The sequence below is a fragment of the Ranitomeya variabilis genome, chromosome 2, assembly GCF_051348905.1.
Source record: "Ranitomeya variabilis isolate aRanVar5 chromosome 2, aRanVar5.hap1, whole genome shotgun sequence".
Classification (NCBI taxonomy): domain Eukaryota; kingdom Metazoa; phylum Chordata; class Amphibia; order Anura; family Dendrobatidae; genus Ranitomeya; species Ranitomeya variabilis.
The window spans coordinates 775,962,211-776,250,568 of record NC_135233.1 but is presented as its reverse complement, the minus strand read 5'-3'; the positions used below and the strand labels follow the sequence as shown (position 1 = coordinate 776,250,568).

General features: G+C 44.8%; 3 protein-coding genes across 6 annotated transcripts; 1 reads left to right on the top strand and 2 right to left on the bottom strand.

The window, feature by feature from the left end:
• Positions 1 to 37,028: 37,028 nt before the first annotated feature.
• Positions 37,029 to 54,949, bottom strand: CGA (glycoprotein hormones, alpha polypeptide). Of its 2 annotated transcripts, XM_077289768.1 has the most exons (5): positions 54,911 to 54,949; positions 54,674 to 54,832; positions 45,995 to 46,097; positions 44,121 to 44,308; positions 37,029 to 38,150 (listed from the first exon to the last, which is right to left on the bottom strand). In XM_077289768.1, the coding sequence occupies exons 3-5, from the start codon at positions 46,092 to 46,094 to the stop codon at positions 38,073 to 38,075; spliced, it is 366 nt and encodes a 121-aa protein (XP_077145883.1). In that variant the 5' UTR covers positions 46,095 to 46,097; positions 54,674 to 54,832; positions 54,911 to 54,949; the 3' UTR covers positions 37,029 to 38,072. The 2 variants fall into 2 exon arrangements, with proteins under 2 accessions (XP_077145883.1, XP_077145884.1); XM_077289769.1 differs by lacking the exons at positions 54,674 to 54,832; positions 54,911 to 54,949 and adding an exon at positions 47,458 to 47,574 and having other exon boundaries at positions 45,995 to 46,101.
• A 25,079-nt stretch (positions 54,950 to 80,028) lies between these two features.
• On the top strand, positions 80,029 to 208,435 carry ZNF292 (zinc finger protein 292). Of its 2 annotated transcripts, XM_077289767.1 has the most exons (9): positions 80,029 to 80,652; positions 81,050 to 81,129; positions 155,373 to 155,527; positions 157,121 to 157,199; positions 159,914 to 160,049; positions 190,473 to 190,675; positions 192,833 to 192,969; positions 193,605 to 193,746; positions 199,050 to 208,435. In XM_077289767.1, the coding sequence occupies exons 2-9, from the start codon at positions 81,118 to 81,120 to the stop codon at positions 206,010 to 206,012; spliced, it is 7,827 nt and encodes a 2,608-aa protein (XP_077145882.1). In that variant the 5' UTR covers positions 80,029 to 80,652; positions 81,050 to 81,117; the 3' UTR covers positions 206,013 to 208,435. The 2 variants fall into 2 exon arrangements, with proteins under 2 accessions (XP_077145882.1, XP_077145881.1); XM_077289766.1 differs by lacking the exons at positions 80,029 to 80,652; positions 81,050 to 81,129 and adding an exon at positions 124,948 to 125,225.
• Positions 208,436 to 222,246: 13,811 nt separating this feature from the next.
• Positions 222,247 to 272,591, bottom strand: GJB7 (gap junction protein beta 7). 2 transcript variants are annotated; one of them, XM_077289765.1, is made up of 2 exons: positions 272,450 to 272,591; positions 222,247 to 223,181 (listed from the first exon to the last, which is right to left on the bottom strand). In XM_077289765.1, exon 2 carries the CDS (start codon positions 223,159 to 223,161, stop codon positions 222,418 to 222,420), a length of 744 nt encoding a protein of 247 aa, XP_077145880.1. In that variant the 5' UTR covers positions 223,162 to 223,181; positions 272,450 to 272,591; the 3' UTR covers positions 222,247 to 222,417. The 2 variants fall into 2 exon arrangements, with proteins under 2 accessions (XP_077145880.1, XP_077145879.1); XM_077289764.1 differs by having other exon boundaries at positions 272,322 to 272,461.
• Positions 272,592 to 288,358: the final 15,767 nt, after the last annotated feature.

The following is a 288,358-nucleotide window of genomic DNA, read 5'->3' as shown; positions in this document are numbered from 1 at the left end:
CTATCGGGAACTCAATAAGGTATCCGTACGAAACCGTTACCCTTTGCCTCTGATTCCCGAATTACTGGAAAGAGTCCGCCATGCTAAGGTGTTCTCTAAACTGGATCTTCGTGGGGCTTATAATTTGGTGCGTATTCGTCCAGGGGATGAGTGGAAGACAGCATTCAGATGCCGGTATGGACACTTTGAATCTCTTGTGATGCCCTTCGGGCTTTGTAACGCCCCTGCAACATTTCAACACCTTGCTAATGACATTTTCAGAGACTTGTTGGACCAGTGTGTAGTGAACTATTTCGACGATATACTAATATTTTCTGACTCTCTACAGGAACAAGAAAAACATGTCAAAACTGTTTTAAGACGTCTGAAAGAGAACCATCTGTATATTAAGCTAAAGAAATGCGAGTTCCATCGTTCTGAGATACAGTTCTTAGGCTATATCATCTCTCCCCAGGGGCTGAACATGGAATCTGGTAAGATTCAGGCTATCCTTGACTGGCCGGTACCCAAGAACATTAAGGAGGTCCAACGTTTTATTGGTTTTTCAAATTTCTACAGACGCTTCATTCAAAATTTTTCTGATATTGTCCGTCCCATTACTTCCTTGACTAAGAACGAAAAGCCCTTTAAGTGGTCATCACAGGCTCAAGAAGCTTTTGATCGGCTTAAGATCTTTTTCACATCAGCACCACTGTTGATACACCCAGATCCAACACTTTCTTTCATTGTGGAGGTGGACGCTTCTGATAATGCTTTGGGGGCTATTCTCTCCCAAAGAACTGGAGAGAAGGGTCTGCTACATCCTTGTGCTTTCTTTTACCATAGACTAACCTCAGCAGAGAAGAATTACGATGTGGGAGACAAGGAATTGCTGGCTATTATTGCGGCTTTCAAAGAATGGAGGCATCATCTGCAAGGAGCTGCACAACAGATCATAGTGCTAACTGACCATCGCAATTTAGAGTTCCTTAGATCCGCTAGATGTCTTTCTCCTCGTCAGGCTCGTTGGAACTTATTTTTAAATCAATTTAACTTTGTTATCTCATACAGTCCAGGTTCTCGTAATGGAAAGGCTGATGCTTTATCCCGAATCCATGCTGCGGATTCCGTACCTGGAGTCCCGTCCAAGACCATTCTATCTGATGGCAATTTAATCGGCGTTATCCACAATCAGGACTTGTGGAAGGAGTGCAAGGAGGCCTATGACGGTGATGTGTTTCTGCCCAACCCACCTGTGGATATTAATCTTGTCTTTAAGGGTGGCATGTGGTTCAGAGATCGATGTATCTACGTCCCTGAGGCCATCCGTCTGCAGATCCTCAAGTTGGTACATGACTCCAAGTTGGCTGGTCACAGGGGGGTACAGAAGACACAAGAGTTCCTGAGCCGATTCTTCTGGTGGCCAACTTGCCTGAAGGATACCAAGGACTATGTTCTCTCTCGCGAGGTATGTGCTCGTTACAAGACTTCTCATGTGGCACCTACGGGTCTTCTACAACCATTACCTGTTCCGTCCCGCCCTTGGGGGTCTATATCAATGGACTTTATTGTGGCGCTGCCTACATCAAGGGGCATGGATACAATCATGGTGGTAGTTGATCGCCTGACTAAAGCTGCTCATTTTGTTCCGTGCACCGGCCTCCCCTCAGCTAAAGATACAGTGAACTTGGTTATACAGAATGTTTTTCGGTTGCATGGGGTTCCGGATGAGATCATCTCTGACCGTGGAGTGCAGTTCACTTCAAGATTCTGGAAGGAGTTTTGCTCTGCACTCAATATTAATGTCTGTCTCTCTTCCGCTTACCATCCCCAGACAAATGATCAGACTGAGCGTACCAACCAGATGCTGGAACACTATCTAAGATGCTATGTCAGCCATCTCCAGGATGATTGATTGGAGTAGCTGCCGTTAGCCGAATTTTCATATAACAATTCTCAGAGCGCCTCCACTAAATTTACACCTTTCTTTGCCAATCTGGGTTATCATCCATGTATCTTACCTAGGTCTCCAATTAATTCTCCGGTTCCGGCAGTGGAGGAAAGGCTGACTGCGCTGAGGCAAAATCTGGAGGTTCTGATGGAATCCCTGACCACAGCTCAAGAACGTTATAACAGATCGGCTGATAGATTCCGTAAACCTGCACCCATGTTCAAGGTAGGAGATTCCATGTGGTTAGCAACTAAGAATCTGAAGTTAAACGTTCCTTCACAAAAACTTGGACAGAAATTCATTGGCCCTTTCAAGATCAACGGTATTGTGAGCTCTGTGGCCTGCCGGCTGAAGCTGCCTAGGACTATGAAGGTACACCCAGTTTTTCATGTATCTTTACTAAAGCCTGTATCTCCTAATACCTTCCAGGGACGTGTTGTGCCACCCCTGCAGCCTGTGGTGATTGATGGGCAAGAACAATTTGTGGTGGAGGAAATTGTTGATTCCAGGATTCGCAGGAATCGGCTCCAATATCTGATAAGATGGCAGGGATATCCCCCTGAGGAAGACTCTTGGGAACCTGTGGAAAACATTAATGCCCAACAGAAGATTTCTCGTTTTCATCAGAGATTCCCTGAGAAACCTGGTCCAGGATCGTCCTGAGGCCGCTTCTAAGGAGGGAGTAATGTCAGGACTCTGAACATTTTTTATTACCTTTTTGTGCATTACTGCCGTTTTCCAAGATGGTGTCTTTGGTCTCATGTGCACTGTGTCTTCCTGCTATAAAACTCCACCCCAGCCTTCAGTCTGTGCTAGCGTATTCTGCCTTGCATCCAGCTCCTGACCTCTGTTGACTCCCTGGCTATATACCTGCTCCTGTGAACCTGTGGGGTTATCCTGCTACTCTGCTCTGAGTTTCTGCTGCATACACCAGTTCCAGTAATCCTCCTTCATCTGCTGTTCGTGTTTGCTTCCATCTGCATTTGCTGGACATGTAAGCTGTTTCTGCTCTGCAAGAACCTGAGACTATTACCCAGACCTCCCTGGTTGAGCTAAGATATTATTTGAACTGCCTTATAAGCATATCTATCTGTGTTTTGGACTAAGCAAGGACTTATTTGTCTCAAGTATCCTCAAGAATAATTGTGCTTCATAGACTTTCTGCGTGATTGCATTTTCCTCTGAAGTTTCCTATAGACTGCTGAGCTGCATTTGATATTTGCACCAAGTGTTGTGGACTTGAGTATCTCTCTGCACCTGTTTGAATCACTGTGTGATAATATAGACTTTACCACTTATAAAACTGTGTCCTGTAGTTGTCTTGTTCCACGCAAAGAGTCTCCTAAGTTATCCCCTATAATTATTACAGAGGCACTTGAAGAAAAATGGGCTGCTTGGTCGAGTCGACAGAAGAAAGCCATTACTGCACAAATGCCACAAAGTATCTCATCTACAATATGCAAAACAGCACAGAGACAAGCCTCAAAACTTCTGGAACAAGGTAATTTGGAGTGATGAGACCAAAATTGAACTTTTTGGCCACAACCATAAACGTTACATTTGGAAAGAGGTCAACAAGGCCTATGATGAAAGGAACACCATTCCTACTGTAAAGCATGGAGGTGGATCGCTGATGTTTTGGGGATGTGTGAGCTACAAAGGAACAGGAAACTTGGTCACAGTTGAAGGAAAGAAGATTGCAGCATGTTATCAGCAAATACTGGAGGCAAATTTGCAATCATCAGCCCGGAAGCTGCGCATGGGACGTACTTGGATGTTCCAACATGACAATGATCCAAAACACAAGGCTAAGTCGACCTGTCATTGGCTACAGCAGAACAAAGTGAAGGTTCTGGAGTGGCCACCTCAGTCTCCTGACTTCAATATCATTGAGCGACTCTGGGGAGATCTCAAGCACGCAGTTTATGCTAGACAGCCCAGGAATTTACAGGAACTAGAGGCTTTTTGCCAAGAAGAGTGGACAGCTTTACCATGTGAGAAAATAAAGAACCTCATCCACAACTACCACAAAAGACTTCAAGCTATCATTGATGTTAGAGGGGGCAATACACAGTATTAAGAAATGGGGCGTGTGAAATTTTGATCAGGGTCATTTGGATGTTTTGGGTTGTCATTATGATTTAAAAAGAGAAAACACAGTAGTTTGACAATAATTGGCTTCACTCCACCACTAACCATGAGTGGAGAAAAAGTTTTGGTGTTATCATTCATATTCTCTGAAAAAGGCAAAGAAAGACAGAATTCTGCCAGGGTATGTAAATTTTTTAGCACAACTGTATAAGCACCACTGAGACAATGACAAGGTGTGTTTTTTCTTCTGTTTCAGTGAGACAATATGTTTTTCCTTAGTGCTGCCAGCCTGCCACAGAGGAAACTCGGGAGGATTCTCAGTTCATCCTTCATCCTTCATCTTCCTAGTTGTGTTAATGATGTGTAGCCATATCTGGGATTAAGGACATGTCGCTTCTCCTTTACACTGTCAAATTGAAGTTCCATTTGTCCTAGGGTGGTGGTATTCATAATTTGACAGGTGCTAATTACGCATGCTTGGACATCCAGTGCACACATTGAGCATGAGTTATTACAAGACTTTCTATTTTAATGGTGTATAGGCAAACATTTTGCTAGGTTGCGCTTCTGTCCAAATCATGAGGTAAGACATCTGCTCAGCCTTTTTTCTCAGCAACTATGATGACTTTCAGTTGTCAGCTTAGTGTTTTCTTTGCTTCAATGTGTCAAGTTGTAATTGTAAAGTGATATGCATAGTATAGTTGGAGGGAGACCTTGCTCTTGTCTCTGATTTTACAGAGGCTTAATCTTTCAGGTGTGAAAAGGAACGAGAAAATGAGACACAAGTATGCTTCCAGTATGATCAGCCATCCCTGATGATTGAAACCATGATGTTTTGTGACAACTGCTTGCTACAAAAGGACCCCTGGGGTCCAGCAAGAAGCTGTACGTCTTTTAGACTGGCTTAAATTCAAGATTATGGAAATCTTCAATGGCTGTAAAAAGCAGACTAGTGAACCTGTTAAACATAAAAGGTCTTTAACTGAAGTGTCTTTTCCACGTTCTTCTGACTCCGATACCTCTGCTGTCAAAATTTTATCTGAGGGGACATTGCCTCCAGTTTAGATAACACTGATCAAGGCATACCAGATGATTTCTAAACATATTTCTAGATAAAATAAGCATATTACTAAAGTCAGACAAAAAAGGCAGTAGAATCTGACAACCTTAAGGAAGACAAGCCAAACAAGCAAGTTATACTATTTTACCAAGAAAATCAGGAAAGGTTTTCCCTAACCAAACTTTGCTATGGGAAGTTTTGAAAATGGACTGGTCTAGGCCTTAGAACAAAGCAGATCTGGTCCATAGGTTCAGGCCCCTCTGCAAAATTGCCCTGAAATCAATACAGAAGTGGGAATATCTGCTGAAAGTGGACATTATGCACAGAAACTATAAGGCAGCCGTTGCTTCAGTCAAAGCCTCAATAGTAGTCATCTCTCAAGAGAGCTGTGGGAAGGCTTTTCTATGGAAGAAATATTGTACTATTTTCCTAGCTTCCATCAGAATTTTTGGTTCATTTTACTCTTGAAATAGTTCACGTGACATGGCAGGTCGGTCATGGTAAGAATACATGCCTCCCATAACAGCTATCTTTTGTATTCTCTCATTTAACCCAAGCAGTCTTTTGGGGCCTCATTGGAGCACATCTTGATATATCGTAGTGATGAACTAGGCTTTTGCTTTCCTTAATAACTGAGAAAAAAATGTAATCCATTTTCTCAGAGAGCAAGAGCATCACATAGAGACAGAAGAAGATTTGCTTTCTCACAAACTTATCAATCCAAGAGAACCTCTTAGTTTAATTAAGAAGCATTAGAACTCAAATTCCAAGCAGGAAGATTTATGAAGCCAGAAGCTTTCTTAGCGCAGAAGCATGTCTTTCAAACTTTGCTATGGAATAGCAAAATATGACAAATGGGTTTTGTCCATGATTTCAAGAGCATACTTGTTGAAATTAAAGTCCTAGTTTCTAAAATCAAACACCAATCCAGTGGTTTTTCAATTGCTTCAAGAACATATCAAGAAAGGTATTAGAAATTGTTCAATTCCATCCGAGATCTGGAATCTACTCAAGGTTCTCTGCAGTTCCCAAGCAAGATCAAGGTTGGAATCTGGCTATAGGTCTAACTTTCCTCAACAAATTGCTGAAAAAACTTGTTTCAAGATAAAATACATGATTCCTATTCTGTAGTAAGACAAAAGAACATAGATCTGAAGGATGCTTACCTACTTGTTCCAGTTTTTCAGTTACACAGAAACTTCCTCAGCTTAGCTATCAAAAGTGGTATGTGCATCAGGCATCATCAATTTACATGTCTTACTTTTGGTTTCTGATCTTCATGAAGAGTTTTCACAAAGATTGTGTTGGTAATGGCAGCACATCTTAGATTGAAGAGAATTTTCCCGATTCCATTTCTGGATAATTGGTTACTTACAGCCCATTCCAAATCTCTTTTGCAATTCCATCTGGAGACCACCATCTGCACTTTATCAGTTCATGTCTTAAGGTACCTTCACACGAAACGACTTTGTAACGATATCGCTAGCGATCCGTGACGTTGCAGCATCCTCGCTAGCGATATCGTTTAGTTTGACACGCAGCAGCGATCAGGATCCTGCTGTGATATCGCTGGTCGCTGAATAAAGTCCAGAACTTTATTTGGTCGTCCGATCGCCGTGTATCGTTGTGTTTGAAAGCAAAAGCAACGATACCAGCGATGTTTTACACTGGTAACCAGGGTAAACATCGGGTTACCAAGCGCAGGGCCGCGCTTAGTAACCCGATGTTTACCCTGGTTACCAGCGTAAAAGTAAAAAAAACAAACAGTACATACTCACCTGCGCGTCCCCCAGCGTCTGCTTCCTGACACTTACTGAGCGCCGGCCCTAAAGTGAAAGTACAGCGGTGACGTCACCGCTGTGCTGTTAGGGCCGGAGCTCAGTCAGTGTCAGGAAGCAGACGCTGGGGGACGCGCAGGTGAGTATGTACTGTTTGTTTTTTTTACTTTTACGCTGGTAACCAGGGTAAACATCGGGTTACTAAGCGCGGCCCTGCGCTTAGCAACCCGATGTTTACCCTGGTTACCCGGGGACCTCGGCATCGTTGGTCGCTGGAGAGCGGTCTGTGTGACAGCTCCCCAGCGATCAAACAGCGACGCTGCAGCGATCGGCATCGTTGTCGCTATCGCTGCAGCGTCGCTTCGTGTGAAGGTACCTTTACAAATAAATGTCCTAAAGTCTTGACTTATTTCAATCAGGTCTTGTCTCTTTCTGGGATTCAAAGTAGACGCAGTCAGCATATGCTACTTGGATCCTCAGATGGTTTCAATCTGAAGGTCAGACTTTGTTGCTTCATTATGGCTCCAAAGATTCAGATAAGAGATGCTATGTTGGTCCTAGGTCTGTTAACATTGACTTTGCATGTAGTGTCTTGGGTGAAGGCCCACTTAAGGTCTCTTCAACCAAATATCCTATCCCAATGGAACAAGTTTCAGAAGGGTCTGAACAGCTGAAGATTTCTGCTTCAAAGAAGAATTGGAAGGAGTTCAGAGCTATAAATTTGCCACTGCACAATTTCCCTCTGGCAGTATACCATGATAGAGTACTCATACAGTCAGACAATCTGGCACCAGTATTTTCTGGACCACATTCAACAGTACTTTATGTGAATAGATAAGGGACTTCTTCTCATTTGGCAGTGCAGAGATATCATGTTGTGGGCAGAGAACAAATTACAAGATTTAATACCGGTTCACATTAAAGGTCACCTGAATTACCATGCAGATTTTTGGCGTATGTGTTTCCAATCCGGAAAAAATCATGTTAAAGAAGGCCTTGACTATTGTAATAATACCATTTTGGCCACACAGGGGTTGGTTTCCACTCGTGTTAGAGATGTTGAAAAGGGCAATTCTGGAAACTTCACTAAATTCTAAACTATGACATGAAGTAAAATATGAACATCCAAAAATAAATATTTCTATTTTACCTTTCATAATAATTTCCTAAGATTTATACTAATAAAGTATACTAATAAAGATTTATGCTAATAGGAGTAAAAAGAAAGCTAAATACTAAGAGGCATCTGGAGGTATAGCCTTTCCTGATTTCAGGTCTTATATAGCATCTCACCTCTCTAGGATACTGAATTGGTGCACGAATGGTGATGGGAAAGGTTGGGTCTAGATCAAGCAAGGCATTACAAATATTCCTTTAATTACTACCCCCTGGATGGACATGGCTGTGGTTAAGGAACTTAAAACACATCCCACGATTCGGGCAACCCTAGCCTGTTGCACTCACCCCACAGTTCTATCTCAAATATTACCGCAATCCTTCTCAATTTATCCTGTTTTGGGCAGTCTGATATTTACACTGAGATTGAAGGATGAGTGTTAGAACAGCACTGATGCCCCTGCATGTGTCCTCTTCGATCTCTCAGCAGGGATGCCGGCGTGTTCACTCACCTTGCCATGCTGCTCTGGTCCCCACCATTTCTTTCTTCTTCCAGGGCCTGTACACGGCATGCAGGTTTCCTGGAAAAATGCTTAGGATGTGCGCATTACCTGCTTCTTAAAGGGGGACGCGTGTTTCTGAAAATGTCCTCAGCCGATGGCAGATATCAGCTGTATGTGACAGCTGACACCCCGCAGCAACGCACACAATCGGTGCTAGCATCGATTGCAGGCATTTAAACCATCTGATGCCACCGTCAGTAGGGGGCTCCCTACGCGCTTCCATCAGGACAACGCGATGTGATCGCATTGTCCTGTTGGTCTCCATGGAGACCCCCCCGGCCGCAAGATGGTCGCGAGGTCCTTCAGCAAAGGTGGCCTGTCAGTGCCTGCTCAGAGCAGGACCTGAGATGCCTCCTCCCTGCCTATCAGATCCTGGTCTAATGCCCTGCAGTGCAGATGCATTGCAGAACATCAGATCAGCAATCTGTTATACACTAATGTCCCATACTGGGATAATGTAAAAAAAATGTTTAAAAAATATTAAAAAGTGTAAAAATATTTGTAAAAAAAACCCAAATAAAGAAAAAAAAAAAAGAAACTGTCACACTAGTTAACCCATTCGGTAAACGCTGTAAACAAATAAATAAAAAACGAGACAAAAAACAATGCTTTATCATCATACAGCTGAATAAAAAGTGCAATAAAACGCGACCAAATAGACGAACGTAACTAAAAATGGTACAGCTGAAAACATCATCTTGTCCCACAAAAAACAAGCTGTCATACAGCTCTATCAACAGAAAAATAAAAAAGTTATAGCTCTCAGAAAAAAGCGATGCAAAAATAGTTATTTTTCTATAAAATAGTTTTTATTGTGTAAAAGCGCTAAAACATAAAAAAAGATATAAATGAGGTATCGCTGTTATCGTACTGACGAGAAGAATAAAACTGCCTTACGAACTTTTCCACAAGCAGAACGGTATGAAAAAAAAAGCAATTCCTGAATTGTTGGTTTTTATTCATTCTGTCTCACAAAAATTGGAATAGAAAGCGATCAAAAAATATCATGTACCCAAAAATGGGACCAATAAAAACATCATCTCGTCACGCAAAAAACAAGCCATTACATGACTCTGTCGGCAGAAATATGGAAAAATTATAGCTCTCAAAATAAGTTGATGTAAAAACTAGTTTTCGCAATAAAAGCGTCTTTTAGTGTGTGATAGCAGCCAAACATAAAAACCCGATAATAATCTGCTATCACTGTAATCGCACCAACCCGAAGAATAAAGTCACTTATACCGCACGAGGAATGGCAAAAAAATTAATAAAAGGAATTCTTCACAGGTTGTTGATTTTTCATTCTGTCTTTCAAAGAACGCAGTAAGGCTTAGCACACATTTATCCTGCGTTCTGCGCTGAGGGCTTACACTGGGGTTTCTGTATAAATCTCTAAAATACGTGATTCAGACAGAACCCCTGGCGGAAGATTCCCTATAATGAGGTAGATGGAGGCACTGTAGGAGCCATAGGACCTGTTGATACGGTGGTGTCCGTCATTTTAGGATTGCATAAAAGTGCCGTCGGCCACAGTTCTGTGCACTTTTGAAAAGAAGGACAATGCTGAATAGAGGCCAGACGGAGTGCAGAGTAACACTACTGCCTCATTATAGTGAATTGATCCATCGATGGTTTCATCTGTCACGTCACTCGGAGATTTAAATGGAAACCCAATGTAAGTGGTCAGCATAGAGCGCCGGATAAATGTGATCATAAATGCTATGTAAAATGTTCCTAATAAAAGCTTCAACTCAATCCACAAAAAAGTCCTCACTTAGGTCCGTCATTTGTTAGCGGAAATATAGGGGTCTTCCACATTCCTGGTAGAACAAAGGCTCTGGAAAAGCGAAATGGCTCCTTGCCCCCCAAAAGAAATTCAGCAAATTCTCTACTCACAAAACCAAATGCTCCTCTCCCTTCTGAGCCTAAGTGTGCCTAAACCACATTTAGCGCCGACATGCTTGGCATTGCTGCAGTGATGAGAGCCTGCCTAATTTAAAGATGTGTGTCTCCAAAAGCATGAGCTGGACATAATGTAGTGGTCACTGCAGCATACTGGTCACCATAACGGCAGTTTGCAATTTTCACTCAGCAACAACCTCTGCTGCTTGTTTCTGGAAAACACCCATAGAGTCAGGGCCGTATTTTCCACTAGGCACGTGAGGGCACGTGCTTAGGGCGGGGACAATGCAGGGGGCGGCACCTGAGCAAGGTTTGTTGTTTGGTTTTTTGTTTTTTTTTAATAAAAGCTGGGTCACCTCCCAACCGACCCCGCCTTCCCCCCCGGCCACCCGCCTCCCACCCACCCTCCTTGAAGACGATACTCACCCTGCTCCAGCGATGCCTAGTCTCGGCTTCTGCAGAGCTCCTGAATGAGCAGTCACGTGGTACCGCTCATTAAGGTCATGAATATGTGCATATTCATGACCTTAATGTTGTGAATTTGCTTTTTGCTCCCTCTAGTGGTTACTAGTTTTTTTGACTCTGGTTTTTCTGTCATTCCTTTTATCCGCACCTGGGTCGTTAGTTAGGGGTGTTGCTATATAAGCTCCCTGGACCTTCAGTTCAATGCCTGGCAACGTAGTTATCAGAGCTAGTCTGCTGTGCTCTTGTCTACTGATCCTGGTTCCAGTTATATCAGCTAAGTCTGCCTTTTGCTTTTTGCTATTTGTTTTGGTTTTGTATTTTTGTCCAGCTTGTTCCAAATCGATATCCTGACCTTTGCTGGAAGCTCTAGGGGGCTGGTGTTCTCCCCCCGGACCGTTAGACGGTTCGGGGGTTCTTGAATTTCCAGTGTGGATTTTGATAGGGTTTTTGTTGACCATATAAGTTACCTTTCTTTATTCTGCTATCAGTAAGCGGGCCTCTCTGTGCTAAACCTGGTTCATTTCTGTGTTTGTCATTTCCTCTTACCTAACCGTCATTATTTGTGGGGGGCTTCTATCCAGCTTTGGGGTCCCCTTCTCTGGAGGCAAGAAAGGTCTTTGTTTTCCTCTACTAGGGGTAGCTAGATTCTCCGGCTGGCGCGTGTCATCTAGAATCAACGTAGGAATGATCCCCGGCTACTTCTAGTGTTGGCGTTAGGAGTAGATATATGGTCAACCCAGTTACCACTGCCCTATGAGCTGGATTTTTGTACTCTGCAGACTTCCACGTTCCTCTGAGACCCTCGCCATTGGGGTCATAACAGTTTGCCAGGCCAGTATTAAATGTTTAATGCATTGCAGAAGAGGGATTATAAGAAAGAAGATTCTGAGTTTTTTTTTCTTTCTTCTTCCCCTTTACCTCAGAGTGGCTATGCTTGCTGCAGACATGAATGTCCAGACCTTGATTACAAGTGTGGACCAGCTGGCTACTCGTGTGCAGGGCATACAAGACTATGTTATCAGAAATCCTAGGTCAGAACCTAAAATACCGATTCCTGAACTGTTTTCCGGAGACAGGTTTAAGTTTAGGAATTTCGTGAATAATTGTAAATTGTTTTTGTCCCTGAGACCCTGTTCATCTGGAGATTCTGCTCAGCAAGTAAAAATTGTTATTTCGTTCTTACGGGGCGACCCTCAGGATTGGGCTTTTTCGCTGGCGCCAGGAGATCCGGCATTGGCTGATCTTGATGCGTTTTTTCTGGCGCTCGGTTTACTTTATGAGGAACCCAATCTTGAGATTCAGGCAGAAAAGGCCTTGCTGGCTATGTCTCAGGGGCAGGACGAGGCTGAAGTGTATTGCCAAAAATTTCGGAAATGGTCCGTGCTGACACATTGGAACGAGTGTGCACTGGCCGCTAATTTTAGAAATGGCCTTTCTGAAGCCATTAAGAATGTTATGGTGGGTTTTCCCATTCCCACAGGTCTGAATGATACTATGGCACTGGCTATTCAAATTGACCGGCGGTTGCGGGAGCGCAAAACCGCAAATTCCCTCATGGTGTTGTCTGAACAGACACCTAATTCGGTGCAATGTGATAGAAAAACCGCAAATTCCCTCATGGTGTTGTCTGAACAGACACCTGATTTAATGCAATGTGATAGAATCCTGACTAGAAATGAGCGGAAAATTCATAGACGCCGGAATGGCTTGTGCTACTACTGTGGTGATTCTACACATGTTATCTCAGCATGCTCTAAACGTATAGCTAAGGTTGTTAGTCCTGTCACCGTTGGTAATTTGCAACCTAAATTTATTCTGTCTGTAACTTTGATTTGCTCACTGTCATCTTATCCTGTCATGGCGTTTGTAGATTCAGGTGCTGCCCTGAGTCTCATGGATCTCTCATTTGCTAAGCGCTGTGGTTTTACTCTTGAACCATTAGAAAATCCTATTCCTCTTAGGGGTATTGATGCTACACCATTGGCAGCAAATAAACCGCAGTATTGGACACAGGTTACCATGTGCATGACTCCTGAACACCGCGAGGTGATACGTTTCCTGGTTTTACATAAAATGCATGATTTGGTTGTTTTAGGGCTGCCATGGTTACAGACCCATAATCCAGTCCTGGACTGGAAGGCTATGTCAGTCTCAAGTTGGGGCTGTCGTGGGATTCATGGGGATTCCCTGCCTGTGTCTATTGCTTCTTCTACGCCTTCGGAAGTTCCGGAGTATTTGTCTGATTATCAGGATGTCTTCAGTGAGTCTGAGTCCAGTGCACTGCCTCCTCATAGGGACTGTGACTGTGCTATAGATTTGATCCCAGGCAGTAAATTTCCTAAGGGAAGACTGTTTAATCTGTCGGTACCTGAACATACCGCTATGCGTTCATATATCAAGGAGTCTCTGGAGAAAGGACATATTCGTCCGTCTTCTTCCCCTCTTGGTGCGGGATTCTTTTTTGTGGCAAAAAAGGACGGATCTTTGAGACCTTGTATTGATTATCGGCTTTTAAATAAGATCATTGTCAAATTTCAGTATCCTTTACCGCTGTTGTCTGACTTGTTTGCCCGGATTAAGGGTGCCAAGTGGTTCACCAAGATAGACCTTCGTGGTGCGTACAACCTTGTGCGCATTAAGCAAGGTGATGAATGGAAAACCGCATTCAATACGCCCGAAGGTCATTTTGAGTACTTGGTGATGCCTTTTGGGCTCTCCAATGCGCCTTCAGTTTTTCAGTCCTTTATGCATGACATTTTCCGGAAGTATCTGGATAAATTTTTGATTGTTTATCTGGATGATATTTTGGTTTTTTCTGATAATTGGGATTCACATGTGGAGCAGGTCAGGTTGGTCTTTAAAATTTTGCGTGAAAATTCTTTGTTTGTCAAGGGCTCAAAGTGTCTCTTTGGTGTACAGAAGGTTCCCTTTTTGGGGTTCATTTTTTCCCCTTCTGCTGTGGAGATGGACCCAGTCAAGGTCCGAGCTATTCTTGATTGGACTCAGCCCTCGTCAGTTAAGAGTCTTCAGAAGTTCTTGGGCTTCGCTAACTTCTACCGTCGTTTTATCGCTAATTTTTCTAGCATTGTGAAACCTTTGACGGATATGACCAAGAAGGGCTCCGATGTAGCTAACTGGGCTCCTGCTGCCGTGGAGGCTTTCCAGGAGTTGAAACGCCGGTTTACTTCGGCGCCTGTTTTGTGCCAGCCTGACGTCTCACTTCCCTTTCAGGTTGAGGTGGATGCTTCGGAGATTGGGGCAGGGGCCGTTTTGTCGCAGAGAGGCCCTGGTTGCTCTGTTATGAAACCTTGTGCCTTTTTCTCTAGGAAGTTTTCGCCTGCCGAGCGAAATTATGATGTGGGCAATCGGGAGTTGTTGGCCATGAAATGGGCATTTGAGGAGTGGCGTCATTGGCTCGAGGGTGCTAAGCATCGTGTGGTGGTCTTGACTGATCACAAAAATCTGATGTATCTCGAGTCTGCTAAACGCCTTAATCCGAGACAGGCCCGCTGGTCATTGTTTTTCTCCCACTTTGATTTTGTTGTCTCGTATTTACCAGGTTCAAAGAATGTGAAGGCCGATGCTCTTTCTAGGAGCTTTGTGCCTGATGCTCCTGGAGTCGCTGATCCTGTTGGTATTCTTAAAGATGGAGTTATCTTGTCAGCTATTTCTCCGGATCTGCGACGTGTGTTGCAGAGATTTCAGGCTGATAGGCCTGAGTCTTGTCCACCTGACAGACTGTTTGTCCCGGATAAGTGGACCAGCAGAGTCATTTCCGAGGTTCATTCCTCGGTGTTGGCAGGTCACCCGGGAATTTTTGGCACCAGAGATCTGGTGGCCAGGTCCTTTTGGTGGCCTTCCTTGTCAAGGGATGTGCGGTCATTTGTGCAGTCCTGTGGGACTTGTGCTCGAGCTAAGCCTTGCTGTTCTCGTGCCAGCGGGTTGCTCTTGCCCTTGCCTGTCCCGAAGAGACCTTGGACACATATCTCCATGGATTTCATTTCTGATCTTCCGCTATCTCAGGGCATGTCCGTTATCTGGGTGATATGTGATCGCTTTTCCAAGATGGTCCATTTGGTTCCTTTGCCTAAGCTGCCTTCCTCTTCCGATCTGGTTCCTGTGTTTTTCCAGAACGTGGTTCGTTTGCACGGCATCCCTGAGAATATTGTGTCAGACAGAGGATCCCAGTTCGTTTCCAGGTTCTGGCGATCCTTTTGTAGTAGGATGGGCATTGATTTGTCGTTTTCGTCTGCTTTCCATCCTCAGACTAATGGACAGACGGAGCGAACCAATCAGACTTTGGAGGCTTATTTGAGGTGTTTTGTCTCTGCTGATCAGGACGATTGGGTGACATTCTTGCCGTTGGCTGAGTTTGCCCTTAATAATCGGGCTAGTTCCGCCACCTTGGTTTCGCCTTTTTTCTGCAACTCTGGTTTCCATCCTCGCTTTTCTTCGGGTCATGTGGAGCCTTCTGACTGTCCTGGGGTGGATTCTGTGATGGATAGGTTGCAGCAGATCTGGAATCATGTGGTGGACAACTTGAAGTTGTCACAGGAGAAGGCTCAGCGCTTTGCCAACCGCCGCCGCGGTGTGGGTCCCCGACTACGCGTTGGGGATTTGGTATGGCTTTCTTCCCGCTTTGTTCCTATGAAGGTTTCCTCTCCCAAATTTAAACCTCGTTTTATTGGGCCTTACAAGATATTGGAAATCCTTAATCCTGTATCTTTTCGTCTGGATCTTCCTGTGTCGTTTGCTATTCACAATGTATTTCATAGGTCCTTGTTGCGGCGGTACATTGTGCCTGTAGTTCCTTCTGCTGAGCCTCCTGCTCCGGTGTTGGTTGAGGGCGAGTTGGAGTACGTGGTGGAGAAGATCTTGGATTCTCGCCTCTCCAGGCGGAGGCTTCAGTACCTGGTCAAGTGGAAGGGCTATGGTCAGGAGGATAATTCCTGGGTGGTCGCCTCTGATGTTCATGCGGCCGATTTAGTTCGTGCCTTTCATGCCGCTCATCCTGATCGCCCTGGTGGTCGTGGTGAGGGTTCGGTGACCCCTCACTAAGGGGGGGTACTGTTGTGAATTTGCTTTTTGCTCCCTCTAGTGGTTACTAGTTTTTTTGACTCTGGTTTTTCTGTCATTCCTTTTATCCGCACCTGGGTCGTTAGTTAGGGGTGTTGCTATATAAGCTCCCTGGACCTTCAGTTCAATGCCTGGCAACGTAGTTATCAGAGCTAGTCTGCTGTGCTCTTGTCTACTGATCCTGGTTCCAGTTATATCAGCTAAGTCTGCCTTTTGCTTTTTGCTATTTGTTTTGGTTTTGTATTTTTGTCCAGCTTGTTCCAAATCGATATCCTGACCTTTGCTGGAAGCTCTAGGGGGCTGGTGTTCTCCCCCCGGACCGTTAGACGGTTCGGGGGTTCTTGAATTTCCAGTGTGGATTTTGATAGGGTTTTTGTTGACCATATAAGTTACCTTTCTTTATTCTGCTATCAGTAAGCGGGCCTCTCTGTGCTAAACCTGGTTCATTTCTGTGTTTGTCATTTCCTCTTACCTAACCATCATTATTTGTGGGGGGCTTCTATCCAGCTTTGGGGTCCCCTTCTCTGGAGGCAAGAAAGGTCTTTGTTTTCCTCTACTAGGGGTAGCTAGATTCTCCGGCTGGCGCGTGTCATCTAGAATCAACGTAGGAATGATCCCCGGCTACTTCTAGTGTTGGCGTTAGGAGTAGATATATGGTCAACCCAGTTACCACTGCCCTATGAGCTGGATTTTTGTACTCTGCAGACTTCCACGTTCCTCTGAGACCCTCGCCATTGGGGTCATAACACTTAATGAGCGGTATCACATGACCGCTCACGCAGGAAGAAGTTGCTGCGTCGGGAGTCGGGACAGAGCCAGAGGGATGTCGGCACGGCCGGGCGGTGAGGAACAGGTAAGTATGAGGGACGGAGGGATGGGGAGGGGGGATGAAGGAGGACGGTAAGCCGCGCCTTTCAAGATGGGAGCGAGGGGTGGGGTGGAGAGATGAGCCATGCATACAGGGGGGAAATATGAGTCATGCATACAGGGGCATACAGGAGGGGGAAATATGAGCTATGCATACGGGGGGGGAATATGAGCCATGCATACAGGGGGGGAAATATGAGCCATGCATACAGGGGGGGGGAAATATGAGCCATGCATACAGAAGGGGGAAATATGAGCCATGCATACAGGGGCATACAGGAGGGGGAAATATGAGCCATGCATACAGGGGGGGGAAATATGAGCCATGCATACAGGGGGGGGAAATATGAGTCATGCCTACAAGGGCATACAGGAGGGGGAAATATGAGCCATGCATACAGGGAGGGGGAATATGAGCCATGCATACAGGAGGGGGAAATTTGAGCCATGCATACAGGAGGGGGGAATATGAGTCATGCATACAGGGGGGGAATATGAGCCATGCATACAGGAGAGGGAATATGAGCCATGCATACAGGGGGGGGAATATGAGCCATGCATACAGGGGAGGAATATGAGCCATGCATACAGGGGGGGGGGGAATATGAGCCATGCATACAGGGGGGGTGAAATATGAGCCACGCATACAGGAGGGGGAATATGAGCCATGCATACAGGAGGGGGAATATGAGCCATGCATTCAGGGGGGGAATATGAGCCATGCATACAGGAGGGGGGTCATTATACAGTATTAAGCATCATGTGGGATCATTATACAGTATGAAGAACTGTGTGGCCATTATACAGTATTGAGCATCATGTGTGGCCCTTATACAGTATGGAGCATCATGTGTGGCCAATGGCCATTATACAGTATGGAGAATCATGTGTGGCCGTTATACAGTATGGAGCATCATGTGTGGCCAATGGCCATTATAAAGTATGGAGCATCATGTGTGGCCATTATACAGTATTGAGCATCATGTGGGATCATTATACAGTATGGAGAACTGTGTGTGACCGTTATACAGTATGGAGCACTATGTGTGGCCATTATACAGTATGGAGCACTATGTGTGGCCATTATACAGTATGGGGCATCATGTGTGGCCATTATACATTATGGAGCATCATGTGTGGCCATTATACACAATGGAGCATCATGTGTGGCCCTTATACAGTATTGAGTATCATGTGTGGCCATTATACAGTATGGAGAACTGCGTGTGGCCATTATACAGTATGGAGCATCATGTGTGGTGGCCGTTATTGTTGTGAACTCTGTTTTCAGGCTCCCTCTTGTGGTCACTGGTGGTATGGTGTGACTTTTGCTTTGGGCTCCCCCTGGTGGCTTTGTTTGTTATCCTGCTGGTCTCTGGCTATCAGCTGGTTCGTTATCCTCTGGGAGGTTCCTATATAGCTCTGTTTTACTTTCACTTGTTGCCGGCTGTCGATGTAATCAGTGCTACTCAGATTCCTTCTGACTACCTTGCTCCCAGTCCATCCAGGATAAGCTAAGTTTTGTTTGCTCATTTTTTGATCAGCAGTGTTTATCATGTTTTCTGTTCCAGCTTGCTAAAATGTTATTCCCTCGCTTGCTGGATGCTCTAGCGGGCTGAGTTTCTCCCCACACACCGTTAGTTGGTGTGTGGGTTCTTGAAATCTCAGGATAGATATTTTGTAAGGGTTTTTTATTGATCGCATAGACTCCTGCTCTATTTTCTGCTTTCTAGTACTAGTGGGCCTCTTTTGCTGAATCTGATTTCATCCCTACGTATGTGCCTTCTTCTTACTTTATCGTTAATATTTGTTGGGGGCTTCTATATCTTTGGGGATTATTTCTCTGGAGGCAAGCGAGGTGTTTCTTTCTCTTTAGGGGTAGCTAGTTCCTCAGGCTGGCTCGAGACGTCTAGGAATTATTTAGGCACGTTCACCGGCTACCTCTAGTTGTGTTGGATAGGTTCAGATTTGCGATCAGTCCAGTTACCATCTCCCTAGAGCTTGTCCTTAGTTTATTCACTTGCTGGTCTATTCGTGATCCTCAGCCACTAAGGATCATTACACGTTATACAGTATTGAGCATCATGTGTGGCCATTATACAGTATTGAGCATCATGTGGGGCCATTATACAGTATGGAGTATCATGTGGAGCCATTATACAGTATTGAGCATCATGTGTGGCCATTATACAGTATGGAGAATTGTATGTGGCCATTATACAGTATGGAGCATCATGTGTGGTGGCCGTTATACAGTATTGAGCATCATGTCTGGCCATTATACAGTATGGAGCACTGTGACCATATTTTTTTTGTTTATAATTATTGTATATAAAACAGTGTGATCAGCAGTGATAAATGGCTGTGGTTGGGACTTGGATATGGGTGTGACTAGTGAAATGGGTGTGGTCAGAGGCATGGCCTAAAATTTGCCGCGGCGCACTACGCGCGCCGCAAACTTTGTGCCTCCTTCCCTTCTTCAATAGTTGGGAGGTATGGTACCGCATTTGCCAGATCATGGTGCAGCGCCCCAGAGTCCTGGTTGTTGCAGTACTGTTGCTCCGCCACTAAGGGAAGTGATGGTATGTCCGATGGCACCTAAGGAGTTCACCTGACTAGGTATCACAGACACCAATACACTTCACAGTCTGGCCTCCAGGGGGAGCAAAGGGTACTACGTATTAAGCCACTCCTCACAATCTGGTAAAACTGGGGGTTGGATAGGAAGTTAGAGAGAAGCTGACTGGGTTGGAACCAGGCAACATCCTGTGGCAGAGGGTGTTGCGGGGAAAGATCCAGGGGGCCCCTGTCAGGGGTGGGATCCTGACAGAGGCCTAGCGAACAAGACAGAGCGTTAAGGAACCGCGCCTGCACTACCTTGCGGCGGTATCTAAAGAAAGGACAAGAAGCGAGGTTTATTGTGAAGAGTGAGAAACAAGATCACAGCAAAAAGGAGATAACACCAGTAGGAGTCGTGCCGTAAGATTGAGGCAACATCCTACTGAGGCGCGTAGCCGGTGGCCGGAATGCCGAGGAAGTATTGGGCTCCAAGCATTACTTCAAACCAACAGCAGGACAGTTAATTATAGGTTGGCTGTCTCACCTAAATCACCTAAGCAGACATAGGGGGCAACTGTGGGAGAGGGGCGTCACTAAGGTCCCGGAAGAACTCCAGGCCTACCCGTCATACGGGTGCGTCCTAGCCATATCATCTGGGGGACGGAGAAGAACATCAGAACAGATATAAGTTGTGAGAAAGAACATCAGAAACAGACACAACAGTTGTGAGGACTATCCCGTGGTGCTCAGCAGGGAAGTACTATAACACACAGGCGCTAGAAGGTAGGCACTGATTTCCACCTGCAAAGGGAACTCTGGATGTGCCTTCGGACCGGCCGGCCTCAGACCGCCCTGTTAGCAGTACTCTGGATTGCGGATCCTGAAGCCTTCAGTAAAGAGGTAAAGAGACTGCAACCCTGTGTCCTCGTTATTTATCGCGACCTACACCACACACCACCATCACACCTTTCATTGGACGCCCCTTAGCAGGGTCACGGACTGGGTCTAGCCACCGTGACAACCCCAAGACCGAGACAGAGAGGCCCGATACCGAGTACCCCGCGGCTCTGCATCTGGGGGCGCTCCAATGGCAAGTGCTGCGGCTCTGCATCTGGGGGCGTTCCAATGGCAAGTGCTGCAAATCCCATAGGGAATTAATGAGGCCGAACGCAGTGTTGCCGTAAGTGATCCGTTATGCGACAGATGCAGAAAAACTGCCCGATCTGCTGCAAAAGGCGACTTTCACATCAGCGATTCTTGCCAAAGTCACTGCCGATAGTGTCATACTCACCAAAGGGGGAGGCAGCACTAAAAGTGCCTAGGGCAGCAGAAACTCTAAATACGGCCCTGCATAGAGTCAAAATCATCACTACAGCTGTAGATAAATTCCCAAAGGTTTATGATTTTCAAAATGGTGTCACTTGAGGGGGAAGTCTACTTTTCTAGTACTTAGGGGCTCTTTATGTGGAATCCGCAAACTATTCTAGGAAAATCTGCAGTCAAGGAGGCAAATAGCGCTCTGTACCTCCCGAGTCTCTCCGTATGGCTAAGTAGTACTGCACAGCCACATACAGGGCATTGCCACGTTCAGTATAAATTGTCTGACGTATTAGGGTGCCATTTTTACCCATTTCCCAGTATGAAAATGTAAAACTTGGGGCTAACACACAATGTTGGTGTTAATAATGTAAATTATTTTATCTTCACTGTTCAAAGGTATAAAAGTCTGTGACACACCTATGGTATCAATATAATCACTTCACCCCTAGATATATTCATTCTGAGGTTTAGTTTGTAAAATGGGGTCACTTACTGAGGGTTCTGCTGTGTTGGCACCTCAGGGGTTCGGTCAATGTAACATGGCACTCTCAAACAAGAGCAGCAAAATCTGCAATGTAATATGGCGTTTCTTCCCTTCTGAGCATTGCACTGTTCCTCAAAAGTAGTTTTTGACAACATTTGGGCTGTCGGTGAACTCAGGAGAAATTGCACAACAAATTTTGGGGTCCATTTTCTCCTATTTCCATTGTGAAAAAACACAATTTGGAGCTAAAAAAGTTTTGCGGGAAATATGTGATTTTTTTATTTTCACGACTTAATGTTATAAACTTCTGTGAAGCACCTGTAGGTTTAAGGTGTTAAATACACATCTAGATAAGTTCCCAAAGGGGTTAAGTTTCTAAAATGGTGTCACCTGTAGGGAGTTTCCACTGTTTAGGCACATCAGGGGCTCCCCAAAGGCAACATGGCGGCCGCTAATTATACCAGCACATTTTACATTCAAAAAGTGAAATGGCGCTCCTTCCCTTCCAAGCCTTGCTGTGTGCTCAAACAGTAGATTTTCCCCACATATGGGGTATCGGCATGCTCAGTAGAAATTGCACAACAGATTGTATGGTCCATTTTCTACTGTAAGGCTGTGTGCACACGTTCCGGATTTTTCGCATTTTTTTCGCTATAAAAACGCGATAAAAACGCATAAAAAAATGCACACATATGCATACCATCATTTATAATGCATTCCGCAATTTGTGCATATGTTGCGTTTTTTTCCGCAAAAAAATGCATCGTGGTAAAAAAAACACAGCATATTCATTAATTTTGCAGACTTTTTGCGGATTTCCCACTATATTATTGCACTGGGAACCTCTGGAAAAATCAGCAAAAAAATGCACAAAAAAACACGCAAAAAAACGCATGCGGATTTCTTGCAGAAAATGTCCGGTTTTGTTCAGGAAATTTCTGCAAGAAATCCTGATGTGTTCACATAGCCTTACACTTGCGAAAGTAAAAACAATTAGGCCGGGGTCACACTCAGCTTAGGGAAATACGGTCCGTATTTTACATGCGTAACATGCAGAAATTATCCCAAAACAGTGATCCGTATGTCATCCGTAGGCAGGGTGTGGCAGCGTATTTTACCCATGTCATCCTCCGTATGTAATCCGTATGGCATCCGTACAGCGAGATTTTCTCTCCGGCCTGCAAAATGGACATAGACATAGAATGGATCCATGGGCTTAAATATTCATATACAGTCTATAAACAATATATGTATATATATATATATATATATATATATATATATATATATATATGTCAGTGAGACGCATATATATACATATATTTATATTTCATACAGCGCTAGATAGCAGAAAAGCCGGTAATTCAATTGCCGGCTTTTGCTATCTCCTTCCCAAACCCGACAGGATATGCGACATGGTTTACATACAGTAAACCTTTTTATATCCCTTTTTTTGGCATATTCCTCACTACCAATGTTAGTAGTGTGTGTGTGCAAAATTTGGGGGCTCTAGCTGTTAAAATAAAGGGTTAAATCGAGGAAAAAACTGGTGTGGGCTCCCGCGCAATTTTCTCCGTCAGAGTGGGAAAGCCAGTGACTGAGGGCAGATATTAATAGCCTAGGGAGGTACCATGGTTATTGCCCTCCCCCTGGCTAAAAAGATCTGCCCCCAGCCACCCCAGAAAAGGCACATCTGGAAGATGCGCCTATTCTGGCACTTAGCCTCTCTCTTCCCACTCTCCTGTAGAGGTGGGATATGGGGTAATAAAGGGTTAATGTTTCCTTGCTATTGTAAGGTGACATTAAGCCAGGTGTCAACAAGACACCTATCCATTATTAATCCAATAGTAGTAAATGGTTAATAAAACACACACATTAGGAAAAAAGTATTTTAATGAAATAAAGACACAGGGTGTTGTAATAGTTTATTATACGCTCAATCCAAATGACAACCCTCGCTCTGTAAAAAAGGATAAATAAAAAAACAACAATATCCCATACCTTTCCGGAGCTCAGTCATGTCCCACGCTGTAAATCCATCTGAAGGGGTTTAATAATTTTACAAGCAGAAGCCTGCTAATGCAGCTGTGCTCCTGACTGTAAAATCTGGGGAATGAATTGAAAGCAGGGGAACATAGCTACCTAAACTTGCGGTGCTGCGCCCCCTGCTGGCATAACCTCATATGAACTCGAGCGTGAGAAAATATTCAGAAAAATTCCCACGCTCGAGTTCATATGAGTTTATGCCAGCAGGGGGCGCAGCACCGCAAGTCTACAATGCTATGCTCCCCTGCTTTCAATTCATTCCCCAGATTTTACAGTGAGGAGCACAGCTGCATTAGCAGGCTCCTGCTTGTAAAATTATTTAACCCCTTCAGATGGATTTAGAGCGTGGGACATGACTGAGCTCCGGAAAGGTATGGGATATTGTTGTTTTTTTATTTTTCCTTTTTTACAGAGCGAGGGTCATCATTTGAATTAAGAATATAATAAACTATTACAACACCCTGTGTCTTTATTTCATTAAAATACTTTTTTCATAATGTGTGTGTTTTATTAACCATTTACTACTATTGGATTAATAATGGAGAGGTGTCTTATTGACACCTCTCCATTATTAACGTGGCTTAATGTCACCTTACAATAGCAAGGTGACATTAACCCTTTATTACCCCTGTGATGCAGAGGTATGACCATAGACAGTGAAACGGCAGTGACCCAAACAAGTTCAAACAAAACGTTCTTTTATTGTGTTACTTCACACAGTCAATATAGTATACAGCTTCTTCATACAGTCCATTAATAATGCATGGCTATATGACACAGTCAATACACAGGCCGAACTTCCCTCTGTCCAGTTTCCCTGGGTGACCGCACGCCGGTAACAAGTCTCTGTACTCACTCAGCGCACTGCACTCTTTATCCTCTGGAGTGCAGATGGGTACACGTAAGACAGCCCAAGATGCAGGGTGTCAGTCTCTCTGGTTCCTTTAGCCTCTGTGTTGCTCCACACAGAGAGCTCTGCAGACAACTGCCCTGTCTGCTTCCAAGAACACACTGACACACCTCCCCCACTACTACAGGGCTTTTTAATCAGTCACTGCTTCACTATTCTAATTACAGCCACACCTGTGTCTGTAGTACGCCCTCATGGCCTCACTACGCTTCCATGCACATTCTGCAGAGCACATACAGCGCCCCCTAGCTGTAACAGGGGTCACTGCCTCACATATCCTCCCCCCCCCCCCCGTTCATACCTGTGGGGTTGAACATTTGTTACCCCGTAAGGGGAAAGACAGGGCCTCTTTATGCCCCGCTGACATCCCCGCTCACTACATTAAGAAACCAAAGTAGGGACTGGAACCATCGATCGGCGCATGCATCCCTTCCCTTTGCGTTTCTCCTCCATATTTCATTACGGGACCACCCACCCTGATCTCCATCGCAGAAGCCAAACCCTCTTTTCTGATTAACCGCAGATTTGGGCCAGTTTTGGGTGGTCTTTACTTTGTTTACTTCAGGTTCACTAACCCCACAGGTCATCCTGTCACCTAAGTATCTGCTTTCGGGCCCCTGGTACCACTTCCTCTGTACCCTTACCCGTGCCTCAGTGACTATATCATGCTGAATCGCCACGGACCGCGCTAGCAACTCTGAGCATATATCTGTACTACGCCGCACCAGAACCGGAGCCTCCCGACACTGCTGTCTAGCGAGCGCTCTATGTAATTTACCCTGACCCCCGGCCCCATCCTTGACCGGTGCCAGAGGGTTCCTCGTGCGCACGTCCCCAGTCGCCTCTGCGATCATACACTATCGGCTCTTCTCATACCTGCGTCTTTTATATCTGCGTCTCAGAAAGGGACCCTGGATCTGAGCTGTCCTAACCTTACCAGGGAACACCTCCAGCTCAGCGTTCAATGAGGTCCCCACAACCTCTAGAGGGAGCCTATCGGGATTACACTCTAATCCTAAATTGGCGACCCCGGTGGCATACATCTTAGGAACTTCGGGTTCTATGCCCGAAACAACATCTTTAGCTTCTCCTGCCACTACCTCTAGGGGGAGCCTATCGGGATTACACTCTGTCCCTAGGTTGGCGACCCCTATGGCAGGTATTTCAATATCTTTGGGTTCTGCACCCGGTATAACTTTTTCCATGAGTGTTTACCCTGGTCTCCCACAGGGACCAAAACAGGGGAAAATCTCTTCCCAGCACAGTCCCATAGGGAAGGGTCTTTGCCACTCCCACCACATGTCTAATGTCTCCACATGGTGTAGAAACATTGACCTCCGCGGTCGGGTACTCCCGGATTTCCCCATGGATACCCATCACCTCCACTTTCTGTCCGTTGGTGTTGTCCCCAGCAACAAGGGAACGATGGACCAGAGTCACTTTACTCCCCGTGTCCAGGAGAGCCTCTGTTCGGCACCCATTCACAAGTACCTGGCACAATTCTGGTTCGCCACCAGCTGTGCCCATAGTGGTGATACAGACAGGCTGGGCACACATAGACTCCTGACCAGTGTTCCCACAGTCCATGGGCTTAGATGTTACAGAACAGTTACTAGCCCCATGCCCGGGCTCTGGTGCAACGTCCTGAGTGGACTTATACCGCTCAATCAATTCTATCAGCAGTTCCAGGTGGCCTAGGTCCCTCAGCCCGACCCAAAGCTGCATGGCGGCCAGCAGAGCCCTCGCCATCTGGTCAGCCACGATTCTCTCCATCATCTCATACGGAGAACAGAACTCAGGCTGGAGCCACTCCTCCACCAATTGCAACAAGTCACTTGCTTGAGACCTGGCAGACCGAGTCTCTACATAGGACCACTGGTACACCCAATGATCGCCCCTTACCTTTGGGGTCTCTTCAGGACTCTGCTGTTCACCCCTCACATTAGGGGTCTCTACTTTATATCGTTGAAGCTCTGCTAGCACCCTCTGCAGCATCTCCTGCTGCCGCTGCTGCTGCAAAATCTCTTGCTGGTAATGTTGAAACTGCAGCATCTCTTGTTGAAGCCTTTGCTGACTGAGCACAACCTGAGCACTCTTTATCCTCTGGAGTGCAGCCGGGTAAGCGTAAGACAGCCAAAGACGCAGGGTGTCAGTCTCTCTGGTTCCTTTAGCCTCTGTGTTGCTCCACACAGAGAGAGCTCAGCAGACAACTGCCCTGTCTGCTTCCAAGAACACACTGACACACCTCCCCCACTACTACAGGGCTTTTTAATCAGTCACTGCTTTACTATTCTAATTACAGCCACACCTGTGTCTGTAGTACACCCTCATGGCCTCACTATGCTTCCATGCACATGGAGCGCCCCCAGACGCAGGGCCGTGGGGTACTCGGTACCGGGCCTCTCTGTCTCAGTTCTGGGGTTATCACGGTGGCTGGACCCAGTCCGTGACCCTGCTAAGGGGCGTCCAATGAAAGGTGTAGATGGTGGTGTGCGGTGTCGGTAGCGCTAAATGACGAGGACACAGGGTTGCAGTCTCTTTACCTCTTTACTGAAGGCTTCAAGATCCTCAATCCAGAGTACGGTTAACAGGGCTGTCTGAGACCGGCCGGTCCGATGGCACCTCCAGAGTTCCCTTTGCAGGTGGAAATCGGTGCCTACCAACTAGCGCTTGTGTGTTGTAGTCCTTCCCTGCTGAGCACCACGGGATAGTCCTCACAACTGTTGTGTCTGTTTCTGATGTTCCCTTACAACTGATTCTGATGTTCTTCTCCGTCCCCCAGATGATATGGATAGGACGCACCCGTATGACGGGAAGGCCTGGAGTTCTTCCGGGACCCTAGCGTCGCCCCTCTCCCACAGTTGCCCCCTATGTCTTCTTAGGTGATTTTGGTGAGACAGCCAACCTAAAATCAACTGTCCTGCCTCTGTTTGAAGTATTGCTTGGAGCCTAATACTTCCTCAGCGTTCTGGCCACCGGCTACACGCCTCAGTAGGATGTTGCCTCGATCTTACAGCACGACTCCTACTGGTGTTATCTCCTTTTTGCTTTGATCTCGTTTCTCACACTCCACAATAAACCTCGCTTCTTGTCCTTTCTTGAGATACCACCGCGATGTAGTGCAGGCGCGGTTCCTTAACGTTCTTTCCTGTTCGCTAGGCCTCCATCAGGATCCCACCCCTGACAGGGACCCCCCTGAATCTTCCCCTGCAACACCCCCTGCCACAGGATCTTGCTTGGTTCCAACCCAGTCAGCTTTCTCCCTAACTTCCTATTTAACCCCCAGTTTTACCAGATTGTGAGGAGTGGCATAATAAATAGCACCTTTAGCTCCCCCTGGAGGCCAGACTGTGAAGTGTATTGGTGTCTGTGATACCTGGTCAGGTGAACTCCTTCAGTGCCGTCAGACGTACCATCACTCCCCTTAGCGGCAGAGCGATGTTACTGCAATGACCAGGTCTCTGGGGCGCTGCACTCCCCCCCAGTTAAATGCAGTACTCCTGGACTGGGAAGAAAACAACAATACATGTCAGCAAAAAGACATACAATTTTTGAAATGCAGAAACAAGTAAATTTGAACAGAGCTTCCCTTTATGGGAGGTGACGACACTTGAATGTTACAAACATGGTTAAATATTTTAAATAACATCCTATAAATAACTTTTATTACCCAACCGGGTATTCTACTAAGTGCAAATTTTGAACAATAATTTAACTTTGCCTCTAAGGACGTGTAAGCTGAATCCATTAAAGGCTTACTATAAAACTCCTAAAATATAAATTAACTTTCATCACTTCTCTCTTCTAAGTGCAACACTTTCTTCTTGATTTGTCTTATGCAGGACCGCCTGTCTATCTGCCCAGGCCTACTGCCTCTCTTCTTAGCACAGGAACACTGAACCATCTCTCTATGGCTCCTAGGAGCACTCACCATCTAACCCCATACGGGTTCACTTCCCTGTCCTCAATCTCTAGCAACATTATCAAACATTTTCTTATAACTAACTAACTACATATAAACATTATTGCTACTTCTCTTAAGGCAACATTATACTTTAAGTGCTATTGGTGAACGTTCCCTTTAAGAGGGAACCAAGTCTCTTGGAGGTAGCGCAACTTCTCGAGCTGCAAGTTCGTGTAAGGCAGGAACTCCTGTACTGTTTCCAGGAACAGTCTCTTCGCAAAGAGTTCTTTTTCTTGTAAAACCAGTAGGGGGCACCTTTAATAAGGTGCGAACTATTTACAAAACAGTTTGTGAACCATTCACCGTCCATGATTCGGTAGTCTTTAAAACAGTGGTAAACAAAACAAAAAGGCAAAATAGGGATCCCGGGTCAACTAAGGGATCCCTTTAAGAGATAACCCTGGTCGGGTTATAGCAGCAGAGAAACACAAAAAAGACGAACAGTTAACTATGTACATTTAACAAAGCATTACTGCTTACTCATGTTCTGGCTGATCCGCAGGTGGCCTCCTTCCGGGCCTCACCTGGCAAACGGCCCGTGGTGGCGTAGAAAGGCCTGGTCCTCGTCTAGGCAGCGGCAGTACTCCTCTTTGGGCCACCCTCCTCAACCGAGAGTGGCCCCGTCCCATGGATACATGGTGGGTCAGGATTTCCGGAGGTTCCGCGGGGACAGGTTCCGCTACCTTTTCCGCAGTAGGTCCATCCTCTGATGATCCGGCGGCAGCCTGGAGAGCGACACACCGCTGAACGCCCCGAGCCATCCACCCGACCTCCCTCCTCCACCGGGTATAGGTCACTGTGTCTCCGGGCTCCAAATCGCGGTCTTGGTCATATCTTCCACTGCAGGGCTCCACTTCCTTCCGATCAACACGGACCTGCAGCGGCTCTCCAATTTCTTGAATGACTCCCCTTCCTTCCCGAGGGTTAAAAAATACCACCACACCCCAGTGCGACGGTGGGACCCCCTCAGCACTCGTCAGGTCGACCTGGACTGCAGGTTGGGGTCTATTTCTCCACGCCGTCATCAGGCGCCGCAGGTGTTCTGCCTCCGGCAGGATCCTCAGGCCCTGTGCCTGCAGCTCACACTCTGCCACGGCCGGGATGGAGGAAGCGGGGGACACCGGAGATAGGCGGACCTCCGTGGGCTGGCCCAGCTGAGAGAGCACACAATCGTCGGCCTCCCGGCGGCGCGCTACCCGCCGGGCCTCAGCTGCAGCCACACACTCCTCAGATGGCGGCCAGTTGGGTCTGCCCAGCGGTAACTCCGTAAGGGCCAGTCCCTGTAACGATGGCGAATCTGGGGCTGTGACGGGTAATGCAGCCTCACGCTGGATCGGGTCGTCCCCATGCCGTGCTTCCGACGTCGCCATCTTTGCCTCCTCCGTGATGTCCTCTTCCCGCGCTCTCTTTCGTGGGCGGCCCCATCTCCATGGTCTCCACCCTCCAAAGAGGATGAGAAGGCGGACCTCAGCCGCTGACGGACACGTCCTCAGGATACAGAAGTATTTAGATTGGGCGGCCATTGTCTTTCGCGCCCTCCTGCTCGTTCACGCCCACTTCCACACCCCTTCTTCTTCTCCTACGCTCTCCTTAGCGCTGTAATGGTGGCAGTTCTGGCGGGAACTTTCGGCGGCAAATGGCAATACACAGTCTTTGCAATAAGTCACAGTTCAAGCACAGTAAATCACAGTTCCAAGGCACACATGACCCGTTTCTTCAGGCTTAAGTAGATCCTGTTCGTGACGCCAAGTTTGGAGCGCCCCCAGACGCAGGGCCGCGGGGTACTCAGTACCGGGCCTCTCTGTCTCAGTTCTGGGGTTGTCACGGTGGCTGGACCCAGTCCGTGACCCTGCTAAGGGGCGTCCAATGAAAGGTGTAGATGGTGGTGTCACTGGTGTGCGGTGCCGGTAGCGATAAATGATGAGGACACAGGGTTGCAGTCTTTTTACCTCTTTACTGAAGGCTTCAAGATCCTCAATCCAGAGTACGGTTAACAGGGCTGTCTGAGACCGGCCGGTCCGATGGCACCTCCAGAGTTCCCTTTGCAGGTGGAAATCGGTGCCTACCAACTAGCACTTGTGTGTTGTAGTCCTTCCCTGCTGAGCACCACGGGATAGTCCTCACAACTGTTGTGTCGGTTTCTGATGTTGCCTCACAACTGATTCTGATGTTCTTCTCCGTCCCCCAGATGATATGGATAGGACGCACCCGTATGACGGGAAGGCCTGGAGTTCTTCCGGGACCCTAGCGTCGCCCCTCTCCCACAGTTGCCCCCTATGTCTTCTTAGGTGATTTTGGTGAGACAGCCAACCTAAAATCAACTGCCCTGCCTCTGTTTGAAGTATTGCTTGGAGCCTAATACTTCCTCGGCGTTCTGGCCACCGGCTACGCGCCTCAGTAGGATGTTGCCTCGATCTTACAGCATGACTCCTACTGGTGTTATCTCCTTTTTGCTTTGATCTCGTTTCTCACTCTCCACAATAAACCTCGCTTCTTGTCCTTTCTTGAGATACCGCCACGATGTAGTGCAGGCGCAGTTCCTTAACGTTCTTTTCTGTTCGCTAGGCCTCTGTCAGGATCCCACCCCTGATAGGGACCCCCCTGAATCTTCCCCTGCAACACCCTCTGCCACAGAATGTTGCTTGGTTCCAACCCAGTCAGCTTTCTCCCTAACTTCCTATCTAACCCCCAGTTTTACCAGATTGTGAGGAGTGGCCTAATACATAGCGCCCTTAGCTCCCCCTGGAGGCCAGACTGTGAAGTGTATTGGTGTCTGTGATACCTGGTCAGGTGAACTCCTTCAGTGCCATCAGATGTACCATCACTCCCCTTAGCGGCAGAGCGATGTTACTGCAACGGCCAGGTCTCTGGGGCGCTGCACACATTCTGCAGAACACACACAGTGCCCCATAGCTGTAACAGGGATCACTGCCTCACACCCCTTATTCCATCGCTACACGGGAGTGGGAAGAGAGAGGCTAAGTGCCAGAATAGGCGCATCTTCCAGATGTGCCTTTTCTGGGGTGGCTGGGGGCAGATCTTTTTAGCCAGGGGGGGGGACCAAAAACCATGGTCCCTCTCTAGGCTATTAATATCTGCCCTCAGTCACTGGCTTTCCCACTCTGGCGGAGAAAATTGCGCGGGAGCCCACGCCAGTTTTTTCCGCGATTTAACCCTTTATTTTAAGAGCTAGAGCCCCCAAATTCTGCACACACACACTACTAACATTAGTAGTGAGGAATATGCCAAAAAAAAGGGGATATGAAAAGGTTTACTGTATGTAAACCATGTTTCATATCATGTCGGGATTGGGAAGGAGATAGCAAAAGCCGGCAATTAAATTACCGGCTTTTCTGCTATCTAGCGCTGTATGAAATATACATATATATATATATATATATATATATATATATATATATATATGTCTCAATGACATACAGTATATATATATATATATATATATATATATATATATATATATATATACCTATAGTATGTGTAGACATTAATTTTATCTGTTCTATTCTAACCTGTCAGTGTGATTTTACTGTACACCGCTCTGAATTGCCGGCTTTTCTGTAGAACACCGCTGCGTATTTCTCGCAAGTCACACTGATGGTCCGTGTGTAATCCATATTTTTCTCGCCCCATAGACTTTCATTGGCGGATTTTTTGCGCAATACACTGACAAACGCAGCATGCTGCGATTTTCTACGCCCATAAAATACGGCAGCGAAATATACGGCAGATAGGAGCTGCACCATAGAAAATCATTGGTCTGTGTGCAATGCATAGTTTTTGCGCCTCTCATATGTTCGTAAAACTCACTAATGTGACCCCGGCCTTAGGTCTAAAGGAAAATTTTGGTGAAAGAAAAGTAAATGTCTATTTTTCCCTTCCACATTCCAAAAATTCCTGTGAAGCACCTGCAGGGTTAATAAACTTCTTGAATGTGGTTTTGAGTACCTTGAGGGGTGCAGTTTTTAGAATGGTGTCACTTTTGGATATTTTCTGTCATATAGGCCCCTCAAAGTCACTTCTAATGTGCGATGGTCCCTAAAAAAATGGTTTTGCAAATTTTGTTGTAAAAATTAGAAATCACTGGTCAACTTTTAACCCTTATAACTTCCTAACAAAAAAGATGTTTTGAAAAATTGTGCTGATGTAAAGTAGACATGTGGGTAATGTTATTTATTAACTATTTTGTGCGATATGACTCTGATGATTTAAGGGCATAAAATTAAAAGTTTGAAAATTGAGAAATTTTCAAACTTTTCTCCAAATTTCCATTATTTTCACAAATAAATGCAAGTCATATCAAAGAAATTTTACCACTATCATAAAGTACAATATGTCATGTGTAAACAGACTCAATCAGTGGGATCCATTGAAGCGTTCTAGAGTTATGACCTCAAAAAGTTACAGTGGTCAGAATTGTAAAAATTGGTCTGGTCAGGTAGGTGAAAACAGGCTTCAGGGCGAAGGGGTAAATGCATTAGACACATCTTATTCCATCTGACCCTTCATTAACACTGACGTGCACAATGCCAGTCTTAATGAATCAGGGCCTAAATATATATACAGTATATGTGAATATCTTATTCTTAGGAATTATTTATATTGTGAATTTGCATTTTGCATTAGCTTTATAAAGGCTTTCTTTACCTTCACAGTTTTATTTTTCCAGGGTATAATAAAAAAGTTGATGCAATTTTGACAGTAATATTAATGAAAATCATTTCATGTCTATAGTTCCTATGCAAACATACAGGTTTCTGCAATACCAAACAACAAATAATCTTTTTATGGTCTGAATTTTTTTCACCCAAAATTTTTTAATACTTTTTGCTAAACCACCAATTTTATGTTAGTGAATATTAGCAGGCAGATAACTGACAACATAACTGCAGGATCAGAAAACACAAAAGTGCTTATTATTATGTTGTAAGGAGGTGGCAGAGAACCTCACTGCTTCTCTCCCTCTCTCCCGTGTGCTGGTCCCGTGCACTTGTGGTGTACCTGTATGTTATGTACCATTTATGCACTACTATTAACATGCATTGTAATATGCTGTGTTTACAATGTTTCCCATGTTTGTTGATGCAACGTGTGATGTCCCTTTTAGTCTGTAATGTATCACTGTTGAACTGTATTGTGTTGCCCTGTACATGTTAGAGGCAGGGACAGGAAGAGTTAACATGTGGGCTGGACTAGCAGCCAGAAAAGGCAGCAGGAAGCTGCTGCTTCCAGTCAGTAGCCCTGGGCAGAGGTTCAGCAGCAGCCAGGGCATTGCTAGAACCACGGAGGGGATAGAATCTGTTGCCCCAGACCAAAGGACAGTGACACGGGCATTGCCAGACCCCTGGGGGGTTTGAATCTATTGCCCAGGACTTAAGAACCGCAACACGGGCCCCAGGACTTTGTAAGGGTCCCGTCGAAGGGATTTCAAGCGTCCAGATTCTGGCGTATGGACTACTGCTTCTACCGGCCGCCGTGGCTGTTGTGGGTACAGCTGCGGACATTGCTAGGGAAAGGGCAGGAAGCTAGTGTTGTACTTCAATTCATCTCTGTAATTAAATTTCTTTCCCTGTTGGACTGCAAGATGTGTCTGAGGATTGTGTCGATTCGGTCTATCTCTGTGCAAGGTGTCTACTGACTGTGGCTTAGTTGACTCGGCTGGGACTACCACCCTGAACCAGCTTGTTACACTTGGCGTAGTGTGGCAGGATAGACCCCCGCAACTCTGCAACCCTGAGAGTAATGAAAGAAGTGCCTGAGATTTGTGATTTTGAACTTGGGACTTTTGTTTTGTTGCCCGCCATGACAGCATTGCAGACAGCAGCTGACAGAGACTTTGAGAAGTTGACCGCTGTAAAAGAGATGAGGATGGCGGATGTTGTTGATTTGAAAATGGCGCTGACCGCTACTGAAGAGATGGCGGCTGTTGGTGTGAAAATGGGAGAAGTGGACACCTTTTGTGGGCATCAAGGAGAGGATTTGGCAGCAAAAGACCAAAGGTAATGCCACCCTGGGAATTATGGTCTGCCCAAAATGGGTGCGGGCGAGGACAGAGTTCCCACCCGTACAGCAGAACCCAATGAAATGGGTGGAACAGCCAAGTGTGGTTCTGCAAACAAATGGGTGGAACCTGAAGAAACCAGACAGCGTACTTTTGAGAGGGATGCCATTGCCTCCTGACATGGAGAGATATAGCATGTTGTTCCACGGCGGCATTGGCCAGCAGGACTGGAGGAAGTCCAAGGCCCAGGCAGAGACGGGCCTACGCTTTGAGGCCTGGTAGTTGGAGGACCTGGAGGAGCGGCCCTTGTCACCGGTGGAGTCTGAGGCAGGCAAGGAATACAATGAGTTTGTGATACCCCAGCGGGAACCTGGAGGAATCCGGAAGACCCTGGAGGCAGCTTTGGGGGGGATCATGGCAGTCGCAATCACCGGCAACGCCGACCGCGCCAGAGGACTGCACCGGGTGCAGCAGTGAGTAAGGAGTCCCCACCCGGCTGTCCCGCTTCTTCGTTTCCAACCCCCTTACCTTCTGCGGCCTTGTCATCATCACAGGAGGTATCCTGGCTTCCTACTCCACCGTCATCTCCATTAGCGACGGCCCCTGTATCCTTGCCGGCTGCACCTGTTCCGGCCAACACCAGCGTCTGGAGTGTCTGAGAGCCTCAGATGTCCATGGCTGTGGAAGCTCACTGGATCCACAAAGTGATATGGGAGTAGAGGCGGAGGAAGCGCCATATCGTCCAAGAGTTGCAGCACCCCGGTGGAGGAACTGCAGCAGGCCGGATGACCCGCGGTGTGATCTGGTATCTTAACCGGAGCAGGGGCTATGGATTTCTGCAGGAGCTGGATACCAGAGCCAAAGTATATGTCAATGCTGGCTCCCTCACGTTCCATGGTCCTCTCCGGGAGGGGGACCACGTGGCCTTCATCAAAGAACAAGTACCCTGGGTGCCCTACGTGGTGGCCATAAAAATGGCATCTGGATAGGAGGAAAATCTACTGCGAGAGGCTCAGCATGTGGAACGGTCAGTTGCCATGGCCACAGTTGCTATAAATGTCCTGGAGAGTGGCATCTCAGAGCAGCGAGGCGGCTGTCAATGTATCAGTGGAGCTGGAAGCTCCGGGGACAGCGGGGCCACTGCTGGGAGGAGTGCGGAGTGAGAGGAACAGTGGGGACTCCTCCTCTTCCAGCGGGTCCTCATCCCACGTCTATGTAGTCATACAGGGCCCGAATGTGGCCCATTACACAAACTAGCGGCCATGTGTGGATTAGAGTGGCTGCCAGTTTCACCCAGAAAAATATATATACCATGGACTGTTCTGCGTCTCTGAAGGGGCAAGGAATTCAGTACGGTGCCAAAGGACTATGTCGTCCAACGTGGCCACCAGATGATGGCCATGTTTCATTGTTTTCCCCTTCTCCCAGTTTGTTTGCACCTGTTGGTGCTCCCCTTGCTGGATCGCAGGACCAAAACCCCACAGGGGTTAACTATGGTGGACTTTGGGTGTGGCTGCTACAACTGAACTGTGTGTCCCTGGACTGTGCACCATTTTACCCTTGGACTAGCCTCCTGTTAAAATGCAGCCCACCACCGTTTAGGGGCCCGTGGTCCACTGAAAGGAAGGAAGGGGAAACTGCCGGGCCTCAATGGGGCCCACCTGTGCTAAAGGGCCATCGGGCCACTGTGAAAGACGTATGATTTATGGACTTCAAAACTATTTTTATGTTCCCCTGGACTATAAGTTTTAAACTGCATTTCTTTTGAGTCCTGACGGTCTTGGGAACAATAGGACTAGGGTCATGTCTACCCGTATAGAGACTGGGACTCTTCCGCTGATGTACTTGAAGCTAATTGCACTAAAGTTTTTCTGTCACCGAAGTTTTGTTTATGCATGTGTTTGCTGCTAATTTTGCAGGGGTCACCATGGCTGAGGACAGCCTTGTTTAAGGAGGGGGGAGTGTAAGGAGGTGGCGGAGAACCTCATTGCTTCTCGCCCTCTCTTCCATGTGCTGGTCCCATGCACTTGTGGTGTACCTGCATGTTATGTACCATTTATGCGCTTTTATTATTATAATATGCTGTGTTTACAATGTTTCCCATGTGTGTTGATGAAATGTGTGATGTGCCTTTTAGTCTGTAACGTATCACTGCCCTGTGTTGCCCTGTACATGTTAGAGGCAGGGACAGGAAGAGTTAACATGTGGGCTGGACTGGCAGCTGCTGCTTCCAGTCAGTAGCCAGGGCGCCTTCGTTCTGGGCAGACTAAAGGACAGTGGCACGGGCATTGCCAGACCCCTGGAGGGGATAGAATCTATTGCCCAGGACTTAAGGACTGCAACACGGGCCTCAGGACTTTGTAAGGGCCCTGCTGAAGGGACTTCAAGTGTCCAGATTCCGGAGTATAGACTACTGCTACTACCGGCCGCCGTGGCTGTTGTGGGTACGGCCGCGAACATTGCTAGGGAAAGGGCAGGAAGCCATTTTTGTACTTCAATTCATCTGTTATTACATTTTGTTCCCTGTTGGACTGCAAGTTGTGTCTGAGGATTGTATCCGTCCGGTCTATCTCAGTGCAAGGTGTCAGGGTGTCTACTGACTGTGGCTTAGTTGACTCGGCTGGGACTACCACCCCGGACCACCTTGTTACAATGCTACCATGGAATTATATAGATCTGCATATGAACTGTAGACACAAAAGGACATGAGATGTAAAATTGTGTTTTTTTTCTATCACTTTACATGCATTTGAAGAATTTAGAGGCATTTGAACAAAAAAATGGTTGTAAAGGCGAACTGTTGCATTGATGTACCTATACACTAAACTTATTGATTTGTAACTACTGATACTTTATATGAAGAAAAACAAAGACATATGATGATTATACATGATGTTTAATGATATATATTTAATAAGACTGCAAAACATGCCTAATCTTGAATGTTCTCAAGGGTAAAATCTGATTTGTCATTCGCAGGGCTAGCAGGACACTGTCACCCCGCATTACATACTGTATATACCGCAATTTGAGATGATTACGAGTAGATGATCAGCATTTTGAGGCTTAAACTATATGAAAATGCTTGGATATTTTTAAGGTCATGTTAAGGTAAGGATTTGCACTGCAAAGTCGCAAATTGAGGAATTACAATATTTCTTAAAGCGTTTTCTCCCAATCGCAATAGTACATCACTTTTCCCTGTTCCGAGGATATTTCTGTCTTACAAGCTGACTCCATTGCCTAAGGCATAATTGTGCCATTGGAAATATTGAACTAGCCATTCTACAAAAATTCTAAAAGAAATAGAATGATAAAAAATAGGCAATGTAGTAATAAATCATATTGAATATGTCCCTTGTGTTCCTGGGATGTAAAATGTGACGCAAAACAGAAATGTACAACATTGGGATGGCTGGTACAGACTCCATCACATAATATATGTATCTATATCAATGTTCTTCAACCAGTGCTTAGGGGAATACTGGCAGTTGTAGTTCTGCAACAGGTTGCACACCCTTTTGACATGATATGTAAATGGTGGACAGACACGTGTGTTCATATCCAAATGTTTGCTGAGCATTTTCTTTGAGAAGAAAGTCTGAATCATCTTGCTTTTCTCACAAGTATTACAATTTACAATTGCAGACAGTGACAAGTTATGGAGATGTACTAAAGACACTTCACATGCTTACATTACCACATTCCCAATAAAGGCGAGAAACCTAAATAAAATATCACTTCTATCTTATTTTATGCAGAAAGTCATTTACCAATTTATTTTAATGCACTGACAGTAATTATAGGGAGTAAGAAGAAATGTACTGACGTTCAGACACATTGGGCTAGGAACATTACTGAAGTTATAAAAATACCACAAAAGAGACGATTGAAGTGACTTTTTCATGTAAGATGTTAGCATTTAAACTTTGTGGTATTGGCATGTACTGCAATGACAAGAAGTATGATTTTCAATCTTTGCATTGTCCTTTAATGTGACCTGTAAAGTTAAAGAAATAAATGTTAATCAATTGTACGGTGTAAACGGCAAATCCTCTCACTCAGTGTATCATTTGCTGGCCTCTCTTGTCCTTTTCTCCTGCAGTCCTAGGTCTCCTCATTTTATCTCAGTAGATAACCTTGCACCTAAGAGAAGAGTTTGGAAAACAGGCCAACTGCATCTGGTGCATGCACCGTGCTCAGATCTAGCCAGGGTCAGTACACCTGCACCAGCAAAATACAGCTCGACTCTTTTCAGAACACAAATTGCATTGCGTGGGCTGTTACACATTTTTGTGAAAATAATCCTAAGGGCAGAGACAGACTGCCGTATTTCTCATGCAAGAATCGCATCGTAAACCTCGTACTGGCTGTCGGCTCTCCTGACCTGAGTTTGACAGCTTCATAGTAAGCCATCACGCTGTCTTGCTCAGGTCAATAGAGGTGCCAGGCCAGTCCATGCAGTGCGATGCGATCATCGCGCGAGTTATACGGCCGTCTGTCTCCGCCCTTAAAGAGAGATTTTCACAAGGACATATTTAAAATGTAATTCTCTAGTCTCCCGGTATTTACCTGCATGCAACCTCCGATCCTCACAAGATCTCCTTCTACACACTCCTCTTAACTCCTCTTCCTACAACCGCATACAAGATTTCTCCCGCGCATCCCCCATACTCTGAAACTCTCTACCCCAACACATCAGACTCTCGCCTACCATAAAAACTTTCAAAAATAACCTGAAGACCCACCTCTTCCGACAAGCCCACAATCTGCAGTAACCACTGCTCAACCAAACCGCTGCACGACCAGCTCTACCCTCACCTACTGTATCCTCACCAATCCCTTGTAGATTGTGAGCCCTCGGGGGCAGGGTCCTCTCTCCTCCTGTACCATTTGTGACCTGTATTGATTAAGATTATTGTACTTGTTTTTATGTATACCTCTCCTCACATGTAAAGCGCCATGGAATAAATGGCGCTATAATAATAAATAATAATAATATTCCCAAAATCACAAGTTACTCTCTCATCCCCATGCAGACCATTGCTCCATTCAAGGCATGGCTACAAAATCCAGTTCTCGGGGTTACAGAGCACCAATGTCGATATAGTTTATGGGTCAAGTGTTCACACCTCTAGCATTCAGAAAGTTATGTCCTCTTCTATTGATAGGGCGTAACTTAGGTATAAGGCTGCTTTCACACTAGCGTCGGCACGGGGCCGTCACTATGCGTCGGCCCGACGTGCCGACGCGCGTTGTGAAAGTGATGCCCGACGTGGGCAGCAGAAGCAGTCTTACGACGCTTCCGCTGCCCCATTGTAAGGTACGGGGAAGAGGGGGCGGAGTTTTGGCCGTGCATGCGCGGTCGAAAATGGCAGACACGACGCACAAAAGAAGTTACATGTAACTTTTTTTGTGCCGACGGTCCGCCAAAACACGACGCAACCGTCGCACGACGGTTGCGACGTGTGGGCATACGTCGCAATGCGTCACTAATGTAAATCTATGGGGAAAAATGCATCCTGTGGGCGACTTTGCAGGATGCGTTTTTTCTCCTAAGCGACGCATTGCAACCTATGCAAAACAATGCTAGTGTGAAAGTAGCCTAAGCCACACAGAATCTCAGCAGTTAGCAGGACCCCAGTTTGAAGTACTGGGGTCCTGGATTCAAATCCCATTAAGAACAACATCTGCAATTAGTTTATATGTTCTTTCCTTGTTTGCGTTTCTCCATGTTCTTCGGTTTCCTGCCACACTTTAACCCCTTTCTGACCTCGGACGGGATAGTACGTCCGAGGTCAGAAGCCCCGCTTTGATGCGCGCTCCGTCGGTGAGCCCGCATCAAAGCCGGGACATATCAGCTGTTTTGAACAGCTGACATGTGCCCGTAATAGGCGCGGGCAGAATCGCGATCTGCCCGCGCCTATTAACTAGTTAAATGCCGCTGTCAAACGCAGACAGTGGCATTTAACCTGCTCTTCTGGCCGGGCGGCCGGAAATGAGCGCATCGCCGACCCCGTCACATGATCGGAGGTCGGCGATGCTTCTCCATTGTAACCATAGAGGTCCTTGAGACCTCTATGGTTACAGATCCCCGGCAGCTGTGAGCGCCACCCTGTGGTCGGCGCTCAAAGCACACCTGATTTTCTGCTGCATAGCAGCGAACAGCAGATCGCTGCTATGTAGCAGAGGCGATCGTGCTCTGCCTGCTTCTAGCCTCCCATGGAGGCTATAGAAGCATGGCAAAAGTTAAAAAAAGTTTTAAAAAATGTGAAAAAAATAAAAAAATATAAAAGTTTAAATCACCCCCAATCAAAATAAAGCAATAAAAAAAAAATCAAACCTACACATATTTGGTATCACCGCGTTCAGAATCGCCTGATCTATCAATAAAAAAAAGCATTAACCTGATCACTAAACGGCGTAGTGAGAAAAAAATTTTAAACGCCAGAATTACGTTTTTTTGGTCGCCGCGACATTGCATTAAAATGCAATAACGGGCGATCAAAAGAACGTATCTGCACCGAAATGGTATCATTAAAAATGCCAGCTCAGCACGCAAAAAATAAGCCCTCAACCAACCCCAGATCATGAAAAATGGAGACGCTACGAGTATCGGAAAATGGCGCAAAGTTTGGAATTTTTTTTCACCACTTAGATAAAAAAATAACCTAGTCATGTTAGGTGTCTATGAACTCGTACTGACGTGGAGAGTCATAATGGCAGGTCACTTTTAGCATTTAGTGAACCTAGCAAAAAAGCCAAACAAACAACAAGTGTGAGATTGCACTTTTTTGCAATTTCGCCTCACTTGGAATTTTTTTCCCATTTTCTAGTACATGACATGGTAAAACCAATGACATGTTTCAAAAGTACATCTCGTCCCACAAAAAATAAGCCCTCACATGGCCAAATTGACGGAAAAATAAAAAAGTTATGGCTCTGGGAAGGAGGGGAGCGAAAAACTAACACGGAAAAACGGAAAATCCCAAGGTCATGAAGGGGTTAAAGATATACTGATAGGGAATTTCGATTGTGAGCCCCAGTGGGGACAATGATAAGATATCTGTAAAGTGCTGTGGAATTAATGGCGCCATATAAGTAAAATAATAAATAATAATCCTTTAAAGGGAACCTGTCAGTGGGATTGTGCACAGTAACCTACAGACAGTGTCAGGTTGGTGCCGTTATACTGAGTAAAATGATACCTTGGTTGATGAAATCCGTCTTCTGGTTGTTCTTTAATCTTTATTTTCAGTTTGTAGTTAACGATATGCTCATGCCCCAGGGCGGCCTGTGGGGGTCTTCATGTGATGCTCGGATTAGATATTCATAATGCAGACTGCTGACAGGTCACTGACCCCTCACTGACTGCCCCCTATTTTGCATAATGAATACCTAACATACTGAAGAAAGAGACAAAAAACACTTCTGCAGGCAGGTGCCGGCCGTGGCCCCTGCTCTGCAGCATAATCGCATGGTTAGTGTGGCAATAATACAATTTCTTGATGTTATATTAGCTCTCGGATCACAGCTATAGACACCGAAAGCTGCTACTGCGCATTTTTCCTAGTTGGATAACATCAAGAATATGTATTATTACCACACTAACCATGCAATTATGCTGCAGAGCAGGGGCCACGGCCGGCACCTGCCTGCAGAAGTGTTTTTTGTCTCTTTCTTCAGTATGTTAGGTATTCATTATGTAAACTAGGGGGCAGTCAGTGAGGGATCAGTGACCTGTCAGCAGTCCGCATTATGAATACCTAATCAGAGCACCATATACACCAGGCCCACCTTAGGGCACGACAATCTCATTAACTACAAACTGAAAATAAAGAATAACCCCTTAACCTCTGGAGGTATTTTCGCTTTTGCGTTTTTTCGTTTTTCGCTCACCTTCTTCCCAGAGCCACAACTTTTTTATTTTTCCGTCTATACGGCCATGTGAGGGCTTGTTTTTTGCAGGATGAGTTGTACTTTTGAACAAAACCATTGGTTTGCCATGTCATGTACTAGGAAATTTTTTCCCATTTTCAAGTGAGGTGAAATTGCAAAAAGAGTGCAATCCCACAATGTTTTTTCTTTGGCTTTTTTACTAGGTTCACTAAATGCTAAAAACTGCTACAAATACTAAAACTGCAGCTCCTCTGCACCTTGCCGGCTTTACTATAGATCCCGTGCAAGCATCTACTGCACGTGGCAGCTTGATATTTCCCAGAAGAGCGTCTGTTACCGGCCGGAACGGCGCCCCAACTTCTTGGGTATGATTTTTCTTTTTTTCCCTTGCTCTGGACTCTGGTTATGATTCCATACCGTGGTGGACATTGAACCACGTTCACACAAGAGGACCTACACACCATAAGAACTGCTCTCAGTTGGGACCATCATTCGTATGCCGCTATCCTTTTTCAGAGAGGTAATTTGATATTTTCTTTTTTGGTTTTATCTGAGTATCAAGGTTTTCTCTTCCTTTTATATTGCATAGTTTTATTCCAATATTAGGTTGGATTTTTTTTTTTTAAGTGTTCTCAGTTTCTTAGCGCAAATATAAATTTCTCTTTTACAAATCGTTTTATACTGGACAAGTAGGGTGGTATTGTCCCTTTATTTGCTGCAGAGACTCGAGACTGTGTGCTGCGCCCTTAGTTGCTTATTTATAAAATACTAAAACTGACCTGCCATTATGATTCTCCAGGTTATTACGAGTTCGTAGACACCTAACATGACTAGGTTATTTTTTATCTAAGTGGTGGAAAAAATTCCAAACTTTGTAAAGAAAAAAAAAATTGCTCCATTTTCCAATACCCGTAGCGTCTCTGTTTTTCATGATCTCGGGTTGTATGAGGGCTTACTTTTTGCGTACCGAGCTGATGTTTTTAATGATACCATTTTGGTGCAGATACGTTCTTTTGATAGCCTGCTATTGCATTTTAATGCAATGTCATGGCTACCAAAAAAAGGAATTCTGGCGTTTTGACTTTTTCTCTAGCTACATCGTTTAGTGATCAGGTTAATATTTTTTTTTATTGATAGATCGGGCGATTCTGAACGCGGAGATACCAAATATGTGTAGGGTTTTTTTTATTGTTTTATTTTGAATGGGGTGAAAAGGGGGCGATTTGAACGTTCATATATTTTTTATTTTTTTATTTTTTTTTTACTTTTGCCATGCTTCAATAGCCTTCAAGGGAGACTAGAAGCTGCCACAACCTGATCGGCTCTGCTACATAGAGGCGATGATCAGACCTCTGGTTGTCATGCCAATGAAATGGTGACCCACGATCACGTGACGGGGGTAACTGGTGGGCGGGTATCAGGCCCAATGGCTGGAAGCATGAGTTAAATGCCACTGTCAGAGTTTGTGGCATTTAATGGGTTTATAGCCACAGGCGGATCGCAATACCACCTGCGGCTATTCCAGGCACATGTCAGCTGTTCAAAACAGCTGACATGTACCAGGAAAGATGTGGGCTCACCGCCGGAGCCCACATCAAAGGGAGGGACTCTGACATCGGCGTATTATTACGCCCAATGTCGGAAATGGGTTAAAGAGCAACAATAAAACGGATTTCGTCAACCAAGGTAACATTGTAATCAGTATAATTGCGCTGACCTGACACTGTGTGTAGGTTACTGTGCACATTCCTGCTGACAGGTTCCCTTTAAGGACCAATCATGCACTGCAGGTCACAAAGTTGCTTTGGCTCATTTTACACAGCTACATGTTCTGTGTGAAACCGTAAGATCAAAATAAAGTATGGGCCTTTACAAGTCAAAAGGCAAGATATCGCTGTTATGAACAGTACAGGTCTATAATATGTCCGTGTGAACAGGCGCTTGGGCTACTCTAACGTTGATCACTGCAAATATGCAGCTAACTGGAACAAAATGGACCATTTTCTTTCCAGTTGAGTGACAGCCATGTGATCATTAAAAAACATCCACTGACTTTTACTAAAGCCCTTACACTGTATTGTGTCTTTGCCACACAGCACTTGGCTTCAGAGGTGATGTTCTTTGGCACCAACATTGTCTTCTTTGATCTCATTGGGGTAGGGTAAGCCCTAGAGAAGCAGCATCCACTGCACTGAAATATTTTTCCTTTCACCTTGTTAGAAATATAATAATTTTCCTTCAGTCTGCATTCTGGACAACCTGGCAAAGAGAAAAATGACAGTCGTGTTGAAAAAGCAAAGTCAGCTTTTAATATTCCTATTACAAAACAGTGGGGCCTTTCCTGAATTACAAGCCTAGGATGAAATCTGTCACTAATTTGAGTAGCGTCATGTTGAGTCCTATTCTTTAAAATATCTCACAATTCATGAAAAATATCTTTAATGTGTCAAGCTGTCAGAAAACATTTGCTTCTAGCAGTTGCCAGATCTTGGAAGATGGTTACATTTTGAACTTTTCAAATACTGTACATCTTGACTAATGATAAATGTTACATTTTCTGACTTGCTGCAGGATACACAGAGCAGTGTTGGACTCCTTATCTACATGAGAATGGAAACTGAGAGCGTCCTCTGGTTCCTTCCCTTCCTTTCTATGTTCTCTGTACCACTATACAGGAGTGATCATGTTTTCCACTTTCCTCTATGTTATAAAGATTTACTTCTATTTTCTGGTTATGTATTGTTAATTTTCTCTTCTTCACATTTGCCGAGTTATTGAATTTTTGCAATGCACCTTGAATATTGCCAGCTCTTCTATGTTCTACATAAATCTTATAAATGTATCTAGCACAATTGATCCTGTTATTTCATTTTACTGTTGTGATTTCCGTACAATTCTCCCATAACCAACACAAATACAAAAGTAATATGGGGACCTCATATGTCTCCCATCCTGGTTCCCATATGCCCCAGATCCTGGTCCCCATATGTCCCCCTTCCTGAGCTGCATATTGCCTTCATCCTGGTCCCCCTATTGCCTCCCATCCTGTTCCCCATATGTCCCCCACCATGGTCCCCATATTGTCACCATCCTAGCCCTCATCTGCCCCCCATTCAGGTCCCAATATGTCCCCCATCCTGGTCCCATATGTCCTCCATCCTGGTTCCTATATGTTCCCCATCATGGTCCCTATATTGCCTCTATCCTGGTCCTCCTTTGTCCTCCATCGTGGTCCACATATATCCTCCATCCTGGTCCCCATGTACCCCATCATGGTTCCCATATTGCTTCCATCCTGGTCCTCATATCTCCTCCATCCTGGTCCCCATATGTCTCCCATCCTGGTCCCATATGTCCTCCATCCTGGTCCCCATGTACCCCATCATGGTTCCCATATTGCTTCCATCCTGGTCCTCATATCTCCTCCATCCTGGTCCCCATATGTCTCCCATCCTGGTCCCCATATGTCTCCCATCATGGTCCCCATATTGCCTCTATCCTGGTCCTCCTTTGTCCTCCATCGTGGTCCACATATATCCTCCATCCTGGTCCCCATGTACCCCATATTGCTGCTCTTCTGTAACAAAATAACAAAAAGATCCTTCTTACCTGTCTGTGGTCCTGCGGCATCCTTTTCCTGCTCCATATGCGGCACAGACAGGCCGGCACATGGCTGTAACGTCATACACCGGCAAAGTGGCCGCCGGCGTCCCTTAACAAGCTGTGCTGTTTATAGATGTGCAGAGTGAAATAAACCCATTTTTGCTCTTACTAACTGTATGCCTATTTGTACTAGTTTAGATCTCATTAGCACAACTATTGATGTAGGGATTAGGTAACCAAGCTGACATTTCTATTTTACTGGAAAATTTGGGGGAGGGGTAGCTTTGAGAGTACATGGAGATATCATTAACTATAGAAGAAATAGACAGCAGACATAATTACCTGGAGCCAGTAAATTCTCTTCAGGAAAGGAATGAATGACATGCATACATACTGCGAAAAACACCAGGACAACTGCTATGTATTTGCCATAACAATCCATATTCTTCCTTAAAAAAAAGGCAAATAGTTTCTTATGACGTGTCAAGTCACCGTACCAATTTGTAGTCAGCAAAAAAGGAGCTAAAAGTACAAATGCACCAATCAACAACATGTACTATATGATGGCTATAAATACCAGAAAAAATGAATATGTCCTACAAAGAAAAAAATGAATATAGCCAAAAATATGTAAAAAGTATATCAATCCTTATTAGTAATAATATAAGCAAAGGTTTAAAAACAGGGAAAATATCTGGAAGATGAGGACAAAACTAAGGGGAGGAGACAACAGATTTGAGAAGGTGATATTTAAAAATGGTGCACGATCATGGAGTTTACGTTCACCAAATGGGAACTCAATTCACATGTATCAGAGGGAAATGGCTTTCAGTCAGAAAAAATGGGAAGGAAGGACATGGAAAGGTGGTGATGAGCAATCTCAGTTTATGGCTTCTCCTCCTCTTGCAATACTTTAATGTTTTCACCATTTTATATTCTATCAAAAATTAGACTGCAATATTTATTCATACTGCTATATGAGAAAAATAAGCTGGCACCGAACATTACTAAATCTCAAAGTGTTCTTTACTATAGGTTCAAGGTGATCACCTCCATAGGTCTGTGGCATCATGTCCTTATATCAGGATAGCCCTAAAGAAATGTTAATAAAAAATGGGACATGACATGCTGAAGTCAATTCATGTGACTCAGACTCTTTGTGGTTATATTTCAAAGAGTCTTCCTAAAATTGCATTGTATCCCTTATCTGTTAGATAACTTGCTGATCACTCCGGCTTCAACTGCTGGGACCCCCAGAGATTCTGAGAAGGGCTCATATGGAGGAGCGACTGATTTATTTATTTTTATCTGAAAAGTTCTAGTGTTTTAGAGAAAGTCAAGACAGATGATCTGGCCTGGGACCATAGGCAGAGATGGCATTAGTCCAGTGCCGCCCCTGGACAGCTTCTCCCCACGCCGCTCCAGGTGATTGACAGGTCTGTGCCATTGTAAGAGACACGGCAGTCACCTGGAAAGGCACTAGGATCGTGTATTGCTCCAGCATTTCAGAGACAAATATCCGTCTGTAATCATTCAGCCAGGCTCCGACTCACGCTGCCAGTGGTTGGGCAGCATGAATAAGCTGACAGGGAAAAATGTACCCTTTCCACCATTTTATTGTAATGACTTACACCTCTTCTGTGCTTTGGATTTACTCCTAGTTTGGGCTTGTAAATACTGATAAGAAATCCGGCCCCAAATCCTGAAACGTGGAAGTGCTCTTACTTTATAACTATTTGCTCTTCATGGTATATAAGGGTTGTCCTTCATTATTATATTTGTTATATCGAATATATATTTCTTACCTTTTTTCAAAAATCAGACGCTGTTCTTTGGCCTCACTATAAACCCTTATAACAAAAATTGTCCTTAAATCCCCTTCAAAAACCTACATTAGTGGGTAAAGGCCCCGTCACACTTAGCGACGCTGCAGCGATACAGACAACGATGCCGATCGCTGCAGCGTCGCTGTTTAGTCGCTGTGTGGTCGATGCCGAGGTCCCCGGGTAACCAGGGTAAACATCGGGTTGCTAAGCGCAGGGCCGCACTTAGTAACCCGATGTTTACCCTGGTTACCAGTGTAAAATGTAAAAAAACAAACACTACATACTCACCTTCGCGTCCCCCGGCGTCCGCTTCCTGCAGTGACTGAGCGCCGGCCCTAACAGCAGAGCGGTGACGTCACCGCTGTGCTGTGCTTTCACTTTACAGCCGGCAGTCAGTCAGTGCGGGAAGCAGACGGCAAGGGACCTGACGGACACCGGAATGTGAGTATGTAGTGTTTTTTTTTTTTTTACATTTACGATGGTAACCAGGGTAAACATCGGGTTACTAAGCGCGGCCCTGCGCTTAGTAACCCGATGTTTACCCTGGTTACCAGTGAAGACATCGCTGGATCGGTGTCACACACACCGATTCAGCGATGTCAGCGGGACCTCAACGATCAAAAAAAGGTCCAGGCCATTCCGACACGACAAGCGATCTCACAGCAGGGGCCTGATCGCTGGTACGTGTCACACATAGCGAGATCGCTACTGAGATCGCTGTTGCGTCACAAAACTTGTGACTCAGCAGCGATCTCGCTAGCGATCTCGCTTAGTGTGACGGGGGCTTAACACTTCTTAGGATCATACCAATAAACCACGATCAGCCCAGTGTAATGTTGCATCAGGAGTCCAAACATTTTTTTTTAAGTGATTGAAAATCAGTTGAATATTAAAGAAAGAAAGGTAATTTTTATTGGTAAATATTAAACACATTTTAATCAGAACAAAGTGCTGGAATAAAAGAAGGTCGGGCTCTTATTCTAAAAAGGCGACACAGGCATAAAAGCAAAGCTATAGAGGAAATGAAAAAATAGACCTATCATTTTTATATATAGTCTATTATCTACTCAGAACTCCACATAGCTACAGAATGGGCGACAATATATATAAAAAAAGTACCAAAAAGTACAATGTGTGGGGCAGCCATACTATATGGTGGGAGGTTTGCCTACTTGGTCCCCTGTGTTACTTCGGTTCTGGCCTTTAAGGAGGTGAATATTTGCACAATCTATATGGACACATTGTATTTTTTGGTACTTTTTTATATATATTATAGCCTATTTTAGTATAGCATCTTTTTTTCTATAGCTATGTGGTGTTCTGAGTAGATAATAGACTATATATAAAAATGATAGGTTTAATTTTTCATTTGCTCTATAGCTTTGTTTTTATGCCTTCTTTTATTCCAGCACTTTGTTCTGATTAACCCCTTAGTGACAGAGCCAATTTGGTACTTAATGACCGAGCCAATTTTTACAATTCTGACCACTTTCACTTTATCAGGTTATAACTCTGGAACACTTTAACGGATCCTGCTGATTCTGAGACTGTTTTCTCGTGACATATTGTACTTCATGTTAGTGGTAACATTTCTTTGATATTTCTTGCGATTATTTATGAAAAAAATTGAAATATGGCGAAAATTTGTAAAATTTTATAATTTTCAAATTTTGTATTTTTATGCCCTTAAATCAGAGAGATATGTCACACAAAATAATTAATAAATAACATTTGCCACATGTCTACTTTACATCAGCACAATTTTGGAAACAAAATTTTTTTTTGTTAGGGAGTTATAAGGGTTAAAAGTTGACCAGCAATTTCTCATTTTTACAACACCATTTTTTTTTAGGGACCACATCACATTTGAAGTCATTTTGAGGGGTCTATATGATAGAAAATTACCAAGTGTGACACCATTCTAAAAACTGCACGCCTCAAGGTGCTCAAAACCACATTCAAGAAGTTTATTAACCCTTTACGTGCTTCACAGGAACTGAAACAATGTGGAATGAAAAAATGAACATTTAACTTTTTTTTGCAAACATTTTAAATCAGAAGCATTTTTTTTTATTTTCACAAGTGTAAAAACAGAAATTTAACCATAAATTTTGTTGTGCAATTTCTCCTGAATACGCCGATACCACATATGTGGGGGTAAACCACTGTTTGGGCGCACCGCAGAGCTTGGAAGAGAAGGAGCGCCATTTGACTTTTTCAATGCAGAATTGGCTGGAATAGAGATCGGATGCCATGTCATGTTTAGAGAGTCCCTGATGTGCCTAAACAGTGGAAACGCTCCACAGGTGACACCATTTTGGAAACTAGACCCCTTAAGGAACTTAACTAGATGTGTGGTGAGCACTTTAAACCCCCAGGTGCTTCATGGAAGTTTATAATGTAGAGCCGTGAAAATAAAAAATCACATTTTTTCTACAAAAATGATCTTTTTGCCCCCAAATTTTTATTTTGACAAGGGTAACAGGAGAAATTAGACCACAAAGGTTGTTGTGCAATTTCTCCTGAGTACGTCGATACCCCATATGTGGGGGTAAACCACTGTTTGGGCGCACCGCAGAGCTTGGAAGAGAAGGAGTGCCGTATTACTTTTTCAATGTAGAATTGGCTGGAATTGAAATCGGACACCATGTCGCGTTTGGAGAGCCCCTGATGTGCCTAAACAGTAGAAACCCCCCACAAGTGACCCCATTTTGGAAACTAGACCCCTTAAGGAACTTATCTAGATGTGTGGTGAGCACTTTAAACCCCCAAGTGCTTCACAGAAATTTATAACGTAGAGCCGTGAAAATAAAAAACCCTTTTTTTTCCTCAAAAATGATTTTTTAGCCTGCATTTTTTTATTTTCTCAAGGGTAACAAGAGACATTTGACCCCAAAATCTGTTGATCAGTTTGTCCTGAGTACGCTGATACCCCATATGTGGGGGGGGGCACTGTTTGGGCACCCATCAGGGCTCGGAAGGGAAGGAGCGCCGCTTGGAATGCAGACTTTGATGGGATGGTCTGCGGGCGTCATGTTGCATTTGCAGAGATCCTGATGTACCTAAACAGTAGAAAGCCCCCACAAGTGACCCCATTTTGGAAACTAGACACCCCAAAGAGCTTATATAGATGTGTGGTGAGCACTATGAACCCCCAACTGCTTCACAGAAGTTTATAATGTAGAGCCATGAAAATAAAAAAAATCATATTTTTTCAACAAAAATGATCTATTCACCTCCAAATTTTTACTTTCACAAGGGTAACAGGAGAAATTGGACCACAAAATTTATTGTGCAATTTATGCTGAGTAGGCTGATACCCCATATGTGGGGGTAAACTACTGTTTTGGCGCATGGCAGAGCTCGGAAGGGAAGGAGCGCCGTTTTGGAATGCAGACTTTGATAGAATGGTCTGCGGGCGTTATGTTGCGTTTGCAGAGCCCCCGATGTACCTAAACAGTAGAAACCCCCCACAAGTGACCCCATTTTGGAAAATAGACCCCCCAAGGAACTTATCTAGATGTGTTGTGAGAACTTTGAATGCCCAAGTGCTTCACAGAAGTTTATAATGCAGAGTTGTGAAAATAAAAAAAATAAATCTTTTCCACAAAAAAGATTTTTTTAGCCCCCAAATTTTTATTTTCACAAGGGTAACAAGAAAAATTGGACCCCAAAAGTTGGTGTGCAATTTGTCCTGAGTAGACTGATACCACATGTGTGGGGGGGACCACTGTTTGGGTGCATGGCTGAGCTCGGAAGGGAAGGAGTGCCCGTTTTGGACTGCAGACTTTGATAGAATGGTCTGCGGGTGTTATGTTGTGTTTGCAGAGCCCCTGATGTACCTAAACAGTAGAAACCCCCCACAAGTGACCCCATTTGGGAAACTAGACCCCCAAGGAACTTATCTAGATGTGTTGTGAGAACTTTGAATGCTCAAGTGCTTCACAGATGTTTATAATGCAGAGTTGTGAAAATAAAAAATATTTTTTTTCCACAAAAAAGATTTTTTAGCCCCCAAGTTTTTATTTTCACAAGGGTAACAGAAGAAATTGGACCCCAAAAGTTGTTGTCCAATTTATCCTGAGTACGCTGATGCCCCATATGTGGGGGTAAACCACTGTTTGGGCGCACGGCAGAGCTCAGTAGGGAGGGAGCACCATTTGACTTTTTGAGCGCAAAATTGGCTGTGGCGTTTAGAGACCCCCTGATGTACCTAAACAGTGGAAACCCCCCAATTCTAACTCCAACCCTAACCCCAATACACCCCTAACCCTAATCCCAACCCGATCCATAATCCTAATCACAACCCTAACCCCCAAAACACCCCTAACCCTAATCCCAAAGCTAACCATAACCCTAATCAAAACCCTAAACCCAACACACCCCTAATCCTAATCTCAACCCTAACCTTAACCCTAATCCCAAACCTAACCCTAATCCCAAATGTAACCCTAATGCCAACCCTAATCCAAACCCTAATCCCAACTCTAACCTTAACTTTAGCCCAAACCCTAACTTTAGCCCTAAACCTAGCCCCAACCCTAACCCTAACTTTAGCCCCAACCCTAACCCTAGCCCTAACTCTAGCTCTAACCCTAATCCTAGCTCTAACCCTAACCCAAGCCCTAACCCTAGCCCTAAGGCTATGTGCACACGTTGCAGATTTTGCTGCGGATCTGCAGCGTTTCCGCAGCTGCGCGTCCGCAGCAGTGTCCCATGAGTTTACAGTACAATGTAAACCTATGGGAAACATAAAATGCTGTGCCCATGCTGCGGAAAAATCCACGTGGAAACGCAGCGGTTTACATTCCGTAGCATGTCACTTCTTTCTGCGGATTCCGCAGCGGTTTTACACCTGCTCCATAATAGAAAATCGCAGGTGTAAAACCGCAGGGGAATCCGCACAAAAACCGCGGTACATCCAAGATAAACCCGCAGGAAAAACGCAGCATTTTGGCCCTGTGGATTTATCAAATTCGCTGTGGAAAACTCCGCAGAGAACCATTCTACGTGTGCACATATCCTAACCCTTCCCCTAACCCTACCCCTAACCCTACCCCTAACCCTAATTGGAAAATAGATAAAAAAAATGTATTTTATTATTTTTTCCTTACTAAGGGGGTGATAAAGGGGGGGTTATTTACTATTTTTTTTATTGTGATCACTGTGATAGGATCTCACAGTGACCAAAATAAAACAAGAGGAAGAATTTTCCTCTGCCAGCCGGCAGATCATGGCGGGCGCACTGCGAATGCGCCCGCCATTTTCTTACCGCAGCAAGAAGCCGGCGACCAGCAGAAGAAGCAGGAGGACCCAGGGACACCGGTAAGTATAACAGGGTCCCCGATTCCCCTATTTCTCTGTCCTCTGATGTGCGATCACATCAGAGGACAGAGAATGACATCGCTTTTTTTTTTTTTTTTTGCGGTCGCCGGTAAACAGTTAATTACCGGCGATCGCAAAATTAGGGGTCGGTAAAAACCGACCCCGATCATGTTCTTTGGGGTCTCGGCTACCCCCGGCAGCCGAGACCCCAAAGAACCTCCGGGTGGCGGGCGGCGCCCGCCATTTTTTTCCCGGAAAAAGATGGCGGCGCCCATCGGGAGCCACGAGGAGCACCGCGGGAGATAGGTAAGTATCGGGGGGCGATCGGGGACCCCATTTCTCTGTCCTCCGATGTGCGATCACATCGGAGGACAGAGAAATTAAATGGCAAATCGCGGGGTTTTTTGTTGCGACCGCCGGTAAACGGTTAATTATCGGCAGTGGTTTAAGTACCCTTAACTGCCGCCGTTAAAAGGCGTATCGGCGGTCGTTAAGGGGTTAATGTGTTTAATATTTACCAATAAAAATAAAGTTTTTTACTTTAATATAAATAAATATAAATAAATAATCCTTATTTTATATAGCGCTACCATATTCCGCAGCGCTTTACAGTTTGCACACATTATTCAGCTGATTATCAGTTTAGACCCTGATGCAACATTACTCTGGGCTGATCGTCGTTAATCACTACGGCCCTGTATGGTTCGCCCTGTGCTCGTTCTCTGACGCACTTTTACAATGTGTTTATGAGATAAAGTAGTATGTTATATCCTTGAACGCTCGAGGAAGCTAACATTATAACGAGCCGTTATGTGATTCATCTAGAAACCTTATACTTTGTTATTTGAAATAGAATTGTGCCATTTTATGAATTTGACTTCTTAAATAAATGATTTATTTCTGAACTCTAAAAGCGAATATCATGTGTTTGTTCATAAGGTTAATTACTACTTATGCTATCGATGGGAAGAAAGACCTAACGGCTTAAAAAGTCCTACGATCTCTGTGTCTGAGAAGTTGCCTAATGACTAATGTACTCCAAATAATTTTTACGTCCTCAGGTTTACACTAGAGATCGACATTGGTGACTGTAATATTACAAATTAATACCCTGTAGGGTTTTTTCTTTTGTTTGTTTTTTTATGCTCACCTAAACAGTGGAGAAGAGATTTACTGCCACCTAGTGGTCACAAACTAATATACACTCATCAATATAAGTGGAACAGTATCTTGATCTTTTTGATCGTTGTAGACAGGTTTTTCAAGACTTTCTTTAAAGAGAATGCCAGGCTTTTTACAAGCAAATCTTGAGTGCTTATTAGCTTGTCTTTTTGTGTGTGTTTAAAAAAAATATCATGGTCGAAAACAGTAACCCCTTCTCTTCTTGGTGCCACAGCATGTGGACCTTGCCTTTCCTTACACCTTGTAATTACTTTTTTCTTATTTCCACTAAACAAGATCTTAGTTCATCATTTAGGATATTATGCTTGAGTTTATCTGTGGCCTATTAGAAAATCGGACCCCAGATTAAGTGATCATGTAAATGGAATATAAACTGTAGTGCATGGTAAGTATAGACCAACAAGGCCACCGTGAAATGTCCTTTAGGTTTTGCCAGGTGTGTTACTTATGGAGATATTGTTACCTACAAGCAAAGCATTTCAAATTTTGTAGTAACTTCTGCAAAAAAAGCTGCGAATCCTGCACGTGTATGTACAGTCTTAATGCACCTGCCATTTCTTATCCTTTCCTGTGCTGGTGTGCATGAGATCTTTCATACATTTATCAAAGTGTGAATACTACAAATTACTAAAATGAGAGATCTACATACAACATACGCTTCAGACAGAATGAAAAAGCAATTTTGTACCTGAATCCAATGGAGCAGCGGTACGCCAGTGGTCAGAACTTCTCTTAATGTCAGACTTCTCTTGCAGTTACTGACGTCTGTTCTCTCCCTTTTATATCTGTCTGCTCCTATAACACTAGATGCACTAGATAAGCTCGGGATCAACTCCCCGTCTGTTGGCTGCCGAGGAGCTCTTGATGTAATTAAATTTATATCCCTTTAATCATTTTGTGTTTTTAAAATTCATATTAAATTTACCTGCTATCGTGCTACCGGTGTCAGGTTATTATTACCAAGATCTACAGTCCCAGAATACATTTCTGAGTCTTCGGCTTGCATCATGTCCTTCCTGGGGTGTGTTATTTGCAGAAGGTTTAGGTTAAACAATTTAGAACTGTGTAGAGATTGGTCTGGAAAACAAATTGCTAATTGACGTAAGCTGGTAGTATAAAATTGCTCATTCTGTAGCATCACTCTTGTCTTTAAAGGGCCACTGTCACCCCCTCCAGCCGTTATAAACTAAAAGAGCCACCTTGTGCAGCAGTAATGCTGCATTCTAACAAGGTGGCTCTTTTAGTTTTAGGTTCAAGTATACCCCAAATAAAGCGTTTTTATACTTAGCCACAATTCCTGTCTCTAGCCAGGGAGGCGGGTCCTCACTCCCCAGCTCGAACCGCTCCTCTGCCGTCACTCCAATCTTCCTGCGCTTTCAGCGCCGCCCCCTCAGCGCTGTTATCGTTTCAAAACCGGGGCCTGCGCAGTGTACTGCTGTGCTGCGCAGATGCAGTAAGCTCTGGCCGTCTGACGTCCCAGCCAGGCTTGCACACTGCGCCTGCGCGGGCATTGCGGCCACCCACCTTTGGAATCCCCGCCCCGCATTATGCATTATGCACAGTGCGGGGCGGGGATTCCAAAGGTGGCTGGCGGCAATGCCCGCGCAGGCGCAGTGTGCAAGCCTGGCTGGGACGTCAGACGGCCAGAGCTTACTGCGTCTGCGCAGCACAGCAGTACACTGCGCAGGCGCCGGTTTTGAAATGATAACAGCGCTGAGGGGGCGGCGCCAAAGTGCAGGAAGATTGGAGTGACGGCAGAGGAGCAGTTCGAGCTGGGGAGTGAGGACCCGCCTCCCTGGCTAGAGGCAGGAATTGTGGCTAAGTATAAAAACGCTTTATTTGGGGTGTACTTGAACCTAAAACTAAAAGAGCCACCTTGTTAGAATGCAGCATTACTGCTGCACAAGGTGGCTCTTTTAGTTTATAACGGCTGGAGGGGGTGACAGTGGCCCTTTAAAGGGTCCGTAATGAAGCGGTTCGGCCCTTGTTGTAACAGATTCTGTAACGCTGTATGAACGATATAAGCAATGGTGGAAAGGTAGAGTAGCGTGTTACTGTAAACCCAGTAGTGTAAAACATTGTATTTTAAGTGCTCAAACAGAATAGGCCAACTAAATTCTTGCTCTCATTTGTCAGTGTACCAGACTCAATTTTAGAGTTAAACAGGTGTCATAAGTTACCCATGTGCGTGTATTAGAACCCTGCTTTATGGTTGAAGGTAAATGAGTGATCGAAATGTATAATGTGTACGCAACACTTTTTAAAACAAGGGGCAACCCTTTAAATACTCTCCTTTTGGGCCAATCTGCTAATCATCTGGGTCCTGCTCTGCAGATACAGCAAGCCAGGTAGTTGAGAGCACTTGTCCTGATGAGTGTCAGGTAACATTGAATAAGGCTCTTCCACCAACAAGCTTTGCGCTAGCAGCTACATACAGTGAGGAAAATTAGTATCTGATACACTGCCAATTTTGCAAGTTTTCCCACCTACAAAGAATGGAGAGATCTGTAATTTTTAACGTAGGTTCACTTCATTAGTGATGGGTAAGCACTAAAATGCTCGGGTGCTCGTTGCTCGGGTCGAGCAAATTGGAATACTCGGGTACTCGACCCGAGCAACGAGCCCAATGTAAGTCAATGGGAAACTCAAGCATTTTTGCGGCGTTCCCCCGCCCCGGCAGTCTGCAGAGGGACTAGAAATTTCAGAAATCGATGGGAACAGTGCTCAAATGACATGGGAACAGCATGGGGAAGACCCCTGGAAGCATTTATGACTCCCAGGTCACTGCTGTGAACAATGTTGTCAGAGTCTTACACCACTTTTACAGGCACACAATAAAACATACAAAAACAAAATGGATTTTCCTGGGAAATATGTTAAGGAACATATGTACAAGTCATTACAGTGTAAAGTAAGGCAAAATAAATAACCAAAAACAAAAATGCTCCTCCACACCTTGGGCTATGTTCACATGTAACATTTTGATGCGTTTTAGAACTTTACCATTGCTTTCAACCAAGACAAATGTAGTCACTGGGAAATGTCATGTTAACATTTTACAACCTTATCTGCCCATGTGGGGTGTGACACATCATCAGACACATCTTGTTTCATTTATGAAGGAGGGACTCTGAAAGTCACAAAGCTTATTTTTATAGGGCCATCAGGCGGCCTTTACTATTCTTAAAGGGCCAGCAGTCGGCCCTCACTATTCTTAGAGATCCATCAGCCAGCTATGCTTTGTTGTTCCCATTAAACAGCGGGTCTCCTATACTGTTATTGCCTATGCAGTGAGTGGCAAGGCTGCCAAAAATTAGGATGCACCACAATACCCCTTTGAAGAGATGTACAGGAGGGCCTCATAAAACAATGCTCCCATTATTAGGAAGTGTGCTCCCATACTGTTTGCCTGTGCAGTGAATCCAAGGCCTGCCCAAAATTTAGACGCACCATAATACCCCTTTGAAGAGATGTACAGCAGGGCCTCCTGAAAACAATGTTCCCATTATTAGGAAGTGGTTCTCCCATACTGTTTGCCTATGCAGTGAATCCAAGGCCTGCCCAAAATTTGGACGCACCATAATAACCCTTTGAACAGACGTACAGCAGGGCCTCCTAAAAACAATGTTCCCATTGTAAGGAAGTGGGTTTCACATACTGTTTGCCTATGCAGTGAATGCAAGAGCTGCCAAAAATTTAGACGCTCCCTAATACCCCTTTGAAGAGACGTACAGAAGGGCCTCATAAAACAATCTTCCCATTTTTAGGAAGTGGGTCTCCCATAGGGAGCAGGAGGAGAGGTAGGAGGACAGTTCAAGATGGACATGCTGTTCCAGTAGTTTTGAGACATAAGGAAGAAGAAATATCGGGCGATTTATTGACACAGAGGATGGGTGTGATTGCGGCATGCTTGAAGGATGAGGGGAAGACACCAGTTGTGAGAGGTTGAAGAGGTGTGTTAGGGTTGGGATGAAGACTGTGGCAGGGTTAGGGATGAGGTGCGACAGGAGCGGGTCAAGCGTGCAAGTGGTGAGACATGATCTTGACAGGAGGGTGGAGAGCTGATTTTCTGTCATGGTAGAGGAGCTAGTTTTGGAGCAACAGGGTTGAGCGGCTAAGAGGGGCATTGGGGGCTGCGGGTCAAAGCCTTCTCTGATCGCCTCAATCTTCTGTTTAAAGAAAGAGGCAAAGTCTTCAGCAGAAATGAGAGGAGAGGGAGGAAGTGCTGGAGGACAGAGTAGAGCATTGAATGTGTTGAAAAGCTGTTTAGGGATGTGAGACAGGAAGGATATGAGAGATAAGAAGTACCGTATTTTCCGGTGTATAAGACGACTTTTTAACCCCTAAAAATTGTCCCAAAAGTCGGGGGTCGTCTTATACGCCAGGTACGGCATGTGCAGGGAGCGATCCTGGATGTTCCCAGGGTCTGAAGGAGAGGAAACTCTCCTTCAGGCCCTGGGATCCATATTCATGTAAAAAATAAAGACTAAAAATAAAAAATATGTATATACTCACCCCTCCGAGAAGCCTGGCTGTCACCGCTGCAAGCGTCTGCCTCCGTTCCTAAGAATTGCAGAGCGTGAAGGACCCTCGATGACGTCACGGTCAGGTGACCGGTCACATGAGCGGTCACGGACCAATCACAGGACTGCGACGTCATCGAGGGTCCTTCATGCTCTGCAATTCTTAGGAACGGAGGCAGACGCTTGCAGCAGTGACAGCCAGGCTTCTCGGAGGGGTGAGTATATACATATTTTTTATTTTTATTCTTCATTTTTAACATGAATATGGATCCCAGGGCCTGAAGGAGAGTCTCCTCTCCTTCAGACCCTGGGAACCACATGCCGTATAAGACGACTGGGCGTATAAGATGACCCCCGTCTTATACAGCGGGCATATCCCAAATTCCATATTTTATATGGATAAGTTGGGGGTCGTCTTATACGCCCAGTCGTCTTATACACCAGAAAATACGGTAAGTGTGTTTTGCGGCAGTGAGCGCGGACTTGAAGCTGGTGAAGGACTGCTTGTATGCAATGAAGTGGTCGGCAGAGTGGGATTGCTTCCATCTCCGCTGAGCAACCCTAGAAGCCGGTCTCCGTTCTTTAGTCAGGCTGGTCAGCCAGGGCGGCTTGTTGATTGTAAGAGTTTTGCAATGCGTGAGGGGGGCGGCCGAATCAAGTGTTCTGTTATTGTGGTGTTATAAAAAGTGGCAGCAACATCTATGTCATGAAGGGAAGCTAAGTCTGTAAGAGGGAGAAGGGACTGAGGCCATGTGCACACGTTCAGGATTTTTAGCGTTTTTTTCGCGTTTTTTCGCTATAAAAACGTGATAAAAACGCGAAAAAAACGCTAAGATATGCCTCCTATTATTTACAAGGTATTCCGCATTTTTTGTGCAAATGTTGCGATTTTTTCCGCGAAAAAATCGCATAGCGGAAAAAAAAGCAACATGTTCATTAAAAATGCGGAATTGCGGGGATTCCGCACACCTAGGGGTCCATTGATCTGCTTACTTCCCGCACGGGGCTGTGCACACCATGCGGGAAGTAAGCAGATTATGTGCGGTTGGTACCCAGGGTGGAGGAGAGGAGACTCTCCTCCACGCACTGGGCACCATATAAGTGGTCAAAAAATAAGAAATAAAATAAAAAACAGTCCTATACTCACCCTCGATGTCCAGCGCAGTGTTCCCGCCTTTGTGCTGCACGCTGGCTGGTTCCTGTAGCTGGTGTGCGGAGAAGGACCTTGCCGAATGACGTCACTGTCCTGTGATTGGTCGAGACCGCTCACGTGACCGTGACGTCATGGAAGGCCCTGCGCGCACACATCAGCTATAGGAATGGACGCCGGTGAGGAGATCTGATGTCTGCGGGTGAGTATAAGCATTTTTTTTATTTTTTTTATTATTTTTAAACATTCTATCTTTTACTATAGATGCTGCAAAAGCAGCATCTATAGTAACAAGTTGGTCACACTTGTCAAACAGTATGTTTGACAAGTGTGACCAACCTGTCAGTCAGTTTTCCAAGCGATGCTACAGATCGCTTGGAAAACTTTAGCATTCTGCAAGCTAATTACGCTTGCAGAATGTTAAAAAAACGCAAAAAAAACGGAAAAAAAACGCAAAAAAAAAAATGCGGATTTCTTGCAGAAAATTTCCGGTTTTCTTCAGGAAATTTCTGCAAGAAATCCTGAACGTGTGCACATACCCTCAGAGTGAGATTGTAAATTGAGGTGTTTGAGATTTCTGCGAGGGTGAGTAAGTTTGTGGAGTGGGGGTTGCGCACTAGGAGAGGAGAGGGAAGAGAATGTCAGTAGGTTGTGGTCAGACAGGGGGAGGGATGAGTTAGTGAGATTAGTAAGGGAACATAAGGGGGTAAAGATAAGGTCCAGTGTGTGACCATCTTTGTGAGTGGCCGCAGAGGACCACTGAGTGAGGCTGAAGGAGGAAGTGAGCGATAAATGTTTAGAGGCAGCTGAGGTGAAGGTGTCAATGGGGATATTGAAGTCGCCCATGATGATAGTGGGGATGTCAGCGGAGAGAAAGTGAAGTAGCCAGGTGGTGAAGTGGTCGAGAAAGGTGGAGATGGCTAGTTCTGGGGGGCGGTAGATGACAGCCAGCTGGAGGTTGGAGGGGAGTAGATGTGGACGGAGTGCAGCTCAAACCAGGGAAGAGTAGCGGAGGGAGGTAGTGGAATTGGAGTAAAGGAGCAGGTGCCAGACAGGAGGAAGCCAACTCCTCCACTGTGTTTGCTGCTGGGGCAAGGGGTGTGAGAGAGATGGAATCTGCTATAAGAAAGTGCAGCTGGAGAGGATGAGTCAGAGAGGGTGAGCCAGGTTCCAGTGATGCCAAGGAAGGAGAGTTTGCTGGTGATAAAGAAGTCATGGATATATGACAGTTTCTTGCAGACAGAGCGTGCGTTCCATAGTGCTCCATGTAGGGGGACCGGAGGAGTGTGGGCTGGATGAATGGGTATGACGTTATCATGGTTGGGAAAACGTGTAGAGGATCATGGCAGGGGGTTAGAAATTAGTGTGGGGATGTGTTGAGGAGGGTCAGGATTTGGGGATACATCACCAGCAATGAGGAGTAGCAGACAGAGCGTTACAAGGTGGGAGCAGGATAGGACATGATGTGGCGGTGTGTGTCTGGAGAAAAAGGATTGTATGTGGTGGAACAGTAGTGAGGAGAAGGTGAGATGGCTGGGGAGGATGGAGGGGGAAATTACTAGGTCCTTACTAGGTGGGGGGATTACAGGAGATAGGGAAAAATAGAGTAGTATGGGGGTGAAAGTGAAAAGAAATCGACACATTGCAGTGATTTTATATTCCGTTATCTTACAGTCAAATTCCAGTCCAATTCTAGTATAATTCACAGTAGTGTAATTAGAAATCTGTAATTTGAAAGAATTTGAAAGATGCCTGAATTAGACTACATCTGAATCAGATGCATGGCACTGAATACATAAAACAATGTTCCCATTATTAGGAAGTGGATCTCCCACACTGTTTTCCTATGCAGTTAATGCAAGGCCTGCCCAACATTTAGATGCACCCCAATACCCCTTTGAAGAGATGTACAGGATGGCCTCCTGAAAAAATGATCACATTATTAAGAAGTGGGTCTCCCATAATGTTTGCCTAGCAGTGAATGCAAGGGCTGCCAAAAATTTGGAGGCGCTCCAATGCCCCTTAGAAGAGACATGGAGTAGGGCCTCATAAAAAAAATGTTCCCATTAGAAAGGAGCTGGTCTCCTATACTTGTAATGCCCATGCACTATGTGTATGGGCTGACAAACATTTACCCCTGGGGGAGTATACATGAACACACTGTTTAACAAATAGTTTTTACGGGCATCATAAACACCCTTTAAAAAAATTATGTGAGTGCTGCATCACGGACTATGGTCACCCTAGTGATATGGTGGTGGAGGATGAGGAGAAGGAGGAGGACAACAGCAAATAGCCAAAATAAGGAAGCATAAATCCATGTGTGGGTATGAAGAGGTGCATATGAATAGTCCTCCCAAAAAAAGACTCTGGATTCGAGTTTATTCTGTCCCAATCCAGCCCTTGTTCACTATTATAAGAGTCAGCCTGTCAGCATTTTCAGCTGACAGGCGGATGCGCTTATCAGTTATAATTCCAGTGTATAGCAGCAAGGTAAATATACAGGTCAGAATTATTAAAAATTAACCTTTAATAAATCCCACTAAAATACTCCACCACAAAAAGCCCAAAGGCTAAGTCAATATCCTGTAGCTCGCAGGCCACAAAAAAAACTCTATTTCATAAACTTAATAAATAACAGAACGATCTCACCCAGCGTTGCTGTTTTTTCCTCTCAAGAAGCATTCATAGGGCTCAAGAGTGTCCGTGAATCCCGGGGGAGGCTTTAAAAGAACATCCATACAATACCCGGATCCTTAGGACAAGTTGAGGACCCTGATCATAACATCCCCAGAAAAATGGCTCCTGATGCGTTTCCCTTGGCTCTGTTCATCAGGGGAGACAAGCCTTTCATAGAGTTACGGGGAGTAGAAGCGCGGTATCGGTAACTCCTCAAACATGAGGACGCCGAGCCCCATGAATGCTTCTTGAGAGGAAAAAACAGCAACGCTGGGTGAGATCGTTCTGTTATTTATTAAGTTTATGAAATAGAGTTTTTTTGTGGCCTGCGAGCTACAGGATATTGACTTAGCCTTTGGGCTTTTTGTGGTGGAGCACAATCTTCATGGTATTGTGACATACATCTACCGGATCCCTCCTGTTTCTGGAAAGGAGGGTCTTTGTGTGGAATTTTAAATGGTGTGATCCATTTTTTTTTGGTGTGTTTTTTCATTTGTTTTTTTCTTAGACCGACTGGATATTTATACCCTATGGTATTTTAGTGGGATTTATTAAAGGTTAATTTTTAATAATTCTGACCTATATATTTACCTTGCTGCTATACACTATTTTTCTGATTGGTAAAACTAATTTTGGATACAGTTATAATTCCACCAGCGGCACTAAAAACCTGCTCTGACAAAACACTAGCGGGCATGGCAGGCCAGGACCTCCAAGGCGTAGAGAGCCAGTTCATGCCACATGTCCAGCTTGGATACCCAAAAATTATAAGGCACAGAGGAATCACGGAGGGCGTTGGTATGGTCAGCAAGGTACTCCCTCAGCATCTTCCCAAACTTTGCACTCCATGTGAGAGTACCCCGTGCCTCAGGGCCTGTATGATGTGAGGGTCTGAGAAAACTTTGACAGTGTTCCACTGCCTCTGCTGGATTGGAGTTGTGTCTCTCTTGCTTTTACTCCTTGGTTGTCCAACGAACTGTAACCACTGCCGCCAGCTTTTCAGATGGGATTTTTTTAATAATACCACAACAAGGGCCCTCTGGTACTGTCACATTTTAGTAGACCTGTCCATCTCAGGAATAAGAGATAAAAAGTTCTCCTTGTAGCGTTGGTCTAGAAGTGTCACCAACCAGTAATGATCGACACCCAAAATTTGGAGAACGCGAGGGTCACGGGAATGGCAGCGTAACATAAGCTCAGCCATGCGTGCCAGACTGCTAACAGGCAAGACTTCCGTGTCCTCACCAACAGGACGACTGACCATGCTCTTCTCCTCCTTCTCCTCTGTCTTCAGGCCATCCACGCTGAACAGACGGAATGACAGTTGTGCAGGTAGTACTGTCTATAGCGCATGAAACTAGCTCCTGTTCTTCCTCCTCTTCATCTTCCTCATTTTCACCCAATCCACATTGGGATGAGATGAGGCTGGGCTGTGTGTAATCACCCTGCATGGTTCCTTGCTCCATCTCATTGTACTCGGCCTGCAATGCCTCCTCTTTGATTGTGAGCAGAAAGTGTTTCAGAACACAGAGAAGTGGGATGGTGACGCTAATTATGGCGTCATCACTGCTCAACATCTTGGTGGAGTCCTCAAAGTTATGGAGGATGATACATATGTCTGACATCGATATCCACTCCTGAGGTCTTATGTGTGGAGTCTGAGCTGAATACCAACGGCCTTGTTGATGCTGGTAGTCAACAACTGCCCTCTTCCCCTCTTCTGCTCACAAATCCTTTCCATCATCTGCAGTGCAGAGTTCCAACACGTGGGGACATCACACACCAGTCAGTGAGCCGGAAGCAGCAAATGCTGCTGAAGCACGGCAAGGGCAGCGGAAGCTGTAGCTGACTTTCTAAAATGGGCACACAGGCGGCGTACTTTGACAAGCAAATACGGCAGCTCCGGGCAGGGTTTTGAGAAACCGCTGAACCACGAGGTTAAGCACATGGGCCAGGCATGGTACATGTGAGAGATCGCCTCGCCTCAGAGCCGCCATCAGGTTCCAGCCATTGTCACACATGACCATGCCTGGCTGTAGGCTCAGCGGTGTCAGCCACAGATCTGCCTGCTCTTTCAGAGCTGTCCACAATTCTTAAGCATCGTGCGGTTTGTCAACTAAGCTTCAGCACAGCCTGTGGCTGCTTGGCTGTGGTTAAGGCCTGGCTGAGGCAGTGCTGCAGTGCTTCCAGCTTGTGACTGATGTGGTCATTTTGGACATGGAAGCTGAAGAGGAGAAGGAGGATGAGGTGCAGGAGCTGTAGACTGTTGGGGCAACCCTGATTGACATAGGGCCCATAATTCTTGGCGTCAGGAGGACGTGTTCCATCCCAAGGTCCGACTGAGTCCCGGCTTCCACTATGTTAACCCAGTGTGCCACCAGCGAGATGCAACATCCCTGCCCACAAGCACTTGTCCATGTGTCCATGGTTAGGTGGACTTTCCCAGTAACTGCATTGTTGAGGGAATGGCTAATGTTATTGGACACGTGCTTGTGTAATGCGGGGAAGGCACACCGGGAGAAATAGTGGCGGCTGGGGACCTAGTACCGAGGGACGGCTGCCGACATTAGGTTGGGAAAAACTTCCGTCTCCACGAGCCTAAAAGGCACCATTTTGAGCTTGCGAAATATGTTAATTCAGTAGTGTGGCATGTGGCGCGTTGGCTGCGTATTTTTTTCTTGCGTTCCAAGGACTGGGGTATGGACAACTGAGCGCTGCACTGGGACAAGGACGTGCTTGATGATCGTGCTAGTTGAGTGTGTGCAATGACAGGTGCAGGCCAGAAGGCATCTTCCCATGCATTATGGACAGGGGATTGGCTTGCACGCACAACAGTGGAAGAAGCAGTGGTGTCACCCGCAGACACTGTTCCTGGACCCTGGGGTTCAGCCCACAAAGTCGGGCTGATCATGCTGTTGGTGGTCAGGCTGGTAGTTTTGCTACCCCTGCTGATGCTAGCCTGGCAGGTGGTGCAAATGGCCTTTTTGGAGTTATCGTCAGTCTTTAAAAAACAACCAGACTCAGGAAGACCTAACAGTTGTGCTGGCAACTTCCGTCGTGTTGGTGTTACAGAGAATGGTTGCCCACCTTTTATCTGCGGCCACCACACTGCTTCTTCCTGCCTGTTGGAGTGCTATGCCTCCCTCCCCCTGTGTGCTGCTGTCCTTGCTCTGCATGTCCTCCTGCCAGGTTGGGTCAGTTACTATATCATCCACCACCTTGTCTTCCACTTCCGCACCCTGGTCCTCCTCCTGACTTTCTGGCAATTGTCTCATCATTGTCCACCTCTTTTGACACTTTCCCACCATTGCCTTCATGTGACCGTGGGGGCTCAAATATTTGGGCATCGCTACAAGCAATCTCCTCTTGCCCCACTTCAAGTGGACTGGGCAAGGGGCCCAAATCTATGCATGGAAAAGTAAACAGCTCTTCGGAGTGTCCAAGTGTGGGATCAGTTGTCTCCGTGCACTCGGCATGGTGGGAGGAAGGAGGATCAGGGTGAGGAATATGTGGTCCAGACTCACGGCTACTGAGACTTGACTGTGTGGAAGACAGGGTGGTGGTGGTGGCAAAGTGACTGGAAGCATTATCCGCTATCCAACCAACAATCTTTTGACACTGCTCTGGGTTCAATAGTGGTGTGCTGCGGTCCCCTAGCAATTTGGACAGGAAGGTCGGGCGAGAAGATGTGGGTGTTTGTTGTGGCACAAATTCAGCTTGCCCAAATGGCTAAATTTGGAGCACACTGATATGTGATCCGTGTGATGGACAAACCCATTTCAAATATCTGGCCTGTAGTTAACTTTTTTTCAGCAAACTGGTGTCTTATCTAAGACACTATAACAAATTTAACAGTAGGCCACAAATGGCAGAATTTTCAACACACTGAGATGTGATCCGTGTGACGGCCAAACCCCTGTTTAAAATAGCTGGCCTGTAGGTAACTTTTTTTTTCAGCAAACTGGTGTCTTATCTAAGACACTACAGCAAAATTTAACAGTAGGTCACAAATGGCAGAATTCTCAACGCACTGATATGTGATCCATGTGACGGCCAACTCCAGTTCAAAATATCTGGCCTGTAGGTAACTATTTTTTTAAGCAAACTGGTGTCAATAACTAGGTTAAGACACTGCAAAAAATTTAATGGAGTTCTGAAATGGCACAATTTTTAGTGCACTGAAATGTGATCCGTGAGACAGACAAACCCCACTTTAAAATATCTGGCCTGTAGGTAACTATTTTTTCCTAAGCAAACTGGTGTCAATAACTAGGCTAAGACACTGCAAAAAAATTACGTGGAGGCCTGAAATGGCACAATTTTGAGCGCACTTGATATGTGATTCGTGGGACGGACAAACCCCAGTTCAAAATATCTGGCCTGTAGGTAACTATTTTTTTAAGCAAACTGGTGACAATAACTATTGCTTTTAAAGAAAATAATCAGGATTAAGATCCAAAAAAAATTCTTCCTGGACCCTGATACCTGGGATTATGTATATAAATATCTGTCATAGGCAGCAGCAGCAGCAGCAGACAGTACTGGAATGGACCCTCTTGCTATATGCAATGAAGTCTGCCATATACACTGCCTGCCTGCCTATCACTGATATCTGTATACCCACATACACTGCCTGCCCATCACTGAAATATATATATATATATATATATATATATATATATATATATATATATATTACAAAAACGGGCAGCACTCCATATTCAAAGGAAAAACAGCAGGTCTTTATTGAGCCCACATCTCCACGCAACGTTTCGGCTCTGACTGAGCCTTTCTCAAGCAACAAACAGACCTTCATACAACGTATATATAGAAGGACATCACCCTGTCATCCCCTAGGTGCAGCCAATCGGTGAACTACAAAGATTTACAGACAATTACATTACATTATAAAGTGCATTAGTGCCAGTAGTGTACCATTAAAAATACATAAACCTACTCCTTTATACAGTTAACATACCCTTGGGGAGACATGACGTTCATGGAGGAGGCAGCGTGTTATCAGCGTCCCAGAACGGCTATTGCGCATGTCCTAGTGCTTCCTTGTGAGTCATGATCACGTGTTAGGTAGGCGACCAATGAAAATCGCTGTTATCCAAAGGCGTCTCGCGCCTGCGCAGTAGCGTTCTAAAAACCAGAGCTGTAGCGCCGCTGATTGCGATCACAAAGTGACTCTCCAGCGTCAGTAACTCCAATCACAACGTGACCTTCTAGCGTCCAACATTGCGATCCCAGAGTAACGATCAAAAAGCAACCTTCCAGCGTCACCGTGGCCACAGTGTATAAAACACAGTGCCACCAAGCGCTACTCTGTTTGTAGTGAGAAGGGCATACTTATGTATAACAATCATTATATGTATATAAAAAAGTTTTTTTCATATTAAAAAGGGGCTCATGGTATAATCCATTTTACCACTTTAACAGTTCATGTGCCATACAGACTAATGAAAAGTGTACTTACTCCTATTCTGAGCTACCAGGGAGTATCTTAATTCAGATCCTCATCTGGCACTCATACAGTGTCCAAAGGGTGCCCCCCACCCCTCCGGGTTAGGTGCCTCCATAAAGACAACTGCAGGGGCGTGACACTATAGTCCTGGCTAATATAAACACTTGTGGTTTAATACACCAATGAGCATATTGCACCTAGCCCTTTATGGCCACGTTACCAATAATAATACAGAGCAAAGTAATTATGTAGACCAAAAAGTATATTTTATATGTAATTTATTGATTAGCCTCTCACCATACACGTGCATGACAATATTTGTGTCACTATTTCAAAAAATATATCAAGAATCATATTTAATCATATTAATTTAACTCCTCCATGTCGGATGTCTCTCCATTCGGGGTATTCCATCATATTTGACAGCAACAGTACCTGGACAAAACATATACAGAATAAAATTAGGAACATACTATTGTAGTGAAGTATTCCCAAATATAACATATAAAAAATACCAAACTTTCTAACTACACAGTTTTAATGAAGGAACAATATCTTAAATGGCTGTATGTAATTTAAAATCTACATTGAGGCCCTTAGGCCTAAGTGTACTAAGCTTATAGATCCACATAAGTTCCCTTTTACGGAGGACCAGCTCTCTATCACCCCCCCTCCTATCTATAGGCACCCTATCAATTATCTTACATTTCAAGTCCTTTTCCAAATGATTACATTCTACAAAGTGTTTAGGAACTGGGAGGTCGGTCCTCTTTTTCCTGATGGAATATCGATGCTGATTCATTCGTACTTTAAACTCACACGTCGTTTCTCCGACGTACCACATCTTGCAAGGACACATTAGAAGGTACACAACAAAATCAGAACTACATGTTAGGTAGTGCTTAATCTCATACACTTCCCCTGTTTGCGGATGTTCAAACGTTGCTCCTTTCACCATGTAGGTGCAGTTCACACAGTTTAAACATGGAAAACAGCCAGTCTTATTTTTACCTGTTAGAGATAGCTGTTTGTTTACTCTCCTTGGGCCAATGTCGGATCTAACCAAGTAGTCTTTAATATTTTTATTGCGTCTATATGAATATAACGGTGGTAGTTGTAATTCCTTAATGCCAGGCAGACATCTACCCAGCATTCCCCAGTGTTTACTAATCACATTAGTGACTTCCCTACTTTCCTCTCCATATGTGGTAACTAGTGGGACTCTTTTTTGTATCTTACTCCGTTTATTATTTGTCTTCTTTTGGATAAGGTCCACCCTATTTATTTGTAGTACTTTGTTTTTGGTATTAGCCAGTAGGTTAGGAGGGTAGCCCCTATCTAGAAATTTTTTGACCAGTACATCCACTACTGTATCTACATCCTTTTCATCTTTGACTATCCGCCTAACTCTTAATAATTGGCTAAGCAGGATGGATTTTATCATAGACCGTGGATGTTGACTGTCAAAAAGTAACAAATTATTTCTATCTGTACTTTTCACAAATAGTGTAGTACTAAGTTGCCCTTCTTTTAGGCTAACAAGGACATCAAGGAATTGGATTTCCCTCTCCGACATTACTAGTGTGAATTTAATTGTATTATCAATGGTATTTAAGAATTGGAAGAATTCCTCCAATTCACCCTGTGTACCTGTCCATAGGAGGAAGATGTCATCTATGTATCTCCACCACGCCAACACATGTTGGTAGTGGTGGGACACATAGATGAGATCTTCCTCCAGGCCTTCCATGACCAGATTTGCATAAGCGGGGGCCATGTTGGCCCCCATGGCTGTTCCTCGCCTTTGTGTGTAAAACGCGTCACCGAACAAAAAATAATTTTTCTTAAGAATAATTCCCAATAATTTCAATATAAAGGCTCTCCCTTCAGGTGTATATTTATTCATTTCTAGCTTCCTAGCGACTGCATTAAGGCCTTGTTCATGGTCTATCGAGGTGTACAATGACACTACGTCGAAGGAGGCCAAAATGACTTCCCCCTCTATCTGAAGTGCCTCTAGTCGTATCTTTAATATATGATTTGCATTCTTTGACCATTGGATTCAATACCCTGTCTAAGAAGATACCCATTTTGTTAAAGATTGATCCCACCCCCGAGACTATAGGGCGTCCCGGGGGATTGATCAGAGTCTTGTGTATCTTAGGTGTTATGTATAACACCGGGGTACGTGGGTTTTCCTCTAACAGGTATTCATATAGATCCTGGTCAATAACACCTGAATCTTGGGCCTCTTTGAGACATAGCTTGATCTCCTTCAAGATAACAAACTTGGGATCCCCATCCATTTTTAAATATACATCTTCATCTCCTAATTGTCTCAATATTTCAGCAATATACATTTCCTTGTCCATGACGACGATTGCTCCCCCCTTATCAGCGGGTTTCACCACAATATCGCCGTCATGGACAAGTTCCTGCAATGCCTCATACTCTTCTTTTCGAATATTTGGATGCACATATTCTTTTGTTCCCTTGTTTCTCAGTTGTTCGATATCAGATCTTACCGCTTTTTCAAAGGCCTCAATCACGGCCGGGCTGGTCGCTGGTGTGAAATTACTCACCCCTCTCAATTGTACATCATTTAAATCAAATTCACTTAATTTAACTTTCTTAGTAATATCTTTATCCTTGAACCACTCCCTTAGTTTTATTTGTCTGAAAAACCTTTCCAAGTCTAATTGTAGTTCGAACCAGTCTATATGTGAGCACGGACTAAAAGTTAGTCCTTTACTCAGTACAGAGATTTGCATGTCCGTAAGTACCTTTTTGGAGATATTTACTATGAGGTCTGTTCCCTCCTTCTGAGGTTCAATGTCCTTTGGGGTTGGATTTTGGTTTTTTCTAATTTCTTTTTGCTTCCGATGCTGGCGCCTGCCTCCGCGTCTTTTTCTTCCTCTGGTATACTCACTAGATCTAAAAGGAATAGAGTTATTATTTACATAACCATCATTATTAAAATACATTTCCTTGGTGCCCAAAGGACCTCTTTTTTTCCAGGCTGCTTTGGTATTATCCGTTTGCCAAGAGTAAATTCGGCCAGTCTCATAATCTCCACTATCCCGGCTCCATTTTTTTCTTTTAGTTTCCTCCAATTCTCCACGGAATTTACACATATCCTTGTCAATTTTTTCTTTAAACTTAGTCCAATCATCTTTGTTAAATATTTCTTGCATCTTTTTCTCCATATCCTCTGTGCTATGTTGTATCTTTTTAACCTCATCTTGTAGAAACTCGACATTTAGAAGCATAATGTCCATCGCATATTTGTTTGATATCTGTGCAAATCTACTACAAAATGCTACATTCCCAAAAAATAGGTTGGGGCGTATATTTGATCTTAAGCCTCTAGGGATCTTACGTTCTCTTATATAGTGTCCCAACGTGGTTAAATGTAGTTGTGAGCTAATCAGGCGTTTCATATCATTTAGGTATTTGTGTTTTATGTCAGCTTGTGAGGGTATCTTCAAAAAGGTTGCATCCCCCTCCATATTACCCAAAATGCGTTCCTCATCTTCAACAGTGTAATTAAAAAACCCCGGGTCCATGGTATATGTATCCATGTCCCCAAAAAATGGCTTAAGGGTATCAGAGAAAGTCAATAAATAGAATATCAATGTGCAAAAATTTCCAGACATCAGTATAATGGAAAAAAGGAGGAACAGCACAAATTCTATACTTATCTTCGGTGCAAAGCCCAAGCAACCCGTCCCTTGGTTGCTCTCAGTCCATATAAATTACAAAAACGGGCAGCACTCCATATTCAAAGGAAAAACAGCAGGTCTTTATTGAGCCCACATCTCCACACAACGTTTCGGCTCTGACTGAGCCTTTCTCAAGCAACAAACAGACCTTCATACAACGTATATATAGAAGGACATCACCCTGTCATCCCCTAGGTGCAGCCAATCGGTGAACTACAAAGATTTACAGACAATTACATTACATTATAAAGTGCATTAGTGCCAGTAGTGTACCATTAAAAATACATAAACCTACTCCTTTATACAGTTAACATACCCTTGGGGAGACATGACGTTCATGGAGGAGGCAGCGTGTTATCAGCGTCCCAGAACGGCTATTGCGCATGTCCTAGTGCTTCCTTGTGAGTCATGATCACGTGTTAGGTAGGCGACCAATGAAAATCGCTGTTATCCAAAGGCGTCTCGCGCCTGCGCAGTAGCGTTCTAAAAACCAGAGCTGTAGCGCCGCTGATTGCGATCACAAAGTGACTCTCCAGCGTCAGTAACTCCAATCACAACGTGACCTTCTAGCGTCCAACATTGCGATCCCAGAGTAACGATCAAAAAGCAACCTTCCAGCGTCACCGTGGCCACAGTGTATAAAACACAGTGCCACCAAGCGCTACTCTGTTTGTAGTGAGAAGGGCATACTTATGTATAATATATAATATATATAATATATTTGGGAATACTTCACTACAATAGTATGTTCCTAATTTTATTCTGTATATGTTTTGTCCAGGTACTGTTGCTGTCAAATATAATGGAATACCCCGAATGGAGAGACATCCGACATGGAGGAGTTAAATTAATATGATTAAATATGATTCTTGATATATTTTTTGAAATAGTGACACAAATATTGTCATGCACGTGTATGGTGAGAGGCTTATCAATAAATTACATATAAAATATACTTTTTGGTCTACATAATTACTTTGCTCTGTATTATTATTGGTAACGTGGCCATAAAGGGCTAGGTGCAATATGCTCATTGGTGTATTAAACCACAAGTGTTTATATTAGCCAGGACTATAGTGTCACGCCCCTGCAGTTGTCTTTATGGAGGCGCCTGACCCGGAGGGGTGGGGGGCACCCTTTGGACACTGTATGAGTGCCAGATGAGGATCTGAATTAAGATACTCCCTGGTAGCTCAGAATAGGAGTAAGTACACTTTTCATTAGTCTGTATGGCACATGAACTGTTAAAGTGGTAAAATGGATTATACCATGAGCCCCTTTTTATTATGAAAAAAACTTTTTTTATATACATATAATGATTGTTATACATAAGTATGCCCTTCTCACTACAAACAGAGTAGCGCTTGGTGGCACTGTGTTTTATACACTGTGGCCACGGTGACGCTGGAAGGTTGCTTTTTGATCGTTACTCTGGGATCGCAATGTTGGACGCTAGAAGGTCACGTTGTGATTGGAGTTACTGACGCTGGAGAGTCACTTTGTGATCGCAATCAGCGGCGCTACAGCTCTGGTTTTTAGAACGCTACTGCGCAGGCGCGAGACGCCTTTGGATAACAGCGATTTTCATTGGTCGCCTACCTAACACGTGATCATGACTCACAAGGAAGCACTAGGACATGCGCAATAGCCGTTCGGGGACGCTGATAACACGCTGCCTCCTCCATGAACGTCATGTCTCCCCAAGGGTATGTTAACTGTATAAAGGAGTAGGTTTATGTATTTTTAATGGTACACTACTGGCACTAATGCACTTTATAATGTAATGTAATTGTCTGTAAATCTTTGTAGTTCACCGATTGGCTGCACCTAGGGGATGACAGGGTGATGTCCTTCTATATATACGTTGTATGAAGGTCTGTTTGTTGCTTGAGAAAGGCTCAGTCAGAGCCGAAACGTTGCGTGGAGATGTGGGCTCAATAAAGACCTGCTGTTTTTCCTTTGAATATGGAGTGCTGCCCGTTTTTGTAATTTATATGGACTGAGAGCAACCAAGGGACGGGTTGCTTGGGCTTTGCACCCGAAGATAAGTATAGAATTTGTGCTGTTCCTCCTTTTTTCCATTATATATATATATATATATATATATATATATATATATATATATATATACACACCTTGATTAGTCCTCAGAAGGACTGTTGGTTGAGATGGATTTGTGTATTACAGATGGCATACCCACATTAACTAATAAAATTGAAAATCTCTTCCTATCTCAGCAGCAACTCTCCCTACACTGCCTGAGTCCGGAGCAGACTGTGACGAGAAGGGTGGTATCCGGTCTACTATAGACGAGATGACGCTGTGCGGCCAGCCAATCACTGTAATGCCACAACCAACATGGCTGGGGCATTACAGTGTGTGGCAGACAATCCCTGCATGTTGATTGGCACTCTAAAGAGCGCCAAACATGCACGATGGGGACCCGAACTTCTGCCGAGCAAAGCTGGAAATACTTGCCGAGCTCCGAGCATCGCAAGCACTGCGATGCTCTGGCGAGCACCGAGTAGTGGGGAGCATGCTCGCTCATCACTAATAAATATGTATTGCACACATATATATTTTTCTAAGAAATGCAAACTCCTACTTTTACTTTGTTAAAGGGAATGTGTCAGTTGGATCATCCCCCTTCTATCTATTTGGTCATGTAGGTCATAGGAAGCTGAATAAAATGAAACCTTGATGTCTGCGATCGGATGAATTATTGAAAATCAATGTTTTTCTTATATGTAAACGAGCTTTTCAGGACTATGGGCCAGACACTGATCTGCATGAGGATCTGACTCCAGAGTTTATTTTAAATAAAATGGGGAGTTACCAGTGTGAGACATGTAACTACTAACACAGAACAGGAGAAATGAACTTTACTGTCTCATATAACAACCATGTTATCAACAAACAAAAGAATACAGCGCTAAGATATATGCAAACATTAAACATACTGTATGAAATTTGAACTGTATTGCTGTGGTGCACTAATTGGAATCTAATATATAAAGCTGAATGTGTGTGTGTGTGTATGTATGTATGTATGTATGTATGTCCGGGATTGGCATCTGAACCGTAGCAGCTACAGCCACAAAATTTTGCACAGTCACACGTCTGGACCCCGAGAGCGTCATAGGCTATGTTGTGAGGTGAAATTTTAACCCCGCGCTTTCCAATTCACCAAACAATTTTGCCCCTATCTACATAATGGGGAAAAAGTGAAAGGAAAAGTGTTGGAGGCGTCGCAGCTACAGGCACAAAATTTTGCACAGTCACACGTCTGGACCCTGAGAGCGTCAAAGCTATATTGTGAGGTGAAATTTTAACCCCGCGCTTTCCAATTCACCAAACAATTTTGCCCCTATCTACATAATGGGGAAAAAATGAAAGGAAAAGTGTTGGAGGCAAATTAACAGCTGCCAGATGTGAACAAGGGGGACTTAAAGAATGACAGCGATGGCACCAAAGAGTATATACTGTACAGTTGCTAAGGTGGGGCCCCAACATGGGATAATCACACCACCATGGGGATATGAACACACACACAAAATGCGCCACACACTACCACGTGCTCGAACAATATACCACCCTCAGTGCACATTTCACCACACATACACCAACCTCGCCACATAAAAGTAGAAACACAAAAGTCGCCGCTCAAAACTCGCCACGCGCAAAACTCTCCACATGCAAAACTCGCCACACGTGCAAAACTCGCCACACGCAAAACTTGCACACGCAGAAAAATTGCCACACGCAGAAAAATTGCCACATGCACAAAAGTTGCAACACATGCAAAAGTTGCCTCACACAAAACTTGCACATACTCAAAAGGCACCACACATAAAACTCGCCACGCGCAAAACTCGCCATGCGCAAAACTTGCTGCACACAACTTGCTACACTAACCTGTCACATGCAACTCGACACACAAAAAGTTGCTACACGCATGTCGCCACACAAAACTCATCTCACAAAAGTCCCTACATGCATGTCGCCACACGCAACTCAACACACACAACTTGACACACGAAACTCGCCCTAAAACACACACAAGTCTGGTATCCTTCAAAAATAAAAATCTGATTAATAAGCAGACAAACTACAAGAGCAACAAATGTACCATATAGGAATCCGGCAGCTGTCAGTCACATGACCAGTCTATTATGTGTATGTGTGAGCTAATATATACTGCCAGGGGGTGGGCTTACTGTTGGCTGGGGATTTATCAGGCTGCCATTTTAGCTTACAAATACTGAGGTAAAAATACTGACCAAATAACGTGTGAACGAGGGCTAATACAGGAGGAGATGACATACAGCTATATACTATATACAGGAGATGACACACAGGTATATACTATTTACAGGGGAGATGACACACAGGTATATACTATATACAGGAGGAGATGACACACAGATATATACTATATACAGGAGAGATGACACACAGGTATATACTATATAGAGGAGGAGATGACATACAGGTACATACTACATACAGGAGGAGATGACATACAGGTATATACTATATACAGGAGGAGATGACACACAGGTATATACTATATACAGGAGCAGATTACCTACAGGTATATAGTATATACAGGAGGAGATGACACAGGTATATGCTATGTATAGGAGGAGATGACATACAGGTATATACTATATACAGGAGATGACACACAGATATATACTATATATAGGTGAGATGACACACAGGTATATACTATATACAGGAGATTACATACAGGTATATCTAATATATAAAGCTGAATGTGTGTATGTATGTATGTGTGTATGTCCGGGATTGGCATCTGTACCGTCGCAGCTACAGCCACAAAATTTTGCACAGTCACACGTCTGGACCCCGAGAGCGTCATAGGCTATGTTGTGAGGTGAAATTTTAACCCCGCGCGTTCCAATTCACCAAACAATTTTGCTCCTATCTACATAATGGGGAAAAAGTGAAGGGAAAAGTGTTGGAGGAAAATTGACAGCTGCCAGATGTGAACAATGAGGACTTAAAGAATGAGAGCGATGGCGACAAAGAGTATATACCGTACAGTTGCTAAGGTGGGGCCCCGACATGGGATACTCACCACACACGGGGATATGAACACAAACACAAAATGCGCCACACACTACCACGTGCTTGAACACATATACCACCCTCAGCACACATTTCACCACACACACACACCAACCTCGCCACATAAAAGTCGAAACACAAAAGTCACCACTCAAAACTCGCTACATTCAAAACTCGCTACATGCAAAACTCGCCATATGCAAAACTAGGCTCACGCAAAACTCGCCACACGTGCAAAACTCACCTCATGGAAAACTCACCTCATGCAAAACTTGCACACACAGAAAAATTGCCACATGTACAAAAGTTGCACCACATGCAAAAGTTGCCTCACACAAAACTTGCACATACTCAAAATGCACCACACATAAAACTCGCCATGCGCAAAACTCGCCATGCACAAATCTTGCTGCACACAACTTGCTACACTAACCTGTCACATGCAACTCAACACACAAAATGTTGCTACACGCATGTCGCCACACAAAACTCATCTCACAAAAGTCGCTACATGCATGTCGCCACACGCAACTCAACACACACAACTTGACACATGAAACTCGCCCTAAAACACACACAAGTCTGGTATTATCCTTCAAAAATAAAAATCTGATTAATAAGCAAACTACAAGAGCAACAAATGTACCATATAGGAAATACGGCAGCTGTCAGTCACATGACCTGTCTATTATGTGTATGTGTGAGCTAATATATACTGCCAGGGGGGAGGGCTTCCTGTTGGCTGGGGATTTATCAGGCTGCCAATAGCAACCAATCACAGCTCAGCTTCTATTTTGCTACAGTTAATTAACCTGAGCTCTGATTGGTTAATATAGGCAACAAAGACATTCTCAGTATAACAAAGCTAATATATGTTGTGAAATGCTTCTATTTGCTTAGTTTTTGCCTTTTAATAATTACATTTCTATCTATTTGTTTTGTGGTTTTTGTGTGCAGAATAAATTTTTGTTAACACATTCTATTTTGCTAACAGCAGTCATTAACCCGGGCGAAGCCGGGTAGTACAGCTAGTATACTTATAAATATGAAGGTACTTAGTGTATAAATTGGCCAATTCATGAGAGCCCATCAACCATGGCAAGGTGATCTTCTTTGATGGAACACTAATCTAATATAATGCCTCTCCCAAGCTGAAAGCCTACAAATGTAAAGGGCATGTATTCTTTTATGTGTATGCAATGCAATCGTGGCAGCTTGCGCCTGTTCACACTTGCTTTATTCTGTTTGGAGGTGCTGGCCAGCATTTTCATTTTTGAAACACGTCGCAAAATTGTTATTAATTCAAGGTTGTGCAAAAATGATGTAAATTTTAATATTTTTACGCCAGTCCTAATCAGCTCTGCTGACATTAAGTAAAATGGACAGAGGGCGCGCATCAAATTCATCATAATTTAAGCCACCAAAATGGCATAAATTGGAATAGAGATGCACTCTAATCAGGGGCTTTGAGTTCTTGAAGTGTTGCCAGAAGTGTTCTATGGCTGAAAGATGCACTAAATTCATTAGAAAGCATTACTCCTAATGCATTGGACACATCTTACTCCATAGCGCTAGCATGCGAGAAGCTAGTCTTGATAAATCAGAGCCTGAGTCTGTAGAACAGTACCACTCAATCAATGACTGGCAGTCTTTTGTTCATGATCAAGGATTTTAATCAAACAATAACTAGTTATACAGAACCTTTTCTCATACAATATTATATCAGTCTGCTCAGCTCCTCCGAATCTGCCATCTACAAATATGACAGCATGTGAAATGTGACAGATCTAATAATCGGCTAAGTCACTTGTCATGTTCTCTTACCACTCATTTACGGTAGTTGCTCTTCAAAGGCGAACGCAGTTAGCAATAGATTGATGAGGGAAATCAATGTACAGCCTGCGACACCAGCTAGTTGTTACAAGCTGACTCATAACCTGAGCTCTGTAATTCTGGTTTTTAAGCAACATGTCCCTAACAACCAGCGTGCTACAAATGACAAGCTACGCCAGCGATCTGGTGCACTGCCAGTGAGCGGAGAGGGGAAAGCTGTGGGAGATAGTGAAGCTGCGTCCTTGCCCACAGCAGCTAACCTCAGTGATTCTATAAAAGTCTCCAACGCCTTTATAAGTCTGGTTCTCAATACGTCTTTGCTTATGGATTCCATCTGGAATGGAGAATGATTTCATTTTTTATTTTATGAGATCTAAATATTTCCATTTGTGGAAAAAAAAAAACATGAGGGAAAAAAAAGGGAAGCAAAGTAATCTATAAAGAAATCACACAGAAATATTCCATTATATTGTCTCTAAACAATACAAACACACATAACGGCGTGAACCTCTTCAGATGCATCTAATATTTCCTACAATATCTGGCCAGACATCACAAATCTTGAGTCTGATAAGTAGATGTTTGTTAGGTGTGATTTCTTTAGTCACATTTAACCCTCTCTACAACCGTCATTGTGCGTAATAAACACCCAATAAAGTCAGCCATATTTGTGGTCCATGATTCCTTCATATATTTTCTGTCCAAAACTAGAACCCAGTCGAGGCTGCCTCCCTTCTGCTCGTTCTGCTTTTTTCATAAAAAATGTACAGACTGGGGGAGGGGTGGGGGAACATCACATATATATATAGTTCTGTAAGTGTCTCCTAGGTCAGTTTCGTATCTAAAACAAATCCCTGCATTGCATTCTATATATTCCTGTTGGTTGAAAATTTAGAATTGCATCATAGATGCTTCTGATCATAGCTGAATACATGAAACTGTTCTTACGCTTGAAAATATTGAAGATTCACTCTGTGTAAATGTTTTATATGACGTTTGAGCAATTCTCTCGACCTCTTCACATACAGAGGTTGGAAGCAGTCGGAGATTGTGAGCTATAGATACACAGGATGGATTTTTCTTGACATTTTAAGTATCTATTTGACAGGAAATTCCGATTCAATTCTTTATTAATAGTTTAGGCCCCAACTCTACATCTACCCCCTCTGTTTGTCCACCATGTCCTGCCACCCCTCCCTTGTGTTCCTCCTTCTCTACCGAGTAGCCACTCCTTCCTCTACAGCCTGTCTCTTTCACTTCATTACTGACTCTCTGTCTACTCTGCAATCCTCTGTCTCTGATCTCTCTACCATCCAAACACCTCCCTAACAAGCAGAATATTCACTTATTTCCTGAGCACGGCACTGAAGTCTATGGGAAAATCAGGACATTTTCCAGTAAAGTGGAAAGCCTCCTCTTCACCCTTTTAGACAAAGACATCTTCCTGTTCTTCCTTGCACTGCAATCTCTCAGCTCTTTCCTCAGACCTTGGCTTGTTTGCAGTTTCCCCAGCTATCATGTTCTTCTGCCATTCAAGTCGTCAACATCTTTTCCACCAGCCCTCTGTGTAATGGAAACTGCTGAAGACCAGAAATATGTGGCCCCACCTCTCTGTGACACAGTATCAGGAGATCAGGAAACAGAAGAGGATAGACCAGCTTGCTTCATAGGTATGGTGCCTGCTCCTAGGAAGTAATTGAACAGGAGGGAAAGTATGCATTTTGTCTATACCATCAGGAACAAATTGGATCTCCATTTATGAAGTTGAAACTTTGGGTTGCTGAAACTAAAATGGTTCTTCCCGATTTGGAAAGAAAATGCGAAAATAAGACAATGTTGAGTATGTTTCTACATAGACTGAAAATATTGGAAGCACAAGCGTGCACTTGGGGGCTACATGGCCTTAAGATGTGTGAATGGAATACTGCCGAATGAAGAAAAAAACGGAACAGCCTTTGGTTTGAGAGCGTTTTTGTGCCCAGTCTGCATTACACTGCTGCTGTTTGACCTTCAGATAAGGATATTCTGAAGCCAAGTCTTCTTTTATGCAACCGGATGTAATGAGACAAGCAGTTGTCATGCCAGATCGTGCAGAGTGAAAACATGACACATGGAACCAATGGGCCCACTTCGAGCAAGAGTTCTTCAAGGACCTACTTCTAAAAGAACATAATCCATTTGCTGGTTCCATTGAGACAGGTACTACGATATAGAAAAAAATCTTCAAAAATTAAGATTTCTTACACCTAAAAGCAGCTTTGGCGTTTTATAATGTAATATTTTACCAAAGGCCTATGGATGATCTGCAGCATGTGCAGTTTTTATGGCCTAGACAGACAATATGTCTTGTTTTCCAGTGATCTCTCTTGGAAAGCATGCTTGACATGGTTGTTTTCAAGGTTCAAGTTGTGGCCTACCTGGGTATCTCTTAGCCTTGTGATATGTAAGATTTCCATTGTGTTTTGAGTTGGGGGACACTAGTTCTACTATCACCCCTAGTAAGTTAATATATTTTTATACGTGAACCGGGTTAGAGATTATGTTCATTGTGGATCCAGTAGGCTAACTCTTCTTTTTGTCTTTGTATTTGGTCTAGTTGTTCCTGGCATTTGAAGTATCCCGCAGTGGAACCTGCAGGCCTATTGAATGGTGCAGAGATGAGACATGCTTTCAAATGTGAGTCCCAAATGGTCACCACTTTGGTATTTAAGTAAAGGATACATTAAAGCTTTTAAGCCAGTAACCTGGTGTAAAAAGCTTTGAAAAGGTGCAAAACTTGTGCACAACTCGGAGTTGCACAAAAATCTTGCAAGTTTGCGTTTTCACGCCAGTTTCTCCCAGCTCTACCAATATGGGGGCGGGAGAGTGACACTATAACTAATTCAAGATGAGCTGTGGTGACCCTTATGCCACAAATCTTGCTCCAATCCTTCATTGGAGATGTGCCTGTGGTTGTATAATTTCAGCCTTATATGTTTATATCTGAAATGCTGCAGAGAGAATAATTGGATAATCAGGTCCCCGGTAGATTCCCCCAGCCTGCAGCGTGTGTAGGAAAAAACCTGTGATTCCTGGTCTGCGGGAGGGGAAAAGCCACCGAGGAACCACGTAGTTCAAATATAGCTATTAAACTATGTTTTTCTCTAAAACTTTGCAGCGTTTCAAAGTTAACCCCTTTCCGACCTTAGACGTATTCATACTTCCAGGTGGCCTGGTACTTACCGACCTGGGGCGTATGGATACGTCCAGGCAATTTTGCGTGCACATACGTTGTGCCCGTGCGATCGCCTACCTGTGTCAGCTGATTCTGGCAGTTAACCCCCGGCACTCAGTGCCAGGAGTCTTCCAGCTCCCGACACTTTAAGCCCCTAAATGCTGCGATCAAACTCGATTGCAGCATTTCGGGAGCAGACAGAGGGAAGAAAGCACCTCTGCCCATGGATCGTAGACCTCGCAACGTCAGTGTGAGGTCCCAATCTTTGCCATCATGACCCGATTTCGTCCTGACGACATCCGTGTCACCAGAGCTAGAAAGGTCGCTAGATCATGTTGAGAGCTTGATGAAACAAGTTTGTCTGTCAGTGCAGCGCTGACAGCTTGCATAGCATAGTGATGTTCGTGCATCCCTGTGCTATACAAGCAATCAGCCTGCAAAATATGAAAGTCCCATTGTAGGACAAAGTAAACAAGTGGAAAACAAATAAAAAATACAAAACAAAAAATCAAGAAACAAGTAAAAAAATATATATATTGTATCCATAAATAAATATATATATGAATAAAAAAATATATAAACAATAAAAGTATACATAGTTGGTATCGCCGCATCCATAAGGACCCAACCCATAAAACTGTCCAACTAGTTAACCCCTTTAGTGAACACTGTAAAAATAAAATCAAGGCAAAAAACAATGCTTTATCATCATACCGCCAAACAAAAAAATGGAATAAAATGCGATCAAAAACACAAATATAAATAAACATGGTACCGCTGAAAGCGTCATCTTGTCCCTCAAAAAATGAGCCGTAATACAGCTCCATCAGCGGAAAAACACAAAAGTTAAAGCTCTCAGAATTAAGCCCTGCAAAAATAAATATTTTTTCTATAAAAACACTATATAAATGTGGTATCGCTGTAATCGTATTGATCCTAAGAATAAAGCTGCCTTATCAATTTTACAACATGTAGAATGACATTTAAAACAAAAACAAAAACAATTCCCGAATTGTTGGTTTTTGTTCATTTTGCCTTCCAAAATTGTAGTAGAAAGCGATCAAAAAGTGCTTTCCAAAGATCGCCGAAAGGCGCAGCTCACATTCCATGTAAATCTCTGAAATACGTGATTCAGATAGAACCCCCAGCAGAAAATTCCCTATGATGAGGCAGATGGAGGCACTGTGAAAGCCATCTGGCCTATGATCCAGTGGTGTCCGTCTTTTTAGGCGTGCATAAAAGTGCAGTCGGCCACAGTTTTGTGTACTTCTGAAAAGGACACCACTGAACACCGCTGAGGCCAGACGGAGTCCAGAGTAACTCTGCTGCCTCATTATAGTGAATGGATCCCTCAGGTTTCATCTGAATCACGTCACTCAGAGATTTAGATGGAAACTCCAATGTAAGTGCTCAGCGTAGAACGCAGGATAAATGTGATCCCAAACGTTATGTAAAATGTTCCCAATAAAAACTTCAACTCAATCCACAAAAAAGCAAGTCCCCACTTAGGTCTGTCATCTATTAACATAAATATAGGGGACTTCCACGTAACTGGTAGTACAAAGACTCTGGAAAAGCGAAATGGCTCCTCACCCTCCAAAAGAAATTCAGCAAATTCTGATCTCCCAAATCCAAATGCTCCCCTCCCTTCTGAGCCCCAGTGTGCCTAAACAACATATAGCATTCACGTTTGGCATTTATGTAGTTATGAAAGCCCACCTAATTTATGGGAGCGTATCTGCAGAAGCATGAGCTGGGCATAATGTACTGGTCACTATACGGCACTGGTCACTACTGTGTACTGGTCAATACAATGGCAGTTTGCACTTTTCACTCAGCAACATCCACTACTGCTTGTTTCTGGATTACACCAATGAACTCAAAAACATCACTACACTTGTAGATAAATTCCAAAAGGGGTATAATTTAGAAAATGGGGTGATTTGAGGGAGAAATTTTGCTCTTCTAGCACTTAGGGGCTCTGTATATGGAGTCCATAAACCTTCTAGGAAAATCTGCACTCCAGGAGGCAAATAACACTCCGTCCATCAGAAGTCTCCCTATGTGGCAAAGCAGTACTGTACATCGGCATACTCAAAAGAACTTACACAACAGTTTTTGGGGGCCATTTTTTTCCTGCTGTCCTTGTGAAAATAAAAAATTGGGGCTAAAATTTTTGTGGGAAAAAATGTGATTTTTTTTGTTTATTTTAACTGCTCTACATTATAAATGTCTGTGAAGCAGCTGGGGGTTCAGGGTGCTCACCACACATCTAGCTAGATACATTCTTGTTGGGTCTAGCTTTCAAAATGGTGTCAATTGTGGGGGTTTTCCATTGTTTAGGCACATTCAGGGGCTCTCGAAATGAGACATGAAACTGGCAGACCATTCCATCAAAGTATGCTTTCCAAAACGTTACTCCTTTTCTGAGCCTTGCCATGAGCCTAAACAGTATTTACCCACACATACGGGGAATCTGCATAATTAGGAGAAACTGCACCACAAATTGTATGGTGCAATTTCTCCTGTTACCCTTGTGAAAATGCAAAATTTGGTGCTAAAAATCAATTTTGTGGGGAAAATGTGATTTTTTTAATTTTCTCGACTCAATGTTATAAACTTCTGTGAAGCCCATAGGGGTTCAAGGTGCACATCACACATCTAGATAAGTTACGTGAGGGGTCTGATTTCCAAAATGGGGGCACTTCTGGGTGGTTTACACTGTTTAAGCACATCAGGGAGTCTTCAAACGCAACATGGTGTCCGCTTTCCAGGAAATTTTGCATTCAAATAGTCAAATGGTGCTCCTTCCTTCTGAGCCCTGCTATGAGGCTCAAACATTAGTTTTCACCCACATATTGTGCATAGGCTTACTCAGGAGAAATTGCACAACAAATTGTTTGGTGCAATTTCTCCTGTTACACTTGTGAAAATGCTAAATTTAGGGCCAAAAATATTTTTTGTGGGGAAAATATGATTTTTTTCTTTTCATGGCTTAATGTTATCAACTTCTGTGAATCAACTGGGGGTTCAAGGTGCTCACCACACATCTAGATAAGTTTCCTGAGGGGTCTAGTTCCAGAATGGGGTCACTTGTGAGGGGATTCCACTGTTTAGGCACATCAGGGGCTCTCCAAACGAGACATGGCAACTGCTAATTATTACAGCAAATTTTGCATTCAAAAAATCAAATGGCATTCCTTCCCTTCCAAGCCCTACTGTACGCCCACACAGTAGTTTTCCACCATATATAGGGTATCGGCGTACTCAGGAGAAATTGAACAACAAATTGTATGGTGCAATTTCTCTTGTTACCCTTGTGAAATTTCAAAATTTGTGGCTAAAAATCATTTTTTGTGGAGAAAAAGTGTTTTTTTTTTTGTTTGTTTTTTTAACTTTCATGGCTCAATGCTATAAACTTCTGCGAGGCAATTGGGAATTCAAGGTGCACATCACACATCTAGATAAGTTCCCTGATAGGTCTAGTTTCCAAAATGATGTCACTTGTGGGGAGTTTCCACTGTTTAGGCACATCAGGGGCTCTCCAAACTCGATATGGCATCCGCTAATTATTACAACAAATTTTGCATTCAAAAAGTCAAATGGCACTCCTTCTTTTCCAAGCCCTACTGTGCGCCCAAACAGTAGTTTTCCCCCATTTATGGGGTATCGGTGTACTCAGGGGAAATTACTCAACAAATGGTATGATGAAATTTCTACTGTTACCCTTGTGAAAATGCAAAATTTGGGGCTAAAAATAATTTTTGTGGGGATAATGTGATTGTTTTTCATTTCACGGCTCAATGTTATAAACTTCTGTTAAGCACCTGGGGATTCAAGGTGCACCTTGCACTTCTAGATAAATTCCCTGAGGGGTCTAGTTTCCAAAATGGGGTCACTTGTGGTCAGTTTCAACTGTCTAGGCACATCACAGGTTTCCCAAATGCGACATGATGTCTGCTAGTTATTCCAGCAAATTTTTGCATTCAAAAATTCAAATGGCACTCCATCATTTCCAGGCCCTAATTTGTGCCCAAACAGTAGTTTTTCCCCACATATGGGGTATAGCCATACTGTGTGTGCGTGCCTGCCGGGGGCTCTGTACGGGCTGCCGGGGGTCTGTGCGTGCCTGCCGGGGCTCTGTGCGGGCTGCCGGGGCTCTGTATGGGCTGCCGGGACTCTGTGCAGGCTATACATACAGACATACAGTACATTAAACATAGAGTACCTACTCACCATTACTTGTCATTTTGATCCCCGAAGCCAGTGTCACCTGTAAAAAAGATTAAAATAACAAACATATATACTCCCTGTCCGCAGAAATCCACGAGTGTCCCACGACGATCTCCCGTGGAGAACGGCAGCATCAGCTGATGCGACCGCTCTCCAGGGGCTCCAGGAACACAATGACAGGAGGAAGGTATCATTCCGCACTGTATTCCTCCACCGCTGTAAAAAAAAATAGTCCTTAGTCTCACTTTTGGCATTGCTGTGTGAGAAATTTTCCCACCCAGCAATTGCCATAAAGTGAGACTTTGAACTATAGTAACCTCAGTGATGCACTGCATGAGTCATTGTCTCCTGTCAGTGTGTCACTGAGGGTCCTATAGAGCAGTGACATCACCCGATGTCACTGTTCTATAGGGGAGATAATCGTGGGACACTCGTTATTAATTGGACTACGGCGGACAGGTAGTATACGGTTTATTATTTTACGTTTTTTGCAGGCGCTGAAGTATGGTAAGTATGGTTAAATGAAGAATATTAAAATACTTTTTTCCTAATGTGTGTGTTTTATTAACCCTTTATTACTATTGGATTAATAATGGATAGGCGTCTTATTGACGCCTCTACGTTATTAACCCGGCTTAATGTCACCTTACAATAGCAAGGTGACATTAACCCCTTATTACCCCATATCCCACCGCTACACGGGAGTGGGAAGAGAGGGGCTAAGTGCCGGAATTGGCTTATCTTACAGATGCGCCATTTCTGGGGCGGCTGCGGACTGGTATTTGTAGCCGGGGGGCCAATATCCATGGCCCCTCTCTAGACTATGAATATCAGCCCGCAGCTGTCTGCGTAGCCTTTCTGGCTATAAAATATAGGGGGACCCCACGTCATATTTTGGGGGGGTCCCCCTATTTTAATAGCCAGTAAAGGCTACGCAGACAGCTGCGGGCTGATATTCATAGCAGGCTACAAATATTGGCCCTCGGCCGTCGGTTTTCCCTCTCTGGCGCAGAAAATTGCGCGGGAGCTCACGCCGTTTTTTTTTTAAATTAAACGCTCATTAAGGCCTCTTTCACACTTGCGTCGGTACGGGTCCGTCGCTATGCGTCGGGCTGACGTACCGACGCACGTTGTGAAATTTGTGCACGACGTGGGCAGCGGATACAGTTTTTCAACGCATCCGCTGCCCATTCTGAAGTCCGGGGAGGATGGAGCGGAGTTTCGGCCGCGCATGCGCAGTAGAAAATGGCGGATGCGACGGACAAAAAAAGTTCACTTGCACGTTTTTTCGTGCCGACGGTCCGCCAAAACACGACGGATCCGTTGCACGATGGACGCGACAAGTGGCCATCCGTCGCGATCCGTCGCTAATACAAGTCTATGGTTAAAAAACGCATCCTGCGGGCACGTTTGCAGGATCCGTTTTTTTCCCAAAACGACGGATTACTAAAAACGCAAGTGTGAAAGTAGCCTTAGAAACATCAGCCTTTCTATTATATATCTATGGATATATCTATCTATAGATATATTTATAGATAGATATATCTATAGATACATAGATGTATCTATCCATATATCTGGCTGCTTTCACACATCAGTTTTTTGCCATCAGGCACAATCCGGCGAGTTTTGAAAAAACTGATCCAGCGTAAAAAAAAAACGGATCCGGCGAAAAAACGGATCCGGCGTAAAAAACGTATCAGGCGGAAAAAAAATGGAGCCGGTGGAAAAAAAAACGGATCCTGCGGAAAAAAAAGGGATCTGGCGGAAAAAAGCGGATCCAGCAGAAAAACACGGATCCGGCGGAAAATTAACGGATGCGGCAGAAAAAAAACAGATCCGGCGGAAAAAAACGGATCCTGCAGACTTGTATTAGCGACGGATCACGATGGATGGCCACACGTCGCGTCCGTCGTGCAACAGATCCGTCGTGTTTTGGCGGACCGTCAGCACGAAAAAACGTTCAAAGGAACGTTTTTTGTCCGTCGCATCCGACATGCCGAAACTCCGCCCCCTCCCCGGACTTCAGAATTCGGATGCATTGAAATACTGCATCCGCTGCCCACGTTGTGCACAAATTTCACAACGTGTGTCGGTACGTCGGCCCGACGCATAGCGACGGACCCGTACAGACGCAAGTGTGAAAGATTCCTTAATGAGCGTTGAATTTAATTTAAAAAAAAGGAAAAAAATGGCGTTGGCTCCCGTGCAATTTTCTGCTCCAGAGGGAGAAAGCCGACGGCCGGGGGCAAATATTTGTAGCCTGCTATGAATATCAGCCCGCAGCTGTCTGCGTAGCCTTTACTGGCTATTAAAATAGGGGGACCCCCCAAAAAATGTGACGTGGGGTCCCCCTATATTTTATAGCCAGAAACGCTACGCAGATAGCTGCGGGCTGATATTCATAGCCTAGAGAGGGGCCATGGATATTGGTCCCCCCCCCGGCTACAAATACCAGTCCGCAGCCGCCCCAGAAATGGCGCATCTGTAAGATGTGCCAATTCTGGCACTTAGCCCCTCTCTTCCCACTCCCGTGTAGCGGTGGGATATGGGGTAATAAGGGGTTAATGTCACTCTGCTATTGTAAGGTGACATTAAGCCGGGTTAATAACGTAGAGGCGTCAATAAGACGCCTATCCATTATTAATCCAATAGTAATAAAGGGTTAATAAAACACACACATTAGGAAAAAAGTATTTTAATATTCTTCATTTAACCATACTTACCATACTTCAGCGCCTGCAAAAAACGTAAAATAATAAACCGTATACTACCTGTCTGCCGTAGTCCAATTAATAACGAGTGTCCCACGACTATCTCCCCTATAGAACAGTGACATCGGGTGATGTCACTGCTCTATAGGACCCTCAGTGACACACTGACAGGAGCCATTTCTCCTGCAGTGCATCACTGAGGTTACTATAGTTCAAAGTCTCACTTTATGGCAATTGCTGCGTGGGAAAATTTCTCACACAGCAATGCCAAAAGTGAGACTAGGGACTATTTTTTTACAGTGGCGGAGGAATACAGTGCAGAAGGATACCTTCCTCCCATCATTGTGTTCCTGGAGCCCCTGGAGAGCGGTCGCATCAGCTGATGCTGCTGTTCTCCACGGGAGATCGTTGTGGGACACTCGAGGATTTCTGCGGACAGGGAGTATATTGGTTGTTTGTTATTTTAATCTTTTTTACAGGTGACACTGGCTTCGGGCATCAAAATGACAAGTAATAGTGAGTATGTACTCTATGTTTAATGTACTGTGTGTCTCTATGTATAGCCAGCACGCACAGACCCCCGGCAGCCCGCACAGAGCCCCGGCAGCCCGCACAGAGCCCCGGCAGCCCGCACAGACCCCCGGCAGCCCGCACAAAGCCCCGGCAGCTCGCACAGAGCCCGGGCAGGCATGCATAGACCCCTGGCAGACGCGCACAGAGCCCCGGCAGGCCCGCACAGAGCCCCGGCAGGCCCGCACAGACCCCCACGGTCACACACAAACCCCGCCCGCACACACAGACACGCAGTCTCTGCTCACGCACAGCCCACACTCCATTATAGTGCATCATTGCACTATGGGAACTTCCGATTCCGGTAACCGATATCGCAAAAGTATCGGAACTCGGTGTCGCAAATCCAATACAGCGAATATCGGCCGATACCCGATATTTGCAGTATCGGAATGTTCAACACTATCTACCAATCATTTTTGTGGGGAAAATGTGATTTTTTTATTTTCACTGCTCAATATTATAAACTTCTGTGAAACACCTGAAGAGGTAATAAACTTGTTGAATGTGGTTTTGGGCACCTTGAAGGGTGCAGTTTTTAGAATGGTGTTACTTTTAAGCATTTTCTGTCATAGGCCCCTCAAAGTCACTTCAAATGTGATTTGATCCCTAAAACAAAATGGTTTTGTAAATTTAGTTGGAAAAATGAGAAATCACTAGTGATGAGCGAGTATACTCTTTCCCGAGCACGCTTGGGTGTTTTCAGAGTATTTGTGAGTGCTTGGAGATTTAGTTATTTTCGACTGCAGCTGCATGATTTACGGCTGCTAGTCAGCCTGAGTACATGTGGGGGTTGCCTGGTTGCTAGGGAATCCCCACATGTATTCAAGTTGTCTAGCAGCACTCACAAATACTTGGAGACCACCCGAGCGTGCTCGGGAAAACCCGAGCAAGGAGTTTACTCGCTCATCACTAGAAATCACCTGTCAATTTTAACCCTTATAACTTAGTAACAAAGAAAGATTATGTTTCAAAAATTCTGCTGATGTAAAGTAGTCATTTGGGAAATGTTATTTATTAACTGTTTTGTGTGACATAACTCTGATTTAAGGGCATAAAAATTAAAAGTGTGAAAATTTAAAAATTTTCCATATTTTCACTAAATTTCAGATTTTTTCACAAATAAAGGCAAGTCATATCGATGAAATTTTACCACTATCAAGAAGTACAATATATCACGAAAAAACAGAATCAGTGGGATCAGTTGAAGCATTCCAGTCATTACCATATCAAATGACACTAGTCAGAATTGTAAAATTTGGCCCGGTCTTGAAGTTGAAAACAGGCTCCGGGGTCAAGGGGTTAACCCCTTTCTGACATTGGACGTACTATCCCGCCGTATGACCACCGACGGGATAGTACGTCCAGCGCGATCGACCGCGTTCACGGGGGGAGCGCGGCTGATCGCGGGCGGGTGTCAGCTGACTATCGCAGCTGACATCCGGCACTATGTGCCAGGAGCGGTCACGGACCGCCCCCGGCACATTAAACCCCAGCGCACCGCGATCAAACATGATCGCAGTGTTCCGGCGGTATAGGGAAGCATCGCGCAGGGAGGGGGCTCCCTGCGGGCTTCCCTGAGACCCCCGGAGCAACGCGATGTAATTGCGTTGCTCTGAGGGTCTCTTACCTCCTCCTCCCTGCAACAGGCCAGGATCCAAGATGGCCGCGGCATCCGAGTCCTGCAGGGAGGTGGCTTCACTGCGCCTGCTCAGAGCAGGTGTCGGGAAGCCTCCAGGAGCTGTGCACGTCAGATCGCCGATCTGACACAGTGCACAGCAAAGTGTCAGATCGGCGATCTTACACTATAACATCATGCCCCCCCTGGGGCAGTGTAAAAAAAAAAATGTTCACAAGTGTAAAAAAAAAAAAAAAAAAAAAAAAATTCCAAAAAAAAAGCAAAAATATATATATATATTGTTCCTATAAATACATTTCTTTATCTAAATAAGAAAAAAAAAAACAATAAAAGTACACATATTTAGTATCGCCGCGTCCGTAGCGACCTGACCTATAAAACTGTCCCACGAGTTAACCCCTTCAGTGAACACCGTAAAAAAAAAAAAAAACGAGGCAAAAAACAACGCTTTATTATCATACCGCCAAATAAAAAGTGGAATAACACGCGATCAAAAAGACGGATATAAATAACCATGGTACGGCTGAAAACGTCATCTTGTCCCGCAAAAAACGAGCCACCATACAGCGTCAAAGAAAAAATAAAAAAGTTATAGTCCTCAGAATAATGCGATGCAAAAATAATTATTTTTTCTATAAAATAGTTTTTATCGTATAAAAGCACCAAAACATTTTAAAAATGATATAAATGAGGTATCGCTGTAATCATACTGACCCAAACAATAAAACTGCTTTATCCATTTTACCAAACGCGGAACGGTATAAACGCCTCCCCCAAATGAAATTCATGAATAGCTGGTTTTTGGTCATTCTGCCTCACAAAAATCGGAATAAAAAGCGATCAAAAAATGTCACGTGCCCGAAAATGTTACAAATAAAAATGTCAACTCGTCCCGCAAAAAACAAGACCTCACATGACTCTGTGGACCAAAATATGGAAAAATTATAGCTCTCAAAATGTGGAAACGCAAAAAATATTTTTTGATTTTTTGCAATAAAAAGCGTCTTTCAGTGAGTGACGGCTACCAATCATAAAAATCCACTAAAAAACCCGCTATAAAAGTAAATCAAACCCCCCTTCATCACCCCCTTAGTTAGCGAAAAATTAAAAAATTAAAAAAATTTATTTATTTCCATTTTCCCATTAGGGTTAGGGTTAGGGCTAGGGTTAGGGCTAGAGCTAGGGTTAGGGCTAGGGTTAAGGTTAGGGCTAGGGCTAGGGTTGGGGCTAGGGTTAGGGCTAGGGTTAGGGTTGGGGCTAGGGTTAAGGCTACAGTTAGGGTTGGGGCTAAAGTTAGGGTTAGAGTTTGGATTACATTTACGGTTGGGAATAGGGTTGGGATTAGGGTTAGGGGTGTGTCAGGGTTAGGGGTGTGGTTAGGGTTACCTTTGGGATTAGGGTTAGGGATGTGTTTGGATTAGGGTTTCAGTTATAATTGGGGGTTTTTCACTGTTTAGGCACATCAGGGGCTCTCCAAACGCGACATGGCGTCCGATCTCAATTCCAGCCAATTCTGCGTTGAAAAAGTAAAACAGTGCTCCTTCCCTTCCGAGCTCTCCCGTGCGCCTAAACAGGGGTTTACCCCAACATATGGGGTATCAGCGTACTCAGGACACATTGGACAACAACTTTTGGGGTCCAATTTCTCCTGTTACCCTTGGAAAAATACAAAACTGGGGGCTAAAAAATAATTTTTGTGGAAAAAAAAGATTTTTTATTTTCACGGCTCTGCGTTATAAACTGTAGTGAAACACTTGGGGGTTCAAAGTTCTCACAACACATCTAGATAAGTTCCTTGGGGGGTCTAGTTTACAATATGGGGTCACTTGTGTGGGGTTTCTACTGTTTAGGTACATTAGGGGCTCTGCAAACGCTGTGTGACGCCTGCAGACCAATCCATCAAAGTCTGCATTCCAAATGACGCTCCTTCCCTTCCGAGCTCTGCCATGCGCTCAAACGGTGGTTCCCCCCCACATATGGGGTATCATCGTACTCAGGACAAATTGGACAACAACTTTTGGGGTCTAATTTCAACTGTTACCCTTGGAAAAATACAAAACTGGGGGCTAAAAAAATAATTTTTGTGGAAAAAAAAGGATTTTTTATTTTCATGGCTCTGCGTTATAAACTGTAGTGAAATACTTGGGGGTTCAAAGTTCTCACAACACATCTAGATAAGTTCCTTGGGGGGTCTAGTTTCCAATATAGGGTCACTTGTGGGGGGTTTCTACTGTTTAGGTTCATTAGGGGCTCTGCAAACGCAATGTGACGCCTGCAGACCAATCCATCTAAGTCTGCATTCCAAATGATGCTCCTTCCCTTCCGAGCTCTGCCATGCGCTCAAACAGTGGTCCCCCCCCACATATGGGGTATCAGCATACTCAGGACAAATTGGACAACAGCTTTTGGGGTCTAATTTCAACTGTTACCCTTGGAAAAATACAAAACTGGGGGCTAAAATATAATTTTTGTGGAAAACAAAATAATTTTTATTTTCACGGCTCTGCGTTATGAACTGTAGTGAAACACTTGGGGGTTCAAAGCTCTCACAACACATCTAGATGAGTTCCTTAGGGGGTCTACTTTCCAAAATGGTGTCACTTGTGGTGGGTTTCAATGTTTAGGCACATCAGAGGTTCTCCAAACGCAATTCCAGTCAATTTTGCATTGAAAAGTCAAATGGCGTTCCTTCACTTCCTAGCTCTGCCATGCGCCCAAACAGTGGTTTACCCCACATATGAGGTATCAGCATACTCAGGACAAATTGTACAACAACTTTTGGAGTCCAATTTCTTCTCTTACCCTTGGGAAAATAAAAAATTGTGGGCGAAAAGATCATTTTTGAGAAAAAATATGATTTTTTATTTTTACGGCTCTGCATTATAAACTTCTGTGAATCACTTAATGGGTCAAAGTGCTCACCACACATCTAGATAAGTTCCTTAGGGGGTCTACTTTCCAAAATGGTGTCACTTGTGGGGGGTTTCAATGTTTAGGCACATCAGGGGCTCTCCAAACGCAACATGGCGTCCCATCTCAATTCCAGTCAATTTTGCATTGAAAAGTCAAATGGCGCTCCTTCACTTCCGAGCTCTACCATGCGCCCAAACAGTGGTTTACCCCCACATATGGGGTATCAGCGTTCTCAGGACAAATTGTACAATAACTTTTGGGGTCCATTTTCTCCTGTTACCCTTGGTAAAATAAAACAAATTGGAGCTGAAGTAAATTTTTTGTGAAAAAAGTTAAATGTTCATTTTTATTTAAACATTCCAAAAATTCCTGTGAAACACCTGAAGGGTTAATAAACTTCTTGAATGTGGTTTTGAGCACCTTGAGGGGTGCAGTTTTTAGAATGGTGTCACACTTGGTTATTTTCTATCATATAGACCCCTCAAAATAACTTCAAATGAGATGTGGTCCCTAAAAAAAATGGTGTTGTAAAAATGAGAAATTGCTGGTCAACTTTTAACCCTTATAACTCCCTAACAAAAAAAAATTTTGGTTCCAAAATTGTGCTGATGTAAAGTAGACATGTGGGAAATGTTACTTATTAAGTATTTTGTGTGACATATCTCTGTGATTTTATTGCATAAAAATTAAAAGTTGGAAAATTGCAAAATTTTCAAAATTTTCGCCAAATTTCCATTTTTTTCACAAATAAACTCAGGTAATATCAAAGAAATGTTATCACTATCATGAAGTACAATATGTCACGAGAAAACAGTGTCTGAATCACCGGGATCCGTTGAAGCGTTCCAGAGTTATAACCTCATAAAGGGACAGTGGTCAGAATTGTAAAAATTGGCCCGGTCATTAACGTGCAAACCACCCTTGGGGGTAAAGGGGTTAATGTCACTCACAATCTATACAATTCCATTGAAAAATAAATCTTTTTGGGTGGAAAAAGGGAAATAAATACCGTATATACTCGAGTATAAGCCGACCCGAGTATAAGCCGACCCCCGTAATTTTGCCACATAAAACTGGGAAAACTTAATGACTCGAGTATAAGCCTATGGTGGGAAATGCAGCAGCTACCGGTAAATGTCAAAAGTAAAAATAGATACCAATAAAAGTAAAATGAATTGAGACATCAGTAGGTTAAGTGTTTTTGAATATCCTTTTTGAATCAGGAGCCCCATATAATGCTCCATAAAGTTTATGATGCCCCCATAAGATGCTCCATATTAAAAGATGCCACATATAATCCTGCATAAAGGCTAATAATGGCCCCATAAGATGCTCCATAGACACATTTGCCCAATATAATGCTGCACAAATGTTGATTATGGCCCCATATGATGCTCCATAAAGATATTTGCCCCATATAATGCTGCACAAACCTTGATAATGGCCCCATAAGATGCTCCATAAAGATATTTGCCCCATATAGTGCTGCACAAATGTTATTGCCCCATAAGATACTCCATACAGACATTTGCCCCATACAATGCTGCGCAAACGTTAATTATGGCCCCATAAGATGCTCCATAAAGATATTTGCCCCATATAGTGCTGCACAAACGTTGATTATGGCCCCATACAGACACTTGCCCCATATAGTGCTGCACAAACGTTATTGCCCCATAAGATGCTCCATACAGACACTTGCCCCATTTGCTGTTGCTGCAATAAAAAAAAATCACATACTCACCTCTCCGTCGCTCACGCCCCCGGCACTTTCAATATTCACCTGACTTCATTCCAGCACCGCTCCATCTTCAGCGTCTTCTGCAGTGACGCTGAGGTCAGAGGGCGCGGTGACGTGGTTAGTGCGCGCCCTCTGACCTGAGCGTCACTGCAGAAGACGCTGAAGACGGAGCGGCTCCGGAATGAGGAGCAGGTGAATATCGCGCTCCCCTCCCCGTTATACTTACCTGCTCCTGGCGCTGTGCAGTCCCTGCTTCCCCGGCGCTGCAGCTTCTCCCTGTACTGAGCTGTCACAGTTACCGCTCATTACAGTAATGAATATGCGGCTCCACCCCTATGGTAGGTGGAGCCGCATATTCATTACTGTAATGAGCGGTACCATGTGACTGCTCAGTACAGGAAGAAGCTGGGGGCCGGGGAGCCAGGGATCTGCAGGGACCGCACCAGGAGCAGGTGAGTATAATTAGCCCCCGCTCCCCCTCCCCTGCCGACCCCTGGGTATGACTCGAGTATAAGCCGAGAGGGGGACTTTCAGCCCCAAAATATGAGCTGAAAATCTCGGCTTATACTCGAGTATATACAGGAACTAAAATAATGTGGTTCCGCATATATGCACACCCTTAGGACTCAGTCACACGACAGTATTTTTGCATCAGTGTTTGTATGCCAAAGCCAGGAGTGGAACTTACAGAGAAAAGCTTTAATTGAAAGATTGACACCTTTTCTGTGTTTTAGAGACACTCCTGGTTTTGGCATACAAACACTAATGAAATACTGATGCAAAAATACTGATGTGTGAATGAGGCCTTTATCCAATATTCTGTTGTAGTACTCTTTGAATTAGTGATAGCTTTACGTCTTTTTGGGTAGTAATCTATCAGCACTGCACAGCTAGAATTGGCAATCTTTACCCAGTCTTCCTAGCAGTAGCACTCCAAATGTGTTAGATTGCGAGGGCATCTCCTGCGTACAGCCAACTTCTGTCAACCCAAAGATTTTCAACTGGATTCAGGTCTGGTCTCAGGCTGGGCCATTCCAATACTCTGGCTAAGCCATTCTTTTGTTGATTTGGAGGTTCGTTGTCATGTCGAAAGGAGAAATTCCTCTTCAGCTTTTTAGCAGCTTTAGCCTCAAAGTTTTGTTGCAAAACTGACAGATATTTGGAATTGTTCATAATTCCCTCTATTTTGACTGAAGCCCCAGTTCTAGCTGCCAAACAGCACTGAAGCATAATGTTGTCTCTACCATGCTTCACTGTGGGTATGGTGTTCTTTTGGTGATGCGCAGTGTTGGCTTTGAACAAAACATACCTTTTGAAATTTTGGCCAAAAAGTTCAACCTATTCATCACTTTTTGTGGGATGTTCAGATCTAAGTAATGTCACGGTTGTGACAAATTAAAGCCACTTCTTGATGTCCATCTTCATAGTGTTCTATGGTATATCTAATGCCTTAGACATTTTTATTTCTCCTGACTAATAACTTTCAACAATGAGATTCCTTTGCTGTATTGTAAGCTGTTTACAGACCATGACTTTTGCTGTAAAATGCAACAAAAAATGACTGGAAAATCCTACTAGAGCAGCTAAACTTTATATGGGGTTAGTGAGAATCACTTTATATGATGGACGTTGTGTACTGACTGCTATTTAACATGAGTTTAAATGCGTTTGGCTAATTTTGAACCCAACCATATGCCAAGTATAAGAGGGTGTCCACACTTATGCAACCACATTATTTTAGCTTTGTTATGTTTATTTACAACATAATCTCATTTTTTTTCTCAATGAACTTGTACAAATTTTGGGTGTATATATATATATATATATATATAGTCAGGTATGGACTGGGACTGAATTTCAGCCCTGGCATTTGAAATCATACAGGCCCATGCTGTCCCTGTCCCCGAGCACTAGATGGAATATATTACTAATATTACCCTGGATGGAGATTTACTACAAGACCAATATTTCTAATCCTTCCCGTGGCCTACTGGGATAAGTGATGGAGTGGGCGACTTTGTACTCCATCACAACTCTTAACAGTATGGGTGTCTTGAGAACACCAATTCTGTTAACAATGTAGCAGACAAGGCAGCCCATGACCAGACAGGCCCTTCTGACATTTGCCAGAATTGCCAGATGGCTAGTCCGGCCCTGTATATAGTGGTAGATCGGCTCACTTGGCTGTACACGGAGGTAGGCATGGGAACACTGCAGCTTTAGGAATGCACTTGGTTTATTTAGATGTGGTATAAGCAAGGACAACAAAACAGGCAAAAATATACACACCATCTAATCATGATGTCATAGATAAGATGTAAAAAAGAAATAACATACGCCTGCAAATGGAATTGTGTGGGACACACCAATGCTAAAAAGCAAGAAAACCACTGAAAAAATGGTGCAATATAGTCCAAAGGATAATATTAATTTTATTAAGTACAAAATGAATAGACAAAAGGTATCAAGACAGTAACGGGTTAAAAACTGCCGACAAATTGCATGAACCGCATGGAGTTAGACATAATTCCCCACACCAGGACGCCCCCTGAAGAAGGAATACTCCGAAAAACGAGTCGGGGTGGGTTGGAGCTGACACGTTTCCCATATTACATCGCTGGTATGTTATCCATCTGGGCCACTGTTTTCGGACATTGGTGTGCACATATCTTTGTTATTTCCACCTGTGTGTTCCTAATTTAATATATAATGTACTGGTACTTTCTATGGAACATGCAGGGGTATTACTATTGATGCCGTTTTCCAGTATGATTGACTCAGCGGATGGTATGGGGAATTATGTCTAACTCCATGCGGTTCATGCAGTTTGTCGGCAGTTTTTAACCCGTTACTGTCTTGATACCTTTTGTCTATTCATTTTGTACTTAATAAAGTTATTTAATATTATCCTTTGGACTATATTGCACCATTTTTTCAGTAGTTTTCTTATTTAGATGTGGCATAAACCAAGGTGAAGGACAAAGTAAACACAGCCCTCTGGGCAAAACAGCAAAACAAAATGGTAGCACTAGGCACAATACTTGTATTAGCAGGGATCAGCCCGCTCAGGATTAGCAAGGCCCACGGTTCCGGCATAAGAAAAAGACACAAGACACTGAGCACTGCTGCTTTGGAGGCCAGCTACTTAAGGCCCAGACCACACCCTGGGGTGGAGATAAGGTGGACATCCTCCCATCCACTGTACAACTATCCACATAAAAGCCGGCCCATTATACAAATTGGCTTAACCCCTCACCGCACTTAGTGCGGAGAAATAACTCTAGGTTTAATATCACTGACGCCATTAAGCCTAGTGAAACATATCTCCCCTCCAGCAATTTACCAGTGACTTTGTCACTATATATATATATATATATATATATATATATATATATATATATATATATTGTGGTGCGGTGACCCACGTTACAGCCAGGGGGCGCTGTGTGTGTGCTTCAAGATGCGCTTGGAGGCATAAATGTGATGAGACTAAGTCCGGCAGGAGTGTTAATGACCGGTGTGTGTGTTGCAGAGGAAGACACTCTGTGCTTTCAATCTGGTTTGGTTGGTGTGCTGGGACCTGTAGTCCCACAAGTAGTTGTGTAATGCTAATGGGAGATTGGCAGGGCTAGTTATGAGAGATGGGAGGGTCAGACTAGCCACACACATCCACACTCCCACCCAGGGGAGTGGTTACAGGTATGTAATGTGACCAGGGTGTGGGTCACATGTGCCTGTGTGGTTCCTGTGTATGGATCCATTTGGTCCATGTGCAAGGTCCTGGACGGTCGGTGTTGGAGACTCCTGGTATTGGAGAAGTCCTGCAAGCACCTGAGACCGTGGACCTGATGTACGGTCAGTGTTGGATTGTCCTGGTATGGGCTGGAGTCCTGGAGGCACTGAGACCGTGAGTCCTGCAATAGCCTGGGTGTTGGATTGTCCTGAAGTGGGCTGGAGTCCTGGAAGCACTGCTGAGGCTATGGACTGAATGCTCAAGGGTGTTGGATTGTCCTGGTATGGGCTGGAGTCCTGCAAGCACCTGGGAAGAGTGAGTCCTGCAATAGCCCGTGTGTTGGATTGTCCTGGGATGGACTGGAGTCCTGGAAGCACTGCTGAGGCTATGGACTGAATGCTTGAGGTGTTGGATTGTCATGGTATGGGCTGGAGTCCTGCAAGTGTAGCGCCCCCACTGCCGCAGGGCCGAGGGGTACCCGGTACCGGGCCTCTGAGTCTCTGCTCTGGGGTTGTCACGGTGGCTAGGCCCGGTCCGTGACCCTGCTGAGGGGCGTACAGTGAAAGATATGATGGATGACGGTGGTGGTGAGGCTGTGATGGTGCGGTGCAGTTGTGGGGTGCAGGTCGCGGTTAATAACGAGGACACCAGGTTGCAGTCTCTTTACCTCTTTACTGGAGGTTTTAGAGTCCTCAGTCCAGAGCGCTGTTACCAGGGCTGTCAGAGACCGGCCGGTCCAAAGACACATCAGGAGTTCTCTTTACAGGTGGGAATCAGTGTCTACCTTCTAGCGCTGGGTGTTGTAGTTCTTCCCTGCTGAGCTCCCGGGATAGTCCTCACAACTGGTTCTGTCTATCTCTGATGTTCGTTCTCTCCGTCCTCCAGATGATATGGTAGGACGCACCCGTATGACAGGGTAGGCCTGGAGTTCTTCCGGGACCCTAGAGTCGCCCCTCTCCCACAGCTGCCTCCGTTGTCTGCTTAGGTGATTTGTGTGAGACAGCCAACCTATAATTGGATGTCCTGCCGTGGTTTGCAGTAGTACTTAAAGTCTCTTACTTGCTCGGCGTTCCGGCCACCGACTGTTTGCGCCTCAGAAGGATGTTGCCTCGGTCTAACAGCACGACTCCTTCTGGTCCCAAATCCTCTTTACTGTATTCCCGTTGTGCACTGGTTAGTTCTGCTCCGAGGAGTCTGCCAGGATCCCATCCCTGACAGGTCCTCTCACTAGCTCTTCCCAGCTACTTCTCTCTGTCTTCCTGTCCAACCCCCAGTTTTACCAGAGTGTGAGGAGTGGCCTACTAGATAGGACCACCCCCCTGGTGGCCGGAGTGTGAAGTGTAGTGAGGTGTTACCTGATCAGAGAAACTCCTTTAGTGCAATCAGACGTACCATAGCTCCCCATAGTGGCGGAGCCACAGTACTGCAACGACCAGGACTCTGGGGCGCTGCACTCCCCCCGGTTAAATCCAGTACTCCGGGACTGGGAAAACAAGAACAACAATACATGTTAGCAGGGAACACACAAAATTTTGAAATAGCATAAACAATTAAACATAACAGCGCTTCCCTTTATGGGAGGTGAGAACTCTTGAACGTTGCGAAAATTAGGTCATGCACAGTTTATGACTCTCAGTTCAGTGGTTGAAACAGCGGGGACCCCGGGTAAACAAAGGGGTCCCCCTTTTTGAAAGTTTTTGAGCAATTCACCGTCCATTACTCTATTGTCCATTTTAAAACCTGTAACAAAAGATATGCACACAAACAATTTCAACTGAATAGCAGCCCTTATTAATACCTCCAAGTTTTGTAGCGGAGGGGAGTTTGATTTTGAGTGCTGCGTGTGGACCTTCGCAGCGCAGGGGTTGCTATTGGCCTAACAGGGCCCGCTATGCTTGCTACCGCTGGTGTAGTGCACTGTCTTCTAGCTACACCTCTAGTGAGTCTGGGTAGCACTGGCAGGTTGGGGCTTTCAGAGCTGCTGCTATCAACAGTGGGTACAGCAGGTTCACCGATAGCAGAGGGAGGATTTGCCGGTTCAACGGTCGGCATGGCATCTTCAGGTAAGGCTTGTTGAGGTTGCGGGACCGGATGATCTGGTACCACCATTGTTTCTGGTGGGTCCGGCTGTTGAAACATTAGAACAGGTACCACGATGGCTTGATTTATCTGAGTCCAGGACTGGGGAAAGTCACCAAGGACGGTATGGATCATCTTCTCCTTTTCCACCGGCGGGGAGATTTCTGGGGCCATGTCCCTCTCTCTCAACTTATCAGGGCAGACCTTAAGGTGATCCCTGGATACCGCTGTCGAAGTCTCCCCTCTGTCCTTGCTGATGAGACAGACCTTCGTGTTATCGAAGTCGGATGGCAGGATGGTATACGGTTCCGCTTCCCATTGGTCATCGAGCTTGTGTAATCTCCTCTTTCGTTTAAGTACTTGTTCACCAGGGGACAGGGGAATCGCAGGAGCGTGTTGGTTGTAGTCCCTTTCTTGTTTCTGCCTAGCCTGGGCGAGACTTCTTTCTACACACTCCTGTACCTCGCGGTACCTTCGCTGCCTTTCTGCATCAAAATCGGCATCCGGCGAGGTATCTTCGGGTACTAGGACCCCCATGTCCAGATCAACGGGTAACCGACTAGATCTTCCTCGCATCAGGTACGCTGGAGTACAGTTGGTGGAACTTACTGGGATGTGATTGTACATATCCACCAAGTCAGGCAACTTTATCGGCCACAGGTTCCGTTCCTCCATAGGCAAGGTCTTCAATAAATCGATTACCACTTGGTTAATCTTCTCACACATCCCGTTGGTTTGAGGATGGTACGGTGTGGTTCTGATCTTCTTACACCCGTACAGTTGACAGAATTCTTGGAACACTTCCGCTTCGAATGCAGGTCCCTGATCAGTCAGTACCTTCTCTGGGTAGCCATGGGGCCTACAAAAGTGCTGCTGGAAGGCCCTGGCGGCAGTCCTGGCCGTTAGATCCTTGACAGGTACAACCACCAAAAACCTGGAGTAGTGGTCCACGATGGTAAGGGCGTAGATATAGCCCGACCAGCTAGGTGTCAGCTTCACATGATCCAGCGCGACCAGTTCGAGCGGCCGTTTGGTGATGATAGGCCGCAGGGGAGCCCGTTGACTGTCACGGTCCTTCCTGCACAGACTACATGGACCACACTCCCGACACCACTTCTCAATGGTTCTCTTCATGCCAATCCAATAGAACCTCCCTCGGAGTAGCCTTTCTAGCTTCCTCCATCCGAAGTGTCCGGCTCCATCATGGTAGGCTCCCAGAACCATGGGCGCATCTCGCCTTGGCACCACTATCTGCCACACCAATTCATGAGTACGTGGGTCGATGCTCCTCCTGCACAACTTGCCATCATGGATAAACAGTTTGCTTCTCCCCTTCCACAGCTGTTGGGTTTCTTGTGGGTCATCTGGGCCAGGGTGCAACCCTGCCTGCGTCAAGAGCTCTTTCACCCGACGGACCGCGGGGTCACCATCCTGGGTTTCCGCCCACCCATGATGGGGCAGGGGATTCAGCGTGGCATCCGGTTGGTTCTTGTGCCTGTTCTTCACATGATGAGAGTTCTGAGTGGCTTTGGCGCGATGGAATGCAGGCAGCTCCACCTCTTCAAGTGCCTCCGGGTCTTCTCCCGCTTCTGGCAAATTGGGCATTCGGGACAAGGCATCGGCATTGGCATTCTCGTGCCCTGCCCGGTACTTGATGGTGAAATCGTAGTTGGACAGCCGGGCCATCCATCGCTGTTCCAAGGCCCCGAGTTTGGCAGTATCCAGATGCGTTAGCGGATTGTTGTCCGTGAAGATGGTGAATTTCGCGGAGGCCAGGTAGTGTTTGAACCTCTCTGTCACTGCCCAGACAATGGCAAGGAATTCCAGCTTAAAGGAACTGTAGTTGTCAGGGTTCCTTTCCGTGGGACGGAGTTTCCTGCTGGCGTAAGCGATCACCCTTTCTTTGCCTTTCTGGACCTGAGACAGCACGGCTCCTAATCCCACATTGCTGGCATCTGTGTACAGCACAAACGGTTGGTCGTATTCGGGGTAAGCCAGTACCTCTTCTCCCGTCAGTGCCGACTTCAAACAGGTGAAGGATTCCTCCAGCTCCTCGTTCCAATCAAAGGGGGTGTTCCTCCCCTTGGTCTTCTTTGGTTGGCCCACCAACAGGTTTTGCAAGGGTGCGGCCTTCTTGGTGAAGTCCTTAATGAACCTCCGGTAATAGCCTACCAGCCCGAGGAACTGCCGGACTTCGTGGAGGTCACTGGGCTTTGGCCAGTCCTTGATCACTGTGACCTTGTCGGGGTCTGGGGCCACTCCTTCAGCGCTCACCACATGGCCCAGGTACTGCACTTTAGGTTTCAGCAGATGACACTTGGACGGTTTCACCTTTAAGCCGAAGTTGGACAGGGCTTCAAACACCTCGGCCAGGTGCTTCAGATGGTCTTCGTAGGTCTTAGAGAAGACAATGACATCATCCAAATACAGCAGCACAGTTTCAAAGTTCATGTGTCCTAGGCAGCACTCCATCATCCTCTGGAATGTCCCGGGAGCATTGCACAATCCGAAGGGCATGTAGTTGAACTCGCAGAGACCCATTGGTGTCGTGAAGGCCGTCTTCTCTTTGTCCGCCTCCGCTACAGGAACCTGCCAGTACCCACTGGTGAGATCTAAGGTAGAGAAGTAGTTAGCAGATTTTAAGGCAGCCAGAGACTCCTCTATCCTGGGCAGTGGGTATGCATCCTTATGTGTAATGCGATTCAACTGCCTGTAATCAACACACATCCTCATTGTACCATCTTTCTTTTTAACAAGGACTAACGGAGCTGCCCAGGGGCTACAGCTGTCTCTCACCACCCCAGCCTCCTTCATTTCCCGCAACATGTCCTTGGCACACTGGTAATGAGCTGGGGGTACAGGGCGATATCTCTCTTTTATGGGTCGGTGATCTCCCGTGGGGATGTGATGTTGGATCCCTTTCACCTGCCCAAAATCTAAGGGGTGTTTGCTGAATACCTGCTCGTACTCGTGTACCACCCTGTAGGCCCCCTGTTTTTGATGGGATGGGGTAGAGTCAGTGCCCACATGCAATTCCCGACACCAGTCTTTCGAGTGCTCTGCAGAACCTTTGTTCTCCGCCACGTTTGACGGGACCAAGGGTTCAGGTGTCTGTATCACACTATTATTGACAGTGAACAGTTTGGCGAGCGTGGTATACTTGGTGAGGTGAACCTCTTCCTCCCCACAATTGAGGACACGTACGGGCACTCTCCCCTGGCGGACGTCGACCACCCCCCAGGCTGTCAGAACAGTAGGCCTATTGTCTGAATATACGGGTTCTACCAAGGCCTGGTAGTCCTTACCCCTGAGGCCGATGGCTGCCCGACACCATATTAACATCTCACTCCTGGGGGGTATCGCGATGGGGTTTGAATCACTCACAGTGACACGACCAATCTCACCACCAGTCAGCTCTACCTGCTGTCTCTGCATCAGAGCTCTGATTTCCTTCTGCAGGGCACGTTGCTCACTGTGGCCAGCGGTTTCTGCCACCTGTTGCAACAAAACAATAACTTCTGCAAGACAATTTTCTATAACATTAGTACCAAGAGTCATCATGGGATTACATTCTCGACGATCAATATCAACAATCACAATCCCTTGGGCTTTCAATTCCACCCGCCCCACCTTGATGGTGACCTCCTTATACCCCACTTGTGGCAACGGCTGACCATTACTGGCTATTATGGTGAAATCATCGTCAGGGCCACGAGTAATATCAGCATCCTCCCAATACCGTTTATAAAGCACGTAAGTTATAGTCGTCACCTGAGAACCGGTGTCCAGCAAAGCGTTCAAGGGGATTCCATCAATCACTACAGGGAGAACTGGTCGTCCTCCAATATACTTGGTTCTCCAATGCTGCGGGCCTGACCGTCCTACTCCTGGGGGTTGGCCCTTTGCCCCAGGCGTTGCTCGTTTAAAGGACAGTACCTTGCAAGGTGGCCCACCTGGTGACATCGGCGGCAGATGGGTCGTCCGTCCTGATGGAAGCGATCGCTGTCCCGGCCTCTGGTCGGTGGGGTCCTCTTCTGTCGCGTCCAGGGGACATCTTCTGGTCCAGAGGCTAGCTGGATCTTTTCTTTGGGGGCCTCCTGTAGGGATTGCACCGTCCGGGCTAGGGCAGCAACGCTCTTGGTTAGCTCTTGCATCTGGAGGCGAAGTCCTGCAGGGGAGTCGTCCTCGAAGCTCTGGGCGTCGGCCTCCGCGGCAACTGGGGTATCCGATGCCACCTCCTGGTGGTATGTGAGAGCGGGGCGCCTGGGTGGTATTGCGCGGCTGGGCTGTCGCTCCTGCAATGCCTGGATAGCCTTATCTTTAAATTGCGCAAAAGTCAAGTCTGGATTTTGCATGGCCAGGAAGTGCAATTGGCCCCGCTGGTGACTGCACAGGAGCCCCTCAATGAACCGCTCCTTCAGAAGTTTATCCTCATCTTGCATGCTGCCGGGGTCACTCTGCTTAATGGCCCGCATCGCCTCTTGGAGATTAAGGGCATAGTCCCGTAAGCTATCCTGCGGCCTTTGTTTGCATCCATAGAAAGTCAGTTTAATTTCTGTAGCAGTGCGAGTATCGAAGGTGGCTTTAAGCTTTGCAAAAATCTGTTGTGCAGTTCCCTTATCCTCGGCGGGCCAGGACTTCAATTCTCTCAGAGCCGCCCCAAAGAGTTGGCCGGTTATCATATGAACCTTCTGAGGCTCTGTCAGGGGATAGAACTCGAGCAGGCTGCAGAGCCCTTCTTTAAAGTCAGTGAATGTATGCGACTCCCCAGAGTATCGTGGGAGCCAGGCCGCTCCGGGCAGGTACGGCATGGAGAAGGGCATTATGGCTTTTGTGTTAGCGACAGTGTCCGACTGGCTGAGGGGAACAGCGGGTTCTGCGGCAACCGGTGGTGGTATTAGGGCCGCGGCTTCACTCGCTGCGGGGACCGGAGCTGCCCCTGCGTCCGCGGCTGCGGCCGCCACCTCCTCTCCTCCCGACTCGGACATGGCTGTCCCTTCCTCCCACTAACCTGCTGGAGGTCGGAGTTCCTCTTCCGGGATTGGCGCCTTACTGCGCTTTCCGTTCCGCGCTTCTTTTTGGCTGGTTCCGCCCACGAAGCTAAGGCTCCTCCCTCCGTGCGCGGCAATGGCGAATTTTGGCGGTAAATGGCACAGCACAGTCTTTGCAATAAAGTACAGTCCAAGCACAATAAATCACAGTTCCAAGGCACACATGACCTGATTCTTCAGGCTTAAGTAGATCCTGTTCGTGACGCCAAGTTGTAGCGCCCCCACTGCCGCAGGGTCGAGGGGTACCCGGTACCAGGCCTCTGAGTCTCTGCTCTGGGGTTGTCACGGTGGCTAGGCCCGGTCCGTGACCCTGCTGAGGGGCGTACAGTGAAAGATATGATGGATGACGGTGGTGGTGAGGCTGTGATGGTGCGGTGCAGTTGTGGGGTGCAGGTCGCGGTTAATAACGAGGACACCAGGTTGCAGTCTCTTTACCTCTTTACTGAAGGTTTTAGAGTCCTCAGTCCAGAGCGCTGTTACCAGGGCTGTCAGAGACCGGCCGGTCCAAAGACACATCAGGAGTTCTCTTTACAGGTGGGAATCAGTGTCTACCTTCTAGCGCTGGGTGTTGTAGTTCTTCCCTGCTGAGCTCCCGGGATAGTCCTCACAACTGGTTCTGTCTATCTCTGATGTTCGTTCTCTCCGTCCTCCAGATGATATGGTAGGACGCACCCGTAGGACGGGGTAGGCCTGGAGTTCTTCCGGGACCCTAGAGTCGCCCCTCTCCCACAGCTGCCTCCGTTGTCTGCTTAGGTGATTTGTGTGAGACAGCCAACCTATAATTGGCTGTCCTGCCGTGGTTTGCAGTAGTACTTAAAGTCTCTTACTTGCTCGGCGTTCCGGCCACCGACTGTTTGCGCCTCAGAAGGATGTTGCCTCGGTCTAACAGCACGACTCCTTCTGGTCCCAATTCCTCTTTACTGTATTCCCGTTGTGCACTGGTTAGTTCTGCTCCGAGGAGTCTGCCAGGATCCCATCCCTGACAGGTCCTCTCACTAGCTCTTCCCAGCTACTTCTCTCTGTCTTCCTGTCCAACCCCCAGTTTTACCAGAGTGTGAGGAGTGGCCTACTAGATAGGACCACCCCCCCTGGTGGCCGGAGTGTGAAGTGTAGTGAGGTGTTACCTGATCAGAGAAACTCCTTTAGTGCAATCAGACGTACCATAGCTCCCCATAGTGGCGGAGCCACAGTACTGCAACGACCAGGACTCTGGGGTGCTGCACAAGCACCTGGTAAGAGTGTGAGTCCTGGAATGGTCAGAGTGTTGGATTGTCCGCGGATGGACTGGAGTCCTGTAAGCACTTGGGTAGATCATGGACTGATGGCCTGTGTGTTGGAAAAGCCTGTGATTGGTCTTCCTGGAAGTGCATGGAAAGGCTGCATCTACAGAGCCTGAGACAGTTTCTGTGTTGGGGAAGCTACAGTTCCTACTGTGGGTCTGGACTATCCGAGGTGCCCTGGTCACAAGGACGGTGATCCCAGTGAGGCAGTTTCCCTGTGAACCAGCACTGGCAGGAGTCAGTGTGTGGAGCCGAAGTTCCTGTGATGTAATCCCTGGTATGGGAAAAACCTGTGATATACGGCAGAGACGTATCTGCCATTGGAACAGACTGTCGGGGTTTAATATGTTCCGTTGATGTATGTAATGAACTGTAATGGAGAGAGATACCAGTGTGACCACTGAAGGCAATGTAAAACCGTATGTGATATGCTGATATGGCGGTATAATGAACTGTTCGAGATACGGTTTATGATGCTTTAATAAACCGGTACGGACTTAATTTGTGTGAAAAATCGTGCCTGAGTGCTTAAATCCTATGCCAAGCGAGTGTCCCCCAACACACTCAGGTAGCGTAACGCCACTATATATATATATATATATATATATATATATATATATATATATATATATATATATATATATATATATATACACTCACCGGCCACTTTATTAGGTACACCTGTCCAACTTCTTGTTAACACTTAATTTCTAATCAGCCAATCACATGGCGGCAACTCAGTGCATTTAGGCATGTAGACATGGTCAAGACAATCTCCTGCAGTTCAAACCGAGCATCAGTATGGGGAAGAAAGGTGATTTGAGTGCCTTTGAACGTGGCATGGTTGTTGGTGCCAGAAGGGCTGGTCTGAGTATTTCAGAAACTGCTGATCTACTGGGATTTTCACGCACAACCATCTCTAGGGTTTACAGAGAATGGTCCGAAAAAGAAAAAAAATCCAGTGAGCGGCAGTTCTGTGGGCGGAAATGCCTTGTTGATGCCAGAGGTCAGAGGAGAATGGGCAGACTGGTTCGAGCTGATAGAAAGGCAACAGTGACTCAAATCGCCACCCGTTACAACCAAGGTAGGCCTAAGAGCATCTCTGAACGCACAGTGCATCAAACTTTGAGGCAGATGGGCTACAGCAGCAGAAGACCACACCGGGTACCACTCCTTTCAGCTAAGAACAGGAAACTGAGGCTACAATTTGTACAAGCTCATCGAAATTGGACAGTAGAAGATTGGAAAAACGTTGCTTGGTCTGATGAGTCTCGATTTCTGCTGCGACATTCGGATGGTAGGGTCAGAATTTGGCGTAAACAACATGAAAGCATGGATCCATCCTGCCTTGTATGGAGCATCTTTGGGATGTGCAGCCGACAAATCTGCGGCAACTGTGTGATGCCATCATGTCAATATGGACCAAAATCTCTGAGGAATGCTTCCAGCACCTTGTTGAATCTATGCCACGAAGAATTGAGGCAGTTCTGAAGGCAAAAGGGGGTCCAACCCGTTACTAGCATGGTGTACCTAATAAAGTGGCCGGTGAGTGTATATATATATATATATTAGTGGTAGATCAGCTCATTCGGCTGTACAAACACTTCTATGGAGTGTTCCTCTCCAGACACTGAACCACTACTTCCTCTAGAGGCCAGCTATTTGAGCCCAAGACCACACTTTGATGTGTAGACAACGTGGACATCCTCCTACCCTTTCTATGGATGTCCACATAAAACTCAGCCTGTTGTACAAATTAGCTGTAATGACTCACCACATTTAGTGTGCTGGAGGAAAATCTATGGGTTTTATATCACTGACGCCATTAAGTGCAGTGAAACATATCTCCTCTCCGGCACTTTACCAGGGACTTTGTCACATATCCCCCCTCTGCCCAAAGCGGGGGGGTTTGGCACCTTCACTTGCTAAGCAGGGAAGTCTGTACAGGGCATCTGTGTACCCATGCAACTTCTCTGGCCTGTGCTTGACATAAAAATTAAAGTCCTGGAGCATTAAACACCATCTAGTCACCTGGGCATTCTTCTCCTTCCTTTACCTCATCCATCTCAGGGGCGCATGACGAGACTAGCCTGAACTTCCTGCCTAACAGGTAGTATTTCAGGTGTCAATTGCCCAGCACTCTTTTTCTACGATGGCATGTTCTTTTCACAGGAGGATAGTTTGCTACTCAGGTATAGGACTGGATGTTGGTCCCCATCTATATCCTGGGACAACACAGCTCCCACCCTAACCTAGGAGGCATCCGTCTGCAGCATGAACTTCTTAGTGAAATCCGGTGCTACCAACACCAGCTGTCTGCACAGGGTGAACTCCTGGAATGCCATCTCAGTTCAGAGGACCATCTGACCATCAACGACTTTATGTCCTTGAGAAGACCAGTCAGGAGGGTGGCTATCATGGCGAAATTCAGGATAAATTGTACATAGTATCCCACAATTCCCAGAAACGCCCTGACTTGCTTTTTGGAGACTGGTTGTAGCCACTTTTGGATTGCCTCCTTGTGTACTTGCGGTTTTATCTCGTCCCTCCAAATGATGTGGCCTAAGTACTTTGCCTGTTCTTTCCCCATGCCACACTTCTTTGGGTCTATTGTAAACCCTGCCTTCCTCAGTGCATCCAGGACCACCTGGACCTTCTGCACGTGACTTTCACAGTCTGGGCTGAATATCACAATATCATCCAGATAAGCTGCAGCGGTACTTTTTGTGAGGGGTTAGGATCCGGTCTATGGCTCTCTGGAAGGTAGTTGGGGCTCCTTGGAATCCGTATGACATCCGTATATACTAAAAGCACGAGTCGGGTGTAGAGAAAGCCGCCTTCTCCTTGGTACTTGGAGACAGGAACATTTTCCAGTACCCTTTCGTTAGGTCCAAGGTGGTGATATACCTGGCTGACCCTAGCCTCTCAATAAGCTGATCAACCCAGGGCATTAGATATGTGTCAAACTTGGACACCTCATTGAGCTTCCTGTAATCATTACAGAAGTGCCACTCTCCATCCGGCTTTGGCACAAGGACAATAGGACTGGACCAGCCGCTCTTTGACTCCTCGATGATGCCCAGGCTTACCATTCACCTCACCTCCTTGGAGATCACCTCGCAGCGAGCTTCGGAAATCCAATACGGCTTTTGGTTCACCCTCACATGCGGTTAAGTCAGGATTTCGTGCACAACCTGTGTACATCCTGGTAACTCCGAAAACAAGTCACGGTACCTTTGTTTCTGGGCCAACGATAGTGTCTCTGCCACTGTGACATGCTCGACCCTGGCTTCAAGATGGGTCCCTAGGCACGTTACTTCTGCTGGATCCCTGTCTTAACATGGTTTCAGCAGGTTAATGTGGTACACCTGGTACGGCTTTCTTCTCCCTGGTTGGTGAACCTTGTAGTTGACGTCACTCAACTTTTCTACCACCTTGTATGGCCCTTGCCACTTGGCCAGGAATTTACTTTCAACTGTGGGGATCAACACCAACACCATGTCTCCAGGGCTAAACTGTCTCAATCTTGCCGACCGATTGTAGACCCTAGCCTGGGCCTCTTGTGCTTGGAGGAGGCTCTCCTTCACAATCTGCATCACACTCGCGATTCTGTCCTGCATCTGGGCCACATGTTCGATAACGCTTCAGTAGGGTGTTACCTCTGCTTTCCACATCTCCTTTGCAATGTCCAGAAGCCCCCGGAGGTGCCGTCGGTATAACAGCTCGAATGGTGAGAACCCTGTAGAGGTCTGTGGGACTTTTCTAATGAAGAACAATCGGTATGGCAGCAAGCAATCCCAATCTCGGCCATCCTTCTCCACGACCTTCTTCAACATAGATTTCAAGTTCTTGTTGAACCTCTCCACCAGGCCGCCGTCTGTAGATGGTACACCGACGTCCTGACCTGGGTAATCTAGAGGGCCTTACAAAATTACCTTGGACATGAACGGTGTCAATAGGTCTCACAGGGTCTCCTTCGGCAGTTCCATCCAGAAGACAATATGAATTAGCCCTCATGCTATACTCCTGGCGGAGGAGTTTCTCAGTGGAACCGTGTAGCATAGTCTATTACCAGGATGTATTGATGACCCCTCACAGACTTTACTAAGGGCCTGACTAAGTTCATGGTAATCCAGTCAAATGGGCCTTCTATTAGGAGCAATAGCACTAGCGGATTGCGAAAATGAGATATGGGAGCAGTTAGCTGACAGGTAGGGCAGGATAGGCAGAAATTAACAATTTCTCGGTGACACCCAGGCCAGTGGAACCTCTAAAGTACCCGCTTGTGAGTTTTTTCTACTCCCAGATGACCACCCAAAACATGAGAATGGGACAGATCTAATACCCTACACCTAAAGGGACCCGGCACCAACAACTGCTCTATCACTTCCCCTCTAGGTTTGGTGACTCGATAAAGCAGTTCTTCATTTAAAGTGAAATATCTAAACCTGGTGTCGGCCCCCGGCTCTTGAGCACATTTTTTTAAATAAGATCCTGCATTTGGGTGGTCCCAAAATTCCTCCCAGAGACCCCCAACTCAGGAATCTCGGCCTCATTGGTCACTGTCTCGTCCTCGCCAACAGCAAGGACACACAGGGTGAACTCATCTGCCTATGACTGTGATGGGGAATTTTCTAGGGTTGACCGGCTCCTATCTGCGTTAATGGATACTCTCGCTTTTTTTTAAAGTCCCACCCGATGATCACAGGGTGTAGCAAGTTTTTAACTACCCCGACCTCATGGGACTTAGTACCGCGGATTGTTTTTATCGTTATTCTGGCAACGTGGTAGTCCTTGTCGTCACAGTGGATACAGCAGAAGCCCACATGTTTTCCTGCGATCAACTGGTGGGGAAGTGTGGCCCTTATCAGGGTCACCAAACTTCCTGAATCCTGACAGCAGGACTGCTCGACTGACAGTAGAGCCTATACACCACATAGCACCGTACTGACAGCAGAGATCATACACCACATAGCACTGTACTGACAGCAGAGCTCATACACCACATATCACCATACTGACAGCAGAGCTCATACACCACATATCACCACACTGACAGCAGAGGTCATACACCACATAGCACCGTACTGACAGCAGAGCTCATACACCTCATAGCACCATATTGTCAGCAGAGGTCATACACCACATAGCACCGTACTGACAGCAGAGGTCATACACCACATATCACCATACTGATAGCAGAGCTCATACACCACATAGCACTTTACTGACAGCAGAGCTCATACACCACATATCACCATATTGACAGCAGAGCTCATACACCAAATAGCACTGTACTGACAGCAAAGGTCATACACCACATAGCACCATACTGACAGCAGAGCTCATACACCACATAGCACCATACTGACAGCAGAGCTCATACACGGCATAGCACCATACTGACAGCAGAGGTCATACACCACATAGCACCGTACTGACAGCAGAGGTCATACACCACATATCACCATACTGACAGCAGAGCTCATACACCACATAGCACCATACTGACAGCAGAGCTCATACACCACATATCACCATACTGACAGCAGAGGTCATACACCACATAGCACCATACTGACAGCAGAGCTCATACACCACATATCACCATACTGACAGCAGAGGTCATACACCACATATCACCATACTGACAGCAGAGCTCATACACCACATATCACCATACTGACAGCAGAGCTCATACACCACAAAGCACCAGACTGACAGCAGAGCTCATACACCACATAGCACTGTACTGACAGCAGAGCTCATACACCACATAGCACTGTACTGACAGCAGAGCTCATACACCACATAGCACTGTACTGACAGCAGAGCTCATACACCACATAGCACTGTACTGACAGCAGAGCTCATACACCACATATCACCATACTGACAGCAGAGCTCATGCACCACATATCACCATACTGACGGCAGAGCTCATGCACCACATATCACCATACTGACAGCAGAGGTCATACACCACATATCACCATACTGACAGCAGAGCTCATACACCACATATCACCATACTGACAGCAGAGCTCATACACCACATATCACCATACTGATAGCAGAGCTCATACACCACATAGCACCATACTGACAGCAGAGGTCATACACCACATAGCACCACACTGACGGCAAAGGTCATACACCACATAGCACCGTACTGACAGCAGAGCTCATACACCACATAGCACCATACTGACAGCAGAGGTCATACACCACATATCACCATACTGACAGCAGAGCTCATACACCACATATCACCATACTGACAGCAGAGCTCATACACCACATATCACCATACTGACAGCAGAGCTCATACACCACATAGCACCGTATGAACAGCAGAGGTCATATGACACATAGCACCGTACTGACAGCAGAGCTCATGCACCACATAGCACCATACTGACAGCAGAGCCTATATGGAGCGCCCCCATGCAAGGGCAATGGGCTACTCGGCACCGGGTCCTTCGGTTCGGGGGATGTCACGGTCGCCCGACCCGGTCCGTGGCCCTTTGAGGGGCGTCCAATAAAGAAGAGAGTTTTTATGGTTTTGTGAAAGGTCTTTAAAGGTGAAGTGTTCGTGACGCCACCTGTGGTACTCGGTCAGGGTGACCGAAGCAGCTTAGGGGTCCACTGAGGTGATGTTATGGCAGCTTGATGGTATACCTTCCCACAGGTGAAGTGTATCCCCAGGGCTTCCCAAGGTGTAGATGGTGGATGGTGTGAGGCGCAGTGAATAACGAGGACACAAGGTTGCAGTCTCTTTACCTTTACTGAAGGCTTCAGTGTCCTCAGTCCAGGGCACCAGATCACAGGGTGGGCAGAGTCCGGCCGGTCCGAAGGCAAATCCAGAGTCCCCTTATCCAGGTGGAATCCAATAGCCTTCCTATGCGCACAGTAACAGTAGGTCTTCACTTGCATAAGCTCCAGTAAGTTCCTCACTGTTATTACTCTCCTCACTGTTCCCCGTGGTCGGATAGAACAAAACACGTATGACTGGTGGCCTGGGGCTTTTTACAGGGACCCTAGAGACGCCCCGGCACCCACTAGTTGCCACCGTGTCTCCTGTGTATAAAGGTCAGGCAGCCAACGTAGAATTAACTGTCCTGCCAGTCTCTGAAGTAAAGCATAGAGATCCTTACTCCCTCGGTATTCTGGCCACCGGTATTCCTGCGCTGCAGAAGGAGGCAGCCTCTCACAGGACAGAGCTCCTTCTGGTTTCCGCTCCTTTTGCTATGACTTTGTTTCTCACTCACTGCAATACGCTTCTCTTCTGTATCTCTTTCTTAGGATGCTGCCGCACGTGGGGCAGGCGCAGCTCCGTGGACCCTCGTCCTCCTCAGACCTCAGTCTGGATCTGACTGGAGATCGCTCCAGCCAGCTCGGCCTGGAGACCTTTCTCTCTCGGTCCCCAGCCAGGAACTCCCTAACTTTCCCTCCAACTACCAGTTTTACCTAACTGTGAGGAGTGGCCTAGTAGATAGAACCTTTGCTCCCCCTGGTTGCTGGAGTGTGAAGTGTGTTGTGTGTGGTTGTGATACCTGGACAGAAGATCTCCTTTATTGCCTTCAGACGTAACATCACTCCCCCTGGTGGAAGAATGACATTACTGCAACGACCAGGACTCTGCGGCACTGCATATACACCACATATCACCATACTGACAGCAGAGCTCATACACCACATATCACCATGCTGACAGCAGAGATCATACACCAAATATCACCATACTGACAGCAGAGCTCATACACCACATATCACCATACTGACAGCAGAGCTCATACACCACATATCACCATGCTGACAGCAGAGATCATACACCAAATATCACCATACTGACAGCAGAGCTCATACACCACATATCACCATACTGAGAGCAGAGCTCATACACCACATAGAACCACACTGACAGCAGAGCTCATACACCACATAGCACCGTACTGACAGCAGAGCTCATTCACCACATAGCACCGTACTGACAGCAGAGGTCATACACCACATAGCACCACACTGACAGCAGAGCCTATACATCACATATCACCATACTGACAGCAGAGGTCATACACCACATAGCACCACACTGACAGCAAAGCTCATACACCACATAGCACCACACTGACAGCAGAGCCTATACATCACATATCACCATACTGACAGCAGAGGTCATACACCACATAGCACCATACTGACAGCAGAGGTCATTCACCATATATCATCATACTGACAGCAGAGGTCATATATCACATATCACCATACTGACAGCAAAGCTCATACACCACATAGCATCATACTGACAGCAGAGCTCATACACCAGTTAGCACCATACTGACAGCAGAGGTCATTCACCATATATCATCATACTGACAGCAGAGGTCATATATCACATATCACCATACTGACAGCAAAGGTCATACACCACATATCAACATACGGACAGCAGAGCTCATACACCACATATCACCACACTGACAGCAGAGCTCATACACCACATAGCACCATACTGACAGCAGAGGTCATACACCACATATCACCATACTGACAGCAGAGGTCATACACCACATATCACCATACTGACAGCAGAGCTCATACACAACATATCACCATACTGACAGCAGAGCTCATACACCACATAGCACCATACTGACAGCAGAGCCTATACATCACATATCACCACACTGACAGCAGAGCTCATACATCACATATCACCATACTGACAGCAGAGATCATACACCAAATATCACCATACTGACAGCAGAGGTCATACACCACATATCACCATACTGACAGCAGAGCTCATACACCACATATCACCACACTGACAGCAGAGCTCATACACCACATATCACCATACTGACAGCAGAGGTCATACACCACATATCACCATACTGACAGCAGAGCTCATACACAACATATCACCATACTGACAGCAGAGCTCATTCACCACATATCACCATACTGACAGCAGAGCTCATTCACCACATATCACCATACTGACAGCAGAGCTCATACACCACATAGCACCGTACTGACAGCAGAGGTCATACACCACATATCACCATACTGACAGCAGAGGTCATTCGCCATATATCATCATACTGACAGCAGAGGTCATATATCACGTATCACCATACTGACAGCAAAGCTCATACACCACATAGCATCATACTGACAGCAGAGGTCATACACCAGTTAGCACCATACTGACAGCAAAGGTCATACACCACATAGCACCATACTGACGGCAAAGGTCATACACCACATAGCATCATACTGACGGCAAAGGTCATACACCACATATCAACATACGGACAGCAGAGCTCATTCACCACATATCACCATACTGACAGCAGAGCTCATACACCACATATCACCATACTGACAGCAGAGGTCATACACCACATAGCACCACACTGACGGCAAAGGTCATACACCACATAGCACCGTACTGACAGCAGAGCTCATACACCACATATCACCATACTGACAGCAGAGGTCATACACCACATATCACCATACTGACAGCAAAGGTCATACACCACATATCACCATACTGACAGCAGAGCTCATACACCTCATATCACCATACTGACAGCAAAGGTCATACACCACATAGCACCATACTGACGGCAAAGGTCATACACCACATAGCACTGTATGAACAGCAGAGGTCATACACGACATATCACCATACTGACAGCAGAGGTCATACACCACATATCACCATACTGACAGCAGAGCTCATACACCACATATCACCATACTGACAGCAAAGCTCATACACCACATATCACCATACTGACAGCAGAGCTCATACACCTCATATCACCATACTGACAGCAAAGGTCATACACCACATAGCACCATACTGACGGCAAAGGTCATACACCACATAGCACTGTATGAACAGCAGAGGTCATACACGACATATCACCATACTGACAGCAGAGGTCATACACCACATATCACCATACTGACAGCAGAGCTCATACACCACATATCACCATACTGACAGCAGAGCTCATACACCACATATCACCATACTGACAGCAAAGCTCATACACCACATAGCATCATACTGATAGCAGAGGTCATACACCAAATAGCACCATACTGACAGCAGAGGTCATGCACCACATAGCACCATTCTGACGGCAGAGCTCATACACCACATATCACCATACTGACAGTAGAGCCTATACACCACAAATCACCATACTGACAGCAGAGCTCATGCACTCATAAAGTATTGCCATGCTGTTTTACCTTCACCCTGTGTTGTCCAAGTAGTATTACGCTCACGGTAACAGGAGAGCGGGCATTCGGTTGGATGCAGTCCTTGTATGGCTACGTGCTGGTCTCTATCAGCAGTCCCTGTATGGTTATTTGCTGGCTTCTCCCCTTAGTCCCATGTATCATTTATAATCATAACGATTTATTATGGTTTTCCAATGTGTTATTTTATAAGTTGTCCAGAAAAAATTAAGTCAAGTTGGCAACCCTGCTATGTGCTGGTTTCTCCCCGTAGTCCTTGTATGACTACTTTTGGTTTCTCCTTACAGTCCCTGTATGACTAAGTACTAGTCTCTTCATGCAGTCCCTATATGACTAGGTGCTGGTTTCTCCCCGAAGTCCCTGTATGTCTACATTCTGGTTTCTCCCCACAGTTCCTGTATAGCAATATGCTGGTTTCGCCCTAGTCCCTGTATGACTATTTGCTGGTTTCTCCCTACAGTCCCTATAACTAGGTGCTACTCTCGTTCCGCAGTCCATATATGACTAGGTGCTGGTCTCTCCCTGCTGTCCCTGTATGGCTAGTTGCTGGTTTCTCCCTAGTCCCTGTATGACTATTTGCAGGTTTCTCCACACAGTCCCTATGACTAGGTGCTATTCTCTTTCCACAGTCCATATATAACTAGGTGCTGGTCTCCCCCTGTAGTCCCTGTATGGCTAGTTGCTGGTTTCTCCCCTCAGTCCCTGTATGGCTACATTCTGGTTTCTCCCTACACTTCCTGTATGGCAACATGCTGGTTTCTCCCTTGTCCCTGTATAACTATGTGCTGGTTTCTCCCCACAGTCCCTGTATGACTATGTGCTACTCTCTTTCTGCAGTTCATATAAGACTAGGTGCTGATCTCTCCCCACAGTCCCTGTATGGCTAGTTGCTGGTTTCTCCCCTCAGTCCCTGTATTGCTACGTGTTAGTCTCTCCCCACAGTCCCTGTATTACTATGTGCTGGTCTCTATCCACACTCCTTGTAATACAATGTGCTAGTCTCTCATCGCTGTACGTGTATTACTAAGAGCTGGTTTCTCTCAGCGGTCATTGTATGGCTAGTTGCTAGTGTTAAGCGATACCTTCCGACATCCAGAAGTATCGGTATCGGATTGGATCGGCCGATATCCAAAAAATTTCGGATATCGTCGATACCGGTACCCGATACGAATGCAAGTCAATGGGACACAAATATTGGAATGTAAATAAGCCCTTTCTGTCCTTCTAGATCGTGTTCCGGAAGGGGGAAGAGTGCGGGCGGTGCGTGGGTGGACACTGTGCGTGTCTGTGTGTGCGGGCGGGGTCTGTGCGGGCCTCCCGGGGATCTGTACGGGCCTCTCGGGGCTCTGTGCGGGCCTGCCGGGGCTCTGTGCGGGCCTGCCGGGGCTCTGTGCAGGCTGCTGTGGGTCTGTGCGTGTGTGCAGGCATCATCCGATGGGACTACAAGTCCCATTGGACGATGCCTGCTACAATGACAATGATTGACATGTTAGCCAATGATGGGACAGCAGTAGTCCCATCATCCGGCTAATGTGTTGAATGAAAAAAAAAAAGCCAGTGTCACCTGTAAAAAAGATTAAAATAACAAACAACCAATATACTCCCTGTCCGCAGAAATCCACGAGTGTCCCACGACGATCTCCCGTGGAGAACGGCAGCATCAGCTGATGCGACCGCTCTCCAGGGGCTCCAGGAACACAATGACGGGAGGAAGATATCCTTCCACACTGTATTCCTCCGCCACTGTAAAAAAATAGTCCCTAGTCTCACATTTGGCATTGCTGTGTGAGAAATGTTCCCACGCAGCAATTGCCATAAAGTGAGACTTTGAACTATAATAACCTCAGTGATGCACTTCAGGAGCCATTGTCTTCTGTCAGTGTGTCACTGATGGTCCTATAGAGCAGTGACATCACCCGATGTCACTGTTCTATAGGGGAGATCGTCGTGGGACACTCGTTATTAATTGGACTACGGCGGACAGGTAGTATATGGTTTATTATTTTACGTTTTTTGCAGGCGCTGAAGTATGGTAAGTATGGTTAAATGAAGAATATTAAAATACTTTTTTCCTAATGTGTGCGTGTTTTATTAACCCTTTATTACTATTGGATTAATAATGGATAGGCGTCTTATTGACGCCTCTCCGTTATTAACCCGACTTAATGTCACCTTACAATAGCAAGGTGACATTAATCCCTTATTACCCCATATCCCACCGCTACACAGGAGTGGGAAGAGAGGGGCTAAGTGCCGGAATTGGCGCATCTTACAGATGCGCCATTTCTGGGGCGGCTGCGAACTGGTATTTGTAGCCGTGAGGGCCAATATCCATGGCCCCTCTCTAGGCTATGAATATCAGCCCGCAGCTGTCTGCGTAGCCTTTCTGGCTATAAAATATAGGGGGACCCCACGTCCATCGAGTTTTGAAAAAAACGGATCCGGCGGAAAAAAACGGAATCGGCGGAAAAAAAGGATTGTGAAAAAAAGTGAACTTTTTTGGTCTGTCGCGTCCGCCATTTTCTAACGCACATGCATGGCCGAAACTCCACCCCCTCCTCCCCGGACTTCAGAATGGGCAGCGAATACCCACGTCGTGCACAAATTTCACAACGTGAGTCGGTACGTCGGCCCGACGCATAGCGACAGACCCGTACCGACGCAAGTGTGAAAGAGGCCTTAATGAGCGTTGAATTTTAAAAAAAAAGAAAAAACGGTGTGGGCTCCCACGCAATTTTCTGCGCCAGAGGGGGAAAGCCGACGGCCGGGGGCCAATATTTGTAGCCTGCTATGAATATCAGCCCGCAGCTGTCTGCGTAGCCTTTACTGGCTATTAAAATAGGGTGACCCCCCCAAAAAAATGACGTGGGGTCCCCCTATATTTTATAGCCAGAAAGGCTACGCAGACAGCTGCGGGCTGATATTCATAGCCTAGAGAGGGGCCATGGATATTAGCCCCCCCGGCTACAAATACCAGTCCGCAGCCGCCCCAGAAATGGCGCATCTGTAAGATGCGCCAATTCGGGCACTTAGCCCCTCTCTTCCCACTCCCGTGTAGCGGTGGGATATGGGGTAATAAGAGGTTAATGTCACCTTGCTATTGTAAGGTGACATTAAGCTGGGTTAATAATGGAGAGGCGTCAATTAGACGCCTATCCATTATTAATCCAATAGTAATAAAGGGTTAATAAAACATGCACACATTAGGAAAAAAGTATTTTAATATTCATCATTTCACCATACTTACCATACTTCAGCTCCTGCAAAAAACTTAAAATAATAAACCGTATACTACCTGTCCGCTGTAGTCCAATTAATAACGAGTGTCCCACAACGATCTCCCCTATAGAACAGTGACATCGGGCGATGTCACTGCTCTATAGGACCCTCAGTGACACACTGACAGGAGACAATGGCTCCTGCAGTGCATCACTGAGGTTACTAAAGTTCAAAGTCTTACTTTATGGAAATTACTGCGTGGGAAAATTTCTCACACAGCAATGCCAAAAGTGAGACTAGGGACTATTTTTTTACAGTGGTGGAGGACTACAGTGCAGAAGATTACCTTCCTCCCGTCATTGTGGTCCTGGAGCCCCTGAAGAGCGGTCGCATCAGCTGATGCTGCCGTTCTCCACGGGAGATCGCCGTGGGATACTTGTGGATTTCTGCGGATCAGGGAGTATAATGGTTGTTTGTTATTTTAATATTTTTTACAGATGACACTGGCTTCGGGGATCAAAGTGACAAGTGATGGTATGTACTTTATGTTATATGTACTGCATGTCTGTATTGTATGAATGTACTGTATGTAGTATGTATGCAGTATGTAGTATGTATGTATGTAGTATATATGTAGTATGTATGTATGTAGTATGTATATATGTAGTATGTATGTAGTATGTATGTAGGATTTTTTTTTCTTTACATTTAACACATTATCCGGATGATGGGACTACTACTGTCCCATCATTGGCTAATGTGTCAATCACTGTCACTGTAGCAGGCATCGTCCGATGGGACTTGTAGTCCCATCGGACGATGCCCGCACACACGCAGAGCCCCGGCAGGCCCGTACAGACCCCCGGCAGCCCGCAGAGAGCCCCGGCAGGCACGCACAGACCCCCCCTTCCACGGTCACGCACAGACCCCGCCCGCACATTTTATTCTTCTTTACATTCACTTTACTTTACAATAGCCGGATGATGGGTACAGACCCCGCCCACACTCCATTATGGTGCATCATTGCACTACGGGAACTTTCGATTCCGGTATCCGATATCGCAAAAGTATCGGAACTCGGTATCGGAATTCCGATACAGTGAATATCCGATATTTGCAGTATCGGAATGCTCAACACTACTAGTTGCTGGTCTCTCCCCTTAGTCCCTGTATTACTATGTGCTGGTCTCTATCCACAATCCTTGTAATACAATGTCCTAGCCTCTCCTCCTGGACGTGTATTACTAAGGCTACTTTCACACTAGTCCGTCGGTACGGGCCATCGCAAACTGTCGGCCCGACGGACAGTGTGCTAATTAATCACAACGTGGGCAGCAGATGCAGTCTTACAACGCATCCACTGCCCAGTGTGATGAGCGGGGAGGAGGGGGCGGAGTTCCGGCCCCACATGCGCGGTCGAAAATGGTGAGCTTGACGCACAAAAAAAGTTACTTGGAACTTTTTTTGTGCCGACGGTCCGCCAAAACACGACACATCCTTCGCACGACAGATGCGATGTGTGGCCATACGTCGCACTGCGTCGCTAATGTAAGTCTATGGGGAAAAAACGCATTCTGCAGACAACTTTGCAGGATGCGTTTTTTATCCACAACGACGCTAGTGTGAAAGTAGCTAAGAGCTGGTTTCTGTCCGCGGTTCCTGTATTGCTAGGTGCTGGTCTCTATCCACACTCCTTGTAATACAATGTGCTAGCCTCTCCTCGCTGTACGTGTATTACTAAGAGCTGGTTTCTGTCCGCGGTTCCTGTATTGCTAGGTGCTGGTCTCTATCCACACTCCTTGTAATACAATGTGCTAGCCTCTCCTTGCTGTACGTGTATTACTAAGAGCTGGTTTCTGTCCGCGGTTCCTGTATTGCTAGGTGCTGGTTTCTCTCCGCGGTTCCTGTATTGCTAGGTGCTGGTTTCTCTCCGCGGCTCCTGTATTGCTAGGTGCTGGTTTATCTCCGCGGTTCCTGTATTGCTAGGTGCTGGTTTCTCTCCGCGGCTCCTGTATTGCTAGGTGCTGGTTTCTCTCCGCGGCTCCTGTATTGCTAGGTGCTGGTTACTCTCCGCGGTTCCTGTATTGCTAGGTGCTGGTTTCTCTCCGCGGTTCCTGTATTGCTAGGTGCTGGTTTCTCTCCGCGGCTCCTGTATTGCTAGGTGCTGGTTTCTCTCCGCGGTTCCTGTATTGCTAGGTGCTGGTTTCTCTCCGCGGCTCCTGTATTGCTAGGTGCTGGTTTCTCTCCGCGGTTCCTGTATTGCTAGGTGCTGGTTTCTCTCCGCGGTTCCTGTATTGCTAGGTGCTGGTTTCTCTCCGCGGTTCCTGTATTGCTAGGTGCTGGTTTCTCTCCGCGGTTCCTGTATTGCTAGGTGCTGGTTTCTCTCCGCGGCTCCTGTATTGCTAGGTGCTGGTTTCTCTCCGCGGCTCCTGTATTGCTAGGTGCTGGTTTCTCTCCGCGGCTCCTGTATTGCTAGGTGCTGGTTTCTCTCCGCGGTTCCTGTATTGCTAGGTGCTGGTTTCTCTCCGCGGTTCCTGTATTGCTAGGTGCTGGTTTCTCTCCGCGGTTCCTGTATTGCTAGGTGCTGGTTTCTCTCCGCGGTTCCTGTATTGCTAGGTGCTGGTTTCTCTCCGCGGTTCCTGTATTGCTAGGTGCTGGTTTCTCTCCGCGGTTCCTGTATTGCTAGGTGCTGGTTTCTCTCCGCGGCTCCTGTATTGCTAGGTGCTGGTTTCTCTCCGCGGTTCCTGTATTGCTAGGTGCTGGTTTCTCTCCGCGGTTCCTGTATTGCTAGGTGCTGGTTTCTCTCCGCGGTTCCTGTATTGCTAGGTGCTGGTTTCTCTCCGCGGTTCCTGTATTGCTAGGTGCTGGTTTCTCTCCGCGGCTCCTGTATTGCTAGGTGCTGGTTTCTCTCCGCGGCTCCTGTATTGCTAGGTGCTGGTTTCTCTCCGCGGTTCCTGTATTGCTAGGTGCTGGTTTCTCTCCGCGGCTCCTGTATTGCTAGGTGCTGGTTTCTCTCCGCGGTTCCTGTATTGCTAGGTGCTGGTTTCTCTCCGCGGTTCCTGTATTGCTAGGTGCTGGTTTCTCTCCGCGGTTCCTGTATTGCTAGGTGCTGGTTTCTCTCCGCGGTTCCTGTATTGCTAGGTGCTGGTTTCTCTCCGCGGTTCCTGTATTGCTAGGTGCTGGTTTCTCTCCGCGGTTCCTGTATTGCTAGGTGCTGGTTTCTCTCCGTGGCTCCTGTATTGCTAGGTGCTGGTTTCTCTCCGCGGTTCCTGTATTGCTAGGTGCTGGTTTCTCTCCGCGGTTCCTGTATTGCTAGGTGCTGGTTTCTCTCCGCGGTTCCTGTATTGCTAGGTGCTGGTTTCTCTCCGCGGTTCCTGTATTGCTAGGTGCTGGTTTCTCTCCGCGGCTCCTGTATTGCTAGGTGCTGGTTTCTCTCCGCGGCTCCTGTATTGCTAGGTGCTGGTTTCTCTCCGCGGTTCCTGTATTGCTAGGTGCTGGTTTCTCTCCGCGGCTCCTGTATTGCTAGGTGCTGGTTTCTCTCCGCGGCTCCTGTATTGCTAGGTGCTGGTTTCTCTCCGCGGTTCCTGTATTGCTAGGTGCTGGTTTCTCTCCGCGGCTCCTGTATTGCTAGGTGCTGGTTTCTCTCCGCGGCTCCTGTATTGCTAGGTGCTGGTTTCTCTCCGCGGTTCCTGTATTGCTAGGTGCTGGTTTCTCTCCGCGGCTCCTGTATTGCTAGGTGCTGGTTTCTCTGCCGACCACGCACTGAATGCGAAAGGAAAGGCCAAGTCACGTGAGCGCTGAGAGCACGTGACGCTCACGTCAGACCTAGCAGGCGCAACTCCATTCTAGACACGACCGCCGAGTGGCGGTGTGTGAGGGAGAGAGAGTTTGTGTGTACGAGACGGAGCGGGGTGTGAATATGGCGGACGGGGAGGCCGAGAGGGAGAGCGGCCTCAGCTCCGGCCCCGACGTCTCCGCCGAACTCCCCCACCTGGAGGAAAGGCTGCAGGAGCTAGAGAGCCACCTGCGGACGGTAGGAGGCGCGGGAGAGGACGAGGCCTTGCAGGCAGCCAGCGACTACTGCCAGCGCTTCTGTCAGGTCAGTGAGTGGCGCTGCGGGAGAATGGCCGCTCCAGGCGGGTCTGGCTCACCCATTCCCTCCGTGTTACACCGGGCATTGTGGGCAGGGTCCCCGCAGCAGTAATGGAGGCCCGGGTACTGGGCGGGACCGCGGCTCCTTTGTGTGTTTACATGCAACATACATGTGCGGGCCTGTCACCGGAGCCCGCTGCACGTCCTGCCCTGCTCGTAAGCTAGTGCGTGGGCATTACGGTGCACGGAGAGGCCGCGGCGGGCTCCATGCTAGGCCGGAGACCAGTGGTGTGCAACCCTGCAAGGAAGGAAGGCCACGGCCATTGTACGTGCGGGTCCGTGACCTCGGGCCACAGCACTACCTGACGGACATCCTGCGTGGGTCTCCACGCCCTCCTGCTGTGATCGCGGCAACCAGGACGAGGGCTGCCCACCCCTGACAGTGCAGCCTGTGAGTGAGGGGGGCTCTGTGCTGGGGGCTGCCCACCCCTGACAGTGCAGCCTGTGAGTGAGGGGGGCTCTGTGCTGGGGGCTGCCCACACCTGACAGTGCAGCCTGTGAGTGAGGGGGGCTCTGTGCTGGGGGCTGCCCACACCTGACAGTGCAGCCTGTGAGTGAGGGGGGCTCTGTGCTGGGGGCTGCCCACACCTGACAGTGCAGCCTGTGAGTGAGGGGGGCTCTGTGCTGGGGGCTGCCCACACCTGACAGTGCAGCCTGTGAGTGAGGGGGGGGCTCTGTGCTGGGGGCTGCCCACCCCTGACAGTGCAGCCTGTGAGTGAGGGGGGGCTCTGTGCTGGGGGCTGCCCACCCCTGACAGTGCAGCCTGTGAGTGAGGGGGGCTCTGTGCTGAGGGCTGCCCACCCCTGACAGTGCAGCCTGTGAGTGAGGGGGGCTCTGTGCTGAGGGCTGCCCACCCCTGACAGTGCAGCCTGTGAGTGAGGGGGGCTCTGTGCTGAGGGCTGCCCACCCCTGACAGTGCAGCCTGTGAGTGAGGGGGGCTCTGTGCTGGGGGCTGCCCACCCATGACAGTGCTGCCTGTGAGTGAGGGGGGCTCTGTGCTGGGGGCTGCCCACCCCTGACAGTGCAGCCTGTGAGTGAGGGGGGCTCTGTGCTGGGGGCTGCCCACCCCTGACAGTGCAGCCTGTGAGTGAGGGGGGCTCTGTGCTGGGAGCTGCCCACCCCTGACAGTGCTGCCTGTGAGTGAGGGGGGCTCTGTGCTGGGGGCTGCCCACACCTGACAGTGCAGCCTGTGAGTGAGGGGGGCTCTGTGCTGAGGGCTGCCCACCCTTGACAGTGCTGCCTGTGAGTGAGGGGGGCTCTGTGCTGGGAGCTGCCCACACCTGACAGTGCAGCCTGTGAGTGAGGGGGGCTCTGTGCTGAGGGCTGCCCACCCCTGACAGTGCAGCCTGTGAGTGAGGGGGGCTCTGTGCTGGGGGCTGCCCACCCCTGACAGTGCAGCCTGTGAGTGAGGGGGGCTCTGTGCTGAGGGCTGCCCACCCCTGACAGTGCAGCCTGTGAGTGAGGGGGGCTCTGTGCTGGGGGCTGCCCACACCTGACAGTGCAGCCTGTGAGTGAGGGGGGCTCTGTGCTGGGGGCTGCCCACCCCTGACAGTGCAGCCTGTGAGTGAGGGGGGCTCTGTGCTGAGGGCTGCCCACCCCTGACAGTGCAGCCTGTGAGTGAGGGGGGGCTCTGTGCTGGGGGCTGCCCACCCCTGACAGTGCAGCCTGTGAGTGAGGGGGGCTCTGTGCTGAGGGCTGCCCACCCCTGACAGTTCAGCCTGTGAGTGAGGGGGGCTCTGTGCTGGGGGCTGCCCACCCATGACAGTGCTGCCTGTGAGTGAGGGGGGCTCTGTGCTGGGGGCTGCCCACCCCTGACAGTGCAGCCTGTGAGTGAGGGGGGCTCTGTGCTGGGGGCTGCCCACCCCTGACAGTGCAGCCTGTGAGTGAGGGGGGCTCTGTGCTGGGAGCTGCCCACCCCTGACAGTGCTGCCTGTGAGTGAGGGGGGCTCTGTGCTGGGGGCTGCCCACACCTGACAGTGCAGCCTGTGAGTGAGGGGGGCTCTGTGCTGAGGGCTGCCCACCCTTGACAGTGCTGCCTGTGAGTGAGGGGGGCTCTGTGCTGGGAGCTGCCCACACCTGACAGTGCAGCCTGTGAGTGAGGGGGGCTCTGTGCTGAGGGCTGCCCACCCCTGACAGTGCAGCCTGTGAGTGAGGGGGGCTCTGTGCTGAGGGCTGCCCACCCCTGACAGTGCAGCCTGTGAGTGAGGGGGGCTCTGTGCTGGGGGCTGCCCACCCCTGACAGTGCAGCCTGTGAGTGAGGGGGGCTCTGTGCTGAGGGCTGCCCACCCCTGACAGTGCAGCCTGTGAGTGAGGGGGGCTCTGTGCTGGGGGCTGCCCACACCTGACAGTGCAGCCTGTGAGTGAGGGGGGCTCTGTGCTGGGGGCTGCCCACACCTGACAGTGCAGCCTGTGAGTGAGGGGGGCTCTGTGCTGAGGGCTGCCCACCCTTGACAGTGCTGCCTGTGAGTGAGGGGGGCTCTGTGCTGGGAGCTGCCCACACCTGACAGTGCAGCCTGTGAGTGAGGGGGGCTCTGTGCTGAGGGCTGCCCACCCCTGACAGTGCAGCCTGTGAGTGAGGGGGGCTCTGTGCTGAGGGCTGCCCACCCCTGACAGTGCAGCCTGTGAGTGAGGGGGGCTCTGTGCTGGGGGCTGCCCACCCCTGACAGTGCAGCCTGTGAGTGAGGGGGGCTCTGTGCTGAGGGCTGCCCACCCCTGACAGTGCAGCCTGTGAGTGAGGGGGGCTCTGTGCTGGGGGCTGCCCACCCCTGACAGTGCAGCCTGTGAGTGAGGGGGGCTCTGTGCTGAGGGCTGCCCACCCCTGACAGTGCAGCCTGTGAGTGAGGGGGGCTCTGTGCTGAGGGCTGCCCACCCCTGACAGTGCAGCCTGTGAGTGAGGGGGGCTCTGTGCTGAGGGCTGCCCACCCCTGACAGTGCAGCCTGTGAGTGAGGGGGGCTCTGTGCTGGGGGCTGCCCACCCCTGACAGTGCAGCCTGTGAGTGAGGGGGGCTCTGTGCTGAGGGCTGCCCACCCCTGACAGTGCTACCTGTGAGTGAGGGGGGCTCTGTGCTGGGGGCTGCCCACCCCTGATAGTGCAGCCTGTGAGTGAGGGGGGCTCCGTGCTGAGGGCTGCCCACCCCTGACAGTGCTGCCTGTGAGTGAGGGGGACTCTGTGCTGGGAGCTGCCCATCCCTGACAGTGCAGCCTGTGAGTGAGGGGGGCTCAGTGCTGGGGGCTGCCCACCCCTGACAGTGCAGCCTGTGAGTGAAGGGGGCACAGTGCTGGAGGCTGTGAGTGAAGGGGGCTCAGTGCTGGGGGCTGTGAGTGAGGGGGGCTCAGTGCTGGGGGCTGCCCACACCTGACAGTGCAGCCTGTGAGTGAGGGGGGCTCTGTGCTGGGAGCTGTGAGTGAGGGGGGCTCAGTGCTGGGGGCTGCCCACTCCTGACAGTGCAGCCTGTGAGTGAGGGGGGCTCTGTGCTGGGAGCTGCCCACCCCTGACAGTGCAGCCTGTGAGTGAGGGGGGCTGTGAGTGAAGGGGGCTCAGTGCTGGGGGCTGCCCACTCCTGACAGTGCAGCCTGTGAGTGAGGGGGGCTCTGTGCTGGGAGCTGCCCACCCCTGACAGTGCAGCCTGTGAGTGAGGGGGGCTGTGAGTGAAGGGGGCTCAGTGCTGGGGGCTGCCCACCCCTGACAGTGCAGCCTGTGAGTGAGGGGGGCTCTGTGCTGGGAGCTGCCCACCCCTGACAGTGCAGCCTGTGAGTGAGGGGGGCTGTGAGTGAAGGGGGCTGGGGGCTGCCCACCCCTGACAGTGCAGCCTGTGAGTGAGGGGGGCTCTGTGCTGAGGGCTGCCCACCCCTGACAGTGCAGCCTGTGAGTGAGGGGGGCTCTGTGCTGAGGGCTGCCCACCCCTGACAGTGCTACCTGTGAGTGAGGGGGGCTCTGTGCTGGGGGCTGCCCACCCCTGACAGTGCAGCCTGTGAGTGAGGGGGGCTCTGTGCTGGGAGCTGCCCACCCCTGACAGTGCAGCCTGTGAGTGAGGGGGGCTCTGTGCTGGGAGCTGCCCACCCCTGACAGTGCAGCCTGTGAGTGAGGGGGGCTCTGTGCTGGGAGCTGCCCACCCCTGACAGTGCAGCCTGTGAGTGAAGGGGGCTCTGTGCTGGGGGCTGCCCACCCCTGACAGTGCAGCCTGTGAGTGAAGGGGGCTCTGTGCTGGGGGCTGCCCACCCCTGACAGTGCAGCCTGTGAGTGAGGGGGCTCAGTGAGGGGGGCTCTGTGCTGGGGGCTGCCCACCCCTGACAGTGCCACCTGTGAGTGAGGGGGCTCAGTGCTGGGGGCTGCCCACCCCTGAGTGCAGCCTGTGAGGGCAGAGATCGGATTGTGCAGCCCCCTCCCAGCTCCATTCAAGCCTGGTCCAGCTGCAGTGTAGCCTCTGAGGGGATTATGGATTAACCCTCTAAATGACTGCTGCCCCTTATACTTGACCACAAGTCCCAGTACAGATGTGCCACTGGGCAATCACTGGGTCATGTTCTGCATGTTGTCAATACTTTATGGCTTTGTTCTCTAAGATGGGGCCTCATACATTACATAAGGAATCTTTGTTGCTTTTAGCAGCCAAGCAGGGGAAGCATTTAAAGGGCACCAATTACATTATTCATGTGACTGCTGCAGCCAATTACAGAGCTCCGCAATCTCTTTGCATACACGCAAGAGTGACTTATGATTGGCTACAGCTGTCACATGATGTCATCGCTGCAGTTAGCAGCAGGGCAATGGTGCTGGACTCAGCAGGTGAGTAATGGTTGTTTACTGCTGTTAGGCCGCTGTCCTAAAAAGGTTGTGCCCTACGGGCCAAGTCCTTATTGATGGGTCCATGGCACTCTGCTATTTTGTATTCAACCTTGATCAGATGCAGAATTCAGTGGTTCCCCCGCTGGAAGGTTGATACCAGTAGGGGACACAGCGCTGATCCAGGAGGAGTGTTCATTATTTTTTATTTTATTTTACTGACGACACTGGGCACCCTTCACAACAGGGCCAATTTCCGTTTTTCCTTAATCATTTTTTCCTCCCCTTTCCCGAGCCATAACTTTTTCATTTTTCCATCCCGATAGCTGTATGAGGGCTTGTTTTTTTGTTTGGACGAGTTGTACTTTTGTAGTGACTAGTGATGAACGAATATACTCGTTACTCGAGATTTCCCTAGCATGCTCGGGGGGGTCTCCGGGTATTTTTTAGTGCTCGGAGATTGTTTTTCTTGCCGCAGCTGAATGATTTACATCTGTTAGCCAGCATAAGTACATGTGGGGGTTGCCTGATTGCTAGGGAATCCCCACATGTACTTATGTTGGCTATCAGATGTAAATCATTCAGCTGCAGCGAAGAAAACTAAATCCCCGAGCACTAAAAATTACTCGGAGGACCCCCGAGCGTGCTCAAGAAATCTCGAGTAACGAGTATATTCGCTCATCACTAGTAGTGACACCATTGATTTTACCATATAGTGTACTGGAAAACGGGAACAAAAATTTCAGGTGTGGAGAAATTGTGAAAAATAAAAATCACAATTCTGACATTGTTTTTTTGGGAATTGTTTTTACAGTGTATATTTTGTGGAAAAAATGACCTAGCAGTATGATTCTGCTTATCAGTACAATTACTGCGATACCAAACTAATAAAACATTTTTTATTATTATTTTAGGGTTTAAAACAAAATCTGAAGTTTGCAGAAAAAAATTTGGGGTGGTTGATATTTTTCAAGACTCATAACATTTTTAATTTTTTGGTCGATGGAACAGTGTGACATCTTATTTTCGGGGGTGAGATGACATTTTCATTGATACCATTTTTGGATAGCTGGGAGACTGTGATCGCTTGTTATAGAATTTTTTTTTTGTGGAATTGCAGCTACCAAAAAAGACCCCATAATTTTGTCGTTTTACATTTTTGTTTACAGATGGGGTTAATTTATATATTTTGATCAGATTTCTCTGAACACGGCGATACCAAATGTAATTTTTTATCTTTATTTTAAATAGGGGAAAATTGGGCAATTTTAGCTTTTTCGGGGGTTTTTTTTTTTTTTCACTGTTCTTGTTTGTCTCCTTAGGGGACATAAAGCTGCGATCATCTGATCGCTTGTGAAGCAACAGCATCGTTGTACATAGCAGAAATCACGGTCTCCTTTGAAGCCAGGCCACAAGCAGGGTTTAAAAGCAGCTCTGTAACGACAAGCATTGAGGTGGGTCTTCAATAGGCCCGCTTTGCTAGCATAGCAACCCATTGGCGACCTGTGATCACGTCACAGGGGCGCCAGTAGGCTTGTAGAATGACGCTCCTCATGCCGACACGTGTTAAATGCTGCTGTTTTTTTTATTTTTCCATCAATATGGCCATGTGAGGGCTTGTTTTTTGCGGGACAAGTTACACTTTTGAACAACATCATTGGTTTTAGCATGTCGTGTACTAGAAAACGGGAAAAAAATTCCAAGTGCGGTGAAATTGCAAAAAAAGTGCAATCCCACACTTGTTTTTTGTTTGGCTTTTTTTTGCTAGGTTCACTAAATGCTAAAACTTACCTGCCATTATGATTCTCCAGGTCATTACGAGTTCATAGACACCAAACATGTCTAAGTTCTTTTTTATCTAAGTGGTGAAAAAAAAATTCCAAACTTTGCTAAAAAAAAATTTTTGCCGTTTTCCGATACCCGTAGCGTCTCCATTTTTTGTGATCTGGGGTCATGTGAGGGCTTAATTTTTGCGTGCCGAGCTGGCATTTTTACTGATACCATTTTGGTGCAGATGTTTTTAACCCCTTCATGACTGTGGGATTTTTCGTTTTTCCGTGTTCGTTTTTCACTCCCCTCCTTCCCAGAGCCATAACTTTTTTATTTTTCCTTCAATTTGGCCATGTGAGGGCTTATTTTTTGCGGGACAAGTTGTACTTTTGAACGACATCATTGGTTTTACCATGTCGTGTACTAGAAAACGGGAAAAAAATTCCAAGTGCGGTGAAATTGCAAAAAAAAGTGCAATCCCACACTTGTTTTTTGCTTGGCTTTTTTGCTAGGTTCACTAAATGCTAAAACTAACCTGCCATTATGATTCTCCAGGTCATTACGAGTTCATAGACACCTAACATGACTAGGTTATCTTTTACCTAAGTGGTGAAAAAAAATTCCAAACTTTGCTAAAAAAAAAAAAAAAAAAATGCGCCATTTTCCGATACTCGTAGCGTCTCCATTTTTCACGATCTGGGGTCGGTTGAGGGCTTGCGTTCCAAGCCGGCGTTTTTAATGATACCATTTCGGTGCAGATACGTACTTTTGATGCCCGTTATTGCATTTTAATGCAATGTCGCGGCAACCAAAAAAAACGGAATTCTGGCGTTTTGATTTTTTTTCTCGTTACACCGTTTAGCGATCAGGTTTATGCTTTTTTTTATTGATAGATTGGGCGATTCTGAACGTGGTGATACCAAATATGTGTAGATTTGATTTTTTTTTATTGATTTATTTTGATTGAGGTGAAAGGGGGGTGATTTAAACTTTTATATTTTTTTTTATTTTTTTTCACATTTTTTTTTACTTTTGCCATGCTTCAATAGCCTCCATGGGAGGCTAGAAGCAGGCACAGCACGATCGCCTCTGCTACGTAGCAGCGATCTGCTGTTCGCTGCTATGTAGCAGAAAATCAGGTGTGCTGTGAGCGCCGACCACAGGGTGGCGCTCACAGCTACCGGCGATCAGTAACCATAGAGGTCTCAAGGACCTCTATGGTTACTGTCCTGACACATCGCTGACCCCCAATCATGTGACGGGGGTCGGCGATGACGTCATTTCCGGCCGCCCGGCTGGATGCGGTAGTTAAATGCCGCTGTCTGCGTTTGACAGCGGCATTTAACTAGTTAATAGCGGCGGGTGAATCGCGATTTCACCCGCCGCTATTGCGGGCACATGTCAGCTGTTCAAAACAGCTGACATGTCCCGGCTTTGATGCGGGCTCACCGCGGAGCCCTGCATCAAAGCAGGGGAGCTGACATCGGACGTACTATACCGTCCGGTGTCAGTCAGGGGTTAATGCAATGTGGCGGCGACCAAAAAAAGTAATTCGGGCTTTTCTAATTTTTTAGATCGTTTAGCAATCAGGTTAATCCTTTTTTTTTTTGATTGGGCGATTCTAAACTCGGCGATACCAAATATGTGTGTTTTTTTTTTTTTTTTATTGGTTTATTTTGAATGAGGCGAAAGGGGGGTGATTTTAAACTTTTTTTATAGTTTTCATATTTTTTTAAAATTTTTTATTTTTTACTTTTGCCATGCTTCAATAGTCTCCATGGGAGGCTAGAAGCTGGCATAGCCTGATCGGCTCTGCTACATAGCAGCGATCATCAGATCGCTCCTATGTAGCTCAATTACAGGCTTGCTATGAGCGCCAACCACAGGGTGGCGCTCACAGCAAGCTGGCATCAGCAACCATAGAGGTCTCGAGACCTCTGGTTTGTATGCCGACGCATCGCTGACCCCCCGATCATGTGACGGGGGTCTGCGATGCGCTCATTTCCGGCCCGATGGCCGGAAGCGCCTGGTTAAATGCCGCTGTCAGCGTTTGACAGCGGCATTTAACTAGTTAATAGCAGCGGGCGGATCGCGATTCCACTTGTCGCTATTGCGGGCACATGTCAGCTGTTCAAAACAGCTGACATGTCCCAGCTTTGATGCGGGCTCACCGCCGCATCCCGCATCAAAGCGGGGGTACCGACCTCCGCAGTAATAGTACGGCGGAGGTCGGTAAGGGGTTAAGGGACTCCAAAATGCTATTTTGTCATTTTTCCTGGATATTTTTTTAATGTTATTAGACGTGACACTGCTCTTTATACTATGATTCTACACAAAGGCTAGGTGCAGATGAGCGTATATTTTTGTCACCTGAGAAAATTTGGATTGATTATGCAAATGACACTGATCAGAGTGCGCATAATGTGATCCAATTTTCTCAGATGTTGAGACGATAGAGCAAAAAGTTCTCCCATTTTGTGAGTCTGTGGAAATCGGACTGCACTCAGTCATTCGATTGCAAATCTTTTTTTTTCCAAGGACTTGACCCAGTGCGATTCAAACATCGGATGCAAATGGTTCACTTTGCGATTCCTTTCCTCGGATGGTCTTTGTCGTAATTAAAACCGGACAAGTGCACTAATATTGGTCTGAGTGCAATCAAATGTTTTGTTGGCTCGCACTCGGACCGAACATACGATTGTCTGCACAAGCCCTTTCCATCATGTGAAGCAGTTTTAGCTTTTCCCATGACAGAAGAAGCAAGAATGAATTTACTCCTGGACATGAAAACTACCGTATTTTGCGCACTATAAAACGCATCGGACCATTATATGCACCCCAAATTTGGGGGAGGAAAATTTTTTTTTTTTTTTTTAAATACGCTACGATTTTATCTTATAGTCAGTCCCATTTTACAGTAGTTTTACCCGGAGTCGGCTGTTGTGGAGCAGCGGGGGTCACAGGAGACAGGGTCGCTGCTTCAGCAGGCTGGCAGCAACCAGAGTGTAGCAAAGCTGCATGCCCTGGGCTGCGAGTAGGGGGTGTCCCAGCGCTGCGGGCTCTGGGCTCCTCTAAGATGTTGGCGCTGTACGGAGTCCCCTTTCCATTGATTTTCAAGTGGCGGGCTGTGGGAAAATCGGAGGCGTCGCATTCGCAGATTGAGATCTATGGAGATAAGATCTCATCGGTCCACCCTTCTTCTCCCCAGTAAGCTACCTTCGGATTATAAGATGCACCCCCACTTTCCTCCTATATTTGGGGGGAAAAAGTGTGCCTTGGTGCTCCATTAAATACTATAAATTTCTGATTATGAACCCATATTCAGATACAACAGATTTACATTTGTGCAATAAAAATATAAAGCTGGACACAATGTAAGGATTTTCCTGCAATAAAAAAGGAAACTTGTAAATCGTCAGTTCTAGTCCTCAAAATAGCTTTTTTTTTTTTCTTGGAACTTTGTTCACATTAAAGGCTATGTTCATACATCACACATTTGCTGTGCTTTGTAGTGCAGAAAGAGGAAATCTGTGACAAAATCCACATACACATCAAAATCTGTTTGTACTTTGTGTGGCTAAATCTAAAGGAAGCTTTAACCATTAAGTGAATGTCGGCTGAACCTACCAGTCACTTAATGTGTAGGGGGGCATGTAATGAATTTTTTCTATCATCAAATTAGGAGGGGGAATAGTTAAAGGGAACCTGTCACCTCAAATTGGCAGGATATGTAAATGCCTTTTTTCCGGTCCGATGGGTGGCGTTTCGTCTTCATTTCTCCACCCCATCCGTCCCGATTGTCCGCAATATGTTCGAGAATTAGAGTACTTGTCCTCCATAGCGCAATACTTCCGGGACATAGTGCGCGGTCACATGCGCAGCAATGTTTTTTGGCTTTGACCGTAGTTGGGTAAAGCATACTGTGCATGCGCGAGCGAAGATTGCATTGCGCACGTGCGAACTATGGAGGACAAGTACTCTAATTCTCGAACATATTGTGGACAACGGGGACGAATTGGGTGGAGAAATGAAGACGAAACGCCGTCCATCTGACCGAAAAAAGGCATTTACATATCCCACCAATTTGAGGCGACAGGTTCCATTTAAGTATGTTGGATTAAAACATAGAAAAATTCCGTAGGGGTGTACGGGTGTCCCTACTCTACAGATCATCGGCATTGGGTAATGTGTATGGCTTATTTTAGCCAAGGTATTTAATGCACACACGGAGTATTCAGTGCTGCGGATATAATGCCCCCCTGTAACATGGGAGATTATCTGGTTATAGGTCTGTGTACTCTGAATCGTTCCCCATATGCTAGCATTATTGCTGCTTGTTAGGTTGGCACCCTGCCGTGGGCTTCTTTGCATGGTGTAGGTGACCCCCTTGTGTCATCTTTTTAGCCCAATTATGCACCGTCTGTCTGTATTTTTTATTTTTTATATGTTTTGATGGAATAAAATGAGTATTGTTTGGACTTTATGACTGCTTGTCCTTTTTTGATTTGCATGGATTAAAACATGCACAATACCCCCGCATGGAGAATACAGTGGGTATGGAAGTATTCATACCCCTTTAAATTTTTCACTCTGTTTCACTGCAGCCATTTGGTAAATTAAAAAAAAAAGTTCATTTTATTTTCTCATTAATGTACACTCTGCACCCCATCTTGACTGAAAAAAAACGTAGAAATTTTTGCAAATTTATTAAAAAAAGAAAAACTGAAATATCACATGGTCATAAGTATTCAGACCCTTTGCTCAGTATTGAGTAGAAGCACCTTTTGAGCTAGTCCAGCCATGAGTCGTCTTGGGAATGATGCAACACTTTTTTTGCACCTGGATTTGGGGATCCTCTGCCATTCTTCCTTGTAGATCATCTCCAGTTCTGTCAGGTTTGATGGTGAACGTTGGTGGTCAGCCATTTTAAGGTCTCTCCAGAGATGCTCAATTGGATTTAGGTCAGGGTTCTGGCTGGGCCAGTCAAGAATGGTCACAGTTGTTCTGAAGCCACTCCTTTGTTATTTTAGCTGTGTGCTTGGGGTCATTGTCTTGTTGGAAGGTGAACCTTCGGCCAAGTCTGAGGTCCAGAGCACTCTGGAAGAGGTTTTCATCCAGGATATCACTGTACTTAGCCGCATTCATGTTTCCTTCAGTTGCAACCAGTCGTCCTGTCCCTGCAGCTGAAAATTACCCCCTATAGCATGATGCTGCCACCACCATGTTTCACTGTTGGGATTGTATTGGGCAGGTGATGAGCAGTGCCTGGTTTTCTCCACACATACCGCTTAGGCTACGTTCACATTTGCGTTGTTGGGCGCAGCGTCGTCGACGCATGCGTCATGCGCCCCTTTCTTTAACATGGGAGGCACATGGACATGCGCCGGTATGCGTTGTCATGCGTTGTATGACGCATGAGTTTTTTTGGCGCGCCAGATAGGGCGCGGACGACGCTACAAGTTGCAGTTTTGATGCATCACATTTCCGAAGAAAAACGCATGCAACGCACCTGCGTCGTAAATGCGCCAAAAAAACACATTAGTGTCTATGAAAAACGCATAGGGCGCAGTTGCCTGCGGTGAGCCGCGTTTTTTTGACGCATGCGCATTTTGACTAAATGTATTTTTTGGGGGCGTTTTGGATCTTCAATTGTATAGGACAACGCATGCGTCAAAAAATGCTGCGTTGTGTATGCGTTTGACATGTGTTGTGCGTTGCGTCGACGACGCTGCGCCCAACAACGCAAATGTGAACGTAGCCTTCGAATTATCACCAAAAAGGTCTATCTTTGTCTCATCTGACAGAGAATCTTACTTCTCACAGTCTGGGAGTCCTCGATGTGTTTTTTAGCAAACTCTATGTGGGCTTTCATATGTCTTGGAGAGGCTTCCATTGGGCCACTCTGTCATAAAGGCCCGACTGGTGGATGGCTGCAGTGATAGTGGTCTTTGTGGAACTTTATCCCATCTCCCTACTGCATCTCTGGAGCTCAACCACAGTGATCTTGGGGTTATTCTTTACCTCTATCACCAAGGCTCTAGGAACTTTGAGTACTGCAGAAATTTTGTAACCTTGGCCAGATCTGTGCCTTGCCACAATTGTGTCTGAGCTCCTTGGCCAGTTCCTTTGACTTCATGATTCTCATTTGGCCTGACATGCACTGTGAGGTGTGAGGTCTTATATAGACAGGTGTGTGCCTTTACAAATCAAGTCCTATCAGTTTAATTAAACACATTAAAGGAGTAGAACCATCTCAAGGAGGATCACAAGGAAATGGACAGCATGTGACTTAAATATGAGTGTCTGATCAAAGGGTCTGAATACTTATGACCACGGATTTACTGCAGATTTACCACGGTTTTTGTGCGGATCCTACTGCGGTTTTACTCCTTCGGTTTTCTATTATGGAGCAGGTGTAAAACCGCTGCGGAATCCGCACAAAGAATTGACATGCTGCGGAAAATAAACCTCTGCGTTTCCGCACGTTTTTTTCCGCAGCATGTGCACAGCGGTTTTTATTTTCCATAGGTTTACATGGTACTGTACACCGCATGGAAAACTGCTGTGGATCCGCAGCGTCAAAAACGCTGCGGATCCGCAGTAAAAACCGCAACGTGTGAACATGGCCTCATAGTACATCCGATGGCAGTAAGGGGTTAATGAGAAAAAAATTGAACTTTTTTCAATTTACCAAAATGGCTGCAATGAAACAAAGAGTGAAAAATTTAAAGAGGTCTGAATACTTTCCGTACCCACTGTATATGCACGCTGTTTACAGCTGCTCATTGTTTTGTCTGGAGGAACAGCTTCAGTCACCAACACCCCCAAAAAGAGAGGATAAGGCTACTTTCACACTAGCGTCGGTACGGGGCCGTCGCGCTGCGTCGGCCCGACGTACCGACGCATAGTGTGCAAGCGCCGCACAACGGGGGCAGCGGATGCTGTTTTTCCACTCATCCGCTGCCCCATTGTGAGGTGCGGGGAGGTGGGGGCGGAGTTCCGGCCGCGCATGCGCGGACGGAAATGGTGGACCGTCGGCACAAAAAAAGTTACATGTAACGTTTTTTTCGTCCGGCGGTCCGCCACAACACGACGCAACCGTCGCACGTCGCAATGCGTCGCTAATGTTAGTCTATGGGGAAAAAAGGCATCCTGCAGACGACTTTGCAGGATGCGGTTTTTCGCCAAAACGACGCATTGCGACGTATGCAAAAAAACGCTAGTGTTAAAGTAGCCTAACAAGCACACAAAAATTGCATGAACTTTTCAAGGGAAGCGATCATTTCAAGACTAATTCTGGCAGCACAATTGCTGGCAGGTATGTATTTCTCTGGAGTGCTCCGTCATTTCAGAGAAAACGTAGTTTGATGATCCAGCAAGGGGGACTATAGGAATAGACAATACCAGTGTGGCGCCCCCTGGCAGGCTTCTCCTCACACCACTTCAGTTGATTGACAGAACATTTCCCACATGTGTACATATAATCGTGCAACCAGATTTTGATTCATGCTGCCTGTGGTTTGGGCAGCATGAATCCACTGACCTTTAATGGAAATGTCATGGGAAAATGACACATCTACAGTGGGGCAAAAAAGTATTTAGTCAGTCACCAATAGTGCAAGTTCCACCACTTAAAAAGATGAGAGGCGTCTGTAATTTACATCATAGGTAGACCTCAACTATGGGAGACAAACTGAGAAAAAAAAATCCAGAAAATCACATTGTCTGTTTTTTTATCATTTTATTTGCATATTATGGTGGAAAATAAGTATTTGGTCAGAAACAAACAATCAAGATTTCTGGCTCTCACAGACCTGTAACTTCTTCTTTAAGAGTCTCCTCTTTCCTCCACTCATTACCTGTAGTAATGGCACCTGTTTAAACTTGTTATTAGTATAAAAAGACACCTGTGCACACCCTCAAACAGTCTGACTCTAAACTCCACTATGGTGAAGACCAAAGAGCTGTTAAAGGCCACCAGAAACAAAATTGTAGCCCTGCACCAGGCTGGGAAGACTGAATCTGCAATAGCCAACCAGCTTGGAGTGAAGAAATCAACAGTGGGAGCAATAATTAGAAAATGGAAGACATTCAAGACCACTGATAATCTCCCTCGATCTGGGGCTCCACGCAAAATCCCACCCCGTGGGGTCAGAATGATCACAAGAACGGTGAGCAAAAATCCCAGAACCACGCGGGGGGACCTAGTGAATGAACTGCAGAGAGCTGGGACCAATGTAACAAGGCCTACCATAAGTAACACACTACGCCACCATGGACTCAGATCCTGCAGTGCCAGACGTGTCCCACTGCTTAAGCCAGTACATGTCCGGGCCCGTCTGAAGTTTGCTAGAGAGCATTTGGATGATCCAGAGGAGTTTTGGGAGAATGTCCTATGGTCTGATGAAACCAAACTGGAACTGTTTGGTAGAAACACAACTTGTCGTGTTTGGAGGAAAAAGAATACTGAGTTGCATCCATCAAACACCATACCTACTGTAAAGCATGGTGGTGGAAACATCATGCTTTGGGGCTGTTTCTCTGCAAAGGGGCCAGGACGACTGATCCGGGTACATGAAAGATTGAATGGGGCCATGTATCGTGAGATTTTGAGTGCAAACCTCCTTCCATCAGCAAGGGCATTGAAAATGAAACGTGGCTGGGTCTTTCAACATGACAATGATCCAAAGCACACCGCCAGGGCAACGAAGGAGTGGCTTCGTAAGAAGCATTTCAATGTCCTGGAGTGGCCTAGCCAGTCTCCAGATCTCAACCCTATAGAAAACCTTTGGAGGGAGTTGAAAGTCCGTGTTGCCAAGCGAAAAGCCAAAAACATCACTGCTCTAGAGGAGATCTGCATGGAGGAATGGGCCAACATACCAACAACAGTGTGTGGCAACCTTGTGAAGACTTACAGAAAACGTTTGACCTCTGTCATTGCCAACAAAGGATATATTACAAAGTATTGAGATGAAATTTTGTTTCTGACCAAATACTTATTTTCCACCATAAAATGCAAATAAAATGATAAAAAAACAGACAATGTGATTTTCTGGATTTTTTGTTCTCAGTTTGTCTCCCATAGTTGAGGTCTACCTATGATGTAAATTACAGACGCCTCTCATCTTTTTAAGTGGTAGAACTTGCACTATTGCTGACTGACTAAATACTTTTTTGCCCCACTGTGTATATATATATATATATATATATATATATATATATATATATATATATATATATATATATATATATATATATATATAAAAGGCATCGTGATTACTCGCTAATCCCGCCCCCTGCACAGTAGCTCTGCCCCACCTCATCACCACACAGAATCCTGCCCCCCACCCCATTACCACACACAGTCCCGCCCCCACCACATTACCACACAGAATCCTGCCCCCCACCCCATTACCACACACAGTCCCGCCCTCCCACCCCATTACCACACACAGTCCCGCCCTCCCACCCCATTACCACACACAGTCCCGCCCTCCCACCCCATTACCACACACAGTCCCGCCCTCCCACCCCATTACCACACACAGTCCCGCCCTCCCACCCCATTACCACACACAGTCCCGCCCTCCCACCCCATTACCACACACAGTCCCGCCCCCCACCCCATTACCACACAGTCCCGCCCCCCCACCCCATTACCACACACAGTCCCGCCCCCCCACCCCATTACCACACAGTCCCGCCCCCCCACCCCATTACCACACACAGTCCCGCCCCCCCACCCCATTACCACACACAGTCCCGCCCATTACCACACACAGTCCCGCCCCCCCACCCCATTACCACACACAGTCCCGCCCCCCCACCCCATTATCACACAGTCCCGCCCCCCCACCCCATTATCACACAGTCCCGCCCCCCCACCCCATTATCACACAGTCCCGCCCCCCCACCCCATTATCACACAGTCCCGCCCCCCCACCCCATTACCACACACAGTCCCGCCCCCCCACCCCATTACCACACACAATCCCGCCCCCCACCACATTACCACACACAATCCCGTCTCCCACCCCATTACCACACATAATCCGCACCACACACAATCCCGCCCCCCCACCATATTACCACATACAATCCCGCCCCCTCCACATTACCACACACAATCCCACCCCCACCACATCACCACACACAACCCCGCCCCCACCACATTACCACAGATAACCCCTCCCCCCACCACATTACCACAGATAATCCCGCCCCGACTAGATTACCACACATAATCCCACCACATTGCCACACATAATCCCGCCCCTCCACCACATCACCACAGATAATCCCGCCCCCCACCACCACATTACCACACACAATCCCACCACATTACCACACATAATCCCGCCCCTTCATTTTACCACACGAGGCTCCGTCCCCACACATTACCACACGAGGCTCCGTCCCCACACATTACCACACGAGGCTCCGTCCCCACACATTACCACACGAGGCTCTGTTCCCCACACATTACCACACGAGGCTCCGTCCCCCCACATTACCACACGAGGCTCTGTTCCCCACACATTACCACACGAGGCTCCGTCCCCCCACATTACCACACGAGGCTCCGTCCCCCCACATTACCACACGAGGCTCCGTCCCCACACATTACCACACGAGGCTCCGTCCCCACACATTACCACACGAGGCTCCGTCCCCACACATTACCACACGAGGCTCCGTCCCCACACATTACCACACGAGGCTCCGTCCCCACACATTACCACACGAGGCTCCGTCCCCACACATTACCACACGAGGCTCCGTCCCCACACATTACCACACGAGGCTCCGTCCCCACACATTACCACACGAGGCTCCGTCCCCACACATTACCACACGAGGCTCCGTCCCCACACATTACCACACGAGGCTCCGTCCCCACACATTACCACACGAGGCTCCTCCCCTCCCACATTACCATACGAGGCTCCTCCCCCCCCACATTACCACACGCAGCACTTCCTTTCTATGTAATTCAACCACTTCAACCAAGGTAAACATACATTTAATTGCATAATCACCAGCAGCGTTAATTAGATAGCAATGAGCGTGCCGAGCGTTAGCTGGCTGGAAACAGCTAGTTGTTTATATCAGTCTTTTGTGTCAGTGTATTAACCCCTTAACGACCGCCGATACGCCTTTTAACGGCGGCCGCTAAGGGTACAAAGTGAATAGCGCCCCCCAGAGTCGGATTTTCTCTGGGGTCTCGGTTGCCGAGGGTAGCCGAGACCCCAGAGAACATGATTCGGGGGGGTTTTACCGACCCCCGAGTTGCGATCGCCGGTAATTAACCGTTTACCGGCGGTCGCAACAAAAAAAAAAAAACGCGATTTGCCGTTTAATTTCTCTGTCCTCCGATGTGATCGCACATCGGAGGACAGAGAAATGTGGTCCCCGATGGCCTCCAATAGCCCCCCAATACTCACCTACCTCCCCCGGTGCTCCTCGTGTCTCCCCATGGGCGCCGCCATCTTTTTTCCGGGAAAAAATGGCGGGCGCACGCGCAGTGCGCCCGCCGCCCGGCACCCGGAAGATCTTTGGGGTCTCGGCTGCCGGGGGTAGCCGAGACCCCAAAGAACATGATCGGGGTCGGTTTGCACCGACCCCTGCTTTGCGATCGCCGGTAATTAACAGTTTACCGGCGACCGCAAAAAAAAAAAAAAAAAGCGATCAGTTATTTCTCTGTCCTCTGATGTGATCGCACATCAGAGGACAGAGAAATAGGGGGATTCGGGGACCCTATCATACTCACCCGGGGTCCCTGGGTCCTCTTCTGTCTTCTCCTGCCAGCCGGCTTTTTCATCATGGCGGGCGCATGCGCAGTGCGCCCGCCATCTGCTGCCATCTGCCGGCCGGCAGGAGAAGACAAGTTGGGGCTAAAATTAGGGTTAGAGTTAGGGTTAGGGTTAGAGTTAGGGTTAGGGTTAGAGTTAGGGTTAGGGTTAGAGTTAGGGTTAGAGTTAGGGTTAGGGTTGGGGCTAAATTTAGGGTTAGGGCTAGGGTTAGGGTTAGGCTACTTTCACACTAGCGTTTTTTGGCTTCCGTCGCAATGCGTCGTTGGAGAAAAAACGCATCCTGCAAAAGTGCTTGCAGGATGCGTTTTTTCTCCATTGGCTTGCATTAGCGACGCATTGCGACGGATTGCCACATGTCGCATCCGTCGTGCGACGGATGCGTCGTGCTTTGGCGGACCGTCAACACAAAAAAAACTACATGTAACTTTTTTGTGCGACGTGTCCGCCATTTCCGACCGCGCATGCGTGGCCGGAACTCCGCCCCCGCCTCCCCGCACCTCACAATGGGGCAGCGGATACGTTGAAAAAACAGCATCTGCTGCACCCGTTGTGCGGCGCTTACAACGCTAGCGTCGGTACGTCGGCCCGACACACTGCGATGGGCCGAGTACGACGCTAGTGTGAAAGTAGCCTTAGGCTTCTTTCACACTTGCGTCGGTACGGGGCGGTCGCAATGCGTCGGCCCGATGTACCGACGCACGTTGTGAAAATTGTGCACAACGTGGGCAGCGGATGCAGTTTTTCAACGCATCCGCTGCCCAGTCTATGTCCTGGGGAGGAGGGGGCAGAGTTACGGCCACGCATGCGCGGAAATGGCGTACGCGACGTACAAAAAAAAGGTTACATTGAACTTTTTTTGTGACGACGGGGGCTAAAGTTATGGTTAGGGTTGGGGCTAAAGTTAGTGTTGGGGCTAAAGTTAGGGTTAGAGTTGGGATTAGGGTTAGGGTTTGGATTAGGGTTGGGATTAGTGTTACGTTTGGGATTAGGGTTGGGATTAGGGTTAGGGTTGGGATTAGGGTTAGGGGTGTGTTGGATTTAGGGTTTTGATTAGGGTTATGGTTAGGGTTGAGATTAGGGCTGTTTTGGGGTTAGGGTTGTGATTATCGTTAGGGTTGTGATTAGGATTATGGATCGGGTTGAGATTAGGGTTAGGGGTGTGTTGGGGTTAGGGTTGGAGTTAGAATTGGGGGGTTTCCACTGTTTAGGTACATCAGGGGGTCTCCAAACACGACAGCCAATTTTGCGCAAAAAAAGTCAAATGGTACTCCCTCCCTTCTGAGCTCTGCCGTGCGCCCAAACAGTGGTTTACCCCCACATATGGGGCATCAGCGTACTCGGGACAAATTGGACAACAACTTTTGGGGTCCAATTTCTCTTGTTACCCTTGTGAAAATAAAAATTTGGGGGCTAAAAAAATCTTTTTTGTGGGAAAAAAATATTTTTTATTTTCACTACTCTGCATTATAAACTTCTGTGAAGCACTTGGGCATTCAAAGTTCTCACCACATATCTAGATAAGTTCCTTGGGGGGTCTATTTTCCAAAATGGGGTCACTTGTTGGGGGTTTCTACTGTTTAGGTACATTAGGGGTCTGCAAACGCAACATAACGCCCGCAGACAATTCTATCAAAGTCTGCATTCCAAAATGGCGCTCCTTCCCTTCCGAGCTCTGCCGTGCGCCCAAACAGTGGTTTACCCCCACATATGGGGTACCAGCATACTCAGGACAAATTGGACAACAACTTTTGGGGTCCAATTTCTCTTGTTACCCTTGTGAAAATAAAAACTTGGGGGCTAAAAAATCTTTATTGTTAAAAAATATATATTTTTTATTTTCACGACTCTGCATTATAAACTTCTGTGATGCACTTGGGCATTCAAAGTTCTCACTACACATCTAGATAAGTTCCATGGGGGGTCTAGTTTCCAAAATGGGGTCACTTTTGGGGGGTTTCTACTGTTTAGGCACATCAGGGGCTCTCCAAACGCGACATGGCGTCCGATCTCAATTCCAGTCAATTTTGCATAGAAAAGTCAAATGGCGCTCCTTTGCTTCCGAGCTCAGCCATGCGCCCAAACAGTGGTTTACCCCCACATATGGGGTGTCGGCGTACTCAAGACAAATTGTACAACAGCTTCTGGGGTCCATTTTCTCCTGTTACCCTTGGTAAAATAAAAATTTGGAGGCAAAAAGATCATTTTTGTAGAAAAAATGCGATTTTTTTTATTTTCACGGCTCTATGTTATAAACTTCTGTGAAGCACCTGGGGGTTTAAAGTGCTCACCACACATCTAGATAAGTTCCTTAAGGGGTCTAGTTTCCAAAATGGTGTCATATGTGGGGGGTCTCTACTGTTTAGGCACATCAGCGGCTCTCCAAACGTGACATGGCGTCCGATCTCAATTCCAGCCAATTCTACATTGAAAAAGTAAAACGACACTCCTTCACTTCCAAGCTCTGCGGTGCGCCCAAACAGTGGTTTACCTCCACATATGGGGTATCGACGTACTCAGGAGAAATTGCACAACAACTTTTGTGGTCTAATTTCTCCTGTTACCCTTGTGAAAATAAGAATTTGTGGGCGAAAAAATCATTTTTGTGAAAACAAATGCGATTTTTTATTTTCACGGCTCTACGTTATAAACTTCTGTGAAGCACTTGGGGGTTCAAAGTGCTCACCACACATCTAGATAAGTTCCTTGGGGGGTCTAGTTTCCAAAATGGTGTCACTTGTGGGGGGTTTCCACTGTTTAGGCACATTAGGGGCTCTCCAAACGCGACATGTCGTCCGATCTCAATTCCAGCCAATTCTGCATTGAAACAGTCAAACGGTGCTCCTTCACTTCCAAGCTCTGCGGTGCGCCCAAACAGTGGTTTACCTCCACATATGGGGTATCGGCGTACTCAGGAGAAATTGCACAACAAAATTTGTGGTTAAATTTCTGTTTTTACACTTGTGAAAATTTAAAAAAATGGTTCTGAAGTAAAATGTTTGCAAAAAAAAGTTAAATGTTCATTTTTTTCTTCCACATTGTTTTAGTTCCTGTGAAGTACGTAAAGGGTTAATAAACTTCTTGAATGTGGTTTTGAGCAGCTTGAGGGGTGCAGTTTTTAGAATGGTGTCACACTTGGTTATTTTCTATCATATAGACCCCTCAAAATCACTTCAAAGGTGATGTGGTCCCTAAAAAAAACATGGTGTTGTAAAAATGAGAAATTGCTGGTCAACTTTTAACCCTTATAACTCCCTAACAAAAAAAAAAAATTGTTTCCAAAATTGTGCTGATGTAAAGTAGACATGTGAGAAATGTTATTTATTAACTATTTTTTGTGACATATCTCTCTGATTTAAGGGCATAAAAATACAAAGTTTGAAAATTGCAAAATTTTAAAAATTTTCGCCATATTTCCATTTTTTTCATAAATAATCGCAAGTAATATCGAAGAAATGTTACCACTAACTTGAAGTACATGTCACGAAAAAACAATCTCAGAATCAGCGGGAACCGATAAAGCGTTCCAGAGTTATAACCTCATAAAGTGACACTGGTCAGAATTGTAAAAATTGGCTCGGTCATTAAGTACCAAATTGGCTCTGTCACTAAGGGGTTAAATTAAAAATAAACACTTTGGCATTTTGTTTTCTTACATGAGACAATCTGTATTAGATAAGAGAAATGTTGCAATTTTCACACTGGCCGCTGGAACTTTTTTAGATCCAGATTTCCTGTTGCTTAAAGAGGTGCTCCACTACATTGGATAATGCCCCAGCGATTTACACCTTTTTAGCAAAGTATTTTTGTAAATACTTTCTTCTGTCATTATGTGCCTGTGAGCGGCGTGATCGCTGCTTGCTCAGTTCGCAACAGGTGACCTTGGCTGCAGCCTCCGCTGATGTCACGTCAGCTTCTGGATTTCCTGGATTGACCCAGTTAAACCCCCATTGATTTACTGGGCTTTGGGCAGCATTTCACTGCACATGTGAAAGGTCATTGTGAAGGAAGGGGAGCATCACCTATTATGTTTGGTGGATCTTGTGTTATCAGCTGGGTATAGAGGTGTTACCGTTTTTTTTTAAATTCTGCCTCTGGTAAGGAAACTGCTGAAAACTTTTCCTGAAAAGGCAAGGGCGTACGAGTCTAAAAAAAAGTCTTAGTGGCTAGTTTGAAAATTGTTAGATTACCGTACTATTTTTTTTAAATTAAAGATCGTAATATGAATAAAATAAACATTGCCAAAAAAGTTTAAAAATTAATTGCAACATAAAAACCTGATTAAAAGAATATTTTTCTGATGATACATTTCTATTTTAAAATTGTCTCTAGCTTTTTAATATTTCATCTAATTGTATCATCTATCCTAAAGGGGTGGTCCAAAATCCAAATTCATTTTAATCCTAAAACCATCTAATTAATACCATTGTCTAAACTATTTGACCCTTTGTTTAAGAATCCCAGTGCATGCTGGGATACTCAAAGCAAGCATCATGACTACCCCAGCCTCTGCCCCCTCCCTGAAAGGAAGCGTCATCGGTGACATTTGTTTCAGGAGCTGAGCTAGTCCCTGTGTCTTGTAACAGTGTACTTTCTCGCCAACTCGGATCAGCAGTAACAAGCTGACAACAGAGCACTGTCAGTGCACATAGTAATAGTACCTGGTGATCAACGCTGCCCTCCGCAAGTGATGTCACTGCTCTGTTGCTGGCTCATTACTGCTCATGTGAGCCAGCGAGAGAGCGCACTGTCAGTGCACAGTTCACATTGTGCAAGGACTAGCTCAGCCCCAGGAATGAAAGTCGCTGATGTCGCTTTTTTTCAGGGAGGAGGCAGAAGCTATGGCAGTATCCTAGCATGCACTGGCATTTCAAATGAAGCGTCATCAAAAAAATAATCAGCTAGTGTAGTTAGGGAACGATGGGGATTTTTTAATGTACCGTAAGTATATTAGAAAACCGTTTAGATTCTGGCATTACGTAGGGATTTAAGATGAAAATTAACTTTGATTTCGGGACCGCCTCTGTGTTACGTGTACACACTTATCGTGGCACAGAACTGGGTAATTTCATCTTTTCTAGAGTTGTCGCGGATGGCATCCGTTGCAGCCTATAGGAGGCCAGATAGATCTTCAATGTGTTCGCCAAACATCTTAGGACATTATTCAGAACATGGAATGCTCTTTCCCGATTATTCCAAGATTATCAACTTCCCTAAGTTGACCGGCAATCATCTGACGAACGAACAAGATGTGAGTTTAGCTAATTAAAACTCATCGTTCTCAACAGCCCATTATCCTATGTAAGAAGGGATTCGCTGCCAAGACAAGAATACTCTGCACCAATGAGTAATACTATTGATTGTTGTATGTGCATGGAAGTGCAAGCAGCCTGTCTAAACTAGCCATTTTTGTCATTTTATAGTCTTGATCGACACATGTAAACCCATCATAAGTGACTAAAGGTTTTCCTCTAGTAACACGTGTGTGCTGAGGCCTTATACTTGCAGACTGTACTTTTCTCTATTACTACTCCAATCATTTACAACCACTGACAAAAATGAGGGAGGATGATGGGATAATGTCTTTATTTTTTCTTTATTTATTTTACTCCGTTATAAATTAGTGAATAGTACCATAAACTTAGAGCTTTACTTGTTCCTGTAGTCCTCCGTTAATGCACAGTGCAGAGCTGACATGTTTGTGGCTCAGAGAGGAACCTCTATCCGCACTTGTCTGCTGAAAGCAATACAACAGTGTTGCTGACCTTGGAGTCCAAACCATGTAATGTAGCCTTATTCGTGAATGAGTACTGATAAGGCAGTGTGACTTGTGTGCGAATGCTCACGTACTAGAAGCTAGATGCATATCAATTCTCAATACTGTAATCATGTGGGGTCCAGCCTTTTCAATTTGGTAATTTAACCTTCGAAAAAGTCATCAGTATTAGATTGAGTCCAACTTCAAACCAGTTGTTTGGAGAGGCTTCGGCACAAGTGCCAATGCCTTTTTTTTAGTGCTCACGTCATATTTTTTAGCTGTCGTTTGACATATTGTTTCAATTAAGTGAATGGAGTAATACTAAAATATCTTGAACGGCTGCAAAAAATAAAAATATACAGCACAAGTGAGTACAACACAACCTGAAAACTGACAAACTGTGAGGAGGATGCAACAATCGCTTGAGTGCTGTTAGTCGGGCCCTCATCTTGTAGCCTTGGAATAAGACATCAGTATTAGAAGTCTGGATAACCCCTTTAAACTGATGACTGATTGCCTTTACCGCTTTTAATATTTTGATTGAATGAAGCCAACTTGTAATCACATTGACCTAAATAAAAATAGAATATTTCTCCTTTTCATATGCTGTGTTTAATACATCAGTCGCAGCAGAGTTGTGATATTTTTTTTGCTTCTGCAATAATCCACAAGCATCAGATAAATTGTCTCTGGAATCACTTGTCCTGAGAGAGCTGCTCTTCACCAGCTAGGTAGTCACATGGTGTAAAGAATAGCTCTGTGATTGGTGAGCCGTTATGAATGACTGGGGTCACTACTGGAAAGTTATCTATCTTTGTACCGTGGGGTCAGTACTGGTCATTTTACACTGCACTTACTGCTTCTCCGTACTGCCATGTTGGACTCCCATGAAGCACTGGCTATGTGACATCTTCAGGAACAGGCAGCAGTATCAGAATGATCAAGACTACGTGCCTGCTTAGTGCTTATGCAAATAACATTCTCAGAGCTATTTTGTTAATATTTACCATAGCTCAGCCTAATGGGGATAGTCCTATGTATGAGATGTAAAGTGGATGACCGCTTATGCTTACTGCACATGCACGGTTTTCATTGTTACCATTTTGGTGTCCATATGATTTTTAATCTGCTTTTTGTTCCATTTTTTTGTAGGGTGATATGGACTTTTATTACTACTATTATTATTTTCCACTCCATTTGGCACCCTTCCTCATTACATGTTCAGCACGACTTGCCACTTTTCGCAATTTTATTAAACAGATGTCCTTAAGGGTACTGTCACACAGTGCAATTTTCGTCGCTACGACGGCACGATCCGTGACGTCGCAGCGTCGTATGATTATCGCTCCAGCGTCGTAGACTGCGGTCACACTTTGCAATCACGGCGCTGGAGCGATGCCGAAGTCCCCGGGTAACCAGGGTAAACATCGGGTTACTAAGCGCAGGGCCGCGCTTAGTAACCCGATGTTTACCCTGGTTACCAGCGTAAACGTTAAAAAAACAAACAGTACATACTCACATTCCGGTGTCTGTCCCCCGGCGTCTCAGCTTCTCTGCACTGTGTAAGCACCATAGCCGGAAAGCAGAGCGGTGACGTCACCGCTGTGCTCGCTTTCCGGCCGGCAGGCGCTCACAGTGCAGAGAAGCTGAGACGCCGGGGACAGACACCGGAATGTAAGTATGTACTGTTTGTTTTTTTAACGTTTACGCTGGTAACCAGGGTAAACATCGGGTTACTAAGCGCGGCCCTGCGCTTAGTTACCCGATGTTTACCCTGGTTACAAGCGAACACATCGCTGTCACACACAACGATCCAGCGATGTCAGCGGGTGATCAAGCGACAAAAGAAAGTTCCAAACGATCTGCTACGACGTACGATTCTCAGCGTGATGTCTGATCGCAGTAGCGTGTCAGACACAGCGATATCGTAACGATATCGCTAGAACGTCACGAATCGTGCCGTCGTAGCGATCAAAATTGCACTGTGTGACAGTACCCTAAGTGGCAATATGTATATATTTGTAGATACTCTCAGGTGTAACTGAATACAGTCCCATTGTCATGGAGATAAGATGACAGAACGAGCCCCCACCCTGTTTTTGCCCCTTAAGGCCATGTGCACACGTTCAGTATTTTTCGCGTATTTTTCGCTATAAAAACGTGATAAAATTGCGAAAAAAAAACGCTTACATATGCCTCCCATTATTTTAAGTGTATTCCGCATTTCTTGTGCAAATGTTGCATTTTTTTCCGCGAAAAAATCGCATCGCGGAAAAAAAATTCATTAAATTAAAAACGTTATAATGTCCGTCTATGTCTAGATGACGTCCGCCAAATCTCGACGGATCCGTCGCATGGCGGATGGAACGGAAAACCATCCGCCACAATCCGTCGCTAATGTATGTCTATGGGAAAATAGCGGATCCGCCAAAAAAAAAATGGCTTATCCGCTATTTGACGAAAATGGCGGTTTCAAACTGACGCCAAAAGACTGAAGTGTGAAAGAAGCCTAAGGCCTCTTTCACACTTCCGTCTTTTCAGATCCTTTGCAATGCGTCGTTTTGGGAAAAAAACGGATTCTGCAAATGTGCCCGCAGGATCCGTTTTTTTCCCATAGACTTGTATAAGCGATGGATCGCGACGGATGGCCACACGTCGCATCCGTCGTGCGACGGATCCATCGTGTTTTGGTGGACCGTCGTCTGGAAAAAAACGTTCAATGTAACGTTTTTTGTCTGCGTCGAAAAAACGTACAGCGACGGATCCTGCGGCATCCGTCGTTGGCTGGAATGGAAGCCTATGAACGCAGGATCCGTTGCTGTCCATCAAATGACGGAATCCAGCAACAGATTTCGTTTTTTTACACTGAGCATGCCTGGAAGGATTTCTATTCCTTTAATTTAACCCAATTTTCCTGCAGCTGCTGCAGCGACGGATCCATCAAAAAACAGGATCCGGTGCATCTGTTTTTTACAATTTGCACAGGATCCGTCTTTTCAACACTTTGACGGATTGTGATTGATTCTAAAAGACAAAAGTGTGAAAGAGGCCTAAGGCGCAAAAATATTGTTTCTTTTGGCTATTTCATGACATTTGTCCAGACCCATAGTAGGCAGTACCACATCAGCCTGATGCCACAGATGTTCTAATTCATCACAAACTGTGCTGTTCCTTACTCAAGAAATCTTGCCTGACTGGAGTAAGATCTTGTGATGGTACCTGCACCACTTTACAGACGTTCCTGATTTATTAAGGTGTGCTGTGGGGAGCCTCCCTTATGATTTTTCTCCTCATTGCTTTATCGTTTATAACCTACTTTCTCTGAAACGCATGTAAGTAGATCTATCACAAGATTTCACAATTCAAACTGCATTAATAAACACATTTGTCAAAAATAATAACGGGAACACTAAAATACCGAGATGTCACTGAATAAATAATTCCAGTTGGAATCTTTATTCATTACATAGTGGAATGCGTTGAGAACAATAAAACATGAAAATGATCAATGCCTCAAAACAAGGAAATGATGGTCAGTAGTGTGTGTGGCCTCCACATTCCTGTATAACCTCCCTGCAATGCCTGGGCGTGGTCCTGATGAGACGGCCGATGTTTTCCAGAGGGATTTCGTCCCAGGCCTGGATTAAAGCATAAGTCAACTCCTGGACAATTTGTGGTGCAACAGTTGGTTGGTGGATGGAAAGAGACATGATGTACCAGATGTGCTCGATTGGATTCCGGTCTGGGGAACGGGTGAGCCAGTCCATAGCATTAATGCCTTCATGCTGGAACTGCTGACACACTCCAGTCACATGCTGCCTAGCATCAGAAGGAACCCAGGGCCCACTGCACCTGCATATGGTCTCACAATGGGTCAGATGACCTCAACAGAATAATCTCCACGGCGTCTCTAGACTCTCACGTTTGTCACATGCTCAGTGTGAACCCGTTCTCATCCATGAAGGTCTAGGGCGTTAATGTCGAATCTGCCAATCTTTGTGTTCTGGCAAATCGCCCTGCACGGTGTTCGGCTGTAAGCACAACACTCACTTGTGGACGTCGGGTCATCATACCACCCTCATGGAGTCTGTTTCTGACAATTTCAGGAGACACATGGATGTTAGTGGCTTCTGGAGGTCATTTTGCAGGGATGTAGCACTGCTCCTCCTGTTCCTCCTTGCGCAGAGGAGAGATAGCGATCCTGCTGCTGGGTTATTGCAATCATACTGCCCCCTCCACGTCTCCTGCTGTACTGACCTGTCGTCTGGTATCTGCTCCATACTCTGGATGCTGTGCTGACAGGCACAGCTACCCTTCTTGCCACAGCTCACACTGATGTGCCATCCTGGATGGGCTGCACTACCTGAGCAACTTCTGTGGGTTGTAGACACCGCCATGTGCTACTGTACTGTACCTCTAGGGGTGAGGATAATGCAAAATTGACCAAAACAGCAAAAACGTTTGAGAGCATGATCTGTGGTCACCCCTGCAGAACTACTCCTTTATAGGGATTGTCTTGCTGTTCCATTTGCACAACAGCAGGAGAAATTGATTCACCATCTGTGTTGCTTTATAACTGGACAGGTTGATTTCACAGAAGTGTGATTGACTTGGAGTTACATTGTGTTGTTTGTGTTCCCTTTATTTTTTTGAGCAGTGTACATCTTACGTCTGATAAGGCAGCTATCTTTACTTTACTATCCCTTAAACTACAGGAGATTTCAGTACCCCATTCTGGGGGGCTAGTTGGGAACCCTAGCAGGTAAACTGCAAGCGATCATATATGAATCTTGAGGATGGATAGTCATTTATTTGATGAAAAATCCTTATGACATGGATTCTGAAAATGTTACCAAAATGAGGCTGTGTGCACACATTCAGGGTTTTTCACTATAAAAACGCAAAAAAAGCATACATTAAGGATCCTATTATTAGAATGCAATCCGCAATTTTTGTGCACATGTTTTTTTTCCGCGGCGGAATCGCATTCTGCAAAAAAGCGCAGCATGTTCATTCTTTGTGCTGAATCACGGGGATTCCGCACACATAGGAATCAATTTATCCGCTTACTTTCAGCAATGTGCGGCTGGTACCCAGGGTGGAGGAGAGGAGACCCTCCTCCAGGCCTTGGGAACCATGCATCTGTAAAGCGTTCCCGCTCCCCGCGATGCTTTGCGGCAATGACCTGTGATGACATAGCGGTCTCGTGTGATGCTACGTCATCTGGGGTCAGTGTTGCAAGGCATTATTGGGAACGGGAGCATCGCGAGGAGCAGGAACGCTGCAAGGGATGTCGGAAGGTGAGAATATCACGATTTTTTTAATTTTTTTATTTTTAACATTAGATCTTTTTACTATTGATGCAGCATCAATAGTAAAAAGTTGGTCACACTTGTCAAACACTGTTTGACAAGTGTGACCAACCTGTCAATCCGTTTTCCAAGCGATGCTACAGATCGCTTGGGAAACGCTAGCATTCTGCAAGCTAATTACGCTTGTAAAACGCTTGTGTTTAGCGGGAAAACGCATGCCAATTCCACATGCGTTTTACCCGCGGCACAGTTGCGGAAATTTCCGCTGCAATTCCGGACGTGTGCGCATAGCCTGAAGGTTTCCAAATCACCTGTGAATTGACCGGTAGTCCACTTTTATCACCACCACTTCAGTATCTATTAAATTGACAGCTGAGTGCTGCAGATATGTCAATCAGTCCCAGACAGTGAATGAGGATGGTGGTTACTCATATGTAGCACCTCTCCAGTCATACATGGAGGGGATGTTGGGACCCCCATTCTCTAGATTGATTGGGGTTCCTGTGATCCAACAGTTACATATTCTGATAGTGGAGAACACCTATAATTCCATGCACAATAAATTCAGCATTTCCCAAAGCATCCAACCATCTATTGACTTTTGGTTGTATGTGTATGCTCTATCTGTATGTTGCCCTAAATATTCCTCCTTTTCATACAGACTCTTCTTGAGTATGCTGAGAAATGGAAAGCTTCTGAGGACTCTCTGCCCCTACTGGAAGTGTACACAGTGGCCATCCAAAGTTACTCCAATGCCAGGCCATACCTCACATCGCAGTGTGAAAATGTCAGCTTGGTGCTGGAGCGGCTAGCTTTGTAAGTATGCTCAACAAAAAAAAATCTTTCTTTGTTTTCTTAGTACATTTTTTTTTGTCAATTTTGCAAACATGAAGTTCAAAAACAGCACTAGTGGGAGGAGTATCTATATTTTTTTACTACAGCATAGGATCCAAAATAATTTATTGAATCATATTTTTACTTTACTAAATAGTTTTAGGCCTTGTTCGGACACACACCTCTGAAACCCAGCTACAATTTAGAGTATAGTGCATGTGGACAAGTTTTTTTGGAGTGGAAAAGCCAGCACAGAAATTGGGGCACCTGTCGACATTCAGATTGACAGCATCGTCATTCTTTTGTGAGAATGTTGCCATACATTTGGTTACATCTTATACATATCCAATGTCCAAAATGATGAAAACAACCTCCAAAACAATACAACTAATCAAAATCCCCCATATACATGATAAAGAGGAAATGAGAGGGAAAACCAAAAAATAACGTATCAATAAAATAATATCTTTAATTATATAAATATTAAAATATACATACAAGGGACAATCACCAATAAATGAGGGTGACACAGCAACCCGGAACAAACAAATAATTGGACAGCTATAAGTATAAATAACACACCTAATCCATTATACGCATCTCTATTGCCAGTATTAAGCAGTAAAGCAGGCTTATATATGAAAACCTTTCCTCCCTACTGCAAGCAATGAGATTAAGGTAAAAAAGTGCATAGTGCAAAGAAGGTGTCTTAATATGATTCCATGTCCAGATATAAACCAAGTACAAATACTTACAAAGTTATTGTCCCGGTGGTGGTATCCTCAAAAACCCCGACAGCGCCGTTTCGCCGTAATGGCTTCCTCGATAGCACATGACACATGCCCCCTATCGAGGAAGCCATTACAACGAAACGGCGCTGTCTGGGTTTTTGAGGGTACCACCACCGGGACAATAACTTTGTAAGTATTTGTACTTGGTTTATATCTGGACATGGAATCATATTAAGACACCTTCTTTGCACTATGCACTTTTTTACCTTTATCTCATTGCTTGCAGTAGGGAGGAAAGGTTTTCATATATAAGCCTGCTTTACTGCTTAATACTGGCAATAGAGATGCGTATAATGGATTAGGTGTGTTATTTATACTTATAGCTGTCCAATTATTTGTTTGTTCCGGGTTGCTGTGTCACCCTCATTTATTGGTGATTGTCCCTTGTATGTATATTTTAATATTTATATAATTAAAGATATTATTTTATTGATACGTTATTTTTTTGTTTTCCCTCTCATTTCCTCTTTATCATGTATATGGGGAATTTGGTTACATCTGCAGATAATTCTGCAAGTAGGAAATTTTTTGTAATAGGATGCCTCTGTTATACTTGATTTCCCCTTCATCTATGTAGAAATTACAGGAAATATGTACAATTACAACCAGTAGGCGACTGCAAAATAGTTTTTATTCCCATGGGTAAAATGGTTCTTGCCACCCAGGGAATAGCAGGGAAAAGGCAATTAAGAAATTGACTCCTAAAATGTTTGCATTATCCCTTATCTAATTTTTTCTTATAAATTATTAAATCATAATATACACTTTCTCATTTGTTTTGTAGAAGCTGTGTTGAACTTCTGTTATGTTTGCCTCAAGAGTTACCCAGTGATCACTGGGAAAGATTTCAAGGCACGATAAAGGTAAAGTCTTTTATGTAAAAACGTTAAAGGGAACCTTGATATCAGTCGTGTCACTTGGGCTTCTTGCTGTAGTTTTGATAAAATCACACTGTTTTATCAGCAGGAGATTATTGTAACAGGGTCTACCGTGCTGGAGTACCTCTTTCAGTACCACCCCGTGTTTCAGGAGGTCCACTCTGCTTTGGCTGGAGTCTGAATGAAGGACGCTGGCTGGAATTGCTTGGTTACATGGGCGCATATAAAAGATCACTGCTTCTCCACGTATTTCCAGTGTGACAACGCTTTACTCACAGGACACAGAATATATCACACAGATACAGAGGGCAGGCCAATTGAAAAGCGGCAGGCCAGACATACATTACAATAGCCGCAGGTGGCCGGAGCCTGCCGATATTTACTGTGGGAATTACAAAGGTGGGGGAGGTCAGAAGGGGAATATCTTGTCCCCTCTGCCCAGGGGCACAGTCTGTGGGCTGATGCATTAGGGACATGCATCTCACATGGAACCTATTATACATACATATAACTGCACAACATTTTCTGGGTACTGGGGGGTTCCGTAACAATTATCATTAGAGGTCTAGTAAACCTGTTGCATGTAGTCCTCAATATTCATTAGCTCTGTATAACCCCGGCTCAAGCAATGATTGGCAACTTTCTGCCTATGCACAGTGTACACAGAAAGCTGCCAATCTGTTTATTTCTATTTTGACAGATTGGACTTTCCTGGAGGCAGCAATACCACATAGGTGTATTTTGTTTATTATGTTTAATGGGAGAAAAGGAGGGGGGAAATAATTAATCCTTAGGGGGCTGAAACTTTCTATCTTCTGCCATGTATTATATGCAGCAATGCTGTAGTATTGCTGCATATAGTAAAAATCATGGTCTCCTTTTGAAGCCTGGCCACATGATGGGTTTCAAGGGTGCTATATAGTGACAGGCACAGAGGTCTTCAATAGACCCCGGTTGTTAAAGCAACCTACCTGCACACAAATCGCATCATGAAAGTGCCAATGGGTACATAGGACAGCTGCATTTAACAGGTTAACAGTCGTGGCCAGAGCCTGCAGGTCCGGGCTGTAACACAGAAAAATTCCAAGTGAGGCAAACTTCTGGGAAAAAAATTCTATTGTTTTTTGGGTTTTGTGGTGAAAATGACCAGACAACTTGATTATGGCAAATAGTTCTTTATGATTTATGTAATGCAGAAAATGTGAAATTTAGAGTTAAAGAAAAAAAAAACTTGACGTTATTTTCTGAGACACATAGCGTTTATATTTTCATATTGATGGAGCTGTGTAAGGGCTTTTTTTCTTGTGTCCTGAGCTGTTATTTTTTTATTACCATTTTGGGGTACATATATTGTTATCTTATTTTTTTTTGGGGGGGGGGGGGGGGGGGAGTGTGTGGACCAGACAGTGACACATCTGGTATTCCTGCATGTAGTACTTGGTGTAAATAATTCTATGCTTTAATAGACTGGACATATAGTCACATTACAGTTTCTCCTATGGTGTTCAGTCTGTGTTGGGGACTGCTTCTAATGTAATCTATTGGTTCCCTGGTTCCCTGCAACCTTGTCATATGGTTGTTGCAGGCAAGTGTTTAGCTGTGCTGCACAGCTGGCATTTTCCCAGTATGAAGCAGGCTCAGCTCCTGAGCGGATTTCACATTTTTTTGTTTTAAGTGACTATATAATGTAAATGTCATAGTTTGCTAAGAATTTAAATTAATGTATTTATGACGACAAACTGACCATTGGGTTGTCTCTGGTTTGTGGCATTGGTTGGCGTTTTTCTGACTCTAGTCTTTGTCGTCTTCTTTTTTTCTTATCTGAATCTGGATGTTTTCAGCCAAAAGCTGAAGACCTTATTCTCACTGCGAGTTTCTCTGCAGTAGTGCATCACCCCCATTCACTGTGGACAGATGGGTATTTGCCCTATGATACTAGCTGATGTTGAAAATCTGTCAAAGAAAATAGGCTTTCTAGCTTTATTGTAAGCTAAGGATGCTGTAACCAGCGTGCAGTGCTACTTCAAATATAGTAACAGGTATAATTCATGGGTAAAGGCACCCTTACACGTTAGATAAAAGTAGTCTTGACACACTAATTTCAGCAGGACCTGCCAACACCCCCCAACATCAGGCTTTGATAATTTAATTGGCCATTCCTTTTATCTTAAAGGGAGAAAAGCTGCTGGCATAGGAATCTGGCTTCATTTTTCTTCAATCTCCCCATTGAAAACTCATTACTGCCTGCTGAATCAAGAGCTCATGTTATATGTGGGGCTCAGGAAAAATGGTTTTCTTTTCAGAATACAGTTATATTATGTGTACGGTCAATGTAATGTCACTAAATTCTTGCCTGCTGAACCATGGGTGCATGAATCAGCGTTACTGTTTGATTGCAGCAAGTAAGACTTTTTATGAAATACTAGTTTTAGAGAAAATATATTTAAATGAATCAGCCATGGACTATAAGAAGAAATTTATCATGTCTTTCCCATATCTGTACATAGAGAACTGTCATACAGCAGGACGGGGAAAAGCCAGCCGGGTACCTCAACTAACTGGTCACCTCTCTCCCTTTGGTCAATGGCTGACATGCCAAACTCCTGTTAGGTGGAATGTGTTTGAGAAAATGTCCTTTTCACTAGAATTTTGCATCTGTCCTTTTAGAGCGCCTGCTAACTTTATTTCCTCTCTCTCAGGCTGCACATACTAGATTGATGGAAAATGGCAGTCATGAGCTTGTGCTTTTGTACAATATGTCTCAAGAAGATGGTGTGTGGAGGGATACAATTTTGGATAAAATTCTTAATGAAGAAATCAAGGATCCTTATCACGGTAAGCACTGTATGACTTTCTTAAATGTTAGTCATGTGTGAAGAGGGAGCATTTTCTTTCTGATGGTAATGTACAGTCGTGTTCAGAATAAATGGCAATGTGTTCAAAGACATGCGTTCATCACTAGTTTTTATTTCCATGCATTGGGAACATTGCACACTGTTTTCTAATTAAAAACATGAAGAGAAATGTATATAATTTTTTAACCACTTTGGCAGTTAAAAAAAAAAAAAAAAAATAGCAGTGTCTGCATTTGTCTTTACAAACTCAGAATATGTATTATTCTTTTATGGATTTAGCATTCCTGTGAGTCGCTAACCTAATATTTGGTTGCATACCCACAGTTTTTTAGAACTGTTTCACATCTATGAGTCAACCAACTTCTGGTACCTGTCACCTGTTATTCCAGCCCGGATGCTTTGACACATCCCACAATTTTTTGGCATTTGTTGGCTTTGCCTCAGAAATGGCATTTTTTTAGTTCACCCCACAAGTATTCTATCGGATTAAGGACCGGGGATTGGGCTGGCCACTCTAGAACTTCAATTTTGTTGGACTAGAAACAAGATTTTGCTCTTTTACTGGCGTGTTTAGAGTCGTTGTCTTGTTGAAAGATCCATTTATTCGGTCTCCCGTGACAGCACCACAAGAGAGGGGATCTGCCCTTCAGGGACAGGAAACCTACAGACATAAAATGGCGGTGCCTCTCTCTCACATCAGTTGGCTTCCTGTCCTTGAGAAGGGAACCTCGTCAGACATACCTTTTGGTAGAAGATAGAAGTTTCGCCCGGGCCCGGCTGGCCGACTCAGGTAGCGGGGGTCCCCTGCCTTGGTCTGTCCAGTGTGCTGGAAGTGCCACACTGCAGGGGACCTGCAGAAGTAGGCGACAGCAGAGGAAGCAGCCTCCGGGAAGGGGAGCTCGCTTGAAGGTGGTCTGTCGCCGCGGGTGCTAGGTGAGTATGCTGCGTCTGTCCCTGGGGGCCACAACCAGGCTGGCGGTGGTGTTTCCCGGAGGCCGTGGCCTGTGCGGTTGTAAGCTCGCGCATTGATGTGGGGGTGGCTGCGGGGCGTCTGGTGCTCTCTGACGGCAGGGCTGGGTCGCAACCTGTGTGATGCGGCCAGCTTGGGACGGAACCTGGTGACGTGGCCACAGGCTTGATGCGTCGGGCATGCGCAATAGGTGCCGCGGGCGGTCCTTGATGACGCAGCCGGGTGTGCCCTGATGACGTCTCGGGGTCGCCGGAAAACATGGCGGCCCCCAACGGAAGGTGCAGGGCACGCCCGAGCGGCGGTGGAAGGCCATGAATGAAACGGGTCCAGGCCGAAGGGGGAGGTAGCCGCACGGGGGGCATTCAGCAGTCAGAAGAGCACAGGGCAGACCAATGGAGAAATCCTGCTGGCCCCGAGCGGGGGTGGTACGTGAGGGGGTGACCGGCTATTTAAGGAAGCCAGGATGGCGATCCGGTGCTTCCGGGTCCATTTTTTAAGATGGAGTCACCAAAGCAGCTGATGCAACAGCAGTCACCAGGGCAGCAGCAACTCGCGGAGAAGCCCTATGTAAGAACCACCCAGCGACGGTCTAGTGGCAGTGGTCACGCTGATGGCTTAAGGACCAGTCAAACGAATAGGCCGGACAAATCTTCAGCCCATAAGAACAATCAAGCAGCTGAGAGTGACCCCCCTGCGGATTACGGTACCACTCAGTACACGTCACGGGTAAGTGATCTTCCGGAAAGTTCACTTGGTGATGTACTATTCCCCTTTTTTTCTCCAATTTTGTCAGAGGAGGAAATGTACCTCTAAGGCGAAGCACAAAGAGAATGCGGAGTGCTGCTGCCGCAATACTATGAAAAAAAACTGTGCCGGCCATGCATACAGAGTTTAGTGGCAGAAGAGTCTGCAGACTTTACATCTAGTTTAAGGGAGAAGGTCAGAGCAGAGGTTAGGGGTTCAGTCAGCTCCCTTTCCCAGGAGAGTCCTTAGGAGAAGAGAACCTAGATCTCCTGTGTCTGTATCAGGGAGTGATTCGGGGGAAGTAATATTGGATTCATCCCCATCATGCTCAGAGGCCCGGTGAAGCTGCTGCTGTTTTACCCTTCGCCACGACAGCACCCCACATGAGAGAGAGGGATCCGCCCATAGGAACAGGAAACCTACAGAATAAAAGGAGGCGGTCCCCTCTCCTCCTCAGTTTAGGTTTCCTGTTTCTATGGGGAACCCGAAGTACCTACAGTTTAAGGATTCCTGGGGCCATGCACCCGCCTGCGTCGGTCTCCGTGGGAACGGCAGGGGCTGCGGTACCAGAGGCAGCGTCGGGGGAGCCACTGTTTGCAGCCTCCCCCCTCGTCTGATCGTCGCCATGGTCCGGGTTCGGTGCCGCTGGTCCGCCCGGCTCCATGAGGACGCGCGCGCTCAGCGGCCGGCTTCTTATCCAGCAGCCGCCGCATGGTAAGGAGGAGCGGCGCGTCTAACCCGGAAGTCGCTGGAGCACTTCCGGGTTGGGTCCGGGGAGGCAGGAGATTCGGCGCCAGATTTAAAAGTGCGGCACTAGCGTCGGCCGGTGTGTGTAAGTATGGCTTCACCGGCCGATGCAGCGCACTTGCCTGTAACAGAGCGGTCTCCCAGTAAGGAGACAAGCGCCAGGAGCAGCACTAAAAGTGGAGATCGATCCCAGGAAAAGCGGTCTGCCACCAAACAGAAGGATGTTTCTTCAAAGAATCCGCCTCCAGAACCGGTACCTGTCAGCTTCACTGGGTGAGTTTTTAAAAGAGTCTCTTCCCATATGCTGATATATGTTCCTCCTGTATCCCCTTCCTCTAGACTAAGAAAAGGACACATAAAACCAAACATAAAGAATGTGCCTTATGCTTACAACCCCTCCCGGACTCATACACAAAAAGATTATGTGCAGAGTGCATCATATTGACCTTACGGGAAGAAAACGTAATGACTCCGTCTGACGTTAGAGCCATAATACGTGAAGAGATGCAGGGTTTGGCGCATACGAGTAGCACCAGTACCCGTCAGCCCAGCAGGTCCCGATCTCCAGTAAGCTCGGAGTCAGAGGTAGTACAAAAATCCTCTGATGAAGAGGAGTCCCAGCCAAGTTCATCGGAATATGAAGGAGGCCTTTGTCTACCAAATAGTAGTGTAGACAGTTTAATTAAAGCCGTCAGGAGCACGATGGGGTGCCCAGATGAGAAGGGAAAGAAGTCAGCGCAGAACATCATGTTTGCGGGGTTAGGACAAAGGAAACGAAGGTCCTTCCCCGCCATACCCACAATTAAAGAGCTGGTTAAAAAAGAGTGGGAGAAACAACACACGAGAGGATTCTTACCATCCTCTGCTAAAAGACGCTACCCCTTCAGTGATGAAGAACTTAGTTCCTGGCAAAAGATACCAAAGGTTGATGCTGCAGTGGCTTCAACTTCTAAACAGTCGGTCTTGCCTGTGGAGGACTCAGGGACTTTAACTGATCCGTTAGACCGAAAGGCAGAAGCCTTACTTAAGAGGTCATGGGAGGCTAATACGGGGGCATTCAGACCAGCCATCTCTAGCACCTGCACTGCAAGGTCACTGCTAGTATGGACAGAGCAGCTGGAGGAACAAATTAGAGGTGGAGCTTCGAGAAATAAAATTCTGTCGAAAATCCCTCTAATGAAAGATGCAGTAGCATTTCTAGCAGATGCGTCGGTGGATTCGCTACGCCTAACAGCCAGGTCAGCCGGCCTAGTAAACACAGCCCGCGAGCACTCTGGTTGAAAAATTGGAAAGGGGACGCACAGGCCAAAGCAAAACTTTGTGCGATCCCCTGCCAGGGTGAGTTCCTATTTGGGAAAACTCTGGGCGAGCTCTTAAATAAGGCAGGAGAGCGGAAGAAAGGCTTCCCTAACCAGTACCTTCCCTCTTACAGGAGAGCTTTCAGGAGACGCCCCTTTACCAGAAACAAACCTACTGAACAAAGGGAGCGCTGGGAGACAAAGGATCCAAAACAAAAAGGTGCTCTGTTTTCGGGATCCTATAACCAAAAACGTAACAAGTACCGTTAATTATGAAGTGGGCGGTAGATTGAAATATTTCTTTTCTAAATGGAAGCTGATAACATCTAGTCTTTGGATTCTGGACATTGTTGAAAACGGATTAAAATTAGAATTTGATAGAATCCCTTGGGATTCTTTTATTGTAACATCTCCGAGAGGTCAACAACAACAAGAAGCTCTAGAATCAGAGATCCTGTCGCTTCTATCTAAAAAAGTATTGATAGAGGTTCCACGAGATCAAGAAGGGAGGGGGTTCTATTCCCCTTTATTCTTGATCAATAAGCCAGATGGTTCATTTAGAACCATCATAAACCTCAAAAAACTAAATTCCTTTTTGCGTAACCACACTTTCAAAATGGAATCCATTAGTTCTACCATCAAGCTTTTGTTCCCTAGGTGTGTCATGGCCGGGATAGACCTAAAAGATGCATACTATCATCTTCCCATACATACCGAACACCAGCAGTATCTAAGAGTAGCAGTCATCCTGCAGGGACAGGTTCGTCACTTTCAATATGTAGCAATGCCATTTGGGCTTTCTATGGCCCCCCGCATTTTTACAAAAGTAATGTTAGAAGTGATGGCTCATCTACGCCAACGGGACACTTTAATAATACCCTACCTGGATGACTTTTTAGTGATAGGAGATTCTGTGGCTCAATGTAAATTGCGGTTGTCTAACACAATCTCATCCCTGCAGGAGTTGGGTTGGATTATCAACTTCGAAAAGTCCAGATTGAAGCCAGACACTACTCAAATGTTTCTAGGGATCCAGCTAGACTCCGTAAGTCAAAAAAGCTTCCTCCCACATTCAAAGAGAATGACTATACAGTCAAAGGTGTCAGGAGCAATAAGAAACCCCTACATGACACTGAGAAAGGCTATGTCCTTATTAGGATCATTGTCCTCATGTATCCCGGCTGTACCATGGGCTCAATTCCATACCCGCCAATTACAGTACGAAGTACTGTCAGCCCAGGGACGGAAAGGACACCTAGAGAGTAAACTAACTCTCTCTAGAGATGTCGTAGAATCTCTATCCTGGTGGCTAGATATGGGACACCTTTCAGGAGGCGTACCTTGGATAGTAGATCCATCCAAAATAATTACTACCGACGCCAGCCCTACGGGATGGGGTGCACATATGGAAAATGATGTAGTCCAGGATACCTGGAATCAGGCAGAATCATCATGTTCTTCAAATTGGAAAGAATTAACAGCAGTAGGGAAAGCCTTAAAATATTTTCTTCCACAGATTCAAGGAGCAGATGTAAGAGTTTTCTCAGACAACTCCACCACAGTGGCCTATGTAAACCGTCAGGGCGGTACACGGTCAGGAAGTCTGATGACCATCGCAGGGGAGATCTTCCAGTTCGCAGAGATTCATCTGGCATCTCTAACAGCCCTACACATCAGAGGAGTAGAGAATACCAAAGCGGACTACCTCAGTCGAAACAGGCTGCGCCAGGGAGAATGGTCCTTAAACAGAACCGTGTTCCGACTAATAACAAAAGCATGGGGAGTGCCTCAAATAGATCTATTTGCCACAAGAGGCAACAGACAGGTAGAAAGATTCGCTTCCCTGAACTCCTTGGATCATCCAGACATACTGGACTCCCTACACCATCCTTGGAACTTCAGACTGGCTTACGCCTTTCCTCCAATGTCTCTAATCCCGCTAGTGATCAGGAAGATCAGGAGGGAACGGGCAAGGGTGATCCTCATCGCACCCTTCTGGCCAAAGAGGCCGTGGTTCTCCTGCCTCCAGAGCATGTGTCTATGCGAGCCATGGATTCTTCCATTGGACAGGGAACTACTGTTCCAGGGGCCGTTTTTCCACCCGCAAGTGAAAGGGCTTCACTTGACGGCGTGGAACTTGAGCGGCAGTTACTAAGCTCAAGGGGTTTTTCAGAACAACTAGTAAAAACCCTGCTACTAAGTAGGAAAAGATCTACCACCCTGATATATAGCAGGGTATGGAAAAAATTCCTAAACTTTCATACAATACCATTCACTAAACACGTTCCGATAACACCTATCCTAGAGTTCCTACAAAAAGGTAGAGAATTAGGACTATCAGTAAACACCTTAAGAGTCCAGATATCAGCGTTAGCCCTATATGGATATAATATAGCCGCTGATAGATGGGTCTCCAGATTCATTAAATCTTGTGAACGAAGTAACCCGGTACATATTCCCCGTCTACCTCCGTGGGATTTAAATCTAGTGCTAGAGGCCTTAACCAGCTCCCCATTTGAGCCTCTAGATTCTATACCTCTAAATGTCCTCACATATAAAGTAGCCCTCTTGGTAGCCCTGACCTCAGCCAGACGTGTTAGCAACATCCAGGCCCTATCAGTAGACCCACCTTTCTTACTGATATTCCATGATCGAATAGTCCTAAAACCAGACCCCTCATACCTCCCTAAGGTAGCATCCGCCTACCACAGGTCACAGGAAATATTTCTCCCTTCCTTTTTTGATTCTCCTGTAACCCCTGAACAACATAAGTTCCACACCTTAGATGTCAGAAGAGCCATCCTGACTTATATAGAAAGGTGTCAAACATGGAGGGAGAGTAGGGCTCTGTTTATCTCCTTTCAGGGCCACAAGAAAGGACATGGGGTCACGAGAGCTACCATATCTCGATGGATCAGAGATGCTATCTGCTTGGCCTATACATCAAAAGGCGAGATTCCTCCAGTGGGTATTAAAGCGCACTCAACACGAGCCATGGCTTCCTCCTGGGCGGAACAAGCGGATGTCCCGATCCATTTAATATGTAAGGCCGCAACTTGGTCTACACCTTCTACCTTTTACAACCATTATAGACTTGATCTATCTTCATCTTCTGATTTGGCCTTCGGTAGAGCTGTTCTTAGTACAGTAATCCCACCCGAATAATGACTCTCTGAAAGTCTCTCATGTGGGGTGCTATCGTGGCGAAGGGTAAAAAGCCGGATTACTCACCGGTAATGCTCTTTTAATGAGTCCACGACAGCACCCATTTACAACCCTCCCTGATTATGCACAGCTCTTTCTTTAGATTCACAAATAATGGTTGTATAGAGTTTTTAAGATATTTTGCTGAATAAGAATTAATACTAAAGCTTTTGCGGTTCCCTTTTTATACTCTGTAAACTAAACTGAGGAGGAGAGGGGACCGCCTCCTTTTATTCTGTAGGTTTCCTGTTCCTATGGGCGGATCCCTCTCTCTCATGTGGGGTGCTGTCGTGGACTCATTAAAAGAGCATTACCGGTGAGTAATCCGGCTTTTCCCACTGGACCGGGTGAACCGGCTAGCGAAGGCGGTAAACAGTACAATGGGTATTGTGGAACCCCGTCCGAAGAGGTCCATGCAGGACATGATGTTTGAGGGGCTGGATCGGAAAGTCTGCAAATCCTTTCCCGTGAACGAAAAGATCAATTCACTGATTACACGGGAGTGGAAAAGACCCGAGAGGAAAGGTTCTCTACCTCCAGCCTTCAAAAAGATACTCATTTGAGGAATCCGCCTCATCCTCGTGGAATAAAGCCCCAAAATTAGACACAGCAGTCGCTAAAGCATCCAGGAAAATCTCTCTACCATTTGAGGACATGGGAAGTTTGAAGGACCCGTTGGACAAGAAAGCGGACATTTTTTTAAAGGTTGCCTGGAAAACATCAGCAGGATCCCTTAGGCCAGCAGTAGCTGCTACCTGCACAGCTAGATCATTAATGGTGTGGCTAGACCAATTAGAGAAACAACTTAAAGGGAATCTGTCACCCCAAAAATGGCCTATAAACTAAGACCACCGGCATCAGTGGCTTATCTACAGCATTCTGTATTGCTGTAGATAAGCCCCCGATGTATCCTGAAAGATGAGAAAAAGAGGTTAGATTATACTCACCCAGGGGCGGTCCTGCTGCGGTCCGGTCCTATGGGCGTCGCGGTCCGGGTCCGACGGCTCCCATCTTCATGCGATGTCATCCTCTTCTTGCCGCGGCTCCTGCGCAGGCGTACTTTGTCTGCCATGTTGAGGGCAGAACAAAGTACTGCAGTGTGCAGGTGCCAGGAAATGTCAAAGAGGCCCCCTGCGCACTGCAGTACTTTGCTCTGCCCTCAAGAGGGCAGACAAAGTACGCCTGCGCAGCAGCTGCAACAAGAAGAGGACGTGATCGTATGGAGATGGCAGGCGCCGGACCGCGACACCCATCGAACCGGACCGCAGTGGGGACCGCCCCTGGGTGAGTATAATATAACCTGTTTTTCTTATCTTTCAGGATACATCGGGGGGCTTATCTACAGCATTACAGAATGCTGTAGATAAGCCCCCTGATGCCAATGGCCTTAGTTTATAGGCCATTTTTGGGGTGACAGATTCCCTTTAAAGAGAAAGCTTCTAGAGAAGATATCATTTCCTCCCTTCCTATGATACAGGGAGCAGCTGCCTTTTTATCAGATGCTTCTGCTGACTCAGTAAGATTAGCAGCAAGGACGGCGACCCTTTCAAGTGCTGCTCGCAGGGCCTTATGGTTAAAATTTTGGCCGGGGGATATTCAGGCCAGATCTAAATTGTGCAGTATTCCATGCGAGGGAGTGCATTTGTTTGGCACAGTACTGGATGAGCTTCCGGAGAAGGCAGGGTAATGCAAGAAAAGGTTCCCTACCTTGACGGGATCTTCATACAGGCGAGACTTCGGCAGGAGATGGTCCGGCCGTAGGGGGTCAGCTAGAGATAAGAACAGATGGGACAGCAATAAGAAAAAATGTAGAGGATATATGTTCAGTTCCTCCCGGGATCACAGAAAACCGACCAAATGACTGACGACCCAAGTGGGAGGAAGGTTCACGGCCTTCTACCCTGCCTGGTCAAGGATTTCGAATAGTCCATGAATACTTGATATTATCAGAGCAGGACTTAAATTTGAATTCCAGGAGAGACCTCAGGATAGGTTCGTCTTCTCCCATCCGTTCTTCACCTGCAGAGCAACAGGCATTGGAGGCAGAGGTCCGGGAACTGCAGCAGAAGGCAGTCTTGGTAAAGGTTCCTGCATCACAAAGAGGGTAAGGGGTTCTATTCCCCCCCTCTTCCTGATTAAGAAACCGGTTGGTTCTTTTCAGACTATTATCAACTTGAAGGTTCTCAATAGGTTCCTGTTGGTCCCTTCCTTCAAAATAGAGTCAATAAGATCAGCAATAAAACTGCTTTTTAAAGATTGCTTCATGGTAGTATTAGATCTTAGAATGCCTACTATCATGTTCCAATACATGCAGATCACCAACAGTACCTTAGGGTGGCGGTGTCAATAGAGGGTGTGATAAGTCACCTCCAGTTTAGTCGCCATGGCTCCCCGAGTATTTACGAAGATAGTGGCATCACTATCATCATGGCGCATCTTCATGAGCAGAACATGCTGGTGATCCCTTATCTGGATGACTTTTTGATTGTGGGTCACTGTCACACACTGCACTTCAGTTAGAGAAAGTAAGGTCTGTTCTTCAGAAATTGGAGTGGCTTATTAATATTAAAAAGTCACAGTTGCAGCCCCTGAAGGTGCAGGAATTTCTGGGGCTTGGCCTGGACTCTACGACTCAGGAATGTTGGCTACCAGAGTCAAAGGTTGATAGTATTCAGCGGCAGGTGCTCAGGGCAGTAAATAATCCATCGATGTCCCTTAGAGGGGCGATGTCACTCTTGGGCTCTCTTGCGTCTTGCATTCTGGTGGTTCTCTGGGCCCAGTTCCACACTAAGGTCCTGCAGTGGGATGTAATGAATAATGATCGTCAGCTAGGTGGGTGCTTGGAGAATAAATTTTCGTTGTCCCCCTCTACTGTACAGTCGTTACACTGGTGGTTACACTTGAGGAGTTGCCTGGGTAAACCATGTCTCCCGAGTAGTTACTACGGACGCTAGCCCTGGGGGGGTGCATATGGGGATAGGTGGATCCAGGGGGATTGGACACATTCTGAACAGAGTGCGTCATTTAACTTCAAGGAGTTGTTACCTGTAGAACGAGCATTAAGTAGACTCCTTGTGTCCCTACTGGGCCGACATGTCAGACTGTTCTCGGACAATCAGGTAACTGTCCTACATTAACCACCAGGGGGGGAACTCGGTCCAGGTCATTAATGGAGGTGGCAGATAGTATTTTTCAGATGGCCGAATCTCATCTGCTGTCACTAACATCCCTTGGTTTGGTTTTCCATTTGAAAGCATTGGAGATAAGTGTTACCCTCTCCAATCAACATTTTAATCAAAGTACGCTGTTCTTCTGAACAATGTCTTGAATGACCCATAGATCCTCAGGTTTTCAAGGAGAAATGCATGTACAACATGTCCTGGCTTCACCCTGAGGCTATGTGCACACGCTGCGGATTTTGCTGCAGGTCCGCAGCGTTTCCGTAGCTGCGGATCTGCAGCAGTTTCCCATGCGTTTACAGCACAATGTAAACCTATGGGAAACGCAATCCGCAGTGCACATGCTGCGGAAAAAACGCGCGGAAACGCAGCGGTTTACATTCCGCAGCATGTCAATTCTTTGTGCGGAATCTGCAGCAGTTTTACACCTGCTCCATAATATAAAACCGCAGATGAAAAACCGCAGTGGAATCCGCACAAAAATCGCTGTAAATCCGTAGGAAAAAAGCAGTGCTTTTGACCTGCGCATTTATCAAATCCGCTGCGGAAAAATCTGCAGTGGACTTTTCTACGTGTGCACATACCCTTAACCCCCAAGGGTGGTTTGTGTATTAATGACCGGGCCAATTTTTACATTTCTGACCACTGTCTCTTTATGAGGTAATAACTCTGGAACGCTTCCATAGATCCCAGTGATTCTGACATTGTTTTCTCGTGAGATATTTTACTTCACGTTAATGGTAACATTTATTTGATATGACTTGTGTTTATTTGTGGAAAAAAATGGAAATTTGGCGAAAATTTTTGAAAATTTCACAATTTTCTAACTTTGAATTTTCATGCCCTTAAAGCACAGAGATATGTTACACAAAATACTTAATAAGTAACATTTCCCACGTCTACTTTACATCAGCACAATTTTGGAAGCAACATTTTTTTTTTGGTTAGGACGTTATAAGGGTTAAAAATATGACCATACATTTCTCATTTTTATAACACCATTTTTTTAGGGACCACCTCACATTTGAAGTCACTTTGAGGGGTCTATATGATAGAAAATTCCCAAAAGTGATACCATTCTAGAAACTGCACCCCTCAAGGTGCTCAAAACCACATTCAAGAAGTTTATCAACCCTTCAGGTGCTTCACAGGAATTTTGGAATGTGGAAGGAAAAAATGAACATTTAACTTTTTGTCACAAATTTTACTTTACACCCAATTTTTTTATTTTTGCAAGGGTACATTTAACTTTTTTTTTCAGAAAATTTTTTTATTCAGATCCAGTTTGTTTTTTTACCAAGGCTAACAGGAGAAATTGGACCACAAAAGTTGTTGTCCAATTTGTCCTGAGTATGCCGATACCCCATATGTGGGGGTAAACCACTGTTTGGGCGCTCGGAAGGGAAGGAGAACCATTTTACTTTTTCAACGCAGAATTGGCTGGAATTGAGATCTGACGTGATGTCGCGTTTGGAGAGCCCCTGATGTGCAAACAGTGGAAACCCCCCCCAATTCTAACTCCATCCATAACCTGAACATACCCCTAACCCTAATCCCAACCTTAGCCACACCCCTAACACTAATCCCAACCCTAACCACACCTCTAACCCTGACACACCCCTAATCCCAACCGTAAACGTAATCCTAGCCCTAACTTTAGCCTCAACCCTAAAGGCCCCGTCTCACTAAGCGATTTACCAACGATCACGACCAGCGATACGACCTGGCCGTGATCGTTGGTAAGTCGCTGTGTGGTCGCTGGGGAGCTGTCACACAGACAGCTCTCTCCAGCGACCAACGATCAGGGGAACGACTTCGGCATCGTTGAAACTGTCTTCAACGATGCCGAAGTCCCCCTGCAGCACCCGGGTAACCAGGGTAAACATCGGGTTACTAAGCGCAGGGCCGCGCTTAGTAACCCGATGTTTACCCTGGTTACCAAAAAAATCAAACAGTACATACTCGCCTTTCGGTGTCCAGGTCCCTTGCCGCCTGCTTCCTGCTCTGACTGAGATCCGGCCGTACAGAGAGAGCAGAGCGCAGCGGTGACGTCACTGCTGTGCTCTCACTTCTCACTGTACGGCCGGCAGTCAGTGAGAGCAGGAAGCAGACGGCAAGGGACCTGACGGACATCAGAAGGCGAGTATGTATTGTTTGTTTTTTTTTTACATTTACGCTGGTAACCAGGGTAAACATCGGGTTACTAAGCGCGGCCCTGCGCTTAGTAACCCGATGTTTACCCTGGTTACCAGTGAAGACATCGCTGGATCGGTGTCACACACACCGATTCAGCGATGTCAGCGGGGCCTCAACGACCAAAAAAAGGTCCAGGCCATTCCGACACGACCAGCGATCTCGCAGCAGGGGCCTGATCGCTGGTACGTGTCACACATAGCGAGATCGCTATGGAGGTCGCTGTTGCGTCACAAAACTTGTGACTCAGCAGCGATCTCGCTAGCGATCTCGCTATGTGAGACGGGGCCTTAACTGTAGCCCTAACCCTAATGGGAAAATGGACATAAATACATTCTTTTATTTTATTATTTTTCCCTAACTAAGGGGGTGACAAAGGGGAGTTTGATTTACTATTTATAGTGGGTTTTTATTTTTGGCAGCTGCATCACCACATTTTGAAAGCTATAATTTTTCCATATTTTGGCTCACAGTCCTGTAAAGTCTTGTTTTTTGCAGGACGAGTTGACGTTTTTATTGGTACCATTTTCAGGTACATGACATTTTTTGATCACTTTTTATTATGATTTTTCAAATGAACAAAAACCAGCATTTCATGAATTTCTTTTGGGTGGGGCGTTTATACCGTTCCACGTTTGGTAAAATTGATAAAGCAGGTTTATTCTTCGGGTTAGTATGATTACAACAATACCTCATATCATTTTTTTTATGTTTTGGAGCTTTTATACAATAAAAACTATTTTACATAAAAAATAATTATCTTTGCATCCCTTTACTCTGAGGGCTAAAACTTTTCTATTTTTTCGCTGATGACGCTGTATGGCGCTCGTTTTCTGCTGGACAAGATGACGTTTTAAGTGGTACCATGTTTATTTAGATCTGTCTTTTTGATTGCGTGTTATTCCACTTTTTGTTCGCCGGTATGATGATAAAGCATTGTTTTTTGCCTCGTTTTTATTTATTTTTTACAGTGTTCACTGAAGGTTTTAACTAGTGGAACAGTTTTGTAGGTCGGGTCGTTTCGGACGCGGCGATACTAAATATGTGTACTTTTATTGTTTTTTTTTTTTTTTAATTTACATAAAGAAATTTATTTATTGGAACAATATTTGTTTTCTCTTTATTTAGGAATTTAAATAAATATATTTTTACACAGTATAATAATTTATTTTTTTTACATTGTCCCAGTGTTGGACATTACTGTATAAAGTCAGATTGCTGATTTGACACTTTGCACAGCACTGTATCAGATCAGTGGTCTGACAGGCAGTGAAGGAGGCTTCCCAGGTCCTGCTCTCAGCAGGCACTGACAAGCCACCTCCCTTCAGGACCCTGTGGCCATCTTGGATCTGGGGGTCTGCAGGCAGGGAGAACCTCAGAACAACGCAATGTCGCGTTGTTCTGAGGGTCTCAGGGAAGCACGCAGGGAGCCCACTCCCTGCGCGATGCTTCCCTATGCCCCCCGAACGCTGCGATCTTGTTTGATCACAGTGTTCCGGGGGTTAAAGTGCTGGGAGTGGTCCGTGACCGCTCCTGGCACAAAGTGCCGGATGTCAGCTGTGATAACCAGCTGACACTTGGCCGCACTCCCCCCGTGAGCACGGCTGATCGCGTATGACGTACTATCCCGTCCATGGGAATTAAGTCCCCGGTCACATGGACGGGATAGTACGTCCGATGGCAGAAAGGGGTTAAATAAGGGCCCCCTGATTCACGCCTGTTTCTTCACACCATGATTGACCTCACTAATTGAACTCCACACTATTATTTTGAACACTCCTCCTTTCAAATATTCTAATACACAAACTCAAAAACCTGCAGATCATGAATGCAGAGTCTGTCGTTTTCTTAGAATCTACTGCACCAACTGGTAAATTGTTTGACATGAGGTAGTCTAATTTATACCAAAAGCACTGATTAATCTGGTTAGTCATATTTGACTGCTATTATTTTGAACACTACTGTATGTTGTGTTTTGCCTCAGCTTTTTGTTATCTTTCCATGGTCGTTTAAGAGTGTTGCGCTCTAAGCTGTTGAAGATAATTTCCTTGATCTGACTCGGTTAGATCTGGCTGCGTGGGGTACCAAGGTCGTAAATATTAGGCATTCTAACATAATTTCAATTAAATTGATTGCGCTCGCAAGTATAAAATATCCTGGCTTACCGCTGATGTTATCTTCAAGTATTTTGTTTCATACATTTTTTTCAAGTTGATGCTGTACTGTGCATATTCACAAACATGTAAGGTTACAGGTAGCACAGTGCATTTGGACATGTTATGCATGATAAATATGAAGGAGATTACTTGGTTTGCAAAACTCAAAGTAAGGCTTACATGATACTGATTAAATAACCGCTCCACACCTAAAGGGGTTGTTCATTACTGGACAGGCCCCTGCTGAATCACTTCGGGGCCCCAAAGAAACTAAAAACAATATATGCTCGTTTCCCACAGTGGTGCCCTTCTATTGATCTTGGCTCTGATATCCTTGGAAGGTCACGTGACAGCTGCAGGCTGAACATTCTTGTATACAGTGGAGTCAGGCAAGATAGGTGCTGGCCATTTGATCCGTCGAACCGTCATTTGTCCGGCAGCTATCTTAAAGAGAACCTGTCACCCCCAAAATCGAAGGTGAGCTAAGCCCACCGGCATCAGGGGCTTATCTACAGCATTCAGTAATGCTGTAGATAAGCCCCCGATGTATCCTGAAAGATGAGAAAAAGAGGTTAGATTATACTCACCCAGGGGCGGGCGGTCCGGTCCGGGGCCTCCCATCTTCTTACGATGACATCCTCTTCTTGTCTTCACGCTGCGGCTCCGGCACAGGCGTACTTTGTCTGCCCTGTTGAGGGCAGAGCAAAGTACTGAAGGCGCCAGGAAAGGTCAGAGAGGCCCGGCGCCTGCGCACTGCAGTACTTTGCTCTGCCCTCAACAGGGCAGGCAAAGTACTCCTGCGCCGGAGCCGCAGAGTGAAGACAAGAAGAGCAAGTCATCCTATGAAGATGGGAGGCCCCGGACCGGACCGCCCAGGTGAGTATAATCTAATCTTTGTCTCATCTTTCGGGTTACATCGGGGGCTTATCTACAGCATTATAGAATGCTGTAGATAAGCTCCTGATGCCAGTGGGCTTAGCTCACCTTCGATTTTGGGGTTGACAGGTCCCTTTTAAGTGTATGGGGGGGGGGGGGGGGGGGGCACTTTATTGTATTAACTGGGTAGAATGGTGACTCGTGCTTTTGACATGACGTTAGCACTGTAGCCAGCCTGTCATTGCGCTCAGCAGCTAGTGCTGTTAGGCCTCTTTCACACTTCCATTTTTTACAATCGGTCACAATCCGTCAAAATGTTGAAAAGACGGATCCTGTGCAGATTGTTAAAAACGGGTGCACTGGGTCCGTTTTTATGACAGATTCGTCGAGGCTACGTGCACACATTGTGTGTGCGTCTTTGCTGTGAAAACGCATACACAACATAACCCAGGTTAAAAAAACTAAAAAAAATTGTGATATTCTTGCCTTTCGGCGTCCCGCACAGCCCCTGCAGCCTTGCTGATGCTCCAGTTCCCAGTGATGCATAGTGAGACAATGACCTGTGATGATCAGGTCATTTTGCAAGGCATTACTGGGAACGGGAGCATCGGGAAGGCTACGGAGGACGCCGGAAAGGATATTATGATTTTTTTATTTTTTTTATTATTTTTAACATTATATCTTTTTACTATTGATGCTGCATAGGCAGCATCAATAGTAAAAAGAGAGAGCGAGAGAGAATTTCCCTGACGGGAAATTCTTCTGCGCATGCTCAGTTTCAAAAGACTGCATCCGTCGCTGGATTCCTGCTTTTGACAGTCAGCGATGGATCCTGCGTCAATAGGCTTCCTTTATAGCCAACGACGGACAGCGTAGTATCCGTCACTGAGCGGTTTTCCGACGTACAGAAAAAACGTTCCTCTGAACATTTTCTCCGCCCGACGGACAGCAATTTTACGACGGATCCAGTGCACGACGGATGAAACTTGTGGCCATTCGTCACAATCCGTGGCTAATACAAGTCAATGAGAAAAAACAGGACCCAGCAGAAACATTTGCTAGATCCGTTTTTTTTCACAAAACAATGCATGGTGATGGAAAAAGAAAGATGGAAATGTGAAAGAGGCTTTAACTGAGCTCAGTGCAAAAAATGTTGCGCCCACCTGAGTGAGTTGTGTAAGACACAGCTTCTGGAGAAACATATCAGCTCCTGCTGCCCCGTGGCTGTGAGAGAAAATCCTTCAGGATATTTTGGCCAGAATCAGCGTCGGACTGGAGCACCTTGGGCCCACCGGAGAAAATCATTCTTGGGGCCCACTATGTAGCTACATAGAAATAGATACAAGACCACCAATTATGAGGTAAAAAGCGCTAATATCAGGTTATAATATAAGGTAGTTCACGTCTCAATTATGTAGCAAGGGTTGGGGTAGCCCCCTCACAGAATATAATGTAGCCCCCTCATAAAATATAATGCGGTCCTCTCTCATAGAATATAATGCAGCACCCCACAAAATATAATGCAACCCCCTCAGGTATGACGCAGTCCCCACCATAGAATATAATGTAGCACCCCCATAGGGTATAATGCAGCCCCCCTCATATAGTATAATGCAACCCACCACAGAATATAATGTCTCCTGAGAGAATGCAGTTCCACCACAGAATATAATGCAGCCCCCCCATAGAGTAAACTGTAGCCCCCTCATATAGTATGATGTAGCCCCCCATAATATAATGTAGTACCCTGAGTATAATGCAGTCCCCCCCACAGAATATAATGTAGTTCCCCAAGGCCGTATTTAGAGTTTCTGCTGCCCTAGTCACTTTTAGTGCTTCCTCTCCCTTAGTGTCATATTCACCAAACGGCAGTGACTTTGGCAAGAATCGCTGATGTGAAAGTCGCCTTTTGCAGCAGATCCGGCAGTTTTTCTGCATGTGCCGCGTAACGGATCACTTACAGCAACACTGCGTTCGGCCTCATTCATTCCCTATGGGATTTGCGGCACTTGCCGTGATCTGGCAAATGTGGTACCATACCTCCCAACTTTTGAAGAAGGGATGGAGGTATAAAGTTTGCGGCGCGCGCGTAGTGCGCCGCGGCAAATGTTAGGCCACGCCTCTGACCACACCCATTTCACAACTATATAAAACCAAAGAACGGAGTATATAAATCCCAATACACATTTTTTTAAAAAAAATATATATATATACGTTTTTATTGATCAATAGTATTTATCAAAAAAGTTTACATCAGTAACACAAATACATATATCACAGGATAAGTGAGGAGGAAACAAATGGTAGCGGCGAAACAAGAAGAAAGCTTATTACATCCCTGGAGCTGCTAATGTAACGTCTATAGTTTATAGTTTGTGTCTCCTTGTTCCACACGCCGCCCCCTGATGCACGTTTCGCGGTCTGCTTTTTCAAAAGGGGTTTTTGAAAAAGCAGAACCGTGCGTCAGGGGGCGGCGTGTGGAACAAGGAGAAACATCCAGACAAGATGGGTAAGCTGCTTAGTATTTATAGATGGTAATATTTAACCAGTTTTTCTTGCACTATGGCACTTTAATTGTTGATTAAGTTATGAGGACTGTGACATTTGTCATATGAGTCCCTAAACTATAGATGTTACATTAGCAGCCCCAGGGATGTAATAAGCTTTCTTCTTGTTTCGCCGCTACCATTTGTTTCCTCCTCACTTATCCTGTGATATATGTATTTGTGTTACTGATGTAAACTTTTTCGATAAATACTATTGATCAATAAAAACGTATATATATATTTAAAAAAAAAATGTGTATTGGGATTTATATACTCCGTTCTTTGGTTTTATATATATTGGGGAGTATCCTATATTGTCCCAGAGGTTTGGGCAAAAATATTGGGAGAGATATAATATTTTTCTCTCGGCCACAAGTTTGATAATTTTTGTGAGTTTTGTGTGGAGCCATTTCACAACTAGTCACACCCATATCCACGTCCCAACCACAGCCATTTAGCACTGCTGATCACACTGTTTTATATACAATAATTATAAACAAAAAATAAAATGGCCACACAGTGCTCCATACTGTATAATGGCCACACATGATACTCAATACTGTATAACGGCCACCACACATGATGCTCCATACTGTATAATGGCCACACATAGTTCTCCATACTGTATAATGGCCACACATAGTGCTCCATACTGTAGAACGGCCACACAGTTCTCCATACTGTATAATGATCCCACATGATGCTCAATACTGTATAATGGCCACAAATGATGCTCCATACTGTATACCGGCCACACATGATGCTCCATGCTGTATAACGGCCACAAATGATGCTCCATACTGTATAATGGCCACACATGATGCTCCATGCTGTATAACGGCCACACATGATGCTCCATACTGTATAACGGCCACACATGATGCTCCATACTGTATAATGTCCATTGGCCACACATGATGCTCAATACTGTATAATGGCCACACAGTTCTCCATACTGAATAATGCCCCCCCCCCCCCTCCTGTATGCATGGCTCATCTCCCTCCCATCCCATATGCATGGCTAATATTCCCCCCTGTATGCATGGCTCATCTCCCTCCCATCCCATATGCATGGCTAATATTCCCCCCTGTATGCATGGCTCATCTCCCTCCCATCCCATATGCATGGCTCATATTCCCCCCTGTATGCATGGCTCATATTCCCCTCCTGTATGCATGTCTCATATTCCCTCCTGTATGCATGGCTCATCTCCCTCCCATCCCATATGCACGGCTCATATTCCCCCCCTGTATGCACGGCTCATATTTCCCCCCTATATGCATGGCTCATATTCCCCCCCTATATGCATGGCTCATATTCCCCCCTGTATGCATGGCTCATATTCCCCCCTGTATGCATGGCTCATATTCCCCCCTGTATGCATGGCTCATATTCCCCCCTGTATGCATGGCTCATATTCCCCCCTGTATGCATGGCTCATATTCCCCCCTGTATGCATGGCTCATATTCCCCCCTGTATGCATGGCTCATATTCCCCCCTGTATGCATGGCTCATATTCCCCCCTGTATGCATGGCTCATATTCCCCCCTGTATGCATGGCTCATATTCCCCCCTGTATGCATGGCTCATATTCCCCCCTGTATGCATGGCTCATCTCTCCACCCCTAACCCATCCCCCCCTCCACCCTCGCCCCAGCTCCCATCTTGCATGGCGCGCCGGCTTAAGTCCTCCTTCATCCCCCCGTCCCTCATACTCACCTGTCCCACACTGCACGGCCGCGCCGACATTCCTCGCGCTCTGTCCTGACTCCCGGCGCAGCACCTTCTTCCTGCCTGAGCGGTCATGTGATACCGCTCATTAAGGTCATGAATATGCGCATATTCATGACCTTAATGAGCGATACCACGTGACCGCTCATTCAGGACGAGCTGCAGACGCCGAGACCATCGCTGGAGCAGGGTGAGTATCGTCTTCAAGGAGGGCGGGAGGCGGGCGCCGGGGGGGGGGACCTGGAGCAGTGGGGGCCCTAGGCAGCTGCTGGCCACTATGTCAGCAAGTGTCAGTGCCAGGGTTCTCCGGTGGGCCAGTCCGAGCCTGGCCAGAATAGACAAGACACTGGCTGTGGAATAAAAAGCATTACTTTAATACTGGCAAAAAATCCTTATTTTCAGAAGTGCAGCCCACTGTACCTGCAGAGTTTATTTTTTGTAGTTTATACTGTATGGGACCCGCTTCCTGAAATCGGACCACCCCTTTTAAAAGCAAGCTACCTTAAGAAAATTACCTATTGATTAAATTTAGTTTTATCTAATGTATTTTTTTAAATTCCATTTTATTTACATTGCATAGTCTGTATTAAAACTAAACAAATATTAGGCTCCTACCTTTTTGTTCAAGAATTAAAACGCATACATTAGCCACAATGGTCAAATCCTGACCATATCCTGTTGAAATGTCTGAGCGTGTGCAAAGGTGAATGAAGGTAGAGGGAGCAGGGTCTGGGTTACTTTTTTTTTTTTAATAAAGAAAATTATGAAAACAATTGGTTGTTTTCCCCCCTGATAGTATCCTTTATAAGAAATGAAAGAGAACTTCAAAATGAAAAAAAAAAAATCAGTCGCATCAGTTTTTTACAATCTGCGACCGATCCGTCGAGTCAACGGATTGTGACTGATGGCAAAAAAACTGATGTGTAAAAGGGGCCTAACTTGGCATCAACCCGGCTGCAGTAGCCGCTGATGTCAAGTTCCAGAATGCAGTGCATCACCTGGGCGTGACCCCTGATTGACTGGGCTGTGGCTGGAGTTTTGCATCTCATCACAGCCCAGTATCCAGTGCGCTCTCCCTCTCTGCTCTACTTTCATTAGCCACAGCACAGTCAACAAGGAGGGGTGATGCAGGACACTCTGGGTCACTCCTGGGTGATGCAAGGCATTCTGGTACTTGACGTGATATCAGCGGCGGCTGCATCCTGGGGTGATGCCGAGTGAGCGGTCAGCAATAGCGCTGCTCACAGGCACAGATGTCAAGAGATATTTACAAAAATACTTCTTTACAGTGTTGCTCTTCCTGATTGTGGGCACATACCGTAAGCGATAAGTAAAATTACCCATTAGATGTCACTTGATTAAGCCACGAAGAAATGCTTTAACCCCTTAATGACAGCCAATACGTCTTTTAACTGACCTCAGATATAAGAGAATAGCATCCCCATACAGGGGACAATCCAGCAGCTGTTGGCTGTACTCTATAGCTGACAACTTGCTGCATCAGCCACAATCAGTGTTTGCACCGTCCAAATCTGTTTAACCCCTTAGATGCTGCTGTCAATTGTGACTACATCATTATAAATGGTTAACCCCCTCCTAATTCTGAAGGATTAACCCCTTAATCCCATATGACGTACTATCCCGTCGAGGTGACCTGGGACTTAATTCCCAGGGACAGGATAGTACATCATATGCGATCGGCCGCGCTCACGGGGGGAGCGCGGCCAGGTGTCAGCTGACTATCGCAGCTGACATCCGGCACTATGTGCCAGGAGCGATCACGGACCGCTCCCGGAACATTAACCCCAGCACACTTCGATCAAACATGATCGCAGTGTTCCGGCGGCACAGGGAAGCATCGCACAGGGAGGGGGCTCCCTGCGGGCTTCCCTGAGACGATCGGTACAAAGCGATGTGCTCACCTTGTACCGAGTGTCTCCTCCCTGCAGGCCCCGGATCCAAAATGGCCGCGGGGCTACTTCCGGGTCCTGCAGGGAGGTGGCTTACCAAGCGCCTGCTCAGAGCAGACGCTGGTAAGCCAGGAGCAGGGCACGCCAGAACGCTGATCTGACACAGTGCTCTGCAAAGCGATCTGTCACTATACAGTGATGTCCACCCTGGGACAAAAGAAAAAAACAAATGTTTAGACGTGTAAAAAATTTTAAAAAAAAAATCCTAAATAAAGAAAATATATATATATATATATATATATATATATATATATATATATATATATATATATATATATATACACGCACGCACGCACGCACACATTGTTCCCATAAATACATTTCTTTATCTAAATTACAAAAGAAAAACAATAAAAGTACACATATTTAGTATCGCCGCGTCCGTACTGACCCGACCTATAAAACTGTCCCACTAGTTAACCCCTTTAGTGAACAACGTAAAAAAAAGAGGCAAAAAAACGCTTTATTATCATACCGCCGAACAAAAAGTGGAATAACACGCAATCAAAAAGACAGATATAAATAAACATGGTACCGCTGAAAACGTCATCTTGTCCCGCAAAAAATGAGCCGCCATACAGCATCATCAGCGGAAAAATAAAAGTTAGTCCTCAGAATAAAGCGATGCAAAAATAATTATTTTTTCTGTAAAAGTTTATATTGTATAAAAGCACCAAAACATAAAAAAATGATGTAAATGAGGTATTGCTGTAATCGTACTGACCCAAAGAATAAAACTTCTTTATCCATTTTACCAAATGCGGAACGGTATAACCCCACAAAAGAAATTCATGAATAGCTGGTTTTTGGTCATTCTGCCTCACAAAAATCGGAATAAAAAGCGATCAAAAAAAGTCACGTGCCCGAAAATGTTACCCATAAAAACGTCAACTCGTCCCGCAAAAAACAAGACCTCACATGACTCTGTGGACCAAAATATGGAAAAATTATAGGTCTCAAAATGTGGTAACGCAAAAAAATATTTTTTGCAATAAAAAGCGTCTTTTAGTGTGTGACAGCTGCCAATCATAGAAATCCGCTAAAAAACCCTCTATAAAAGTAAATCAAACCCCCCTTCATCACCCCCTTAATTAGGGAAACATAAAAAAATGTAAATGTATTTATTTCCATTTTCCCATTAGGGTTAGGGCTAGGGTTGGGGCTAGGGTTGGGGCTTGGGTTAGGGTTACAGTTAGGGTTGGGGCTAAAGTTAGGGTTGGGGCTAAAGTTAGGGTTTGGATTACATTTACGGTTGGGATTAGGGTTAGGGGTGTGTCAGGGTTAGGGGTGTGGTTAGTTATGGTTGGGATTAGGGTTAGGGGTGTGTTTGGGATAGGGTTTCAGTTAGAATTGGGGGTTTCCACTGTTTAGGCACATCAGGGCTCTCCAAACGCGACATGGCGTCCAATCTCAATTCCAGCCAATTCTGCGCCCAAACAGGGGTTTACCCCAACATATGGGGTATCGGCATACTCAGGACAAATTGGACAACAACTATTGAGGGGTTCAAAGTTCTCACAACACATCTAGATAAGTTGCTTGGGGTGTCTAGTTTCCAAAATGGTGTCACTTCTGGGGGGTTTCTACTGTTTAGGTGCATCAGGGGCTCTGCAAATGCAACGTGACGCCTGCAGACCAATCCATCTAAGTCTGCATTCCAAATGGTGCTCCTTCCGAGCTCTGCCATGCGCCCAAACGGTGGTTCCCCCCCACATATCGGGTATCAGCGTACTCGGGACAAATTGGAAAACAACTTTTGGGGTCCAATTTCTCCTGTTACCCTTGGAAAAATACAAAACTGGGGGCTAAAAAATAATTTTTGTGGAAAAAATGATTTTTTATTTTCACAGCTCTGCGTTATAAACTGTAGTGAAACACTTGGGGGTTCAAAGTTCTCACAACATATCTAGATAAGTTCCTTAGGGGGTCTACTTTGCAAAATGCTGTCACTTGGGGGGGGTTTCAATGTTTAGGCCCATCATGAGCTCTCCAAACGTGACATGGTGTCCCATCTCAATTCCAGTCAATTTTGCATTGAAAAGTCAAACGGCGCTCCTTCCCTTCCGAGCTCTGCCATGCGCCCAAACAGTGGTTTACCCCCACATATGGGGTATCGGTGTACTCAGAACAAATTGTACAACAACTTTTGGGGTCCAATTTGTCCTGTTACCCTTGGTAAAATAAAACAAATTGGAGCTGAATTAAATTTTTTGTGAAAAAAAGTTAAATGTTAATTTTTTTTTTAAACATTCCAAAAATTCCTGTAAAACACCTGAAGGGTTAATAAACTTCTTGAATGTGGTTTTGAGCACCTTGAGGGGTGCAGTTTTAGAATGGTGTCACACTTGGTTATTTTCTATCATATAGACCCCTCAAAATGACTTCAAATGTGATGTGGTCCCTAAAAAAAAAAAAATGGTGTTGTAAAAATGAGAAATTGCTGGTCAACTTTTAACCCTTATAACTCCCTAACAAAAAAAAAATTTTGGTCCCAAAATTGTGCTGATGTAAAGTAGACATGTGGGAAATGTTACTTATTAACCCCTTCCCGACCTGTGACACAGCGTATGCGTCATGAAAGTCGGTGCCTTCCCGACCTGTGACGCATATGCTGTGTCACAGAATGATTGCGTCCTTGCAGACCGGGTGAAGGGGTTAACTCCTATTTCACCCGATCTGCAGGGAGAGGGGGAGTTGTACTTCAGCCCAGGGGGGGTGGCTTCACCCCCCCGTGGCTACGATCGCTCTGATTGGCTGTTGAAAGTGAAACTGCCAATCAGAGCGATTTGTAATATTTCACCTATGAAAATGGTGAAATATTACAATCCAGCCATGGCCGATGCTGCAATAGCATCTGCCATGGCTGGAGACCCCGATCTGCCCCCACCCCACCCCACCGATCGCCCCCCCAGTCGTCCTTTTTGCCCCGATCTCCGTTCCGCTCCCCTCCTCCCTCCTGTCGGCTCCCCCGGTCCTCCTGTCCGCTCCCCAGGTCCTCCGATCCCCCCCCCCGTGTTCCGGTCCCACCCCCCCATACTTACCTAGCTCCGATGTCCCTCCCGGTGTCCGGCCGTCTGCTTCATGGGCGCCGCCATCTTGGAAAATGGCGGGCGCATGCGCAGTGCGCCCGCCGAATCTGCCAGCCGGCAGATTCGTTCCTGCACATTTTGATCACTGTGATAAGTTCTATCACAGCGATCAAAATAAAAAAAATAGTAAATAAATCACCCCCTTTATCACCCCCATAGGTAGGGATAATAATAAAATACAGAAAATATAATTATTTTTGTTTTTCCATTAGGGTTAGGGGTAGGGGTAGGGTTGCACTTAGGGTTGCACTTAGGGCTAGGATTGCACTTAGGGTTGCACTTAGGGTTGCACTTAGGGGTGCACTTAGGGCTAGGGTTGCACTTAGGGTTGCACTTAGGGTTGCACTTAGGGCTAGGGTTGCACTTAGGGTTGCACTTAGGGTTGCACTTAGGGTTGCACTTAGGGTTGTACTTAGGGTTGCACTTAGGGTTGCACTTAGGGTTGCACTTAGGGCTAGGGTTAGAATTAGGGTTAGAATTAGGGTTAGAATTAGGGTTAGGGTTGGAATTAGGGTTAGAATTAGGCTATGTGCACACGGTGCGGATTTGGCTGCGGATCCGCAGCGGATTGGTCGCTGCGGATTCGTATCAGTTTTCCATCACGTTTACAGTACCACGTAAACCTATGGAAAACCAAATCCGCTGTGCCCATGGTGCGGAAAATACAGCGCGGAAACGCTGCGTTGTATTTTCCGCAGCATGTCAATTCTTTGTGCAATTCCGCAGCGTTTTACACCTGCTCCATAATAGGAATCCGCAAGTGAAATCCACACAAAAAACACTGGAAATCCGCGGTAAATCCGCAGCTAAAGTGCAGTGCGTTTTACCTGCAGATTTTTCAAAAACTGCGGAAAAATCCACACAAATCCGCAACGTGAGCACATAGCCTTAGGGTTGGAATTAGGGGTAAGACTAGGGTTAGGGGTGTGTTGGGGTTACGGTTGTGGTTAGGGTTGGGATTAGAGTTAGGGGTGTGTTGGGGTTAGTGTTGGAGTTAGAATTGAGGGGTTTCCACTTTTTAGGCACATCAGGGGGTCTCCAAACGCGACACGGCGCCACCATTGATTCCAGCCAATCTTGCGTTGAAAAAGTAAAATGGTGCTCTCTCCCTTCCGAGCCCCGACGTGTGCCCAAACAGTGCTTTACCCCCACATATGGGGTACCAGCGTACTCAGGAGAAACTGGTCAACAACTTTTGGGGTCCAATTTCTCCTGTAACCCTTGGGAAAATAAAAAATTGCGGGCTAAAAAATTATTTTTGAGGAAAGAAAAATGATTTTTTATTTTCACGGCTCTGCGTTATAAACTTCTGTGAAGCACTTGGGGGTTCAAAGTGCTCACCACACATCTAGATAAGTTCCCTTGGGGGTTTAGTTTCCAAAATGGGATCACTTGTGGGGAGTTTCTACTGTTTAGGCACATCAGGGGCTCTGCAAACGCAACGTGATGCCCGCAGAGCATTCCATCAAAGTCTGCATTTCAAAACGTCACTACTTCACTTCCGAGCTCCGGCATGTGCCCAAACAGTGGTTTACCCCCACATATGGGGTATCACCGTACTCAGGAGAAACTGGACAACAACTCTTGGGGTCAAATTTCTCCTGTTACCCTTGGGAAAATAAAAAAATCAGGGCTAAAAAAAATTTTGGGAGGAAAGAAAACGTATTTATTATTTTCACGGCTCTGCGTTATAAACTTCTGTGAAGCACTTAGGGGTTCAAAGTGCTCACCACACATCTAGATAAGTTCCCTTGGGGGTTTAGTTTCCAAAATGGGGTCACTTGTGGGGGGTTTCTACTGTTTAGGCACATCAGGGGCTCTGCAAACGCAACATGATGCCCGCAGAGCATTCCATCAAAGTCTGCATTTCAAAACATCACTACTTCACTTCCAAGCCCCGGCATGTGCCCAAACAGTGGTTTACCCCCACATATGGGGTATCAGCGTACTCAGGAGAAACTGGACAACAACTATTGGGGTAAAATTTCCCCTGTTACCCTTGGGAAAATAAAAAATTCAGGGCTAAAAAAAATTTTTTGAGAAAAGAAAAATTATTTTTTATTTTCATGGCTCTGCGTTATAAACTTCTGTGAAGCACTTGGGGGTTCAAAGTGCTCACCACACATCTAGATTAGTTCCTTGGGAGGTCTAGTTTCCAAAATGGGGTCACTTATGGGGAAGCTCCAATGTTTAGGCACACAGGGGCTCTCCAAACGCGACATGGTGTCCGCTAATGATTGGAGCTAATTTTCCATTCAAAAAGACAAATGGCGTGCCTTCCCTTCCAAGCCCTGCCGTGCACCCAAACAGTGGTTTACCCCCACATATGGGGTATCATCGTACTCAGGACAAACTGGACAACAACATTTGGGGTCCAATTTCTCCTGTTACCCTTGGGAAAATAAAAAATTCTGGGCTAAAAATCATTTTTGAGGAAAGAAAAATTATTTTTTATTTTCACGGCTCTGCGTTATAAACTTCTGTGAAGCACTTGTTGGTTTAAAGTGCTCACTATGCATCTAGATAAGTTCCTTGGGGGGTCTAGTTTCCAAAATGGGGTCACTTGTGGGGGATCTCCAATGTTTAGGCACACAGGGGCTCTCCAAACGCGACATGGTGTCCGCTAACGATTGGAGCTACTTTTCCATTCAAAAAGTCAAATGGTGCGCCTTCCCTTCCGAGCCTTGCCATGCGCCCAAACAGTGGTTTACCCCCACATATGAGGTATCGGCGTACTCAGGAGAAATTGCCCAACAAATTTTAGGATCCATTTTATCCTGTTGCCCATGTGAAAATTAAAAAATTGAGGCTAAAATAATTTTTTTGTGAAAAAAAAGTACTTTTTCATTTTTACGGATCAATTTGTGAAGCACCTGGGGGTTTAAAGTGCTCACTATGCATTTAGATAAGTTCCTTGGGGGGTCTCCTTTCCAAAATGGGGTCACTTTTGGGGAAGCTCCAATGTTTAGGCACACAGGGGCTCTCCAAACGCGACATGGTGTCCGCTAACGATGGAGATAATTTTTCATTCAAAAAGTCAAATGGCGCTCCTTCCCTTCCGAGACTTACCATGTGCCCAAACAGTGGTTTACCCCCACATGTGAGGTATCCGTGTACTCAGGAGAAATTGCCCAACAAATTTTAGGATCCATTTTATCCTGTTGCCCATGTGAAAATTAAAAAATTGAGGCTAAAATATTTTTTTTGTGAAAAAAAAGTACTTTTTCATTTTTACGAATCAATTTGTGAAGCACCTGGGGGTTTAAAGTGCTCACTATGCATCTAGATAAGTTCCTTGGGGCGTCTAGTTTCCAAAATGGGGTCACTTGTGGGGGAGCTCCAATGTTTAGGCACACGGGGGCTCTCCAAACGCGACATGGTGTCCGCTAAAGATTGGAGCCAATTTTTCATTCAAAAAGTCAAATGGCGCTCCTTCCCTTCCGAGTTCTGCCGTGCGCCCAAACAGTGGTTTACCCCCACATATGAGGTATCAGCGTACTCAGAACAAATTGGACAACAACGTTCGTGGTCCAGTTTCTCCTTTTACCCTTGGGAAAATAAAAAAATTGTTGCTAAAAGATCATTTTTGTGACTAAAAAGTTAAATGTTCATTTTTTCCTTCCATGTTGCTTCTGCTGCTGTGAAACACCTGAAGGGTTAATAAACTTCTTGAATGTGGTTTTGAGCACCTTGAGGGGTGCAGTTTTTAGAATGGTGTCACTTTTGGGTATTTTCAGCCATATAGAACCCTCAAATTGACTTCAAATGTGAGGTGGTCCCTAAAAAAAATGGTTTTGTAAATTTTGTTGTAAAAATGAGAAATCACTGGTCAAATTTTAACCCTTATAACTTCCTAGCAAAAAAAAATGTTGTTTCCAAAATTGTGCTGATGTAAAGTAGACATGTGGGAAATGTTATTTATTAACTATTTTGTGTCACATAACTCTCTGGTTTAACAGAATAAAAATTAAAAATGTGAAAATTGCGAAATTTTCAAAATTTTCGCCAAGTTTCCATTTTTTTCACAAATAAACGCAGAAATTATCGACCTAAATTTACCACTATCATGAAGCCCAATATGTCACGAAAAAACAATCTCAGAATCGCTAGGATCCGTTGAAGCGTTCCCGAGTTATTACCTCATAAAGGGACACTGGTCAGAATTGCAAAAAACGGCAAGGTCATAAAGGCCAAAATAGGCTGGGTCATGAAGGGGTTAATTATTTTGTGTGATATCTCTCTGTGATTTAAAGGGAATCTGTCACCCCCAAAATCGCGGGTGAGGTAAGCCCACCGGCATCAGAGGCTTATCTACAGCATTCTGTAATGCTGTAGATAAGCCCCCGGTGTATCCTAAAATATGAGAAAAAGAGGATAGATTACACTCACCCAGGGGACGTTCCAGCTGCTGGTCCGCGTCCGGCGCCTCCCTTCTTCATCAGATGACGTCCTCTTCTGGTCTTTAAGTTGGAAAATTGCAAGATTTTCACCAAATTTCCATTTTTTTCACAAATAAACGCAAGTTATATCGAAAAAATTTTGCCACTATCATGAAGTACAATATGTCACGAGAAAACAATGTCAGAATCGCCAAGATCCGTTGAAGCGTTCCAGAGTTATAACCTCATAAAGGGACAGTGGTCAGAATTGTAAAAATTGGCCTGGTCATTAACGTGCAAACCACCCTTGGGGCTTAAGGGGGTTGAGTTACCCTCTATCCTATCAATAGTTGACAACTTATTTACTCTCTAAACCAAAATATCAGTTGAGCCAGGGCACTTGTTATAATTCATTGGTGTGACTTCACACTGCGGCCATTTAAAGCATCACTCCAACGTTTTTTTTTATTGCATTGCTGGAGTCGTGCTTTCAATATAATTTCCCTGCTCCCAGTCTGATACTCCCTTTCTGGCATTTTCATCTGTTTTCGCTACTGCTCCCCTCAGTCTCCAGTGAAAAGTGACCTGTCAGCTGCTTTGGTGTTTCATGACGCAGCGTGGAGGTCACTTTCCAATACAATTCTATGAGAGCCTTGCTCTGGCTCTCATAGACTTGTATTGAGAGCTTGTGACTTAACTTCTGGCCAGTCAGAAGCTACTGTCACTGTTACATACTCACCGCTGGAAAACCGTGAAGACGCCAGGTATGAGCTCAGGAAAAAAAAAAATACGTGGAGTGGTGATTTAACAAGATTAACCCCAGAAATAAAAAAAAAAAAATAAGAATATAACAGTAACAGTAATTTTGTCCATGGGTACCCACACTTTTACATGCCACTGTATATAAACAAAATGAACAGCCCAAAAAAGGGAACCAGGCCCAAGTTTGTATAATACAAAAAACTAACTCAAAACCAAAAAACTTACGCTCTGAATAGCACCTTTAATACCATACTGTTGCCATCAGTCTTAGTTTTTTTTTTTGCCTTTCTTAGAATCAGCACTGTAGAATTATAAGGTGGATTTGGACCCGTGTTCATTTTTTAACCTTATCAGGCATGTAAAGTACATTAATTAGAAGCAACTTTTAATTTAATTCTTGTCTTTGCCCTTTTACATTAATCTTTTTGAGTTGTTTTTTTATGTTTCCCTTCAAATACTGCATGATAAAGCTCAATTTGCCATCGCATCATTTTATATTATCCATGTTGCCAATAAATGGGGGTGTCGTATCTAATTTTTGCTTCACTTTTCCACAGCCGAAGAGTTTCTTCACTCTGAGGGCCCATTGCTACTGGAAATGAGAATTAAGCGTCTTCTGAAACTCGGCAAGGTGGCAGCAGCAACATGCTTGGCAAAGATATGTTCAGATCACCAAGAAATGAGCAGGAAAGGACACTTCAAACAGCTCTACCTGAAATGTCTGTGTGCAGCCTCACCAAATATAAAGCTTATTGAGGAGGTTAGTGATGACTAAGCAGTATAATTAAACATACTTTTCTTTAGAAGACATTCATATAAACATTTAAAAGATGAATACTTAACCCCTTAATGACCAGAGGTATTTTTGTTTTTGCAGGGTTTTTGTTTTTTTTTCTCCTTTTCCCAGAGCCATAACTTTTTTATTTTTTGTTAAAATGACCATGTGAGGGCTTGTTTTTTTCCAGGACGAGTTGTACTTTTGAATGGCACCATTGGTTTTAACATATTGTGTACTGGAAAATGGAAAAAAAATTCCAAGTGCGGTGAAATTGCAAAAAAAAAAAAGTGCAATTCCACAATTTTTTTTTTTTTTTTTTTTTTTAACCATGTTCACTAAATGCTAAAACTGACCTGCCATTATGATTCTCCAGGTCATTACGAGTTTGTAGACACCAAACTTGTTCAGGTTCTTTTTTATTTAAGTGGTGAAAAAATAATCCAAACTTTGGTAAAAAAAAAAAAAAAATGTTTTCCGAGACCTGTAGCGCCTCCACTTTTCGTGATGTTGGGTTGGGTGAGGGCTTATTTTTGGCGCTAGCTTTTATGAATACCATTGTGATGTACCTACAATCTTTTGATCTTTACAATTTTATTGCAATGTAGCGGCGACCAAAAATACGTAATTCTGATGTTTTGAATTTTTTTCTCGCTACGCCGTTTAGCGATCGGGTTAATTCTTTTTTTTTATATTGATAGATTCTGTAATGCTGTAGATAAGCCCACGATGTATCCTAAAAGATGGGAAAAAGAGGTTAGATTATACTCACCCAGGGGCGTTCCCGCTGCTGGTCCGGTCCGGCGCCTCCTATCTTCATCAGATGACGTCCTCTTCTTGTCTTCACGCTCTGGCGCAGGCGTACTTTATCTCCCTGTTGAGGGCAGAGCAAAGTACTGCAGTGCGCAGGCGCTGGGCCTCGCTGACCTTTCCCGGCACCTGCGCACTGCAGTACTTTGTTCTGCCCTCAACAAAGTACACCGGAGCCGCAGCATGAAGACCTGAAGAGGACGTCATCGTAAGAAGATGGGAGGCCCCGGACCGCGACGCCCATCGGATCAGACGGCCCGCCCAGGTGAGTATATTCTAACCTTTTTTTCTCATCTTTTAGGATACATCGGGGGCTTATCCTACAGCATTACAGTATGCTGTAGATAAGCCCCTGATGCCGGTGGAACAGCCCATCAGCTTCCTCCTGTAGAAAAGCAGCTTTCCCTTGTGAGGGTTTTTTGGAGAACATTTTTTTTTTTTTTTTTTTTTTTGCTTAAATCAATTGTGGATAACATGTCGCATTTGAAGAGCCCTGTCAGAACATTAAAAAACAAAACCACAAGTGAGCTCACTTTGGAAATTACACATCTCAGGGCATTCATTTAAGGATGTGTTGAGAATTATTTTAACCCCTCATGCAATCCACAGAATTTTCTAACCAATAAATAAATAAAAAATCTTTTTTCAACTAAAATGTCACATTTGAGGTGTCGTCAAAGTTAGCCAGAACCGGTTACGTTAAGAACTGTGAGTACAGCTATTTTAAAGCTTGTGAGCACTGAGCTCCCTGCCAGTCACCTCTGGTAGACTCTAGCGGCAGCCTGTAACCTTGGCAACCAGCACTAAGCAATATAATTAAAATTCCCTCAATTATTGAGAACTGAAATATTTTTTTGATAATGACGAATTCATACTGCTATATATCGTTGTCCTAGTACCGACTGCGACTTCAGGACTGACCACAGGTCTCCTGCCCTAGACTCAACAGCTCCTTACATTCTTAAATTAATCTGAAAATCATAGTCTGTAAATGTGTTATACAAAGGTCTGAACTCAGCCTTAAACCAAGTAAAATTGGCTGTATTCTTTTGTCCTTGTTAAATGAATATACCATACCATATTTGGTAACTATGCACTTTTTATTGAAAATTATATATTGTATTGCATACATTTTTTTTGTTACTCGGTTCTGATTTTCACTGTTCTAAGGAGCTAAAATTCAATTTCATAAAATAGTTGTTAATGTAGAGAGCATGACCAATCATATAAAGAGGTGAACCAGCCAAATACTCACAGGATTTATGTTTTATTGCCATTGTCATATTGTGCGACTGTCAGTATACACTACTTACAACGTACCTTGTTTTTTAGATTGCCAAAGTAGATTGCAAGGATGCATTGGAAATGATATGCAATCTGGAGTCTGAAGGTGATGAAAAAACATCACTTATCCTGTGTGCAGCTTTTCTGTCCCGCCAGCTTCAATTTGGGGAAATGTATTGTGCCTGGTAAGTATGTAGAAAAAGTAAGAAAAGTCTTGGGTCTTACTAAGAATGACATGTTCATTTTGGAGTTCTCTACAAATGAGTTACTGTAGACCCTAAGGCTATGTGCACACGTTGCAGATTGGGGTGCAGCATTTTCTGCACAAGATCCGCATGTCCTGGCATAAAACGCAGGTGCAGATTTGATGCGGTTTTGTTGCGGATTTTGTGCGGATTTCATGCGTTTTTTTACCGCTGCGGATTTCTATAATGGAAGGGTGCAGAAACGTTGCAGATCCGCACAAAAGAAGTGACATGCTACTTCTTTTGATCCGCAGCATTTTTCATGCGGAATTTTCCACACCATTAGCACAGCATTTTTTTTCCTATTGATTTACATTGTACTATAAATCACTTTGCGGATCTGCAGCGTTTCTGCGCGGAAAAACACTGCGGATCCGCACTAAATCTGCTTTGTGTGCACACAGCCTTACATTCAGATTAATGATCAGGACAGCCCATTATCCAAACATTTATGCCATGTTTAATTGTTGTCTTGAGTGTTTTGGGGTCAAACCGACCACTTCAGTACAAGGCAGATAACAAGGAAAATCTGTTGGCTCTTGGTTTCTTATGTGTATGCATATATTTGTTCTCAGGGAATTGACGCTGTTCTGGAGTAAGCTGCAGAGAAGAGTTGAACCATCTATACAAGTATATTTGGAAATATGTCGCCAGCTGTCTCAGCTAACGAAAACTGTGTATCACATCTTCTTTCTTATTAAGGTTATTCAGTCAGAGGTAAGCCACATAACTAAAAAGAATAAGCCGATTTGCAATTGACCTTTTTTTGTCTGCTTTCAGTGTACTGATATGAGAGGTTTTATCTTGCGTAGTTTACAGCTTGTTTCCAAGGAGATCGACCACCAAAACCTAGCCAAATATATGCAATACTTGTATTCCAGGAATTAAACTCCTAACTAAGTGATGAGCGAGTGTACTCGTTGCTCGGGTGGTCTCCGAGTATTTGTAACCGCTCGGAAATTTAGTTTTTGTTGACGCAGCTGCATGATTTACGGCTGCTAGCCAGCCTGAGTACATGTGAGGGTTGCCTGGTTACTAGGGAATCTCCACATGTATTCAAGCTGTCTATCAGCTGTAAATCATGCAGCTGAGGCAACGAAAACTAAATCTCCAAGCACTAACAAATACTCGGAGTCCACCCAAGCGTGCTAGGGAAAACCCGAGCAAAGAGTACACTGGCTCATCACTACTCCTAACATCCCAGCCACTTCTCCAGCCAGATTTTTATTCAGAACCTTTCTTCTCACCAACCACTTTTCCTCCCTCCCTCTCAGCTCCTGACCAAGTTGCTGTTATCATTCTCATATAATAACAATCCATGGCATTCTTCCTCGTGGCTTGCACTGTCCTGAACGATGTGCATGTTCAATTGCCCTATTATTTCTATATGCAAATACAGTGATTACAGTGTAAACTTCAAAACCAACCACTGAGGGCTGAATGTGTTATAGCAGAACCTATGCTGAGCTTTATAGTTCTACTAATACTATAGTTCTGCTACTCACCAGAACTGTCACTCATATAGAAGTATCCAGTCTGCCAGAAAGATTTTTATTTCGATGCTCATGTCTCGTACAGTAAGTTTTACACATTAAAGGCGTATTTCCATCTCCAAGATCTTATCCCAGTATGTAGTAAGTGTAATAATAGCAAATTCTTCCAATTAGAAATGTAGTATAGTTTTTCTGATTCACTATGTCTCTTTCCTCATGTGCCGGCATTGCAGGGCTTTAGGTATCCATGGTTAAGACCACTAACAACTAGCTAACTGTCACTATATTAGTAGTCTTAACCATGGATAGCTGAAGTCCTGCAATAATGCTGGCACATGAAGAAAAAGACATAGCGAATCAATAAAAATTATACATTTCTTATTGGAGGTATTGCCTAATATTATTATTGCACCCACTACATAGTGTACTCATTGCTCGGGTTTTCTCAAGCACGCTCGGGTGACCTCCGAGTATTTCTTAGTGTTTGGAGATTTAGTTTTCAGCTATTAGCCAGGCTGAGTACATGTGGGGGTTGCCTGGTTGCTAGGGATACCCCATATGTATTCAAGCTGTCTAGTAGCTGTAAATCATGCAGCTGAGGCAAATAATCGGAGGTCACCCGAGCAACAAGTATACTCGCTCATCACTAGTAGAGACGTATATACACATATAGCTCTCTACCTGTCATTGAAAGTTTATGTATGCTTTATGGCATAACGAGGAGGAAGCCAGCCTCCTATATGTAAGTATAGGGGTTGTCCACTACTTATACTACCCCAGTCTCAATGCCTGTGTTTCCATCTTGTGAAATAACAACTATACTTCATGTCCAGTGCTGGCGCTGTTCCAGCGGTGTCGGCAGTGACTCTCCTGAACATAATATCACGCGATTTTTCCCACTTTCTAATAAATTGCATACTTCTGGAGGAAGAGAGGAGCATCAGTGCTCACTTCTTCCAGATATATATGTGATGTCATATGCATGCCACTGCTGGAACGGCATCATAGGTCAGTTATAGGTATTGTTTTACAAGAGGGAAACAGGTAATAGTGGACAACCCCTTGTAAATTCCTTTTTCTTCAACACACTCCTAATACTGTTATCAGAGATTTGACAGTGGTATTTAACAGGTTAATAGGCAAAGGTGGAGCTCTGCTGCATCCTCCGCTCTTAGATTCAGATCATTGCTGTAACACACAGCGAGTATCTCTTAGTTACGCCTCACGTTGTAAGCTCGCTCCATACACTCGCTCCCGACATCTGTCCCACATATATGGCAGATGTTGGTAATGGGGTCATTACATCCTGGATGCTGGCTTTGTCCCTCATCTTGCCTTATTGTTCTGCGCTACTGGTAAATGATGAATGAGCTGAATTCCTCTTTGTGTTGTATGTATGCTTTGTGTATTCTAGTCTAAAGTTGATAGGTTTTCCAGCCTAAATCAGGAGAGCAATGCGTGTGTGTGTATATATATATGTATATGTGTATATATTTATGTATATATATTTATCAGAAAAGCTACAGAGAAATGCGGCAACACTCACCAGTCAAAGTGTGGTTCAATTCCTTTATTGAAGCATGTAAAACACAGCCGTCCTATTCATGGTCCGGGATGCTGAAACAGAGGAGGAGGTGAGCAGGATGTGACGACAGCTGTTTCGCGCCTACAATAGCGCTTCCACAGGTAAAGAAATTGAACCACACTTGGACTTGTGAGTGTTGCCGCATTTCTCTATCTTTTCTGATGATTGCACTTCTTACTCATGCGGGCACCTCTACCTGGATATCGGGCTCCTGTGTGACACGCCTTGGATAGACCGCAGTCGGTCTTGGATCGTGGGGCAGCTGTGCGGCTTTACTTTTTTCTATTATGGACGTATATATATTTATACATATTTGTATATACTAGAGTATAAGCCGAGACCCCTAATCTTGCCACAAAAAACTGGGAAAACTTATTGACTCGAGTATAAGCCTAGGGTGGGAGATGCAGCAGCTACTGGTAAATTTCAAAAATAAAAATAGATACCAATAAAAGTAAAATTGAGACATCAGTAGGTTAAGTGTTTTTGAATAATCATATTGAATCAGGAGCCCCATATAATGCTCCATACAGTTCATGATGGGGCCCCATAAGATGTTCCATATTAAAATATGCCCCATATAATGCTGCATAAAAGGTTAATGATGGCCCCATAAGATGCTCCATAGAATATTATGCCCCATATAATGCTGCACAAAGGTTGATTGCCCCATAAGATGCTCAATAGAATAATATGCCCCATATGCTGCTCCATAAAGGTTGATGGCCCCATAAGATGCTCCATAGAATTATGACGCGTATGCTGCTGAGATTAAAAAAATAAAATAAAATTACATACTCGCCTCTCGTTGCTGGACGCCGGGGGCCTAAGGAGGCGGGGACACCGGTGCGCTATGGGGGCCAGGTGCCAGAGTCGCCGCTTGCTCAAGACAGCGGCACTTGCGATATTCACCTGTCCCTGTTCCACCGCCGCTGTGTCTACCGGGTCTCTGCAGTGACTGTTCAGGCAGAGCGCGCGCACTAACCATGTCATCGCGCCCTCTGACCTGAACGTCAGAGGATGCGGAATACAGCGCGGCCTGTGGAACTGGGACAGGTGACTATCACTTGGCTCACCCTCCCCCGTCATACTCACCCCCTCCTGGTGCAGTCTTTGCTTCTCCGTGGCCTCCGGCGCGCTTCGGCAGCTTGTTCATGTGTTCAGCGGTCACATGGTACTGCTCATTACAGTAATGAATATTCGCGCCACGCCTATGGGAGTGGAGTCCCGTCCATATTCATTACTTTAATGAGCGGTACCAAGTGACCGCTGAACACAGGAAGAGCTGCAGGCGCTGGAGACCATCGGAGAAGCATAGACTGTGCCGGTAGCAGGTGAGTATGATGTGACAGCCGCCGCTCCCCCTCCCCCCGCCGACCCCCTTGGACAGTGACTCGAGTATTAGCTTAGAGGGGCACTTTTAGCCTAAAAAAATGGGCTGAAAATCTCGGCTTATACTCCAGTATATACGGTATATAATATTCCAGCAATACAATTCTTCAGCCACAGTTTTGCTTTTGCAAATTCTGACCATGTGACTTGAAAGTTTTAAACCCTTCATGACATGGCGATTTTTCATTTTTTCCTCTTTCTTCCATATGAGGGCTGTTTTTTGCATGACGAGTTTTACTTTTGAATGGCACCATTCATTCTGTCATATAGTGTACTGGAAACCGGGGGCAAAAATCCAAGTGCTTTGAAATTGCAAAAAAGAAGTGCAATTCCACAATTGTTTTTTGTTTTTTTTAATTTACCATGTTCACTATACCGTCAAACTGACCGCTAATATGATTCTCCAGGTCAGTACAAGTACGGAGATACCAAACATATAATATTTTGTTTGTTTATTTGTGCAACTCAAAAAAGTATTTTTGATTTTATTTCCTTTTTCGAGACCCATAATGTTTTTCACTTTTTTCGTGATCTGGGTCTGGGTGATGGCTTATTTTTTTTGTACCCTGAGCTGATGTTTTTACTTATACCATTTTGGGGTAGATACGGCTTTGATCACTTCTTATTGCATTAAATTGCAGTGCTGCTGTGGCCAAAAAAAAATGTATTCTGGCATTTTGATTTTTTTGTCGTTACGCTGTTAATGATCAGATTCATTTTATATTTTGATAGATCAGACTTTAACAAACTGAGTAATACCAAATATGTTTTTTTAATTTTTCAAGTTTTATTTTTAATGGGGCAAAATGGGAGTGATTTGAACTTTGTGTTTATTTTTTTTTTCTTTTCATATTTTTTAAAAACTTTACTGGTTTTATTAGTCCCCTGAAGGGAATTGAAGCTGTGATATGTTCTGTACATAGCAGTGCAATAGCACTGCTCTGTCTAGAGAAAATAACGATCTCCTATGAACACCAGCCACAGGAGGAGCTTAATGACAGGCACGGGGGTCATCAGTAAACACCTGTTGTGATGACAACCCATCAGCAGACATTACAATGGAAGTGGGGAATGACAAACCCCCATGCCTCTGTGTGCTAAATACTGCTGTCAGAAATTGACAGTGGGATTTAGCAGGTTAACAGCCATGGGCGGATCTCCACTCCACTGCTGGACATGATGTCTGATTAAATCAACTGTCATGGGGGCTCACAGAGCAAGGGACATGACACGCAAGTTTACGTCATAGGTCTTGAATGGTTAAAAACATAGGTACATCTGTTATTAGTTGACTGATTCTATGCAATGCTATTTTGTGTGGTCTGATAAAAGATTGCATGTTTATAATCATTGACACAGAATTGGGTTCTGTGAGATGAGCTTTGTATGCATTGTTACATGTTGTTCTACTGTTGTTTTATTGAATCTTTTTAATATACTTTAGAACATGTTTTGTATGGTTAGGTGACCTTTGCAGAAAATTGCTGAAGGAAAAGTCTGTATTTCAGCCAAATACTACTAACGCTTAACTCTTACTTTTGTTATTTCAGACCGAGGCAGCAGGGCTTCCAACTTGTATTGAGCTGTGTGTACGAGCCCTTCGCTTAGAATCAAGTGACAATGCCAAGGTGAAAATCTCCATCTGCAAAACAATCTCTTGTTTGTTGCCCGATGACTTGGAGGTCAAGAGAGCTTGCCAACTTACTGAATTCCTTTTGGAGCCCACTGTGGATGCTTACTATGCTGTGGAGATGCTCTATAACCAACCAGACCAAAAATACGATGAAGAAAGTCTTCCTGTACCAAACTCCTTACGATGCGAGTTGTTGCTGGTCTTGAAAACTCGTTGGCCATTTGATCCTGAGTTTTGGGACTGGAAAACTTTGAAGCGTCAGTGTCTGGCATTGATGGGAGAAGAGGCATCTATTGTATCTTCAATCGATGAGTTAAATGACGAGGCATATGATCAAGTGGATGATTTCCAAGAATTGACTAAGGATACTACAGAAAATGGAATTGATTTCTTTACTGACCCCTCCCCTGCCCCAGGGGTCACTCAGGAAAAGAAGAAAAAGAAACGTATAAGGAAAATACAAGATCAAGGATATATATCTGCAAAATTTAGAAACTGGGAAGCTTACATGCAATACTGTGTCTTGTGTGACAAAGAGTTTCTGGGTCACCGCATAATTCGACATGCTCAAAAACACTGCATAGATGGCATCTATAGTTGTCCGATCTGTTCAAAACAATATACCACTAAAGAAATCTTTATCCCTCATGTAACATTACATGTCAAACAGTCCTGCAAAGAGAGACTGGAAACTATGCGGCCTCACAAGAAATTGGTGGATTTGCCTAAAAAGCCTCAGACTTGTAAGAATAAGAAAACTGTTACGGTCACCAAACAAGAGCGACAAGTGAAGAAAAACACCCTTTACTCGGATGACTTTATAGTTTTTAATGATAATGACAACTCTGATGAAAATGATAAGGGGGGTACTCAGTCCGAAAATTTACAGGCAGACAAAACAGCATTAGTTAATGAGTTTCCTTGCCCCGTACAGTTTTGCAACAAAGGATTCAAATATTTCAAAAATTTAATTGCACACGTGAAGGGTCATAAAGACAGTGAAGAAGCTACACGTTTCCTACAGATACAGAGCAAAAAGGTAGTTTGTCAGTATTGCCGAAGGCAGTTTGTCAATTTAACTCACCTAAATGATCATTTGCAAATGCACTGTGGAATCCAACCATATATTTGTATACAAATGAAGTGCAAGGCAACCTTTGACAGCTACGCAGATTTACTAACTCACAGAAAGGCACATCGGGATTTCAGAGCAAAGTGTATGTTTCCAAAATGTGGGAGAATATTTTCAGCAGCTTATATGCTCTTTGACCATGAAGCACAACACTACAACACATTCACCTGCAAAATCCAAGGCTGTGGAAAGATATATCATTCTGAACTTCAATTACAAAAGCACTCATCTGAGCATTCACCGGGTTCTTCAGTGCCAGAGGCTAACAAGCCTGGAGATCAGCCCAAGGTGGCAACAATGGTTGTGGATCTTAAATGTGTAAGCGTCAAAAGAAAATCACTACAAAAGTCCAAAGCAAATAAAGTTTTGAATTGCTTGTCCCTACATTCATCAGATGTTCCCAGTTCTACCATGGCTAAAGATCCTAGTATGGCTGATGCATCACTCCTCGACCGGAAAGCCCTTCCGGTGTGTTCCAGTGGATTAGAGAATTCTATGCATATGCTAAACCAACTACTTCCATCTTCCAGTGAGGCTCTCCCTAACTCTGAATTGTTAGGCCCAGTTTTACCAACCCCTGCTGTAGCTCCCAATATTTTACCTAAAGCAGACATATTGGTCCATCCTACTTACCCAGCTGTATCTAGAAATATTAAATTACCATCTCTTGTTGAAGGGTTTCATGACCTCTTGAGCGAAAATAAACTGCTTCCCAGTGCAGATCCTACAGATGAGACACAAGCAATAGCCAATTCAGGTATGGTTGAACAGTGCCTCTCAATCTTTCAAAATGCAAAAAATGCCAGCCATGGTCAGCCCAATACAGCTCAATCTGATGCTACTCAGCAGAAGATGGAAACAGACCATCCCATAAGTAACATAATGCCATTTAATGTTACTAACCAAACTGCTCAGATGTGTGAGAATAATCTAGTTATGTCTGCGTATGACAGCGCAAAGACTCAACAGCTTTTGCCACTGTCGCTTGAAACAAGTAATACACTCTCAAATGTGTTGCCTCCTGTCAGTAATGTCAAATTGACTCCATTACCACCAGCTCCAACTGAACAGTTCAAATGCAATGTAGAGGGATGCACACGAATATATAATTCAGTTCAGAGCATTGGAAAACACATGAAGAGTACCCACCCTGACCATTATGATGCCTTTAAGACAGAACGCAAGAACAGAAAAAGACAAAAGCCTGTAATATCCAATGAAAAACCTACCTACATTATACTTGCTGGGCCTGGGAGGCAAAATAATTCTAACTTTCAGTCTCCTCTGCAGAATGCTGTGAACCCTAGTTTCTGTAACCAGTTGCAACATCTGCCAAATCCAGTCTTCCCGACACATCTTGGAAACATAGTTAATCCTGTGAGTCCCATACAAACTGTTGTGTCCCAAGGAATATCTAAAAATGTGTCTGAAACGCTCTTGGGTCCTGAAGTTGGAAATTTGAGCAATTCTACCTTGACATCACAAATAGATGATTTGGCAAAAGTTTTGCCTATGAAATTTGAAAATGGTTCTGACCCATTTCTTCCAATGCCAACAGAAAATGATCCTCTACCAATCATATCTTCTTTGAGTGGAAGTACAGTGTTCTCTCAGCTTGGAGCCAGTTCAGATCATGTTCTAGCGGCCAATGAGACTCTCTTAAAAGAAGATGCTGATTCTGAGACCCAGGTTGATGGAACTGAAATGGATGCTAATTTTAATTTGGATAAATCATCTACCATGCTCTCAAATTCTGCAGATAAAAATAGTGGTGACAGGACAAATAAAATGAGAGAGCGAAAGTCAAAGCAAAGTCCTCGTGTTAGATGCCCTGCAATTATCAGAGATGGCAAATTTATTTGTAGCAGATGTTTTAGAGTGTTTGATAATCCACGTTCTTTGGGTGGCCATTTGTCTAAAAGAGCTGTGTGTAAGCCCCATCATGATTATGACCTTCCTCCAGTACATTCAGAAAAAGATGGTCAGCCCTCTGTTTTGGCAAGTATGATTCTTTCATCTAGTCCACAGCAAGACGCACAGCCACCTGCGCAGACTTTTAACCCTGAAATAACTGTTAAAGAGGAGCCGTATTTGACACCTGTTCACTCTGACAATGAGAACACTCAGTATTTGCACAGTGGTTTTATACATCCCAGCATATCTAGCTATTCACCATCTGAGAACAACATGAGAAGTCCGGTAAAGCAACATTTTGAGACCTGCGAAAATATAAGCGTCAAAGCGCTCCCTCCCACAATGACTTCAGATGATTGCATCGGCACTAGTCATCAGATAAACCCAGCTGAATCATCAACTTCAATCCCTACACAAGTCTTGCTGAATAACTGCAGCATTGAGGGTGGACACAATCTGGAAAACCTTAATATGAATAAATGTACTAACAGATGTGAACTTCTTGTAGACCAAGCAAACAGTAATGTGTGTCCTAATTTAATGGCTAATTCCGTTGAGGGAAACCATTGCATTCCAAAACCAGTAAGCAGCACTCGAGTATCTGTTATTAGTGGACCTCAGAGCTCTTCAACCAGCACAAAGAAAAAAAGCAACAGTTCTAAAAGAAAGAAAAAAACTGACGCTCCTGTGGTAGAGGCTTCACATGAACTGGCAAAAAATATTTTGGCAGCTGTTGGAAGCTTACCAATGTGTGCTGACATCCAACCAAACTTTATGACCTATGGTTCTGATTTATTGGAAAACCTTGCAAAACATTTAAGCAGTGCCGACAAAGAGTTGCTTATGTCTTGCATCAATGGAGGTCTTAAAACTAGCCCGGAGACACATGAAATATGCCAGCTTTCTGAAAAGCAAGAGAAAAGTGACACATTGCAACTTCCTGAATTTGCTTCTGATCATAACGGAACTGAAAAACTAAATGTCCACCCTGAGTTTAAGGCGAAGACCTTTCAATCATTGCCTCGCGACCCCACTGAAGTTTACTCTAATGGCAACATTCAGAATATTTGTTCTACTTTACCGCAGAGTCAGTCTAGTGTTTCTAGCTGCATGGATGATGATATAACTGGTGTCATGCATAGCATATCTACGAACACTGCTTCCAGTCCTACTGACAAAATGAACATACCTATCTGCTCAGTGTCTCCTACTCAGGAAGCTAGTGTCAGGTATGATGAACAGGTGTTGGAGATCATGGACTTAGTGCAGAAACTTCAGCTTGTAGATAATGCGATGTGTGCAGGATTAGGAGAAGAGAAATGTCCACATTTTGAATCATTACCCATAATGTCTAGTGTAATTGTTCCAAATCCTAGTGTAAGTTTATTGTCTGAACAAACACCTGATGCATCTTCACAGTTAGGTGAAAAATGTAACGACAAACCTTTTATTTGTCGAGAGGAGGGCTGTAACTATAGTGCAATGACTAAAGACGCTGTGTTCAAGCATTATACTAAAGTCCATTATTACACAGAAGAAAAACTAGGAGAGATAAAGAAACATCAGCTCAAGTTTGCTCCCTTCAGATGCGTCATACCTTCATGTACAAAGACGTTCACTAGGAACTCAAATCTCAAGGCCCACTGCATGTCAATGCATCACTTTACCTCAGAACAAATGATAGAGTTAAAAATAAAAAGGCCTTATGTTAGAAAATCTGCTAGTGAAAACATTGATTTGTCTCCTGAAATGCCAAGTGGAAGTCCTGAAATAAAAAAAGGCTTTGAACCTTATGAAGTTGCTCAAGGAATGACAAAACTTGAACCTTTAGATCAGAATCCAGAGATTTACGAAGAATTGCCAACTGTGAAAACAGAAGTCCCCAAAGTTGAAGAAATTAGAGTGCCACTTGATCTGCCTTCTGTAGAGTCACATTCAATTGCAGTTAATCAGAAAAGCAAAAAAAGGCGAAGAAAGCCAAAAGAAAAAGAACTGAAGCTTAAAAAGGCAATGGAAAAAGAAGGTAAGCCTACACCAACTTCTAACACTTATAAACCTTACAAATGTGTTCATGAGGGCTGCACAGCAGCTTTCACAATTCAGCAGAACCTAATACTTCATTACCAAATTTTCCACAAGTCAGAAGCCTCAAAGTTCTCTCTAGAAGAAGACATAAGAGAAGACAGCAATGGACCAATTCTCAAAGAGTTCAGATGTACAGAGATGGACTGCTCACGAATATTTTCCAGTTTTGCAAGTTTAATCCAACATTATGTGAAACTTCATGAGATGATTGCTGAGGAAATTGAAAATGTAATCTCCCCCAGTAATGTAGGACAGTTTAATTGTGATCAAAGCCAGTGTACGGCTACTTTTACCACTTGTTCAAATTACATTGAACACCTCGAGGAAGTCCATGGCCTAAAAATGAAGCCTATTAAAATGGAAGGGGAGGAAATGTACAAATGTGATTGCGAAGGCTGTGACCGTGTTTATGCCACTAGATCGAATTTGCTTCGGCATATTTATATTAAGCACAAAGATAAACATAAGGAACATTTAATTAGGCCCAGGAAGATGAGTGCAAATGATCAGGAAATTATTGATGACAAACCTGCTAAAGAAAAAAATAAAGTTCCCAGACAAAAGAAGGAAAATGATAGTGTTGTTCCTAAAGCAAAAAAACGTAAAATCGGCAATAGAGCAAAACAACTTAAAAGTTGCAAAATTGGCCAAAATGAGACAGGGCCATCCATCCTTAAATATGGTAGACATACATACTCCTTAAAGGATAAAGAAGCTGCGCTGGCAGAATGCAGTAACCTTAATACAAAGCAGTATCCTTGCATGGTGCGTGGTTGTACGTCAGTTGTTGCCTCTGAAAACAATATGATTCGACACTATAAGTCCCACAAACTATCTAGACCATTCATTAAAAAGCACAAAAAAACACTTGTTGTATGCAAAAGAAGTGTACGTCCAAAAGTTAAGGAGTCTGAGTTGCCTAAGTTAGAGTCGGCAGAAGTAATTGAAAAGCCAGAAGTTATCGAGGGCCCCAGTGAAACATTGCCTCCAACAAAACAAGTAACTTCAAATTTACTTGAAAGTAGTGATGAGTCCACTATTTCAACTTCCCAACAGAGTGAAACGGAAAAGGATGAGATGGATGAACTAACGGAACTATTTATTTCAAAACTAAGCAATGAGGAGAGTACAAGCTCAGAGAGCCAATCGAGAACCTCACCCATTGTAGGCAGTGACTTACTGGAATCAAGTTCCTGCCTGTCAGAGCCACAAAGGCCTGCAAATGTTGTTAAAAGAACCAATAAGCAAAAGCATGGAACGCCTAATCGAAAAAGAAAAATTGATGCACAGGATGAAATATTGTCTGGTGAGACTAGTAGCACACTTAGCTGTGAGGACATATTGGTTTCTGATAGTTGTGATGAGACACCAGCATTTGACTTGAGTTCCTTCAAACCTATGGGATTTGAAGTGTCATTCCTCAAGTTCCTCGAAGAATCTGTTAAGGAAAAAAAACCTGTAGAAGATAATTTTACAACTGAAACAGAGGCAGCTCCACAGCCAAGTGAAGAAAGTCCAAGGCTTTCTGTTGATGATGACTTTGACACTGATATTCGGTTACTTTTTTCTAACCCATCACATGTACCCAACATGGATAATGTAAAAATAGTTTTAAATGAGGCATTCAATGATTACATTGAGCTGATTCTTAAGCAGCTAAATGAACTGAAACCGGTTGTAATTTTAAAAAGACGAGACGTTTGCTGCAAAGAACTTCCTAATGTTTTGAAGGAACAAAATGTAGACTAAGACATTAAAGCCACATGATAGAACGGTCCTAGTATATTCAAAGCCTGTACATTTATTGTGAACTAGAAATTATGCGGCATGCCAATAAATGTATTTTTATTAGGGTTTTTTGTGAAAGTTACTTAAATTGGCAGAAAAAAAAAAAGGAAAAAAAAAAATGCCATGGCTAAAGTCATGCAATGGTTTTTATTCAATTTTATCCCTATGGGACTTACGGAAAGACATTTTATTCAGTTCTGTAAATATTGCTCCGAACCCTTTTTATTTCTATTGATAAACTGTCATTTCCACAAGCAGTTTGTTTATTATGCGTGTAATTTGATTTATTTACCAGGCTCACTGCTCATGTTGTACATGTTTGTACATAGCTTTTTTTTTTTTTGTGGGGGGGGGGGGGGGAGGGATTTTTTTTTATTATTTTATTCCTATTTTGTAAATATCAGTGTCACACATTGCTGCCTACGTCTAAACTATTAAATTACACATTTATATTCGGATTTTAATTTGTTAATCTAGCAATCACATTTTTTTAAAGGAATTTTGTATTGAACTTATTTTGGGTTGCACATTTTATGTAAGTACTTACAGAGCATCTATGGATAGTTTTTAATATGTAAATACTTGAATTCTTGGTTGCATTACACGTGTGTACAATGCTTACTGCTGCAAGCCAGTCTGACCGTATGGTTGACACATGTACAATCAATACATAAGAAATTATGGTTTTTATCTTTCAATTAGGAATGGATTTAATGGGTGCTGTTTACCTTCAGAAGTTTTTACAGTTAACAAGCCGTTGTGCAAAATATCAGTCAGCAGCATCCTCTGTTGGGCTGAATAAAATTACATCCAATTTTCATGCTTCCACCTCACCATGTATCAGTATGTCACATATAATTGCAGGGTTGATGAAATTCCATTTTATTTAACAGTATAGTATAGTTCTTCAAAGTTCCTATCATTTTGGCCACCTCTAGCATGGAGATAACATTTTGTAACTAAACCTTCTGGCTTGTGATAAAATATTAATGGTAGATATTCAGTATCTGAAATGGGTCTTGCTGGGGAGAAAAAAAAGTTGAACATGTCTTATATATTTATCCCATTTATTATTTTATATCTCTATTACATCGTTTTGTTTTTTTTATTTACCCATTGAATGAGCCTCCTTCAAGAATAGGTCACGTGGAGCTTTTTCAGCATTTTGTTGCTGGCTATCTCGTTAGTCTTCATAATGGTCCTTTTTTATAATCTTACGCTCGTAAATTACATCATGGATTTTCAGTAAAATCGGAAAACATTGGCAAAAGCTCAGGACTTTTTCCACTGAAACACGCAGATTGAATTTCATTCTGCTAGTCCGTGGAATTTCAGTGTTAAATTCAAACGTAAACATAGACTGCAGGTTATAAAGTCCATGATGTGATCATTATAGGGAATGTGTCAGCAGGGTTTTGCTACTTAGAGCAGCATGATAAACTGGTAGAGACCCTGGTTCCATCGGTGTGACTTACTTGGCTGCTTGTTGGTTTCAATAAAATTAGTGTTTTATCAGGATGAGATTATCACTAGAGGACTAGTCGTCTCCTGCCACATATTCCTCCTCTCGGTAACCACACCCCTAACACTGGCAGCTTGCTGCTTATGCACAGTGTACACAGCTGCCAATCAGTGGTGTGGGCGGGGTTATACAGAGCTAAGCATTAGAGCACTGCTAGGTCTGTAGCCTATAAAATTGATTTTATCGAAGCGTCAGTGTGCAGAACAGTATTTCATCGCTGGAGTCACTTCATGCTGCTCTCAAGATAACGGCAAATACCTGGTGACCAATTCCTTTTAAACTTTATGGGGGAACAAAAGACCCAAGTTAAATGGATTACCCGCAATCTGCACTGGGTTCTCAATATGTGAACGCGGTCTTACAGGCTTTGGTTCTACGATTTACTAAAGGAAATGGAACATACAATTGCACTTGCAGCTAGACCCCTGCAGGTGATGGCTAGTACACTGTACCCAGCTCTGTTATAGAACATTGGCTACTCTTTAATAACCATGCTCTTTACATGACTTGTTTTGAAGAAAGTATTCTTCTAATGCAGCAAACCTGATCACGTCTTTCATCCTGGATGTAATAATTACGGTTACAGGGTTGTCCTTGAGCGGTTACCTGTTAATGAATTCTGAAGCGTCACGTCCCAGCAGTGGTAATGTTGTGTAATGCCAGGGACCAAAGAACAGCCATGCTCCATTTTATCATGAAAGTGAAAGTATGCAGTCCAACCTTGTGTGTGTCACTGTGTTAAGGGAACCTTATGTGAATGTCCTGGAACATTTATAGTTGTGTAAAGCAATGTATATATTTCAGGTGATTTGTGAAGTAGCCCAGTGTTGCCTTAAATAAAAGTTACATTTTTATAGACTTATTTGTTCATTCACTTTTGAATTTTTTTTATTTTTTTCTTTTAAAGCTTGATGGCCAGGATAACTCAAAATTGGTAAATCGTAGCTAAGTTGCACATAAAGGTTTATTGCCAAGTTTTGTATGTAAGTTTTTTCTTTGCTTTTTTCAATTATTTATGGCCACATCTTTGTTGGTAGCAGTTTCACTGTGGGTCAAAAACTGAACGTAATTAACACATTTTGCCATAATGGCAACCACTTTATTTTTTTTTAAGACACTTCCTTACTGTATAAAACATATTGACTGTTCTTTTCCTATGTGGAAAACCTGCACATAAAAAAACTCAAAAACGTCCCAGCCACTGTTATTATGGCAACTTAGATCAATGTGTAGTATACATGTCTAACTGTATATGTAAATGCCCTGGTGGGACATTACTCCTTTTGCACAAAGTTAGGTTGTTCTGCAAAGCTTTGGGCTTTGAAAATTCCATATTAATTACTCAGATGTGGTATATAAAGGAAAACCCAATGTAAGTCGCTTCATATCTATATTCCCAATGTTGCAGTTTGTTTAGTAAACACAAGGTGGCAGTATACAATAAGCTAATGGACCGGCCAGGTCAGCAAGTAATGGCACAAAGGTGAATTTGTTCTTCTGTTTATAAGGTTGTTTCTCGTGTTCTATAAGCACTATAGTATTTATTTTGCTGGATCCATGCTGTTAGAAAGGCTTCCCTCACAGTCCAGTTTTTACTTGGCCCCTCTAGCCATATCCAGAACCTTTGTACCGTTTCTAATATTTTTATTCAGGTGTGAAAAGAAACTGATGTTGTATTTTTTTTTTGTCCTGCCTGATCATCGTTCCACCACATTTTGAATCTGTTTTGAGAGTGCATTCATATAAAAAATGTGATCTAGCTCTGTTTCCCCTGTGCTGCACAAATAAAGCTTCACAGTAGTTTATTAGAAAAAACAATTCCTGGTTCATTTAATGTTTCATAATTAAAATTGATCATTTATAAAGATCCTTTATCTTTTGCCCATTGTTCCCTTAAATGACCGGTTTGGAGTGAAACTTGTTATGGTATGCAAGCACACTCCTTGGTTAGATTGTATAATGTACATAAATTGAATGTTTTTTGTAATAGAGTTTGCAGCTGCTTTTTTGGTCTGTGGGAAGAACAGGTTTGTTTCAAGCTGCATGTTCAAATAAATATACAAACTCAAAGTATGTTCTCAGCTCTCGACTGTCACTGTGATCTGAGGTTGGAGGATGGAAAAGATGTATTCTCTGTATTGGGAGAAGGACAAATAGAATATATGCATCTCGTGTCTCATTGTCACAGTTCTGTACACATGCTGTGCTAGAATGGACAGATGCCCTCTTTCCATGTCACTGTTTTGTGTAGGGAATAATGGGTTTTGTGCAGTGCTTTGTACACCATGTTATGAAGCATGACTACTATATGGAGAGCAGAGCTGTGAAAATGATCTAGTTACCCACCGATCCTTCTGAGCTTTGTAGGATACTTTCTTTAGTATGACCTACCAGTAAAAATTGTATAAATGAGCTAGCACTTAACATTACATATGTGTCCAATTTTGTTTTAGTTTATTTTAAACATCCTTATTAGACCTTATTTAACTTCTTCTAGACCTCCAAAAAGCTTTAAACATCTGGACCGGCCGCATTTTACTCTGTAGTGACATTCTAAAATGTCAATGCAGAAAAAGCGGCTGCGCAAGATTTTGCAAGAGCAGTTATCCGGTTGTCTGACATAGCCAGATTCCCCTACCCATAGAGAAAGCAAAGATGGTTTATTATCTTATCTGCCTTCCTGATCACTGTGTACATAGTGCTGAACCACAGTATAGGAAGCCCTTCCTCTTCCTTACACATCAATCATCATTGGGCGGTGGGAGAAGCAGAGCATGATGAGCTTGGCTATTCAAGCAGGAGGCTGAATTTGCTCTCTAACTGTGACTAATATACCTTCCCCTGTGGCAAGGGAAGTTGGCAATATAAAAATGTGTTTAACTGTACTGTAGAAATTCATTCACCTTGTGTGTGGCATATTGAGTGACATTAAGTAACATACAAAAAAAAGGCACTGCTAGGGAGTAGCGATGAGCGAATATACTCGTTGCTTGTGTTTTCCCGAGCACGCTCGGGTGACCTCCGAGTATTTGTTAGTGCTCGGAGATATAGTTTTCATCGCCTCCGTTGCATGATTTACGGCTTCCAGATACTCTGAATACATGTTGAAATTCCCTAACAAACAGGCATTCCTCACAAGTGTATCTGGAAGCTGTAAATCATGCAACTGAGGCGATTAAATCTATATCTCCGAGCAATAACAAATACTCGGAGGTCACCCGAGCAACGAGTACACTCGCTCATCACTATTAGGGAGAATTGCTTTTTATAGACCCAGACTCTAACCAAAATATAAAATTGTAGCTGGAGAGAACATAAATTATTATTTTTAGTACTCCCATTCTGGTAGTAAAAAAAAATGTGAAAATGAATGAGAAAACCCACAGATGTGCTTGGTGAGGAACATGGCAAAATGGTTGAGCAAGAAAGGTTTGCTATAAGCAAATCCCCTGGTGCTTTCTTTAGATAATCCACAGCTGAAACTGACTTCTGTGGATTCAGTGTTGTCCAGTGTTAATGGCAGCTAACCACCAGTGGCTTTTCAGCCTGGCATCCACTGCTCATCAAGCTAAGGTGGGCATACAATTAAAGGGACCCTGTCAGCACAGAATGACTGTTTAAACCAAGTCCCACTGTTTGGTGCTTTACGGCGGGGCCAATTGTTTATATACATCTTCACATCTGCTTGGTTTTTCTTGATTTCCAACCCCCTCTGCTTTTGCAGCCCTGGTTTCAGAGAGCCAGAGAAGGGTGCAGATTGAAACCAAGCAGGTGGGAAGGTATTATACAAATGATTGGCTGCCATGAAGCACCTGTACCTGATTTGAACAGTCGTTCTGCACTGACAGATTCCCTTTAAAATCGACATTGTGTTTTGTCTAGAAATAATTTGTGGAAAATTTGCGCAGTACAGAATCGGGAAAGTTGATGAGGTTACAATGAACCTTATCCACGCTACAGAGAAAATCTGAAGGAAAAATTTGCCTGTGCTATGAATTTGAAAGCATGTGGATTTATGCTGTTGATTTTCACTTCAAGATTTTATTTTTTCACTTTGTGTGCAGCTTAGCCGTCCAGTGTGGATGTTTCCAGAATATTTTGGAAAACCACACTGCTGCCTTATTATATTTGTACTGTGCCTTGGAATTTCGTCAAGCTTTTAAAGAGTACATATGGAATGTGTCACGGGTTGGTAGCCATGGGTTAGGTACTTGTCTCTTGCACCTCGGCATCCTCCATGAAAATGATGGTCCTGGTTTGGTGTGTGGGCTTAGTCTATAAGGCTATGTGCACACGTTGCAGATTTTGCTGCGGGTCCGCAGCAGCTTTCCATGCATTTACAGTACAATGTAAACCTATGGAAAATGCAATCTGCAGTGCCCATGCTGCGGAAAAAAACGCGCGGAAACGCTGTGGGTTACATTCCCCAGCATGTCAATTCTTTGTGCGGATTCCGCAGTGGTTTACACCTGCTCCATAATAGGAATCCGCAGGTGGAATCCGCACAAATTCTGCATAAAAACCGCGGTAAATCCGCAGGTAAAACGCAGTGCTTTTTACCTGCGGATTTATGAAATCCGCTGTGGAAAACTCCGCAGCCCTCAAAAATACGTATGCACATATACCCTAAGGGTGCTACACCCTTGCAGGTCGTATGATGCTGGTGACTTCGGCTGGAAAGGGCCGGATGTTAAACAGATCAATGAGGATGACCACCACTCAAAAACTGTTACTGTACATTAACTTGGTGGGAACTATGAACAATAGATAGTGGATGCATAACTTCAGAAGTTTCCTTTACAATACAGATGTGAATACTGTTCTGCCCAATGATGACCGAAGTATTCTAGGAGTGATACATTTATTGGTTAACCAGAAAATAATATGTTTGCAAGCTTTCAGAGCACAGTGGCTCCTTCTTCAGGCAAGATTACAAGATTTTGTAATCTTGCCTGAAGAAGGAGCCACTGTGCTCTGAAAGCTTGCAAACATATTATTTTCTGGTTAACCAATAAATGTATCACTCCTAGAATACTTCGGTCATCATTGGGCAGAACAGTATTCACATCGATTTTTCTGGCTAACACGGTACCACAATACAATTTATTGTACATCATCTTTACAATACAGAGCATCTTCACACACAGCTCTCTTACCTTTTCCAAGCTTACTTGGTTCTGCCTCGCTTCTGCTCTTTTTATTAAAAACAATGGGCAGCCCCAGATTGGTGATTTTAGTAATTGGCTTTTTTTTTAATAGATGATTATCAGGTCCAAGCTTCCAGATTGTGGGGACCTTACAATTCTCAGTAAAAATGTGAGATTTTGCACTTTGATCTAAACAAGCTCTGATATGTCCTTTACTGGACAGTTCTCGAACAGCGAAGTTAAGGAAGTTTGTGATTCCGCTTTGCATGCTAGGGTCCCACAGCGCAGAAGTAAAACATGAGTTTTGCTACAAAATGAGGTCCTCTACGGGGACATTGGTGACATTGTCATCATTTTTAATTGGTGATTTCCACTGATTAACAGTAGGGATGATCGAATAGCTTCGGATAACTCCTTATCCGAATAGCTATAGCGCTTCCCGAATAGCTGCCTCGGAAACCTGGATACCTAAATCGCTCCTGATAATCAGCTGTTCGGCCCTGCAGCTGCATGTGTCGCGGCTGAGTGTCAGTCACAATACATACAGCTGTGGCGCCGAATTATTGGGAGCACTCCACGTATCCGGGTTCCCTCTAAGCTCTTATCCGAAGCTATTCGATCATCCCTAATTACATCTATCTGCAACTGCTTATTGTTTTCTTTAATAAAATGTGGAGCCACTGATTCACGATACTGTTAGTAGTATTTAACCCCTTCACCCCGAAGCCTGTTTTCACCTATGTGACAGGGCCAATTTTTACAATTCTGACCACTGTCACTTTGAGGTCATAACTCTGAAACGCTTCAACGGATCCTGCTGATTCTGACATTTTCTCGTGACATATTGTACTTCATGATAGTGGTAAAACTTCTTCGATATGACTTGCATTTATTTGTGAAAAAAACAAAAATTTGTCAAATTATGAAAATTTAGAAAATTTTCAAACTTTTAGTTTTTATGCCCTTAAATTAGAGAGTTAGATCACATAATATAGTTAATAAACAACATTTCCCACATGTCTGCTTTACATCAGCACAATTTTGGAAACATAATTTTTTTTTTGTTAGGGAGTTATAAGGGTTAAAAGTTGACTAGCGATTTCTCATTTTTGCAACAAAATTTGCAAAACCATTTTTTTACGGACCACCTCACACTTGAAGTGACTTTGAGGGGTCTATATGACAGAAAATGCCCAAAAGTGACACCATTCTAAAAACTGCACCCCTCAAGGTACTCAAAACCACATTCAAAAAGTTTATTAACCCTAGAGGTGCTTCACAGGAATTTTTGGAATGTTTAAAAAAAATTGAACTTTTAACTTTTTTTCACAAAGTTTTCACTTTAGATCCAATTTGTTTTATTTTACCAAGGGTAACAGGAGAAATTGGACCAAAAAAGTCGTTGTACAATTTGTCCTGAGTACGCCGATACCCCACATGTTGGGGTAAACCATTGATTGGGCACATGGCAGAGCTCGGAAGGGAAGGAGCGCCATTTGACTTTTCAATGCAAAATTGGCTGGAATTGAGATCGGAACCCATGTCGTGTTTGGAGAGCCCCTGACGTGCCTAAACAGTGGAAACCCCCACAAGTGACACCATTTTGGAAAGAAGACCCCCTAAGGAACTTATCTAGATGTGTGGTGAGCACTTTTAACCCCCAATTGTTTCACTAAAGTTTAGAATGTAGCGCTGTGAAAATTAAAAAATCATTTTTTCTTTCCACAAAATGATGTTTTAGCCCGCAATTTTTTTTTTCCCAAGGGTAACAAGAGAAATTGGACCACAAAAGTTATTGTCCAATTTGTCCTGAGTACACTGATAACCCATACATTGGGGGGAACCACTGTTTGGGCGCACGGCAGAGCTCGGAAGGGAAGGAGCGCCGTTTGAAATGCAGACTTAGATGGATTGGTCTGCAGGCGTCATGTTGCATTTGCAGAGCCCCTGATGTACCTAAACAGTAGAAACCCCCCACAAGTGACCCCATATTGGAAACTAGACCCCCCACGGAACTTATCTAGATGTGTTGTGAGAACTTTGAACCAACAAGTGTTTCACTACAGTTTATCACGCAGAGCCGTGAAAATAAAAAATATTTTTTTTTCCACGAAAATGATATTTTAGCCCCCACGTTTTTATTTTCCCAAGGGTAACAGGACAAATTGGACCCCAAAAGTTGTTGTCCAACTTGTCCTGAGAATGCTGATACCCCATATGTTGGGGGGAACCACTCTTTGGGCGCACGGCAGAGCTCGGAAGGGAAGGAGCGCCGTTTGAAATGCAGACTTAGATGGATTGGTCTGCAGGTGTCATGTTGCATTTGCAGAGCCCCTGATGTACCTAAACAGTAGAAACCCCCCACAAGTGACCCCATATTGGAAACTAGACCCACCACAGAACTTATCTAGATGTGTTGTGAGAACTTTGAACCAACAAGTGTTTCACTACAGTTTATCACGCAGAGCCGTGAAAATAAAAAATATTTTTTTTTCCACGAAAATGATATTTTAGCCCCCACGTTTTTATTTTCCCAAAGGTAACAGGCCAAATTGGACCCCAAAAGTTGTTGTCCAACTTGTCCTGAGAACGCTGATACCCCATATGTTGGGGGGAACCACTGTTTGGGCGCACAGGAGAACTCGGAAGGGAAGGAGCACTGTTTTAGTTTTTCAAAGCAGAATTGGCTGGAATTGAGATCGGACGCCATGTCGCGTTTGGAGAGCCCCTGATGTGCCTAAACAGTGGAAACTCCCCAATTCTAACTGAAACCCTAACCCTAGTCCTAACCCTAGCGCTACTTTCACACTAGCGTTTTTTTGCATACGTCGCAATGCGTCGTTTTGGCGAAAAAACGCATCCTGCAAAGTCATCTGCAGGATGCGTTTTTCCCCATAGACTAACATTAGCGACGCACTTCGACGTATTGAAACACGTCGCAACCGTCGTGCGACGGTTGCGTCGTGTTGTGGCGGACCGCCAGCAGCAAAAAACGTTACATGTAACTTTTTTTGTGCCGACGGTCCGCCATTTCCGACCGCGCATGCGCGGCTGGAATTCCGCCCCCACCTCCCCGCACCTCACAATGGGGCAGCGGATGCGTGGAAAAACAGCATCCGCTGCCCCCGTTGTGCGACGCTTGCACAGTATACGTCGGGCCGACGCAGCGCGACTGACCCGTACCGACGCTAGTGTGAAAGTAGCCTAACGGGAAAATGGAAATAAATATATTTTTTAAAATTTTATTATTTTTCCCTAACTAAGGGGGTGATGAAGGGGGTTTTGATTTACTTTTATAGCCTTTTTTTGGCGGATTTTTATGATTGGCAGCCATTACACACTAAAAGACGCTTTTTATTGCAAAAAATAGTTTTTGCATCACCACATTTTGAGAGCTATAACTTTTCCATATTTTGGTCCACAGAGTCATGTGAGATCTTGTTTTTTGCGGGACGAGTTGACGTTTTTATTGGTAACATTTTCGGGCACATGACATTTTTTGATCGCTTTTTATTCCGATTTTTGGGAGGCGGAATGAACAAAAACCAGCAATTCCTGAAATTCTTTTAGGGGGGGGGCGTTTATACCGTTCCGCGTTTGGTAAAAAGGATAAAGCAGTTTTATTCTTCGGGTCAGTACGATAGTAATAGTACGGCGCATGTCTCGAAGGGGTTAAAGAGTAATTTTGTTAGAGCAATTCGCCAGTTTACTTTTGAAACTATGTAATCAGAGGAGTGTTTGAAGGAGACAACAATAAACTCCATTTCATAATTGATGACATTTTATTTGGAAAAACTTGAAAAAGCAAGGACCAAAAATATGGGGTAAGTAGACAATATACATTGAAGTCTTGCAGTTCACTGTAAAGTGACATATAGGTTAGGTATGAGGGAGTTCTCCAATGGACTTTAAGCATTAATCGATATGACAAGATGACGACCTCTCATCTGGTAACACAGTCTTGAGACATATAGGATGCATAAATGCTAGAATTGGTGATGAGCGACTATACGCGTTACTCGAGATTTCCCGAGCACGCTGGGGTGTCCTCCCGAGTATTTTTTAGTGCTCGGGAATGTAGTTTTTATTGCTGCAGCTGAATGATTTACATCTGTTAGCCAGCATAAGTACATGTGGGGGTTGCCTGGTTGCTAGGGAATATGACATATGCTTCTAGGGATCCTCAAAAAGTGTAGGTACTTTAGCTCAAGTGTAGTCACTCTGTGTATCAAAAATAGATTACTTGACTGTCTGTGTGCCTATGAGGCTGTGAAATTCAAGATACATTCTGCCAGTAGGATCATTTCTCCCCCCCCCCCCCCCCCCCCCCCGAGCACGCTTGGGTGATCTCCACGTATTTGTTAGTGTTCGGAGATTTAGTTTTCATCGCCGCAGCTGAATGGTTTACAGCTACTAGCCAGGCTAAGTACATGTGGGGGTTGCCTGGTTGCTAGGGGATCCCCACATGTAATCAATCTGGCTAGTAGCTGTAAATCATTCAGCTGCGGCGATGAAAACGTAACCTTCGAACAGTAACAAATACTCGGGAGATCACCCGAGCAACGGTTACACTCACTCATCACTAATAAGGACATGGCTCCGATATATAAGCCTGTACAGTGATGACGTCATGGCTTCGGTATATAAGACTGTACAGTGATGACATGATGGCTCTGATTTATAAGCCTGTACACTGATGACGTCATGGCTTCGATATACAGTTACATCCATATATATTTGGACAGAGACAACATTTTTGTAATTTTGGTTATAGACATTACCACAATGAATTTTAAACAAAACAATTCAGATGCAGTTGGAGTTCAGACTTTCAGCTTTCATTTGAGGGTATCCACATTAAAATTGGATGAAGGGTTTAGGAGTTTCAGCTCCTTAACATGTGCCACCCTGTTTTTAAAGGGACCAAAAGTAATTGGACAATTGACTCCAAGGCTATTTCATGGACAGGTGTGGGCAATCCCTTCGTTATGTCATTCTCAATTAAGCAGATAAAAGGCCTGGAGTTGATTTGAGGTGTGGTGCTTGCATTTGGAAGGTTTTGCTGTGAAGTAAACATGCGGTCAAAGGAGCTCTCCATGCAGGTGAAACAAGACATCCTTAGGCCGGTTTCACACGTCAGTGGCTCCGGTACGTGAGGTGACAGTTTCCTCACGTACCGGAGCCACTGACGTAGACACATTGAAATCAATGCATCTGTGCAGATGTCATTGATTTTTTGCGGACCGTGTCTCCGTGTGCCAAACACGGAGACATGTCAGTGTTCGTGGGAGCGCACGTATTACACGGACCCATTAAAGTCAATGGGTCCGTGTAAAACACGTACCACACACGGACGTTGTGCCGTGCAGGAGACAGCGCTACAGTAAGCGCTGTCCCCCCCACATGGTGCTGAAGCCGCCATTCATATCTTCTCTGCAGCAGCGTTTGCTGTAGAGAAGATATGAATAATCCTTTTTTTTTTTTTTTGTTTCTCGTGTTTAACATAAAGATCCCTGTCCCCACCCCCCTCCCACCCCCTGTGCGCCCGCCCGCTGTTATTAAAATACCCGCCTCCCTCGCAGTGTCCTGTCCTGGCCGCAGCTTCTACTGTATGAGCGGTCATGTGGGGCCGCCCATTACAGAAATGAATATGTGGCTCCACCCCTATGGGAGGTGGAGCCGCATATTCATGACTGTAATCGGCGGCCCCATGTGACCGCTCATACAGTAGAAGGTGCGGCCAGGACAGGAAGCAGCGCCAGCGAGGGAGCCGGGTAAGTATTTTAATAACAGCGGGCGGGCACACAGGGGGTGGGGACAGGGATCTTTATGTTAAACACGAGAAACAAAAAAAAAAGATTATTCATATCTTCTCTACAGCAAACGCTGCTGCAGAGAAGATATGAATGGCGGCTTCAGCACCACGTGGGGGGACAGCGCTTATCTCTAGCGCTGTCTCCTGCACGGTGCGTGTGGTACCCAGTGGGCACACGGGCGGCACATGTGCCACACTGATGTGCCACAGAAACGCACGGGCACACGGACACGGATAATTCCGGTACCGATTTTTCCGGTACCGGAATTATCTGGACGTGTGAGACTGGCCTTAAGCTGTGAAAACAAAAAAAAAACATCCAAGAAATTGCTACAATATTAGGCGTGGCAAAATAAACAGTTTGGTACATCCTGAGAAAGAAAGAAAGCACTGGTGAACTCTTCAATGCAAAAAGATCTGGGCGCCCACAGAAGACAACAGTGGTGGATGATGGCAGAATAATCTCCATGGTGAAGAGAAACCCCTTCACAACAGCCAACCAAGTGAACAACACTCTCCAGGAGGTAGGCGTATCAATATCCAAATCAACCATAAAGCGAAGACTGCATTAAAGTAAATACAGAGGGTTCACTGCACGGTGCAAGCCACTCATAAGTATCAAATATAAAAAGGCTAGCCTGGACTTTGCTAAAAAACATCTAAAAAAGCCAGCACAGTTCTGGAAGAACATTCTTTGGACAGATGAAACCAACATCAACCTCTACCAGAATGATGGAAAGAGAAAAGTATGACAAAGGTGTGGCGCCCCAGGGTCCTGGTCGTCACAGTAGCATTGCTTTCCTCACGGGGAGAGTGATGTTACGCTTGAAGGCAAGAAGGGATAACTGCAACCAGGTACCACAAACATGCAACACATTCACACTCCAGGCCACCAGGGGGAGCTTTTGATCCTACTCGCTAGGTGACTATATATATATATGTTTATATATATATATATATATATATATATATATATATATATATATATATATATATATTAGTCTGTAAGGAAAGTTAGTGCGTTCCTGACAACTCCATTGAGTTCCAGTCAGGAGACAGACTGGATCAGTCTGAGGCAGCAGAAGGGTTTACGGAGCTGTGCCGCCGCAGTGCAGCAGCTCCTGGAAAGACATTGAGAAAGCCGAATACATTGCAGAGAGTATGCAGGAGAGCAAAGCACAGGAGGGGAGACCAGCCCCGAGCAGGCTGCCTCCTTCTGAGGTGCAGAGAACCGGTAGCTGGAACACCGAGGGTGTAAAGACCTCTATGGCTTGCATCAGAAACCGGCAGGACAGCTGAACTCTACGTTACCTGTCCGACCTAACACCCAGGAAGCACAGTGGCACCCCTCAGAGGCTGGGGTGTGCTAGAGTCCCTATAAACAGCCTCAAGCCACCAGCCATAAGGGTTATGTCCTACCCAGGGGACAGAGAGAGACAACATCTGTGAGGACCTTATGTGAAGTTTTAAGCATTAAGGGACTACACCACCACCACAGCACTAAAGGAAGATTTTGATTTCCACCTGAGTAAGGGGACTTCTAACTTGACTTCGAGCCGGCCGGACCCTGCCTGCCCTGTGATCTGGTGCTCTGGACTGTGGATGCTGAAGTCTTCTGTAAAGGTAAAGAGACTGCAACCTTGTGTCCTCGTTCTTTACTGCACTCCTCACCATCTATCATCTACACCACTGGAGCCCTGGGGATACACTTCACTTGTGGGAAGTTATACCATCTAGCTGCCATAACCTCACCCCAGAGGACCCCTTAAAGCAGCGTCGGTCCCCACTGACCGAACACAGATGGCATCACGAACTCAAACTTTATTCCCTTTAAAGACCTTTCCCTTTAATGTTGGTGCCCAGGGCCACGGACCGGGTTGCCACCGTGACATCCCCCTGTGAACTGCAGCACCCGGTACCGAGTACCCCAGCCCGTGTGGCGCTCCAAAGGTGTACAGCTCATGATCCAAAGCATTCCACATCATCTGTAAAACGGCGGAGGCAGTGTGGTGTCTTGGGCGTGCATGGCTGCCAGTGGCACTGGGTCACTAGTGTTTATTGATGATGTGACACAGGACAGAAGCAGCCGATTGAATTCTGAGGTATTCAGAGACATACTGTGTGCTCAGATCCAGCTGAATGCAGCCAAACTGATTGGTCGTCGTTTCATACTACAGATGGACAATGACCCAAAACATAAAGCCAATGCAACCCAGGAGTTTAGTAAAGCAAAGAAGTGGAATATTCTTGAATGGCCAAGTCAATCACCTGATCTCAACCCAATTGAGCATGCAGTTCACTTGTTAAAGACTAAACTTCAGACAGAAAGGCCCACAAACAAACCGCAACTGAAAACCACCGCAGTGAAGGCCTGGTAGAGCAAAAAGGAGGAAACACAGCGTCTGGTGATGTCCATGAGTTCAAGGCTTCAGTCAGTCATTGCCAACAAAGGGTTTTCAACCAAGTACTAAAAATGAACATTTTATTTAAAATTATTTAATCAGTCCAATTACTTTTGGTCCCTTTAAAAACAAGGTGGCACATGTTAAGGAGCTGAAACTCCTAAACCCTTCATCCAATTTTAATGTGGATACCCTCAAATGAAAGTCTGAACTTCAACTGTATCTGAATTGTTTTGTTTAAAATTCATTGTGGTAATGTCTATACCCAAAATTAGAAAAATGTTGTCTCTGTCCAAATATATATGGACGTAACTGTATAAGCCTGTATAGTGATGGCGTCATGGCTCTGGTATATAAGCCTGTACAGTGATTGTATCATGGCTCCGGTATATAAGCCTGTACAGTGATTGTATAATGGCTCTGGTATATAAGCCTGTACAGTGATGCAATCATGGCTCCGGTATATAAGCCTGTACAGTGATGCAATCATGGCTCCGGTATATAAGCCTGTACAGTGATGCAATCATGGCTCCAGTATATAAGCCTGTACAGTGATGACTTCATGGCTTCGGTATATAAGTCTACAGTGATGACATCATAGCTCCTGTATATAAGCCTGTACAGTGATGACGTCATAGCCCCGGTATATTAGCCTATACAGTGATTACATCATGGCTCCGATATATAAACCTGTACTGTGATGACATCATAGCTCCGGTATATAAGCCTGTACAGTGATGACATCATAGCTCCGGTATATAAGCCTGTACAGTGATGACATAATAGCTCCGGTATATAAGCCTGTACAGTGATGATATAGCTCCGGCATATAAGCCTGTACAGTGATGACGTCTTAGCTCCGGCATATAAGCCTGTACTGTGATGACATCATAGCTCAGGTATATAAGCCTGTACAGTGATTACATCATAGCTCCGGCATATAAGCCTGTACTGTGATGACGTCATAGCTCCAGTATATAAGCCTGTATAGTGATGACATCATGGCTCCGGTATATAAGCCTGCACAGTGATGACGTCATAGCTCTGGTATATAAGCCTGTACTGTGATGACGTCATAGCTCCGGTATATAAGTCTGTACAGTGATGACATAACTCCGGTATATATAAGCCTGCATAGTGATGACATCATGGCTCTGGTATATAAGCCTGTACGGTGATGACATCATGGCTTCGTGAAGCAACATACTTACTGAATTTGAGTAGTACAAAAACAAATGTGGTTATAGCCACAAATTTCTTCTATTAGAAATATTTTAAGCATATGACGATATTGAGACAATCCAAGTAATTCAATTAGGATGTAATATTTATTATACTACAAAAATGTGAAATGTAGTCTTTCAGTCATAATCATCAGACCATATAGCTTGTAATGTTTTAATCTACACAATATTATATATTATAGCACTATATTTAAAAAAAAAATGTATAAAATCTGGTGACTTAAAATGTTTGTAGTTCATTCAGCAGAATTGCTGGTGGATTGCTGTAATGTCATACCCTGGTCCATGCCTTGGGGTTGGTTTCTACAGCCACACTGTGCCGAGCTCAGTTTTTCTGCATATCGTTTTAGACAACATTTAGAAAAGTATTTGAAGACGAGGTACACAAGCTCACAGAGGTTGAGGACAATACAAAGTCCTGATGTAATTACTACAAAGTACAGGAAAATCATCTTCTCTGTAGGCTTCGAGATATAGCAATCTACATGGTTTGGGCAAGGGTCGATGTCGCACTTCACTAGTCGTGGTACACTGAACCCACCATATAATTTATAAAATAGAATAAGAAATCCAAACTCAAGCACCGTTTTGAATAGGAGGCTAATAACATATGTGCAAAACAGACCGCCATCCATGCTTCCAGTGTTCTCATACAGCTTTTTGTTGTGTCTCTTCTCTCGACTTTCACGATAGGCCACGTGAAGTACTACAAGAAGGGACGGTGTAGACACCATTATCAGCTGTAGAGCCCAAAGTCGAACTTGAGAAATAGGGAAAAAATGGTCAAAGCAGACATTTTCGCACCCGGGTTGTTTGATGTTGCACTCAAACTCCTTCTGTTCATCTTTCCAAACATTTTCTGCTGCAACAACATAGACTAGGAGCCGGAAGATGAAGACCACGGACAGCCAAATTCTTCCAATACCAGTAGAATATTTGTTGACGCCACTTAGTATGTCTCGTAGAAAAGACCAGCTCATGTCTCTGCAGGGGAAGTGTTCTGAGGAAAGAAAATTATTTTATAATTAGAGACGGAAATACTTATTCTAAAAATGTACAGGAAATATTTTAGGATTTTGCTGGTACTCGTCACCAGTCATTAGCTTTACACTTTTTTTTCTGTATTACTCAGTAAAGAACTTTATGTTCTTAAGTGCATTATTCAGTTGTTTATGCGCCCAGATTTAAGCCACTATCAGACCACTAAATTGACTTCATGCACATGGTAGCACTATGGATTCTCATGCTACGTATCTTTAATACATCACGCATAGACTGACACACTGGCACTGTAGCTCCATGTGTTTTCATGTGCATTTCAATATTGTGCGATTATACATTGCATGACAATTGGAGCTTCCAAGGGATCACACAATGCTCGACTGAGGCACACTACAGGGACAAACATGATGCTTATGAGTGTAAAAATGCAAAGACTCACCTTTATTAATCTGTTTGCCAGTTTTTGGATAAACTAAGCCCTAAAAAGTTTGTTTGTAGAAACATTTGTGCCTTCTTATCACTTGTTTAGAAAAGTGCACAGAAAAGTGAGTGTGGTTATGACCCATATGTGTAAGTTCAATTTATTACCAGGAAAGCAAGAGACTGGGGCTAATCAGAGCAGCTGCAGAAGTAATGTCTGATTTTTTGACTAATGCACCAAATGTATCAATGGCTTGAATTGTTTAAAGGGGTTGTCACTCTGTCTATGTGACTGCAGGCTTGTGAACCCTCACACTGCACACCCTGTGTGTTGTGAGGATTTTCTGGGAGAGGCTGTCATGTTACTGCAAGTATGCGAGCCACACAGACTAGACATGCCTATCCTTCAATACACTTGCATTGAGCAAGGCTATGCACGTCTAGTTGCACATGACCACATGTATACAAATTGCATACTTGCAGTCACATGCCCATTGGCATCAGAGAACCCACCGTGCATGTCGTGAGGATTCAAAAGTTTGCAGTCACAGATTGTCTGCAGACTTGTAGTTTAAGACTGGACAACTCCTTTAAAGTGAACCTGTCAGCAGGATTTTTCTAAGTAAACTACAGACCCTGTCAGGTTGGCGCTGTTATACTGAATTAAATGATACCTGGGATGAATAAATCCGTCTTGTAGTCCTTGTGTAATCAGTGTTATTAGTTTTCAGTTAATGATTAGTGATGAGCGAATATACTCGTTACTCGAGATTTCCCGAGCACGCTCTGGTGACCTCCGAGTATTTTTTAGTGCTCGGAGATTTCATTTTTCTTGCCGCAGCTGAATGATTTACATCTGTTAGCCAGCATAAGTACATGGGGGGGTTGCCTGGTTGCTAGGGAATCCCCACATGTAATCAAGCAGGCTAGTAGCTGTAAATCATCCAGCTGCGGCGAAGAAAACTAAATCTCCGAGCACTAAAAAATACTCAGAGGACCCCGAGCATGCTTGAGAAATCTCGAGTAACAAGTATATTCGCTCATCACTATTAATGATATGTCCGTGCTCCGGGGCCGGACTGTAGGCAGAATCTTATCTTCCTGCTCTAAGCCCGAGAAACCAAAGAAAGACCTTCCGACAGGCCGCCATGAAGCACAAACAGTCTGTCTCTATGATGAGGACATGTTTGTGCTTCCGGGTGGCCAGTGCACAGGTCTCTTCTTGGTTTCTCTGACTAAGAGCAGGAAGATAAGACTCTGCCTACAGCTTGGATTTTTTTTTAATATCAGAAATTTGGATATCCAATTAATAATAAACATGGACCAAAAAAATCTAGCCATTTTTCTCATATTCAAAAAATGAAAAAGGAAGTCTGAATGAGACCATAAACCTAAGTGGTCCATTTTGAGAATTTATTGGGCCTGGTAAGTGGTTCTTTTTCTGTTGTTTTCTTTAACAATCATCGTTATTACTTTGAGTTGGTTCTTTTACTGAGATGAGAAAAACTGTTTATAACATAAAATGTTACTATTTTCCATTTCTACTTCTAACACAATGGGGTGTGTAAACGGACAGCTCAGACCAGTCGTATTTAGATGTGTAATAGATGGTCAAAATGTTCCCACATAAACTACAATCCTCTTGCTTCCGCTGTAAGATTAGGTGGACATGATCTCCATTTTCTGGCTGAAAATACTTAAGCAGGGAAATTTTATTCAAATATTGATGTCGCTGACGTAATGGAACTGGTGTCGGAGCTAAAATGATGTAAACTATGGGCGGCTTCAGATCTTACTGGAAGCAATGGTTCTCTCTGTGTTCTGATTTTATATATGACACAAAGATTCTGTAATTTTACAAATCAATTACATCTTAAATATGAACAAATGCCATATACATTTTCATAAACTCTTTTTGCCTCTGCTACGGCGTCATGACCTATTCCTGTGTGTTTCATTTATCTCCTCTATTAGCCAGAAGGCATGACATGGCTGTATTGTATAGCTAGCCATTCTTTTGAATGGGTTCTGTGCAATATTTCTGGGACGATATCCTGAGACATAAAAATACTCAAAGAAAATGGGAGACGTTTATTAGCATCCTGCATAGGACCTGTGCACAGTATATACCGTATGGGAATAAACACTAGAAATAGGAGAAAACCAATATGGCTAAATAGAGCTGTAAGGGGCGCAATAAGTGACAAAAAGAAAGCATTTAGAGAATTAAAGGAAGTAGGTAGTGAGGAGGCATTAAATAAATATAGAAAATTAAATAAATTCTGTAAAAAGCAAATCAAGGCAGCAAAGATTGAGACAGAGAGACTCATTGCCAGAGAGAGTAAAAATAATCCCAAAATATTCTTTAACTACATAAATAGTAAGAAACTAAAAAATGAAAGTGTTGGCCCCCTTAAAAATAGTTTGGGGGAAATGGTGGATGAGGAAAAAGCCAATATGCTAAGTGACTTTTTTCCATCAGTATTTACACAAGAAAATCCCATGGCAGACAATATGATCAGTGATAACAAAAATTCCCCATTAAGTGTCACCTGCTTAACCCAGCAGGAAGTACGGCGGCGTCTAAAAATCACTAAAATTGACAAATCTCCGGGCCCGGATGGGATACACCCCCGAGTACTGCAGGAATTAAGTACAGTCATTGATAGACCATTATTTTTAATCTTTAAAGACTCCATAATAACAGGGACTGTACCACAGGACTGGCGTATAGCAAATGTGGTGCCAATATTCAAAAAGGGGACAAAAACTGAACTTGGAAATTATAGGCCAGTAAGCTTAACCTCTACTGTGGGTAAAATCCTGGAGGGCATTCTAAGGGATGCTATACTGGAGTATCTGAAGAGGAATAACCTCATGACCCAGTATCAGCATGGGTTTACTAGGGACCGTTCCTGTCAGACTAATCTGATCAATTTCTATGAAGAGGTGAGTTCCGGACTGGACCAAGGGAACCCAGTGGACGTAGTGTATATGGACTTTTCAAAAGCTTTTGATACGGTGCCACACAAAAGGTTGATACATAAAATGAGAATAATGGGGATAGGGGAAAATATGTGTAAGTGGGTTGAGGCTGGCTCAGGGATAGGAAACAAAGGGTGGTTATTAATGGAGTACACTCGGACTGGTTCGCGGGTAGCAGTGGGGTACCACAGGGGTCAGTATTGGGCCCTCTTCTTTTTAACATATTTATTAATGACCTTGTAGGGGGCATACAGAGCAGAATTTCATTATTTGCAGATGACACTAAACTCTGCAGGGTAATCAATACAGAGGAGGATTAAAATTATGTTACAGGATGATTTATGTAAACTAGAAGCTTGGGCTGATAAATGGCAAATGAGCTTTAATGGGGATAAATGTAAGGTCATGCACTTGGGTAGAAGTAATAACATGTATAACTTATGTGCTTAATTCTAAAACTGTGGGCAAAACCGTCAATGAAAAAGACCTGGGTGTATGGGTGGATGACAAACTCATATTCAGTGGCCAGTGTCAGGCAGCTGCTACAAAGGCAAATAAAATAATGGGATGCATTAAAAGAGGCATAGATGCTCATGAGGAGAACATAATTTTACCTCTATACAAGTCACTAGTGCGACCACACTTAGAATACTGTGCACAGTTCTGGTCTCCGGTGTATAAGAAAGACATAGCTGAACTAGAGCGGGTGCAGAGAAGAGCGACCAAGGTTATTAGAGGACTGGGGGGTCTGCAATACCAAGATAGATTATTACACTTGGGGTTGTTTAGTTTGGAAAAACGAAGACTAAGGGGTGATCTTATTTTAATGTATAAATATATGAGGGGACAGTACAAAGACCTTTCTGATGATCTTTTTAATCATAGACCGGTGACAGGGACAAGCGGGCATCCTCTACGTCTGGAGGAAAGAAGGTTTAAGCATAATAACAGACGCGGATTCTTTACTGTAAGAGCAGTGAGACTATGGAACTCTCTGCCGTATGATGTTGTAATGAGTGATTCATTACTTAAATTTAAGAGGGGACTGGATACCTTTCTGGAAAAGTATAATGTTACAGGATATACACTAGATTCCTTGTTAGGGTGTTGATCCAGGGAACTAGTCTGATTGCCGTATGTGGAGTCAGGAAGGAATTTTTTTCCCCAATGTGGAGCTTACTCTTTGCCTTCCTCTGGATCAACATGTTAGGGCATGTTAGGTTAGGCTATGGGTTGAACAAGATGGACTTAAAGACTTCCTTCAACCTTAATAACTATGTTACTATATTACCTTTTCCTGATGATGAAATAGGGAAAGTTTTTTTCCCTTGAAGATGTAACTGAAAATATGAATGCAAACCTGATGGATGTCTCCTTCGCTATTCCCCACCATGGCTTCACTGCTGGACGTGATTCGCCCGTGCAGGATCTCCTTAAGCTATGATGGGGGACCCTGAAGGAGATGGTAAATGTGCCATAGTGGGGTGTGATTACAGCATTTTAGCTCTGAGAGAATAGACGCCCCACTGGCCTAGTCCTGGTAAGGAGTATTCCATGAGTGTGATTTTAAAGGGGTTTTAATTCTCTTAGAGTTTTGGAACATCACACACTTGATTATGATGCAGAATTATGGACTAAAATATATAGATGGCAGCTGGTGGTCCTCGGTGAATGTGACAGGTTTCCTTTAAAGTTTTGGATGTCATCTACCTTTTTGCAATACTTGTGGACTGCTGCACGGGTTAGAAACCCATGCACTCAACTTGTGAATCTACAATTTCCGACAACCCAAACAGCTGTCAGAGCATGCTGTAGGTTGCTAATGGTTGTACATAGAGCACACTCAGGCCAGAATTCATCAGGATTGATGCTTTGTACAGTCTCCATGAAGAGTGTGCTGTAGTAAGGTGAACCATTTTCATGGCATGTGCAATATTTCTAACAATTTTAAGCCAGAATGATGTTTGATGACTCAGATCCATAGTATTGTAATGCCACTATTCTAAACCAAAGTAATTCATGCTGAAATGAGTAATCACTATACAGCAAATGTTTTATTATACGTTATACCTACAGAATACATCATATATATCAATGCATCATACAGAACACACCTCAAGTAAACTCCTGACATCTTTATTCTTCTTTCTACCTATGATTGTTCATATTGCTTGCATAAATCAGTAGTGCCTCTGAATGGATATGACACACTTAATGTTTTAAGGGTGTTGTCTGAACTTCTTATATGCGTAAAATGGCAAAGTGCTTGTAAAAAGAATCAACTTTGCAATTTACCTGCTTAAAATCCTCCCTTTTCTCAAGAGCAGAAGGATTTTTAAATTTATAATTTACTGCTCATTCCCAAGGTTATCGGCTAGTTCTGCAGAGTATAAGACATAGTCAGTTTCCTAGGCAAATAGTACTCGCTTCCAGGCTCTTTGGTGTATAACGTGTAAGCGCAGCTCTGAAGCTTCCAGATTGCTGGATTTGGCCATCTTTAGTGTCTCTTGCACTCCTCAGATGCTGCAGAGACAACGTTACCTCTGGTAGCAGCATTGTCAGTTTTCAGTAGTGCACTACTCCCCAACAAGCAGATGCCAGAGGAGCCATGCACTCCTGAATATAGAACATTGTACAACCTGTCAGCAACTTTAAACACTGATATGTTTTGTAAGTGCTTAGCCCCCAATATGCAAATTGCCTCTTCTGAGAACAAGAGGACTTAACTCTATAGCGCCACCTGTTGGAAGTAGCGATCCTACAAGTCACAATCAACCCTTTAACGAGTCGTGCAATATGACTTAGGATAAAAGCCAAATCAGTATCTCAATTCGCAGACACGGTGTTTCGGGCTGTTGGCCCTCGTCAGTGCGAAGCATGAGAACTGATTTGGCTAGGTGAGAGGCTCTGGACTGGGGTCTAAGGGGTATCGTTTCTCCTTATGGAGAGTGACATACCATCTCTGGCTTGTCAAGGTAAGGAGGCTTATTTCCCGTACAATGCTCCTCTGGGAATTTAAATATGCAAATTGCCTCTTCTGAGAAAAAGAGGACTTAACTCTATAGCGCCACCTGTTGGAAGTAGCGATCCTACAAGTCACAATCAACCTACAATTCTGACCACTGTCCCTTTATGAGGTAATAACTCTGGAACGCTTCAACGGATCTTGGCGGTTCTGAGATCATTTTTGAGACATATTGTACTTCAAGTTAGTGGTAAAATTTCTTCGATATAACTTGTGTTTATTTGTGTAAAAAAAACAAAAATTTAGTGAACATTTGGAAAATTTTGCAATTTTCAAACTTTTAATTTTTATGCCCTTAAAATAGAGAGATATGTCACACAAAATTCTTAATAAGTAACATTTCCCACATGTCTACTTTACATCACAATTTTGGAAACAAAATTTCTTTTTGTTAGGAAGTTATAAGGGTTAAAAGTTAAAGCTCGATTTCTCATTTTTACAACACCATTTGTTTTAGGGACCACCTCACATTTGAAGTCACTTTGAGGGGTCTATATCGGTATGTTTCCAGGATCAGGAAACGCTGCATGATTGACCCTGCGTACAGCTGCAGCGTCAAACACGCAGCATCCAGATGTTACAGCATAGTGGAGGGGATTTCCTGAAATCTAATCTCCACTATGCGTTAAAAGACGCAGGCAGCAGACCCCTGGAAACGGACATGCGCCGCATCTTTCCAGAACACAGCATGTCTGTTTACAATGTGGCGATGCTCCGCAAATTTCCCATAGACTATCATCAGATGCGGTAAAACCGCATCTAATTATTAGTCACATGCGCAGTAACTGTGTAAACGCAGCTTACTATGCATGTCTACTAATTTAAATAATCTCTTACCTGTCACACAGCCGGAAGTCCGCGTCCACTGCAGTTCTCGCGATAACTTAGCTTACCGAGAGAACATGCACGTGACCAGGGTTATCTCCAGTCACCCTAAGCTAGTTCTCATGGTCAGCTGACCGTGAGTGCTAGAGTGTAGGTGATCGCCGGAGAGTTATCTCCGGTGGTCATCTACAAGCTCTGCTATGTCTGGATGTCAGGTATCCAGATGTAGCAGAGCTGGACTCCTCATGGGACACTCGTTATTAAGGACAGCATCGGACACAGGGAGTATACTGTTGGTTTATTTTTATTTTATTTTTTTTCAGAAGATCGATGGCTTTGCTTGGATTATCAGTATAATAAAGATGACAAAACTGTGTGGTGTTTTATATCATTAAAATACTTTATTCTGCATGTGTGTGTTTTATTAACCCTTTACCAACTATAGGATTAGTAATGGTAGGTATCTTATTGACAACTCTCTATTACTAAGCCGGCTTAATGTCACCTACAAAGGTGACATTAACCCCTTATTACCCCATATGCCACCACTACAGGGCAGTGGGAAGAGAGGCTAAGTGCCAGAATTGGCGCATCTTACAAATGCGCCATTTCTGGGGTGGCTGGGAGCTGGTATTTGTAGCCAGGGGGGCCCATAACCATGGCCCCTCTCTAGGCTATGAATATCAGCCCGCAGCTGTCTGTGTAACCTTTCTGGCTATTAATTATAGGGGGACCCCATGTCATTTTTTTATTAAAAAATTATTATTTTAATAGCCAGTAAAGGCTAAATATACATCTGCGGGCTGATATTCATAGCCTGGGAAGCTCCATGGGTATTAACACCTTCCCAGGCTACAAACATCGGTCCCCCAGTCACTGGCTTTCCCTCCCTGGTGCAGAAAATTGCGCGTGAGCCTACGCCTTTTTTTTACATTTTTTTTTAAATTAAACATTGCATTTAAAGCCGGGATCACACTTGCGAGAAACTCACACGAGTCTCGCACCTCAGTACTTGGACCAGAGCGTTCAGCTGCATAGAAATACATGCAGCCGCACATTCCGGTCCCGAGTGCCAGCGGCAGTGCCGGGTATTGAGGCGCGAGTCTCATGCGAGTTTCTTGCAAGTGTGACCCCGGCCTAACGCAGATTCCATGTGTGTGTGTCTTTATTTAAGGCCGGATCACACATGCGGGAAACTCAGACGAGTCTTGCATCTTAATACCTGGCACTGCCGCCATCACTCGGGAGAGGATCGTTAAACTCCATGTGTGATTCTGGCCTAACTCATTTTCTACCATTTTATTATGTTTATTACTAAACATCGGGCTTGGTATTATTGTATCTATCGATCGATCTATTGTATCTATATATAGATCTATCGTATCTATAAATATAACTCCAAGTAAATAAAACTGTGAAATCAAACTGTCCACTTAGAAAGCAACACTGTTTGACAATCAATTTCACATGCTGTTGTGCAAATGGAATAGACAACAGATAGAAATTATTGGCAATTATCAAGACACACTTAATAAAGGAGTGGTTCTGCAGGTGGGGATCACAGATCACATCTCAGTACCAATGTGTTCTGGCTGATGTTTTGGTCACTTTTGAATGTTGGTTGTGCTTTCACACTCATGGTAGCATGAGACGGACTCTACAACCCACACAAGTGGCTCAGGCACTGCAGCTCATTGAGGATGGCACGTCAATGCGATCTGTGGCAAGGTTTGCTGTGTCTGTCAGCATAGTGTCCAGAGGCACTACCAGGAGACAGGCCAGTACACCAGGAGACGTGGAGGGGGCCGTAGGAGGGCAACAACCCAGCAGCAGGAAAGCAACCTCAGCCTTTGTGCAAGGAGGAACAGGATGAGCACTGCCAGAGCCCTGCAAAAAGACCTCCAGCAGGCCAGAAATTAGCATGTGTCGGCACAAATGGTTAGAAACCGACTTAGTAAGGATGGTCTGAGTGCCCAACGTCCACAGATGGGGGTTGTGCTCACAGCCCAACACCATGCAGGACGCTTGGCATTTGCCACATAACACCAGGATTGTCAAATTTGACACTGGCGCCCAGTGCTCTTCACAGATGAAAGCAGGTTCACACTGAGCACATGTGACACAGAAATACATGCGGCCGCACGCTCCGCTCCCGAGTGCCGGGTATTAAGATACAATACTCGTCCGAGTTTCTTGCATGTGTGATCCTGGCCTAACTCTATGTACCATTTTATTATGTTTATTACTAAACATTGTGCTTGGTATTATCGATCGATCTATCGTATATATATATATAGAGCTATCGTATCTATAGATCTATCTATCGATATATAGCTCTACCTATCGATATATAGAAACAGACTCCATGAGGATGCCCAACATCCACAGTTGGGGGTTATGCTCACAGCCCAACACCGTGCAGGATGATTGGCATTTGCCACAGAACACCAGGATTGGCAAATTCGCCACTGGCGCCCTGTGCTCTTCACAGATTAAAGCAGGTTCACACTGAGCACACAGGACAGACATGACAGTCTGGAGACGCCATGGAGAGCAATCTGCTGCCTGCAACATCCTTCAGCATGACCGATTTGGCAGTGGGTCAGTAATGGTGTGGGGTGGCATTTCTTTGGAGGGCGGCACAGCCCTCCGTGTGCTCGCTAGAGATCGCCTGACTGCCATTAGGTACCGAGATGAGATCCTCAGACCCCTTGTGAGACCATATGCTGGTGTGGTTGGCCCTGGGTTCCTCCGAATGCAGGGCAATGCCAGACCTCATGTGGCTGGAGTGTGTCAGCAGTTCCTGCAAGATGAAGGCATTCAAGCTATGGACTAGCCCGCCCGTTCCCCAGACCTGAATCTAATTGAACATATCTGGGACATCATGTCTTGCACCATCCACCAACGTCACGTTGCACCACAGACTGTCCAGGAGTTGGCGGATGCTTCAGTCTAGGTCTGGGAGGAGATCCCTCAGGAGACAATTTGCCGCCTCAACAAGAGCATGCCCAGGTGTTGTAGGGAGGTCATACAGGCACGTGGAGGCCACACACTACTGAGCATCATTTCCTTGTCTTGAGGCATTTCCACTGAAGTTGGATCAGCCTGTAACTTCATTTTTCACTTTGATTTTGAGCATCATTCCAACTCCAGACTTCCATGGGATATTAGTTGGGATTTACATTGATAATTTTTAGGTTTTATTGTTCTCAACACATTCCACTATTTAATGAATAAAGATTTACAACTGGAATATTTCATTCAGTGATATCTAGGATGTGGGATTTCAGTGTAGATAGATAGATATGGGATAGATAGATAAGATAGATATGGGATAGATAGATAATAGATAGGATAGATGGATACGATAGATATAGCTATAGATAGAATATAGATATGATAGATATAGATAGATAAATCTATAGCTATATCTATTATCTATCTATAGATATATCTATCATATCTATTATGTATAGATCTATTTTCTATCTATATCTGTCTATCATCTATCTCTGTGTGTAAACATTATTCTTCAATGGAGTATGTAAAAGAAGAGGTTGGACAAGAAAAATTACATCACAATTCTTTTTTTGTATATCTTTATCTAGCATACAAAAGCACACAAATCGCATGAAAAACGTGGATGTATGCAGCGTCCAACCCGCAGCGTCCAATGACCGTGGTAACATACCCCAATATATCTGCAAACAGGAAATCACTTTTTTTTTTCCTTCCCAGAAGCCAACTTTCAATTAGCTTTATTTAAAGTGACATAAAAATGCATGCGGAAATAACGCATCAAAAATACATGTAAAAAATGCAGGTGATCTGCCAGTGACCTCAGATGCAGATTTTACCTGCGTCAAATCCTGAACAAATACTGAGCCATTCCTGACAGTGGAAACGCCCTATGATAGAAAATACCCAAAAGTTACACCATTCTAAAAACTGCACCCCTCAAGGTGCTCAAAACCACATTCAAGATGTTTATTAACCCTTCAGGTGCTTCACAGGAATTTTTTGAACGTTTAAAAAAAAATGAACATTTACATTTTTTTACTAAAAAAGTTTATTCAGACAAAAAAAAAATTATTTTACCAAGAGTAACAGGAGAAATTGGACCATAAAAGTTGTGCCATTTGTCCTGAGTATGCTGATACCCAATATGTGTAGGTAAACTACTCTTTGGGCGCATGGCAGAGCTCGAAAAGGGAGGAGTGCCGTTTGACTTTCCAATGCAAAATTGGCTGGAATTGAGATCGGACACCATGTCGCTCTTGGAGATCCCCTGATGTGCCTAAACAGTGGAAACTCCCCACAAGTGACACCATTTTAGAAATTAGACCCCCCAAGGAACTTATCTAGATGTGTGGTGAGCACTTTGAACCCCTAAATGCTTCACAGAAGTTAATAATGTAGAGCCATAAAAATCATAGTTTTTCCACAAAGTGATCTTTTTGCCCCCAATTTTTTTATTTTACCAAGGATAACAGGAAGCTGTTACCCCATATGTGGGGGTAAACCACTGTTTGGACGTATGGCAGAGCTCAGAAGGGAAGGACTGCCAGATTTTACTGTTGTGGTTTTCAGGTGCCATGACCCACTGGGAGAGCCCATGAGGTGCAAAAACAGCAGAACCCCCCATAAGTGACCCCATGTTACGAACTACACCTCTCAATGAATTCATCTAGGGGTGCAGTTATCATATTGACACCACGGGTGTGTGACAGAATTTTATACCATTGGACAGTGAGGACAAAATAACTACATTTTTACCACCAAAATTTTGTTTTAGCCACAGATTTTACATTTTCACACAAGAAGTGGGTAAAACTGGCAACAAAATTTGTCCTACAATTTATTCTGAACATGGAAATACACCATATGTGGCTGTACAGTGTTACTTAGCCATGTGGAGAGACTCGGGAGTAACGGAGCGCTATTTTGCCTATTGAAGTGAATGGGTCTCTGCACATGTCAGTATGTTTCCACGGACCGTGTGTCTGTGGGCAAAACACGCTGACATGTTCATTTTTTAATGTTAGCACAGGCCATAAAATGTCCCGCACATGTACATACATATAACACACATGGATGTCATCCATGTGACACGCATCGGTGCTAGGGGAGATCCCTGTCGCCAGGTGCTGAACACGGCTCTCCTCATTCTTCCCTGCTCTGCTGGCGATCAGCGTGAGCAGGGGAGAATGATGAGAATTATATTTAAATAATAAAAGACAGCAGGCGGTGGCTGACAGGACTATTACTCCCATCAGCCTACCCCTACTGCTGCTAATAACAGTGACAGCAGTGACAGAGTTACTTAAATGTAACTCATCATTCTCCCCAATCGCCAGCAGAGCAGGGGAGATTGATGAGAGCCGTATTCAGCACCCGGCGCCGGAGAACAGCGCTTACTGTAAAACTTCTTCCCTGGCGCCCGTCCTTGTGGTACTGATATGGCACATGCATGCCACACATGTGCCGCAAGTATTACACACACGGACACTGACATCTCCGGTACCAGAAATATCAGGACGTGTGAAAGATGCGTTATAGCGGGTTTTTATGATTGGCTGCTGTCACACACTAAAAGACGCTTTTTATTGCAAAAAATAGTTTTTGCATCACCATATTTTGAGAGCTATAATTTTTCGTATTTTCGCCCACAGAATCATGTGAGGTCTTGTTTTTTGTGGGACGAGTTGTCATTTTCATTGGTGCCGTTTTTGGGAACACGACATTTTTTTATCTCTTTCCGATTTTTGGGAGGCAGAATAAACAAAAACCAGCAATTCAAGAATTTTTTAGGGGGGCGTTTATACCGTTCCACGTGTGGTAAAATTGATAAGGCAGATTTATTCATTGGGTCAGTACGATTACAGGGATACCTCATTTATATAATTTTTTTTATTTTTTGGCGCTTTTATACAATAAAAACTTTTCTATAAAAAATAATTATTTTTGCATTCCTTGTTTCTGAGAGCTATAACTTTTATTTTTACCGCTTATGGAACTGTAAGAGGGCTGGTTTTTTGCAGGACAAGATGTCATTTTCAGCGGTACCATGTTTATATACATATATATTTATATATATATATATATATATTCATTCAAATATTTATAGAATAAATATTGATTTTTTTATTACTTTTTAAAATATTTTTACAATTATTCTTAAAACATTTTTTTAATTAATTCTAAGTTTTACACTTTGTCCCACTATGGGACACTCATTTTTTGCAGGTTGATCGCTTCTATAGCATGCAGATGAAGCAGCATCGAGACCCTGCGTCATGCCGGCCCTCGCTGTCAGCCCCTGTGCCGGCTTCTGAAATGCTGCGATCGTGTTCAATCGCAGTATTTTGGGGGTTAAAGTGCAAGATAAATAGACATGCAGCGGTCTATAAAAACGCGCCGCATGTCTCAGGCCCCTCCACTATGCTGTAACATCTGGATGCTGCGGATTGGACGCTGCGGATGTACGCAGAGTCCAATCCACAGCAAATCCTGATGTAATCCGGCACGTGGAAATATACCCTTAATCAGGTGACAGGCTGTGCTACAGAGCTCAAGTAAAGGCGTTGGCGTGGCAATGACCATGTTCCAATATGTGTCACGCTATGTGCACACGTTCTGGATTTTTCATGTTTTTTGCACGTTTTTTGGCGGTTTCCGGTGCAAAAACTCTTAAAAACCCATATATTAGGCATCCCATCATTTTTTATGCATTCCGCAATTTTTGTGCACATGTTGCGTTTTTTTCCGCGATAAAAATGCATCGCGGAAAAAAACGCAGCATGTTCATTAATTTTGCGGATTTTTCATGGATTTCCCGCTATTTAATGCATTGGAAAGCTCCAGAAAAAAACGCGAAAAATCCGCACAAAAACGCACAAAAAACACGAGTAAAACGCGAGAAAAACTCATGCGGATTTCCTGCAGAAAAAGTCCGGTTTTGTTCAGGAAATTTCTGCAAAGAATCCTGACGTGTGCACATAGCCTTAGGCTGCGGACTGGATAGATCTGGGGAGCGTAATAACTCTTTGACCTGCTTAAAATGTACAAAACTGCCCAATACCCCACCACCATTTTTTTTTTTTACCAAAATGTATAAAATTTAAGGGAAGCGATAGTTTAATAAAGACACACAATTCTCATTTAGGAGACTGGAAAAAACAGCAATGGTCTTTGTCCAACACCGGACAATGTAAAGTGCTAACGCTGTGGGGAAAAAAAGGTGTTTTTTTAATTTTCATGGCTCAAACGTTGTAATCTTTTGTGTACAATCTGAGGGTTTCGGGTGCTCATCACACCTAGACAAGTTCCCTGAGGGGTTTAGTTGCCAAAATGGTGGCTTATGTTGGCTTTCCACTGTTCAGGCACATCAGGGGCTCTCCAAACGCGACATGGCGTCTGCTAATTATTCCAGCAAATTTTACATTCAAAAAGTCAAATTGCACTCCCTTCCAAGTTTGTCCATGTACCCAAACAGTAGTTTTCCCCCACATATGAGGTATCGGCATGCTTAGGAGAAATTGCACAACGCATTTTGGGGTCCATTCTTTCCTGTTACCCTTGCAAAAATAAAAAAATGGTCTAAAGTAAAATGTTTGTGAAGCACATTAAGGGTAAATCAACTTCTTGAATGTGGTTTTGAGCACCTTGAGGGGTGCAGTTTTTAGAATGGTGTCACTTTTGGGTATTTTCTGTCTTATAGACCCCTCAAAGTCATTTCAAATGTAATATGGTCCCTAAAAAATGGTTTTGTCATTTTTTTGGGAAAAATGAGAAATTGCTGGTCAACTTTTAACCCTTATAACGTCCTAACAAAAAAAGAAAATAGTTTAAAAAATTGTGCTGATGTAAAGTAGATATGTGGGAAATGTTATTGATTAACTATTTTGTGTTTCATAACTCTCTGATTAAAGGGCATAAAAATTAAAAGTTTGAAAATTGCAAAATTTTCACCAAAATTGTTTTTTTTTCACAATTAAACGCAAGTCATATCGATCAAATTTTAACACTATCATAAAGTACAATATGTCACAATAAATCAGTGGCGTTCCAGAGTTATTACTACATAAAATGACACTGGTCAGATTTTTGTAAAATTTGGCCTGGTCATGAAGATGAAAACAGGCTTGGAGGGTGAAGGGTTTAACTTAATATTATAAATTGCAGTATTTTAAAATGATATATTAGGCTCTTTTTTTTTAAAGGGCTCTCTGGCAAATTGGATCATTAGGATATGCCCAAGTTACTGATGAAGGGGGTATTACTGGGCATTTGTCACCATAAAAAGGAAATGTGGTCCAATCAGCTCTCTTTCTTTGCACAGTACTAATTCATGACCAACCCTTGTGCAGATAACTGAAACTTCTTCCAATAAATGTGACTAAAGGTCCTCATATACATTAGACTAATGCCGGCCTAACCTGACGATATTGACTCGTTCGGCTTAAGGTATAGTGTATATTTGGGCACTGGCCAACTGATGGTCAGGAGAGATGCTGACTTCACATGTCTGATTTCGAACTACCGATTTCATTGCTCTTTTGGAGAGGTGTTGTGAATTCTGCTCTTGGGCTCCCTCCGGTGGTTGTTGGTGGTAGTGCAGTTGTCTCTAGGTTGTAATCCAGGGCAGGTGTTTCTGCTGATTGCAGCTCTACTAGGTATTTAGGTGTGCAGGATCCATTAGTCCTTGCCAGTTGTCCATTGTTCTTGAAGGGATTGCATCTCTGGCTCCTCATGCCCTGCTGTCAATTCAGCTAAGATAAGTGTCTGTTTTTTTGTCTCTGCAGCACACATGCAGTGTGCTTTACAATTCAGTGCAATTCATTGTGTTTTTGTCCAGCTTAGACTTTGTTTGGATTTTTCAGTCATGCTGGATTCTCTGTAGATCCAGATATACATTCTATGTCTTTAGTTAGATGTAGAATTTTTGTATTATCTGCTGTGGATATTTTTAGGGTTTTAATACTGACCGCTTAGAATTCTGTCCTATCCTTTTCTATTTAGCTAGTAGTGCCTCTTTTGCTAAATCCTGTTTTCTGCCTGCGTGTGTCTTTCCTCTTATACTCACAGTCAATATTTGTGGGGGGCTGCCTATCCTTTGGGGTTCTGCTCTGAGACAAGATAGAATTCCCATTTCCATCTATAGGGGTATTTAGTCCTCCGGCTGTGTCGAGGTGTCTAGGACGTGTTAGGTACACCCCACGGCTACTTCTAGTTGCGGTGTCAGTTTAGGGTTTGCGGTCAGTACAGGTACCACCTACTCCAGAGAAAGTCTCATGCGGCTCCAAGGTCACCGGATCATAACAGTACAACTGGCCGACAATGAGTTAAATGCATCTCAGAAGAAGGGAAGAAAGGTGTTGAGCCATTTTTTTTTTCTGTAGCCTGTTTTGTCTTTCCTTCCCTCTTTTCCTCTGGGTGACTGAGGAGTCTTGTGCTAGCATGGATGTTCAGGGATTAGCTTCTCGTGTAGACCAGCTTGCTGCTAGGGTACAGGGTATTTCTGATTATATTGTTCAGACTCCGGTTTTAGAGCCTAGAATTCCTACACCTGATTTGTTTTTTAGGGACAGGTCCAAATTTTTGAGTTTTAAAAACAACTGTAAACTGTTTTTTGCTCTGAAACCTCGTTCCTCTGGTGATCCCATTCAGCAGGTTAAAATTGTCATCTCCCTGCTGCGTGGCGATCCTCAGGATTGGGCATTTTCCCTGGAATCTGGGAATCCGGCCTTGCTTAATGTAGACGCCTTTTTTCAGGCTCTAGGATTATTATATGATGAACCAAATTCTGTGGATCAAGCGGAGAAGACCTTGTTGGCCCTGTCTCAGGGTCAAGAAGCGGCAGAATTGTATTGTCAGAAATTTAGAAAAATGGTCTGTGCTGACTAAATGGAATGAGGATGCTTTGGCGGCAATTTTCAGAAAGGGTCTTTCTGAATCTGTTAAAGATGTTATGGTGGGGTTTCCCACGCCTGTTGGTCTGAGTGATTCTATGTCTCTGGCCATTCAGATTCATCGGCGCTTGCGGGAGCGCAGAACTGTGCGCGCTGTGGCGTTGTCCCCAGAGCAGATTCCAGAGCCTATGCAGTGTGATAGGATTCTGTCTAGAACGGAACAACAAGGATTCAGACGTCAGAATAGGTTGTGTTTTTATTGTGGCGATGCTTCTCATGTCATTTCAGTCTGCCCTAAGCGCACAAAGAGAATCGCTAGTTCAGTTACCATCAGTACTGTACAACCTAAATTTCTGTTATCTGTGACCTTGATCTGCTCATTGTCGTCATTTTCTGTCATGGCGTTTGTGGATTCAGGCGCCGCTTTGAACTTAATGGATTTTGACTTTGCCAGGCGTTGTGGTTTCCCCTTGCAGTCTTTGCAGAACCCTATTCCTTTAAGGGGCATTGATGCTACACCTTTGGCTACAAATAAACCCCAGTTTTGGACACAGGTGACCATGTGCATGGCGCCAGCCCATCAGGAAGATTGTCGTTTTCTGGTGTTGCATAATTTGCATGATGCTATTGTGCTGGGTTTTCCATGGTGGCAGGTACATAATCCGGTGTTGGATTGGAAGTCTGTGTCTGTGACTAGTTGGGGTTGTCAGGGGGTTCATAATGATGTTCCTGTGATGTTAATCTCCTTTTCCTCCTCTTCTGAAGTTCCAGAGTTTTTGTCTGATTTTCAGGATGTATTCGATGAGCCCAAGTCCAGTTCCCTTCCACCGCATAGGGACTGTGATTGTGCTATTGACTTGATTCCAGGCTGTAAGTTTCCTAAGGGCCGACTTTTCAACCTGTCTGTGCCTGAACATACCGCCATGCGGAGTTATGTTAAGGAGTCTTTGGAGAAAGGGCATATTCGGCCATCTTCTTCACCGTTAGGAGCGGGATTTTTTTTTTGTTGCTAAGAAGGATGGCTCCTTGAGACCCTGTATTGATTATCGCCTCTTGAATAAGATCACGGTCAAGTTTCAATACCCTTTGCCTTTGCTTTCCGATTTGTTTGCTAGGATTAAGGGGGCTAGTTGGTTTACTAAGATTGACCTTCGGGGGGCATATAATCTTGTTCGTATTAAGCAGGGTGATGAATGGAAAACTGTGTTTAATATGCCCGAAGGCCATTTTGAATACCTTGTGATGCCATTCGGGCTCTCTAATGCTCCATCTGTTTTTCAGTCCTTCATGCATGATATCTTCCGGAATTATCTTGATAAATTCATGATTGTATATTTGGATGACATTTTAATTTTTTCCGATGATTGGGAGTCTCATGTGAAATAGGTCAGGATGGTATTTCAGATCCTTCGTGATAATGCTTTGTTTGTGAAGGGGTCTAAGTGTCTCTTTGGAGTGCAGAAGGTTTCTTTTTCGGGCTTCATTTTTTCTCCCTCATCTATAGAGATGGATCCGGTTAAGGTTCAGGCCATTCATGATTGGATTCAGCCCACATCCATGAAGAGCCTTCAGAAATTTTTGGGCTTTGCTAATTTTTATCGCTGTTTCATTGCTAACTTCTCCAGTGTGGTTAAACCCCTGACCGATTTGACGAAGAAAGGCGCTGATGTGACGAATTGGTCCTCTGCGGCTGTCTCTGCCTTTCAGGAGCTTAAACGCCGATTTACTTCTGCCCCTGTGTTGCGTCAGCCGGATGTTTCTCTTCCGTTTCAGGTTGAGGTTGACGCTTCTGAGATTGGGGCAGGGGCCGTTTTGTCTCAGGAATTCTGATGGTTTCTTGATGAAACCATGTGCCTCCTTTTCCCGTAAGTTTTCGCCTGCTGAATGCAATTATGATGTCGGCAATCGGGAGTTGTTGGCTATGAAGTGGGCGTTTGAGCAATGGCGACATTGGCTTGAGGGAGCCAAGCACCATATTGTGGTATTGACCGATCATAAAAATCTGATTTACCTCGAGTCTGCCAGACTGCTGAATCCTAGACAGGCTCGATGGTCCCTGTTTTTCTCCCGTTTGGTTTCATGGTCTCGTATCTTTCGGGTTCTAAGAATATTAAGGCTGATGCCCTCTCTAGGAGTTTTTTGCCTGATTCTCCTGAGGTCCTTGAACCGGTCGGCATTCTGAAGGAAGGGGTGGTCCTTTCTGCCATTTCCCCTGATTTACGACGGGTTCTTCAGGAATTTCAGGCTGACAAACCTGACTGCTGTCCAGTGGGGAAACTGTTTGTTCCTGATAAATGGACTAGTAGAGTGATTTCTGAGGTTCATTGTTCTGTGTTGGCTGGCCATCCTGGTATTTTTGGTACCAGAGATTTGGTTGGTAGGTCCTTTTGGTGGCCTTCTCTGTCGCGTGATGTGCGTTCTTTTGTGCAGTCCTGTGGGACTTGTGCGCGGGCCAAGCCTTGTTGTTCCCATGCTAATGGGTTGCTTTTGCCTTTGCCGGTCCCTGAGGCCCTGGACGCATATTTCTATGGATTTTATTTCAGATCTTCCGGTTTCCCACAGGATGTCGGTTATCTGGGTGGTTTGTGACCGGTTCTCTAAGATGGTTCATTTGGTGCCTTTGCCTAAATTGCCTTCCTCTTCTGATGTGGTTCCGTTGTTTTTTCAGCATGTGGTTCGTTTGCATGGTATTCCGGAGAATATTGTGTCCGACAGAGGTTCCCAGTTTGTTTCTAGGTTTTGGCGGGCCTTTTGTGCTAGGCTGGGCATTGATTTGTCTTTTTCTTCTGCATTTCATCCTCAGACAAATGGCCAGACCGAGCGAACTAATCAGACTTTGGAAACTTATTTGAGATGCTTTGTGTCTGCTGATCAGGATGATTGGGTGGCTTTGCCATTGGCCGAGTTTGCCCTTAATAATCGGGCTAGTTCGGCTACCTTGGTTTCGCCCTTCTTTTGTAATTTTGGTTTTCATCCTCGTTTTTCTTCGGGGCAGGTTGAGCCTTCTGATTGTCCTGGTGTGGATTCTGTGGTTGACAGGTTGCAGCAGATTTGGGCTCATGTGGTGGACAATTTGGTGTTGTCTCAGGAGGAGGCTCAGCGTTTTGCTAACCGTCGTCGGTGTGTTGGTTCCCGGCTTCGGGTTGGGGATTTGGTCTGTTTGTCTTCCCGTCATGTTCCTATGAAGGTTTCTTCCCCTAAGTTTAAGCCTCGGTTTATTGGTCCTTATAGGATTTCTGAGATTATCAATCCGGTGTCTTTTCGTTTTTGGCCCTTCCGGCCTCTTTTGCCATCCATAATGTTTTCCATAGATCTTTATTACGGAAATATGTGGTGCCCGTTGTTCCCTCTGTTGATCCTCCTGCCCCTGTGTTGGTTGATGGGGAGTTGGAGTATGTGGTTGAGAAGATTTTGGATTCTCGTTTTTCGAGGCGGCAGCTTCAGTACCTTGTCAAATGGAAGGGTTATGGCCAGGAGGATAATTCTTGGGTTTTTGCCTCTGATGTCCATGCTGCTGATTTGTTCCGTGCCTTTCATCTGGCTCGTCCTGATCGGCCTGGGGGCTCTGGTGAGGGTTCAGTGACCCCTCTTCAAGGGGGGGGTACTGTTGTGAATTCTGCTCTTGGGCTCCCTCTGGTGGTTGTTGGTGAGAGTGCAGTTGTCTCTAGGTTGTAATCCAGGGCAGGTTTTTCTGCTGATTGCAGCTCTACTAGGTATTTAGGTGTGCAGGATCCATTAGTCCTTGCCAGTTGTCCATTGTTCTTGGAGGGATTGCATCTCTGTCTGGCTCCTCATGCCCTGCTGTCAATTCAGCTAAGATAAGTGTCTGTTTTTTTGTCTCTGCAGCACACATGCAGTGTGCTTTACAATTCAGTGCAATTCATTGTGTTTTTGTCCAGCTTAGACTTTCTTTGGATTTTTCAGTCATGCTGGATTCTCCGGAGATGCAGATATACATTCTATGTCTTTAGTTAGATGTAGAATTTTTGTATTATCTGCTGTGGATATTTTTAGGGTTTTAATACTGACCGCTTAGAATTCTGTCCTATCCTTTTCTATTTAGCTAGTAGTGCCTCTTTTGCTAAATCATGTTTTCTGCCTGTGTGTGTCTTTCCTCTTATACTCACAGTCAATATTTGTGGGGGGCTGCCTATCCTTTGGGGTTCTGCTCTGAGGCAAGATAGAATTCCCATTTCCATCTATAGGGGTATTTAGTCCTCCGGCTGTGTCGAGGTGTCTAGGATGTGTTAGGTACACCCCACGGCTACTTCTAGTTGCGGTGTCAGTTTAGGGTTTGCGGTCAGTACAGGTACCACCTACTCCAGAGAAAGTCTCATGCGGCTCCAAGGTCACCGGATCATAACAGAGAAGCCTTCAGCCAACATGTCAGATGTGGTTTTCTCATAAAAGAACACAGGAGTGCTGTACCGAACTAGCACTCCAGTGTATGGGAGAGGTGGCTGAGATGGCTTTCATATGAACGATCAGCCTAAGCATCATTTGGCAAACATCCATCTAATGTGTATGGCCAGCTTAACAATGAAGTACCTGCACAGCACCAGGTAGTAAGTGTTTGCATAGAAAAAAGAGAAGTCCTAAGTAACTATCAATATTGGTTTTAGGGTGTGACAAACTTGGCAGATGACCAGGCTCTTAAAAATGGAAAATATAAACTGAATCTGAAGTCTCATCACTGTAATCACATGTACACAGAATTAACCTTTTTACTGTCCAGCCTGTTTTCACCTTTCAGACCAGGCCAAATTTTACAATTCTGACCAGTATCACTATGTGGTTATAACTCTGGAAGGCTTCAACTTATCACAGTGATCCTAAGAATGTTTCTTCTTGGCAAGTTGTACTTCATATTCGTAGTACATTTTGGTCAATATGATTTATGAAAATATCGAAAATTTTACAAAAAAATTTGAAAATTTTGCAATTATCAAGCTTTTAATTTTTATACCTTTACACCAGATACTTGTACCACACAAAATTGTTAATGCATACCATTTGCCACATGTCTATTTTACATTAAAATCATTTTTGAAACATTATTTTTTGTTAGGAAGTTAGAAGGGTTAAAAGTTTGTTAGCAATTTCTCATTTTACCAATAAAATTTACAACACAAATTTTTTTTAGAGACCACATACCATTTGAAGTGACTTTGATGGGCCTATGTGACAGAAAGTACCCAAAAATGGCACTGTTTTAAAAACTACATATCTCATAGTGCTCAAAACCACATTAAAGAAGTTTATTAACCCTTTAGGGGCTTCACCGGAATTAAAGCAACGTGGAAGGAAAAATGTTTACATCTTAAATACAAAAATATTGCTTTAAGGGCCACTGTCACCCCCCTTCAGCCGTTATAAACTAAAAGAGCCACCTTGTGCAGCAGTAATGCTGCAGTCTAACAAGGTGGCTCTTTTAGTTTTTGATTCCGTTATTCCCTCAATAAAGCGTTTTAAAATTTGTACAAAATAACCTGTCCTTAGACCTGGAGGCGGTCCGAAGCTTCCTCGGTGAATCTCCCAACGGCCGTCACTCTTCTCTTCTGGGGATGTGGTCGCCGCCCCCTGAGCGCTGTTTCTTCTTAAATCCGGCGCCTGCGCTGTGCGTGCCTGCCTGGGGCAGGCGCAGTCTTCATTGTCCGTCATAGGTCAGATGCAGGGTGCCTGACTGCGCCTGTGCGGGCAGTGTGGCCACCCTGTTGCTGAATCCCCGCCCCGCACTGTGTTATTCATTATGCACAGTGCGGGGCTGGGGTTCCTGGGCATGCGCACTGCGCTGTTCAGACGCTCCCCCGGTCCCCCACCTTCCAGCGTTGCAGTAATATACAGGTTTCCTTGCCAGCGTTAGGAATGAAGCAGCCGCAAATAACAACGCTGGAAGGCGGGGGAGCTGGGGGAGCGTCTGAGCTGGGGGAGCGTCTGAACAGCGCAGTGCGCATGCCCAGGAACCCCAGCCCCGCACTGTGCATAATGAATAACACAGTGCGGGGCGGGGATTCAGCAACAGGGTTGCCGCACTGCCCGCACAGGCGCAGTCAGGCACCCTGGATCTGACCTATGACGGACAATGAAGACTGCGCCTGTCACAGGCACGCACAGCACAGGTGCTGGATTTAAGAAGAATCAGCGTGCAGGGGGCGGCGACCACATCCCCAGAAGAGAAGAGTGACGGCCGTTGGGAGATTCACCGAGGAAGCTTCGGACCGCCTCCAGGTCTAAGGACAGGTTATTTTGTACAAATTTTAAAACACTTTATTGAGGGAATAACGGAATCCAAAACTAAAAGAGCCACCTTGTTAGACTGCAGCATTACTGCTGCACAAGGTGGCTCTTTTGGTTTATAACGGCTGGAGGGGGGTGACAGTGGCCCTTTAAGCCCCAAATTTTGCATTTTCATAAGGGTAACAGGAGAAAATTGACCATGCAATTTCTCTTGAGTACACGACAGGGCAGGGAAGGAGTGCCATTTGACTTTTGGAGCGCAAAATTAGCTGGGAATAGATAAACGCCATGTCATATTTTCAGAATGTAAACAGTGGAACACCCCCAAGGAACTTGGCTAGAATAGATTGCAGGTGCCATATCACATTTGAAGAGCCCCTGACATGCCAATACAGCAGAAACCCCCACAAGTGACTTCATTTTGGAAACTCCACTACTTGAGGAATTCAACTTGGTGTGTAGTGAGCATTTTTAACCCTTGGGCGATTCACGGGATTGTATAACATTGGGCTGTGTCAATGGCAAATTATCAATTTTTCTACAAAAATGTTGCTTTAGCCCCATGTTTTCAATTTTTTGAAATAGATAGTAGGAGTTAATGGACAGTACAATTTGTTATCTAATTTCTCCTGAGCTCGCCAATACCCAATATGTGGTTGAAGACTACTTATGAGGCAGAGTGCTCCATTTTGCCGGAATGGTTTGAATGGTGCCAAGTCGCATTGACAGAGCCCCTGAGCTTCCAGAGCAGAGGAACCGCACATAAGTGACCATATTTTGCAAACTACACCCACCCAATGAAGTCATCAAGGGGTGCAGTGCACATATTAACACCACATGGGCCTCACATAATTTTATACCATTGGCCCGTGAAGAAAGAATAATTACATTTTTACCACTAAAAAGTTGTTTTAGTCCCAAGTTTTTAATTTTTATAAGGGCTAAAAGGAAAAAATGGACTTCATACTTTGTTGTGCAATTTTTACTGAGTGCACCAATGCCCTACATGTAATTGGGAATACTTTTCAAGCAAAGTGCAAAGCTCAGAAGGAAGGAAAGGAGCACCACATGCAGATTTTTCTGTTATAGTTTGCGGGTGCAATGACCCACTGGAAGAGTCCCTGAGGTGCCAGAATATCAGAACCTTCCCATCGATGACTCCATTTTACAAACTCAACCTCTCAATGACTTCATCTAAGGGTGCAGTGATCATTTTTGAAACCACGGTTGTTTCACAGAATTTCATACCAGTGGGTAGTGAAAAAATAATAATTACTATTTGATTACATAATTACATTGATTGAATACATAATTACATAACTTCCCTCTCCAAAATCACTGAAGGGGAGCTTGCTCATCTTCTCTCCAAATCACACCTCACCACTTGTGCGCTTGACCCCATCCCATCCCACCTCCTCCCCAACTTTACCACTACACTAATCCCATCCCTAACCCATCTCGTCAATCTATCACTAACTTCTAGTACCTTCCCCTCTGCTTTCAAACATGCCACAACCACATGTATCCTCAAAAAGCCTTCCCTTGACCCGAGCGCTATGTCCAGCTATCGCCCCATATCTTTGCTCCCAAACTACTTGAGCAGCACGTCCACGCTGAACTTTCCTCTCACCTTGCATGTAACTCTTCGACAGCCTACAATCTGGCTTCCGTCCCCACCATTCCACTGAGACTGCCCTGACCAATCTACCGAACGACTTACAGCCAAAGCTAACAGACAATTCTCTACACTCCTCCTTCTAGACCTGTCCTCTGCCTTCGACACAGTTGACCACTGCCTCCGGCTACAGATCCTCTCTTCCTTTGGTGTCAAAGACCTCGCTCTATCCTGGATCTCCTCATACCTCACCAACCACATATTTAGCGTTTCCCACTCCCATACTACCTCTTCATCTCGCCCCCTCTCTGTTGGTGTCCCTCAAGGCTCTGTCCTAGTACCTCTTCTCAATCTATACCCTTGGCCTGGGACAACGCATAAAGTCCTATGGCTTCCAGTACCATCTATATGCCGATGACACTCAGATCTACCTCTCTGGCCCAGATGTCACCTCTCTGCTCTCCAGAATCCCAGAGTGTCTATAAGCCATATCCTCCTTCTTCTCTCGCTTCCTCAAACTGAATGTGGACAAAACCAAACTAATTATCTTTACTCCATCTCACACACCTTCCCTACCTGATCTGTCTAGCACAATAAATGAATTCACACTTTCCCCCGTCCCGGTAATCCGCTGCCTTGGAGTAACCCTTGACTCTGCCCTGTCCTTTAAACCACACATCCAAGCTCTCGCCACCTCCTGTCGCCTCCAGCTCAAAAATATTTCCAGAATCCGTCCTTTCCTCAACCCTCACTCTACCAAAATGCTTATGCATGCCCTAATCATCTCTCGCCTCGACTACTGCAACATCCTCCTTTGTGGCCTACCCTCTAACACTCTCGCACCCATCCAGTCCATCCTTAATTCTGCTGCCCGGCTAATTAATCTCTCTCCTCGCTACACTCCTGCTTCGACTCTTTGCAAATCCCTTCACTGGCTCCCAATTTCCCAGCGTATCCAGTTTAAACTGCTAACACTGACCTACAAAGCCATCCATAACCTTTCTCCTCCATATATTTCCATACTAATCTCTTAATATCTTCCCTCACGTAATTTCTGGTCCTCCCAAGACCTCCTCTCCTCCACGCTTATTCGCTCCTCATCCAATCGCCTCCAAGACTTCTCCAGAATATCTCCCATCATCTGGAATTCTGTGCCCCAACACGTCCAGTTGTCCACCACATTTGGATCCTTCAAACGGAACCTGAAAACCCACCTCTTCAAAGAAGCTTATAACCTGTAATGACCACATGACCACCTCAACACCATTGGAGCTACTGCAACCCCCGACCTACTGTCTCCTTCCCCATAATCCTGTAGAATGTAAGCCCGCAAGGGCAGGGTCATCTCCCCTCTGTATCAGTCTGTCATTGTTAGTTTATTTACTGTAAGTGATATTTGTATTTTGATGTAACCTCGTCTCATGTACAGCACCATGGAATTAATGGTGCTATATAAATAATAATAATAATAATAATAATTTGACTCTTGGAAAACAAACTATCACATAATTGTTTGAACACTTCATATACTGAGACCCTAAGTTTCAGAAGAGCAGGAACCCCCTCAAGTGACCTCATTTTGGAAATTACACCCCTCTAGGAATTTATCTACAGGTATAGTGACAATTTTGACTCCATTGTTTTTTTTCTAGAAACAAGCAACAGTGGAAAAATTGCAAATATGCCATATTATAGTGCATGTACATTGTAGTGCCATAGTACATTGTTGTGCCTATACATTCCAGTGCTCATACATTGTGCGCAGCTTGTGCCTCTGGAATCATGGACCCCATAAATTAAATGGGCTCTCATCACTACAGAAATGCCAAACGTGAACATTACATGTAGTTAAGGCATACTGGGGTGCCTAGGCAAGGGGGGCATTTGGATTTGAGAGTCCAGAATTCGCTTGATTTGGACTTTTGGGGAGGGCGAAGAGCCATACCACTTTTCCAGAGCCTTTGTGCTACCAATAACATTGAAGCCCCCTATATTTCCATTGACAGATGATGGACCTTAGTGGGGACTTGCTTTTTTTGTGGACTGAGCTTAAGCTTTTATGGACGCATTTTACATAACATTTTGGATCACTGCACTCTACGCTGAACGCTTACTTCGGGGATTTCATGTAAATCTGCAAAATACATAATTCAGATAAAACTTCTGAGGGATCCATTCCCTATAATGAGGCAGTAGACTCACTATGGACTCCATATAGCGAATGTTTTGCAGGGCATTCCACCTGAATCACGTATTTCAAAGATTTACATGGAAACCCGTGCGATCTTTGGGAGGCAGAATGAACTAATCAACAGCAGGTCAAGAATTGGTTTTCTTGCTTGTGCAGTATAAGTGATTAAATTACTTTATTCTTCAGGTCTGTGCAATTACAGCAATACCAGATTTATATTGGGATTTTTATGTTTGACACTAAAATACATGTTTTGTTTTTTTTTGCAAAATCAGGTTTTTGCATCATCATGTTTTGTGAGCTATAATTTTTCAGTATTTCTGCACACACAGTCATGTGTGGGTTTAGTTTTTGCTGGATGAGTTGTTGTTTTTATTGGTACCATTTTCGGACACATGATATTTTTTGATTGCTTTCTATTCCGATTTTTGGGAGGCAGAATGGACAAAAAACGGCAATTCAGGAATTGTTTATTGGGGCTTTTTATGCCATTCTGTCTGTGGTAAAATTAATAAGTTTTATTCTTTGGGTCAGAACAATTACAGCTTTTTTTATGTTTTGCTGGTTATGCATAATAAAAAATTTTATAGAAAAAATAGTTTTTGCATCACTGTATTCTGAGAGTTATAGCTTTTTAATTTCTCTGCAGATGAAGCTGTATGGCAGTTTGTATTTTGCAGGACAAGATGACTATTTCAGTTATACCAGTTTATTTACATACATTTTTTTGATCGCGTTTTATTCTACTTTTCGCGCAGTGGCATGAAAAAAAAATCATGTTTTTTGCCATTGTTTTTTTTTTACGGTGTTCAGTGAAAAAGAGTTAAATAGCGTGACAGCTTTATAAATCAGCTTGTTCCAGATGCAGCAATACCAAATATGTGTGCTTTGCAATACCAAATATGTGTACTTTACATGTTTAGTTTTGCTTTTACATAAATATGTATTTGTTGGTATAATTTTTTTTTATTCATTTTGTGATTTGAAAAAATATTTTTTTTTTTTACCTTTTTTAAACTTTTTTACTTAGTCCCTCTATGAGACTTTAACTTTTATTACTCTGTGTGGTGTAAAGCATTGCAATGCACCAGTAAGACACTGACAGAACGCTTTTTAGACAATGGTCTCCGCATCGTCCAACAGGCACACCTTTTAGCAGCCTGAACGTGAGCTCATCATGTGACCTTTGGTTCCAATAGCAACGATCTGGCCCTCGCGATGATGTTGTGGGAGTGCCAATCATGTGGGAGAGGTAGTCCCCTCCCTCTCCCAGCCTCCTAAATGCTGCAATCATTATTAATCGCAGTATTTAGAGGGTTAAAAAGCCAGGGGCGGTGCAGGCACCGTTTCAGGCCGCAACAGCCGTGGCTTTGACTTAAGCCGAGCTCTCGCAAGCAATCGTGCAGGCACAACTTCTGTGCCCCGCACAATTGCCATGAAATACTCATACGTCAAAGGTCAGGAACCCCAATGCCACCATGATGTATGGGTGCATTAAAGGTCATGAAGGTGTTAGGGTATGTGCACACGTCCGGATTTCTTGCAGAAATTTCCTGGAAATTTTCTACAAGAAATCCGCATTTTTTTTGCGTTTTTTTTTTCCCGTTTTTTTCGCGTTTTTTTAGCATTTTGCAAGCGAAATTAGCTTGCAGAATGCTAAAGTTTTCCAAGCGATCTGTAGCATCGCTTGGAAAACTGACAGGTTGGTCACACTTGTCAAACATAGTGTTTGACAAGTGTGACCAACTTTTTACTATAGATGCAGCCTATGCAGCATCTATAGTAAAAGATAGAATGTTTAAAAATAATAAAAAAATGGTTATACTCACCTGCAGACAGCGGATCTCCTCAGCGGCGTCCGTTCCTATAGATGGTGTGTGTGCAGGACCTTCCATGACGTCGCGGTCACATGACTGGTCTCGCGACCAATCACAAGACCGCGACGTCATCGCAGGTCCTTCACCGCACACCAGTTATAGGAACCGAAGCGGCAGCATGCACCGGAGAGGCGGGAAGACTCCGGAGGCCATCGAAGGTGAGTATATGACTATTTTTTATTTTAATTCTTTTTTTTTTACCAATTATACGGTGCCCAGTCCGTGGAGGAGAGTCTCCTCTCCTCCACCCTGGGTACCAACCGCACATAATCTGCTTACTTCCCGCATGGTGTGCACAGCCCTGTGCGGGAAGTAAGCAGATCAATGCACTCCTAGGTGTGCGGAATCCCCGCAATTCCGCATTTTTAATGAACATGTTGCTTTTTTTTCCGCGATGCGATTTTTTTCACGGAAAAAAATGCAACATTTGCACAAAAAATGCGGAATTCACTGTAAATAATAGGAGGCATATGTTAGCGTTTTTTTCGCGTTTTTATCACGTTTTTATAGCGAAAAAAACACGAAAAATACTGAATGTGTGCACATGGCCTTAAAGACAACTAAATGTTCCCGAAAGGAAATTAAAACCTTCCTTCATGGCCAAATGTTTTGAGACTTGACACAAATTTTGTTTTGCACATAGTTTGCTACTTTAGTGTTTTTGCATCTTTTAGTCAGATGTTTTTATGGTTCCTGGAATTACAATTACAAATAAGTAGTTCATATGTTTTTCCATCTTTTTTTTACAAATACTGTACATCAGGTCGATGTAAAAACTATATAGAAAGATGAATAAAAATTATACTTTGATATATGTGATCCGATGTCTTATTCCAGAGAGATCAAAATATTTCTTAATATGTAAATTGCCTGTTAAGATCTATGGGCCGGACACTTATCTGTTGTGAAATTGGATTCTGGGCTCCCCCGGTGGCCACTTGTGGAATTGTACTTGTGTGCATCATCCCCTCTGTTCACCTGCTCCTATCAGGATGTGGGAGTCGCTATATAACCTTGCTCCTCTGTCAGTTTCATGCCGGTCAACAATGTAATCAGAAGCCTTTCTGTGCATGTTCCTGCTACTAGACAACTCCCAGCTAAGTTGGACTTTTGTCCTTGTGTGTTTTTGCATTTTGTTCCTGTTCACAGCTGCTGTTTCGTTACTGTGTCTGGAAAGCTCTTGTGAGCGGAAATTGCCACTCTGGTGTTATGAGTTAATGCTAGAGTCTTAAAGTAATTTCTGGATGGTGTTTTGATAGGGTTTTCTGCTGACCATGAAAGTGCCCTTTCTGTCTTCTTGCTATCTAGTAAGCGGACCTCGATTTTTGCTAAACCTATTTTCATACTACGTTTGTCATTTCATCTAAAATCACCGCCAATATATGTGGGGGCCTCTGTCTGCCTTTTGGGAAAATTTCTCTAGAGGTGAGCCAGGACTGTCTTTTCCTCTGCTAGGATTAGGTAGTTCTCCGGCTGGCGCTGGGCATCTAGGGATAAAAAAACGTAGGCATGCTACCCGGCCACTTCTAGTTGTGCGGCAGGTTTAGTTCATGGTCAGTATAGTTTCCATCTTCCAAGAGCTAGTTCTCATATATGCTGGGCTATGTTCTCTCGCCATTGAGAATCATGACAGTTTGACCGGCCAAAAAAAAGGGTTAAATTACTGGCTGAGAAAGGAGAGAAAAAAGAAGTCTGCTACAATTTTTTTTTTTTTTTTTTTTTTTTTCCCCTCTAGTTCTGAGTGTGCTCTTAATTGAATCACTTGCTAGTCTGCCTATACTGCAGCCTTCCTCTCTTTCTCTCCTTCTTATCCTTGAATGGCTCTGTGTTCACCTGTTTCAAATGGATCTTCAGAGTGTAGCTACAGGTTTGAATAATCTCGCCACAAAGGTACAAAATTTGCAAGATTTTGTTGTTCATGCACCTATGTCTGAGCCTAGAATTCCTTTGCCTGAATTCTTCTCGGGGAATAGATCTCACTTTCAAAATTTTAAAAATAATTGCAAATTGTTTTTGTCCCTGAAGTCTCGCTCTGCCGGAGACCCTGCACAGCAGGTCAGGATTGTAATTTCCTTGCTCCGGGGCGACCCTCAAGACTGGGCTTTTGCATTGGCACCAGGGGATCCTGCGTTGCTCAATGTGGATGCGTTTTTTCTGGCCTTGGGGTTGCTTTATGAGGAACCTCATTTAGAGCTTCAGGCGGAAAAGGCCTTGATGTCCTTGTCTCAGGGGCAAGATGAAGCTGAAATATACTGCCAAAAATTCCGCAAATGGTCTGTGCTTACTCAGTGGAATGAGTGCGCCCTGGCGGCGATTTTCAGAGAAGGTCTCTCTGATGCCATTAAGGATGTTATGGTGGGGTTCCCTGTGCCTGCGAGTCTGAATGAGTCCATGACGATGGCTATTCAGATCGATAGGCGTCTGCGGGAGCGCAAACCTGTGCACCATTTGGCGGTGTCTACTGAGAAAACGCCAGAAAATATGCAATGTGATAGAATTCTGTCCAGAAGCGAGCGGCAGAATTTTAGACGAAAAAATGGGTTGTGCTTCTATTGTGGTGATTCAACTCATGTTATATCAGCATGCTTTAAGCGTACTAAGAAGCCTGACAAGTCTGTTTCAATTAGCACTTTACAGTCTAAGTTTATTCTATCTGTGACCCTGATTTGTTCTTTGTCATCTATTACCGCGGACGCCTATGTCGACTCTGGCGCTGCTTTGAGTCTTATGGATTGGTCCTTTGCCAAACGCTGTGGGTATGATTTGGAGCCATTGGAGGCTCCGATACCTCTGAAAGGGATTGACTCCACCCCATTGGCTAGTAATAAACCACAATACTGGACACAAGTGACTATGCGTGTTAATCCGGATCACCAGGAGGTTATTCGCTTTCTGGTGCTGTATAATCTACATGATGTTTTGGTGCTGGGATTGCCATGGCTGCAATCTCATAACCCAGTCCTCGACTGGAGAGCTATGTCTGTGTTAAGCTGGGGATGTAAAGGAACTCATGGGGACGTACCTTTGGTTTCCATTTCATCATCTATTCCCTCTGAGATTCCTGAATTCTTGTCTGACTTTCGTGACGTTTTTGAAGAACCCAAGGTTGGTTCACTACCTCCGCACCGGGAGTGCGATTGTGCCATAGACTTGATCCCGGGTAGTAAATACCCTAAGGGTCGTTTATTTAATCTGTCTGTGCCTGAACACGCGGCTATGCGAGAATATATAAAGGAGTCCTTGGAAAAGGGACATATTCGTCCTTCGTCATCTCCCTTAGGAGCCGGTTTTTTCTTTGTGTCTAAGAAAGACGGCTCTTTGAGGCCGTGTATTGATTATCGACTTTTGAATAAAATCACGGTTAAATATCAATATCCGTTACCACTGCTTACTGATTTGTTTGCTCGTATAAAGGGGGCCAAGTGGTTCTCTAAGATTGATCTCCGTGGGGCGTATAATTTGGTGCGAATCAAGCAGGGGGATGAGTGGAAAACCGCATTTAATACGCCCGAGGGCCATTTTGAGTATTTGGTGATGCCTTTTGGTCTTTCAAATGCCCCTTCAGTCTTCCAGTCCTTTATGCATGACATTTTCCGCGATTATTTGGACAAATTTATGATTGTGTATCTGGATGATATTCTGATTTTTTCAGATGACTGGGACTCTCATGTCCAGCAGGTCAGGAGGGTTTTTCAGGTTTTGCGGTCTAATTCCTTGTGTGTGAAGGGTTCTAAGTGTGTTTTTGGGGTTCAAAAGATTTCCTTCTTGGGATACATTTTTTCCCCCTCTTCCATCGAGATGGATCCTGTCAAGGTTCAGGCTATTGGTGATTGGACGCAACCCTCTTCTCTTAAGAGTCTTCAGAAATTTTTGGGCTTTGCTAACTTTTATCGTCGATTTATTGCTGGTTTTTCTGATGTTGTAAAACCATTGACTGATTTGACTAAGAAGGGTGCTGATGTTGCTGATTGGTCCCCTGATGCTGTGGAGGCCTTTCGGGAGCTCAAGCGCCGCTTTTCTTCCGCCCCAGTGTTGCGTCAGCCTGATGTTGCTCTTCCTTTTCAGGTTGAGGTCGACGCTTCTGAAATCGGAGCTGGGGCGGTGTTGTCGCAGAGAAGTTCCGACTGCTCCGTGATGAGACCTTGTGCTTTTTTTTCCCGTAAATTCTCGCCCGCCGAGCGGAATTATGATATTGGGAATCGGGAGCTTTTGGCCATGAAGTGGGCTTTTGAGGAGTGGCGTCACTGGCTTGAGGGGGCCAGACATCAGGTGGTGGTATTGACTGACCACAAAAATTTAATTTACCTTGAGTCTGCCAGGCGCCTGAATCCTAGACAGGCGCGCTGGTTGTTGTTTTTCTCTCGGTTTAATTTTGTGGTGTCTTACCTACCGGGTTCTAAGAATGTTAAGGCGGATGCCCTTTCTAGGAGTTTTGAGCCTGACTCCCCTGGTAATTCTGAGCCCACAGGTATCCTTAAAGATGGAGTGATATTGTCTGCCGTTTCTCCAGACCTGCGGCGGGCCTTGCAGGAGTTTCAGGCGGATAGACCTGATCGTTGCCCACCTGGTAGACTGTTTGTTCCTGATGATTGGACCAGTAGAGTCATCTCTGAGGTTTATTCTTCTGCGTTGGCAGGTCATCCTGGAATCTTTGGTACCAGGGATTTGGTGGCAAGGTCCTTCTGGTGGCCTTCCCTGTCACGAGATGTGCGAGGCTTTGTGCAGTCTTGTGACGTTTGTGCTCGGGCCAAGCCTTGTTGTTCTCGGGCTAGTGGATTGTTGTTACCCTTGCCTATCCCGAAGAGGCCTTGGACGCACATCTCGATGGATTTTATTTCGGATCTGCCTGTTTCTCATAAGATGTCTGTCATCTGGGTGGTGTGTGACCGTTTCTCTAAGATGGTCCATCTGGTTCCCTTGCCTAAGTTGCCTTCTTCTTCCGAGTTGGTTCCTCTGTTTTTTCAAAATGTTGTTCGTTTGCATGGTATTCCGGAGAATATCGTTTCTGACAGAGGGACCCAATTCGTGTCTAGATTTTGGCGGGCATTCTGTGCTAGGATGGGCATAGATTTGTCTTTTTCGTCTGCTTTCCATCCTCAGACTAATGGCCAGACCGAGCGGACTAATCAGACCTTGGAGACATATTTGAGGTGTTTTGTGTCTGCGGATCAGGATGATTGGGTTGCTTTTTTGCCTTTGGCGGAGTTCGCCCTCAATAATCGGGCCAGCTCTGCCACCTTGGTGTCCCCGTTTTTCTGTAATTCGGGGTCTCATCCTCGATTTTCCTCCGGTCAAGTGGAATCTTCGGATTGTCCTGGAGTGGATGCTGTGGTGGAGAGGTTGCATCAGATTTGGGGGCAGGTGGTGGACAATTTGAAGTTGTCCCAGGAGAAGACTCAGCTTTTTGCCAACCGCCGTCGTCGTGTTGGTCCTCGGCTTTGTGTTGGGGACTTGGTGTGGTTGTCTTCTCGTTTTGTCCCTATGAGGGTTTCTTCTCCTAAGTTTAAGCCTCGGTTCATCGGCCCGTACAAGATATTGGAGATTCTTAACCCTGTGTCCTTCCGTTTGGACCTCCCTGCATCCTTTTCGATTCATAATGTTTTTCATCGGTCATTGTTGCGCAGGTATGAGGTACCGGCTGTGCCTTCCGTTGAGCCTCCTGCTCCGGTGTTGGTTGAGGGTGAGTTGGAGTACGTTGTGGAAAAGATCTTGGACTCTCGTGTTTCCAGACGGAAACTCCAGTATCTGGTCAAATGGAAGGGATACGGTCAGGAGGATAATTCTTGGGTCACTGCCTCTGATGTTCATGCCTCCGATCTTGTCCGTGCCTTTCATAGGGCTCATCCTGATCGCCCTGGTGGTTCTGGTGAGGGTTCGGTGCCCCCTCCTTGAGGGGGGGGTACTGTTGTGAAATTGGATTCTGGGCTCCCCCGGTGGCCACTTGTGGAATTGTACTTGTGTGCATCATCCCCTCTGTTCACCTGCTCCTATCAGGATGTGGGAGTCGCTATATAACCTTGCTCCTCTGTCAGTTTCATGCCGGTCAACAATGTAATCAGAAGCCTTTCTGTGCATGTTCCTGCTACTAGACAACTCCCAGCTAAGTTGGACTTTTGTCCTTGTGTGTTTTTGCATTTTGTTCCTGTTCACAGCTGCTGTTTCGTTACTGTGTCTGGAAAGCTCTTGTGAGCGGAAATTGCCACTCTGGTGTTATGAGTTAATGCTAGAGTCTTAAAGTAATTTCTGGATGGTGTTTTGATAGGGTTTTCTGCTGACCATGAAAGTGCCCTTTCTGTCTTCTTGCTATCTAGTAAGCGGACCTCGATTTTTGCTAAACCTATTTTCATACTACGTTTGTCATTTCATCTAAAATCACCGCCAATATATGTGGGGGCCTCTGTCTGCCTTTTGGGAAAATTTCTCTAGAGGTGAGCCAGGACTGTCTTTTCCTCTGCTAGGATTAGGTAGTTCTCCGGCTGGCGCTGGGCATCTAGGGATAAAAAAACGTAGGCATGCTACCCGGCCACTTCTAGTTGTGCGGCAGGTTTAGTTCATGGTCAGTATAGTTTCCATCTTCCAAGAGCTAGTTCTCATATATGCTGGGCTATGTTCTCTCGCCATTGAGAATCATGACACTTATCTCCCTGAGAATCTGCCTCCAGAGCTAATTTTAAATGAAAGAGGGAGTTACCAGTGTGGGACATGTACTGACTGACAGTCTTCTCTCCTGATTTAGATGTCTTACACTGATGAATGATGTCCTCTTTAATTGATAATAAGCTTTCGAGGCAGATTCTCATGCAGATCTATGTCGGACCCATAGATCTTAAAAGCTCATTTACATATAAAAAAAACATGGATTTCTCTGGAATAAAATGAGATATTAGATATCAAAATATTATTATATTTACCTTTTTATCACCTGCATACCCATATAGCTAATTAAGATTGATTCCCTTAAAAGACTTTTGCAATTCACCCTGGGAATCTGAATGTCAGCTTCTGGTCCAAATCCTGAGTAATGTAAACCCATTCTTGTCTAATCAGTGCTCGGAGTTTATCACAATTTCTGTGGGGTTTTTTGACTACCATCTTTTTGAGGATTAATGAGGTTGATATCTGGGGAATTACCTGCCTTGGACCCCAAATGTAAATGTTTCGTTCACTGAGCCACTCATTTATTACTGTTGACTTGTGACATGATTCTCCATCACCCAATTGTTCCTGGATCATTGCTCTTGAAAGATGTTTAGATACCATTCTTTATTCATGGCCGTGTTCTTAAGCAAAATTGTGAGAAAGCCCACTCGTTAGATGACAAGCTGCCTCACATATGAAAGGTCTCAGGATGCTTTACTGTTGGCATGACAAATGAATAAAACCATTTATGTACAAGGTTGTTTTTCAGCCAAAGGAGTGGTCTTACTCATAATTTTGCTTAAGAATACTGTCATGAGTAAAGAATGAGATCTAAACATCCTCCAAGAGCAATTTCTGCCAACGATCCAGGAGCAATTTGATGATGAACAATGCTTTTTCCATCATGATACAGCACCATGTCACAAGAAAAAGTGATAATTTTGTAGCGCTGTGAACAAAACATTGCCTTTTTGGGTCCATGGCCAGGAAACTACCTAGATCCCAATCCCATTGAGAACCCGTGGTTAATTCTCAAAAACCGGTGGACAAACAAAAACACAGAAATTGTAATAAATTCCAAGCATTGGTAAGACAAGAATGAGCTGTCAGTCAGTCAGGATTTGGCCCTGAATCTGATATCCTGCTGCCAGAGCGAATGGCACAAGTTCTAAAAATGAGGGTCGACACTGTAAATGTTGAGTATTTTCATAAACTTGATGCATTTGTCAAAAATTTGTAAAACATTTACAAAGCAAATTGTCACGATTGGACTGGGGAGTAAACTGGGACCAGGGGCTCCTTTCCTGGCCCTAGCACTAGGGGGCGCCCTAACTCATCCTGTTCACCGGGATACCTCAGATGGCAAGGATGTCGGGGCCTCCGCCCTTGCCCTGTCTCCTAACTGTAGCTCTGCGTCTGTCCCCTTCCCCACCCGGGGAACAGAGGTGCTACCGTGTACAAAGTACACCAACCCGACAAACAGGGGAACCAAGACAAGGGTAAAAGAAAACTCCACTCACACAAAATATACTCTCACAAATAGCAGAGGTATTCACCAGGGTGTGAAGGAAGGGGGAAGAAAATAAGGCAGGTAAGGATGAGGAATTTCCAAGTGTATAAACCAAACAACTGTCGCACAATAAACTCCTCCAGCTCTCCAGACACCAGCTCCTCACTACTCCAGGTCTACCTAGCAAGTGCTATCTCAGACAACGATCGGGCCTGAAGGCATAGCTTTTATAGGAGAGGGGAGTGGCTAACCAAGCACAGCTGAATGCAGAGATTACCACATGGCCGATTAACCCGTCCTGCTGAAAGAAAACTTCTTGAGAAATGAACAGTGAAAAACCTTGTGGATTTTAAAAGAAGGTGGCAGAGCAAGGCGGAATGCTACCGGATTGACGACGGCTAGGATCTTATAAGGACCAATAAACCTGGGACCCAATTTCCAAGATGGAACCTTTAGCCTAATGTTCCTTGAGGACAGCCACAGTCCGAGGACCCTGTACATCCTCCTAGGGCCCGAGACCCTCCACAGAAAAGCCCCTCTTTTGAGACCACATCAAAAAACCAACATACTATTACAGCATCTCTATGATGGCACTAGTATGCTGGCCCTACTATATTCCCTGAAGAGCATAAGCGAAACGCGTTGTGGGGTTTTTTGAAGTGGTCCACCGCTGTATCCAGATGAAGGTTATGTCCCTGGTGACATTAATGCGGGTGAGACCTTTCCAGTTTTTCTAAGATGCCTATTGTTTATTGTGTCAATCCCCTTGAGATTTTAAGGGGGAAGGTGGTGATTCTTGAATATGCATAAGCTGTAAAATAGTTGCATTATTTATTGACGACATCTCTACATTGACATGTTTGACACTGTTAACCCCTGTTTATTTTGGACCTTGGTTTTTTGATGTGGTCTCAAAAGAGGGGCTTTTCTGTGGAGGGTCTCGGGCCCTAGGAGGATGAACAGGGTCCTCGGACTAGTATAAGTTACACCCATTTGAAATGCATTCTCTACTGTGGTTCTATTTGTATTTATTTACACAGTAATGGGTGTCTAACCATCCTCGTATGTTGAGATTGCACAGATTAGGGGTGATTTAGTATTGTTAATCCCAATCTAATTTGATCCTTATAGCACACTAGATGGTAGCCTGATTCTAACGTATCAGGTATTCTAGAATATGTAGGTAGTATATAGCACAGGCTACGTACTATATTGCACAGTGACGTAGTGTATAACACAACCGATGTAGTATAGAACATAGCTACATAGTATATAACATAGCCACGTAGTGTATTGCACAGGCACGTAGTATATTGGTCAGCCACGTAGTATGTAGCAGAACCACGTAGTATATAATATAGCCACGTAGTATATTGTAGAGCCATGTAGTATATTGCAGAGGTACGTAGTATATTGCACAGTCACGTAGTGTATTGCACAGCTACGTAGTGTATTGCACAGCTATGCAGTATATTGGTCAGCGACATAGTATATTGTAAAGGCACGTAGTATATTGCATTGCTACGTAGTATATTGCACAGCCACATAGTATATAACAGAGCCAAGTAGTATATTGCACAGTCGACGTAGTATATAACAGAACCGACACAGCCGCACAGTATATTGCACAGCTAGGTAGTATATAACACAGAGCACGTAGTATATTGCACAGCCACATAGTTTATTGCACAGTCACGTTGTATATTGCCCAGCTACATAGTATATAGCACAGAGATGTAGTATATAACAGAGCCCACGCACTATGTAACACAGCCCACGTAGTATATAGCAATGTGGGCACTATATGCGTGGTTAAAAAAGACTTAAAATAAAAAATAAACATATACTCACCTTCCGAAGGCCCCTTGAAGTCCTGGCGCCTGTGTGCGGTGCATGCGGCAGCTTCCGGTCCCAGGGTTGGTATGAGCGCAGGACCTGTGATGACGTCGCGGTCACATGACCAAGATGTCATGGCAGGTCCTTCTCGCATAGCATCCTTTGCACCGAAACCTGCCGCTTGCACTGCCGAGGATAGCACGCGACGCCGGAAGGTGAGAATAACCTTTTTTTATTATTATTATATGTAACATTAGAGCTTTTTACTATTGATGCTGCATACGCAGCATCAATAGTAAAAAGTTGGTCACACGGGGTTAATAGCTGCATTAATGGAGTGCGTTACACCGCGGTCCATTAACGCTGGCATTAACCCTGTGTGAGCGCTCAGCAATGACTGCAATGCAGTAAAGCAGCGGTCATTTCACTGCCAGACTATGACCATCGCTGATTGGTCGCCACGACCAATGGTCATGAACGTTTTGCCACGACCAATCAGCGACTTGGATTTCCATGACAGACAGAGGCCGCGACCAATGAATATCCGTGACAGACAGAAGGACAGACGGAAGTAACCCATAGACAATTATATAGTAGATACGCATACCCCTTATTTTGCTATTTTGTTTTAGGTCTGGTAAATATTAGGGGTGGTGTGGTTATTAAGGATCTAAGCACAGCCGATAAAGGGGTGCTATGATATATTACCCCATCTGCGTATGATGCATCCTGCAGTACCTTGATTGTTGTTTGTCTTTCACACCTTGCACTAATTTTCATTTTTGTTTGTTGTATACGGTAGTTGCAGATTTTAATAATTTATTAAAGGTTACTTTTTAATCCAAATCGCTATACATGTCATATTAGTTGGATTCCACCACTAGCTGATTTATTTAAGTCTTAGAATGCGCACAGATATTGCAGGCGGCCACATACTCCTGAACATCCTTATAGGCACCTGGCCTCCAAAAACGCCGAGTAAGTAGATCCACGGTGGCCTTAATCCCTGGATGTCCATCCAGCACTGTATCACGTATCATGATGTTCACTGAGGGTTCTAAGATGGAGATTGACCGGTGCAAACAGTTTACCAAGTGGACAGGTAGCAGGGGCGTCCCCCTGAGCATCAGCAACTTCTCTTTCAAGATTGGAGCATATAGATGCCATCACTACCCCTTTTTGTAAAATAGGTACCAGTTTGTACTTATCACCTCCCCCAGGAAATCAATGGGACAAAGCATCTGCCTTAACATTTTTACTCCCCAGCCTAAAAGTAACAAAGAAGTTAAACCTGGTAAAGAATAACGCCCATCTTGCCTGACGAGGTGTAAGACGTTTGGCCAGATATGGTCAGTGATCACCATTACTGGGTGAACCACTCCCTCCAAAAAATGACGCCACTCCTCAAATGCCCATTTGATAGCTAAGAGTTCCCTATTACCAATATCATAGTTTCTCTCAGCTGACAAAAGTTTTTTAGAAAAGTATGCACATGGTTGCCATTTACCAGGAGACGCACCCTGTGACAATACAGCCCCCACTCCCACATCGGATGCATCCACCTCCACAATGAAAGGCTGAGTGACATCAGGCTGAATAAGAATCAGTGCAGAAGCAAAACACCTTTTCAATGTGTCAAATGCCTTCCTGCAGGACTGGACCACTTGGAGAAGTCCATCCCCTTTTTAGTCATATCAGTGAGCGGTTTGGCTACTACCGAAATGTTTTTTATGAATTTACGGTAGTAATTGGCAAAACCCAAAAACCTTTGTAAGGCCTTCAAATCCTCAGGACGATCCCATTCCAATACCGCCTGGACTTTCGCCGGATCCATGTGAGAAACGGTGACAGATAATACATATCCAAGGAAAAGGATCTCCTCAACCGAGAACATACACTTTTCAGGTTTGACATAGAATTTATTGTCACGAAGTATGTGTAGGCCTTTCTTGACATGTTGCTGGTGTGATTCAAGGTCAGGTGAATACACAAGAATGTCATCCAGGTAGATAACAACAAACCTGCCTACTAGGTGACTAAAGATCTCATTAATAAAGTGCTGGAAGAAGGCGGGTGCGTTCATCAACCCAAAAGGCACCACCAGATTCTCGTAGTGTCCTTCTGGCATATTGAATGCAGTCTTCCACTCATCCCCTCCTTAATGCGGATGAGGTTGTATGCCCCCCTGAGGTCCATCTTAGAGAACCATTTTGCCCCAACAATTTGATTATTTGCTTGCGGGTCCCCCTGCAGAAGAAAGATAACAATCCTCACCCATTGTTTCTCTATACCAGAGGATACCGGACACAGCCGGAAATAAAGTTTACAGGTCTCCCAGAACAAAACAAACTTGTCCCGCCCGCCAGAGAACTTGTCTGGCAGCGGGACCTTGGGCTCCACAATGGTTTGCCTGGAGGACGAGATCCCCACACCAGTTGAAACAGAGTGTTGTGAAACCACCGTGCGTAAATATGCCACCTCCAAACTAAGCTGCTGCAACTGCCCTGACAGCACTGTGATAGGATCCATCATGGATCAGAAAAGGCTTTCGGGTCTGAGATAATGTCACAATTGGACTGGCGAGTAAACTGGGACAAAGAGGCACCTTTCCTGGCCCTGGCACTAGGGGGCACCCTAACTCGCCATATTCCCCGGGATACCTCAGATGGCGAGGATGCCGGGGCCTCTGCCCTTGCCCTGTCTCCTAACTGCAGCCCTGCGTCTGTCCCCTTCCCCACCCGGGGAAGAGAGGCGCTACCGTGTACCGCAGTACACCAACCCGACAAACAGGGGAGCCAAGACAAGGGTAAAAGAAAACTCCACTCACACAAAATATACTCTCACGAATAACAGAGGTATTCACCAGGGTGTGAAGGAAGGGGGAAGAAAATAAGGCAGGTAAGGATGAGGAATTTCCAAGCGTATAAACCAAACAACTGTCGCACAATAAACTCCTCCAGCTCTCCAGACACCAGCTCCTCACTACTCCAGGTCTACCTAGCAAGTGCTATCTCAGACAAGGATCTGGCCTGAAGGCCTAGCTTTTATAGGAGAGGGGAGTGGCTAACCAAGCACAGCTGAATGCAGGGATTACCACATGGCCGATTAACCCTTGTCCTGCTGAAAGAAAACAAAAACATTCAATAATACTGGAGAAGTGCTTCTCAGTGGTGGAGCAGGAGCCATAAGACGCTGCAGTCTTCTAGTACTACTCTGTTGCGGTAACTCCGTGACACAAATTTTGTGAAAGCCATAATGTATGTCTATTTCAAAAGTTTTGGACATGAATACTGTATATATACCTTGTTGTAAACAAAAATTCAAAGTAGTGTAAATCCAATTTCTTTAGTTATCAATTTTATACAATATAGTTTCCTGAAGAAATAAATATTAACCCCTTCCTGACCTGTAATGCCACGTAGGCGTCGTGAAAGTCGGTGCCAATCCGACCTGTGACGCCTATGTGGCGTCATGGAGGGATGGCGTCCCTGCAGATCGGATGAAAGGGTTAACTCCAATTTCACACGATCTGCAGGGACAGGGGGAGTGGTACTTCAGCCCGGGGGGGTGGCTTCACCCCCTCGTGGCTACGATCGCTCTGATTGGCTGTTGAAAGTGAAACAGCCAATTAGAGCGATTTCTAATATTTCACCTATGAAAATGGTGAAATATTACAATCCAGCCATGGCCGATGCTGCAATATTATCGGCCATGGCTGGAAACCCTGATATGCCCCCCCCCCCACCGCCACCGATCGCCTCCCCAGTCCTCCTTCCTGTGCTCCCCTCCGTCCGCCTGTCCGCTCCCCCGTCCTGTCCGCTCCCCATGCTCTGATCCCACCCCCCCCCCCCGTGCTCCGATCCCCCCGTGCTCCGATCCCCCCCTCATACTTACCGAGCCTCCTGGTGTCCATTCGTCTGCTCCGTGGGCGCCGCCATCTTCCAAAATGGCAGGCGCATACGCAGTGCGCCCGCCGAGTCTGCCGGCCGGCAGATTCATCCTAGGTACATTTTGATCACTGTGATAAAACCTATCATAGTGATCAAAATAAAAAAATAGTAAATTAACCCCCCCTTTATCACCCCCATAGGTATGGACAATAATAAAAATAAAGAAAATATATTTACTTTTATATTTACACTAGGGTTAGGGTTAGACCTAGGTTTAGGGCTAGGGTTAGGGTTAGAATTAGGGTTAGAATTAGGGTTAGAATTAGGGTATGTGCACACGCTGCGGATTTTGCTGCAGAACGGCAGCGTTTCCGCAGCTGCGGGTCCGCAGCGGTTTCCCATAAGTTTACAGTACAATATAAACCTATGGGAAACGAAATCCGCAGTGCACATGCTGCGGAAAAAAACGCACGGAAACGCAGCAATTTATATTCCGCAGCATGTCAATTCTTTGTGCGGAATCCGCTGCGGGTTTACACCTGCTCCAATAGAAAACTGTAGGTGTAAACCCGCAGCGGAAACCGCACTAGAAACCGCGATAAATCCGCAGTAAAAACCGCAGCGGATTTATCAATTCCGCTGCGGAAAATTCCGCAATGGAATCCGCAGCGTGGGCACATACCCTAAGGCTATGTGCACACGGTGCGGATTTGGCTGCGGATCCACGGCGGATTGACCGCTGCGTATTCGTAGCAGTTTTCCATCAGGTTTACAGTACCATGTAAACCTATGGAAAACCAAATCCGCTGTGCCCATGGTGCGGAAAATACCGCCCGGAAACGCTGCATTGTATTTTCCGCAGCATGTCAATTCTTTGTGCGGATTCCGCAGCGTTTTACACCTGTTCCTCAACAGGAATCCGCAAGTGAAATCCGCACAAAAAAACGCTGGAATTCCGCGGTAAATCCGCAGGTATAACGCAGTGTATTTTACCTGTGGATTTTTCAAAAATGGTGCGGAAAAATCTCACACAAATCCGCAATGTGAGCACATAGCCTTAGGGTTAGGGTTGGAATTAGAGTTAGGATTGGAATTAGGGCTAGGGTTGGAAATAGGGTTAAGATTAGGCTTGTGGTTTGGGTTATGGTTAGGGTTAGGGGTGTGTTGGGGTTAGGGTTGTGGTTAGGGTTGGGATTAGGTTTAGGATTAGGGTTGGGATTAGGGTTAGGGGTGTGTCGGGGTTAGGGTTGTGGTTAGGGGTGTGTTGGGGTTATGGTTGTGATTAGGGTTATGGCTAGAGTTGGGATTAGGGTTAGGGGTGTATTGGGGTTAGTGTTGGAGTTAGAATTGAGGGGTTTCCACTGTTTAGGCACATCAGGGGTCTCCAAACGCAACATGGCGCCACCATTGATTCCAGCCAATCTTGCGTTCAAAAAGTCAAATGGTGCTCCCTCCTGAGCCGTGACGTGCGCCCAAACAGTGGTTTACCCCCACAAATGGGATACCAGCATACTCAGGACAAACTGGGCCACAACTATTGGGGTCCAATTTCTCCTGTTACCCTTGCGAAAATAAAAAATTGCTTGCTAAAACATAATTTTTGAGGAAAGAAAAATGATTTTTTATTTTAATGGCTCTGCGTTATAAACTTCTGTGAAGCACTTGGGGGTTCAAAGTGCTCACCACACATCTGGATAAGTTCCTTGGGGGGTCTAGTTTCCAAAATAAGGTCATTTGTGGGGAAGGTTCTACTGTTTAGGCAGATCAGGGGCTCTGCAAACGCACCGTGACACCCGCAGACCATTCCATCAAAGTCTGCATTTCTAAACGTCACTACTTCCCTTCCGAGCCCCGACGTGTGCCCAAGCAGTGGTTTACCCCCACATATGGGGTATCGGCGTACTCAGGACAAACTGGGCAACAAATATTGGGGTCCACTTCTCCTGTTACCCTTGTGAAAATAAAAAATTACTTACTAAAACATAATTTTTGAGGAAAGAAAAATGATTTTTTATTTTCAGGCTCTGCATTGTAAACTTCTGTGAAGCACTTGGGGGTTCAAAGTGCTCACCACATGTCTTGATAAGTTCCTTGGGGGGTCTAGTTTCCAAAATTGGGTCACTTGTGGGGGGTTTCTACTGTTTAGGCACATCAGGGGCTCTGCAAACACAACGTGACGCCCGCAGACCATTCCATCAAAGTCTGCATTTCAAAACGTCACTACTTCCCTTCTGACCCCCGACGTGTGCCCAAACAGTGGTTTACCCCCACATGTGGGGTACCAGCATACTCAGGACAAACTGGGCAGCAACTATTGGGGTCTAATTTCTCCTGTTACCCTTGTGAAAATAAAAAATTGCTTGGAAAGAAAAATTATTTTTTATTTTCACGGCTCTGCGTTATAAACTTCTGTGAAGCACTTGGGGGTTTAAAGTAGTCACCGCACATCTAGATTAGTTCCATGGGAGGTCTAGTTTCCAAAATGGGGTCACATGTGGGGGAGCTCCAATGTTTAGGCACACAGGGGCTCTCCAAACACGACATGGTGTCCGCTAACGATTGGAGCTAATTTTTCATTCAAAAAGTCAAATGGCGCTCCTTCCCTTCCAAGCCCTGCCGCGTGCCCAAACAGTGGTTTACCCCACATGTGAGGTATCAGTGTACTCAGGAGAAATTGCCCAATAAATTTTAGGATCCATTTTATCATGTTGCCCATGTGGAAATGAACAAATTGAGGCTAAAAGAATTTTTTTGTGAAAAAAAAGTACTTTTTCATTTTTATAGATCAAATTGTGAATCACCTGGGGGTTAAAAGTGCTCACTATGCATCTAGATAAGCTCCTTGGGGGGTCTAGTTTCCAAAATGGGGTAACTTGTGGGGGAACTCCAATGTTTAGGCACACAGGGGCTCTCCAAACGCGACATGGTGTCCGCTAAAGATTGGAGCCAATTTTTCATTGAAAAAGTCAAATGGCGCTCCTTCCCTTCCGAGCCCTGTTGTGCGCCCAAACAGTGGTTCCCCCGCATATGGGATATCGGCGTACTCAGGACATATTGTACAATAACGTTTGTGTTCCAGTTTCTCTTTTTACCCTTGGGAAAATAAAAAAATTGTTGCTAAAAGATCATTTTTGTGACTAAAAAGTTAAATGTTCATTTTTTCCTTCCATGTTGCTTCTGCTGCTTTGAAGCACCTGAAGGGTTAATAAACTTTTTGAATGTGGTTTTGAGCACCTAGAGGGGTGCAGTTTTTAGAATGGTGTCACTTTTGGGTATTTTCAGCCATATAGACCCTTCAAACTGACTTCAAATGTGAGGTGGTCCCTAAAAAAAATGGTTTTGTAAATTTCGTTGTAAAAATGAGAAATCGCTGGTCAACTTTTAACCCTTATAACTTCCTAGCAAAAAAAAATTTTGTTTCCAAAATTGTGCTGATGTAAAGTAGACATGTGGGTAATGTTATTTATTAACTATTTTATGTCACATAACTCTCTCTTTTAACAGAATAAAAATTCAAAATTTGAAAATTGCGAAATTTTCAAATTTTTCGCAAAATTTCCATTTTTTTTCACAAATAAATGCAAAAATTATTGACCTAAATTTACCACTAACATGAAGCCCAATATGTCATGAAAAAACAGTCTCAGAACCGCTAGGATCTGTTCCTGAGTTATTACCTCATAAAGGGACACTGGTCAGAATTGCAAAAAACGGCCAGGTCATTAAGATCAAACTAGGCTGGGTCATGAAGGGGTTAAAGAAGGTAACAATTGCAAGTCAGAGAGAGAGGACCAATATTACCATTTCATAAAAGGTTCTATATACAATAATAATAATAATAATTTTTATTTATATAGCGCCAACATATTCCGCAGCACTTTACAATTAAGCGGGGACACGTACAGACGATAAATTCAATACAAGATAAGACAATTTAAACAGTGACATTAGGGGTGAGGTCCCTGCTCGCAAGCTTACAATCTACAAATACAATACACGGCAATCAAAATTCAGAACTACGTAAATACATGCAGAACAAACCCAATGCCCTGTCTGTCAAACATCACACCTGAAACTTTATTGTATAAATTGTATTAGGTATGTTTTCTGCAAATTGATGGTCACACTGTCTAATAAGTTTTTAATGGTTTATGTTTTAGCCTTTTCTTATACCTTGCGATTATTGTATATTTTATTAATAAAGTAATTGGATTTATACTACTTTGATGTTTAGTATTTTTTGCAATCAGATATAGGATTTTCTAAGACTGGAGTCAAGCTTAGCAAGGAACAGAAAAACTATGAGGCTTCACTGTCATTACTCAGACTGAGCGAACATGTTGCATAAGCGCTTTGCCCAACAATACAAAGAATGGAGTGGCTCGTACATCTCAGCATCACTATCCTCTCTGGCCAGGCCCTAATCATACACAGTGTATGCTCTTCTCTACATACTCTGTGCTATAGGAAGAGACCAGGGAATACAGCAGTGAGGGAGACCAAGGTGAGTGAATGGAAAGGAATAATGAGGTAGGTCTACGAGACAGGACACAAGAAGGAAGAGTCACAGGGTGGGCACCCACAGGCTGCAAAGTTTGAGTCATTTGATTTCTCAGTGATAGCAGCAATTTGGTTAAGATGAGTATATTCCCAAACGTTAGCATATTACTAACACAGATCCGTTTCCTATGACGACTCTATGATATCAATGCTTAAAGGGAATCTGTCAGTAGGATCAACCCTACTAAGACATCTATATGGGCATGTTTGTCATAGAAAGTTGAAAAAAATGCTACCTTGATATCTGTAATCCAATGTCTTATTCCAGAGAAATTCCATTTTCTTATAGCTATGGCCAGGACATAGATTTCACTGAGAATCTGCCTCCAGAGCTCATTTTAAATGAAAGGGGGCGTTACCAGTGTGAGACAAATAATGACTGAGAGCCTGCTCTCCTGATCTACATGTCTCACACTGGCAATGCCCCCTTTCATTTAAACTGAGCTCTGGAGGCAGATTCTTAGATAAGACCTATGGGCCAGATGATGATCTTAAGAGCTCATTTACAAATAAGAAAAATATGGATTTCTGTGGAATAAGACATCAAATCGCAGATATCAGGGTATCAATTTATTCAGCGTTCTATGATCTGCATAGACTGCTTAGGAGAGTTGACCCTAGAGATAAATTCTGTTTAAATATTTTAGAAAAAAAGCATTGTTTTCTTTATACTTTAATTACTAAATGTTGCAGAAAAGGGCACATTTATACGTTGATATCATAGTTGCAAACATTATATAACAGTATCAGACATTGTATTAGAAATTGTTAGCATGCCTAATCCTTATTCAAATGTCAATTGTCGCTCTTATTAGTGACAATTGAAACTCCCCCTTAAAGGGTACACACACTATTTGTATAGCACCTGCAGCCGCCAAGTGGAGCCTTGACTGCCACAATAGGACTAGTGAGCAAAACTGTCTGTACAAGGTCTATGTGTGTTCCACCTCCTATTTATACAAGAACCAATATGTGCATTTGTCCTGAATAACGCATGTCTGCTTTCAGTTCCCTTGAGAAATCGCATTACCTGCTGGAGAGTCGTCCTCATGAGAATACGACTTCAGGCTGTTTTGGCAGAACCCAAGTTCTCATAGTAACAAGGCAGTAAATTAGCATCAATACTATTATTATTTATGTCTATTAAAGACATCAAGAAAACTTCTGCATTGATAAATATAAATACCGTTTTATTCTTCGTGGTATAATCTATTTTTGTGAAATATACATGCTTCCTTTTGATTTCATACGCTTAGACTACTCTAAAGGAAACCAGGTCTAAAAGGAATGCCTTGTCAATTATATGGACAACGGTATCAGGGCCAAAAACACAAAATGTTCCTTTTTTCTTCTGAAATAATGCAAATATATTGCAGTAAAACTTGCAATTATAAGGATCCTGCATTTTTTCTATTACTGTTCTGAGTTATAGTTACATTTGCAGAAAGCAGTGCTTACGTTTTTCCAGAGTATGTGACAATAAGCGACAGCATAAAAAAAGATATCCTCCTCTTATGGTGGACACTTAAAATGCATCAAATACAGGAAAAAAAACAGAATAGAAGGAAAATAATTTAACAAAACCCATTGAAGTATAATAATCCACAGGGTACATGCCTTTGATGGTCATATGCTAAAGACAGAGCACAGCCACATCCTCTTGTCCTTGTGTGTGTTCCCTGAGAATATGGAACTCATCCTGCAAACAGGAATGAGAAAAGAAAAATCAGGAGATAAAGACCTACCTGACGTGTGAGTGGAGACGGAGAGCCTACAGCATGCTCACGGCATTAAATATTCATAGAAATGACATTTCCTTTGTTACAAAGCGCTGTCACCAAGGGATGGCGAACAAGTGTAACCTGATCGTCTGTTGTGAGAATTAGTCAGGAGATCAACTCTGCTGTTGTGAAAGAGCCGAAGAACCAGAGTGGATTATTATAGGCATATTTACTATACAAATAAAGCAGCACATTATAAACTTACCTTGTACCCAATATCGTCTTTATTATTCTGTGCATTACATGTACAGTGCCTTGCGAAAATATTCGTCCCCCTGGAACTTTTCAACCTTTTCCCACATATCATTCTTCAAACATAAAGATACCAAATGTAAATTTTTGGTGAAGAATCAACAAGTGGAACACAATTGTGAAGTTGAACGAAATTTATTATTTAAAATTTTTGTGGAAATTCAAAAACTGATAAGTGGGGCGTGCAATATTATTGGGCCCCTTTAACTTGGTACTTTGTTGCGCCACGTTTTGCTGCGATTACAGCTGCAAGTTGCTTGGGGTATGTCTCTATCAGTTTTGTACATCGAGAGACTGAAATTCTTGCCCATTCTTCCTTGGCAAACAGCTTGAGCTCAGTGAGGTTTGATGGAGGTCGTTTGTGAACAGCAGTTTTCAGCTCTTTCCACAGATTCTCGATTGGATTGAGGTCTGGACTTTGACTTGGCCATTCTAACACCTGGATATGTTTATTTGTGAACCATTCCATTGTAGATTTTGCTTTATATTTGGGATCATTGTCTTGTTGGAAGACAAATCTCTGTCCCAGTCTCAGGGCTTTTGCAGACTCAAACAGGTTTTCTTCAAGAATGGTCCTGTATTTGGCTCCATCCATCTTCCCATCAATTTTAACCATCTTCCCTGCCCCTGCCGAAGAAAAGCAGGCCCAAACCATGATGCTGCCACCACCATGTTTGACGGTGGGGATGGTGTGTTCAGGGTGATGAGCTGTGTTGCCTTTACGCCAAACATATCGTTTGGCATTGTTGCCAAAAAGTTCGATTTTGGTTTCATTTGACCAGAGCACCTTCTTCCACATTTTTGGTGTGTCTCCCAGGTGGCTTGTTGCAAACTTTAAATGGCACTTTTTATGGATATCTTTGAGAAATGGCTTTCTTCTTGCCAATCTTCCATAAAGGCCAGATTTGTGCAGAGTATGACTGATTGTGGTCCTATGGACAGACTGTCCCACCTCAGCTATAGATCTCTGCAGTTCATCCAGAGTGATCATTGGCCTCTTGCCTGCATCTCTGATCGGTCTTCTCCTTGTTTGAGATGAAAGTTTAGAGGGACAGCCGGGTCTTCGTAGATTTGCAGTGGTATGCTACTCCTTCCAATTCAATATGATTGCTTACACAGTACTCCTTTGGGTGTTTAAAGTTTTGGAAATCATTTTGTATCCAAATCCAGCTTTAAACTTCTCCACAACAGTATCACAGACCTGCCTGTTGTGTTCCTTGGTCTTCATGATGCTCTCTGTGCTTCACACAGAACCCTGAGACTATCACAGAGCAGGTGCATTTATACGGAGACTTGATTACACACAGGTGGATTATATTTATCATCATTAGGCATTTAGGACAACATTGGATCATTCAGAGATCCACAATAAACTTTTGGATTGAGTTTGCTGCACTGAAAGTAAAGGGGCCGAATAATATTGCATGCCCCACTTTTCAGTTTTTGAATTTCCACAAAAATTTTAAATAACCAATAAATTTCGTTCAACTTCACAACTATGTTCCACTTGTTGTTGATTCTTCACCAAAAATTTACATTTGGTATCTTTATGTTTGAAGCATGATATGTGGGAAAAGTTCCAGGGGACCGAATACTTTCGCAAGGCACTGTATATATACACACCTATGGGTTATCTTTAACATAGCTTCAGTGTTTGCACAAAAAGTGCTGTCGATACACAAAGTAATGTTGAAGACATATGACATTGTCAAGGTGAAAATATATTTTCTTATATACCTTTGTACTTTTATATATCTTATACTGTGAAACAATAAGTTTTTCCTATCTGCTAGCTAATGCAAATGTAATTGTATCTAAAGATGGCCGCCAGTGTTCATTCTTCATTTCAGTTTAGAATGTGAAGAGTTAAGTTTCATTTCTCTTGAAAAAGATAACTCTGGAATGTGAAGAAAGAAGTAACCATCGGAGATGTCCTGAGTGACGAATCAGAGAGAGAGACTGAGCACTAGATGTATGCTGCTTAAACTCCGCCTAATGCATTCCTTTTTCCTAAACAATAGTACTGTGTATTCAAAAATAAAGTAGTTGCTGTAACTGCTCTGGACACAGGTGAACGCAAGAGCATCAGCAAAGATTGAATCAGCTACGTGTCTGAATCATTTCTTTTTTTCGGTACCAGATGTTCTGCGCTCACATTATAATTTGGAATGACTGGTGAATGAGGATTAATTGTCGTTTACGACCCCGACAATTTGGCAGCCCAACGGGGGGCGTGGCCAGCGATCCGAGACCCTCTGGACCCATGCCTGGATGTCTGTGGATGATACCCGTAGTGGCTGACCTCAAGGACTGATCACCCTCCGAACACGGTAAGTGGCGATCATGTACACTGTATATGTCACACTTGCTAGTGTCTCAGCCGTTATTGGTTTGTCTGTGGTCTCCTTGGGTCCGGGAGGTGACCGGTCGAGTGGTGAGATCGAACGCGATCCTGTGCCACGCTCTGAACCAGCAACTGAGAGACGTCGCATCCTGTGCGTCCTCTGTACACCACACCTCCTCCACCGGTCATTGTACTCCGTTCAACCACCCTACCCGTGACTATTGTCTAGTAGTGAAGTGGAGTGATAGATTGAGAGAGTTGTAGATTGTGGGGCGGCTTAGAGCAAGGGATAGGAGACGCAGCCTCTGTGATATTGTACTAACCGGTAATTAAGACGTCCCAAGTGGGGGACCACCAGAATTTTGAGTACAAATAGGTAATTAAGACGCCCCGTATGGAGCCACCAGAAATAGGTAATTAAGACGTCCCGGAACGGGACCACCAGAAACAGGTAATTAAGACGCTCCGTACGGGACCACCAGAATTTTTGTGGAGGGGTCTCATTAGGAGGCTGCCTCCCAACGGTTGGAATATCGTGGCAGGATAGTCTGTAATCACTGTTGTTCAGGTTAGGGACAGGAAATATTGAGCGCGAGGCTCTTTTCCTAGTACGTCGAACGTGAGGCTCCGTACTGTAGAACAAAGTGTTGATATCGCTGCCAGTGGTTTTACTGCAGAAAACCACAGTATTCTGTGAGTCATGTTGCGTCTCTTAAAGCAGAAGAAGTCCGTGCCCCACAAGTTAGATGAGGATTCTGTGGAAGTCAAGGCAATAGTGGAGTCACGGGAGGGCAAGGAGGCAGTCAAGAATGTTGAGAGATTGTATAAGCATGTAGGATTGCCCTAGTCAGGGAGATTGTAGCCAGCTATGTGGCCCAATCTCATAGAAAATAAAAGGGGCATGTTGAAAGATAAAGGATTGTTAGAACAAGCGCAAGCTCATCTGCGAGTTGCGCGAAGCTTAAAGAACAAAGGATGAAAATAGGTTGATGGAGAGGAAGGATCAGACAATGTAGAACCCGTGTTTCGTTATAAAATGCCTTTGAACTGTGATTTTACAGATTGTAAAATGGCCGCCGTGCCACTGGTGATGAGAATGCGGTCCCAGCCATCGCCCTGTAATGGCGGCGGAAAGAGATCTCCAGAAGCGTAGGTGTGTCCTGTTTGTGTTGTGCAGAATCCAACCTGGGTGGAAACCTGCCGTGTGTGTGCGTACGGGCAGTCCTTGGGGCTCCGCCCAGACCACGGAGGATCATAGGAAAGTTTTGTAGAAATTAAGTCTGAAAACTGCTGTAATTTGTTACTTTGTAGAAGATACTGAGCTTCTATCAATGCTGTGTTCTAGATGGGAGGGGCGGAGCGGACCGCTGCGAGATTTCTTTGTCAGTTCTTCTCTTTTCTCCTTATCTGCGCTACGTGCCGGAAAAAGAAGGGGGGCAAAGATCTGGGCTTTTGTATTCTCCCTTGTGCGCTGTGGAATGCAGTGATTTTTCTTATCCCCGTGTTACTAGATGGGAGGGGGTGAGTGAATCCCTGCGCGACCTGCTTGAAATTGAAAGTGAAATAGACCTGTGCCTGGTCTTGGAGGAAAACTTGTAAATAATTGAAAGATTGGTAAATTAAGCCTCTTCTTCCGACTGTAAGCTCTGTGCCCCTCAATCCCAAAGCACCAATATATATTGGGTTGCCAAAACTTAGTGCGCTTCCACCCTATGATCCGGCTGCGTGGATCTGTGATGTATGCGGAGTTACTAATTCTCAGTGTAGAGAGGTCTGATACAATTGTGAAGCAAGAAGACCCGGAGTTATAGCCCCCACCTTTCCCTTGCTAAACGCTGACAGCAATTCCCCGCTCCAAATACAGCCCCCCTTTCACAGCTGCAAGGACAGCAGCGTTCCTTATCAGCTACAGCCCTCCCCACCTTACGCAAGTCCAGCTTCACACTAAAATATCCCTTTTAACCCTGTCTGGGAATCTCTCTCCCCAGCCCCGCCATGCAAATTCTCAGACCAAGAGCTTGTTTTAATCGGTGTAAATGGCAGACCCCCCAGCCCGGAAAGGCCCCTACATCTCCTCTTCCCGTGAAACCTTCACATTTACATGGCCAGACTTTCCAGGAATCTGAAGTTTGGTTCCCCTGTCATTCACGTTGCTACATCAAACCTCAGGGCTCCCAGGTTCTTTTCTCAGTAGGGTATGGGGATATAATTACCCACCAGGTAGGAGCCATAGTGAACCCAGCTAATTCTACCCTGTCACATAGAGGTGGTTTGGCCCAACAAATAGCAAAAAAGGGGAGCCAGTCCTAGCCCAAGAGTGTCAGGCCTACCTTGCCACTTATGGCCCCTTGCATCCAGGAGATGCTATGTCCACCCAGGAAGGGAATTTACCCTCTGATATAGTGTTACACACTGAAGGCCCCGTATATGATTACAAGACACCCGAGCACTGCTGTACAGTATTGCAGACTGCCTTGCAGACAGAGCTCACTTATGCAGGGCATGCTACAGGTGTGCTGACTCAGTTTTATGGAGACAAACAGAGACCTGTTGCTTATTATAGTGGCCGCCTGGATACGGTGGCAAGAGGAAGCCCCTTCTGTGTTCGGGCCGTGTTGTCTGTCCAGCTGTTGCTACACAAGTCTTCAGAGATTGTTTTGGATTACCCACTGATGGTCCACACCCCACACGATGTACATAGTATCCTTAACCAGGTACAACCTAGCCACATGTCCATGGCTGGACAGCTGCGACTTTGGTGTGCTATTCTCATGCCTACTAATGTGACTTTGAAAAGGTGCACTGTCCTGAACCCCGCTACTCTTCTCCTAGTACCCCTGGATCCAAAGGGGGGAGGAGTAGGTGACATGAGCAAGGACACTTGTTTTCTTTTTCTTTTAAGAATGGATCCAGAGGAACAAGATTAGTTTTCCAAACCACATGATTGTCTAGAATTGATGTCTCAGGGAACGGCTGGTCTCTAGTGTGCCTATTCTAATGCTGATTTTGAGCTTTTTGTAGATGGATCCCATCACCAAGATGACCAAGGACGCTTCTGTACCAGATATGCTGTGGTCTCAGAACATGAGGTAATCAAGGCAGAGTCAATGCCAGCTCATATGTCTGCACAAGAAGCAGAGCTCATAGAAACGTGCAAACTAGCAGAAGGTAAGACTGTAAATATCTACACTGATTCCAGGTATGCCTTTGGCATTACACACGATTATGGGCCTATCTGGAGAGCCAGGGCTTTCCTGACAGCAAATGGCCACCCCCTTTAAACATGCTGAGGCAGTCCAGCAACTTATGAATGCACTACAGCTTCCCACCCAAGCAGGCATCATAAAGGTAAAGGCACATACCAGAGGCACTGATGGACGGACAAAGGGTAACGCACTGGCAGACCAGGCTGCCAAGAAAGCAGCAAGCACTCCTGTAGCCTCTAGAGTACATCACCTAGACACCCCACCATCTCCACTTGTGTTGAAAGACATCTTAGCCCGGTTACAAGAACAGGCAAGTAAGGAGGAGAAAAATAGGTGGCAAAAGATAGGGGCTTGCTCTGATACCGTCACTGGGCTATGGGGGAGGGGTGAAAAGGTCTGCCTACCACAGGTACTGTACCCAATGATGGCACAGGTTCTGCACGGGAATGTGCACCACTCGAAGACGGCCATGTGTGACACCCTACAGAGACAATGGATTGTCCCCGGGTTTTCCACCTGCGCAGAAAGGCAGGTACAGAGCTGCATGATATGTGCCACACATAATCAGAGTAGGACAGTGAAAACCCCATCCAAACACACTCCCCGGCCCCTTTACCAATTCCAGAGACTGCAGAATGATTATATTCAGTTACCCAGGGTAGGGACGTATGAGTATGTGTTGGTCTGCATTGATTTATTTTCAGGTTGGCCAGAAGCCTACCCAGTTGCCAAAGCTACGGCTAACACAACGGTGAAGAAACTGATGGCTGAGATCATATGCAGGTAGGGAGTTCCTGAAGTCATTGAAAGCGATCGGAGTTCCCATTTTACTGGAGAGATCATGTCAGAGGTAATGGCAGCACTGGGGGTAAGTCAAGCACTGCATACTCCACCCACAGAGCAGTGGAAAAGTGGAGAGACTAGATGGAACTCTTAAGCTTAAAATCCAGAAGGCAATGACAGAGACTGGTAAACCATGGACAGAATGCCTTCCTCTAGTTTTGTTTTCAGTAAGATATACCCCAAACAGGAAGACAGGACTGTCACCATATGAGATTCTGTTTGGCAGGGGCCCCAATTTTGAATGTTTCTTTCCATAACAGTTGCAACCCAAGTACCAGGACTTGACTAGCTATGTGCAGGCCTTACATGGACACTTTGCCAAAGTGCATTTAACTGTCTTCAGTTCTCTTCCAGACCCAGACAAGGTTCCTGGACACCATCCCTTTGTGCCAGGAGACCTGGTGTATGTGAAAAAGTTTGTGCGCAGAGATTGTCTCCAGCCGAGATTTGAAGGACTTCACACGGTGATCCTGGTCACCCCCACTGCAGTAAAACTTGAAGGAAAGAGCACCTGGATCCATGCCTCACACTGTAAAAGAGACCGAACCAGCGTTTAGTCACAGTAGTGACTGAAGGGAAATGTTGCTGTTGTTTTTGATCCTGGAAATGGGGGCCATCCTCGCCCCTACCTTCTCGGCCCCTAATGTAAATGAAAATACTAAGGTCCCACTATTCTCTGGGTAAACCTGACAGCCCCGGCAAATATCTGGCGATTTGATTTCTGTGATGTAGTCAAGTGCCCTGAGACTTAACGGGTGGTAGAGGGAATCATCCAGTTTTATATGTGTGTTACCAGAAATGACAACAATAACTATTATTGGTCAGATGCTGCCTGGAATACGGGAGATGATTGGGGATATAAACCTAGCGAAGCCATGTTCCCTAAGGATGGGACGGTAGGAGTCTTCGTGAAAGAATGCATCTAACAGCCCTCCTGCAACCACCTAGAGGCTGTAAATGGGGTAGAAGTTGTCACCCCCTCCTCCTGAATCTTGAAAACCCCCAATCTGCTGATCTGCAGACGTTCGTTCTGGGAAGGCATTATAATTATGTATTTAGTAGTGGATACCATGGGAATTTAGGCCATATACAGCTCCAGGATATTAGCTTCAGACCAACCAAGGCCCCTGTTACCAGTACAGCTAAGACAGGCCCAGGTGAGCGTTTGCAAAATGTAGTTAATGAAGTAATCCCCATTCCAGGTCTCAGTTGGCAAGAGGTTTTCTCCATAGAAACACAAACAGCCCCAAGGAAAAACCTGTGGTTAGAATGGGTGAGATACAATGTAAGAGTCCAGAATATCTCTGTAGGATGTATTGCTTGTGCTGCTGCGAATACACATCTGTACACACATGCATTGCTTTTTCCTGATGACAACACCACTGCCTGTGTCATGAATTTGTTGAAAGGTTTGAAGTCCACTGATTGCCCAGATTACGTCCCACTAATTCATGAGAGACCCAAACTAAAGGTCCCAGGAGAAGTAACCATATTAGCTGACAATTACACCTGCTATAATTCCCACGACACCACAGGTACATCAGTAGGGATCTTTGAGACAGGTTTCTGCAAGGAGAACAGTTCCTTAGATACTGATTTGCTAATCAAACATACACAATATATGTACGATATTTATTGGTTATGTGGAGACGGTAAGCTCCGTCCTAGGTTGCCTAATGCCTGGATAGGCCAATGCACCCTTGTTAAATTAGCCATGCAGTTCAAGATTTTACCTTGGGATCCAAAAATACCTGATGAACCTACCAGAAAAAGGAGAAGTTTCGATCAGCTGCACATGAGTTATGAAGAAGATCCACTAGTATATATATTGATGCCATTGGAGTGCCAAGGGGGGTGCCTGACCAGTTTAAAGCCCAGAACCAGATTTATGCCGGCATTGCTTCTATAATCCCACAGGTGCAGATTAATAAAAATGTTGAATGGATCAATTATATATATTACAGGGAACAAAGGTTCGTCAATTATAGCAGTGATGCCTGGATATAGTTGAGGGTTTGAGCCCCTAACACTTGTATGACCAGTGCTGCAACCCGACCTAAGAGAATTACACTGAATCCTGTCCAGACAAGATCACATGTAGTGACATAAGAAGCTGACACAGGATTGTGGTTGGTGGATAGTGGGGACATTAACTTTTAGGAGTAGGCTGACAGTAATCCTTTTGGGAAGGAGCTGTAGACCAGCATGTCATGTCACTCCCCACCACCAGAGAACCAACCACATCAGGTAGGGTAAGACAGATACAGGAGTATTATCACTGGAGGCTCTCTGACTAGCTAGCCACGCAAAAACAATTGGCTGACCCTGAGAACCAACCTTTCTCATTTTACAGACGAATAATGACCATATGATGGATGTATAAGTGCACCTAGGCAGGCCTAGGTAGTTAGTGAGCACAAAAACAGGTGACATGCTAAGACGCAAATTAAGATTTTTTACAGATGTGACAAAAGGAAAGTGTAGAGCTATACTTTGGACGGTTACAGCTGAAATGGGAAGATATGGAGTACAGTCCCATAAACCCACTTGATGTTAGAGTATTGGTAAATACATTCATTGACGGTACAAAATATAGACAGCCAGACCTGAATGGCGAAATGTAGATCCAAAAGACCTGAAGGTTGTTAAAAGAAGTTGAACAAATTAGGACAATAAGACGACGTGTCATGTATGCTGGAGCAGACACATCTTTCTTCTCCAATTGGTTAGGTGGGATCAAGGGATTCCTTCAATAAGTTTGTTTAGTACTAATTGCCCTCCTTGTAATTGGATCGATAATTCTCTGTTGTGTTATTCCCTTGTACAAAAAGGTTATTGCCAAAGCAACTCCGACTGGCGCCTTCCTCAATCAAGAAATAGATCCACCAGAGTACGATGGTACTGATCCAGGGGAGATCCCGAAGTATATTCCTCTCAAGAGAGTAGACAAAACCCCCCATTCTCAGATGATGCTAAGAGATTTAGTTTAGGGACAGTGGGAGAACTCCATGTGAGGTTAGTGAAGGTTCAGCTGCCTGGAGGCCTCTCGCTAGGGGAGAGTTTCTGAGGTGTCTGGATGAAGAAATCCACCTCCCCTTTCCCCATCACATGGACAGTCTCGAAGGATCTTTCTTTAAGGGAAAAACTTAGTGTTTAGGGGGGATTGTCAAGGTGAAAATATATTTTCTTATATACCTTTGTACTTTTATATATCTTATACTGTAAAACAATAAGTTTTTCCTATCTGCTAGCTAATGCAAATGTAATTGTATCTAAAGATGGCCGCCAGTGTTCATTCTTCATTTCAGTTTAGAATGTGAAGAGTTAAGTTTCATTTCTCTTGAAAAAGATAACTCTGGAATGTGAAGAAAGAAGTAACCATCGGAGATGTCCTGACGAATCAGAGAGAGAGACTGAGCACTAGATGTATGCTGCTTAAACTCCGCCTAATGCATTCCTTTTTCCTAAACAATAGTACTGTGTATTCAAAAATAAAGTAGTTGCTGTAACTGCTCTGGACACAGGTGAACGCAAGAGCATCAGCAAAGATTGAATCAGCTACGTGTCTGAATCATTTCTTTTTTTCGGTACCAGATGTTCTGCGCTCACATTATAATTTGGAATGACTGGTGAATGAGGATTAATTGTCATTTACGACCCCGACAACATGCCCACCAGGGCCATGGGATACTTGGAACCAGGTCGGACAGTTCTTTGGGGAAGTCACGTGGTTGTGACGTGACTCCTTGGCCCTGGCTTTGCCATAAAATGGGGAATATATATATGGAATTTAACGTGACGCCACCTGTGGTGTTCAGCAATGGATGGCCGACGCTGCTAAAGGAGACCGCTGGGGCTGATGGTGGAGCCGGGCCCCAGGGCTACCAGTCCCGTTTATGTCAGGCTTCGTGTACCTTGGCAGGACTCAAGAGATCACTGAATGACACAAGGGCTGTAGTTTTCCTTTACTTGATGGTTGATAGTACAGACTAGGGTATTGGTAACAGATCATAATGGAGAGCCAGGCAGCCTGGAAGCAATTTTTGGATACACCTGGCCAGGTAGGTACGGAGGCCTTCCTTCTGCGCTGTCCTCCCTTTTTCCTTGCTGTCTAACAGCTCAACCTCCTGCTGCGAACTGTTGCCTGCATATAATTAAATAAATCAGAGCAACAAATTATCCAGAATAAACCATGACAGAACACTTCACCGTACCGACGGATCGAGGCACGCCGGCATTCCCCCAGCACAGCACATGGGCTGTTTCCAGTTCTTAGCCTAACGGCATGAACGTCAGGCTATGCACCACACTGCATTGATTACTTCCTTATAGTTCACAAAACAGACTTCCTTGATAAAGTCATAAATGCCGAAACGTTGGATGAAATGATGTCTGTTGAGCTACATATCCGGGTGTTCCAATAAATTCTGAAAATCGTTTGAATATTGAACTTTTCTGATTGATTGTGTGCCAGAGGCTACCAGTTTTAGATTTGAGTTACTATATAGTTTTTACAACAGGACATGGTGCAGGAGGAAAAAGCTGCTCTGCTCAGTGAGTTTCCACATGAGGAGAGCGACTCTTTGTCCTGCTCCATGCTCCTTTGTAACCTGTTGGGTTGGGTGAGCCAGGGCTGCCACTAGAAATTTCGGGGCCCCATACTGGCAAAATTTTCGGGGCCCCCTTGAGACTCCACCCAGGCTCCACCCCTGCCCCGCATCATGACCAGACCACATATAATAATATTCGCCATCCTAGCCCCCGGGTGTCTCATTCCTGGCGTCAGCCATATGTTCTCCCATCCTGCCCCATATGATCTCCCCATCCTGCCCCATCTGTCTCCATCGTATCCATCCTGCCCCATGATCCTGCCCCATCTGTCTCCAATCCTGCCTCCAGTGTCTCCAATCATGCCCGTATCACCATTCTGCCCCGTCTCCAATCATGCCCCCATTTCTGCAATCATGCCCCCTGTGTCTCAATTCTGCCCCATCTGTTTCCAATCCTGCCCCATCTGTCTCCAGTCATGCCGCCATGTCTGTCATCCTGCCCCCTGTGTCTCCAATAATGCCCCGTTTCTCTATTCTGCCCCGTGTCCAGCATTCTGCACCAGTGTCCAGCAATCTGCCCGTGTCCAGCTTTCTGCCCCTGTGTCCAGCTTTCTGCCCCTGTGTCCAGCTTTCTGCCCCTGTGTCCAGCATTCTGCCCGTGTCCAGCATTCTGCCCGTGTCCAGCATTCTGCCCCTGTGTCCAGCATTCTGCTCCTGTGTTCAGCATTCTGCCCCTGTGTCCAGCTTTCTGCCCCTGTGTCCAGCTTTCTGCCCGTGTCCAGCGTTTTGCCCCTGTGTCCAGCGTTCTGACCTTGTGTCCAGCATTCTGCCCCTGTGTCCAGCATTCTGCTCCTGTGTCCAGCATTCTGCCCGTGTCCAGCTTTCTGCCCCTGTGTCCAGCATTCTGCCCCTGTATCCAGCATTCTGCCCCTGTGTCCAGCTTTCTGCCCCTGTGTCCAGCTTTCTACCCCTGTGTCCAGCTTTCTGCCCGTGTCCAGCATTCTGCCCGTGTCCAGCATTCTGCCCCTGTGTCCAGCATTCTGCTCCTGTGTTCAGCATTCTGCCCCTGTGTCCAGCTTTCTGCCCGTGTCCAGAGTTTTGCCCCTGTGTCCAGCGTTCTGACCTTGTGTCCAGCATTCTGCCCCTGTGTCCAGCATTCTGCTCCTGTGTCCAGCTTTCTGCCCCTGTGTCCAGCTTTCTGCCCCTGTGTCCAGCTTTCTGCCCCTGTGTCCAGCTTTCTGCCCCTGTGTCCAGCGTTCTGCCTCTGTGTCCAGCTTTTTGCCCCTTTGTCCAGCATTCTGCCCTGGGCCCCCCGGATCGCCGCTCAATAAAAAAAAATAAAAAACAAGTTCTGCTTACCTGGCCGTGCTCCTGCTCTCTCCCCGCAGCTGAAGCGTGCACTCGCCGGCGACTGACAATGACGTCAGATGCCGGCGACATGCATGCTGCGACTGACGTCAGCTGCCAGCCTCAGATTGGCTGGTGGCTGTTAACTATTGACGTGCGGGCACGGGCCCGCACGTCAATAGCGTTAAACAGCTGCAGCGCTGGCCGCCGCTAAGGGCCCGATTTAGCCTGCGGCTGCCGGTAGGGGCCCGGTGAGCAGATGAGACGGGGCCTGATGCGGGCCCCCTCTGCCCACCGGGCTTCATACGCCAGTCACGGCTGTAATGCCCTGATGGCAGCCCTGGGGTGAGCAGATAAGTTCTGCTAAATCACAATGCTGCTCCTAAGCCTCACACGAACTTGCCTTAATGTACAAACATATTTCTCGACTCAAGAAGCATTTTTTCAGGCTGTAACCCATTGGTATGTGTACCTAGGATGGGTTGCAGTGTGAAATACGTGACAATGGCCATCTTGCACTCCTTAATGGAGTACTTTAGGGGGTCATCACCATGAAAAAAAGGTCTGACTTCAGTTCAGAAAAGTGGGACAACTGTCATGTGATTTTCATGCAAGTACAATATGATTTTTAACACCTAGCATCCAATTTACATGAGAATGCGATCCAATTGTAATGCGATTTTAACATGAGCTTTTACATACTGTAGACTTTAGAGCAATTCTCTATGGAATTTACATATAGTTTTGCAAGGAAATATTCTTCAAGAGATTATATATAGAGAGAGAGCGAAAGAAAGAGAAAAAAGATTAGATAGATATACAGATAAATAGATACAGAAAGATAGATATAAATATGTGAACGAGATATATAATCAGTGCTTTGTGTGTAGCTTACTGTACATATTTTTTAAGTAAATACATTCCTTTAGAAAAAAAATGGTGTGGGATCCCCCAACATTTTATTAACCAGCAGAGGGAAAGCGGACAGCTGGGGGCAGATGATTATGGCCAGGAAAGGGGTAATACCCATCCAGCTTTCCAGGCAATTAATATCAGCTCACAGCTGTATTCTTAGACTTTCCTGGTTATTAAAATGGGGGATCCCCTAAAAACAATGATGTAGCGTCCCCCTATATTAAATGACCAGCAAAGGATAGGCAGACAAGGAGGGCTAATATTAATTGCCTAGGAAGGGGCCATGGATATTGGCCCCCTCCCAGAAATGACCCATCCGTAAGACGTGACAAATCTGGCACTTAGCCTCACTCTTCGCATTTGCCCTGGTGCAGTGGTAAGTGGGGTGATAGTATTGGGATTGATGTCACCTTTGTATTGTCAGGTGACATCAAGCCCAAAGGTTAGTAATGGAGAGGTGTCTATAAGACGCTCCCATTACTAACTCCACAGTGCTAATGTATCAAAAAATACAACGAGAATAAAGTCCTTTAATTGACACAGACTCCTTTAATGAATCTAAATTAAACCAGACCAACTATACTCTTGTCAACACCCAGCCAACTGAAGCCAATGTCACCAGTAAAAGAATTAACCCTTTAGTGACAGCCAATTTGCAGCTTAATGACAGGCCAATTTTTAAAATTCTGACCATTGTCATTTTATGTGGTTATAACTCTGGAACGCTTTAACGGATCCTGCTGATTCTGAGACTGTTTTTTTGTGACATATTGTACTTTATGTTCGTGGTAAAATTTATTCAATATGACTTGTGTTTATATATGAAAAAATGGAAATATGGAGAAAAATTTTTAAATTTTGCAATTTTCAAACTTATAATTTTTATGCCCTTAAATCAGAGAGAAATGTCACACAAAATACTTGATAGATCACATTTCCCACATGTCTACTTTACATCAGCACAATTTGGGAAACAAGCTTTTATTGTTAGGAAGTTATAAGGGTTAAAAGTTGACCAGCGATTTCTCATTTTTACAACAACATTTACAAAACAATTTTTTTTTTAGGGACCACATTACATTTAAAGTCACTTTGAGGGGTGTACAAGACAGAACATACCCAAAAGTGACACTATTCTAAAATCTGCATCCCTCAAGGTGCTCAAAACCACATTCAAGAAGTTTATTAACCCATTACGTGCTTCACAGACATTTTACTTTAGACCAAACTTTTTTTTATTTTTGCAATGGTAAAAAGAGAAAATGAATGACAAAATGTGTTGTGCAATTTCTCCTGCATACGCCAATACCCCATATGTGGGGGTAAACCACTGTTTGTGCGCATGGCAGAGCTCGGAAGGGATAGTGCGCCGTTTGACTTTTTCAATGCAGAATTGGCTGGAATTGAGATCGGTTGCCATGTCGTGTTTGGAGAGCCCCTGATGAGCCTAAACAGTTGAAACCCCCACAAGTGACACCATTTTGGAACCTAGACCCCTTAAGGAACTTATCTAGATGTGTGGTGAGCACTTTGAACCCCCAAGTGCTTCACAGAAGTTTATAACGTAGAGCCCTGAAAATAAAAAAATCCTATTTTTTCCACAAAAATGACTTTTTTGCCCAGAAAATTTTTATTTTCCCAAGGGTAACAGGAGAAATTAGATGCCCAAAGTTGTTGTTCAATTTGTCCTGAGTACGCTGATACCTCATATGTGGGAGTAAACCACTGTTTGGGTGAACGGCAGAGCTTGGAAGGGAATGAGCGCCGTTTGACTTTTTCAATGCAAAATTGGCTAGAATTGAGATTGGACACCATGTAGCTCTTGGAGATCCCCTGATGTGCCTAAACAGTGGAAACCCTCCACAAGTGACACCATTTTGGAAACTAAACCCCTTAAGTAACTCATCTAGATTTGTGGTGAGTACTTTCAACCCCCAAGTGCTTCACAGAAGTTTATAAGGCAGAGCCGTGAAAATAAAAAATATATATTTTTCCTCAAAAATGTTTTTTTTAGCCCGCAATTTTTTATTTTCACAAGGGTAACAGGATAAATTTGACCACAAAGGTTGTTGTGCAATTTGTCTTGAGTTCACTGGTACCCCATATGTGGGAGAAAATTACTGTTTGGGCACACGTTGGGGCTCAGAAGGGAAGTAGTGACGTTTTGGAATGCAGACTTTCATGGAATGGTCTGCGGGCATGTTTTGTTTGCAGTAGAAACCCCACAAGTGACCCTATTTTGGAAACTAGACACCCAAAGGAACTTGTCTAGATGTGTGGTGAAGACTTTGAATGCCCAAATGCTTCACAGAAGTTTATAACGCTGAGCCGTGAAAATAAAAAATCATTTTTTTCCACAAAAATGATTTTTTAGCCCCCAATTTTTTATTTTTTCAAGGGTAACAGTAGAAATTGA

Excerpts from the sequence above, each read along its gene's own strand:
- CGA (XM_077289768.1), bottom strand. The coding sequence starts at position 46,094 with ATGGATTGTTATGGCAAATACATAGCAGTTGTCCTGGTGTTTTTCGCA. Across the intron at positions 44,309-45,994 it reads AGAGAATTTACTGGCTCCAG|GTTGTCCAGAATGCAGACTG; the intron begins GTAATTATGTCT and ends TCTCTTTGCCAG. Across the intron at positions 38,151-44,120 it reads TGGCAAAGACACAATACAGT|GTCACATTAAAGGACAATGC; the intron begins GTAAGGGCTTTA and ends TTAACTTTACAG.
- ZNF292 (XM_077289766.1), top strand. The coding sequence starts at position 125,046 with ATGGCGGACGGGGAGGCCGAGAGGGAGAGCGGCCTCAGCTCCGGCCCC. Across the intron at positions 155,528-157,120 it reads GTGCTGGAGCGGCTAGCTTT|AAGCTGTGTTGAACTTCTGT; the intron begins GTAAGTATGCTC and ends TTTGTTTTGTAG. Across the intron at positions 157,200-159,913 it reads GATTTCAAGGCACGATAAAG|GCTGCACATACTAGATTGAT; the intron begins GTAAAGTCTTTT and ends CCTCTCTCTCAG.